This window comes from Myotis daubentonii, chromosome 1, assembly GCF_963259705.1.
Source record: "Myotis daubentonii chromosome 1, mMyoDau2.1, whole genome shotgun sequence".
Taxonomy (NCBI): domain Eukaryota; kingdom Metazoa; phylum Chordata; class Mammalia; order Chiroptera; family Vespertilionidae; genus Myotis; species Myotis daubentonii.
In genome coordinates this window covers 53,306,390-53,508,267 of record NC_081840.1, presented here as the reverse complement: position 1 = coordinate 53,508,267, position 201,878 = coordinate 53,306,390, and the positions used below count along the sequence as shown (strand labels likewise).

Genomic DNA, 201,878 nt, shown 5'->3' with positions numbered 1-201,878 from the left:
CGCCTGCAGCCCTGCTCCTGCTGCTGCCGCTCCCATGAGCTGAAGGCACCGGCCCCACTCACACCTGCTGATGGCGTGGAGCGATTGGGGCCAGCACCAGCAGTGGTGCGAGTGGTGGCTGCTGACCCAATCGCCCCTCAGGAGCAGGGGGAGGTGGAGAAGCCCTCAGGGGTGATCAGGGCCAGCAGGTACCGCTCACACCCACTGATGGTGCTGAGTGATCGGGACCAGCACCAGGCACTGGCAGTGGGTGCGAGTGGTGGCTCCAGTGCCAGCAGAGGGTGAGAGTGCCGGGCGGGACTGCAGCACACGGGAGCAAAGAATTTTCAGTAACCACCAGGGGCTCGCCCTGATGACAGCGACCGGCGCCCCACCTTGGTGTGGCACCTCCACTCACCTGCTCCACCATCCTTCAGCAGCCAACACCCACCATGCTCCACACACGCCCCCTGGTGGTCAGTGCATGTCATAGCGGCCGGTTGTTCAGTTGTTCTATTTGCATATTAGCCTTTTATTATATAGGAGGATATATGTAAACCAGCGTTAGAAAGGTGCTTTTCATTTATTAACTTTAGAAAAAGTGCCTAAGTTGATCAAATATGCTACATTTATGCTATTTTTTTCTAATAAAAAATTAACCAGATGAAAAGCTTTAAACCATTAAATCAATTATTTTATTTGTTGTAGAATTTTCTAGTTTAGAAAAATATGTAATGATACGGAAACGATTAAGTAAAGGATAGTACATCAGCTCTGTGGCTAGAGAAATTGGGTGCGTGTGGAGAGCCAGAGGGCAGGCAAGGAGGGGTGGCTTGTGGGGAGCCTGAGCAGCCGCCTTGGAAAGCAGAATGTTTGGGCACCCAGGACCTGAGCAGCAACTCCATGCCCCTCCGGAGGCACGGCAGGTGAAAAAGGCTGGCGAGGAGCCCGAGCTGGCTGTGAGCACCGGACGGACAGCAGAGGAGTATTGGCACCAGGCTGTTTAGGCTGCCTCAGACCCGGCCTGCTTGTCTACTGCCATGAGAGCAGGGAGGGAGCAGGCAGTGGAAGGGGGGAAAGGGAGAGACACAGAGAGAGGCTGTATCAGTTAACTGACAGTTGACAGACAATAATGGCCCAGAAGTTGTGTAACAGATAAGGAATACACTCATGTTAGTTCAGAGGCAGAGACTTCTCTTATTGGAAATACAGGGGATGCACGTGGAAACTGATCCACCCATAAAGACTGTCTGGAGGGAAAGGAAACAATGGTTTTACTCCTAGTTTTAAAAGGAGTCAGTACCAGGGAATCCAATGTTAGATAATCAGGTATCTTTCTAGGGAGTCCAGGCAGCAGATCCCTCCATCTCACCCGTCTCGCTGAAGATGATCAGTAAGCTTACTGAACTGGCTTAGTCCTCCACTCAGTCCTACATCGAGATAGGGCTTGACACAGAGAGTGAAAACCTTTGTCATACCTCCCGTTGTTCAAGATACTGCTGGGCGTGTGACAAAATAACCAGAACTATAAGGTAGACTACAGTCTATAGGTAAGCATCAGTCATAAAAGTAGCAAAAAAGAAAAGAGTAAAAGAGGGAATCGAGTCAGAAGCAAAAGAGCACATTTTCTTGCTTCTTATGATTTTTAATGCTTCAATGGATCTCTGTTTCTATACTAATATATCCATAGCAACAGTTACCCACTGCACACCTCTCCATCACGCAAGTCTGCTCCCTTGGGTTTTCTTCCCTTCCCTAGTAGCTATACCTAAGAAATACTCAAAGAATGACCCACAAAGGCTAATTCAGCCTCTTCGTTCTTTAGAATCTATTACAGTCCCTGCATCTGGTGACCTGAATTGAGCGAATGCATTTCAGTGGATCTATGACACTGTGGTACGATGCACCCTTTTACTATTCATCAGTAAAGAAGAAAAAAACGCTGCCAATTAAATTGACACATCATCTATTTTAAGAGCCATCTCAGAAAGGTTAAAATACAAACAAGAAATCGTATCTTACAATCAAGGAATCCTGGATTTTTTTCCACTGGAAACTAATTTTCTACAATAGTACATATATCCTAAGGCCATGCCATTATGAAGGCGCACAATTAAGGAAGTGCAATAATGACAAGTACAACAGCCAAATGGAAGCCATTACTATAGCCCCCACCAGCAAAGTAGTATCCCGATTCTTTCTCAAGTCATTCTTTTGTCCCTCCTTGGTGTCAACCAGAGTAATTGCTATACTTCCTATCCGCCGGGGTCTTCTGAGATGCAGATGCTGACAGAATGGGCTGGTCAAGAGGTTTATCTGGGGAAAAGCCTATAACAGATAAAGTGGGAGGGGAAAGTCAAGGTCACTGGGGAGAGCCCTCAGGACTGACAGGTCTGACACCTGTCAAAGGAGGGAGGAAAAGAGAAAGCAGGAGCTTCAAACAGCAGCACATCTCGGAAAGTCTGTGCCTGGAGCATGGGGATACCCCAAGCAAAGACTTCCCACTAGCGATCAGAGCCCAACAGTCCTAGCTCTGACGCTGGTTGTCCCCTGGCCCTGGCTGGGAGCAGCTTTGGGGAGCGTGGCCTCAGCATGAAGGCCACAGCAGATCCGAACATGCAGCAACTGGAGGTCCTCACACAACCACTTTTTGTGCCGCAGGCTCCCTTAAAGGCAGGTTTGAGCAGAGCAGCTCCAAGGCTGCCACACGGACACACGGCTTGCCGCCATGCTTCCCACATTGACAGTGGCTGCCTCATTTCCCCCGACCTGGCCACATGTCATCTTTGCCATCATTATTGCCCTACCGATACCTTTTCTAGAAATACTCCAAGCACCAGCTTTTCTACATGTGTCTTGGAATCAGGCCCTAAGAAGCTGTAAGGCAGTGGTTCTCAACCTTCTGGCCTTTTAAATACAGTTCCTCATGTTGTGACCCCAACCATAAAATTATTTTCGTTGCTACTTCATAACTGTAATTTTGCTGTTATGAATCGTAATGTAAATATCTGATATGCAGGATGGTCTTAGGCGACCCCTGTGAAAGGGTCGTTCGACCCCCAAGGGGTCGCGACCCACAGGTTGAGAACCGCTGCTGTAAGGGATGGCATGACCTGCAAGGTACCTCCAGGATTAGGTGTCACTCACGCTGTCAAACTGGGCCCCCTGTTTTTCCACGAGTCCACGCAGGCTGCTCCTCTGTCTACAGAGCCCTACTGAGTGCACAGGCTTGGGACTGCGCCCCGCCCACTTCCGCTTTGCTGCATAAACATTAGGGAACAGGCTTCAAATTGTAAACACTGAGGCTTGGAAACCCCTTGCAAGGAGACATTTATGAGTGTATTTCCACGTATTTTGTGAAAGGCTATCACATAAGAAAAACTTGTGTTCGAACAATATTTCAAGATCAGCTGCAAAGAAACCCATAAAGGCTTTCAGGAAGCAGCACTGGACCTGTTTGCAGGATGCAGTGGCAAGAACAGACAGTACCTTTGACCTTGAACGAGTCATTTAACCTCCCTGCTGTCTGTTTCCTCCTCTATAAAATGAAGGGGGTGGGCTAGGTCACCCTCGAGGCCTCTTCCAGCACTCACATTCTATGAAATAAAAGTCAGCTTAAAGATTAATTGGGTTTCTGAGCCTCAAGCAATTAATTACACTGTCGCTGCCCTTTACCAGACCCGTCGCAGAAGAAAATTGGATTCAACTGACAGATTTTAATCTTCACCAACTCATGTTGATCTTAAGTTCAACATTATTTTTTAAGATCTGCAAATTAATGCTTTCACAAAAAGTTCAATAGCTTTCTGGGCAAGAGTTTTGACCTGATAGACATATTATAATGCTAAGGTCATTCCTTTCATTTAAAAAAAGAGTCACTGTGATGGCTTTCACCTCCCCTCAACCCCCTCCCCCCCTATATCCTGAACCTCGGCAGGCACTCAACCAGAGTTTTATAAAATGACAGACAGTGGTTTTATGAAATTCTTTACCAATTTCTGAAGTGCTCAAGGACATTTGAGGTCAGGGACTTTAGTAGGTACCCACACCTACTCCATCTAATCCTATATAATAAAGAGGTAATATGCAAATTAACCATCATGCCCTCACAAGATAGCTGCCTATGACCAGGCTGGCAAGGGGGATTAGTGAGGGACGACCAAACGACTGAACAAGCAGGCTGCGTCAGGTGACCAGGCCGGTGGGGGAACAGTGAGGGGCAACAAGGCTGGTGGGGGCGGGCAGTTGGGGGTGACCAGGCCGGTGGGGGGGCAGTTAGGGGTGACCAGGCCAGCAGAGGGGGGCAGTTGGGGGCGACCAGGCTGGCAGGGGGGCACTAAGAGGCAACCAGGCCAGCATGTGGGGGAGGCAGTTAGAGGCGACTAGGCAGGCAGGGGGGGTGCAGTTGGGGGTGACCAGGCTGGCAGGGGGGGCAGTTAGGAGCGACCAGGCTGGCAGGGAGGGCAGTTAGGAGCAATCAAGCTGGTACACAGAGGCAGTGAGGGGCGATCAGGCCGGCGGGGGAGGGGTAGGGCAGTTAGGGGCGACAAGGCAGGCAGGCAGGTGAGCTATTAGGAGCCAGCGGTCCAGGATTGTGAGAGGGATGTCGGACTGCCAGTTTAGGCCCAATCCTCGGCAGTCGGACATCCCCCAAGGGGTCCCAGATTGGAGATGGTGCAGGCTGGGCTGAAAGCACCCCCTCCCCGCCCTATGCACAAATTTCATGCACCAGGCCTCTAGTTCCATTATGTTTTTCTAATTCTTCCTTGGCTTCTGCATTTCCTTACCTTGCCTTTCCTTGTCTTTACTTTGGGTGAACATTGAATTGTGTTGGTTAATTTTCTAGCGAAAAATTAGTTTTGATTTTCAGTTAGTAAGAGTTTTATTTTATCTTCCTTTTAATTCCTATTCATTTAATGCTGGGGTCCAGCCCCAGCGGGTCCACGGGTCCCCAAAGGTGTGGACGGAGTCGGCGAAGAAGGAATGACACGGAGACAGTGTTCAGTTGATCAGCAGCCTAGCCAGGATCTTCAGCCAGAATCTCCAGCCAAGTTCTGGTCTGGATCTCCAGAGAGGTTCTGCGTCCATGTTCTCTTGCTAGGTTCTCCAGCCAGGTTCAGTCACCAGGTTCTAGTCAGGCTCTCTTGTCAACCTCTGCAGTCAGGTTCAGTCCAGGATCCCTTGCCATGTTCTCTCCAGCGAAGCTCCTCCATCTCCAGGTTCCGCGTAGGTTCTGTCTTCTGAATTCTGTCTCCTAAGTTCTGTGTTCTGAGTTCTGTCTTCTGTCTCTAGATTCTGAGTTCTGTCTCTTGCTGTCTTGTTACATCTGTATTTATACCGGTTGATTCAATCCTATCAATCTCTATTACAAAGGTTAGGGCGTTTCTTATCTCCATTCCAGGGAGTAAAGATTATGTAGCTTAAGCATGATTGTTCGTAGTTAAAGTGATTAATTACCCGCCTGGCACTTAGTTGAGGGGTTTTATTCCCTCCCTAACTTCAGGGGAAAATCCCTACCTGGGGATTCAACCTTTCTCGGAGAGGTGACCTTGGTTAAAACACAGCGCCAAGAAGGTGAGCAAACATATTAAGAACCGTATGCCATATATGCCAGGTCCCATGAAACAGCAAGCATGGACCGGCTCCTGGCAATTTAAACAATGTTTTCCTATTTTTCCCGTAAGTCTATAGTTCACATCCAGTTTAGATTTAAAAAATTAAACCCCACCACATTTATGGACATTTGATTTCTGATACCTTATTTCTACTTTTGTCATGCCCACTTGTATTGGTAATATTTCTGACACATAGAAAAGTATGGAGAACAATATGAACACCCATGTTTCCATACCTGACATATTCAATTAAGTATTGTAATTGTTGCTATGATAAGTAATATCCAAATCATTTAAGGTCCAAGTAGGAAACAGGACCTTGTTGGGGTCACTTACATAAACAGCTTAAGGACAGCACCGGGGATTGTATAGTGCCCAGGGGCCAGTCACTCTGTGGAACCATTACCACTCCTAAACCTAAGGGCAAATGGGGGAGGGAGGCAATTTTCCAGAATCCAAAGACACAAAAAGCTATGTGGAAAGAATCCTTCGATGGAAATTATGACCTTCCGTCAAGTCATACAGCCAGCCAGGAACAACCCCACAGGGAGAGAGGGGAAGGGACACAATCCCCATCCTTTTCCCCCCTCTCGTGATCTCCAGCTGGTGCTACCACTGACTGAAACCAGAAGCCGGAGAACAAGGGAGCCTGTTATTGCCAGTCCGTAAGGCTACCGATAGACAACATGAAGAGCAAGTCTAGAGAGACTAACAGACGTCCAGCACTGTCTCTTTTGCAAACATAATTTTCTGTTTATTGCTGTTATGTAGGAATGCAAACAATTTCTGTGTATTTAATTTATATCCACTAGTTTTGCTGAATTCCTTTTTAAATTCTATTTATCTGTGGATTCTCCTGAGTTATCTATGCTCACATTTTTCCCTTTTTCTTGCCTCTACTTAATACCATTAGATTCTTTTCTTCCCTTATTGGCCTGGCTAACGCCTACAATACAATTATAAATCGAAGAACTAATAGGGGTATCCTTGACCTATGTTTGACATCTCACTTCTGAGTATGATGTTTACTGTAGTTCATTTTGGTTTTGCTTTTATTATTGCAAAAGCTGTATATGTTCATTTTAGAAAGTATAGATGACTAAATATAAGACCAGATCATTATATTTCTGCCACCCAGAGATTACAATTATTAACACCTTAGGAAACTTCATGTATTTACAGATGTTTAACAGAAGCTGATTCTACTATCTATGCTGTAGCATAAAGGGTACATGCTGTAAACTGCTTCTCACACAGTTTTATTCCCTTGCTTGTGAAGAGTTTACATCCTAAATTGGAATTCAATTTTAGTATTTATTTGTTTGTTTGTTTATTTATTTATTTTTAAATATATTTTTATTGATTTCAGAGAAGAAGGGAGAGAAAGAGAGAGGTAGACACATCAATGATGAGAGATAATCACTGATCAGCTGCTTCCTGTATGCTCCCCACTGGGGATTGAGCCCACAACCAGGGCATGTGCCCTGACTGGGAATCAAACCATGACCTCCTAATTCATAGCTTGATGCTCAACCACTGAACCATACCAGCTGGGCTTTTGTATTTCACTTTAAAGAAATAAAGATTAACTCCTCAAACTTTCTTAAAGCTTCAAGTCTGGAAAAAGATTTACAGCTTGTACCATTTATTCAGGCTAAGTTCATACCTGTAACTTTCTTCAAATAAGAGCAACTATATTAATGGTAATCACATTGCTCAGACTCATTGCCTCCACGACTGATTACAATAATATTTTAGCATCAATTAACAAATATGTCAAGTAGATGCATGATACCTCATGAAAAATGGAATTTTACCAAATACCATAGAGATGTAGCCCAATTCTAAGAAAGCACAGAGTTAAGTGCATTTAGACTCATGAATACAAAAAAGAAATTTATACATATATACTGAATACATTTTGAAAAGATGTTTTACCTATTAACCTTTTATTATCATCCTCCTTTTACCTCTATTCAGAACACCCACTTAATATAAAAGGTTCATCATGGCATTCAATAAATACTTGTTGAATAAATAAACATGGAATATGTTCAACTAGAAAAAGCAATATGAGAGGTAAAAAACATTTCTCTAAAACATTAAAACCAACAGGCATTCTAACACAGAAGTTTAAGATTTCCAAGTAAAATACCTAGAGTATGTAAGAAGAGCACTAGAAATGTATTAGGTTTCACAGAGACTGTCCCTCCCGCCCAGGGAATAATACCATAGTGGAGCAGAGCCTACATTGGCTTCCAGATCAAATTTGAAGTTCTGTTCTTGAGTTTATTGCCAAATAAGTAAACTATTATTATACTAGAGGCCTGGTCCACAAAATTCATGCATGGGGGTGTATTCCTCAACCCGGCCGGCACCCTCTCCAATCTGGGACCCCTTGGGGGATGTCTAACTATCGACAGTTGGACATCCTTCTCACAATCCAGGACCACTGGCTCCTAACTGCTCTCCTGCCTGCCTGCCTGATTGGCCCCTAACCACTCCCCTGCCGGCCTGATCACCCACACTGCCCTCCCCTGCTGCAACCCGCCTCCTCCACCAGGACCAGCCTCCTCCGCGCAGGACCCCCAGGCCTCACTGCGCGGAGTGGCCACCAGGCCCCACCTCCTCTGTGCTTGTGGCCATCTTGTGGCAGCCGACTTGTGACGATGTTGTGTGAGGGCATGGCACGAGGGTGTGACACCACCTAGGCTTTTATTACATACAATAACTAGAGGCCTGGTGGGGTCCCTTGGTCTGGCTTGTGCCCTCTTGCAATCTGGGAACCGTCAGGGAATGTTGGAGGCCCAATGCACAAATTCGGCACCATCCCCACAGGCCAGGCCGAGGGGCCTCTAGTATGCATATACGATCTTTGGTTAATCTCTTCCCGCCCTCCCCCTACCCCTTCCCTCTGAGATTCATCAGTCTGTTCCATGTTTCCATGCCTGTGCATTGAGCGTCTGCCCCCTGGTGGCCAGTGTGTGTCATAGTGACCAGTCATTCCCAGTCATTCTGCTGTTAGGATCCATTTGCATATTACCCTTTTATTATATAGAATAGAGGCCTGGTGCATGGGTGGGGGCCAGCGGGTTTGCCCTGAAGGGTGTCCCAGATCAAGGTGGGGGTCCCGCTGGGGTGCCTGGCCAGCCTGGGTGAGAGGCTGAGGGCTGTTTTCAGGCTGGCCACAGCACCTTCAGTGTGGGGGTCCCCACTAGGGTGCCTGGCCAGCCTGGGTGAGGGGCTGATGGCTGTTTGCAGGCTGGCCAAGGCCCCCAGTGGGGACCCTCACCCCATGGGGGTGTGGTCAGCCTGAGTGAGGGGTTGATGGTTGTTTTCAGGCTGGTCACATCCCCCGGCGACCCAAGCTTCCAGCCTCTCCTTTTTTTCTTTTTTCTTTTTTTCTGGGATTTATTTATCTTCTATAATTGAAACTTTGTAGCCTTGAGTGGAGGCGAGGGCTGGCCAGGGCAGGCAGGAAGCTTGACTTCCTCCATTGTTGAGGGCAACTCAAGCTTCCTGCTTGCTCCAGCTCCATGGCCACCACCATCTTAGCTGGGCAAATTTGCATACTCACTCCTGATTGGCTGGTGGGCATGGCTTGTGGGTGTGGCTTGAGCATAGCAGAGGGATGGTTAATTTGCATGTTTCTCTTTTATTATTTATACATATAGATTAATACTTTCTTGTGGAAAAACAGCAGGTTGTTGAATTTGGGGAGGCCATATCTTGCTGTGCTCAGCCAGGAAAGGCTTTTTTGGTATAGAAAATTCTAGTTTCTTGACTGACTTGTGTCTTTTGTGATTGACAGAAATGCATTCCTGGACTTCCAGTGACAGCAATAGCCACTCCTAACTCAACATTTAATACTAACATTTAATACTACCTTTGCTACCATTAAGTTGCTTAATCCAGCCCCCACAGTCCCATCTAACTTTATTTTTTTTTTAATTAAATCTTTATTGTTCAGATTATTACATTTGTTCCTCTTTTTCCCCCCCATAACTCCCCTCCTCCCAGTTCCCGCCCCACCCTCTGCCCTCACTCCCCACCCACAGTCCTCATCCATAGGTGCACGATTTTTGTCCAGTCTCTTCCCGCATCTCCCACACCCCTTTCCCCCCCAAGAATAGTCAGTCCATTCCCTTTCTATGTCCCTGATTCTATTATAATCACCAGATTATTTATTCACTTGATTCTTAGATTCACTTGTTGATAGATGCATGTTTGTTGTTCATAATTTGTATCTTTACCTTTTTCTTCTTCTTCCTCTTCTTAAAGGATACCTTTCAGCATTTCATATAATCCTGGTTTGGTGGTGATGAACTCCTTTAGCTTTTCCTTATCTGAGAAGCTCTTTATCTGACCTTCAGTTCTGAATGATAGCTTTGCTGGATAAAGTAATCTTAGTTGTAGGTTCTTGGTATTCATCACTTTGAATATTTCTTGCCATTCCCTTCTGGCCTGCAAAGTTTCTGTTGAGAAATCAGCTGACAGTCGTATGGGTATTCCCTTGTAGGTAACTGAGTTTCTTTCTCTTGCTGCTTTTAGGAATTTCTCTTTGTCTTTTGCTCTTGGCATTTTAATTATGATGTGTCTTGGTGTGGTCCTCTTTGGATTCCTTTTGTTTGGGGTTCTCTGCGCTTCCTGGACTTGTAAGTCTATTTCTTTCACCAGGTGGGGGAAGTTTTCTGTCATTATTTCTTCAAATAGGTTTTCAATATCTTGCTCTCTCTCATCTTCTGGCACCCCTATAATTCTGATGTTGGTACGCTTGAAGCTGTCCCAGAGGCTCCTTACACTATCTTCGTATTTTCGGATTCTTTTTTCATTTTGCTTTTCCAGTTGGGTGTTTTTTGCTTCTTCGCATTTCAAATCTTTGCCTTGATTCTTGCGCTCCTCTGGTCTGCTGTTGGGAGTCTGTATAGTATTCTTTATTTCAGTCTGTGTATGCTTAATTTCTAGTTGGTTCTTTATCATAACATCGAGGATCTCATTAGATTTCTTGTAGATCTCATTAAGTTTATCGGCAGCTTCTAGACAGTTCTTGAGAGACCTTAAAAGTGTGGTTCTGAACTCTATATCTTCCATTGACAATTTTGTCCTGTTTCTTTGTCTCCGCATTTTTTTTATGCTTTCTTGGTGCACCCCCTAGTGGTCTTTGTGCGCAGTCTTGTTGTAGTTAAGCCTTGATTGTTGTAGTTAATACTGGGGGGATTTGACCTCCAGGCCAACTGGCTATGAGAGTCAGCTGTGTCTGCAGTGGGAAAACTTCTGTCCTCCAGGGAGGTGCTAATCTAGCCTTTGCCTGAGGCTATCTGACAAATGGCTCTGTGCAGGGCTTGGGCGGGGCAGGTTGCACTGGATCAAACAGGGCGGGCGGAGTGAGCAGTTATGGCTGCTCTCAGTTCTGTCCCTAGGTGCTCTGCCTCACAGAGCCCCAGCAACCGCTGCAAACCTCGGAGAGAAAGCTGCCTTCGAGTTCCGACCGAAGCCAGACAGTCCCGCTTCTCCCGTTTGAGTCTGGGTCCCTAGAGACTCGCCCGGATCTGGAGCTCAGAGTCTGAAACTCCCTCCCGATTGAAAACAACAACCGCGCCCTTCCCCGCCAGCCCGCTCTGCACGCACTCCACACCTGAGTATTTCACTTCAGCACTGCGCCTCCTCTGAGTCTGGGTATGATATTCTCTTTCCTCCTAGTTGTAGAATTTCCACTCAGCCAGCCTTCCTGTGGTTCTGGATGATGTTCGTTCCGTCTTTTAGGTGTACCCTTGAATTGGTTGTTCGAGGCAGCAATCTCCGGCGTTAACCTATGCCGCCATCTTGGTTTCTTCCCCATCTAACTTTAAAGGGGGAATCTATCTCATTGGTTTAAAACTCTGCACGGACACTATTCTTCTTTACTGCTATTTTATTTACTTAATTGTATGTATTCAAATAATTCTCAGCTCAACCAAAACTAGCTCCCCATCTCTTTGTTCTAGAAGTTGTCCACATGATTCTGAACCTAATCTTATACCCATCAACTCATTCCTAGAAAATAATAAGATCTAATGTTTGTTTACTGGTTTTACTATGCAGCAGCAGAACTTCATATGTATTGTCTAACTGAGTCATTTCAACAACTCTAAGAATAGGCACCATGGTTACCGTTACTTTAGAGAGGAAGAAGCCAGGGACCAGAGCAGATAATTTGGATGCTGAAGATGATAACAACTACTAAGTGATGAAGCCAGGATTTAATAGTCACATGCCAAGCCACTGGGCCATATTGCCATCCAAACAAAACACTGAGGAGAGCATCCTTGGCAATGAACCGAGCTGTAAGAAAGCAAGCGAACTTCTGTCATCCTCCTCAGACACTGGGAGTAGTGCAGGGAACGGGAACTGGACCCCGAAAGCACCTGGAGCCAACTCCTTGTCCCAACCACGTTAGAATTCCAGACCAGTGGACCATCTCGAATGAGACTCTACTATTTGCTTAATGTTTGCTCAGACATATGTAGAACTTACTAAGTATAACTTCAATGCTCTTTCATGTTCACATGTTCTGCAGAGATAAACAAGTTAAGGTCTAATTTAGTCTTATTTCAGAGACTAAATTTTCCAGGGTGAAAAACCATAGTAGAAAGAAGGCCCTTTTGTTTTTGTCCATTGGCTAGGTCTGAGCAATAAAGCCCATAATTATGGGTCCTTGGTGCCTCGCTTGCACAATAAGAATCATTTTTCCCTCTCCTGTGGGCCATCTCAGTTTTATTTCCCATCTCGGAGCCACAGGACACATTAATTCTCAATTATGCTTACTCAAGTCCCCGATCTGCAGTCCTTACGTACACAAAACTACAATGGGAAGCCTGAATAATTAGTTCCTCCAACATTGTGTAGGCTGGGGATTTATTTTGTGTTTGTTTGTTTATTTTAAGGAAAACTCCTGGGACTTGGATTCAGATGAGTCTACAAAATTAATGAGAGTGGAATCTTATCTTTCTAATCAGCCCGACTGGTCACTGCAGATGGCTAAGACACAAACCCAGGGGCCTGGTGCATCCTGACTGCTTCCCAAAATGTTAAATAAGAATGATGATACCATCAAAAGACAACACTCCTATCTGCATGGGACTATAGCACAGATCACGGCCAGAACAGAAAATGTGCTTCAGAAGCACAGCATTGACAAGAAAAGAGTCCTCAGTGGTAAAGCCAGCTCAGTGGAGACTCTTATCCAACTGCCTCACAATAGTTACCCAGAATCATGCTAGCAACCAAAGAGTGTCATCAACATGAAAACACCAAGTGTGATGGATGCTGTGCTGTGCTTCCCAGGTCTGTCTTCAGGTGTAAGTACTTATTTCCCTTTACTGCTGGGAGTGCTGTCAGTGGACAGTCCTTAGCTCTCAGCCCTCTCCAGAACTTGCCTGTGGCTACAGAGCAATCTCTCTCACCCAGGCTTAGCTTGCATCCAATCTCTGGTTGAGGTGGGAGTGTGAGAGCCTAGCTGCCTCACTGCCAGGGGGGTCAACTCTAAATGGCCGTACCAGCTTTTCAGAAGAGCTCCCCAGAGCGGGGCTGAGGCCTTTGATGAGACTGCATTGAGCGCAGCTTTTCCCTCTACCCAAGTCCTGACCCCTTCCCTTCCACAAAGGGTACTTCCTCATGCATGCTCTGCATGCTCATCTCTGCTCCTGGGGGAACCCAGATTGGAGCACTAGGAAAATCAAAGTCTTTGTTTCTAACATGTATTAAAATACAAGTATTACCTTACCCCGGCTGAGTGGCTCGGTTGCAGTGGGGATAATAAAGTCAAATACGATACACTTCTTGATCTTGTGGAATTTTCAGTCCATTGAGGAGGAGGGTTGCAAATAATTACCACAAAACAGTAACCTTGATTCTGCATCCACAATGTCAATCTGCTTCCTGCTCCCCGTTCCACTAACCTGGTTAGGCCTTGAAAATGAATACTAGTGTCCTAACCAGTCTCCCCCTTCTTGCTGATCTAGTTTAAACCTTGCTGCCAAAGTCCCCTTCCTAAAGCACAACCCTGTCCCTGTCAACTGAGAAGACATTAACTTAGCGGGTGCTGAGAACAGGAAGAAACCCTACAGTCTTCCCTGCGATATAGGGTCGGGTTCTGGTTCAAACTCCGGATCATGGAATCCCAATCACAAGTAACCTTAGCAGTTATCTGGTCCGTGCCAGAATCCCCTTTTCGACTCTACAAGTCACAGCGGAGAGTGGATGAAAGCCCATCCAGGCAGTACTTAAGCCTCCGAGGATGGGAAGAAAATTCACTGTTTTAAAAGGAGTTCAAAACGTGTTCAAGAGGCTGAACGTTTTGTATAAGTTCTTCCTCGATAGTGCTTCCCGCTCACCGGTGACAGGGGCGCTTCCTGGCGGGCGCGCCAGGGCTGCTGTCATGTGAGCCTTACGTGGTCCAGCCTTAGCGTCCAATACTCTCCTTCGCCTTTCCTTCCCTGCAAGTGCTTCCACACCAGCGCCCTCTCCTCCCACCCCCCACCCCCCCAGCAAGTCCTTCCACATCATCGGGCTCCCGTGCCGCCCTCTCCACACAACCGCCCTTTCGTTCTCAGCTGCCCTCATCTCCCTCACCTGAGACCCCTCAGACGTATTTTTGCCTTTCTTGTAGGTTTCCACCTTTCCATGCCTCACTGAAAGGTCCATGAGTGTGAGTGTGTGTGTGTATGAGTGTGAGTGTGTGTGTGTGAGTGTGAGTGTGAGTGTGTGTGTTGGGGGGGGGCGGGGGTCATCTCGGACATCTGTCTTCTCCACAGCACCCCGCCCAGGGACGTCAACGTTTCATTAAACACCGTGGCAGGGGTAAAGCAGCGATTCTACAAATTTGCTTCCTAATCTGTGAAAGTCGGAAGCTATATTAGCTTTCCTACTGACTCTAATTTTCTGAATCCCAAATTTAAAGTCTTAGACACACACAACAGTTATCTTATCAGTGAATATAATAAAACATGAGTGACAAGCAACAGCAAACGGAGGTTAAGTGGAGAAGTTAGCTGAACTGGGCTTGGCGTCCCCGTTGACTGGTAAACAGAGCGCCCAAGTCCTGGGCAGTCTCCGCCTGCAGGGGAGGCGGCCGGCCGCTAGAGGGCGCGGGCTGCGGCCTGAAGGGCAGCGCCCCGCCCCGCTCCGGGCCTGGCCTCCGGGGTTCTGGAGCACCCCCTTCGCGCACTGAGGAGGATGCTCTGTCCCTCGCGCAAGTGCTCCCACGGGACGATTTCTAACGTGAGAACTATTTTGAGTCTAGTGTCAGTTTTTCCTGGTGTTAAACTTCTTTGGAGGAGACGTCAGTATTTACTGTCTTCATTTCGTGTCATTTTGGGGCCAGTGATCAGCTCCTGAACCTTCACCGTGAACGGATTAAGACCCCGAGCGGCCGCTAGTGGGGTGTCTGGGCTGTGGAAGTGGAGGACCTGGTGGGACCCTGTTGCGAAGACCTCCCTGCCCACCCGGCTGGCCCTGAGCTGGGCTGCCCTGTGGCCGCAGGTTCCCGGGGCGGCAGTCATATGGGGCGTGGAGGTTGCTGCCCTCGCTTTCAAACACCAGGCTCCTGGGCCGATTACAACACACAGCATCCCTAGCCTTTCCATGGGGTGCAAACCCACCGAAAATCCTAAGCAGGAGTTTGGAAGTGCCTGGGAGCTCGGGGGCTGCAGTGCGAGCTCAGCCCGGCTCCCGGCAGCCCTGAGGACCGACAGCGAGGCCGGAGGCCCCCGCGGGCTGGCGGTGACAGCGGTGACCAAAGGCGGAGGGAAGCCGCTCGCACGGCCCTGCTTCACTGCCTGCCTCAGAGGGCGTGACACGGCACGACGGGAAACTGCATTTCTACCCAAGGATGAGAACCAGATCATGTGTTTTTGCCACATTTAACTGTTTACTTTTGGGATAAAGGAACTTAAGCCAAGAGGTGAAAGGCAGCCATCACTCCCAAGCAACGGTGCACTGCGTTTGCCGGGGAGGGGAGGAGCCTCGGCGCCCGCAGACAGGAGCCTAGAGCCTGGGGGGGGGGGGGGGGGGCACCTCACCCGCTGCTGCCCCAGACGCCAGGGCGCTCTGTCCTTTCCCTCCAGTGCTGCTCTCAGACGCCTCCTGAAGTGGCTGCTGCCATTTCCAGCTACGGGGAGGGCAGCGAGCTAAAGACCAGGTCCTGAGGAAAGAATGGAGAGGAACCTGTGTGTGTGTGTGTGTTGGGGGGGGGGGGGGGGAGGGGTGGCGGGCAGCCTTGAAGCTGAGTTAAGAAGGCCCTTATCCAGCATCTCGCTGTGCCCGCCCCCTCCCCACCCCCCAGCTCACCAAGCTGCTTTCCCTCTGCCCCTAAATCCAAAGGGAATGCGGACAGGGAGACAAGCAAGCAAGCAGAGTGGAGGGTGGAGACGGCTGGCGCTGGGGGTGCCCAGGGAGGCTGAAGCTGCTACTGTGAGGGGGTGGGACAGGCCCAGGTTCCAGGCTGGGTCAGGGAGGGGCCCAGGAGTGTCCTGGCTTGGGCAGAGGAGGACCCTTCCGCGCAGGGAGGAGGGCTGTGGCGAGCCAACCTGAAGGAGGAGTGAGAGGGTAGGGGGCCTGAGCGGAGAGGCCTGAGCGGCGCTCAGTGGGGAGGGCTCCAGCCCCTTGCCTTGCAGTCCGAGCCAGCCTGGCTTACTCCGTGCGGCGTGCACCCCGGAGGCAGAGTGCAGGCAGGCCTGAGAGAGCTCCCTGTGCTGGCTGACCGCCCCCCACACACAGAGATGATTTGAGTTAATCAGTGCCAGGCCTGTAAATGCACCCCATGTGTGGGCAGTGAGGAGCTGGGCCAAAGGTAAGCCCTGGTCTGGCAGGCCGGGGCTGGGGCCGGGGCCGGGGCTGGGGCTGGGGCAGGGGCAGGGGCAGGGGGTGGGGCAGGGGGTGGAGCAGGGGCTGGCGCTGGGACTGGGGCAGGGGCTGGGGCAGGGGCTGGGGCTGGGGCTGGGGCTGGGGCTGGAACTGACAGGATAGGGTCAGGGCCCCATCTCAGAGTCTGCTGCCAAAGGCAAGTGGAACCACAAAGTTTTACCTGGGGGAGGGGGCAGTGAGAGGAGACAATGGAAACGGAGAAAAACAGCAATTTGTGTGTGGGGAGCTGTGGAAGGCCATAGCGAAGAGCTCTGATTCTGGGGAGGGAAGTCCTCTTTCAGCAAACCCTCAGGCGGCTCTCCATGGCCGTCCCAGAGGACCCTGTGTCTGGTTTTGGGCTGGACATCAAGCTTGGTGAAGGCCAAACTGCATCCACACTCGAATACTGTTCCCCATTCCCACAAGCAAGTCCTTCAAGATCGGGTTCAGGTGCCACCCGCTCCATACAACCATCCTTTCCTTCTCAGCTGACCCTTATCTCCCTCACCTGAGACCCCTCAGACTTAATTTTCATTCCTTGTGGGTTTCCACCTTTGGTGCCTGGGGCTCATGACCTGTTTCCGGCCCTCCCTGACGGGTCCGTGAGCGCCGGCCGTCTCTGGGACATCTGTCTCCTTCACAGCACCCGCCCAGTGACCTGGAAGTCTCATTAGACACTGTGGCATGGATAAGGCAGCAATTCTACAAATTTGTTTCCTATTCGGTGACAGTAGGAAGGTTTCTACAAAGCACCCTCTTTTCTGAGATTGAGGATTGGACACCTGCTACATGCCCGATACAGTGTGTCTCATTTCAAAGAAGTGAAAGACGCAAATGTGACCTTATGGTGGTAACACAACATCCAAGAAACCATTGGATTATGAGACTGAATGTAATAAAATACTGAGTGCATTGTCAGGGGAGCTCAGAGGGAGGGGTGCATGTGGTGCAGTAAAGGCCTGGAGGGCTGAAAGGAGGAGTGTTCAGTGGAACTAAGCTTTGGGGGGAGGAAGGTGGAGTCGCACCGTTAGCAGCCCCACTGGGGTCGCAGCCCGTGCCCTGCCAGCCGTGCTGTGCTGCTGCTATGGCCACTGAGTGAACCAGAGGCGGGTCAGGAGCCCTGAGCAGCCCCTGGTAGAATATAACACAATCTCCTTGGCTGTCTTGTCCCCTGATCTCAAGCCTCCCAGGCAGAAGCTGCAGTCACGGAGAAGGGCCACCTACCAGGACTCTTCGTGGGTGTCTGTGACTCTGACCTGGGAGAACTGGGGCGCGGTGGCTGGGAGTCTCCTCTGACCTCATCTTCCTTCTCAGTTAAGAAGGAGTGACCTTCACAGTAACACTTTCCACATAGACCTCGCCCTGATCATCCAGGATGGAAGCTTCCAATTTTGGGGAAAAAAAAAAAAAAAATATATATATATATATATATATATATATATATATATATATATATATATATATATATATTTTATTGATTTCAGAGAAGAAAGGAGAGGAAGAGAGAGATAGAAACATCAATAATGAGAATTATTGATTGGCTGCCTCCTGTATGCCCCGTACTGGTATTGAGCCAGCAACCTGGGCCTGTGCCCTGACTGGGAATGGAACCCGTGACCTCCTGGCTCATAGGCTGATGCTCAACCACTGATGTAGGCCGGCTGGGTGAAGCTTCCAACTTCTTATAGGACTGCCCATACATTTGCTACAACCCACGGGTGTTTTTCTCAGTTCCCATCATCCAGGTGTTGGGGAGTGACTCCGCGGCTCAGCAGGTGGTCACAGGAGCACCTGTCCTCAGCTCAGGAATCTGAGATGCCTCGAAGCCCCTACCTGAGAGGTGAGTCCTTCCTTCTCTAGACTTGGCCCACGTCTGGCTGACCGGGTAGGAAAGTCACGCCACCTCAGGGGGAGGCCTGCGGCCTGGCCTGTCAGCGGGAGGCAGGGTAGGAACAGGGCTGCCCAGAGTCCAGCCTCGGGCCCTGGCGCTGCTTTTTCATCCCGATGGGATCGTGGCTCTGGGATGACATAGTCTGGAAGTCCCACAAACAGTCACACAGTGTGGGGCGCGGGTACGGTGTTTTGGCCGGGTTCAAGCCTCGGACTAATGAAAGGGCAGGGTCCTCTCATTGCCACGTGCAAGTCCCAGCTGGAGGGCAGGGCCCCCCCCAGCACAATTATAGCCAATGGCTGTGGTTGTAAGCTTGAACCTATGGTCCAAACACGTGGCCCCAAAGGCCTGTGCGATAGAGTTCAGGTGCTTGTAGTTGAGTGGGGTTGAAACTCACAAGAATGCTGTAAACAACGTGATCACGCCCCTGCTTTGCCTCCTGGCATCTGCTATAAAATAAAGACTCGGATTGTGGGCGCTGTCTCCTCATCAGGGAGCAGCGTCCCACCGAGACCCAGCTTTCATTCTCTTGTCTGTCTTTTCTCAATCCTTTCACCCCCGCCCCCCAACTCAGGGTCACTGAACCAGGCTGAGCTGGCGCGGCACATAAGGCGCCCTGGGGCTGAGTCTGCCATGGCCGTGCCGGCTCCCCACAGCACAGTACACAGGCTGCTGTTGTCTGGTGGCTGCTTCGTAGCTTCCCACAGAGCTTCCCTGTGTGTCCTGCCATGGCCACGTCTTCCCTGCCCGTGTGGATCTGTGTGTCTCCAGTGCCTCGCACAGAGCCTGGCACACAGAGGACATCCTGTAAGTGATCCTGAGTCCTGAGGGAGACACTTGGCAGGCGAGTGACACGAGCTAATGCAGCCTTTAAGGGATAGTATGACACAATGATAAGAATAAATATCCTCCATCTCATTTTGCAACCGTAAATGTGAAACCCCGTCTCTCAGAAAAAGCATTGTCTCCACCGAGATGCCCACGTCAAGGTTCCTGCTTATCAAATTCTGTCGCTGAGTGTGGAGGGAGAAGCTCTCTGTAATCTATTTACCTTAAGGAGCCCAGTCACGTGCTCGGCTCACAGCCCGTTTATCAGGATGAAGGATGCTCTCTGGAGAGAGCAGACAGCAGGACCGGCCGAGCTCGGATGACAGTCTGCCCTGTGGAGATTGACTTTAATGAAGCACAGAATAAACAGGAAGATTAAGAGGGTGCAAAAATCAGTGACAAGTTCCGAGTTCACCTCTCTGTAGGAAATGAAAGGCTCTCTGGACGGCTCAGAGCTGTCTCTGGGTTACAGATGGGGCATCTGCTCGGTCACTAATGATCCCACGCTATCTCAATCAGCACCCCCTGTGCGCGCAAAGAAAAGTTTGCTCTCCGTTTACAGGCCCACTCCTGTGCAGTTAATTTACCCGTGATGTGATTTGCTTTACAGGGAGTAGAAAGATTGGAGTTATTAAAGGGTTTGAGCAATTATTTTATAGGCTAACATGTTAGCCTGATAAACAGGGACTAAATATTTTTTTTCTCTGCTCTTTTCTGCATCCCTCTATTTTGTGCTGAGAAATCATGCTCACTCAGATTCATGACTTTGAGATATCGTCAGAACCGGAGATACGGCTCATTGGATGGGAAGACTGAGTTCATGGGATAAAACAAACACAGAAACGGGTCTTCCTCATTAACCAGCGCCCTTTCCATCGAAACGTAATGACAGCAGACATTTTATCGTATGTTGTCTTAGTTTCTTATTGCATATATGATTTATTTCAGTAAATAGAAAGGAGAGGTTGCAAAACATCCAGAGGACATAGCCTACAATTCACACCTCATTCTTTGGAGATGATGGTTTCATTTAGAGGATCCAAATGGGGATCATTTCTTGTTTCATTGTCATTTCTCTTTTGAAAACACACATCTTACTAAAGTATTGATTTGATATATTTCTTATTCTTTAATCAAACTGAGAACTTGTGTATGTGTGTATACATGCATTGAAGGTATACATTCATTAGGTAGAATGTCATCGTATTGACAGTAGTGTGGCATTTTTACCAGTAGATGGCACTGTGTTTCAAGTTGATATGCTAAGCTTCCAGTGGTCCAGAAGTAACATTTATTGAATGGTAGCTGTGAGGAAGACACTGTACAAGTCAGCTATATCCAAGCGAAAATGGGTGGCAACACAAAAGTAACTCAAAACCATATTTGCAAACGATTTTAGGGAAGATGACATGTGTGAAGATGCAAGGCACAATCAAGGCGTAAGGGTCAGAATGCCTGGGACCGGAGGGGATTGTTGAGGACTCCTTGACGGAAGAGCTTCCTAAAGCACAGAGCTTTGAATGGAGCGGGAGGGGCCTGAGGCAGCAAGGAGCAGACATTCCAGGTAGAAGTGGCCAGGTTTCTTGGGAGCCAGAGAAGTGTGTATGAGGAATATGGAACCAATTGGGTCTACTTTGCGAAAAGTCATCTGATGCAGGCTTAAAGTCAATAGCTAAGCTTCATATAGTGAGAAGAACGTTGCAGGGCCGGGGAGGAGCGAGAGCAAGAGAAACACTCAGCTTTGCAAAAATAAACAAACAAAACATGGTCAGCAAAAGTTATGTCTTGCACCTGATTTTCTCTTGTGATTATTTATCCCAATAAGTAAAATTCAAATCAGCCAACAGAGCCAATATCATTAATTTCTGGTTTCCTCTGAGTGTCAGTACTTACATGCACATTTCACATCATGTGATTCTGGACATGGTGGAACTAGTATTAGTTAAATTAAATGTGGAGTTTTCTACCTAAATGTAGAACCCGGAACCAAGTGTCTCCAGCACTTCCCAAAGCCATTCATGAGACGTTCATGTTTTGTTACCTTAATGGCGCCCTAACCTTCCGCTGTGTCCTTCTGCAACTGTGGGCATTGTGTATTGATTTATTAGGCCTGGCTTCGGATAAGAGGAAGGTCATAGCATAAACAGGGAAATGTATTCATGGTTGGGATTCAGCTTGTGTTTATTTTTAGCATTTGAGGCAATAGAGGAATCTCATTGGCATTGTACTTTCTCGTGTAAATGCAGAGTGAACGCAGTAAGGAGGTGCTTTAAATAGTTCAGCAGAAACCGCACCAAATGAGCAGTTAGTTAACTTTCTTTAAAGTCTCAAGTACAGTAAACCGTTAATGGGAACGATGTTGCTTAATCTACAGAAAGTGTTTTCCATTCACCATATGTTACCAGGACGACCACTAAAACAGTAATTCATTATGAGGATGAGTCTTTAGAATGTTGTGCTGAGGCCCCAGGTTCTGGAACCACTGCCTAGGCCAGCACTTTGTGATTTTAAGCAGTCATGTGCCTTGGGTAAGAAAGAGGGAATGAGGTTCATTAATTCTTGATGTGCCTTAAACACAGAACTACTGTATTTTTTTTTTTTCCTGGAAGGGGGAAACTCCCCTTAAACAAATAGGCTAAATACTCTGATTGGCTAGTTTTCCTCACGGTTAATCATGTCTCCCTTCACTGTGAATGGGTGTTCCCAATAAGCTGTCACTGCGACGGGGCTTGGTGCTGTGCCAAAGGGAGGGTTTTGATGTGGTGCTTGTGGTGGTCACCGTCTGACCAATAGAAACAGTCTGCTAGAGGCAGGTGCAGCTAAGTGTTCAGGCTGGTGGAAAGAGTAGAGCAGTGCTTCTCAACCTTGGCTGCACATTAGAATCACCTGGGAATCTTTAAAATCCTGATTTCTGGGCCTCATCCTCCGGAAATTCTGTTTCTTTGTTATGGGGTGGGGCCACAATATTAGTAACAAAGAAACAGAATTTCCGGAGGATGAGGCCCAGAAATCAGGATTTTAAAAAGATTCCCAGGTGATTCTAATGTGCAGCCAAGGTTGAGAACCACTGGAGTAGAGGAAATGTTGCTGTCGGGCTGGGTCACAACCTGAGCCTGTCAGCCCTGTTCCCTTTAGCTCAGCTGCTCTCAGTCCCTCTGAGTTTCTGTGTTGCTGCCATTGTCCTGGAGGCTTGCTGGCTGTAGTATTTTTAAAAAATAGGTTTCCATTTATTTCAGAGAGAGGAAGGGAGAGGGAGAGAGAGCGAGAAACATCAAGGATGAGAGAGAATCATTGATCGGCTGCCTCCTGCATGCCCTCAACTAGGGATTGAGCTCCCAACCCGGGCATGTGCCCTGACTGGGAATCAAACGGTGACCTCCCGGTTCATGGGTCCATGCTCAACCACTGAGCCACACCGGCCAACCTGGCCTTAGTATTGGAAGACAGTCCTTGGACTATATTTCTGGAATGATGAAAATGCTTGTCCTGCTCAAGTAAGCCTGTGAGACTGGAGGGAGGTGTGGAGTTGAATTAGGAGTGGTAAAAGATTAATCTAGGACGATAGGAAGAAAAATGGTCTCAATGTGAAGGGCCTTGGATCCTCGATTTGGGGTCTTCTAGAAGCAAGTCTGGGAATGAGGCCCTTTACACACACTTACATTTAGTCCCAGTTGTTGATGGCATATTTGCCAAAGCAGTTGCAGCTTAAATTTTTTATTTCCAACCATAATCCATGAAAAGAATCGTAGCCCCTAAAATATTCATGTTATTGCTGCTTCATGCTCATGCTAGAATTTGAGGGCTTGCCTTCAGCTATACCTTAGCATAAAAGAAATCATAGTAAAAATAATTGGCATAAAGCCATCAGCTTGCTCATTTGCTGTCTTTCACTGTAAGACAATAAAGGAATTAAATGATGTCTCATTTGGTTTCATACATTTGCATACTTAAATATTTGGATACTTCCTGCTAAGTAAATTGGGTCTGATCAGACAAGCTAGTGTGTGAATACCTAAAATTTTCAAATGTACTCGTTCTTTCTGTCAGCGGAATATTTTTATTGCCTATTATACTATATCAATGCTACATTGTTGAATGGAGAAGCAGGTTAACAAAGCTGTATGCTACTTGTGAAAAAAAAGTTATATGCATGCTACATATGTTATCTTTTTCTAAGTACATATAAAATGATAATGCACATACACACACACATCTAAAAACCAGTATGTCGAACCATATTATGAGTACAAATTAAGGCATACTGACACCTGATGCCCCAAAACCATGGCTTCTAGTTCTTCCCCTGCTCTTGCCCAGTCTTTTACAACGTCCACTTCCCAAAATATTTCTGAGCCCCAGGGCAGCTCACATGCATTGAAAAATACTAGTTTCAGGCCAAATAACCCCATTAATGTGTAACCCCTACATTGCTGCCAAATTTGAGTTTTGTTCACACAAAGCAAGAATGACGGGGCAGGGGTGGGGGTGGGGGGCGGGGGAGTGGTTCCAATGTAATTATCTATCCCTGCCCAGCACAGCATAGAGCGTTCTTGTTGTGTCGAGGCAGCAGCAGTTTGCAGGTAACAGCAAAGAATTCTCTCTTTCTGTCTTTCCCCACCGTACAAGATGTCCCAAAACAAGGCAGTTTGGTTCCCAAATGAAAGGAACACACACTCACGCTCTCATACACACACACACACACACACGTTACCTTTCTCCAGGCTATAAGCTAACCACGGGGCCTACATTGCAGCAACCTTCCTTAATTCTCCTTCCACTGTGAGAACCTCATTTATTTCCTTCCTTCATTCTCTGCTTCCACTCTTCTTACAACTGCCATGTTTTGCCTCCATAAGAATAAGTTATCACCATAGTATCACTCGCTCAACCCTGAATTAGGAGGTTTTTAAATCCATGTGGCCAACTTTTGTTCAGAATCTTACAAATCAAATATAAAGATTTACGTAATCAAATTAAGAACTTGAGTCTACCTATCCTACCTATCCTCTATTTAAGTATAGACACCTTATGTATCATGCTACTATCATCACTAAGAAAGAATACACTACTTTTTCAAGCACATATGAAACATTTATTCAAATCAACTATGTAACAGATGTGGCAGAAGACACAATAAATTCCAAAGAAACAAATGATATAGTATTACCTGACCATATTCAATAAAATAAGAAATCAGTCACAAGAAAAGAAACGTTAAGATACACATGTCTAGAAACTAAAAAATATACCTATAATCTTTTGGTCTTTTAAAGAGAAAACTTAAAATTAAATAGTATTTCAAATATACAGGTCAAAAAAATTTTTTTTTTAAGTCAGAAGTATTTGTTTTATTTTATTTTTTATTTATTTATTTTTTTATTGCTTAAAGTATTACAAAGGGTATTACATATGTATCCATTTTATCCCCCCGCCCTAGACAGTCCCCTAGCCTCCCCTATCACCCAGTGTCTTATGTCCATTGGTTATGCTTATATGCATGCATACAAGTCCTTTAGTTGATCTCTTACCCCCCTACCTCCTGCCCCCAACCCTCCCTGGCCTTCCCGCTGCAGTTTGACAATCTGTTTGAGGCAGCTCTGCCTCTGTATCTATTATTGTTCAAAAGTTTATAATGGTCTCTATTGTCCATGAATGAGTGAGATCATGTGGTATTTTTCCTTTATTGACTGGCTTATTTCACTTAGCATAATGCTCTCCAGTTCCATCCATGACGTTGCAAATGGTAAGAGTTCCTTCCTTTTTACAGCAGCATAGTATTCCATCGTGTAGATGTACCACAGTTTTCTAATCCATTCATCTACTGATGGGCACTTAGGCTGTTTCCAGATCTTAGCTATGGTGAATTGTGCTGCTATGAACATAGGGGTGCATATATCCTTTCTGATTGGTGTTTCTGGTTTCTTGGGATATATTCCTAGAAGTGGGATCACAGGGTCAAATGGGAGTTCCATTTTCAGTTTTTTAAGGAAACTCCATACTGTCTTCCAGGGAAAGGGAGAGAAGTGCTGCAGGGAGATTTGTGGGCATCACTCAGGAATGGTTTTTACCTCCTCATAAACGGGATAAAGAGAAAGTCTTCCAATACAGACTGGAGAGTATTCCACCAGTTCCAGCTCCTCTCACATCCTAAATTCAATGGTGCTAAGCTGCTAAGTCAGAGCATCGCCATCATCAGGAATGCTGCTATTGACCACTGGGTTAGCCACTATATTTAGGGGGATCTATACCACAAAGGCAGATGCCTTTTGGGAAAGAGATTCAGGGAGCTTTCCCCTTGTAATCTAGACAAACAGTAGCTTCCCTGAAGGCCTCACTGAGTTCACTTTCTCTTGCATCTCATGAGGCAGAACTGCCCTTGTAGCATGAAAGCAGCCATAGGCAGTAAACACATGGGGAGGCTGCATTCCAGTAATACGTTATTCATAAACACAGGCAGCAGCTGGATTTAGCTTGCCGATCACAGTTTGCCTGGTCTTGATGTAGGAGAGAGATACTAGGTCGGCAACTAGCAGGGTTTCCCATCCCACCTGCCTGGTTTGTCATATTGCTTTTTTAAAGAGAATGCAAAATTTATTTCAACTCTACATAACAGATGTCTTTTTAAGTATAATAAACATCTCATTGCCATATGCAACCAGAAACCATATCTGCATACTGTACTATGCATGCATCATTCAAGTGCACATCAAACTGAGCCTTAAATGGCAATCGCCCACTAAAATGGCTTTCTCAGTCACAGATAAAAAGCACAATATGTAGATTCCCCCCACCCCCAAGATCTTATACTGCTATATATACATTACTGTGTTTTGGCAGTTTTATGTAATTCGCATAATTAATATAGCTTATATACTTGTGGCAAGTGTTAATTCTATGGGAACACTATTTAGGCCATTTGCAAAGGGCCTGGTAATGGCTTACACCTACTTTCTAGTTCAGATCCTTCATCTTTCATTATAATGCTAACTATACACAGAGGTATTACAGAATTGCATAAACATAGGATCCTATTGTCAGCATGACTGAAGTTCCACCAAGAAGTCTTGGAGGCCATACCCCCACTGCCACACACAGCCTAGTACTTCCAACCAACCACCAGAGCTAATGGTGCTGGACACTCAGGACAAATCTGAACCAACAGAAAGCCTGGTTATTATTCTCCAGTGATCTTACCAACAAGAACAAACATTGTCCAAAATGGCTTTAACTGGTGTAAAAATAAATAAATAAAAAGGAATGCTGGGAAAGTACCAAAATGTTTTGTGTATACAAAACAAAAATGTCTCATTAAGACAACCCAAATGGTACCTGGTGTTAAAGAAAAATCCAAGCGCAGCAATTGCATTTCAATGCTACGGTACATACAGCACATGGTAGGGGCCGCTCACGGTTACTAAGGCGCGGCAAAGGCATCTATAGCAATGCACCGGTTAGTATAGTCTCACCTGTCTGATTTGAAGACTCACTCCCCACTCTCCTTCCCCACCCTGCTCTCCAGCTCTTGAACATACAAGAAAATAGGCTCAGCAAACATGGCATTTCACCTTTGGGAGGGGCCTGGCTTCCGGGCTGTCACAAGATGTGGTTTCTAACCCTCTCCTGACATGGGTGTGTGCGATTCCATGCAGGATGAAACACAGCCACCCCTGAACCTCAGCCTCGCACGTGCAGGGGGACAGTGGTGGTGGTGGTGGTGGTGGTGGTGGTGGTGGTGGTGGTGTGTGGGGGGATGCCCAACAGCGCCAGCGTCTCTAGAAGTTACAAGCAAAGTAAGAAGTGGCTGTTGCTGTAACCAGTTTGGCTCAGTGGATAGAGCGTCGACCTGCGGACTGAAAGGTCCCAGGTTCGATTCCGGTTAAGGGCATGTACCTTGGTTGCGGGCACATCCCCAGTAGGGGTTGTGCAGGAGGCAGCTGATGGATGTTTCTCTCTCATCCATGTTTCTAACTCTCTATCCCCTTCCCTTCCTCTCTGTAAAAAATCAATAAAATATATATATTTTTTTAAAAAAGAAGTGGCTGTCACAAGATGATGAATGGCTGCCCTTGGAAGTTTTGAGTTGGATCCTAAGTGACAAAACCGGACCAACCAAGGAAACTTGGTAATTTTCTCTGCTGCAGAGCAGCCACCTGGCGCATATCACATTGCAAGCCCCAGTCCTTGGCAGAGGTTGGAACAGCAGCTATAATTATAAAGAGCAGGGAGGAGACTTTAAAAATCTCTTCTGAGTGGCAAAAATTCTGAAAATCAAGATAATTACAACACTAGCTCATCCTGATTTGCTTGGCTATTTATAGATGAGGAGAAGCGATGCGCTGAGAGCTTTTCCTTTTCCCCTCTTTCCTATTTGCATTAAACCCTGTGTGGCTCCTCTCTGAAATGTGTGCATATGCCGAGTCCATGTGAGATGCCACCACTGGCACTTGTCATAAGAATTAAATCCCTCTCAAGCTTGTTTACAGCTCAGCTCTTGTCACACGGCTCCCTTGAGCTTCATGGCTGGTTGAGTTCTTTTTTTTCCCCAGCTCTGCGGAAGATTTAATTTCTTTTTTGTTTATGTGTGTACTTACCCTTGCAGGTGCAGGGGGGAAAAATTGCTGTGCCCAGATGTTTTGAAGCTGCAACAGCATACATACAATCCAGATTAAACGGAAAAATTGCGTAAGATAAGGCAGGCGCTGAAAGTACATGATCCTATGGGGTACTTAATAAACCTATCGTGTTTTCTTGACAACGAGACTCTTGAATATATTCACCGTTAGGAACGGGGGAATATTTTAAGGCATCGCCGGCTCAATTCATTGATAGATGATTTTACAACGAGATTTGTCATTCTTTGAGTGGGGCCCATTACATTTACTCCATTTTCAACTTAGAAAAGGTCTTCCCAGAACAGAACAGTCTGGGAATTGGGTGGAAATATCGCCTATCAAGCTGTCTCAGTTCATTACTGAATTAGTTAGACCTCGGGGATCGGAGGCCAGATTTCACCTCCGTTTGGGAACACAGCAAACATAAGCCTCGCACGAACAGCCCTCCTGCTGCTCGTTGAGCCTGTACTGCTCTGCGAAAGGCCTGCCCACGGCAGATGGAGAACGCTTCTGCGGCCCCTCCGTTTGGATTTTCCTTTACCCAAGGTGCTGGGGGAGTTCAGCTCAGGAGAAGAGATAATGCTCAGAATTCTCCAGACTCCACTGCACCGGCCTCCAACAACGATCTCCCAGGACTGCATGGAGGTGGCACACCACCTTTGGCAACGGGCAGCTTTAAATCCTCCCTCGCAGTGAAAGCCTCGCCCGGGATGCTTTATAGCCACCCCTGCTTTGTGACATTGTCCCCTCGAGGGCCCCAGGAGCATGTTCCTGTTTTACCTTCCCCGGGAGGTGCAGCCGAGTTCCCAGCTGACCTGTTTAAGATGTTGGCGTAAAAGAAAGCCTCCATTTCCCTTTGGCGTGAAGCTAAAGACCCTCGGTAGGATTAGGAAAAGAGTGCCGAGTGCCGTAGGCCTCTGTTTCTTTGTAGGAGGGAAGAGGTTGTGAAAAAAAAAAAGAGAAAAAGAGAAGCGCTCGCATTTTGATTTGAGTGCCAGTCCTAATCCCTCATTGGCAAAGCCTTTCATAGTGAATTCTTGGCCCAGCATTCTGCATCTGCAAGATCAGAGCTTATTAGCATCATCTCTTACTTCTGCCTCCCAAAGCTGCCACCAGAGACCGTAAAAGGCTTAGACTACCCACAGGCAAGGCAAATGGCTCTTTCTTAACTACCACCAAGCAGGTTTTCGCTTGCACTGAAAAGCTCACATTCCCCTAGCCATGCTGATCATATAAACACTCTCTTCATCCCAGCGTCTCCTAGAACCCCACATAGAGCATGGAGAACACGCTAGGAACCTTCATCTCCTTGAAGGGTGTGTGTGTGAAAGAAGAGCATACGATCCAGGAAGCAGCTTTCATTTCCTAGAATATGATGCTTCTGTTTGTAGGTCATTCGTCAGCTCCGGCAACAAAACCACCCTGTAATTTATGGCCCGTGAATTTGTCTTTTCTCTCTTTAATCTGTTCAAGGCACCCCATTAAAACACCAACTGTCCTTAAGGAAGGAAGCCTACAGAAATAGTGGGACTTTAAGAGTGAAATCTGGCCGAAACCGGTTTGGCTCAGTGGATAGAGCGTCGGCCTGCGGACTGAAAGGTCCCAGGTTCGATTCCGGTCAAGGGCATGTACCTGGGTTGCGGGCACATCCCCAGTGGGAGATGTGCAGGAGGCGGCTGATCGATGTTTCTCTCCCATCGATGTTTCTAACTCTCTATCTCTCTCCCTTCCTCTCTGTAAAAAATCAATAAAATATATTTAAAAAAAAAAAAAGAGTGAAATCTGTGATGGTGGTGGTTTTGCTAGTGTAAATAATGTACTACATCTTTAACAGGTAATAAGTATAACTACAGTGGGGCCTTGACTTACGAGTGTCCCGACTAACGAGTTTTTCGAGATACGAGCCGTCTCTCTCGGCCGATTTTTTGCTTTGAGTTGCGAGCTAAAATTCGGGTTACGAGCCAGCTTCAGATACCCCACCGCTAGTTGGCACAGCGAACGTCACAGTGAACGCCACAACATCAGCCCAGCATCACGTGTCTCACTCATTCACTTTTTGATTTGACATACGAGTAATTTGGGTTACGAGCTCCGTCACGGGACGAGTTAAACTTGTAAGTCACGGCCCCACCGTATTTTGTATATTGAACATCTTGTATATTGAAGCTCCAATCAAGCAGGGCTGACTATAGGTGACAGGATCACGACACCAGCGGATACAGTGAGAGTGGTTCGGTGTGGCCAGCTCCTCACTCTCAGTGAGGTGTGGATGCAGGTGATGACTTCGGCAGCCCCCAAAGTATCTGCTCCCCCCTCCCCTGAAATCCCCACAAATACATACACAAGTATATATCCAAAACTCAGTTTGTGTAAAACCTTGACCACTTCTGCTAAGAGTCAGTCGTATTTTGTTAAGAAGTGGCACAGTGAAGCTACTATGTTTTTTAGTGTCTTCAGATTCATTTGAGCCTGGAGCCAAGCCATGAAGAAGGGAGTCTCTTGCTGGCGGACCCTGTTAGATGGCCAAGATAAAGGAAGCTAGGAAGATACATGGAGACAGAGGTTATTTGGGGGAAGAATGGAGGGGAAGTAGAAGGGAGACAGAGATCAAAATGGCCATCATCAATAAGACAAGAGATAACAAATACTGATGAGGAGATAGATATGGGGGAAATGGGGGGTTTCTCTCTTCCCTCGAGCAGCGCTAAAAGAGACGGCAGGGGTTCATGAAATCTTAAATAGAATGCTACGAGGGTTAAGGAAAATGAATAAAATACAAGACTGAGACAGAAATAGAGAAAGCTGGGCCTGGGTGTGGTGTCTGCCACAGACACCTCTATGGCATCTTCCCTTCATGGAGGGACAGAGAGAGAGCCAGCACTGGAAGCAGTTTATTATATACTCGAATTACAGGAAGTTACATCACATCTGGGTGGGCCTTGAGCTCGACATCATGAGATCCATCCCCTTAACACTGGGCGGGAGAGTCAGACTGAGTGGCGTCCAATCTTTTGACTGGTTCTGCCTTCAGGGCGTGGCTTTGCCTTCGCTCTGAATTTCAGCTGACATATTTAAGCCAAGTGTTTTTTGCCAGCGGCCCTTAACAATAAGGAAAAGGGAACTCTGGGTGGGAATATAATTGGTGCAACCACTATGAAAAACAGCATGAAGTTTCCTCGCAAAAAAAAATTAAAAAAAAAAAATATATGGAATTGCCATATGATCCAGAAATTCCACTGCTGAGAATATACCCAAAAGAAATGAAAACAGCCCTGGCTGGTGTGGCTCAGTGGATAGAGCATTGGCCCTCAGACTGAAGGGTCCCTGGTTCAATTCTGATCAAGGGTTGCAGGTTCCTGGCCCTGGTTGGGGCATGTGCAGGAGGCAACCAACCAATGTGTCTCTCTCACATTGATGTTTCTCTCTGTCTCTCCCCATCCCTTTCCTTCTCTAAAACTCAATGGAAAAATATCCTCGGGTGAGGATTAACAAAAATAAATAAAAATCAGATCTTAAAAAAAAAAAGAAAAGAAATGAAAACATTACCTCAAAAAGATATTGTCACCCCATGTTAATAGCAGCATTGTTTACAATAGCCAAGGCCTGGAAACAACCTAAGTGTCCATCCATTTGTGACAATATGGATGGGTCTTGAGGGAATTATGCTAAGTGAAATAAGTCAGACAGAGAAAGACACATACTGTATGATAGCACTTACATGTGGAATTTAAGACAAAACAAAACAACAACTCATAGACTCCACAAACTCATAGAAAAAGATATCAGATGTGTGGTTAGCAGAGGTGGAGGTGAGGGAAGGAGAAATTGGAGGAAGGTGGTCAAAAGGGACAAGCATCCAGTGAGAAGTACTGGGGATGTGACTATAGCTAACACTGTTGTATGACATATAAAGAAGTTGTTAGGAGAGTAGATCCTATGAGTTCTCATCACAAGAACTTTCATTTCTTTTTATTGTATCTACTTGAGGCCCGGTGCACAAAATTTGTGCATGGGTAGAGTCCCTAGGTCTGGCCAGTGATCAGGAGCCTTCCAGCTGCCAGCTGCTGGCCAGGGCCTTCCTTCGTTCCATGTCACCTGGTGGTCAGTGCAGAGACTTTGCATATTAGCCTTTTATATATATAGATAGGAAATGAGGGATGTTAACTAAACCTATTGTGGTTATCATTTCACAATGTTTATAAATCAGACCATCATGTTGTACACCTTAAACTTACAGAGCATTGTATGTCAACTATCTATACTAACAAAAGGGTAATATGCTAATTAGACCGGGTCAACCAGCCATCTTCCGGATGTCAGACTTCCTTCCAGGCAAAGCCACGGTGGTGGGGGCCGAGGCAGAGGTGATTAGGGGCGATCAGTCTGGCAGGGGAGGGCAGTTGGGGCAATCAGGCCATCAGGGAAGGGCAGTTGGGGGCAATCAGGACAGCAGGGAAGGGCAGTTGGTGGCCATCAGGCTGGCAGAGCAGGGCAGTTGGGGGCAATCAGGCCAGCAGGGGAGTGGTTAGGTGGTGATCAGGCTGGCAGAGGTGGTTAGGGACAATCAGGCAGGCAGGCAGGCGAGCAGTTAGGAGCCAGCGGTCCCAGATTGTGAGAGGGATGTCCGACTGCCGGTTTAGGCCCCAACGGCATGGGGCCTAAACCGGCAGTCTGACATCTCCTGAAGGGTCCCGAATTGGAGAGGTTGCAGGCTGGGCTGAGGGACCCCCCCCCCCCCCCAACACACACACACTTGTGCATGAATTTCATGCACCAGGCCTCTAGTTTCTCAATAAAACTGGGGGAAAGCAGAGTGACATACTGTACTTCACCTGCTTCAAAACTTTTTCTTGGAAATGGCCAGGCTAGTAGACAACAGGAGGAAGCCAAGGTAGGGTTACTAAGAGGCAACTCCATTAGCTCTAAACCCAGAAGTTCCGAGGGGCTAAAGTTCTTAATGCAATTGATTTTCTTTTTTTCTATATAGTAGTCCCAACCTTTCCAGCTAATCTTCTGCCACTCAAATCTTTCCCTAAAACTAGTCACCTTTCTTGGGCATTTCATGTGATTTGGTGCCTTAATGTGCCTTTTGCCTTTGAAAACTGCCCATCTTTTAGAACCAAGCTTGGTGATGTTGTTCAGTGTGACATCTTTGTCTGGTAGACCAGTCAGTTCCTCCACTGTGCTTCCAGTATACATCGTACATTTATTGCCTGATATTAGGATTGTTTAATGTTGCCTTCCAGTAAAATTGAATTCCCAGAAAGCAGTGATGGCGTTTGATCACCTAGTATCCTCAATGTTTAGTCCACAGTAGGCACTTCATACATGTGTAATGAATGAATGGATGCATGGTGCATTGCAACTCTTAAGGGAAGAAGAAAAGAGCGTGAGGAATTAGTAATCATGAAACTTCCAAACTCCAGCCACTTTCTTATAGAGGCTCATATTTCACTTCCAAACATTTGACTCTCCACACATCCATCCTTTCTAAATCAGCTGTAATCCAGGCAACCATCAAGGCTTAGGAAAACCATAGGAAAAGTCTTGGGATCCTGACAATTTGAAGATGAGTTTAAACTCCTTTGAAATACCAACATTGCCTGCCTATCTTATTTCTTTATGTATTCAATAGAGAGCTTCCCCCTCAAAACCCGGCTGTGGTTTATCTTACATTTTCTTCATACTTGCTTCAACACCTGTTAACCACAACACTGGAGCTGCCTGTCCGGGCTTCATCTCGCTCTCTGACTGTTGCTATGATGGTATAACTGTGGCTCTGCAGCTGCTGCGTTGGCAGCCATTCCAGGGACTAGGGCTGGCCTCTGGCCTTGGGGTGCTTTCCCCAGGTTTTTGTTGCAAGATGCCTTCCTCCCTCTTCTGGCTCCCCCAGTCCTTTGCTCATCCTACTTTTACAAAGGTCATCACTTCAGTGTAGTTAGCTTCTGCATGCTGATCAGCCTCACTGGGCTGCAGGTTCCCTGGGAGAAAGACCATGTCCTACTCATTGTTTCCCTTACACTGACCAGGACCTGGCATTGGGAGGCAAGAATGAATACTGAATAATGAAGAATGAATGAAAGAGTCATGAATGAATGAAAATGTTTTCATTAAAATTTATTGTTGGAATTTGAATTAAACAACTCATCACTCCTATTAGTTATCTCCCTCTCCCCCCAAATGATACTTCTGATGTAGTGTAATTGGTTGCTTTTATACCTTCACCCTGTAAACAGGTAATCTTTCTTGATTTTTAACAGCTTTGCTATAATATGAAAATAGAAAAGCAAAATCTAGACATAGTATAAATCTACTAAAGCAGCAGTTCTCAACCTGTGGGTCGCGACCCCTTTGGGGGTCGAACGACCCTTTCACAGGGGTTGCCTAAGACCACCAGAACACACATATATAATTACATATTGTTTTGTGATTAATCACTATGTTTTAATTATGTTCAATTTGTAACAATGAAATTGGGGGTCACCACAACATGAGGAACTGTATTAAAGGGTCGCGGCATTAGGAAGGTTGAGAACCACTGTGCTAAAGGCTTCCTCTCCGAGAGCTTTCTTTGTACATCTCTAAATCACATCTATATATATATATAACAGCCTAAGCCACCGGCCGACCGGCTGACCAGCCGACTGGTAGCTATGACGTGCACTGACCACCAGGGGGCAGGGGCTCAATGCAGGAGCAGAAAACACGGGCATGGAAACATGGAACAGACTGATGAATCTCAGAGGGAAGGGGACAAGGGGGAGGGCAGGAAGAGATTAACCAAAGTTCTTACATGCATACTAGAGGCCTGGTGCATGGATTCGTGCACCAGTGGGGTCCCTCCACCTGGCCTGCAGAGATCAGGCTGAACCCGGCTCTCCAACATCCCCCGAGGGGTCCCAGATTGTGAGAGGGTGCAGGCCAGGCCAAGGGACCCCATCAATGCACGAATCTGTGCATCAGGCCTCTAGTTTAATAATACAGTGGGGCCTTGACTTACGAGTGTCCCGACTAACGAGTTTTTCGAGATATGAGCCGTCTCTCGGCCGATTTTTTGCTTTGAGTTGCGAGCTAAAATTCGGGTTACGAGCCAGCTTCAGATACCCCACCGCTAGTTGGCGCAGCGAACATCACAGTGAACGCCACAACATCAGCCCAGCATCACATGTCTCACTCATTCACTTTCTGATTTGACATACGAGTAATTTGAGTTACGAGCTCCGTCACGGAACGAATTAAACTCGTAAGTCAAGGCCCCACTGTACTTGATTTCCTCAACATCTTGGGCCAGTTGGACATGGTATGCCTGCTTAGGTAGCTGAGTGTATCTAATTCCATTAATTATACTACATTTTAAGAATACTACTTGCAGCCTTGGCTGGTGAGGCTCAGCTGGTTGAGCATTGGCCCATGTGCCAAGAGATCGCTGGTTACTTCCCTGGTTTGCGGGCTCCATCCACAGTAGGGGGACAGCAGGAGGCAGCCAATTGATGTTTCTCTCTCTCTTCCCTCTCCCTTCCCATCTCTCTAAAAAAATCAATAAAACATTTTAAAAGATCTTTCTGTTTTTAAAAAAAATACACTTGCAATTTTTTCATTTGAAGAATGGAGTGTTTCTGCTATTTTAGATCTTAAGAAATGTCTCTGGAATATTTGGGAAATTACACAATATACTGAAACTTTATAATATCTTTAACAATTATGCAACATACTGAAACTTTATAATATCTTCCCATTTGAATTCTCTATCTTGACTCACCTAAAATGAATTTTTCATTTCCCAATAAAAGAGCACTTATGGGCGTGGTGAGTGGGGGCCTGGTCTCAGAGCTGGCTGAAGCTGACGGGAAAACTTGACCACAAGTAGTCAGACTCCTTTCTCTTCATGCCTGTAAAACAGGATAATCATACTGACTACACTAGGTTCTTGTGAACTTTAAAACATTGCGTGCATAATGTCCGCAGCCAAATTTGTGAAGCAGCACTTCCTCTGTCCATGTTAATACTCTTTCTTTCCTGACTAGCTGGTCCCCATCAGTATTTCCTTTCCCAACAGGGTGCACTGTGGTGCCAACATGCAGAGAGAACTTCTGCACCAGAGGGGCGTCCGGAGGTGAGGCCGTTGAGGCAAATGAGAACAATATTTTCATATTTTTCACTCCAGAGATTTTTCTTCTAAGCCTCCGTTTGGAGGATTTTTTTATTTTCCTACTTCACCGACATTTCTTTTCTCCCAACTCTCCAAATCTCAGGGGCACGGTCTGCTTCTCCCCCAGCCATACCAGTTACCTTTGTTTCCAGTTCAGCCAGCGTCCTCCCTGGGTTCCCCTCACAGGAAAATGCCCTCGTCCAGACCCCATTCTCTGGCCTGGGGCCTTCCCAGGAGCACCCCTCACGCCCAGTGCCATTCCCATCAGCTCTGCTAGAGCAAACACTCCTGGTCTCAGATGTTAACACTCTTCTCCACAAGGTATTCCTCTAACTTCTCGACTGGGTCACTTTAATTGTTCTCTGGACCTTTAGATATCCTAAAAGCACATCTCAGCTCATCACAGTCACCCTCATTCACCATTTCAATCTTCTTAGACACATGAGGACAATCCCTAGGACCTTCTTTCACAGGGAAATAGATGACCATGGCCAAAGGCGCGTTTACAGCTAAAGAACACTCCTGCCTCCGGAAGCGGCTTCCCACCTTTCTTTACAAAAGTGGAACCAGTTCAGACTGCACACTTGTTTTGTTACAACTACTACTTCCACTTTAACTAACTGGCTTCCTTTCCATTAACAGTTAGAAGAAAGAAGATTTTACAATTTAAAATGTTAGTTTTTCTCTTTAAAATATTTTTACAGTCAAAATGCAAAAAATACAAATAAACAAAAAAAATATTAAGTTACTATATAATCCCATAAACCAGACCTAACCACTGCCAACTATTTTTTTTTTTTTTGGGGGGGGGGTGTTGTGTGTGCTTTTAAAAATATATTTTTATTAATGTCAGAGAGAAAGGGAAAGGGAGAGAGAGATAGAAACACTGATGAGAGAGAAACACTGATGAGAGAGAATCACTGATCGGCTGCCTCCTGCACGCCCCCTATTTGGGATTGAGCCTGCAACCTGAGCATGTGCCCTTGATTAGAATATAACCTGGGACCCTTCAGTCTGCAGGCTGATGCTCTATCCACTGAGCCAAACTGGCTAGGGTTTATTTTTGTATCTTTCATGTATAGCTATGTATCTTTATGCTACAAAATCACCATATAAAGTGTTTTAAAAAGAAATTTTCTTTTAGTTAGGTCTTTAATTTCTTTCAACAATGTTTTATAGTTTTTGGTGTATAAGTCTTGCCCTTTTATTAACTTTACTAGAGGCCTGATGCACTAACTCGTGAACAGTTGGGGTCCCTCGGGGTGGCCTGTGGAGATCAGGTCCCAGCTCGTGCCTCCAGCCTTGCAGCCCCACCTGGCACCCCACCTCAGCCTGCCACCACCCCCTAATCTGCTCCACCATCCTGCCTGTGGGGCAATGGATCAGGGCCAGGCCCCCCAACTGGCTCTTTCAGTGCCTGGGAGCCAGACAGCAGCCCCACTCCGCACTGCTGCCGCTGGTCATCGTCTGTGGGGCGATCGGCGGGGCGATCGGGCCCCCGCTTGCACCCTCCTTGGCCTGGCGCCACCCACTCACCTGCTCCACCATCCCGCCATGGTCCCACTCTTGTCGGGGCCCATTGGGGCCAGCAGCGTCTCCACTGCTGCCCACTGCCAGTGCCACACCACTGAGGCCTGCCATGTTCTTCACTGCCCCCTGGTGGTCACTGCACATCATAGCAAGTGGTCGAACTCCCAGTCTTCCTGTCAAATGACTGCCAAAGGGGACAATTTGCATATTAGTTTTTTATTGAATAGAATTACTAAGATTTTTATTCTTTTGCTTGCTATTGTGAATGGTGTTTTCTTAATTTTATTCTTGGATTACTATATTGATCATTTATCATGTGACCTCACTTCCTAGTTCTGGTATTTTGTTTTGTTTTGTTTTTATTAGACTCCCTAGAGGTCTTGCAGGGTGGAGGGGAAGGAGACTCAGGGTTCTCCCTGGGAGAGAAGTGCCACCCTATCCCAGCCATAACTGCTCTAGTATCATCTTTTTTATATGTTGGGCTTCAGCTTAAAGAACCGTCCTATATAATAAAAGGGTAATATGCAAAACGACCAAACAGCGAAATGACCAGTCGCTATGACACACACTGACCACCAGGGGGCAGACGCTCAATGCAAGAGCTGCCCCCTGGTGGTCAGTGTGCTCCCACAGGGGGAGCGCCACTCAGCCACAAGCTGGGCTGACGGCTGGCAAGTACAGTGGTGGTGGTGGTAACCTCTCCCGCCTCTGCGGCAGCACTAAGGATGTCCGACTGAGGGGGGAGAGCGGGCCTAAGCCACAGTCGGACATCCCCTGAGGGCTCCTGGACTGCTAAAGGGCACAGGCCAGGCTGAGGTCTCTCCCCCCTCCCCTAGTGCACAAAAGTCACGTACTGGGCCTCTAGTTTCAATATAAAAACCTATTCTACTCTTGTTTCAATTTTCAGAGGAGGAAAGTAACTGATTTCAAAATCACTAAGTAATTTGATGTGTAGTTTAAAATGAAGTGAAAAATTACAAAGGCCAAATCAGGGATGACAAGGATATACAAAAGAAAGGTGAATCAGTAAAACTGCAGCCATCATGTTCCTAATGGCACATTTTATTCTCTCATCATAAATATTAAGTCATGGCAGATACAACTCTTCAGCTTTATGCAAATTTCATAGAAGAAAAATATGTAGATTTGTCATTTTTCTTATCTGTAATTGAAGCTACATTTGAAAAGGTGAAAAGGTTGTATAATTACACTGTTATTAGATGTTTCATGAGCTGATATTGCGCAGATAAGGCCAAGTGGCTCTGTAAGTTGAGTGTTAATTATCTGCAACCCGGCATACAGGAGGCCCCCAAGGATATTATTTCTGAAGCACCGGCCCTTCTCCTGGCTTCACTGCTGTTAGTGTCAGCAAAGCTAGAAACTCTGCCTTGTCTGTCCTGTTTATTCATAGAGGGAAGAGTACAATTTTAGCAATATTCTTGCTTTTCATGTATAATAGTTCCTACTTTTGAAATTATATCTCATGTAGCATTTTAATAACCTTTTGCATTTATAGATCCTTTAAAGCATATAACAGCCAAGTTGTTATTAACTCTTTTTGACAGTGAGAAGTTAGTGAGAGATGAATACTAACAAGTGGAGAATGAATGCCACCAGGATTTTCAGTTATTAATAGGAGTTTGAGCAGATGCTTTTTGATACAAGGTACAGGCAATGAAAGGTCTTGCTTTAAATGGCATGGGGAAAATGACATAAACACTACTCTAAAATTTCCAAGTAAATGGTGGAAACAAGAAAATAGAATATCATGTGAATATTTTTAAAAAATATATTTGGAGAAGTCTTCCACTCAAGCTTGGTAGAAAAACAAATCAAATTGTTACACACTAATTACAAACCATTGAATTTTTTGTCATTTACTTAACTGTACCGTAGGCATCAAGTGTCTTTAGCTGGATAAGAACAGAACAAAATAGCTACTTGTTATAAAGTATAAAGTGAAGGGTGCTGTTTTTAAATCTACCATCTTTTTGTTACATAAGGAGGCCATCAGGGAGTACCTGAAAAGGAGAAGTTGGGCCATTGCTACACAGTAAGATACTAGAAATTTTAACACAGCCTGAGTATTTTCACTAAGAAACAGCTTTATGATTGGGGATTTGTGTGACTGACAATATATGTATACAATTATAACCCTCCATTGTATCTTAAAATAGAAAACTCATACTGAAGACTCAAAGACATTTTTAATTAAATTTATTTGGTGACACTGGTTAACAAAATTATACAGGTTTCCAGTGCACAATTCCACAACACATCATCTGTACACTGTATTATGTGTTCACTACCTCAAGCCAAGTCTCCTTCCATCACCATTTTCCCCACAGCACTTACCACACTGTTGTCTGTGTCCATAAGTTTTTCTCTTTTTTGCTCAATTCCTCCAACCCCTCTCGCCCAGGCGCCCTAATTCCCTCTCCCCTTACAGCTGTCAGCTTGCACTATAGTCTGTCTCTATTTTGCTTGTTAGTTTATTTTGTTCCTTAGATTCCACTATGAGTGAAATCATATGGTACTTGTCTTTCTCTGACTGGCTTGTTGCACTTAGCATAATGCTCTCCAGGTCAATCCATGCTGCCACAAAGGGTAAGATTTCCTTCTTTATTATGGCCAAGTAGCATTCCATTGTGTAAATGTACCACTGCTTTTTAATCCACTCATCTACGATGGACACCTGGGCTGCTTCCAAATCTTGGCTACTGTAAATAATGCTGCTATGAACATAAGGGTGCATGTATTCTTTCAAATTAGTGTTTTGGGTTTCTTTGAATAAAGTCCCAGAAGTGGAATCCCTAGGTCATAAGGCAGTTCCTTTTTAAATTTTTTGAGGTAACTCCCTATTGGTTTCCACAGTGGCTGCACCAGTCTGCATTCCCACCAGCAGTGCAGGAGGGTTCCCTTTTCTCCACATCCTGGCCAACACTTGTTGTTTGTTGATTTATTGATGACAATCATTCTGCCAGGCGTGGGGTGATATCTCATTGTGGTTTTAATTTGCATTTCTCTGATGATTAGTGACACTGAGCATCTTTTCATATGTCTATTAGTCATCTGTATGTCCTCTTTGGAGAAGTGTCTGGTTAGGTCCTTTGCTCATTTTTAATTGGAATGTTTGTTTGTTTTGGTGTTGAGTTGTGCAAGTTCTTTATAAATTTTGGGTATTAACCCCTTATCAGAGATATCATTAGTAAATATGTTCTCCCATTCAATGGGTTGTCTTTTCATTTTGTTGATGGTTTCCTTTGCTGTGCAGATTTTAGTTTGATGTAGTCCCATTTGTGATTGCTTCAACTTTGTTCTTTCTCAAGGTTGTTGTGGCTATTCAAGGTCTTTTGTGGTTCCATATAAATTTTTGGAATAATTGTTCTAGTTCTGAACAATACACTATTAATATCTTGATAGGAATTGCATTGAATCTTTAGATTGCTTTGGGTAGTATGGACATTTTAATGATGTTAATTCTTTCTATCCATGAACATGGTATATGCTTCCACTTATTTGTATCCTCTTTAGTTTCTTTCAGTGTCATACAATTTCCAAATATAAATCTTTTACATCCTTGGTTAAATTTATTACTAGGCATTTTATTCTTTTTGAAGCAATTATGAGTGAGATTGTTTTCTTAGTTCCCTTTCTGATAGTTAATTATTGGTATATCAAAATGCAACTGATTTCTGGATATTTATTTTGTATCCTGTTAGTTTACTAAATTTATTTATCAGTTCTAGTCATTTTTTGGTGGAATCTTTAGGGTTAGAATTCTCTACATACAGTACCATGTCATTTGGTACTTTCCAATTTGAATGTCTTTTATTTCTTCCTGTTGTCTGATTGCTGTGACTAGGATTTCCAGTACTGTCGGTCTTATTCCCAATCTGAAGGGACACACTTGTAGTTTTTTTTCTTTAAGTATGATTTGGCTGTGGGTTTGTCACATATGGCCTTTATTAGGTTGAGGTGTGTTCCTTCAATTCCCACTTTGCTGAGTTTTTTTTTTTTTTGTCATGAATAGATGCTGGATTTTATCAAATATTTTTTTTTATAAAAAAATGATCTATTGATAGGATCATGTGGTTTTTATCTTTCATGTTGTTTATGAGGTGTAGGATATTGTACTGACCTTGCATCCCTGGAATAAATCCCATTTGATCATGATGTTTGATCTTTTTAATGTGTTGCTGAAGCTGATTTGCTAATATTTTGTTCAGGTATTTAGCATCTCATCAGGGATATTGGCCTATACTTTTCTTTTCTTGTAGTGTGGACAATGGGAATGTAGGTCTACTCATAGATTTCTGATGACACTACAAAGAGTGTCACCAGAAGTTTAGGGGAAAATTATAAAACTAATCATATTGGTTAAGACTTCCTTACTTAAGTAAAAAATTTATTCTTCTGTAATTTTAAAGCATTAGAATTGCTAGCATTATTAAAGCTTGAGCTGTTGACCATCCAAGGCCTACATTGTACATCTCAAGATTCAAAAGAAAGAGAGGACTATCTTTCTCTTCCCCATTTGGGCACTTATTGGACAGACTCAGGTCACGTGCCCTCCCATCAACAAATCAGTCACTGACCAGAGGAATACAGGACAATGAGAGACTCGGCAGGAAGGTGGACACCATGAATGGCCATGCCCCCAGGCTCTCCTCCTCCTTATGCATTCTCCAAAGGAAAGGGGATGATGGTACCAGATGACAGAGGATGGGAAAATGTTCTAAACACAATAAAAGTGATTACAATCCAATATTCTAATCATGTTCTTTGCTGTGATAGTATTATTGAGACTGCATCCCCCCAAATATTGAAATGGAAGTTGGGGGGCAGTCTGTGAGATTACTGTACCAATATGTCATAACTGTGTACATTTTTAAATAAATAAAAACAACAACAACCTGGAAATGGTCCAAATGCTCAAGTGCTGAGGAATGATAAAGGCATGTCTATGTATTATAATAATAAGCCATCTTATCCAATTAAATTGACTAAAGATTGAGAGTGTACTTGGTCCAACTGTGAAAATTCAAGGATGGATAAGACATATTCCCTCCCTGTCTCTTATCACTATGTGGTATCACTAATAGCAATGAGCAATTTTTATTATTGTTCATCCTTACCAGAGGATACTAGTATTTTTTCCATTGCTTTCAGAGAGAGTGGAGGAAGGGGAAGATAGGTGGGGAGAAACATCGATATGAGAGAGACACATTGATTGGTTGCCTCCTGCACACACTCCAACTGGGGGTGGGGAGCAAACCACAACCCAGGTATGTGCCCTTGCTGAGGAATCGAACCTGAGACCCTTTGGTATGCAGGCTGACACTCCAACCACTGAGCATACCAGCCAGGGCACAGTGAGCATTTTTTTAGCACTTACCTGTTGATAGGCAGTGAGTCAAGTGTTGCGTTATTACAGATTCAATGCTCTGAACAATATTTTGAAATAGGCACTTTTGTTACATCCATTTTATCGATGATGAAAACTGATTTTAACTTCCCTAAAGTCACACGGCTAATACATGATAAAAAAGGGACTCCATCCAAGGTCTTTCAACTCCAAAGCTCAGACTCTAAATCAAAGCTGTAGGAACACAGAGAGAATGGTTATTTTTACAGTGTTATTGAATTACGATTTGACATGCAATACACTGCACACATATAAAGCATACACTCTGATAAGCCTCGAAATGCAACTGAGGCCATCTAATCTCTTTTCTCGAACTACAGATTAATGTGAATTTTTATAATTTTATATTTGTTTGACGTCTTTGACTCAGCCTAATTATATTGAGATTTATCCATATTGTTGCATGTATCAAAGTTCAGTTCTTTTTATAGCTGAGAGTATTCCATTGTTTGGATATACCATAATATGTTTATTCAGTCACCTGTTGAAGGAGGATTGAGTTGTTTCCATGTTCCCGGTCAGGACACATGCCCGAATTGTGAGCTCGATCCCCAGAATGGGGTGTGCAGGAGGCAGCTGATCAATGATTCTCTCTCATCATTGCTGTTTCTATCTCTCTCTCCCTTCCTCTCTGAAATATAATAAAAAATATTTTTAAAAATTATAAGTAGAAATAGTATCTCATTGCTTATGTTACTTTTATGTTTTAAACGATGTGCTGGGTGAGCATTTATTTTTACTCTTACTATCTTTTATATATTTGCCATATTCTATTGGTGGTGTGCATCTTTTCCTAGTGAACTGTAAAAACCCAATGTAGATTTTAATACAGCACTTTGTAGTTTATATTCAAATGTTTTTTCCAGTATGTTGTTTTTAACTTTACTATATATAGTTTTCATGGAAATGATACTAATTTTTATGTAGTCAAATATATTTATTCTTTTCCTTTATGTAATCCTGGTTTTACACCATACTAAGGAAGGCCATCCCTATTCCAAGATTATATATTTAATAATCTATGTTTTCTTCTAGTACTTTAAGGAATAATTTTTTTAATATCAAATTTTGCTTTGTGAAGAATTTATTTTGGTGTAAGTTGTCTAAACATTATTTATTTGAAGAATCTGTCTTTTCCCCTCTAATGCCACTTTCATCACATACCAAATTCCTATGTCTATTGAACTTTACTTATGGATTGCATTCTGTTCCATTCATCTTTTTTAGTCAGATGTAATATTATTTTTAAGTGTGGATAACATTCACAATCTTGCCCTGAGAAATGAGTGTGCATCTGTCTTCTATCTGCATCTTATCAAGAGAAAGATAATAATTGCTCTGCTTAGTATTTTAGTAAACCCAAAGCAAAATATCAGTCTTTCAAACACACTATTTAATACCTAATACTAAGTATTATATTTATATTAGATCAAAATAACAACTCTATAAGTGTAATAGTATAGGATAGCAGGAACATTTTAATATTTTAGTATCAGTGAATGAATGGACAGTACCGTCTTTAGTTACCCTATTTAAGACTGCTAACATAAAATCTTTTTGTAGCTTTATGGTCTCCTCTGAGGAGTGATTGGTAATTATGCTTAGTGCAGCAGTGATTTCTGATTGCACTGCAGCTCTTGTTCATTAGGACTGAGCTAGAATGAGCTTGCACATTTTAATTAGACTGCAGAAGGGTGCAAGTAGTAAATGAATCTTGGCACCTTTTCCAGATTGGCACGTGAAAACCTAAAAGGCACCCTTTGTCCACAGTCATTTCTTCAAATACTGAAGAATTAATAATGCTTCTCTTTAAAATATGTTAAACTTGGAAGACTGGAGAACAAATCTTTTTATAATAACAGGGTCATTATGCATGAATCATCATTTGTGTACAGGTCCAGCAGGTTGTAAGAGTAGAGTTTTCCATGGCCTCCAGCCTCGGTACAAATGGGGTCATAGTAATAACCTCAAGTCCTCATCCTCTAGTGTCAGATATTTTAGATGAGTTCTTTAAATACAACATATAGCTAATTTGTGTTTTGAAACCCTGTTTGACAATCTTGTATTTCAAAAAAGCAGTATAATCCATTTCATTTATCATGATTACTCATATACTTGGATTCATTTCAACCATATTGTATTGTTTTCTACTTTCTGTGTTTTATTTCTTCTTCCTCCTACTTTGCTTGCGAATTTATTTATTTAGTTGATTGAGTTTTCTTTACTCACTTTTTTCTTTACTGATTTGCAAGTTTCTGATTGTACCTGACTGAAAATATAAAATTAGTCAATACCTCCTCCTCCTTAAAATGTAGGGACTCTGATGTACAAGCCCACACCACCTCCTCTTCCACGTTCATTCAGTTTCTTAATTTCACCTTATTTTTCCAGTTCTTCCCTTTCCTTTTGTTTTTATATAATCAGATATTAATTTGATTTATTCACATTGTTTGCACATATTATTCTTAAAGCCTATATCTTACTCTGGCTTAAATTTTTTAAAATATATACTTTTACAAAAATTCAGTGACTTGAGTGTTATAAATTTAATCTTTGCTGGCTTAGAAGGGATTTTATTTTTCCCTTAATCTTGGAGATAATTCATCTGGGTATAGATTTATAGACTGAGAGTTATTTTTCCTCAATATTTAAAATTATTATTCTATCATCTTACGATAGTCAACATAACAAGTCTACAGTCAGTCAGTTGAAATTTTCCCATTATAAATGTACTGTCTTTTCCTCTTTAATATCTTCTAAATTTTTCTTTCTGTATTCTGTACTTTGATGATAATGCATCTACTTCTGCATCTCATTTAATTTATCCAGGAGGGGACTTGGTATACCTTCAATCTGAAACTGTGTCTTTTCTTCCCTGCCTCCCCGCCCGCCCCAGATAGTCTCTTTCGTTCCAGAAGATTTGCAGCAATTTTCTCTTCAAATAATGATGCTCCTCTATTCTTTTCTTATACAACTGTTTTGAGGTATACATTTGACCTGTTAATTATACCCTTCATATCTTATAAACCTCTCTTTTGTGTTTTCCATAGGCCTAAAAACCAGGAGAGCCAATGGTGTTAGTTCCAGTCTGAGTCCAAGTATGAAGGAAAGAGATGACCAATGTACAAATTCTGAGTCAGGCAGAGAGAATGATTTCTTTCTTAGCCTTTTACTTTATTCAGGCCTTCAACAGATTGGATCAGGCCCACCCACGTTGAGGAGAACAAGCTGTGTTACTCAATCTACTGATCAAAAGATAATCTCAACTAGAAACATCCTCACAGACACAGCCAGAAATAATGTTTAATAAAATATCTGGGCACCATGGTCCAGTTAAAATGACATGTAAAATTAACCTTCACAATTGGTTCTTACCTGCAGCCAAGATTGAGCACCACAGCTCTAGGTTTGAGAAAGAATGAAGTTAAAACCTGCAACTGTCTTCAAGGAGTTAACAGTCATCGTAATGGTCAGGTGCTTCTCACAATAAGTAGGTTAGAGAATGGCTAAACACATCAGCTTGGCATGAGGAATGAGAGGAAATGAGATTCTATCAAAGGTTTGCTTTAGTTATATCTAGAAACATATTCATTTTTTCTATATCCTCATACAAGAGAAGGGGATTCTAAACATGTGAACAGGGATTTTGAACTCTTTTAAGTAATGAACTACTTCAAAATTCTAATGCAGGTCTGTTGCAGTGAATAAGAAAGATGACTTTAATTTTCCAGCATAATTTGAAAACTTGCCATTTAATTACTAAATATTTAAAAACTTTTCAGTATGTTCCCTCTTGTATTCTTATAAACCTTTTATGAGTTGGGGAGAATCAGGGCAGCACTCATGAATAAGTAAGCACAAAGACTGCATTGATGCAAATTCAATGATCATCACTATTTTGTTTTGTCATTTGGCACCAAGAATCAACTTAACATCTAAACACAATCAGCATTGAATTTGTGATGTTTTATTCTACAGCTTCAAAATTCAATACAGAATTAAATCTGTTTATCCTCTGGTAGTACACTTAGGCACCAAAGGCAAACAATTGAATGTGAATTCTGTTTCCTAGTCTCCATTTAGTGAAGCATCTTTGTCACAGCAACTGGGAAAAGGTAAATGAAGAGATGAGAATGGCCAGTGATGTATTCTTATCTCAATCAAAGACTGATTTTTTACTGCTTTGAGGTTATATTCAAACTAAACTCAGACCTAACCACCCCTATCGGACAGAAAACAACCTCAGAACAGACTTAGACCACCTGAACTCTTAACTTTATTTTCTTATTCCATATGAATTAACTAATTTTGAGAATATTATCAAAGCTCTCTCTCTTTTTATTAACTTATACAATAGCTCAAATTTATGATTTTGTCTAACTCTCCAAATTCCATAAAAATTATACTACTGGGGTAAAATAACAGTAAATGGGTATGCCCTTTTCCCATCAAATCCCTTCCTACTTCTCTAAAGGTAACTACTGTACTGACTGTTAAAAAAATTATGGCAAAGTACACAGAACAAAATTTACCATCCTTACCATTTTTTAAATCCTCACCTGAGGATATACTTTTCCCATTAATTTTTAGAGAGAATGGAAAGGAGGGAGGGGGACAGAGAGAGGGAGAGAAAGAGAGAAACATTGATGTGAGAGAGACACATCGACTGGTTGCAACCCAGGTACATGCTCTTGACCAGGAATCAAACCTGCAATCTTTCAGTGCATGAGCTGATGCTCTACCACTGAACCACACTAGCCAAAGCTATTCTTGCCATTTTTAAGATCCGTAATGTTACATACATTCTTCATCTTACAAAGTTGAAACTCTCAACCCATTAAACCAGTGGTTCTCAACCTTCTGGCCCTTTAAATACAGTTCCTCATGTTGTGACCCAACCATAAAATTATTTTTGTTGCTACTTCATAACTGTAATGTCGCTACTGTTATGAATCGTAATGTAAATATCTGATATGCAGGATGGTCTTAGGCGACCCCTTGTGAAAGGGTTGTTTGACCCCCAAAGGAGTCGCGACCCACAGGTTGAGAACCACTGCATTAAACAATAACTCCTCATTATCACTTCTCCCTAGACCAGTGATGGCGAACCTATGACACCTCTGACACACGAACTCATTTTTTTGGTTGATTTTTCTTTGTTAAATGGCATTTAAATATATAAAATAAATATCAAAAATATAAATCTTTGTTTTACTATGGTTGCAAATATCAAAAAATTTCTATATGTGACACGACACCAGAGTTGTTAGGGTTTTTCAAAATGCTGACACGCCGAGCTCAAAAGGTTCGCCATCACTGCCCTAGACCCTGGCAACCACCTTTTTACTTTCTGTCTTTATGATTTTCACTACCCTAAGTACCTCATGTAAGTGAAATCACACAGTATGTGTCAGTTTAAGGCTGGCATAATTTACTTAGCATAGTGTCCTCAAGATTCATTCCTGTAGCATGGGTCAGGGTTTCATTCCTTTTTAAAGGTGGATGATATTCTATGACATGTATATATAGCAGTTCCTCAAATAACGTCTCATTCAACATTTCATATAATGATGAGATGCCATAGGAGCTTAACTCTCATTTATAGTATATTAATTAGCCTATGGTAAAATTGGTTTTGTTACACATCATTTCGCTTACAGTCACAGAACCTATCAATACAAAGTGAGAACTTACTGTATCATATTTTGCTTATCCATTCATTTATCTTAATTTTTAAAAAATCCTCACCTGAGTATATTTTTCCATTGATTTTGAAGAGAGAGAAGGGAGGACAAAAGACAGAGAGAAGGAAACACTGATGTGAGAGAGACACATTGATTGGATGCCTCCCGCACGGGCCCTGACCAGGGTCAGGGATCAAACCTGCAACCAAGGTAGGTGCCCTTGAGCTGAACTGAACCCAGTACCCTTCAGTCTGTGGGCTGATGCACTATCCACTGAGCCAAATTGGCTAGTGCCATTCATTTATTCAGTTGCTTCTACCTTTTGGCTATTGTGATTAATGCTGATATGAGCATGTGTGTATAGCTATCTTTTTTAGACCCTGATTTCAATTATATTGGGTATATTGCCAAACATGGAATTGTTGGATCATATGGTAATTCTATTTTTAATTTTTCGGGAAGCACCAAACAGTTTCCACAGTGGTTGTACCATTTTATATTCCCACCAGCAGTGCACGAGGGTTCCAATTTCTCCACATTCTTGTCAACATTTGTTATTTTCTGTTTTGTTTTTTACAATATGTATCCTAGTGGATGTCAGGTGGTACTTCATTGTGATTTTGAGTTGCAGTTCTCTAATGATTAATGATATTGTACATCTTTTCATGTACTTCTTGGCCTTTTTTTTTTTATCTTCTTTTGAAAAATGTCTATTCAAGTCCTTTGCCTTTGGGTTGTTTGTTGTTATGTTATACAAGTTCTTTAATTATATATTCTTGATATTTACCCTTTTTCAGATATATGATTTGCAAATATTTTCTTACAGTCTATGGGTTGCCTTTTTACTGTGTTATTAGCTCCTTTGATGAACATAATTTTAAAATTTTGATGTAGTCCTATTTTGTCTTTTGTTCCCTGTACCTTTGAGGTCATTGACTAATTGAGTTTCGACAAGGATGCCAAGACCATTCAATGGGAAAAGAAATGTCTCTTCAACAAATGATATTGGGACAACTTGATATCACACACAAAAGAATGAAGTTTGACCCCCTACTTCATACCATATATAAATATTAACTAAAAATTTATTAATTAGCTACGTATAGTAGCTAAACCAAAAAAATCTTAGAAGAAAACAGAGTAGTAAATCTTCATAACCTTGGCTTTGGCAATGGATTATTAGATATCACATCAAAATCACAAGCAACAATAACAACAACAAAACAGATCAAGAAGACTTCAGTAACATGAAAACCTTTGTGCACCAAAGGGCATAATCAAAAAGTGAAAAGACAATAACCATAATAGGAAAGAATATTTGTAAATGGCATATCTGACAAGGGACTAGTATCCAGGGTATATAATAAACTCTTATAACTCAACAACAACAAAAAAGACAACAACCTTATTGGCAAAAACTTATACTAACATTTCTCCAAAGAAGATGTACAAATGGCCAAGGAGCACATGAAGAGATGCTCAATATCTTTAGTCATTAAGGAAATGAAAATTAAAACCACAATGAGGTACCACTTTACACCCACTAGCATGGCAATAATAATAACAACAACAATGATGCACTATAACAAATGCTGATGAGGATGCTGAGAAATTGGAAACCTTGCACATTATTGGCAGTAAATAGTCCAGTTACTGTGGGAAACAGTTTATTGGTTCCCGAAAAAGTTAAAAACAGAATTACCATATGATTCCACAATTCCACTCCTAGATGTATATCCCCCATAATAGAAAACACATTCTTCAACATGTACATTCATGTGTATAGCAGCACTTTTCACAATAAGTGAATGATGGAAACAACCCAAGTTTCCATGATGGATGAATAGATTAAAAAATTATTGTATATAGGTACAATGAAATATTATTCACAATTTAAGGAATGAAATACATGCCACAATGTGGATGAACCTCAAAAATCTTATGATGTTAATGAAGCCACTACTTGCATGGAAGTTTCCTAAATCCAGTTATGGATGGTGTCATGACACTGTTAGCCCGTGAGGGCAAATATTAGGCCATTGTGAAAAGTTAAATTCTTAATTGGTCCTGTATTTTTGCTTCATTATCTCAGAGTTCTCTAATGGAGCACATTTAATTAGCAGTTTACCTCAAGTGCCCACATTTAAGCTCAAGGGGGTAGGAAGGCAAATATTTGGCTTTTTCCATTCAATAGTAAGAGGCAGGCCTTACCTGATTTATTGGGCAAGAAATTCCTCAACACAGAAATGGTGAGTAGCCTTTTCCTCCAAGTGGCAAATGAATACTACATAGTCTGACCTTGTTTTGGATATTATAGGGCCTGCATTAAGAAAATATTGAGAAAGGAGAAAAATACCCGACATTGCAGTGAAAAATTAGAAATGCCAGTGAAAAATTCCAAGAACTACTGAGAAAATTTATTAAAATGGCTGGATACAAGATGAATATACAAATACCAATAACTTTTCTAACTCATTAGAAATGGAAGTGGAAATTTTTCCATTAGCATAGCATAAAAAAGAGGAAATTTTAAGCAAACATATGATAAAGAATTCTGTAATCTTACTGAAAGACATAATACAAAGCTTGACTAGACATACCATATTTAGCATGAGTGGGAAGAATTAATGTTACAAAAAAATTTCAATCTTTCCCAAATTAATACATGAAATGTAATCCAAATCAGAAGGGTTATTCATGGAAGTAGATAAATTTGTTCATATGAAAAAGGGCTTATGGAAAAGTTCAGATGGAAGAGGAAAATCTCTAAGAATATCTGAAATATAGAGAATAGTCAAAATGTTGTGAAAAACAATTGCCTTCAGATGTCAACCTTATTAAAATCTACGGTAACTAAAACAGACTATTATAGGCATTGAAATAGACAATTAGACTGGTAAAACAAATAGAGAAGCAGAAACTTACCTGCATTATAAACGTGACATTTCAATTTCATTTTAAAATGGTAGTTTAGTTCACAAGTTGTATTTTATTATAGTTGACTACAGAACAATGTATATAGTGTGATTCTGTTTGACTACAAGAAAAGTATGGGTAAAAGTATGAGTAAATCTCTATACTCATACATACATACATACATACAGCCTGGGAGCATACATGTCAAATTTTAACAGTGATACATTCTATGAATTAGGATTTGGAAAGGGTGTAGGGAGAAAATAGGCTTTCAATTTTCACTTTACATGCTCTGTATTATTAGTTTAGGTTGTATTGTATAGTAGGTTTGTTTACAAAAGAGCAAATGCACAGTTTGATAGAATCAATAGCTTATTGAGCATTGAATTACTTTCACTGTTCTCTGCTGAAATGTGTCACAGTGCGCCTAATTTATTTTTCAAATATCTACATTCTGAGTGTTGCTTCTTTATAAAGACGTTAGCAATTCTGGGGCCCTATCAGTTGTTTTCAATATCATCTTTCCATTGGACTAATATATAATTTTAGGCTCATTCTTTCTGGTGTTCAATAATTTTAACTAATTTCAGACATTCAACTGGCTTTAGATTCCTTGGCATAATTAATGTATCATATTTTTAGTCATTGTTTTCTCTGTCAATGAAATCTTAATATCTATGACATGTCTTTCTTAATAGGACCAAATGTTTTTCAGTTTAGACTTTGATTTCAACAGCCTATTAAAAAACCCTTCATTTTGGACCTCAGCTTCAGCTGTTCTGAGTATCTAAGCCTGACTTTGTTCATCTCTAAATGATTACAATAGTCATACTTCTACATAAAATTGTGAGAATCATACAATACCTGGTATGATGCTTGGCAAATAGTAAATAGGTTGTGAATATGATAAAGATCTGTTTCCCAATATCTGAAAAAAATATTTCTTTGAAATTCTTACAAATAATAACCTGGTCATTAAAATAAATTAAGTATTAGGTATAAAACAGTAATATAAATGATATGAAAATGATTGAATAGATTCTAACATTATGTTGCAAGAACTTTAGCTTTCATTTTCTCATTTATTCATTCTTCTTAGCACCTCTGCTATATCCAAGGAGTCTCTTTTGCATGGAGGAAGCAGAGATAAAAATCAGTTGACCATCCTTGGCTGATTTGGCTCGGTGGATAGAGCATTGGCCTGCAGACTAAAGGGTCCCAAGTTCGATTCCTCAGGGGCATATGCCCGGGTTGTGGACTCAATCACCAGTAGGCGGGGGTGGGGGGGGTGGGGGGATTGGGGGGGGTGGGGGTGCAGGAGGTAGCTGAACAATGATTCTCTCTCATCACCGATGTTTCTATCTCTCTCTCCCTCTCCCTTCCTCTCTGAAATCAATAGGAATATATATACATACATATTTTGAAAAGTCACTTGACCAAAGTTGTTAGCTGGCATAGAAGACTGTTAATTATCCCCAGCAATTTCTCTTCTCTTTCTTGGATGCACATAGTGCTGAGAATAAAATTACACTTCCTGACCCCTGATGCAGCTTTGTAGATGCAGCTATGTATGGCCACTTGAGTGCATTGCGGGCAATGGGTTGTAAGAAATGAATGTCACTAAAGGAGTGCTCTTTAGCTGTCTTTTTTATTTTTTATTTTAAGAGTATACTTTTAATAGCAGTTTTAGGTTCACAACATAATTGAAGGGAAAGTATGGAGATTTTTCCATATACTTTCCGCTGAAAAACATTGCCAAAAGCTTCTTGTAGCATAAAGAATTACATTTTAAAAAGATTTAATGACTAATACTCTACCCCTGAGATGATTATTTTTGTAGTTACATATGAAAACCATAGAATCGTTTGATTGAGACCACATTAACATTTTTTGGATTCTATTACAGATTTTTGAAATATTAACTTTAAAATTTTGTATTCATTGTAGTTTATATTGACCTAAACTGGCCACATTTAAGCTGCTAATTGTTCCTATATATACCAGATGAAGCAAAAGATGGGAAAACATTTCACTGTGAAATGTGTCATCCTCCAGGAATTTCATCAAATTATCTTTGCCCACCAGCTACAATAAAGCTAATGCATCTACTAACATAAAGTAGTGCACGGGTTTTGTTGAGGTTTGTTTACTAGTCTAATGATTATGTCAGTTAAGCCAGGGCTCTAAATGACAACCACATGGCTAACTGCATTGTAATATGCTTCCTTTTCAATTTAGTCAGGTTCAATTCTGTGTCTAACAGAACCAGTGTTTTACAAATGTTGTGATTGGTATCATATGAATGAAAACAAACTTTTTTAAATATTTGAACATATTAGATCTAATATCTATTGTGTTCTTTGCAAAGTATCTGTATATATAAAAGCCAATCAACTGGAACAGCAGAATGATCGAAACGAAAGGTCGCTATGACACACACTGTGGCAGCTTATCGGCCCCCCATAACCTTCCGTGGCCCTCCCCCCAGGCTGGCCTGGCACCCATCAGCCGCCCCACCCACCCTAATCAGGGATAGGACCTCCCTCCCTGTGGGCCTCCCTCCCCTCCCAGCTGGCCCGGCCCCAATTGGCCCCCATCAGAGCAGGCCAGTTGGACCCCAGCCATGCATGAATTTGTGCACTGGGCCTCTAGTTGCTTTAAAATACTATTAAATATCAACACACCATTTATTGCTCATTTGATAAATTCACTTTTGTATTTGAGAATGAATATTCCAAATTTATTATACATTTTTGAGACTAGAAAAGGTTAGATTGTTGGCTCTCTTTTCTGCAAACTTTGAGCTCTGTGATTGAAATGAAATTGTATACCTACAAGTGTCACTTGATTGAACTCTTGGTTATTATGGATTGACAATTTAAGTTATAAAAAATTGTGGCTTGGTTTATCACTCTTTTGGTAGTATCTTTTTTTACAAATAAGTCATAATTACAATGTACTCAAATTTATTAGCCTTCCTTTATAGTTAGTGCTTTAGAAAACTTTCTATTCCCCAAAGTCATGAAGTCATTTTTCTATATTATCTCACAAATTTTTATTTCACTTAGATTTATAATGCATTTTGCATTGTTTTTATGTGTGATGTGAGGTAAGGTCAAGTTTACATTTTTTCATCTGGATGGGCTTTCTCTCCTTTCTGATTTGTAATATCACCTTTGTCATTAATCAAAGGTCCATTATAACGCAGCTATAATGTTAATAATAATAAATACAACAATTTGCCATTTAATTTGACAATACAAGGTGGGGTAAAAGTAAGTTTAAAGTTGTTCATTTGGAAAATAATACAATTAATAAATAATACATGGGTAAACTCTGTTTCACGTAGAACTATAAACCTACTTTGGCCCCACTACACTCCATTGTACTTAAAAACATGACATTTGGAGTCCACTTTTATCTTCCTTACTTGTGTTGACATGATGGAGATGCACTGGTAATCAACACTAATAAAAGAGAAAAATGGTAATTGGCGTACGACGATACCCTTTTCATTGGCTAATCAGGGCTATATGCAAATTAACTGCCAACTAAGATTGGCAGTTAACTGTAAACAAGATGGCGGTTAATTTGCATATGTAGGCACAATGCAGGGAGGCGAAAGGGAAAGCAGGAAGAAGCCCCCTGCCACTGACAGTGATCGGAAACCCAGGGGGGAGCTAAGAGCTGAGGGGCAGGGCAAAGGCGGCCCTTTTTTAGGGCCGCCTTTGCCCTGCCCCCCAGCCATGATCGGAGAATCAGGTGCCTTTTCCGCCCTGGCCAGTGATAGCAGGAAGTAGGGGTGGAGCCAGCTATGGGAGCTGGGCACAGTCGAAGCTGGAAGTCCCAGGAGCTTGGGGTCCCTTGCCTGGGCCTAAAGCGGAGCCCACGATCGCGGGGCCGCTGCAGCTGTGGGTCCCAGCTGCCCGGGCCGGACGCCTCAGCCAGAGGCATCCTGCAGGGGCAGGGGCGGAGCCCGCGCGATCGCAGCGCCCCCCGCTGCCACTGCAGGTCCCCGCTGCCCGGGCCCGACGCCTAGGCCAGAGGCGTCAGGCCTGAGCAAGGGGCCGATCCTGTGATTGGAGGGTGATGGGGGTCAACGCCTGAGGGCTCCCAGTATGTAAGAGGGGGCAGGCTGGGCTGAGGGACACTCCCCCCCCCGCCCCACACACACACCCAGTGCACGAATTTCGTGCACCGGGCCCCTAGTCTATATATATAAAAGGCTAATATGCTAAGTGTCCAACCATCTGACTGGTCACTATGACACACACTGACCACCAGGGGGCAGACGCTCAACACAAGAGCTGCTGTGACACGCACTGGCCATTTACAGAGAAACGCACCGTGCCCACAAAGCAACACTTGGCTTCCCCCAAGTGGGACACAGGCCCTGCCACCACCCTGGAGTAACAGCCCACCAAATTGCAGCCAAAGCTGCTGAACCCCATGGCGCAAAATGCGGTCCACAGCCCAGCCCAGCCCATAAACGGCTGCTGTGGGTGCTGGGTAATGACATCACATAGCAATGCCCAGCTTCCTCTCCCTAATGATGACTAGCCTCTTTGCAGTTTCTTCAGCCCAGAAACATACTTGCTTTAAAGCCAGGTGGAAACATTTTACACTTTAACCAAATGTCTGTGAAGCATTTTCCCATGCCTGATCTCATTTGATCCTCACAGAAGTCCTGGAATAGGTAGACAGGAGACTCTATGGAATCCTATTTTCTTTTCATTAGCTGGAAAATGGGGATTTAGAAAGTTTAGAAACTTGACCGACTGAAAAGAAGTAAGAAATGGTATCGAGTGATCTACAGTAATAATGGGCTTCATGTTGATATTTACTGCTGTGTTGCTGACAATTACCTGAAAGAGAAGTTGGGGTGCTCCACTGGGCTGGGAAAAGTTTAGCTAAACCAGAAAGCAGGTGTAATTAAGCAAGTTTATTCTATATCTATAAGTTGATTCACGCATGCGAAATACATATAAAGCTCTTGCTGGCGCCAATCGCATGTGCGTATTTCCATCTGTCATTGTCCAATCGTGAATTTGGTTGACACTTCTATTATAAAGAAAGGGAGAATAGCGATATTAAAATATTTCTTCTAATTAATTTCCTTTCAATGTGTACAAATTCATGCACCAGGCCACTAGTAAGAAATAAAATAAAACATTGCCCTGTGGCAATGTACAGGACACCTGCAATGCTGCTCAGTTATAATTGCATCATTGTGATGGACAGTGGCACCAAGCAGAGTGTGAGGTGGCTATACTACTACCTATGATCTCTGCTGCCCCTGCTCAACTCTGCTGTCATAAGCAAATGTGTGATTGTGTTGCAATGAAACTTCATGCAAGATCACTGAAATTTAAGTTTTAAATAATTTTCAAGTATCACAAAATATAATCCTTTTGATTTTTTTCAACTATTAAAATGGCAACAATCATTCTTAGCTCACAGGTTGTACAAAAACAAGCAGCAGGACAAATTTGGCCATTTTGAATCATAGTTTGCCAACTCCTAGGTGGTCATCCAGAACCATATACATCAAAATGTGTTTGAGGAACCCTACTTCTAGAAAAATTTTCTCAAGAATAAAGTCAGCCCTGGCAGGTGTGGCTCAGTTGGCTGAGTGTCATCCCATGTACCAAAAGGTTGCCAGTTTGATTCCCTGTCAGGGCACATGCCCAGGTTGCAGGTTTGGTTCCCAGTTGGGGTGTGTAGGGGAGGCAACCGATGGATGTTTCTCTCTTCTTCCCCCTGTCCTCTCTCTCTAAAAAAATAAAAAACATTTATAAGAGAGAATAAACTGCCAAATAATTTTATTAAAAGCCATATACTGTGTATTTCCCAGTTGCAGATTCATGCTTGAACATTAGCACTCTAAAAACTTCTGCAATAGAGAAACGTGTGTATTTTGCCTAAGCCAGATGTAATGAACCTTATTTATTTTCCAGAGAACTCTTACTTATTCACATTCCTTTTGAAGCCTTAAAACCAAAGTGTGGTATACTTTGAGAAATGTTGATTTGCCCTGGTCTACTTATTTTACACATGAGTAAAATGAAGTACGAAAATGATGAGAATAAAAAGTTCCTATTTTTAGAAAAGGATAGGTCATTTATCAGTTCTAACAACAATCAGAACCAGTTTTAAACATGTTCTAACTTATTAATAACTTCACATCAATAATTATCCAATGAATGATAGCCCAATCTAAAAGTCAGCCAATCAACAATAGTCTTCATTTAACATTAGAAAGACTGAAACTTAGTATATACCTATATTGCCCAAAAGCAGTCAAAATGACTGCATTGTGAAAGAATAATATCAGAGCACTCTTCACTTATGTTCCTTAGCTTTTCCAATAACTCACTTCTATTCGACATTTCTTTCATGAATTTAGGGCGCAAAAGAAATAAAATAAACAACTTATTAGAACAAGTATCACTGCATAAAGATTCGAATAACAAGTACTAGTTTAGCTTATTGAGCAACTGCTACTTATCAAGTATCGACAATTTATCATGTACTTGTATGTTATCATGTGACGGTAATCGAAAAAAAAAATGAAAACTGTTATTTCAATACAGAGCCGAACTGGTCATATAAGAAATTTACTCAATTCAATAATAAGAGTCATTTGATTATTTAAAATTTCCCAAGCAGTCAAAATGACTGCTTTTGGGCAATATAGGTATAACACATATATATATACCGGAAATGAAGGAGGGGGAGGTAACTATAATTATTAATAAATGCATTTATATGTTGTACAAAAAGTCACAAAATTCTAAGACATTGTGTCCTTATATACATAATTGTTTTTCTAATTGAAATTAAAAAGCAGTCAAAATGACTTCCTTGGGCAATCTAGTGTTAAGTAACTATATACTTCAACAGCTGAAGGCTAAACACTTCTCAAATCTTCAAGCTTATATACAATGAATTAATAGAAGGTTCACAGACAAAGGTGACTGTTTACATGAATTGATTAGTTAGAAACTAAATTTTCCATTAGAATCTAGTTCTACCACATTTCCAGGTGAAAAGTTTGTGGGAAACCAAAGGAAGGCTAGCTAAGCGTATACTGCCCCACCCCTGGCCGCTCAGTGCCTGCATATGCAAATTAACCCACCATCTTTGTTGGATTTATTTGCATACTCACTCCTGATTGGCTGGTGAGCATCACAAAGGTATAGTCAATTTGCATCTTTCTCTTTTATTAGTGTAGACTAGGGGCCCGGTGCACGAAATTCGTGCACGGGGTTGGGGGGGGGGGAGAGTGTCCCTCAGCCCAGCCTGCCCCCTCTCACATACTGGGAGCCCTCAGGCGTTGACCCCCATCACCCTCCAATCGCAGGCCTGGGCAGGGGACCCTCATTTCCCCCCGATCACTGGTTCTGCCCCCCGCCCAGGCCTGATGCCTCTGGCCCAGGCATCAGGCCTGGGCAGGGGACCTCCCTCTCGCCCCCAATCACCGGAACCGCCCTCGCCCAGGCCTGATGCCTTGGCCAGAGGCGTCGACCCCCATCACCCTCCGATCGCCTGATCGGCCCCTTGCCCAGGCCTGACGCCTCTGCCAGAGGTGTCAGGCTTGGACAGGGGACCCCCATCTCCCCCCATCACTGGCTCTGATCCCCGCCCAGGCCTGAGGCCTCTGGCCCAGGAATCATGCCTGGGCAGAGGACCCCCATCTCCCTCTGATCGCTTGCTCCACCCCCCGCCCAAGCCTGACGCCTCTGACCCAGGGTTCAGGCCTGGGGAAGGGGACCCTCATATCCCCCCAATCACCGGCTCCGCCCCCCACCCAGGCCTGATGCCTCTGGCCCAGGCATCAGGCCTGGGCAGGGGACCCCCAGCCCGCTCTGATTGCTGGCTCCGCCCCCCGCCCAGGCCTGATGCCTCGGCCAGAGGAGTTGACCCTCATCACCCTCCGATCACCGATCATCAGATCGGCCCCTTGCCCAGGCCTGAGGCCTCCGGCAGAGGTGCCAGGCCTGGGCAGGGGACCCCCAGCTCCCCGTGGTTGCAGGCTCTGGCCCTGCCCAGGCCTAATGCCTCTGGCCAAGGCATTAGGCCTGGGCAGGGGACCCCCAGCTCCCTGCGATCTCCCGCTCTGTTCCTGCCCAGGCCTAACGCCTCTGGCCGAGCCATTAAGCCTGGGCAGGGGATCCCCAGCTCCCCGCGATTGCAGGCTCCGCCCCTGCCCAGGCCAGACGCCTCTGGCTGAGGCGTCCGGCCTGGGCAGCGGGGACCCGCAGCTGCAGCGGCCCCCGCGATTGCGGACTCCGCTTTAGGCCCAGGCAAGGGACCCCTAGCTCCTGGGACTGCCAGCTTCGCCCATGCCCAGCTCCCATCGCTGGCTCCACCCCTACTTCCCACTATCACTGGCCAGGGCGGCAGAGGCGCCCGATTCTCCGACCATGGCTGGGGGGCATGGCAAAGGCGGCCCCCAAGGCCGCCTTTGCCCTGCCTCCCGGCTCTTAGCTCCCCCCTGGGTTTCCGATCACTGTCAGTGACAGGGGGCTTCTTCCTGCTTTCCCTTTCGCCTCCCTGCATTGTGCCTACATATGCAAATTAACCGCCATCTTGTTGGCAGTTAACTGCCATCTTAGTTGGCAGTTAATTTGCATATCACCCTGATTAGCCAATGAAAAGGGTAGCAGTCGTACGCTAATTACCATGTTTCTCTTTTATTAGATTAGATTCCACCTAAATGAGATATCTAGAATGGACAGATTCACAGCGATAGAAAGTAGCAGTTATCCGGGATTAGGGGAGGGTGTTATTGCCCAATGAGTAAAGAGTTTCTGTTTTAGATGATGAAAAAGTTCTGGAAATAAGTAGCAGTGATAGTTGTACAATATCGTGAATGTACTGAATGCCACTGAGTTGTACACTTTAAAAAGTTAAAATAGTAAATTTTATGTTATGTATATTTTTCCCAAATTTAAAAAGAGTTCTCCTTGGCTGAAAACTCCCAAAATTAGGCCAAAGACAGAAACAAGCAAATTCAAGAAGTTTAGCAAATCCTAAATAGGAAGAAATCCATACCAAACACACCACAATCAAACTGCTTAAAACTAAAGACAAAGGAAAAACCCCCACCTTATTATAGAGCAGTGATGGCAAACCTTTTGAGCTCAGCGTGCCAGCATTTTGAAAAACCCTAACTTAACTCTGGTGCCGTGTCACATATAGAAATTTTTTGATATTTGCAACCATAGTAAAACAAAGATTTATATTTTTGATATTTATTTTATATATTTAAATGCCATTTAACAAAGGAAAATCAACCAAAAAAATGAGTTCGCGTGTCACCTCTGACACACGTGTCATAGGTTTGCCATCACTGTTATAGAGGAAAAATGATTAAATAACTGCTGATTTCTTACCAGAAACCAGAGAACCAAATGAAGTGCCATAACATTTCTTAAAGTCCAGAGAGAGAAAAACATCTACTTAAAAAATTCTATATCCTGTTTAAATATTACTTAGGAACCAAGCTTAAATAAAAAACATTTCTGATACAGATCATGTATCAGAAATGTACACTTGAAACCTATATAATCTTTCTAATCAGTGTCACCCCAATAAATGTAATTTAAAAATAAATATATATTACTGGGTCAAATGGCAGTTCCATTTTTAATTTTTTGAGGAAACACCATACTGTTTTCCACAGTGGCTGCACCAGTCTGCATTCCCACCAGCAGTGCACAAGTGTTCCTTTTTCTCCACATCCTCTCCAGCACTTGTCGTTTGTTGATTTGTTGATGATAGCCATTCTGACAGGTGTGAGATGGTACTTCATTGTTTTGATTTGCATCTCTCGGATGATTAGTGACTTTGAGCATGTTTTCATATGTCTCTTGGCCCTCTGTATGTACTCTTTCGAAAAGTGTCTATTTAGGTCCTTTGCCCATTTTTTGATTGGATTGTTTATCTTCCTTTTGTTAAGTTGTATGAGTTCCCCAGGAGGGGGGTGGGGGAGGTTGTGGGGAGGCCAATGGAGTAAAAAAGGAGACATATGTACTACTATTTGTAATACAAAAATAAAAAGAAATATATAATCTTGTTTATACTAAAGAAATTACCTTTCTTTAAATTTCTGAAACAGTATTAACAAAATGAATATCAGGCATGTTCAGGGTGGTATGACCATAGATGCTGGGATAAAAACATCCTATCTAATAAAAGAGAAACATGGTAATTAGCGTACGACCGCTACCCTTCCCATTAGCTAATCAGGGTGATATGCAAATTAACTGCCAGCCAAGATGGCGGCCAGCAGCCAGGCAGCTGGAAGCGAACATGAGGCTTGCTTGCTTCAGTGACGGAGGAAACCAACGTTCCCCGCCTGCTGCTGCCGGCCTCTGAGCTGCAACTCTAAGCAACTATGTTACAAATATAGAAGCTAAACAAAACCCCAGAAACCTGCTTTAGTCCTGGGGCTTCAGCCAGCAGGATCGCAACATTGTTTCAAATACAGAAGGTAAACAAAGGCCAGAAACCTGCTCTCAGCAGCGGAGGCCTAAGAGCTGGAGCCTCAGAGCTAAAGCTGGCCCAGAATTAAAAAAAAATGAAAATAAAAAAGGAGTGGTTGGGAGCTTCAGTCACCCGCCAGCCTGAAAACAGCCCTCAGCCCCTCACCCAGACTGGCCAGGCACCCCAGTGGGGACCCCCACCCTGAAGGGTGTGTGACCAGCTACAAACAGCCATCATCCCCTCACCCAGGCTGGCCAGGCACCCCAGTGGGGACCCCCACCCTGATCCAGGACACCTTTCAGGGCAAACCAGCCGGCCCCCACCCGTGCACCAGGCCTCTATCCTATATAGTAAAAGGATAATATGCCTCCCATCACCGGGATCAGCGGAGCCGCGAGGCCTCCCGGCACCGGGATCAGCGTGACAGGGGGCAGCGCCCAAACCCCCTGATGGCCCTGCGGCTCTGTGTGTGACAGGGGGCGGGGCCACAACCTCCCTATCCGCCCTGCTCTGTTTGTGACAGGGGAAGGCGCCCCAACCCCCTGATCAGCCCTGCTCTGTGCCTGATAGGGGGGAACTCCCCAACCCCGATTGCCCTGCGGCTCTGTGTGACAGGGTGCGGCGCCCCAACCCCCCCCCCCACGGGCCCTGCTCTGTGTGTGACGGGGTAGAGCCATAACCTCCCCATAGGCCCTGCCCTGAGTGTGACAGAGTGCGGTGCCCCAACCCCCTGATCTGCCCTGCTCTGTGACAGGGGGCAGTGCCCCAACTCCCCTATCGGCCCTACTCTGTGAGTGACAGGGCGGAGTTCCCCAAACCCCTGATCGGCCCTGCTCTGTGCATGACAGGGGCGGCGCCCCAACTCCCCAATCAGCCCTGCTCTGAGCCCAACCAGGGGCTGCACCTAGGGATTGGGCCTGTCCTTTGCCACCCGGGAGCAGGCCTAAGCCAGCAGGGCGTTATCTCCCGAGGGGTCCCAGACTGCGAGAGGGCACAGGTCGGGCTAAGGGACCCCCCCCCTTCCCCCCAAGTGCACAAATTTTTGTGCACCGGGCCTCTAGTTCTGAGATAAAGAAAAACTAAATTTTAAAAAGTCATAAACTTTTAGTCCAGGTCAGTTTCTTTGACAGTATAACTCTCTCCAAATTTGTGCTTCTTATTTATATGATTCCAGTCAGCAATAGTCACACTCTCAATTTTAAATCATGTTCCCCCCAGCTCCTCCCCACACTTAACTGGAGTATCTTAAGCCCATCAGGTGGGCATTGGTAGAAGACTGACACTTCAGCACCTGTTTCCTAAGCCATTTTGTCTATCCGAATAGATTTACTGGGTATTGACGTTTCCAATTTCTAACACATATTACTATTTAGGATGTGAGAATGAGGAATCAAAATTCCTTGGAATTTTCAGGAATACCCTAATTATACAGTATCATCATTGTGTATTATTTATAACACTATACTTAATGCATTTTTAAACAGTTGTGAGTGACCATAATAAACACCTAATCATTTTTGTTATACTATTTCAGAAATTTTAAAAAGATAATTTCTTTAGTATTCACAAGATTATATATTTCTTTTAAAATTACATTTATTGGGGTGACACTGATTATAAAGATTATACAGGTTTTAAGTGTACATTTCAGATACATGATCTGTATATTACATTGTGTGCCCACCATTCAGAGTCAAATCATCTTCTGTCACCATATTTAACTCCCTTTACTACCCACCATCACCACCACCCCCACCACCACTACCACCACCATGACCACCACTCTTTCCTTTTGAAACCACCATACTAGTGTCTTTAAGTTTCAGTTTTATAACACACATGAGTGAAATCATATAGTTCTTAGCTTTCTCTGACTGACTTATTTTGCTTAGCATGATATTCTCCAGATCCATCTATGCTGTTGCAAATGGCAGGATTTAATCTTTTCTGATGGCCGAGTAGTATTCCATTGTACATCTTTTTTAAAATCCTCACCCAAGGATGTATTTTCATTGATTTTAGAGAAAGAGGAAGGGAGAGGGAGAGAAGAGATAGAGATAGAAGGAGAGGGAGAAGGAGAGAGAGACATTAATGTAGGTGACCTAGCCCTTTTGGTGTACGGGGCGATGCTCCAACCAACTGAGCCACCTAAACAGAGCTGCACCACATCTTCTTTATCCAATCCTCTATTGAAGGGCACTTTGGTTGTTTCCATGTCTTGACCACCAAGAATAATGCTGCAGCGAACATAGGGTTGCATATATCCTTTTTAATAAACGTTTTCAAATATTTGGGGTACATACCCAGAAGAGGGATTGCTGGAGCATATGGTAACTCTATTTTTTTTTGAGGAACCTCCATCCTATTTTCCATAGTGGCTGTACAGTTTACAGTCCCACCAGCAGTGATGAGGGTTCCTTTTTCTCCAGTCTCTCCAACACTTATTGTCTTGTTGATAATAGCCATTTTAACAGGTGTGAGGCGGTATCTCACTGTAGTTTTTATTTGTATTTCTCTAATAGCTAGTAAAATTGTGCATCTTTCCATATATCTGTTGGCCATTTGTATGTCTTCTTGGGAGAAGTGTCTGTTTAGGTCCTCTCCCCATGTTTTACTGGGATTGTTGTTAAGTTGTATGAATTCTTTATATATTTTGGATATTAACCCCTTGTTGGAGCTGTTGTTTATAAATATCTTCTCCCATTCATTGCCTTATTGTTTTCTTGGTGGCTTCTTTAGCTGTGCAGAAGTTTTTTAATTTGATGAAGTTCATTCACTTATTTTTGCCTTTACTTCCTTTGCCTTTGGGGTCAAATTCATAAAACCCAAGGTCCATAAGTTTAAGATTATATATTTTCAGCCAGGCCAGTGTGGCACAGTGGTTGAGCATCCACCCATGAACCAGGAGGTCAGGGTTCCATTCCTGGTCAGGGCACATGCCAGAGTTGCAGCTGGATTTTCAGTAGGGGGCATGCAGGAGGCAGCTGATCAATGATTCTCTCTCATCATTGATGTTTCTAGCTCTCTTCCTCTCCCTTCCTTTCTCAAAATCAATAAAAACATAAAAAAAGATTATATATTTCAATATCATTATCTCTACCTGATAAAGATGTCTGATAACAGAAAACATTATATGAAGTAACATTATTACATATCTCAAATAAAAATCATTTTAAAAATTGGAAGTAACACCAATATTTAAGTTATTCTTAAAATGAAATTTAAAATCACACAATGGACTAATCGTGCTGATAGTCTTTATCTTTACTTTGTAACAAATATTTCAGACATAGAAAACTCTCTCATTTTTGCATTAGTCAAATAATTAGACCTGTCAATAAACATCTTCAAGTTTGCATTAGGTAATGTATGACTTCATAGAAACTCTCCCTTTTTTGCTGATGAAAGTATTGTCTATTTGCCCTGATTTTAACTTCCTAGTTGAAAATGCTATTGCTTTTGTTAATTTAAAGTTTAGATTAGTTTCTGATTTCATTTCAGAATGTTCTACATTTACTTCTTTTCTTGTTAAAATATTTGCAAGGAACAGTAACCTTTGGCAAATAATCATACACTGGGAAATGCCAACAAATTTATTTGATAGTATTTTAATATACTAGTCCTCCGCCGCCCCTTATCTGAGGAGGATACATTCCAAGACCTTCAGTAGATGCCTGAAACCTCAGGTAGTTCCAAACTCTATGTATTACAGTACTATTATGTTTTTTCCTATGCATGTATACCTTTTCAGTTAAAGGAAACACTTTATGCTTTCTCTTTGGTATATCCAAATTGCCAGCATCACTATTCTTGCACTTTGGAGCCATTAAGTAAAATAAGGGTTACTTGAACACAAGCACTGGGATATTGCAAGCGTCGATCTAATAACAAATACTAAGGGACTAATGGGCAGATATACTAATGTGGGTACTCTGGAGAAAGGGATGATTCATGCCCTGGATGGGACAGAGCAGCATGGCACAAGATTTCATCACACTATTCAGAATAGCACACAATTTGTTAAAACTTATAAATTGTTTATTTCCAGAATTTTCCCTTTAATATTTTGGATTGCTGCTGACCACAGGTAACATAAACCGTAGATAAGAGGTGGAGGAGACTACTGTAATGTTGTTACATTTGGATCTCCTATCGAGGATAACAGCACCATGCAGAATCACAAGTCAAATTGCCAATTTTAGGAATTATTTTGTTTCCATATGTGTAATTCTTTTGGGAACACCACTGATAGAATTTGTATAGAGTACAATATGCATATAAACCTTCTAACACTTATTTTACTTTTAAAGAATGACAGTTAGCTGCAGACAGGTACATGAACATGCACTTACTAGTATAACATGGCAATAGCCTCAAGGAAGACTGAGTGATTAGATCGTGACCACTTCTCTTTTACGTGCTCCTGGTCCATTTCCTGGAAATGCTGCCTTTACTCTTGGATTCCTTATATTAGCATTCCCTCCTTTACTCTGGGGTTGACTTCAGTGGATTCCGTCAAACAGATAATGGCTCTAAATTGATTACTATGCTTTAATTCTCACAAGAGAGTTATAGTATTTTTTCCTGTTTCACCAGTTTTTTTGACTGATTTGACTTGAGATTTAGAAAAATATATAAATTTCCCAAGAGATTCTGTTAAGGTATTTCCACATAGAAACACTATTAGAAGTTTAACCTAACTTAATTATAAGTTTAAACAATTAATGTAATGACTGTATTCTTTGTTTAGTTAAGCTTAGTGACTTAAAATCTTTCTCTTTTTACTAGTTGGGGATAAGAAGTTGTTGCCTCTCCCAACCCTGCAAGAATCTGAATTTCTGGACTTTTGTTCCCATTTGCAATCCTGCAATTTCTCATCTGAGTTCACTTCTTTCTAAAATACCTTGTCAAATGCAGCTAATATGTAAACAAAACATACTACCACCATTTTGTCATCCGAACTTCCTAGAGATACAACTTTATTAAGTGTATTATTTGTCTTCTGAATATTGGAGGCAAGTTTACCAAATCTTTATCCACAGCAGAATGTGGATTATATTAGGCAGCCCCGTCATCTGTCTCCAAAGCCAGTGCAATATCATTTAATTTAGTGTTTTTCTGTGGGTTTTTTTTTTTTAAATGGAAGCATTCTACTTTCAGGATTAGTTCCTGTATCAGCCAGGATAGATTATATTATGTTGTAGAAACAAAAACTTCCTAACTGCAGCAGATTAAAATAAAAATGCTTATTTCTCCCTCAAAAATCCTTATTTACATGTCCATGTGAATGAACACGGAAGTCCTGATCACACTCACTAGGGAACTGATGGAGCATCCCAACCTCAAATGTAGTAAGTCGCCATGCCACTTGGGAAGGGGGCTTCTGAAGTCTCAGGTCAACAATTAAATTCTCCAACCAGAAGTTGCTCTCACACACAACTCAGCAGCCTGGAATAATCATATGGTCTCATACTAGAAATATTTGGTGCCGAGACCGGTTTGGCTCAGTGGATAGAGCGTCGGCCTGCGGACTGAAGGGTCCCAGGTTCGATTCTGGTCTGGGGCATGTACCTGGGTTGCGGGCACATCCCCAGTGGGAGATGTGCAGGAGGCAGCTGATCGATGTTTCTCTCTCATCGATGTTTCTAACTCTCTCTCTCTCTCTCTCTCTCTCTCTCTCTCCCTTCCTCTCTGTAAAAAAAATGAATAAAATATATTTAAAAAAAAGTATTTGGTGAAAAACAGAAATAAAAATCACATTGTTTTTTAAAAAATTGATTTTGTTTGAAGAGTAAAAAAAAAATCTAGAGAAACAAACAATTCTTATAAGTTCATGTTGGGACAAGAGGCTTTCTACTTATAAGTATCATGTGAACCAAAATTTATGAACTAAGAGTTTCACTGTAGTGTCTGTGACACTGAAAATAAAAGAACAGTTATAAAATTATGTTAGGCCCATATAAAAATAAAGGACCGGTGTTGGCAAACTTTTTCTTATAGTGCCAGATTGTAACTCTTTAGGCTTGTGGGCCACATGGTGTCCGTCATGCACAATGTGCTGTTGTAGTGCAAAGGCTACAACAGACCATATATAAACAAATGACATGCCTCTTTTCTAATAAAATTTTGTTTAGAAAATGGTGGCCAACTGTGAGTCACAGTTTGTTAGTCCTTGACGTAATTAGAGCAATTAAAAATGTTTTTAAGTCAGTGGGTAAAATAAAATATTTCAAAAGTTTAAAACTACATAGTTCCCAAATTCTCCACAAACAGCATGTTTTACTGTAATATTTAGGAGAAGCCATTTTTAAAAAGAGGTTGGTGTGCCCGAATGGCCAAAAAACCCCAACTCTGATTGCCAAAGCAATCTTGAGAAACAAAAGCTGGAGATATCAAACTCCAATTTCAAACTGTATTACAAGCTCTGGTAATAAAAACAGTATGCCATTAAGCAGTTCTATTTTGAATTGTTTGAAGTAACTCCATACTGCTTTCCACAGTGGCTGCACCAAACTGCATTCCTACCGACAGTGCATAAGGGTTCCCTTTTCTCCACATCTTTGCCAACACGTGTTGATTTATTGATGATAGCCATTCTGACAGGTGAGGTGATATCTCATTGTGGTATTAATTTGCATTTTTCTGATTAATGATGTTGAGCATCTTTTCATATGTCTATTGGTCATCTGTATGTCCTCTTTGGAGAAGTGTCTATTCAGATCCTTTGCCCATTTTTTAAATTGGATTATAGCGTCATTTGGACTTATTTGGTACAGGGTGCAAGGATTTTCTAGCATAGGCTTGGCAACTAACTAACTGAATGACATTTAGAAAGTGGTCCTTATATAGACTTTTCTCTACTCCCTGCTCTTCTACGATTTAAATTACTCCCCAAATCTTTTCCACTATATAGATTTATGTTTAAACAAGGTTAAGGGTGACAGTTAATGGGTCCTTTTCTCCCTATTTTTTCTTGGGTGCAGAAAAAATGAAAATATTTACACTCCTACCCGCCAAATATTCAAGAAAATACGTTGATAATATATTTTGCCCATTTAGCCTCTTTAATGTACTGAGCAAACAGAAAACTATAATATTAAATTATATATCTCTTGAAGTGAAAGGATTTAGCAAACAAATCCATTCTCTGTAAATATAAGCAGTATTTTTCCCCTATACTTTAAGTACTAATTTATGATATATCATACACCAAGTAAAGAATATAGAATGAAATTGTACCACTAACTTTAACATGAAAATTCCTTAAACAAATATAGTTTGTAAAGGCACCAAAGGTAAACTGACTCAAGCAGTTTTCTGAAAAATAAAATTTTTCAGGTACATATTTTTATTGCAAATATTTACTCAAAAACTACTATATACATCAGGATTTTAACAGACATTTAAAACATTGAACATTCAGTGAAACAAAATTTAAGGATTCAAAGCACATTGTAAGAAGTAAAAATGTAGCATTTTAAATAAAAGTTTATTAGTACTTCAAAGCAAACTACGGTTGTTTATTTACTCATTTCTAAATCTATTATTTCTAGATGATTAAAAACAACTGAGAAATCAACTTAGCAGCCATCTTATGGATAAATTAGACTAAATATCCCCCAAACAATTTTTTACATCACTGCTTTAGGTCCCATTTTAAGTTTCTATTTTACAATTAAAGAAAATGTCACTTAAACATGGCTGGATTCATGCCAGGACATGTTTTCAGTTGACTGCTTTACAATATCTACATTATTCCATACTTTGGTTTGGTTTCCAGACCATTTTTATGGGTCTATTTCTAAAGATCATTAAAACAATGTTAAAAACATAACTACAGGAGTTTTAACAGTGGGTTTCTACTTTGTACAACTAGCACATCAAGGGATTTCTGCACAGCTCACACTGACAAAAAACACAAATATAAATTTATGTTTTAATAATTTCACTTTCACTGAAAGTTTAATTAAGGTAAGCTTATAGCCTGGCAGACTAACACATGTATGGAGGTACACAGATTCAAATATTCTGTTTACATGCTTCTGACAGTCTGGAATGTTACATTACATCCAAAATTAAGTTTATGTGTATCAAAATTCTCAATAGATTCATTAATTTCACACTCTACGCATTTACCAGCATCATACTCCAAATAAAGCTTTATTAACAATGCCAATTAGTCATTATCTAAAAATTCCCAAAAGATATATGGTTTCCAAATTTCTTCTTTTAAGTTAATTGAGAAGAATATAAAGGTAATAAGGATTTTTAGCTTAGGATTGATGGAAGTTTCACTGCTTTATAAACATAAATAATATTCTAATAATCAATTCATACTGGCAACCAAGTTCCATTTCCTTGAGAACTGTTAAAATGAAGCTTTTCTATTTATGTTTTAAAACCTCTTGGAAATTCATACTAATCATGCTATTATTCAACTGATTTCTGTAATGACCTAGGTTGAACATACAAAGTGTATAAATGACCTCCTCACATTTTTCTATTTCTGAGCTCTACAACAGCACCACTGAGCTCACCTGGTAGCACTGATCTGAATGCTCTTACCACTGATACACTAAAACTGAGAATGACAACTAATTTCAACTTCTTTCTTTTTCATCTGCCAGGTCTACTGTTGTCTCTGTTGTGCTAGGGCTATTTTCTTCAGGAACATCATCTTTTTGATCAGGCACTACTTCATCAGACTTGGCTGAAGAATCACCACTACCTTTCTGAAGAATTTCTGTTGCTTCATACTCAAGTACCTCCGATGGAGTCAAAGGTTCCAGATGAATACTGCCTTGCTCACTGACATCAGAACTAACAGATTCAGGTTCATCTCTTTTTCTCAAAAACTGATCAATGCTCACATCACCAGATGCTAACTGCAAATCCTTAATATTCTTCGAAGAAAACCTAGCTTCATTGGAGCTTTGATCTTTAATCTGATCACATGAAATTATGTTTTCTGAACTTTGGCACATCTTCAACTCCGTTTCCTGATCAATGTTCTCTATTTGGTTTTCCTTTTCCACTTTATCTTTACCAATATTTGAAACATAACTGAAGATAGTCTTTGAGCCAGTTTCTTTGTCTTCAAGACAGGTATTGTTTTCCTTATCTGAAATTATTGTGCTTTCTTCACTTTTTGTTGCTGATGAGCCTTCAAATGCATTTGCATCACATCCACTTTTTTCCTCTGAAGAAGCTTTATCATGTTTACTGAAAAAATAAGGCCATTTATTACCTATTGCTTCATAATACAATGTTTTTTAACATTATCATAATAAAGACATGCTCTAAATTTTTTTTTCCCCAAAGCCAAGGCCCACTTGCCTACCAAAAAGGAGGAAAAAAACAAAACAAAACAGGTTCACGGTACTTGCCACGTTACAATTTAGGAGATGGCCATTTTCTGAGACAAGAATGAAAAACTCCAGAATCACATATTAAAAATAGACCTGTAGAGTCTATCAACTGGGTTTAGTCCTGGTTATCATTTTCATTTGTTATCATCCTTGCCTGTTTTTAGTTAAAATTTAAGTTTTCTTATTAATTTCTAAGAGTACTTTAAATAAGAAAGAAATATATATGTAAAAATAGCTATTTTCCTTTTATGATTTATATGTCCTCTTATGGTTATAGTGTCTTTCCCTATGCAAAATCTAATAAGCATTCACAAATATTTTCCTAATTTTTAACAATCTAATTAAAGAAAACACAAAAATATGCCTGAAAAAATATATGTAAATATGCATGCATAATATTCATAGGTGTGTGTTCATGTTTGTATATGTATATGTTAGAGTCTGTGTCTATGTCTTTACTTTTACCTTGATGTGTTAATAGAAACTATCTAGTACTGCGGTCGGCAAACTGCAGCTGACGAGCCACATGCGGCTCTTTGGCCCCTTGAGTGTGGCTCTTCCTAAGCTTTAGGAGTACCCTAATTAAGTTAATAACAATGTACCTACCTATATAGTTTAAGTTTAAAAAATTTGGCTCTCAAAAGAAATTTCAATTGTTGTACTGTTGATATTTGGCTCTGTTGACTAATGAGTTTGCCGACCACTAGATTCTAGTAAATAATAAAACATTAGAAACAAAAGACTTCTAAGAGTATCTCTAGCCCCTTATCTAGATGTAACAATGTTTATTTTAGTGAGAATTAATTTATGATAACACAAGTCTTATTTCTTACATAAATCTACCCAGAGTTTAGACTTTTCCCTAATGAAATGACAAATATCAAACCAATGGTATCAAATATTTATTATTTACTAAATAGTATTTATAGTATTTATAATAGTATTTATAGTATTCTCTGCAATGCATTTTGCTCTGATCTGTCTTTACACTATTCTTGAGCCAATACTACATAATCTTAACAATTATACATTTTACAATGTGCTTTGTTATTTAATAGAGCAAACTGCCTTCATTATACTGCTCTTCTTCCTAAATTTAATCATTTAAAAATGTAAAGGATATTTGTACACGGATGTCCATTAAAATAATGTTGCAATAGTGAATACAGAAACAACCTTAATATCTAACAACAGGGCAATCCTACCTAATAAAAGACAAAAAGGGTAATTAACCGTACCTCAACTACACTTCCCATTGGCTAATGAGCAAGATATGCAAATTAACTACCAACCAAGATGGCGGCTGGCAGCCACGCAGCTGAAGCGAGCAGGAGGTTTGCTTGCTCCAGTGATGGAGGAAGCCAAGGTTCCCCACCTGCCGCGGTCTGCTCTAAGCTCCGAAAGCAACAAAGTTTCAATTATAGAAGCCAAACAAACACCAGATACCTGCTTTCAGCCAGCCGCAGCCTCAGAGCTGGGAATGCCAGTGACGGCAACAAAGTTTCAATTATAGAAGGTAAATAAATCCCAGAATAAAAAAAAAAAGGAGGCTGGGAGCTTCAGTTGCCGGCCAGCCTGAAAATGACCCTCAGCCCCTCATCCAGATTGGCCAGGCACCCCAGTGGGGACCCCCACCCTAAAGGGGGTGTGACCAGCTGCAAACAGCCATCAGCCCCTCATCCAGGCTGGCCAGGCACCCCAGTGGGGGCCCCCACCCTGAAGGGGGTGTGACCAGCTGCAAACAGCCATCATCCCATCATCCAGGCTGGCCAGGCACCCAAGCGGGACCCCCACCTTGATCCAGGACGTCCTTCAGGGCAAACCAACTGGCCCCCACCTGTGCACCAGGCCTGTATCCTATATAGTAACAGGGTAATATGCAAACTGACCCTAACAGCAGAAAGACTGGGAATGACTGGTCACTATGACACACACTGACCACCAGGGGGCAGACGCTCAATGCAAGAGCTGCCCTCTGGTGGTTAGGGCGCTTCCACATGGGGGAACTCTGCTCAGCCACAAGCCAGTCTGATGGCTGACAGTACAGCGGTGGTGGTGGGAGCCTCTCCTGCCTCCTCAGCAGCGCTAAGGATGTCCGACTGCAGCTTAGGTCTGCTCCCCGCTGGCAAGTGGACATCCCCCGAGGGCTGCTGGGCTGCCAGAGGGATGTCTGATGGGCAGCTTAGGCCCAATCCCCTGGGAAGTGGGCCTAAGCCAGCAGGTGGTCATCCCCCAAGGGGTTCCAGACTGCGAGAGGGCACAGGCCGGGCTGAGGACCCCCCCAGTGCACAAATTTTTGTGCACCGGGCCTCTAGTAATTAAATAAAGCATGGTATTAATAAATAAAAAAATCGGAACCTTAAACTTTGTCAGTTTCCAAACCAAATGTCATTGGAATTTTTAACTAAATGTTCACTAAACCCATAACTTAATTTGCACATGGCCTATCATGCAAGTTATTAATATATTATTTTCTATCTCAGTAAATTTTTGTTTTTTATTTAGATCTTACACATTTCTCATTTTTGTTAATATTGTGAATTAACTCTTTTGTCCATTATATTTTATAACTGGTATATAGAAAAGATGTTATTGGTATATAGAAAAGAATATTAGCTCACTTTTTTGTTTCTTATACGTCAATTACATCATCTGAAAAAAATTTTATTTTCCTCATTTAGAGTCGTATAATTGTTATTTTTGTTCAGCTCTTATTGGACTAACTACAATTTATAAAAAATGTTAAGTAATTCAGAAGTGACTAGTCTGCTTTTTCCCTCTAAACTCTTCTCCCTTCCTTCCAGGATTCTATGAAAAATGCTAAGTTAAGTCTAAGTTAAGACCTTTCATAAAACCTTACTCCATAATTTGTTTTTTAAGAGCAACAGATTAATTAATCTCATGAGATTAACAAGCAACCTACTGTAAAATATACAGTAGAAAGATAAAAATGGAGAAATTATTTAATTCAAAAGGTATAATAAGATTATCTTCATCTGGAAAGAGTTCTAATTAGAAAGTTGGAATTCTTTTACTAAAAGATTGTGAATGTCTTGTGTTCTTTTTTTTTTTTTTTTTTTTTTTTTATACCTTGTTTGAAACTAGCCCACAGACTGTAAGCACTGTGAGGCCAGCTTCACTATTACTTTTCCTCCTCTACGACCACCAAGATCGGTGTTCAGATCTGATGGGAAAGGGAACTGGAGGGTGTCTTGTGTTCTTTAGTGTTCTACCTGAGCATTAAATTTTTAAAAACCAATTTCTAAATTTTGAAACTTTAAGCTGAGATGCCACCACATAAATAAGTAGCTTTAAAGCTTTTTGAAAATACTTTTTAAAAAAGGATTTCAAAATTACCTATTTGTGATAATTGTCCCCATGTTGTAACTTGTAGCTAATTGTAACTGTTTTCGTTTAATAGGGTCAATAAAAATCTGTTAAATTTTACTTACTAGTAAGTACTTTAAAAAATTTTAACAACTTTATACTCTACATGTATAAAAGTATTTCAAAATTAGGGATCTGTAATATAATTTTGCTGTATTAAGATTTCAAAAATTTATTTTAATTAAAAGTCATTATTAAAAACAACAACATATACAAGTATTTAAATACTCCTCTGTTTAACTACACTAATACAACTCAAATGTCATTTTATACTCATACTTGGATTTGAGATTCAGTTTTTCCTTATATTTATTTACCTTTCAGAATTTGATGTTTCTGTTTCTCCTTCAGCCTTATTAGGTCTTGCAATTTCCTGAAATGATAAATAATAATTTATCATTATGGATAAACTTAAACTGCTTTTATTATACTAAGCTCTCTGGATAAAAGAAATTTAAGTGTGCAATCTTATATACCAAGGAACTAGAAAAACAATTTTTTTAATTAAAAATACAAACTAGAATAATTCTCATTATCAAAAGTATAATTTTTTAAATTTTTTTTTAAAGAAACCTATACGAAATTCTCTGTACCACAAGTTTCTGAATTAAGGTCATCAAACAGTTATCCACTTATAATACCTGGTTTCCTTAGATCAACGGTTCTCAACCTGTGGGTCGCGACCACTTTGGGGGTGGAACGACCCTTTCACAGGGGTCGCCTAAGACCATCGGAAAACACATATAATTACATATTGTTTTTGTGATTAATCACTATGCTTTAATTATGTTCAATTTGTAACAATGAAAATACATCCTGCATATCAGATATTTACATTACGATTCATAATAGTAGCAAAATTACAGTTATGAAGTAGCAACGAAAATAATTTTATGGTTGGGGGTCACACCCACATGAGGAACTGTATTAAAGGGTCGCGGCATTAGGAAGGTTGAGAACCACTGCCTTAGATTCTGTTTCAAATATGGGCCATAATTTCAATCACAGTTCCTTGAACAACATGGGGGTAAACTGTGCAGGTCCACTTAAACGCAGATTTTTCTTCAATAAATACATGGTTGACACCCTGAATCCCTGGGTTTCGTTTTCGTGGATTCATCTCACCTCATATTAAGCACAGTACTTTCAATCTGCAGTTGGCAATCCACGAATGTGGAAGGCCAATTGTATGCAATATTTTACACTGTGTAATATAAGGGACTTGAACATCCACGGACTTTGGTATCCTTTGGGATGGGAGTGAGGTCCTGGAACCAGCCCCCTGCAGATACCTATGGAAACCATACTACAGCTAAATTTGGGGTAAGTCTAAAGTTATACACGAATTTTCAACTGTGTGTGTGGGTCAGTGCCCCACACTCCCAAGTCATTTTACTTGAATAGAAAACTAGTTATAGTTTTAGACAACTTATATTTGAACAAGTTGTATTCACAGTATTTTTATACAAACATATTAAGTATAGTTACTTAAATATAAACATTGTGAAATTATCATTTCATATGAGTCACAGTAACCCTTCCACTGTCAAACTAAGTAATATTAAGTGATAGACAAATTAAATATTTTGCTTATTCCAAATCTTTTACAGGGAGGAAGGAATACAGTAAAACCTCAGTTTGCCAGAGGCCAGCAAAACAGTTTATGACAATTACCAATTAATAAGCACATATAATGCATGTAGTATGTTAAGAACTTTATATTCACTATCTCATTTAATTCTCATATTAGATATCATAAATTCTATTTTTACAAATGAAAAATAAGGGTTCACAGGTTAAGTAGAGAACTAAAGCAATACCACAATAAGTGGTATGGATTAAAATCCAGATCTAGCTCTTAACCAGTATAGTGACTAAAACAAGCCTGTGATAATGGTATATTAATCACATACATTTATTTCCTCACTTTCCCAAAATCCTGCTACAATGAGGACAAAGAAATAAATCATCTTCACTCATAATGACCAAGAAAACACCAAGGCAGACTTATTGTCAAAGAGATTTCAACACATTTTTAAATGGAAAGTGGCTGGAGGACTGGAAACTGACTTCCCAGTGTGGAGGAAGTTACAACAAAACATCTGAGTGGGAAGTGTAGGAAGAGAATCCATTTGTCCAGGCAACCCAAAAAATCTGGTATTTGGAGGAATTTAGTACAATATTCAGTACAGAAAAGGTAAAAATGAAGCACAAAGACTGCTGAGAAATCTAAATGCTTTTTCTATAACTCGCACAACACATACCTATCCTTACACAGTGGCTAAAGGTTAACTCTGAACTGGAGTCAATGTAAACTTGTGAACAAACACCAGGAACAACAAAGGGCAGGCATGAGAAACAGAGATAAAACAAAAAAAATTAATAAAAATCCATAAACTGAGTAAAGGAATCCATAGTACCAGTAGCCAGAGGAATCACTCTTCATCCTACCATTCCCAACTGGAACCTAGAAGATTTCCTCTTTGGAGAAAATTGCCAGCTTCAAAGAAAAGATTTCCCAGAATGGTTTTGAAACTATACTCTCCACCGAAGAATCAGCAAGCAGAGCACCCGATTTTATATGTTAAAGTTTAAATAATTCCCACGCAGACTGTGCAGATTGTACAGCAATCCAGGAGGTGACCTTTATATACACAAATCCATGGAAGCAGTTCTTGAGTGTGGTTCACAGACACCTAGGGCCTCCAAAACACCCAAGGCACATGAGGTTCAAACAAAAGCAGTGGTGGGTAAAAATGCTGGTAGCTTAACACAAGTCAAAGGAATGGCACTAAATCAAAATTATACTGGTAATCACTGTATTCTTTACCAGCACACACCAACAGTAAATTTTAGTGTATGTCATATAATTTTATTGTATTTCAATCCTTTAGTTTATGTCTTTTTAATATTGTGTGATAAAATAGAATGTATGCATAAAGTACTGCATATTGAAAATACTTCAGTCTGTGACTAAGCTGTGAGCAAAACCTAGCCACATTTTTTCCATTTAACATAGTTTTTATTTTAAAGAATGAATGGCAAAGTAGGGACTTTATTTTTTTTAAAGTATGGACACTTAACCTTGGCTATTTAGTAGACATTTTCTTGAAAATTCACAAAGTGAGCCTGTCATACTAAAGAAAACAGCTGACATTATTTGTTGTCAGTAATAAAATTCAAGTAAAAATTAAATTTTAGGAAAATTAGTATCCACCACTGATAAGATTTATGATAATCTTAATGAACGTAATAATTGATATTATATAATAAAACATGTCAACATTTGGAAGATTTAAGTAACTCAGTGAACCAATATTATACAAATGAGCAATGCCTGACATAAAATCATCCATGGATAAAATATTCAATCAAAGTGTAAGACAGAATAACAGATTTAATGTAACAAAGTACAAAAAATTTAGTTAAATGGAGTCAATTCCATATTGCAATACATATTTAAGAAAACTTCTATTTGTCTATTTTAAAATATATATATTTTTATTGCTTTCAGAGAGAAAAGGAGAGGGAGAGAGAGAGAAACCTCAATGATGAGAGAACATCACTGGTGGGCTGCCTCCTGCATGCCCTCTACTGGGGATCGAGCCTGCAACCCAGGCACGTGCCCTTGATCAGATTTGAACCTGGGACCTTTCAGTCCACAGGCTGACGCTCTATCCACTGAGCCAAACCGGCTAGGGCCCACTTGTCTATTTTTATGTAATATTAAAGGAGAATAATCAAAATTATTTTAAAAGATTTTTAAAGTACTGGATAAGGCTGGATAGTCTTTAGAAATTTCAACCAAAACAACATATCACAACAGGCTGAATGCAGAAACATAAGAATTCAGTTTTCTTCTACTAAACTAGACATTAAAGAGTTATGCAAAAGTGGAAAACAATGTCATTCTTTTAAGTTTATTTTGGGAAACAGTTATTTTTCAGAAAATGTATGGTATTTATGTTAACTTAAGGGGAGTTTTACCAACATTCAAAGAACTAAAATCTATCCTCTTCAGATTATTCCAAACAATTCAAGAGGAAGGAACACTTCCAAACTCTTTCTATGAAGCAGGCATTACCCTAATCTCAAAACCAGATAAGGACACTACAAAGAAAGAGAATTACAGGTCAATATCCTTGATGAATATAGATGCCAAAATCCTCAACAAAATTCTAACAAATCAGATCCAGCCTTACATTAAAAAGATCATATACCATAACCAAGTGGGATTTATTCCGGAGATGCAAGGATGGTATAAAACCCACAAATCAATAAATGTGATAAATCACATAAACAAACTGAAAGACAAAAATCACATAATCATATCAATCGATGTAGAAAAAGCATTTGACAAAATCCAAAGCCCTTTCTTGATAAATTCTCTCAGCAAGGTGGGAATAGAAGGATCATACCTCAACACAATAAAAGCCATATATGACAAACCCACAGCCAACATCATACTCAATGGGCAAAAACTAAAACCATTTCCCCTAAGAACAGGAACAAGACAAGGATGCCCACTTTCACCACTCCTGTTTGATATAGTACTGGAAGTGCTAGCCATAGTGATCAGACAAGAAGAAGAAAGAAAAGGCATCCAAATTGGAAAAGAAGAAGTAAAACTACCCTTATTTGCAGATGACATGATACTGTACATAGAAAACCTCAAAGACTGCACCCAGGACCCGGGCTTCCCTCCCGCCGCTGGCAGGCACCCAGGATCCGGGCTTCCCCTGCAGCCCTGGCTTTGTCCAGAAGGTTGTCTGGAAGGATGTCCGGTCTATTTAGCATATTACACTTTTATTATTATAGACCTAATAAATGAATTCGGCAATGTAGCAGAATACAAAATTAACACCCAGAAAGCTATGGCTTTTTTTAATACAGCAATAATGAACTCACAGAAATAGAAATTAAAAAAACAATCCCATTCACCATTACACCAAAAAAATTAAGATGCCTAGGAATAAACTTAACTAAGGAGATAAAAGACCTGTACTTGGAAAACTACAGGATATTGAAAAAGGAGACAGAGGGAGACATAAACAAATGGGAAGAATATACTGTGTTCATGGACTGGTAGAATCAACATCATTAAAATGTCCATACTACCCAAAGCAATCTATAGATTCAATGTACTCCCCATTAAAATACCAACGACACATTTCACAGACCTAGAACAAATTCTCCAACAATTCATCTGGAATAAAAAAAGACCCCAAATAGCCACAGCAATCTTGAGAAAGAAGAACAAAGTTGGAGGGATCACAATACCAGATATCAAGCTACATTACAAAGCTACTGTTCTCAAAACTGCCTGGTACTGGCACAAGAACAGATATATAGACCATGTAACAGATCAGAGAACCCAGAAATCAACCCAAGCCATTATGCTCAATTAATATTTGACAAAGGAAGAGCATACAATGGAGTCAAGACAGTCTCTTCAATAAATGGTGTTGGGAAAATTGAACAGGTACATGCAAAAAAATGAAAGTAGAACACCAACTTTCACCATACACAAGAATAAACTCAAAATGGACTTAAACATAAGATGGGAAACTATAAAAATCTTAGAAGACTTCATAGGCAGCAGAATAGCAGACATATATCATAGCAATATCTGTACTGGGGGATGGAGTGTAGAAACCAGAACAGGCATTTACGAACCGGGACTAACATCAAATGTATAACACATGTGAAACTGGAACCCCAGAAATTGAAGATACAAAACAGCTTAGAGAACACCAGTCAGAATAAATGCAAAAAATAAATACAAAAATAGATAAACATATAAATAAATGAACAAACCAAACTTAGTCAAATCATGTTCAAAATAATGAAGACTAAAGATAAAGATAAAATCTTAAGGGCCAAAGAAAAATGACATATTACATACATACATAGAAACAAAAGATAAAAATTACAGTAAGATATCTCATCAGAACATATGCAAGCCAAGAGACAATACAATACCTTCTTTAAACTGCTGAGTGAAAACTGTCAACCCTCAATACTCACAAAAAAATCTTTTAAAAAAGTGGAAAAAGAATAACAATAATTACCTATCAGTAGATATGTAATGAAATATATAGCAAAGGAAGTTCTTTAGGTCAAAGGAATATGATACTAGACAGAAAAGAAGAGCTCCATAAAGATATGAGGATTACTGGAAATAATGGACATGAAGGTAAATGCAATATTATTTTTTAAAGTTTAAATTGCTCTACAAAATAACTGACTAAAGCAAAAACAATAACATTGTATTTTGTCTTTAAAAGTTAGATATAGTACATGAAAACAATAGGGGGGAAAAACACAGGAACTACCAATATCAGGAATGAAAGAGAGGATTAATCACTACAGAACCCACAGACATTTAAAAGAATACGGGAATACTACAAACAACTCTATTCACATAAATTCAACATCTCAAATTAAATGTTCCAATTCCTTAAAAACCACAAACTACCAAAACTACTCAAGAATAAACAGATAACCAAATATCCTACATCTATTAAAGAAATTTATTTGTAGTTAAAAACCTTTCATACAAAAGAAAACTTTCTGTGGTATAAAAGCCGCTTGGAAGAAGGCTGCTACTTCTGCCTTGGTCTTACCTACTCTGTATAAGACATAATGCTATGCAAAAGATAAATGCTAAACCTGTCTCACTTCATTATACTCAGAAAAAACACATCCAGTAATATTATGTAATGTTTTTAAAAATTAACATCAAGAAAGCAAGCACTGGAGCAAAATTATTTCTAACTTTAGAAATTAGAAATTTCTCATTTATTAGACTGCCCAGTAAATAACATTTTATATGATAACCCTCAGTGTTATATGCCCAGTGCCTGTTTAAAATAGCTAAAACAGTTACCATATATCCAGAATATTTTCACTTAAAAAATTAGTTAAATCTTTGACAGTCTAAATTCCTCCTAAAGTTATATCATCTGGAAAGATTAATTTTCCAATGTACCAAATGTTTGAGGTTTTATTTTAAAAAATAAAATCATAAATTTCAGAACTTTAAAATCATAAATTTATTTTCATTATTCACTAGTTGAATTGAACAGGCAAATGAAATATATGTCTTTGTCAAAACAAAACCACCTTACAGTTTTACTTAGAATTAGATATTTTTTATATCTAATGAAATAATTTTTAATAATTTCAATTTTTTTCCTGTTAACATGCCAACAATTGTTATCAATGTAAGCACATTGAATTAAAACTTTTTTTCTAAAAAACCACACCAACAATACTTTCTAATGTATAAATTTTTAAGATATAAAATAAGACAAAATTTACCTCAGACACAGGTTTTTGTTCCTTAGTGGGAGCTTCATTTTTTAATCTTGAAAACAAAATAAGTATTAAATTTTTTATAATTAAAATGGAAACAGATAAAACAGTACAATTTCAAATAAATGGCATAACACATTAATAAAACAGTTTCAAAAAAATTTACTCTTTAAAAAAATAAAAGTAGGCTATATGATTAATATATGTGATATGCATTAATATTGACTAGTATTTTAGGACTTAAAAAGTGAGATCATATATTTAATCTATGGTAAAATTCAATATGATAATGCAATTTCAATATCTATTACAATTAACTTACTTAGAGGTGATAAAAATCACAGAAATTTAGAATTTTGGAGGCTGTATTCTCTTAAAAACCTTTATAAGCATAGTTCAAATATTAACTATAATGTTTTTAAACTTCTTGATTTCTAAAACTATACCAATTGTAACTTCTTATATTAACAAAGGCATATACTACCTATGAAACTTTTATTTTATTTTATTTTTTTCTATATATTTTATTGATTTTTTACAGAGAGGAAGGGAGAGAGATAGAGAGTTAGGAACATCGATGAGAGAGAAACATCGATCAGCTGACTCCTGCACACTCCTACTGGGGATGTGCCCGCAACCAAGGTACATGCCCTTGACCAGAATCGAACCTGGGACCTTTCAGTCCGCAGGCCGACGCTCTATCCACTGAGCCAAACCGGTTTCGGCAAAACTTTTAAAATAATTAATATAAAAACTAACTTTTCCAAAATATTTTTATTTCAGAAACTTTTGATGACTAAATATCATTTGCTGATATATTAAAATCTGTATAATTAGGAGGCCGATCGGATCTGAAATGCCATTAATAGAGTTGAGTATTTCATAACTTTATGACAGTTTAATAGTATACTTAAGAATTAATATATTTAACATTAGCAACAACTATGCTAACTTAAATTTCATGAACACAAATGAAGACATCTAGTAGAATAGAGCGTCAACCATGCTAAAAGCTACTCTCATAGTTAGTATTTGAAATATGGAATTTGCAAAAAAACCCTTTTCTTTACCCATTCTCTTAGGAAAAATTCTAAAAATTATATTTATACAATGCTAGTGCCTTACTATATTTTAATAATTTAACTATGGACAATTACTTACCTATGTTTTAGTTATTAGGTGAAATTGCAAACAATTTAAAATAGAGCATGTCCTTTTGTGCATAAGAACTATATTGGTAGTATATTAAAATAATTAGAACTAAGTTACTAAACAAATGTAAATGAAGAAAATTTGCACAAAAAGTGAGCAAAATGCACAAATGTCAATCATTTTCGGGTTAAAGATTTGTAATTCTCTCAAATATTTAATTGTAAACAATAATATTTATAAAAATGAAATAACATCAAGTGTACAGTACAACTTCACTGCTTTAATGATTTTATATATGGAAAAATAATAGTTTTAAGATTAACATGTATAAAGCAGTAAGAAAACATAAAAATTAGTCTGATGAAACAAAAAGTAGGTATTGGGTTAATGAAATTTTGAAATAAATTTGTAAATTACAATTGATTTTTATTTCTAATAATCTTAAACTTAATAATCTTAAACTTAGTTTGAAAAACTGAAACAAATTGGTCACAAAGTAATTTAAGAGTATTTTATAAAAGCCTTTCCTTTTCAGCAAAGACTTTAATTCTTAAGAAACATTATCATGATAACCATTTACACATATAGCTATTCTAATAAATTGATGTTATGCAGCAATTAAAATGAAAGCTACTAATTAAGCATGTTACTATTATTGCGTTTCAACTGGCGACATTGAGTCCTTGTAATCTCTGCAATGGAGGTTGATAACAAGTTTTTTTATTACTCTACATTTTACTGGCTAAGAAACTGATAAATAAGAACAAAATAAATTATTAAAATAATTAGCCTTAAGAGGCTTATCAAAATTGGGATGCCAATTTTGTTTGGGTTTTAATCATATTTGTATTCTGTTTAAGAAATAGAATTATAATAACCAGTAAAAACATTTAGAAAAACAAATCTAAAAAAAAATTAGAAAAGTACACTAAAATTTCATTGAATTACCACATTCATCACTAAAATGTATACTACATTTTTGTAACTATGAAAGCATACTTAAGATTAACAAATTACAATGCACTATGAATACATCATTAACATTTTTTGAAAAGAACAAAGTTTTTACCTGTAATTTTTATTCATTAAAGATACTTGCTGAAATAGTCATCATTTGAGATATTCAATTGCTTGGTAGAAGATAGTGAAAATTTGCTAAGCTCAAAGTTCTGAGCTAAGGACCTGCCATTACATAATTACACTTTTTACCTGTGAATGTTGTCATAATTTTTTATAGAAAAATGTTGTATAGCATTTCAAACAAACACTATTTAAGACTTCAATGTAAAGAAAACAAGACTGACTGGTGATCAATTTCAACAACAAATAACTAGAGATCATGATTACAAATAAGTAATTTTTCTTCTTTATATAAACCTGCTGAAATAAATCTTTCTGATATATTTCTCAAAGACAATCTCTTCCCTCTGAAGTTGAAAATGAAATAAATGTCCCTACTTTCATTATTCTGCAGGTCAGATGATCCAAAGTTACATGTAAAATGAATATTTTGGGTCAATTACATTAGTATGTTCTTTTGAAATTTCGTTCACACTATATACATACCATTGGGTGGGGAAAGGAGCTATAAGGGAGAAAATGTTGATTCATTTCAGCCAGGCCACACTCTTTCTTTCCAATAACATTTAAAAGCCAAAAATTTCAATGCTGATTTTCAAAATTTAATCTTCAATTTAAGAATATTTGTAAGCATACTATAAAAGAGCTGGAAAGAGGTTGTACAACTAGCCAGTAGTAAAGACAGCCAATTCTCAATACCCTACACTTACTAGTAGACATTCTGGATTAAATTTAAGATACTAATCATCATACTAATAAATAATAGTAAAAATCTAATGCACCATTTCTGATCATTTGTTCTAAGAGGTGTTAATAGATATTATATATGGAAAGGGTAACTGAGCTAAACATTTACCGGGCTGCACATACATCAGGTAACTGCTCTAAGAGTTCCTGTCCAAAGTTAATACACAGTCCCTCCTTTCAAGAAATTCACTGCTAAGGAAACATATTGAAGCAAATGTTTACAGAATTGTAAAGTGCTAGAAAAGAAACATCTATATGGCTCAGTGGCTGTATAAAGAAAGTACTACGTTACTATGAAGGTGAAAGAGGCAAGGACAGAGTGAATACACCACAGTGAATTTGGTTTGCAGCAAGAGCAAACCTCTGGATGGTGTGGCTAGGTTTGTTGGAGCATTGTCCTGAACACTGAAAAGTCATGGTTTCAATTCCTGGTCAGGGCATATACCTAGACTGCAGGTTCAATCTTGGTTGGGGTGCAATATGGGAGGCAATCCATTGATTTGTTTTCCGCCCCCTCTCTCCCCCACCACTCTCTAACAATCAATATGTCCTTGGGTGAGGATTAAATAAAAATAAAAAAGCAAAACAGGGAAAGGGATTCAAGCAGAGTAAAGGCAAAGAAATAAAAAACAAGATGGCAATTATATGATACCCTGAGTGATCCCATATGATTGGTTGTAGGGAACAAGGAAGAATAACTTGAAGATGCAGAGATAGCAAGGGCCATTTCAGAAAAAGTCTTGATTGCCATGCTAAAGTGTTTTTGCTAAGAACTTTATTCTAAGGTTAACAGGAAAATATGATCAGATTTGTGCAACAGAAAGAGAAGGACATATTAAAAGAGAGTAGGCTCTAGTCAGGCGTCCATATAAAGAACAGTTAATGACTGTCTTAAGTAAAGCGGAGAAGACAAAGTTTAGCAGATGATAAAAACAAGATAAAATCAACAGAATGTAAGTACCAACTCGATAAATGTAAATGAGAAGCGCAAATATGAGCCCCCCAATGTCTGCCTTGAGTCACAAGAGAATGGAAATGCCAATAATCAAAAAAGACAATTCAAGGAGAGAAAAGCATATGCTGCAGAAAAAAATGAATTCCATTTTGGACATATTGCATTTGTGGTGCCTGTAGAACATTCATATGGAAATATTTACCATTCAGATCTGTTCAGTCTTGTATACCGCATCCTTAGGAATAATTCAATTCATAACTTCTATACAAATAACCCCAAAATCATCATCCAGAGCATGACCAAGGTCAAATAAATATTCTCTGTGATATTCACAGACCCCAAAAATCCCATAGTAAAGGCTCTCTGAAACTTTAATTTGTATTTCCTAAACTTATTTGACCATGGAAACATTATCCTCAAAACAATTTATAAATTATTGAAATTAGTTCTAAAAAACAGAGTTTGGAAAATACTGACCTAGTTACCTTCTTTTATAGAAATGTAAGAGAATTACTTTTTTGTTAAGAGTACTAGAGGCCCGGTGCATGAAATTCGTGCATGGAGAGGTGTCCCTCAACCCAGCCTGTACCCTCTCCAATCTGGGACATACCTCTCACAATCTGGGACTGCTGGCTCCTAACTGCTGGCCTGCCTGCCTGCCTGATTGCTCCTAACCGCTTCTGCCTGCCAGCCTGATCGCCCCCTAACCGCTCCCCTGCCGGCCTGATTGACGCCTAACTGCTCCCCTGCAGGCCGAATCGCCCCCAATTGTTCTCCCCTGCCAGCTGGATTTTGCCCAACTGCCCTGCCCTGCTGGCCTGATCTTGTTCCCAACTGCCCTCCCCTGTAGGCCTGATCTCGCCCCCAAATGCCCTCCCCTGCCAGCCTGATCGCCCCCCAACTGCCCTCCCAGGCTGGCCCATTCACCCCTAACTGCTCTTCCCTGCCGGCCATCTTGTGGTGACCAACTTGTGGTGGCCATCTGTGACAATGTGAGGGTGGCCATCTTGTAATGTCGTGCGACGCCACCTATGCTTTTACTATATACAACTAGAGGCCCAGTGCACGAAATTCATGCATGGGGGGCGGGGGGGTCCCTCAGCCCAGCCTGCACCCTAGGATAGGGCCTAAACCGGCAGTCAGACATCCCTCTCACAATCCTGGACCGCTAGCTCCTCACTGCTCACCTGCCTGACTGATCGCCCCTAACTGGCCCCCCTGCCAGCCTTGTCACCCCCAACTGCCTGCCCCCACCAGCATGTCACCCCAAACTGCACCTCTGCCGGCCTGGTCACCCCACACAGCCTGCTGTTCAGTTGTTTGGTTGTCCCTCACTAACCCCCCCTGCTGACCTTATCACCCCACTCAGCCTGTTTGGTCATCTATTCAGTTGTTTCGGATATGATGGCCTCTGGCTCAGTCTGTGGACCTTGCCCTCTCTCTATCTCTACTGTATCCCTTGGTGACCTCATATAGTCCCATGGCCTTTTAAATGGAATTTATTTTATTTTGGGACAATTGTATATGCATATGCAGCTATAATAATAATACAGAGATTCCATGTACCCTTTGTGCACTTTTCCTCAATGATGACATCCTACAAAATTATAGTACAATATCATAACCAGGATATTGACAGTGATTCAATACACTGATCTTACTCATATTTCAGTTCTCCTTGTATTCATTCCCATGACACTTTAAAATGCTAAATGATAATTACCACCTAGAACACTCCTCTAAACTTATACAGGTTAATGGCATTTCCACTTGATTTCTAATAGTTATCTCAAACTAAAACATGTAGCAGATCAATCCTCATGGAACTTCCCTCCTGAGTCTATTTCTCCAAGCCTTTTCTACTTTATATAATATCAATGCCATCTTTCCAGTTGCTCAGACCAGGAAGTGTGGAATAATTCTCAACACTTTCTCTCATACTTCACATCCAAATCAACAAATTCAAAATATATCCAAAATCAAACCGCGGATGGCCTACATTGCAGGCAGCTTAGCCTAGGATCCCACCATCTCCTTCCTAGATGATTACAACAGCCCCCTAACTAGTCTCTCCGATTTTGCCGTTGGTCTTCTATAGTTAATTCTCCAGACAGCAGCTAAAGTAACATAGCACTCTTCTGTATTTCAGGTTTTACTGTTGATTTTGAGTTTTACTGAGGTATAAAACACTGCTCTACTCAAAATCCTCTGATGGCTTATCTCAGAGTTAAAATCAAATGCCTTACAATGGTTGGTAAGGTCCTATACAACATGGCCCACACTACTTTGCAGGCCCCATCTCCTACTAGCCTCCCTCTTGTTCAATCAACGGCAGCCAAAACAGGCTCTTTGCAGTTCCTCCAGGTCTCTACCTAAATATTGTCTCTCAGTGAGGCCTTCCCTGACCATCCAATTTTAAATGGCAGTCTACAAACTGCCACTTACTCCTTATCCCCCCTTCCCTAACTTCAGTTTTCTCCATAGTATTGACCACCATTTAATATAGTATATCTTTTAATTTTTATTATCTTTCACCATTAGATCATAAGCTTCACGAGGCAGAGATTTCAGTCCATTTCTTTAGCACCTATAACAGGGCCAGGCATAAAGTAGATGCTCAAGAAATATTCACGGAAAAGTAAATGAGGTCCAAAAGAGATGAGGTGTTTTACCAAAATGTGACAAAATAGGGCAAGAATCCATATCTCTGTAGTTTAGGAGCCACTTTTTCTAAGAGTGCTGATAGATTCAAAATGTCCCAATCTCAATTTTTATTCAGTGGTAATCAAAAGCACACATGCATGGAATGGTAATTTCTGATCAGGTGAATAAACTATTTAGAATAACTTGATCAGACTCAAGCTAAAACTCGTTAGCACCAAATTAAATTCAACTGTCTAAGATAAGCAAATTTGGTACTTAGCACCTTAAGTGTTTTATTTAAACCTCTTTTTTTAAAATTTATAGATAACAGAACTTGAAGAGTTTAAACAAGAAAATAAAGTCCAATGGAAGAACAAAAAGCAGTGCTCCTTTACTGTTATATCAAGAATGTATTTTATCCTATTTTTAAACTATAACCAACGCAGAACAAATACCTGTAAATGAAAAAGGAATTTATGTTAACAATGGAAAGATATTGTTTCTGGGCAAAATTATGAATGTTATTTTTAATTACATAGAAAGGTGAATGATAAAACTTTCCTAGAGACAGATAAGGAAATAAAAAATAGTATATCACCAAGTCCATCTATAAACCACTTTCAGAGCTTTTGGACAATCATTAATATAGAAATTAATTTGGAAGTTTAAAACTAATGGATTAAACTTTTTGATTATTAATTGCAAGGAACACTTTATATTGTAAATAATCATTGAAACTGGCTTTAATCTGTTTCAAAGTAAAATAGTTCTCATTTTAGAGTAAAAAACCACAACTGAGTCGTACTTTTAGAGTCTGCCTATCCTATGGCAACTAAGATCACAAAAGGTGACTTGCTTGTCTTTAAAATAAACAAATGTCAATTTTTTAATATACATGTATATGTGAAAAAATATATACATGAAAAAAACAAGTGCATTGTTATCCCCCATATATTTTTTCTATTTTTTTACATCCTTACCTGAGGATATGTTTATTGATTTTAGAGAGAAAGGAAGAGAAGGAGGGAAAAAGAAAGGGAGTGGGTAGAGAGCGTGATGGGGGGCGGGGGAAGGGGTGGAGATACCGATGTGAAAGGGAAACATTGACTTGCCTCACAAAAAAACTGGGGATCGAACCCGCAACCTAGGTATGTGCTCTGACCGAGAGTCAAACCCACAGCCTTTTTTGGTGTACAGGAAGACACTCCAACTAACTGAGCTAACTGGCTGGGGCACCCCTATATTTTTTAATGTTACTTTTACCCCAAAAAACTTCATTAATGGTTAATTAGATACTATGTGTTAGCCAGACAAATATGTATCTTTAAAACTTGTTTTAATATCTACAAAAGGTTTTGTTAATTCTTTACAGCTTAGAACCCATAATTATTAAGATAACATTAATAATAATCCCAAAATAAGAGAGGATATAATAACATCTAATGGTATAAATAACAGCCAAATTAAAAAGCTCTAAGTAAGGCAGCCATAAAGAATCTGTAGAGAATTATAGGGAATCTCTTGGAAGTCTTGGCAAACAGAGCAAACACTAAGCAGTTTTAAAGAATAGTAAAGAGTATAAAAATAAACATAATATCAGTAAATTTGGAAAACATAAAACAAACTATTAAAATTAACTTATTCAAAATAAAAAGGCTGAGAATTAGTACTGTTGAAAACTATAGAGCTAGAACTGGGTAATATATTTTAAATAACAATAAAAATAACTGCAATTTTGGAACATAATTGTAGAGACCTGTTGTTCCAAGGACATGAAAATAACTATGGCTTCCTAACAACAAAAGCTTTTATACTCCTTGGACTGCATTCATGCAAGAGGAAGATTAAAGGACAGCAGTCAAAATGACTAAACTTCAACTTGGACTGAAGTATTGATTTGGTGGGCTTTTCTTGGCCAGAAGTGACCCACCAGCTTAAGATCAAGAGCCAAAGAACCCAGTGGAAATTTGTGCTCAATTTGGTGGGCTTTGAGGCCATCTCTGGGTAAATTAGCATCGACCTTATGGGAGGCCAGTCTTGAAGTAAGGAAGTCTCCCCAAGACCTGATTTCTTGAGACCACAACCTAGAGCAGGTCCCACTGTAAAATTATTCACATTCCTTGGAAAGAGAGAATAGGCACCAGTTGTGTCCATCGAAGGGGGACACTGTCCAGGTGTACCCTGGACATTTTTTGAAATCTCTGGGCTGCTTCTGCATCTGAAAAATAAGAAAAATAGCACAATGACAGACAACGAAAGAAGAAAAAGACAATCATCGGGCCTAAACACTTAAGGTCTATAAGAAATTAAGAAAGCAGACAAAATAGACAAAAAGACAAACAGCCATATCATTTGAAATGTATTATTCTGAAGGCAAGTACAACAGAGAAAAACACAAATTATTTTAAGCAAAGTAAGAAATGACTATAGCAACAAAAGTTATTTTGGAAAGAGCCAACTGGAGAAAACAACATATGTTAAGATATGTCAACCTGACACAAAAATAAGGTGGAATAAAGAACCTAGTCTCATTTGAAGCTGAAAAAAGCTGAATAATGAGAACTAGTGTCATGAACTTGGCTGCTTAACTGCCTTTGTGTAAGAAAACATCTCAGAACTTTGAACTTAGGAAATTCCAACTTGTCTCGCACCAGGTCACGAGCTCCATAGAGCAGGAACCTATTTCAACAAGCAGCTTTAAAAAGAACAAAAAAAACACAAAATACTTTAATATTTTTCATTTCTATTAATGATACATTTAAAAATGCAATAGTGCTAAAATCCATCAAAGCAAAGTACAATGAATAAAAATTAAACTTACTCAGAAAGATGTTCAGAAGTTGGAATCCGAGCAGAAACTGAAATTAGAAAAAAAGTTTTCTATTTAAAACTGATGAAATATGATGAGCTAGAGCAATGATTTTATTAAGAATCTATATTGTGGCTGACCAAAAATAGTAAAAAAAATATCGAAAATCCAAAGTAACACAATTGTATATATACTTACCTTTCTCTACTAAAACTTGACAAGTATGAGTTTCCTGCTGACTCAAGTGTGCAGCCATATTATCAAAGCCAGAAACATCAGCTAGGAAATCACAATCAAGGCACACCAGAGTAATGCCCCTAAATAAAAAAAAAAAGCAAACAGTATAAAAGTTGTTTTATCTTTTATGAAAATCCATAAATAAGTTCAATGATTATCTAAACCAGGGGTAATCAAACTACGGCCCGCGGGCCACATGCAAATACAAATATTGTATTTGTTCCCGTTTTGTTTTTTTACTTCAAAATAAGATATGTGCAGTGTGCATAGGCATTTGTTCATAGTTTTTTTTTAAACTATAGTCCGGCCCTCCAACGGTCTGAGGGACAGTGAACTGGCCCCATTTAAAAAGTTTGAGGACCCCTGATCTAAACTAATAATAGAGAAATATGCAAATTAGCTGGGACACCGTAACATCACAACCAAACAGCAGGGACCTGCATGGCGCCTGTCCGGGGCGAGGGACCTCAGGCCACACTCCCCTGCCCAGGTGCTGGGCGGAAAACCTCAGGCCACGCCCCCACCCAAGCGCTGGGCTAGGAGACCTCAGGCCGCCCCCCACTCAGGTGCTGGGCCAGGAGACCTCAGGCTGCGCTTCCGCCCAGGTGCTGGGCCAGAACTCAGGCCGTACCTCCCCCCAGGCACTGGACCGGAGACCTCAGGTCTCACCCCTGCCCAGGCAATGGGCTGGGAGACCTCAGGCCGCTCCCCCTACCCCAGTGCTGGGCCCAGGGACCTGAGGCTGTGTCCCCACCAGAGGGGCTTGACGGAGGTGGGGCTGGCTGGATCTGGGTCTCACCCAATGAGGGTGGGGCCGGCCAGGTCTGGGTCTCCTGTGTTTTCGAAGCTCGTGCGGGTGGTGGGCGGGGACTTTACTCTAGGTCCCTCAGTGTGCCCCAGACTCTGACAGGAGGGAGATTTTCATATACATTTTACTAATTTTCTTTCATCTCTAACACTTCTTTTATAAAGGGCAAATAGCAATATTAAAATATTTCCTCGAATTAATTCCCTTTTAATGTGCAGAATTTTGTGCACGGAGCCACTAGTTTTTTCATAATTGGCTTGTTGTGTCAAACTGTTGATCTTATTTTTGTTATATAAACTTGGTATAATAAAAATAATTCTCTAGAAAAACGGCATAGCCATATCCAAATCATGCTATCATTTATTTACAGAAACTATTCTTTTTATAAACTTTTACTTCTCAGTCCAGTTACTAAAAGCTAGGAGTTAAGAGACCTAAAGCCCAGTATTGGTTCCAGTAACAACTTGTGTCACTGCAACAAGTCACAATCCACCTGTACCTCCACCATCTGCAATGCAAGGGTATAGTAATCATTCATTCAAACTATATTTACTAAGGCTGTCTTTACACATACTGTACTACTACTGTACTGTATTGTGAATATAAGTGAAAAAAAATACAGTCTGTGCCCTAACAAATCTATAATCTAGTGTTTTATTTAGGTGAGAAAAAAATTAGAAGAGAAATGTTAAGGTTTTAAATATATATATCATGTAGTACCTGTCACTGATGGCATACTATGTGTTAAAGGTTTTTCTATATATTATTTTTATTCTTAATCACAACATATATTATTCTCACTTAACATTGAATTCGTTAATTAAAGTGAATTAGTTATTTCACGACTGAAGTCCAAAGCCTGAGTTCCCAATCATCCTTGCACTGTGAACTGGCCCACTTGCTGGGGCCTGAACTACTCGTTTCCTTACCAAACACCAAGTGCTGTAGTTCTTAAATGAAATATGTAATGATTATAAATTTTCAAAAAGCCTAGGAAACAATTTCCACGGTCATCAATACTTTCTGTTGCATTCAGGAACAGTTTTTAGACTCATTAGAATAAACTATGTAGTATTTGCTACTTAAAATATTTAAACATAATTGGTATATTACAGTGTGTCACAGTGGCCTTAAGATTCTCCTAAAAATGTGTTTAAACTTTTGATTTTTAGTTGAAAGGTGTTTTTAAATATTATTAAGCCTGCAAAAGTATGTAAAGGTTTCAGAAAACTTAAAAATTCACTATATGTTTAATTTATTATATTTTAAGAGTTAAGAACTTGGGAGCTTGTTTAGTCAAGCATTTAAAGTGCTGTTTAAAAGAAAAGAAAATATATTAAATGTATAAATGATGTTAAGTTGTTTAAAAGAACTGGAGCTGCAAATGGGACTGTTTAAAAAACTTAGTCTGTTCAACTTAAATGAATCTTACCAAACATTAAAGGTCCTCTAGAAAGTGATTATTAAAATGTACTTGATTTCTAAATGCAATATTTTTACGTTAAACTTAAAAGCTTAAGGGAAGTTAAGATTTAAATACTTAACTTTAGTGACTAAATATATATTTATACACATATACACACAGACACACACTAGTGGCCTGGCGAACAGATTCGTGCATATTGAAAGGAAATTAATTAGAAGGTGGCTGGTGGGGTGGGACTGGGCAAGACAGGCCAGACACACCCTGGAACCAACATCCCACAGTCCCTCCCCGGCATCTTTGGAGTGAGCAGGGTCCTTCCAGCAGGTGGGGTCCCTTGGCCTGGCCTGTGGGGATTGGGCCTAAACCGGCTCTCTGATATCCGGAGGGGTCCTGGAGTGTGAGAGCACTCTGCAAAGTTGCTGTTGTACAGGGTGTGGAACTCAAACAAAAGTGTGCAGTAAACCAGATTTGGGGCCGACAGTGCCCCAGAACCAACGTAACCCATGGCTGAAGGTGGAATTGAGCAGCCCTGGGAAGAATCAGGCTCCCTCTTCTCTGGTTTTGGGGTGCATCACCCAAGAACCGCCGCTGCCAAATCACTGCAGCTCAGCAGCTTGTGTTAAGTGTCTGCCCCCTCGTGGTCAGTGCAGATCATAGCAACTAGTCAGATGGTGGGAGGGACACTTAGCATATTAGCCTTTTATATATGTAGATATGTTGATGTGTGTTCTTTTCTATTAACAAACTGCCCTCGCAGACACTAAAAGTGGTCTCAATGGTAAAAAGTAGCTAAGTGCCTATTCAACAGGATATAGTTAATTGGACCAGGGTGGAATGACTAAATCAAGCCTTCTCTAAACAAGAATTTGTAATTACAAATTTATAATAAAATTCCTTGATCTGGGAAAATGTAGGAGGCTCAGATTACTATTGGGTCATCAATAGACAGGACTGGGCTGCACAAAGAAAGGAGAGTGGAAACCAACTCTAGAGAAATTAATAAAGACAAAATCATCCTGCCTCAGTGGGTTAGACTAGAGAGAAGCCATGTCAGTAAGTGATGGCTTTCTGGTTCCCTTTTTTGTTCTAGCTGTACTTCCTCCTCGTAGGGGCCTATGAGATTCTTTAGAATCCTGCTAATATATTATTTTTGCTTAGGTTAAAAAAAAGATCATGTAATGCTATCATTGTTACTGTCAATTTTACAAAGTCTAAAATATACTTTGGAAATTCACCACAAACTTTAAATATTTGAGCATTTTACCAATATACAAATACAAACAAGTAACATACCATAGACTGACTTCTCCCATGAAGCTCTACTGCAAGCATGTCAAACTCAAAGGCTAACACGGGCCAAATAAACAAGGTTTAAGTTTATGTGGGCCGCAAAAAAAACAAAAGCTTCAATTTCATAGAAACATAGGTTTATTTCAATAGAGACACATGCTGACAAAGGGCTGAAATAAATGAGTAATCGTTAACATAAAATAATAGAACATCTTAATAAAAATTAATATTTTTTCTTAAACATTAACTTACCAGACACTGAATAACTGCACAAATTAATAAGGGTAACGCAAATAAACCTATTTTTCTTGTTCTCCGAAAGTGAAATATTTCCTGTTGCGCACACCAAACAAGTCAGTCCAAGACTAATGATGTGGCCATTGGCTGCTAAAATAATAGCTGCTAGTATTAGTGGAGAGAAATGGTGCGCCTGCGCGTAAGGGAAATGAATGCAATGTGATTATAGTATTCAGTCATTAGCGAATGTTGTAGTTCGTTATTATAATTATGTATAACAGGATATTGTAAAAATTAAGTTACAAAACTTTTATTCTTACATACCGTTATATTGGCTAGGCTGCAAAAATATTCGTTGTGGGCCACATGTGGCCGTGTGCCATGAGTTTGACATGCTTGGTGTACTGTGTATTTACACCTACATGTCACACTAGCATAACAAAACTGTCCATAAAACTAAAATCATGTATTTCCTCCCCAAATCAACTCCTTCTGACTGTCTCATTATGCCATTTCCTCTAACAATAAAGCTCAAACTATAATTATCTCTATATCTCCTCCCTTAAAATGGTCAATATGCCAAGCATTTTATAATATTAACAATTTATTGAGTACTTATTCTATGCCAGCCTAACAAATTTAGACATAGCACCTCATCTAAATCTTACACCCACCCAAAAAAACTATTAATTATCTTTTTATAGAGGACAGTTAACTTAGTATTCTACCAAGGACATAGAGATGGTTATGGTCAGGATCAGGTTTTAAATTGAGCACTTAGATTCCAGAGTCCATATTCTTAAAGATGATGCAATACCACCTCACCATTTTACTCAAGTCCTTACTAAATCATTCAAAACTATCACAATAGTTCTAATCTATAGAATTCATGCATCTAGAACTCACCCTACTGTTGAAGGTGAGAAGGGTATTTTCAATTCAACGTTCCTTAAGGTCTTACTTGATATTATGTAAAACATCTAAAGTTCTTTTTTTTTTTTTTAATTTCTTTCTTTTTTTTTTATTGCTTACAGTATTACAAAGGGTATTACATATGTGTCCCTTTTTTTTCCCCCCGCCCTTGACAATCCCCTGGCCTCCCCTACCCCCCAGTGTCTTATGTCCATTGGTTATGCTTATATGCATGCATACAAGTCCTTTGGTTGATCTCTTACCCCCCTCCCTCCTGCCCCCCACCCCTCCCCGGCCTTCCCGCTGCAGTTTGACAATCTGTTTGAGGCTGCTCTGCCTCTGTATCTATTATTGTTCAAAAGTTTATAATGGTCTCTATTATCCATGAATGAGTGAGATCATGTGGTATTTTTCCTTCATTGACTGGCTTATTTCACTTAGCATAATGCTCTCCAGTTCCATCCATGCCGTTGCAAATGGTAAGAGTTCCTTCTTTTTTACAGCAGCATAGTATTCCATCGTGTAGACATCTAAGGTTCTTGAGTGCCCTCCAAATTAAGCCCAAACTCCTCAGCCTTATTTTCAATGCTTTCACTGGCTCTAAGCTCAAAACCATTGCCCCAGACTTCAACCTTACTATATTAACTTCATGCTCCGTTCATTTGCTACTAGGTATTCTGTCTATAAGCCTTCTACTTTTTCATTTTTGTACTTTTATTAATGCTATTTCTTCCAACTTCAATGCCGCTGTGTCTCTTCTATCAGTATAAACAATATTCATCCTTTAAAGCAAAGTATAATTAACACCTATCCAGATTATTAAAATAATCTCTCTCCCCTTTGAAAAAAATAGTCTTCACTGCACTTATTAAAATCTTCCTTGCGGCCCTAACCGGTTTGGCCAGTGGATAAAGCATTGGCCTGCGGACTGAAAGGTCCCAGGTTCAATTCCAGTCAAGGGCATGTACCTTGGTTGCAGGCACATCCCCAGTAGGAGGTGTGTAGGAGGCAGCTGATCGATGTATCTCTCTCATTGATGTTTCTAACTCTCTATCCCTCTCCCTTCTTCTCTGTAAAAAATCAATAAAATATATTTAAAAAAAAAATCTTCCTTGCATTATTAGTTATTTATGTTCACCTATATCTCCCATCCAATAAACTGTATATTCCCTGAAGACTGGTTGTAAGACTTCATCATATTATGTACATGATAGATACATAATAAAGAGATAAAGAATGAATATTCCATTATAATAAAGGATTATAAAAAAATACTGTTCTATACAATTATAAGTATGCTATACTCCATTCATAGGAATTGACTTATTATCAACTTGATAACTACTGAAGTAGAGGGGAAAAATCCCAGATTTTTAAAATAACATAGTTCAGCAGGTGGACATCCCCAGAGGGGTCGCAGACTGCGAGAGGGCACAGGCCAGGCTGAGCCCTCCCCGCCCCCCAGTGCACAAATTTTTGTGCACCGGGCCTCTGGTATAAAATAGTTGAGATACATTGTAAAGCAGTCTGGCAGATCCTCAAAGGCTCAACAGTTACCATATAACCCAGCAATTCCAATCGCAGATATATACTAAAGAGAAATGAAAAAGACATGCCCAGACAAAAACTTTTACACAAATGTTCATAGCAGCATCTATAATAATAATGGCTTCAAAGTTAAAATAACCTAAATGGATAAACAAACTATAGTATACCCATACAATGGAATACTACTGGGCAATAAAAAATGACGTACTGATGTATACAAGTGAACATGTACAATATGCTAAATGGAAGAAGCCAATCATAAAAGATCACATAATGTACCATTCCATTTATATGAAATGTCCAGAATAGGCAAATCTATATAAACAGACAGAAGATTAGAGGTTACTTAGGAATTGGTGGAATTGGAAGGAAATGGGGATAACCTTAATGAGTACAGAATTACTGTTTGGAGTGATAAAAATGTACTAATATTAACTGTGGCGATGACTGCACAACTTGGTGAATATATGAAAAAACTATTAATTATACAATTTAAGTGTGTGAATTGCATGATATATGAATTAGATCTCATTGAAGATATTATATAAAAAATTTAAGTCAAAGTTTTTCAATAGAAAGAATTTTAAAAAATCAACTAGTTACCTGAGATTTCTTGAATGCTCCTTAAAAATACAAAACCTTTTACTTGGGCGGTTACTGTGAAAGCTGGAGAGACAAAACAGATTTTATTAGTTTTATTCTATAGTATTCACATTAATTGATAGCTATATTTCAAGTCTATAATTAAGTTTCTAGTTTTGAGTAAAACATCGTGGTATAAATAAAATAACGTTTGTCATCCTGGGTAATTCTATATTTTATCTTACACTCCATTTTACCTATTTTCTAATACACAAATTTCCCTATGTATTTGCTTGTATGATCAGTACCCTTATCATTACACAAAGTAAATATTCAAGTTTTTTAAAAAGTAAAGCACAAATTAATTTTCTTATCTGTTGAAGAATTAAAAGCAATTTTAATTTTTTGCTAATTTTTTACTGTGATATAAACAGTTATCAAGAATAATCATTAAATTGTTTTCCAATCTTAACATCCTGATGTTGGGGAGGGGAGGGTAGAGTCTAAATGATCTTCTTGCAAGTAAACAATACACAAGCTAAATGCCACTGTTTAGCATTTATAAAATCAAACATTCAGAGAGTTCTTTGTAGTTACTAGCAGGGGTTTAAAAAAAATTTAAAGCAAAACTCATGAGTCAAAATAATGCTTCCACTAAGCATAGAACAGAAAACCCTAAACAACCTTTGTAACCAAATATTGCTTTTATATACCCTTTTATATGTTTTTATTGATTTCAGAGCGAGGTAGGGAGAGAGAATCATTGTTCATGCCTCCTGTAGGCCCCCTATTGGGGATTGAGCTGAAACCTAGGCATATGCCCTGACCTAGAATCCAACTGTGTCCTTCTGGTTCATGGGTCGATGCACACCCACTGAGCCACACTATATACCCTTTTATATATGGTAAGGAATGTTTCCCTGTACTAGAAAGACAGGATTGGTTTAACACAATATCACTAAAAGTGGAGTCATGGATTTAAAATCAGCATCACCTGGGGACTGTAGACAGGAAGCCAGCTATACAGTTACTTAACTGTCCTTCTACTGACAATTATTTAGAACCAATACATCTATACAAAATATACACGAAACTCAAGCATATCTTATGAAAATTCAGTACTCTGTCTTATTTACTGTATAGGAATAATATTATTTTACCAACATTCTTTTTCTTTGGTAATTTTTTAAATCACTCTTCAAAGCCTACGTGAAATATCATTTATAGGACACCTTCCCTTATCTCTTCTTTAAAGAATTTGTTCTTACCTCCACTGTGCTCTCATGGTAATTTGTTTATCACATTAAGCTAGGTAAATAGTATTATCTCTCCTACTAAATTGTGAAAATCAATAGCAAGGACTTTATCCACAACAGCTAATATTGACAACTTAGAAAAAAATAGCTATAATTACTCGAATGCTTCCTAAATGCAAATCATATTATTAAGCACTTTCAATTTTACATTTCCTTTAATAAGCAGAGTAACTTTCATTTGAAGAAAATAAAACTGGGAGTCAGATTAAATAACTTGCCAAACGTCACAAAGAAAATTAATAAATTGTGAAGCTTAGATTAAAATAAGGATTTTTCTGATTCTTCTCCATAAGCCTGTCATACTTCTTAGCAAACAGCAAACTCCACTAGAAAAGGAGATATTAACATACAGTACTTATGGCTGCTAACTTTATTATATGTAGAGAAAAAGCCTCCTTATACATCACGTTGAGGAAAAATACCAACCTACAGCAATTTGTTTGGATTATTTTAGGAGTCTCCTATTGCTACCTAAAAGCTATAAGGTGTAATAAAACTACCGCACTCAAATAATGCTCCACTTAAAAAAAATCACTTAAAAATTATATGTTTAATGATGATCTACCTTGAAAGAGTCTTATTCCAAAAATGCTCCAATTGCATCACTACTTTTGAATATCCTCTTTTGAGATTTTATGTAGAGCCTTTTATAATTATAACAAATAATAACTATCAATTGCTGTTTGTAATGTTGTAGATGACATGGTAAATACAAAGAGCCCCGTCTTTCAAGGAGATATTCAGACACAAACAAATGTAATAGAAGGCAGAATCAATGAACAGTACACAACTCAAAGGAAGGAATGATCCTTGTGAGTGGTTATGGTGACCAAACATTTCAAAGAAGGCCAACTGAAAGGAGGGACAGGGACTAACAAAAATAAGGAAAACCACTATCAAAAATGAGTACAGGAAGAGACTTTACTCTGGAAAAGAGTAGTCAACTTAGGGGTATGGGAGTCTTTATAGAAAGAATGACTGGGGCAGGTTTAAGACCAGAGGGTAAAAGACCAATTGAGAGTACAGAGGTGGTATGGATAGGAATTAAATGTACTCATCCTCTGGAGAAAATGTAACTTCTGAACCTACAGAACTCAAGGTTATAACAAGAATCCAAAATGGGCAGTGGTACTGATGGGCCATTCAATGGGAGATACCAAAGGCAGTGAGGCAAGAGCACCAGTGAAGTAGAGAAAAAGGAAAGGGGATCTATCACACCCTAAGAGTGGCAGTCGAAGCTTTCAGTTCCATATGAAGCTAATAATGAATAAGAGCTTTGCATGTGTGATGACAATGAAATTCAAGGTTGGGGCTCACTGAGGAATTGGGAAAAGGGTATGGGAGTCGGGCTCATTGAAAATGTTTTGGAACAGAATGGCTTTGGAGGTTGTATAGGACAAGTGGGAAGTATATGATAAATGAGAGTTGGAAGGGTGGAATGACACAAGATTTTCCAATCTGAACCCCTGTAAATTAAGGGCAGATTTAAAGCCCCATTTGGGGCAGCAGCATATTTGTCACAGAATAAGAAGCTTCACACAGACGTATACTGGGAGAAAGAACGCATGAGGCCTGGTTTAGAGGAAATGGGTGTATACCACTGCAGTAGTTGGGAGGCAAAGTGGCAAAATGCAGGAGGTGGGGTATTCAGGAAGCCATGCAAAGTGGCAAATCAAGAGAACTTCGTGAGCTTAAGAAACTTGGAACAGTGAGTTATTTCCAGCTGGTGTTCCACAGTCAAACAGATGATGCCCTGAAAGAGTTATCTGGGTGGCAGTTGTCTGATTTCTGCAGATGATATAATGTTTGGCTTAATTTTGTTCCTTTTAGATGCCAGTGAGTCAAAGGAAATTTTCTATAAAATAATTAAAAATATACAGTTGGCTCTCTGGAAAACTAAGCATTAAAGTGGAAAGATTTAAAGTTGAAAGGTAAAAGTGACATTGGTTAAGTTACCAGCAATGGAAATGTAAAGAGGCAAAAAATGTTGGAGAAAGAAAAGGCAATGAAGTAGAGGAGCAGCCAAAAAGGAAGAAGAAAAAGAGTGGTAACAGTTTAACAGAAGCTGAGGAGAATAGTTTCAAAAGTGAATGACAACACAGATCAACATTAAAGGGCATGGTTAGTTGGCAGGTGGGGATGATATTCAAATTTAAGGGTAAAGAAATAATATGCTAGTAACAAACACTTTGTACCAATGTAAAACAGTGAGAGAAAGACAAGAAATAAGGAAAGTAGGCAGTAGAGACAAATCTCCATCTTAAAAAAAAAAAAGAACCTCAAAATGTGTGTAGCCCTAGCTGGTTTGGCTTAGTGGATAGAGTGTCAGCCTGCAAACCGAAGGATCCTGGGTTCTGGGTTTGTTTCTGGCCAAGAGCATGTACCTCGGTTACAGGCTCCTCCCCAGCCCTGGTTGGGGCATGTGCAAAGAGGCAAATAATCAATGTGTTTCTCTCACATCAGTATTTCTCTCTGTCTTTCCCTCTCTCTTCTACTCTTTCTGAAATCAATGGAAAAATATCCTCTGGTGAGGATTAAAAAAAAAAAAATGTAAGCAGAAGGAACCCGGTTGAGAGGAGATAAAGTAGCAAGTTAACTGAATAAGGTGGTGGAAGAACCAGAAGAGATGAGGAATAGGGTTAACTCTGTAGAAGTAGAACATCAGGGTTAACTTTGTAGAAGGAGAACATCATTATTTCTGATATCAACATTGGGATGAAGATAATAGGGGAAATAAATTGTTCAGATATAAACGAGTTAGGTAAAGAATTCTAAAAGAGCCCAGCTGGTGCGGCTCAGCTGGTAGTCCCAAGCGGTCACCAGTTAGATTCCCAGTCAGGTCACATGCTTGGGGTTTCGGGCTCGACCCCCAGTAGAGGGTGTGCAGGAGGCAGCCATTTGATGTTTCTCTCATCACTGTTTCTATCTCTCCCTCTCCCTTCCTCTCTTTCTAAAATCAATAAAAACATTTTTTTTAAAAAAGAAATCTAGCCCTAACGGGTTTGGCTCAGTGGATAGAGCGTCGGCCTGCGGACTCAAGGGTCCCAGGTTCGATTCCGGTCAAGGGCATGTACCTTGGTTGCGGGCACATCCCCAGTGGGGGATGTGCAGGAGTCAGCTGATCGATGTTTCTCTCTCATCGATGTTTCTAACTCTCTATCCCTCTCCCTTCCTCTCTGTAAAAAATCAATAAAATATATTTTTAAAAAAAGAAATCTAGAACAAAAACAAAGCAACAATCAAATCAGATCACCCTGAGGGTGAGGTTGACTATAAAGTTAGAGAAGTGCTGTTGGACTTTGGAAAGAGGAGTCAAAGCTCTGAAAGTGACAGGGAAATATGAATTCAAAAGAAATAAACATACATATGATGAGATTATAATGCTACAAGGTAAAAAGGGGGATACAATAACTTAAAAGTTGATGTAAAGTGCTGGCACAAAAAGTAAGGTATCATAAGGTTAGGTTAATTAAGGGGGGGTGGGGAGGAGGGAGAACTGTGAGAAAGGTGTGGAAGCAATCAAGAAAGGTGGGAGAATTCTTGAGAGGAGCAGCTGATAATTATCAGAAAGTAACATAAAGGTCATGTTATGATTTATGAGAAAATCACTTTCATTATACTTCAATTCTGACTTTTTTAAAAAAGAAACAATCTAGGAGGGGGCCAAAAAAAAAAAAAAAGAAAGAAACAATCTAACTAGTTTATATCTGAACAAGTTTTTACTATTTTTAACAAATAAAATCCATCCTAAAAGATGATTCTACTAATAAGATACAAATGAATTGATCTGTGAGGCTTTCTCTGCATACTGCACATATGTACTAGGTACTCAAATATTCTAAGTTGAGTGAATTAATGAAAAAATTCCAATAATGGCATCATAACTAGAATAGTTTCTTTTTACTGACTGAATGCAAGGATAGATAGCTTGACAGATAGGTGGACAGAGGGATGAGAGAGAAACAGATTCAATCAAGTTCTTAGCACCACTGAAAATCCTGGAGTCTCTCAAAGTGACTGCTTTGAAGAGAATAACACTCATGAGATTACATGCATTTGTTTGGTAAATATATTTGAAACATTTACATTTTTATCTTTATAAATAACCATTTTGAAAGTCCTATAGGAAAAAGAAATTCCCATCAAAAACTATTTCTCAAACAGACCTATATAATTTATTTAGTCTAAATGTTCTTACAATTTTAGTTACAGTAATTTTATGAGTTACTATGCTGGAAAACAGTACCAAACATTATCCTAGAAATTCTCTATTGCTAGATGTTTTTAGCTCCTTGAACAGAAAAATTGGTTTCTAACAGGATAACTGTTTTCAAAAACCAAACCTGTTGTATTATAATTCAATTGGTAATTACAGATGTTTAACTCATCTTACCTCATCATATGATTCACATAGGCTTTGCTACAGCTAGTGTTGTATCTGCAAAAACTACAGTGGACATATGTAGGGAAGTGATTTGAAAGATCTTTTATTTCGGAAAAACACTCAATGCACCTTTGAATTCCCCGACGATACCTTATGGAGAAATAAAGAAAATGGTAACAATATATTTTAAAACAAAAATAATAAGGGAGAGCTTTATTAATGTTCTGTTAATTAAAACCACGCTGTTTAAATGAACATATTTAAACAGAATTATAACTTGAAAATTTGCTATGAAACAACAGCTAGGATAAGTGTAATATCAGTTAATGCCTGTCACTGGAATAAAAGAAATTAACCAATTCAAATGTCATCAGATAGAAGCATAATATATAATAATACCAATATAATAGGTGAATATTATAGGAAAAATATAGGAAAGTACTGTTCAACAACAGTTGTTAAAAAAAAAATACTTATATTATTTGCTTGGTCTTTATGCCATAAATGATAGCATATGAAAGTTGAGAGTTGTATACATTTAGATTAAATAAAGGTTTTATTCTTTTATTTAAGATTAAATTAGTATTATATATCAGGAATAAAAGATTACCTTAAGCTCCTCAATGCTGTATTGACTTTACTTTTTCTGTTGCTACTAGCCAAAGTGCTTTGTTTTTTTTGCATATTAGAGACTTTTGATTTGAATTTAGATTTACTTCCATTAGGCTTACTTGCAGTAGGTTTACTTGCATTAGATTTAGTTGTAGTAAATTTATTTGTGTTAGATTTTGTGGGATTTTTAGCAGTTACACATTTTGTTCTCGGAGGTGAGGCCTGAAGGGTAGAAGTATTTGTACTAATGGAAGGTACAGTTGAAGATCCTGATTGAAGAGGTCCAACTGAAGCTCGAATAGTAACCTACAAAAACAGAGATAATATTTACTTTAGATAATTAATCCTTGCATAAGTATTAAAATATCACCATGTAACAAAAAAGTTAAATATCAAGTATTTTTAAAAGAATAAGTATAAACTATAATTGGACAAGTCTTTCACTTATTTTAAATACTTAAATGAAATTAAAATTTGATATTTACTTACATTTTTATACTGATCAGTTAAATGTTGTTATTAATGGATAATTAGGAATTATATGGGTATTAAAAAGAGCACATTCCATAGCTATCTTTATGCTTTGATATAATTTAAAATATTTATATAGAGGTCAAAATTTAAATCTCAAAACCTGAAAAATAACTCTGGAAAGGCCTGCATTACCCTTTGCCCTGCATTACCCACAGTAAGTGTGCTCTGCATTACCTACAGTAAATGTGACCTCCTCTTTCCAGGGGCTCATTTAGCAAAATTTATGTTTACAAAGGTTGTGGGGTGGGACGGGCTACATCAATTCAATATACTTCATGGAGGGTGTAATAACATTTAGAATTTCCTTAAAGAGAACTAATATAAAGCTTATGAGGTAGTATTCAAAAATTATATTAGTTTAGTTGACAATGGAAAACACAAACGCCTACCAACATTCTCATTAATCATATGACTATTCTCCCCTCATGTATTTATTATGAGTAGTCTATGAGGAAGTCCTATAAAACATGTGTGGCAGCATACAAAAGCAATGAACTAGGAATCAGATTTGAAGTTAAATCTCATACAACTCCTTCCTAGTCATGTGGCCTAGAATAAGTAACTTATCCTCTCTAAGCTTCTTTACCTAAACACTATGAGGCAATACCTGCTTTGTTTATCTCACCAGATTGCTGTATGAATTAAATAAAAGAATCTATGAAAAAGCATACTGAAAGCCTAATTCTAAGGTGCAAGAAAAACATTTAGTATCATTATTAATATTATTATTGCTATTATCATTAATAAGGGAAAATATGAGAGAGGACTGCACCGCTTACATTCATGTTATGCATGTCTAGTCCCAGCATGGAATGAATGGATTGCAGGGAAGGATGCTGGATAGCTTCTCTTGCTCTAGGTCTTCAGAGCATGGCTTTATATTGTTTAGTTAATTCAAATAACAGACATACCCACATTCAAAGGTAAGTACCCAAAGCCAAATATTAATGTTTTGGGGATTATTTCACTTTGGATTATCCATGCCTCTGTTTCCCTCCACTGGAGCAAATATTCAAGAGCTGACTGTATATAAAGAAGTCAGAAAAAAACAGGAATATAAGGCAAAAAGGGAAAGGTAAAATACAATCATCAATATGTAGTCAGACACGTGTTTGCTCACTTAAAACACAGTGCTATCCAGCAGCAGAACTTGTTTCTCTGTACTCTCAGTAATAACAACTTCAATAAACATCTAAGAACCTATGGCATTCAAAGCACTATACTAGATGCTGAGGACACAAAGATAAATAAATCATGATTCCTGATCTCAAATAGTTTAGCAGATAAAATATATATATATACACTGCCTACAAGAATAGCTCAAAAATAGGCTATATAATATTGACACAACCCACTGACCCAGGAAACACAATATCTAGTTGCACTTTTTACAAAGGAATACCATTCTAGCATAGCACACACAATCACTGAAAAAAACAATGGTTAGGTTTTTTTTCTAAACATAAGAATGCTAAAATTTGACATGGAGTCTTAATAAAAATCAGAAACCATTTTTTAAAGTATTATACTCAATGGATAAAACCAGATAGGAGTTAATTTTATTATCATACCATATGTTAAAATACAACATATTTACACTCACTTTTGTTCCAGGAGGCAGTCCTTCTAGCTCTTTAGGTTTTATAAATGTTCGATGATGCTGAGTCTTGTGATCCATTTTCTCTTTGCATGTCAAAAACTGCAGTCTGCATTTTGTACAACGATGTATTCCTTTTTTCTGTTTAGAAAACAGGAAAAATAATGTCTACAACCACAAATCCTGTGTCCTGCAACTGTTCTGATTTAACATTAATGATACCTAAATAATTTTTAAAATAGTATCTTATATCTCTCATCATAAATACTAGTGAAATATTATTTCAATTTTTAAAATACTCTTTGCATTAGTATTTAGGTATCAAAAATGTCTGTTACAGTACAGAAGTTGAACATGAAAGTTGTATCAATAGCTTCTAATGAAAGGTATCTCAATAGTGGTATTAAAGCTCCATTAATTATAATTTTAAAGTATTTAGACACAGGATACTATGAAAATGAGCTATACTATGTTTTTATCCCAGAAAAATATAAATTCTTTGTCATTTTTGCTCTTTCTGCTTGGTTGAAAGTTGGTAAAAGAAATTTAAGTATCTAACCAGACATTTAAAGAAAGCTGTTATAGAAATGCTTGTATAAAGCAGTGCTAGCTAATAAAATTTTCTTCAATTATGAAAATATTCAAGAGCTGCACTGTCCGATACAGTAGCCACCAGCCACATGTAGTTAACTGAGTACCTGAAATGTGCTGGACATTTATTTAATCTTAAATAGTCACAAATGATTAGTGGTTACCACACTGAATAGTGTGAATATGGAGGGATAAATCAAAACTATCCCTGATACACTTACTGATTGAGACACCTTGACTGAGTCCCTCCTTAAAACCAATCCTGTCACTATGCTATAGATGGGAAATAGGACCCAAGAAAAATCTAAATCATTTCCCCATAACTACTAAGTAACATTGCCAGATTCCTGACCCAACATTTTTCCTACTACATAATATCAACTACAAACTTTATCTATATGGTCTCATTAATTTAAAAATTACTTATGTATATACATATAAAAATACATACATATAAACTTAAATACAAAAGAATGTTTTCTCTAAAGTTGCAATGTGCAAGATAAATCATTACCATTTAAATATAATCAATCACTTTTTAACCTAAAATAAGGTTAATATCCTGGGAAGAACTTGCACAATTATTGGTACACAGCAGGCATTTCATAAGTTCTTTACAAAGTTCGAAATCCAGTTCCCAGAAATCTTTTCTATATCTATAATCACTCCTTAGGTTACCTCATCCAGTGTCAAGGCTTTAATACCATCTATCCAACTCCTTACTTAACATTGCTATTTGATGTCTAATATACATCTCAAATCAACATGGACAAAATTGAATTCTGAATTTCCTCCCTATATCCCTGCCCCCCAAAATTTGTTCTTTCCTCAGTCTTCCCCATATGACAGTATGTGAAAACTCCATTCTTAGGACAAAAAATTTGGTCACTCTCTCTCACACCCCATACCCAACCCATTAACAAAACCTGTTGGCTTCACCTTCAAAAACTTGCATAATATTTCCACTTCTCATCACCTCCAACTATGGCTATCTATCATATTGGTCCAAGTAACTCTCCTGGGGTACTATAATAATCTCCTATCTTCTTCCTGTCATGTTCTTTCCTCCTTGTAGTGTATTCTTCCCATAGCTGTCAATGGTACTACAACCTGGCAGACCTTTCACATGCTTATAATGCTCTGAGGGCTTTCTAAAGCCCTGGTTCAGATTTACAAGGCTTTACAAGAACAGGCCCATATTCTATTGCTACAACCTTATCTCCTACTAGTCCTCTTATTAGTTTACTCTGCTTTGGCCACAACTGGCCTCTTTGGTTGTTCTCTGAGTATAAATTCACCTACCTCTCCCAGATTTCCACATGGCTTACTCCTTTATTTCCTTCAAAGAGGCCCTTTTTGACCACTCTCTATACAAAACGGCAAACACTCCTCCAACACTTCCCAATCCTTGGCACTCCCTATCCTCCACATTTCCTTCCACAGTAACTATCACGAGCTAACATGCAGATATGCTCAAATATAAACACACATTTTTTTATTATCTTTCTCCACAATATGAATTCCAGAGGATACAAACTTTGTTTTGTTCATTGCTACAAAAAAACCTAAAACAGCACCTGGCACACAGTAAGGCAACCAATAAATATTTGTTAAATAAACGGACAGTGAGGCAGAAAGAAAGAGAGTGACAGAGAAAATGCCTATGAGCAGCAGGTACAATTTAACTAATTCAAAACGTCTGACAATCCAGTCAATGAACATTTGTCCAGAGCCCTGAGAGAGAATACATTAATCTATTATTCCCTTAGTTGGACACAAGTCTTGAACATCTCTCATGTGTATATATGCATTTCAAAGTGCTGATGCTGCCAAAACCGGTTTGGCTCAGTGGATAGAGCGTCGGCCTGCAGACTGAAAGGTCCCAGGTTCGATTCCGGTCAAGGGCATGTACCTGGATTGCGGGCACATCCCCAGTAGGAGATGTGCAGGAGGCGGCTGATCGATGTTTCTAACTATCTCTCTCCCTTCCTCTCTGTAAAAAATCAATAAAATATATTAAAAAAAAAAGTGCTGATGCTGATACTTTAATAACGTGATGTTCAGTCAACAACAACAAAAAAATAGTGATCATTCCAAGGGTAGGTAAATAATTGTCTATGTTTAACTTTTGACAAGCATACTACATTGTTTGGGAAACTTGAGGGATTTGAGGGTAATTCTGACTTATTATAAGTATTTTCTGCCCTTATACATTAATACCAATGTGAAATCTGACTCTGTGGGAAAGCAACAGAAGGCTGGGCTCTGAAGTCAAATTTTAACTCTGCTTTTTATTAGGTAATGTGACATTTGACAAGTTACTTTCTCTAAAACTTAGTTTTCTTATCTGTAAATTAGAAATAATAATATACATAGGGTAAGTGTAAGGATTAAATAAGGTAATGCAGGTAAAACACCTGCTGCTGCCATAAATGGTTGCATATCGTTTTAACTGCTTGTTATTTTTATTAAAGATCTAATGAGTATATTTAACACATCAAAAATCACTTTCACTATTTTAAAAGTCATACAAATTGGGTAGTCAGCTCTAAAATCACACAAGACTTAATCATAGAACCTCTGAGAGAAAAGTTACAACCAAAATCTTCAAAGACAATAAAATGAGCCACACAGTCAACAATTCTTATTGTTTAATATCACACTAATAATGTGTTATCAATTACAAGTTTATAATCCTGCTCAGCTAAGGTTTTCCAATCTTTTGTAAATAATTATATAATTTGTAAATACCTTGAAGGATGCTTGAATATCCTTATTATTAATAGATTTCCCTCTCTCTACTGCTGGCTATCTACCTCCTAAGCACTCCTAACAAACAAACAATAAAAACCTGGGAACCCAAGGCAAATTAAGACATAAAACTTAGGATACAAAAACTGATTATAAATCACAGAGCCTACATAGTAGGCTCACACATTTCTTCCATAATTATCATTCTTCCACATCTACATTTTACTCCAGAGCTTAGTAAAGCATATGGGAAAAATTACATGAAAAGTCCCATAATGAAATAGATCTATTATCTCGTATCTCATTTTCCCTTTCAAAATTAAAGGCCAAACATTAGAAAGAGTACCAGAAGTATTGTTTCCCAAACTCTGTTCCTCAATAAAGTTAACAGATTTTCTGAAAAGATTCTGTGGTCAAATAAGTTGGGGGAATAATACATACTTATATCCCTTACTTGGAGATTTATAATGTTTTAGCATATTAAAACCTCTGAGAAGTCCTATTTTAAGAAACAGACAAAACTGTTTAATTTTATAAATCCAGGCATTTACCAAATTTATTTAGCAGTAACAATTTTGGGGGAAACATCTATTAACACATGATGGAACACTGTTAAGGAAACCTAGAACAAAAAATCTTCACACAACTTCTCAAGGATGGGTAGCATCCCAGTCACAACATAGGTAATTCCAAATTCATTTGGAAATTCTTTTATAATTTTTCCCAATTAAAAACCGTAAGTCAATTTTATGATTATCTAATGATTGAAATGAGAAAGCAAAGTGAGCAACCAATGCTGAATAAACTGGCATGTCCATGTAACCAATGATTAAAAATATGAGCATCACGAGAAGTGAGGTGTCAAAACTCGGTTACGTGATCAGAGTCAGTAAATCACTGGCTTCTAGGTTTGGCACTGGCACTAGTGCTCTTTCAAGCACTAAAGCACAGATTGTGTTGCATCAAAGTTTTTAGCCCAAACAAAGGATGGTTTAGTTGCTTCATGGAAAAGAACCAGTAAGCAAAAAATCAGAATTCAAGATAGAGGTATAAGCACTAACCCTGGGTTCCAAAAATTACATAGCAGAACTGGCAGAAGTCACCCAAAAAACAAATTATGACCTAAATGCAGTTCTTTGACAATGCTCACATATCCAGCAATAAGTGTCATTACTATTTCCTTTGTCATTGGCAGCTATAAAAGACCACTGCTGGTCAATGATGACAACATGTTTTCTCAGAATAAGAGGGCTAGAAAGTAGCAATAAAGTAGCAAGAGAAAGAGGAAAATAAGATTATGAGTCCCCAATCTTTTCTTTCTCAGTTCAACTTCAACTTTCCACATGCTTCTGTTATCTACCTTCAAAATCCCATAAACATCCTCAGACCCTGAGATATTTGATCTTATTCCACTCATCTTCCCTTTTTTCCTTCAATCCTTAGGTTTCCTATTTCTAGCTATCTTTCAGAATTTTCATTTATGAGCCATAACATCACCAGAAAGGAAGCAAGGTAAAGTGGAAGTTTCACAAGTAATGTAGCACAAACTGCAAATTAACAGTGTCATTTGGAACAATTTTACTTCCCTTGTAGAACAAATCTTATGTTTCTAAGTCATAACATAAGTGTTGTTATGTTTCGCTAAAACAACATGAACAAATAAGAACTGGTCATCTCACCTGATGCTTCATATAATGATGCATATAGGGTGTGGCAATTTTAATAACTTTGAGGCAAAATGGACATAGCAAGTTCTTAGTGTTTTCATGGGATGATCTAAAATGAGTTTCTACATCAGAAAATGATGACGATCTATAATTGCAAACCTACAAACAAAAAGAATGTTAAGCTTAACTTGAATATGTACACGATATACAATTACCGAGTAATAATATGTCATTTATTTAGAAGAACATTACGTACAACTAATTCAGCTCTGATGCCTACACAACCAAGAATCCCATTAACACAAGCACTAGATGATCTTTGAGACAGAAAAGTTATCTTTCCAAGTTAAGGAATATTTCCCAAAATATAATTAGAGTCCCTTCTTTTCATTAGATGTTTTTATGCATCACCCCCTATCCTGACTTGAATTTTCAAGCTCTGACACTTCTTGTCCTATAAAGTTTTTTCTGCTATGTAAAACAGCACCTTCCTTTAGATTATAAATTGCCTCCAGGCTATGGCAATGGCAATTTATTTTTATCATGCTTTCCCTATTCCTTCAAATTCTGGAAAAACACTAGGCCCAGAGAATTTTGTAGTATGCTCTGTATCTAAAATAATTTCATATTTCCCTTGTATAACTATATTCTTCCCTATATAGTAAGATAAGTCCATAGTTTGTCTTTTCCCCTCAGAGCTTTTCTTTGTCGTATAGGAGTGAGTAAACAATGGCTTGTGGGCCAATTCCAAATCTCTACTGACCTTATACATAATACATGAATTATGTCACAGGACTTTCTAGTAATAAATTATTTACAAGAGGAATTTTAACAGCAAATTTTATCTAAATGGTTAGAAAATAAAAGGATGTATTTCATGACACAAGAAAATTATATGAAATTCAAATTTGTGTCCATAAATAAAGCTTTATTGAAACACAGCCACATTCATTTACTTACTTATTTTCTGTGGCTGCCTTTGTGCTACAGTGGCAGAGTTGATTAGTTGCAACAGAGACTGTGTGACCTTTAAAGCCTGAACATTGCCAGAACCGGTTTGGCTCAGTGGATAGAGCGTCGGCCTGCGGACTCAAGGGTCCCATGTTCGATTCCGGTCAAGGGCATGTACCTTGGCTGCGGGCACACCCCCAGTAGGGGGCGTGCAGGAGGCAGCTGATCGATGTTTCTCTCTCATCGATGTTTCTGGCTCTCTATCCCTCTACCTTCCTCTCTGTAAAAAATCAATAAAATATATTTAAAAAAAAAAAAAAAAAAAAAGCCTGAACATTTACTATTTACCCCTTTTACAGTAAAAGACTTGCTAACTCCTGGCCTAATAGGTTTAAATCTTGTAACCAAAATAACAGAAAACAAACAAAACAAACAAACACTAAGTACACAATAAAATATGTGTATACCTGGCAAATATATGGCATTTCACCGGGTTTATGATTGTCCTTCATATGTTGTAAAAGAATATGCTCTGTTTCAAATGATAATTCACAGATTTTGCAAATGGCTAAAAGTGGGGGTGGAGGGAAGACATTACATCATTTCAAGATATATAAATACATACACACACATACACACACACACACACACACACATCAAATCATTATCTGTACACCTAAAACTAATCAAATGTTGTATGTCAATTATACTTCAAAATATTTTCTTAATTTTTCAAATAAAGCATCCTTCTGAGGCAAAGATATATATATATAAAATTCATTTTATGCATCTATAAACAATAACAGTAATAACAGCAGACTTGCTGGTGGTAAACAGTTAGTTTTGCAGTTAACTATGTTCTAAGCACTTTACTTACAATAACTCATTTAATTCCCATAACGACATTATGAAGCAAGTATTTCTATTATCCCCCCATTATTCAAATATTAAGAATAACTTGCCTGAGATCACATAGCTGTATTAAGAGGAAGATCTGGGATTTGAACCCAAGTGGTCTAGTTCCAAAATCTATGATTTTTAACTACCACTATTAGTTACTTTTCTTATTCAAGTTTAAAAAAAGGGCATTAATTTCATAATTGAAAACTGATCTAAGGCTTCTAACTTAGCCCCCCCCACTTATAATGCTCAGGTTATTTTCCTTAATTATTTAAAAGAGTGACTTTAATTTTTGTAATTTTATTTAAAAGTTTATATTAATCAAAATGTAACCTTTTCCATTTTACCCTCAAATTCCAAAGTCTTTTTCTTATTCTTATTGTTCTAACAAGCTTAAGGTTTTCTCAGAATATTGACAAAATCAATAATATCTGATACTTAAAATGAAACTGTAACTTACTAGAAAATTCATGGGGTGTGTGTGTACTTTCAATGTGACATTGCAGTTGAAATGGTGTGGGAAACTGACGGTAGCAGTGCTGGCAGGTGGTGTGGTTTTCCCAGCTTTCACTGCTCTGCTTCTCAAGTTCTAAATGGTGTTTCATGTGGTTCATAAACCTATAAATGATTGTCAACAGGTGCAAAATTCAGATTTAAAAACAAAAATCTCACAAACAATTATCTGAATCTTAGAATATAGATATATTACATGAAATAAATTACATTCCTCTAGAAAAGTGTGCACTCTAAACAGTCACTTTCATTAAGTGACTACATAAACATCTTTTTTTAAATCTTTGTTTTAAAAATCCATTAATGTAATAATCGGAAATATCACTAATTTGCTGTGATTTAATCGTTTCAGATTATTAAAATGTTTTCTTAAGGTGAAAGAGCAGGCTTCTTTTTCATACATGAAATACTATTTACATTTTTCAATAAAATACTCAAAGGAAGGAAACCCTACCACCAAAAGCAGCTACACAGTTATGAGAGTAATCCTGTAAGGCCATGAAGATATACAATAGATTCCAGTTGCTTAAAAGACAAATTACAGGTATTTTTACTTGTGTCTTAGTTTCTAAATGTGTGTACTAGCAATTTTAATGCCTACAATTATAAAAACTTTTTGTTTTATTTAATGATACTGGTTTACTGTTAGCACAGACTGTTCATTTTAACTTGCAGACTGTGCCCTTTGTAGGCAAAGTCCACTTTTCAGTTTTACATCCTGCTATGTCAACCTCCCTTAGAGGCTTCTTATGAACAGGAACTATGACCTTCAACAACAGAGGGTGCAATATAAAAAGGAATACCTATTTAAAAGAGCTTACTGAAGCTTTTTGCTATAGTTGAAAGTAAAGTTATTCAATCAAAATAACAATTTTTAGACTGGGGCAACTATTAACAATTATTCACTGTGAGTCCCTAAAGGAAGTAATCTTAAAACAAAGTAATAATGTCATCAATATGGACAGCAATCATCACGAAGGTCATAACATTTATCTTTTTCACATATCCACAACACTACTTGTCTTTAGAATAGGTTATGACACTCCTTGAAAAATATTTTTGTCCTCCTTTGGTTTTAATACCAACTCTATGAACACCTATAGAAAATCCTAGACTTGGTTAAATATTTACACATAGAGAAAAGTGAGCCATTAAAATTTCAGCTTACAACTTTAAGCAATTAAAAGTTTATCTATATAATCACTTAACTAGCAAGCTTTCCCTCAATTATTATATGAGCCCCCATCAGGAGCTCATACTACTTAAAACAACAGATGAAAATGAGGGAAACAACGAAAAAAAAATCCAAACCTCTTGCAAGGATGTTCACAGAATAAATAAACCTAAGTGTTTTTGGTGAGACTCAATGTAGGGGGGAAAAAATACCATACCACAATATGTTCAAAGGGCAAAGCGTAAAAACCTAGATCTGTGAGTTTCGTGCCATTCTCTACGAATATCAATTTGCCTTTCCATTTTTTTACTATAAGGTAAAATATTATTTAACATATATAACTTCTTCTATTATCAAGTGTTTCATTAAAGTTACATTTACTAAATAATCAGTATTTCAAAAAAAATGCCCAATTCCTGGATGTTATAAAAAATTGTCTTTGTTTAAAATGTCTATATAATTCTGATATTCTAGAAATATGTATCTAGTCTTCTGAAACAACAGCAAAAAAGGAAATGTTTTATTTTCATATGTTTAATATTAAATGGGCTAATCTTAAAGGAAAAGCAAAAAAACTGTTGCTAAAATAACTTCCAATATAATATACATAATATTTAGGTATAACAAGGAACTAAGTCAGTGACCATATTTCTATGCAATTTAATATATTCACTAGCATAACTTTTCTGGTGTATTTTACTATCAAAATGGTCAGAATATGGAAATATGTGACAATTCTATTATAATACTGTTTCAGTGTTATATCACAAAGTACAATACCTTTCTGTTAAATGGCTAGAACCATTCTCTATTGATGACTGTTAAAGTTTAATAAAAGGAGATAAATGTGAAAAATCATATGAAATAATATATGTGAAAGAACTTTGCAAACTAAAACACTACCATAAACAAAGCATTAAGAATTGCTATAGAAGTATAGCATAGTGCATTTCAGGATTTTTCTGTCTTCTTTTTGAACCCAAGAGGAACTGACAGGAAAATAAAATAAACACTGGGTCCAGAAGTAAAATACTGATGCCTAAGAATGCTAATTATAAATAAAAGTTATCAAGGATAAACACAGAAAGGCATATTTATATCTGTATATATGTTTGTGTACACAAACACACAACTCATCTAAGGGAAGTATAGAAGCACAGTAAAATGTTAATGATAGAATCAAAGTGGTAAGTATACAGGTGTCCACTGTAAAATTTTACAAAACGTTGCTGAATGTTTAAAATTATTTTATAATAAAATTATGGAAAAACAACCATACCTAATATACATGTAAAGCTATATAGTCAATGAAAAATATTGATCAATATATCTTATTACTTTGTTCTTTAACTCATAAGATGACAGCTATTAGAGCTTGCTGTGTAACTCAAAGATTATAAAGTTTAAGTTCCTAAAATTTATAACAAACATGTATAAAATCTTCAAAATTCCACTGCAAATTAAATCTCTAATTTTTAAAGGGGTTACATTTTAAAATAAAGCAGACATTATTTCTAAGGAACTGGTACTTCTCTAAAGAAGATCACTTTTCATGCAATGTAAATAATTTAAAAAATATAAATATCAACTGACAAATTTGAGCATTAAATAAAATTAAGTCGAACTGGCCCTAACCGGTTTGGCTCAGTGGATAGAGTGTCGGCTTGCAGACTGAAAGGTCCCAGGTTCGATTCCGGTCAAGGGCATGTACCTTGTTTGCAGGCACATCCCCAGTAGGAGGTGTGTAGGAGGCAGGTGATCGATGTTTCTCTCTCATCAATGTTTCTAACTCTCTATCCCTCTCCCTTCCTCTCTGTAAAAAATTAATGAAATATATTTAAAAAACAAAGTCAAACTGGGCAAAACATAAAAAAGTGGTTCTTATAAAGAAAAATCAAATTCAAAAGCAGCTAAAAATACAAATGATCTCATGAAATTCCTAGATCACAGATAATATAGGGAAAATAAGTTAATTGTGCTTTATTTGAAATAATGTCTATCCTTTCTTAAGTTATTTATAAGAAATACAAGTAGCTCCAGGAGTCAACTCTAAAATACAAGAAAGGATAAAAGTTTTTCAACAAGAGAATCTGCCTTTGTTGTTAGTAGAAAGTGTTAAAAATCTAGAATGGCACAGAAAAATACCAGATAAACACACAAATTTTATCTGCAGCATTCCAAATTTCAAATAGAAATAAGTATTTACGTACCTAATATTATTTTTAAGAATTTTCAAGCAACTGAAGCATTTAAAGGTGGTGTGAGTCTTCTGTTCTTCTTGGACATCTCCTTCATGTTTTCCATAATAAAAGTCATTAACCAACATGATCAATTTTCCTTGCTCTGAATCAATAGTGTTATCTTTATTTGCTGTACTTGAAAATTCAGTTTTAGGCAGTCCCAAAAAGTTATTTATCATGTCTGGACAACAGTACTGAAAGAGAAAAAAAGAGAAGCCCTCTTTACCCTTTAAAAACACAGATACCCCCAAATTTTCTGTGCTTAAATCCATTGCCAGACCATGTAAAACAATGCTTGGTAATGTAGCTAGAAAAATATTCACCAAAAGTTTGTGGTGCATATACATAGTCTAAAACAATTCAAAAAAAGAAAACCTTAAAATCAGGACTTGCTATTGATCTAAAAGTATCTTCCTTGCAATTAACTGTTTCAGATGTATTGATAATACTTTAAATACTTTAATTAAAACTAAACTAAAAATCATTTATTTCATATCCATGTCTAGAAAGAGTCTAGAAAGGAAATGTAATTTTATGTGTCATAATGTATATATTAATTATTAAGTGACATAGTAAATTTCGTAATATATGGTTGGAATTGGACATTGAGCACAGCTAATCTGCCATTCCCCATACTCAAAGTGCTGTAAAATGTATGGGGAAAAAGAAAGAAGTATCAAGTATGTCTTGATAACATCAACAGTTACATCTTGATATCCAGAATGGTTACATATTTGAAGGGGATTTTCAGTTCCTCATGAGTAAAATCAGCACATTACATAAACTGATTTTAATATGGAACACTTTCATACATGAGCTTTTTTTCCTTAGCAAGATATAACTAATTCATTTATTTACATAATTTTAAGTGCAAAATTTACCTACAGTAGATTTTCTCAGAGGAACAACTGTATTAGAAAAACCAAAAGTGCTAGTCAAAATGCTAATTCCTGGGCCCACTTCAGACCAATAAACCACAATGTCAAGAGATAGACCCCCAAAATCTGCCTTTTTAATAGCCATCCAGATAATTCTTTTAAAACATAAACCAACTGACTTAAACTCTTCCTAAATGTGTTATTTAGTAAATTAGTAGCAACATCAGAAAGTGTGAAAATCTAAAAGCAACTCTATTCCATTTCTAAGATAACAATATCCACTTCCTCTCCTGCTGGGGTCCAACCCCAGCGGGTCCAGGGGTTCCCAAAGGCGTAGACGGAGTCGGCGAAGAAGGAATGACACGGAGACAGTGTTCAGTTGATCAGCAGCCTAGCCAGGATCTCCAGCCAAGTTCTGGTCTCGATCTCCAGAGAGGTTCTGCTGTTTATTGTCTTGTTACATCCTTATTTATACCAGTTGATTTTAATCCTGTCAATTTCTATTACAAAGGTTAGGGCGTTTCTTATCTCCATTCCAGGGAGTAAAGATTATGTAGCTTAAGCATGATTGTATGTAGTGATTAACTACCCGCCTGGCACTTAGTTAAGGAGTTTCATCCCCTCCCTGACTTCAGGGAAAAATTCCTACCTGGGGAAACAACCTTTCTAGGAGAGGCATCCCCTCCCTGACTTCAGGGAAAAATTCCTACCTGGGGAAACAACCTTTCTTGGAGAGGTGACCTTGGTTAAAACACACAGCGCTAAGGGGAGCAAACATATTAAGAACAGTATGCTATATATGCCAGGTCCCTTGAAACATATGCTGTGCAGATGTTTCTTTCCTGCAGCGACTGTGTCAAGCAGCAAGGATGGACCGGCTTCCGGCACTCTCCTGTCACAGTGAAATGTTAGATCATCAGTGAAACTTTCTGTGTCTCATGAGAAGCTGGGCCTTTGATCCAAAACAGACCTATAACGTTTCCTTCAATTGCACTTATTTTGTTCACTTTTCAGTTTTGAAACCTATAAAGGAAAAGAGACCAATAAAAACCAAGCCCACAAAATCTAAAGTACACCAAAAAGAGAGGGGGAAAAATACTGAATAAAATGGACTGAAAAATAGGGACAAAATTAGTGTTTAAGAGTTAAGGTTGCGCCCAAAAACGAAATCAGGATAAATGTATTAGTTCTCTAATACAAAATGATCATCTGCAGTCCACTACTAAGAATAAACACAGTTGGCCCTAGCTGGTTTGGTTCAGTGGATAGAACGTCGGCCTGCAGACTGAAGGGTCCCGGGTTCAATTCTGTTCAAGGGCACATGCCTGGGTTGCTGGCTCCATCCCCAGAAGGGGGCGTGCAGGAGGCATCCAATCAATGATTCTCTCTCATTATTGATGTTTTTATCTCTCTCTCTCTCCCATCCTCTCTAAAATCAATAAAAATACTTTTTTAAAAAAGAATAAGTATAACAAAGAGGAAAATGAGAATGGTTTTTCTATATTTCTAGATTCTTCCTTAGACAAATAATATTGAAGAGCTCAAACTTAGGAAAGTCAAGTTATTTCTAAGGACTTTAGTAAGGCTAAATTTCTTCTTAAAAAGGCTGTTTTTTACTTTAAGGAGAAAAAGATGGATCAGAGTAAATCTACCAGCACTATTAGAAAAATGATTCAAAATTTATCTTACTACGACAAATGACGTTATTAGTAGCATCAGTCGGATAGACAAACTTCTCACCTTATCCAGTTTTACTAGAAAGGATCTCAAACAACAATGGGAAAATGTTATAATGCACAAAAATAATGTAATACAGGATAGTCTCCCTAACCTTATATACTCAAACATTAAATCTGACTTTCAGACTGTAGAAGTTATTCTGAGTCATATTTGATACTTCATTCTTTTCTGAAACCTACAAAATAATCTAGTAATCTATAGTAGAATGTGCTGCAAGGTTTATATTCTTTAAAATTTTCTAATTTGGTACATCTATAAAAGTTAAATTTACCCTAATTACCCATAAATTATGATATGTGTAACAAATGATTAACTGCTTGCTGTTCTATTTTCTTTTTTTTTAATACAGGTAAGTAAGATAGGATCTTCAACAGTATCTTTTAAACAAGGTTTCATGTCCTTATAAAATAGCTGAATTGATAAACCACTGACAACTAAGAATGGACAAGGTGAATTGAACTAGGTTAAAGAATTTAATAACTGAGGGGACAGCAAAAATACCTAAACAAAATATTCAAAAGGCAAGACAGTACCTGAAGAAATGAGAACTAGTCTTGATTTAAGGTTTTATAGGAAGACAGGGTAAAGTTAAGGATTTGCATGGCTGACCTATAGTCCAAGATCAATTGGTCATCTTTATTAAACCCTAGCCTTTTGCTATTGCCCCTGATTTATCTCTTTCTTTTCATGGGTATTCTGCAATATTAAAAACTTTATTTCAATATACTGTAATTTGACAAACAGCGGACACCATCTGAACTTCATTCTCATTTTCATTCCTTTCCATTGATAGACCATGTTCTGTTACTTTGTTAGTACTGAAAAATTTAGGTAGGATTTTCAGAGCAAAGAAGATAGGTACCATTTTTAAATAGTAAAATAGTACTTCCCTATACGATCATCCTATGTAAATCTAAATTTTCCCCTTCTCCTTCTGGGATTCACCCAAAAGCCACAACAACCAAATTCTAAAAATTTTATTTTCACTGAAACTAAATGCCAGACTAAACTCCACAGACTCCACATTGAAAGCACTACTAAAAGCAGCCAAGTTTATGCAGAAGACATGCAGTTGGAAGTAGATCGACGCAGTCAAGAGGACCTAATAGTAAAGATCTTAGAAAGCCTCAGCAAAAATATACATTCTAAAAGTGAAAGACACATATTGAAGTCCAAAGCTATAGCCTTTGTTTACAAAAATGGGTATAGGAGCTGGCGCAAGAAGGATGGCAGAAGTCCCCCAGCCCTCACTTGGTAGAAAGAAGTAGAAAAGGCAATGCTACTTATAAAATCAGACACACAAGTCACACTTTCAGTAAGCCTTCTGTCCAGCAAAGAGTAGTAGGCTGTGAGATTATCCTGGAAACCTATGCTCCCCAATAGGAGCCTTGCACAAAACAGCCGAGAAATCCAATTTGTTCAATGCTAGGAACTTACATCTACTGGAAAACAAAAATACTTTAAGATAAAAAGAAGGAAAATGTAAATTTCTGACCAAAAAACCCCAAAAACTGGAGCAGAAGCATGCAAGATGGTAACAGGCTAAAAATTTTGCTAAAGTTTGTAAAAAACTTAAAGCAATTGTGTCTATTTGGAAGATCACATGGACAAGAGGAAATGGCAAGACAAAAAGAAGACATAAAAAAGAGAAGCAAAATTGAAGCAGAAATATCAACTTAGAGAGATAAAGACGAAGCAGAAAAAATGGAATATAGTGGTGAATAGACACTGTAAAATAAAAAAATTAAATAAAATAATAAATAAATTAAATAAAATAGATGAATAGATGGCATGGGCTAGTAATGAGAAAAACATATAATTGCTTTTTAAAGAAAGAGTTAAAACTACTAGAAAGAAAATGACAGCTATGCCAGACCAAAAACACTGAACAAATATACTGGATAATACTCCCTCCACAAAAGAGCAAAACAACTTTATGGAATAAATATTTAAAAATATAAATCAAGAAAACTGCATTAAAATAAAGGAAGACACCAATAAAGAAGTTGAAAAAAAATGTATGTTAGAGAAGAAATTGACCCAAAATTTATACTAACCAGTACCAAGTCAGGTTAGTATAAAATTATCAGTCTTCCAAAATAAAAATCCTGTGAACAGCCAGGCCAAAACATCAAATTACTTATGAATGGCAAACTAATTCAGGTTTATCCCAGATTTCTCAACAGTGACATTCAATATTATAAAACAGGAGCACCACTCACAAGATCTTTAGATTGGGATCAAACTTACTTTATATCTGGCCAAACTGTTTTTTACAAAAATGGAATACAGTGAACACAAAACAACTCAAAGAATGCTGTTCCCAGGAACTTCTTCAGGAAATTACTAGAGAGTAAACTTCAGCAAGAAGTTTGGCTCAGTGGATAGAGCATCGGCCTACAGACTCAAGGGTCCCAGGTTCGATTCCGGTCAAGGGCATGTACCTTGGTTGCGGGCACATGCCCAGGGGGGCTGTGCAGGAGGCAGCTGATCGATGTTTCTCTCTCATGGATGTTTCTAACTCTTTATGCCTCTCCCTTCCTCTCTGTAAAAAATCAATAAAATATATTTAAAAGAAACCAAAACAAAACAAAAAAAACCTAATATGCTAAGTGTCCACCTCGGGAGTTCGACCGACCGGGAGTTCGACCGACCAGGCGTTCGATCATTCGCTATAACATGCAATGACTACTAGGGGGCAGCGCAGAACAAAGGAAGGCCCAGCCAGCAGCTGGTAGCCAGGGGAGGTCCCGGCAGCTGGCAGCCAGCAGCCACTAGGGACCTACCTATCTGTGCATGAATTTCATGCACTGGGCCTCTACTGTTTAATAAATAAATTTAATTAAAAAAATATTTTCATATAGGATTGCAAAGGAAAAACAAATATGCAAAAAGCAAGAGACATATTTAAAACAAAATGATTCAGGACTGTTAAAAATAAAAGGATAAACAAAGACTATGTCAGGCAAATGGAAACCATAAGAAAACAAGATTTAGCCCTGACCAGTTTGGCTCAGTGGATAGCGCGTCGGCCCAGGTTCAATTCCAGTCAAGGGCATGTACCTTGGTTGTGGGCACATCTCCAGTAGGGGGTGTGTAGAAGGCAGCTGATCGATGTTTCTCTCTCATCTATGTTTCTAACTCTCTATCCCTCCCCCTTCCTCTCTGTAAAAAAAATCAGTAAAATATATTTAAAAAAGAAAACAAGATTTATAAACCTCAAAGTCATTAACCATTATGACAAAAAAGGACATTTTATAAACATGCTAAAGGATGTATTTACAACATAGTTATGAGTAGTTTTATATTACAAACAACATCATCAATCTTAACACATACAATATATCAAAGAAAATACAGGTAATCAAATATGTAGACTGAGCTGTGGTGTTTTCTCAATTTGTGACAGATCAAGTAGACAAAAATAAGTGAAGATATAGAAATAGAAATAATGTAATTAATAAACTAGATCTGATACATAAATATAAAATGTCCTAAAAAAATACAGTACACCTACATTTAAGTTTCCATGTAACATTAAATAGCCTACGCACTTTCAAAAAATAAAAATTATTATTTATGAGAACTTGGGCTTCATTAACTGCTATAAAAAAGTGAGAAAAAAAGCCCATTTCAAAAAATTTTCTAAGAGTTAAATAAAATCATGTATTTAAAGCTTATTAGTCCAAGTGTGAGGTGAAATCTCATTGTGGTTTTAATTTGCATTTCTCTGATGATTAATGACCTTGAGCATTTTTTCATGTGTCTCATGGCCATTTGTATGTCCTCTTGGAGAAATGTCTATTCAGGTCTTCTGCCCATTTTTTAATTGGATTGTTTATCTTCTTTTTGTTCAGTCGTATGAGTACTTTATATATTTTGGATATTACCTCCTTATCAAATGTATCATTGGCAAATATGTTCTCCCATTCAGTGGGTTCCTTTTTCAATTTGATACCTGTCAGAATGGCTATCATCAAAAAATCAGCAAGCAACAAGTGCTGCCGAGGATGTGTAGAAAAGGGAACCCTAGAGTTCACTGCTGGTAGGAATTCAGATTCCCACTATGCAGCCACTATGGAAAACAGTATGGAGTTACCTCAAAAAATTAAAAATGGAACTTCCATCTGACCCAGCAATCCCATTTCTGTGAATATATCCTAAAAACCCCAAAACACCAATCAGAAAGAATATATGCACCCCTATGTTCATAGCAGCGTTATTTATAATAGCTAAGATTTAGAAACAGTCCAAGTTGCCCATCAGTAGATGAATAGATAAAAACAACTGTGGACATTTATACTATGGAATACTATGCAGCTGTAAAAAAAGAGGGATCTCTTACCCTTTGGGACAGCATGGATGGACCTGGAAAATATTATGCTAAGTGAAATAAGCCAAACTGAGAAAGACAAATATCACATGATCTCACTTATTTGTGGAATCTAATGAACAAAATGTATTGACCAACAAGTAAGACCCAAAGCAGGGAGGCATGGAACAGACTGACATACCTCGATGTGGGGTTGGGGGAACAAGAAGAATAAACCAAAGAACTTATATGCTTATTTGCATAGCCCATGAAGAAGGGCAATGCGGGGGGCGGGGAGGAAGGGTGGAGGATAAGGGTTAGGAGAAGAGGGGGAAAGGGGTGAGTAATGAGAAAAACATATAATTGCTTTTTAAAGAAAGAGTTAAAACTACGAGAAAGAAAATGACAGCTATGCCAGACCGAAAACACTGAACAAATATATTGGACAATACTCCCTCCACAAAAGAGCAAAACAACTTTATGTAATAAATATTTAAAAATATAAATCAAGAAAACTGCATTAAAATAAAGGAAGATACCAATAAAGAATTTGCTTTGGATCAAAGGCCCAGCTTCTCATGAGACACAGAAAGTTTAACTGATGATCTAACATTTCACTGTGAGAGGAGAGGAAGTGGATATTGTTATCTTAGAAATGGAATAGAGTTGCTTTTAGATTTTCACACTTTCTGATGTTGCTACTAATTTACTAAATAACACATTTAGGAAGAGTTTAAGTCAGTTGGTTTATGTTTTAAAAGAACATAAGAATGGGAGATATCTATAATACTATCAATAATAAAAAATATTAAAATATATTTAAAAATTAAAAACTTAAAAAAAAGCTGAATAGTCGAGCACATGGTCTCAGATAAGTAAATTGTTCATATTACTGTAGAATATTTTAACTTGTATTTTATATATTTTTCATTAAAAAAACATGACTTCATTGGTATAGAAAAACCATTTACAAATAATCTAAAAATCACTTTTTTAAAATGGAAATTATTTTAAAGATTTACTCATTTATTTATATGTTTAAGAGAGAGAGAGAGGAATAGAGGAAAGGTGAGGAATAGAGGAAAGGTGAGAGGAATAGAGGAATAGAGAAAGGGAGGGAGGGAGGGAAGAAGGGAAAGACAGAGGAAGAGGGAGAGAGGTGGGAGGAAGGGAGAGAGATATCAGTTTGTTCCATTTATTTACACATTCGTTGGTTGATTCTTGTATGTGCTCTGACCAAGAATCGAACCCACAACTTTGGAGTATGGGGACGATGCTCTAACCAACCGAGCTACGGGGCCAGGACCATTCAAAATGGAAATTATTATAATACTAAAACTTTAACTGATATATAAAATGTATAAGCCAGAAGGTAAAAACTCTACATACTTTTAAACTTCCCTGTCCTAGGATAACTATATACACCAATAAAGGACAAAGATGCTAATTGACCATACCTTTGCTACGCCCCAAGATACGCCCACCAGCCATCAGAGTATATGCAAATTAACCCAACCAAGATGGCAGCTGGCAGCCACGGAGCTGGAGCAAGCAGAAGGCTTGGTTGCCTGGGTGATGGAGGAAGCCAACCTTCCCACCTACCCTGAGCCGGCTGCAGCCTCAGCTCATGGCAACAAAGTTTCAATTATATAAGACAAATAAATCCCAGATACCTGCTTCCAGCCAGTCTCCACTGGGAGCTTGGGTAGCTGGGGGCCGTGACCAGCCTGCAAACAGCAATCAGCCCCTCACCCAGGATGGCCACACTCTCATAGGGTGAGGGTCCCCGCTGGAGGTCTTGGCCAGTCTGCAAACAGCCATCAGCCCCTCACCCAGGCTGGCCACACTCTCATGGGGTGAGGGTCCCTGCTGGGGGGTTTAGCCAGCCTGAAAATGGCCCTTAGCCCCTCACCCAGACTGGCCAGGCACCTCAGCAGGACCCTCCCCCCCGAAGGGGGTGTGGCCAGCCTGAAAATGACCATCAGCCCCTCACCCAGACTAGCCAGGCACCCCAGCAGGACCCCCCCACCCTGAAGTGGCTGTGGCCAGCCTGCAAACGGCCCTCAGCCCCTCACCCAGGATGGCTAGGCACCCCAGTGGGGACCCCCACCCTGAATGGGCTGTGGCCAGCCTACAAACAGCCATCAGCCCCTCACCCAGGCTGGCCAGGAACTCCTATATAATAAAAGGATAATATGCAAATTGACCCTAACAGCAGAACGACTGGGAATTATGGTCACTATAACACACACTGACCACCAGGGGGAAGACGCTCAATGCAGGATCTGCCCCTTGGTGGTCAGTGTGTTCCCACAGGGGGAGCTCTGCTCAGGCACAAGCCAGGCTGCCGGCTGCCAGTACAGTGGTGGTGGTGGGAGCCTCTCCCGCCTCCTCAGCAGTGCTAAGGATGTCCAACTGCAGCTAGGCCTGCTCCCCTCTGGCAAGTGGACATCCCCCGAGGGCTCCCGGGCTGCCAGAGGGATGTCTGACTGCCAGCTTAGGCCCGATCACCCCAGGGAACAGGCCTAAGCCAGCAGGTGGTCGTCCCCCAAGGGGTCCCAGACTACGATAGGGCACAGGCCGGGCTGAGGGATCCCCCCGAGTGCACAAATTTTTGTGCACTAGGCATCTAATAATTAAATAAAGATAAATAAAGAATTTAACCCTTTCTTTTTTATTTACATACAAAACGTAAAACATTAAAAAATTAGGTAACTCATCAAAACATTACATAGATAGGAAAATTGAAAGCACTTGTACAGGTTAATCTATACTAATAAGAGCTTATGTGGTCGTCATGCCCTAACGCCTTAACAATCCATCACCAGGAGGCTGTGTGTGCAGAGGGCGCACATGGGTGGGTGGGGACTTGACGCTGTGTACGCGGCGGAGAGACAACGCCAGGGGTCCTGAGGCTCCCGAGGCTCCGCATGGTGACGCCGGAGGCAGGTCCCGGCGGCTCCACGCAGCGACTCCGGTGGCGGGACACCTGGCTCCATCCTACCTCTTGAGGCAATCCATCAAGGAGCCCTGGATGGGTGGGTGGCGCCTACCTCTTTGGGGAGATCGATTGCAGTGGTCCCACACTGTGAGAGGGCACAGGCCAGGCTGGGGAACCCCCTCCCCACAAGTGCATGATTTTCATGCACCGGGCCTCTAGTTCTCATATAAGAACAAAGCACAAAGTACAGTTATCAGGGAGTACAATTTAGGAGCTGGAAGTACTGACAGTCAAAATACAGTTTTGTACATGAATATATTGTATTTACTATTCTAAAAATATTACCTATTTTCTACTTTTTTTGTAAAATGTTAAATTTCAATAAAAATTTGTAAATCTCTGAAATAGTGAACAAGAACTTTTTCTTAGTTATTTCTTAGCCATTGCACCCTACTCCTTCCTTTTCTTCATATAATCCACACTGTCTTTTTTTCCCCTTTTACTCCTTCCTGACATTTATACTGGGAATGCAAGAATACAGGCTACCTTTACACAGACAGAGCAGAATACTCTAACATCTAATAAAATATTTTAAGTGAAGTGTTATCTAAATCTCTATTTCATTTGTACTTTGCAAAATTTTTAAATCTAATTTTAAGAGCTTCCTGAACCAATAATAAGCTCAAATTACTTTGTAACAATTACACAAACAATATTCTGGATTGAGTTAAAACATTTATTTCATATGAAATGCTCCACCATCTGGATTTTATGTTTGAGTGTTGAAAATTAAATGTAAAACTCTGATTTTCATTGTGAGGTGTACATATTAGCATGGATGGACACAAAATTAACTAAAGAAACTGTTAAGTCATTCAAAATGTTTAACATAATAAAATGGCAGTTTTTTAACGTTTGAAGCATGGCATAATCTAGTAAATAAAATAATATGATTAATGTATTTTCATTTAAAATTAGAATACAATCAGCATTCTATATAATCAAAGGCTAATAAGCAAATCGACCAAACGGCAGAACGGCCAGTCACTGTGACACATACTGACCACCAGGGGGCAGTCGTTCAACGCAGGAGCTGCCCCCTGGTGGCCAGTGCACTCCCACAGGGGGGAGCGCCGCTCAGCCAGAAGCCAGGCTCACAGCTGGTGAGCACAGTGACAGTGGCGGGAGCCTCTGGCGTCTCTGCAGCAATGCTAGGGATCCGACTGATGGCTTAGGCCCACTAACCGTCAGTTGGACAGACATCCCCCATGGGCTCCCGGACTGCGAGAGGGCACAGGCTGGGCTGAGGGTCCCTCCTGAGTGCAAGATTTTTGTGCACCGGGCATCTAGTACATTATGATGTATATGAATTTAATTTTTTAAATTTAATGATTCAGAAGGAATTTTAAAATCTTCTATGAAAATAATCATTATGCATATAAATTTTTACCTCTTATATGGAAATATCAATAGGAAATTTCTTATCTAAATAACTGAACCATTAATTACTATAAACCAACATTTTTAGGGATTTGCAAACCTTTTCAAAATCAAGCTTTGAAAAGTTTTACCTTCATGTGGTTTTTCAAAGGATCCAAAAGATTGAAATGAATATTGCACTTTGGACAAGCTCTTGGAAAAGGTGTTCCATTTTTAGATTGATTTGATGAGTTATTTGTACCTAAAATAAAGTCAAAATATATGGTTCAAGATTTATCACTTTTTAACCTTAAATAAACACTAACAGTTTGTAAATTTACTACAATTTCTAAATTGTATGTATATATTTCTTTTTTATATGCCACATTTCATATTTACCTTTTGATGACACAGCCTGGGGAGATGTCACTGGAAGAGACTTAGCTGAAGGAAATACAGCTGAGGAATTTGCTCCAGAAACACTTTCACTGGGCTTAGACTTTTTTGGATTAACACTGATTACCTCTGAAGTACAAGGACGTTTTGGAAATAACGAACTTTCATTCACACCTACAATGATTTAAACAGTGGAAAAAATATTTTTAAACACTTTAGAATATTGCTTATAATTAAATAAAAATACTTTGGAGCTAAAGTAAAGGCGTTATAATTGAATTATGTCAAAAATGGCAATAAATCATAGAAACTGATGTGATCAAGTCAGGGAAATTATGCAAACAACTATATATACTCAAATAATTCATAAAATAATCTTTCTATGCAAGAAAATATGACTTTGAATACACATATAAACAGCTACGATGAAAGAAGTCAGACCAAAATATATCAAGCAAAAAAATGAAATGAAATGAAATGAAATGAAATGAAATGAAATGAAATGAAAGCAGAGAGAATATTCCGAATTAAGTTCTTACAAATGAATTATCTTTAGATGGGTAAGGACATTAAAGTTTGTTAAAAAATTTTTTCTTTTATTCTAAACATTTAGAGACCCTTTACAAACTTTTGATTTAACAACTTAAATGTTTAATGAAAAGTTAAGTTCTTTTCCCACCTAACAAAGAAGTAGTTTATTCATGGTTTCAAGTTATATTATCCATTTATTCCAAAGTGAAATCAACTACTCTTCAATGATAATCATTCATTCATTCATACAAAAGGGCTCATAATGAAAGGAGTTAAGTTTTTAAATTATGTTCCCAGAGCTTCACGGGCTCCTCTCAACAACTTACTGTCCAGTTATTTTTTATTAGACTGCTGTATAAAATTATGTTTGTACAAAGATTTCATTACTAAAAAGAATTTTTAGTTTAAAAACCATCACCATAAATCTAGGAGATATTAGTCTTATTCAGAGCATTATCAAGAGAAATGAGGATATTTAGGCCAGGTAAAAGTTCTGAAAATAAAATACAACTGTACTTGGTAATAAGAATTCGAAACCTGCAAATCATATTTTAATGCTCCCAACTATACACTAAAAGTAGAATAAGTAAGGTAACTATATCACAAATATCCCAGCCTTGCTCCCATAAGACTGTCAGCTAATTTATCAACAGAAATTTTGCAGGCCAGAAAGGATTGTCATGAAATATTCAAAGTGAGAAAAAGTAAAGCTATCATCCTATATAATAAAGAGCTAATATGCACATGGTCATCATGCCCGCGCACTGGGGCCAGGGAACTGAGACCACGCCCCCCACCCTGGCACTGGGGCCCTGAGGACGGGCCAGGGGACCTGAGGCTGCGCCCCCCGCCCCAGCACTGGGGCTGGAGGAGCTGAGGCTGGGCCAAGGAACCTGAAGCTGTGCTGCCCACCATGGCGCCAGGGTCAAGGGACCTGAGGCCGCACCTCCGCCCCGGCGCCGGGGCTGGGGGACCTGAGGCCGGGCCCCCCGCCCAGCGGGGCTTGATGGGGAGTGGGACTGGCCGGGTATGGGCCTTGTGCAATTTCGAGGCGTACGCAGGTGGGCGGAGACTTGACTCTGGGTCCCACGGCACGCCCCAGACTCTGACAGGAGGGAGATTTTCATATACATTTTGTTAATTTTCTTTCATCTAGAGAAAGGGCAAATAGCAATATTAAAATAATTCCTCTAATTAATTCCCTTTCAATGTGCACGAATTTCGTGCAACGGGCCACTAATCTATATGTATAAAAGCCTAAGTCAGTGGTTCTCAGCCTGTGGGTCACGACCCCTTTGGCGGTCAAATGACCCTTTCACAGGGGTCAGCTAAGACCATCCTGCATATCAGATATTTACATTAACGATTCATAACAGTAGCAACATTACAGTTATGAAGTAGCAACGAAAATAATTTTATGGTTGGGTCACAACATGAGGAACTGTATTTAAAGGGCCAGAAGGTTGAGAACCACTGGCCTAAGTGACCTTTCAACCGTTCAACTGGTAGCTATGATGCACAATGATCACCAGGGGGCAGATATTCAATGCACAGGCATGGAAACATGAACAGACTGATGAATTTCAGAGGGAAAGGGGGAGGGCGGGAAGAGATTAACCAAAGATCTTATATGCATACTGGAGGCCTGGTGCATGGATTCGTGCAGCGGTGGGGTCCCTCAGCCTACACTGCAGGCATCGGGCCAAAACTGGCAGTCCAACATCCCCCAAGGGGTCCCAGACTGCAAGAGAATGCAGGCCAGGCCTAGGGACCCCACCAGTGCACGAATCAGTGCACTGGGCCTCTAGTCCTATATAATAAAAGGCTAATATGCAAATAGACTGAACGGCGGAACAACCGAACAACCAGTCACTATGATGTGCACATGCAGAACATGGTGGGTGTCAGCCGCAGGTGGCAGAGCACAGAACATGGTGGGTGTCGGCCGCGAAGGGATGATGGAGGAGGTGAGCGGAGGGGCCAGACCAAGGCAGGGCACCAGTCACTATCATCGGGGCGAGTGTCTGGTGGTTACTGAAAATTCCACCTGGCACTTGCACCTGCTGCTGGCAGAAGCCCTGTTCACACCCACTGCCGGAGTCGCCGCTACAGCCGCTTCCGATGCCAGCCCCAATCGCTCGGTGCCGTCAGCTGGAGTGGCAGCTGCCAGCCCCAATAGCCCCTCAGGGCTTCTCCACCCCCCCCCCGCTCCTGAGGGGAGATCTGGCCAGCAGCTGCCTCTCGCACCCGTTGCCAGTGCCAGAGCCACCGCTGGACCCACTTGCACCCACTGCTTGCGCTGGCCCCAATCACTCCACGCCATCAGTGAGTGCAAGTGGGGCCAGAGCTGTTAGCACGTGGGAGCAGCAGCGATGGGAGCGGAGCTGCCGGCAGAAAGGAGACCGGGGACTGCGGTAGGAGGGGCCAGGCAGGGGCGGGGAGGATGGGCTGAGACCCGTCTGTGTCTACTGCAGCCTCGAGGCCCACAGTTCCTTTCAAGGTACACGAATTCGTGCACTAGACCCCTAGTTTAGAATAAAATGACAGATAAAGAAGTTCCCAGACAAGAAAAAGCTAAAGGAGTTCATCACCATTAAACTAGTACTATATGAAATATTTGAGTCTTGTTTAGGAAGAAAAAAAGATAAAAAATATGAACAATAAAATGGCAATTAGTACAAATCTATCAATAATTGACTCTAAAAAAACAAAATAAACAAACAAGCAGAACAGATACAGAGAACATTTTGACGATTACCAGAGGGTCGTGGGGTTGGGTGTAAGGGTGAAAAAGGTGAAGGGGTTAAAAAGTACAAATTCGTTATTACAGAACAGTCACGAGGATATAAAGTACAGCATAGAGAATATAGCCAATAATATTCTAAGAACTATATATGGTGTTAGATGGGTGCAAGATTTATTGGGATGAACACTTAGTAAGTTATGTAATGTCTAATCACTGGGGTGTACTCCTGAAACTAATACAATCTACACTAATAAAAGAGAAACATGGTAATTGGCGTACGACCGCTACCCTTCCCATTGGCTAATCACGGCGATATGCAAATTAACTGCCAACTAAGATGGCAGTTAACCGCCAACAAAGATGGCGGCTAATTTGAATACTGCAGGCAGGATGGTACAGCGCCATCAGAGAGCTGGTTGGGGGTGTGAGTGCCGGCGGTCGCCTGGGACCCGATCCCGCCGGCTGCGGCGTCCGCCCCCACTCACGCCCCCAACCCGGACCCGATCCCGCCGGCAGACCCGGACGCGGGCCGGCAGGGCGGCTGTGGTGTCCGCCCGCACTCATGCCCCAAACCCGCGAGAGCAGGTTGGGGCTTGAGTGCTAGCGGTCGCCCGGGACCCGATCCCGCCAGCAGACCCGGATGCGGGCCAGTGGGGCGGCGTCCGCCTGCACTCACGCCCCCAACCCGGACCCGATCCCGCCGGCAGACCTGCACGCGGGCCGGCGGGGCGGCTGCGGCGTCCGCCTGTACTCACGCCCCCAACCGGGACCCGATCCCGCTGGCAGACCTGGACACCGGCTGGCGGGGCAGCTGTGGCGTCCGCCCGCAGTCACGCTCCCAACCCACGAGAGCGGGTTGGAGGCGTGAGTGCCGGTGGTCGCCCGGGACTCGATTCCACCGGCAGACCTGGACACGGGCCGGCTGGGAGGCTGCGGCGGTCGCCCGGGACCCGATCCCACCGGCAGACCCGGACGCGGGCCGGTGGGGCGGCTGCAGCGTCCGCCCGCAGTCACGCCCCTAATCCGCGAGAGCGGGTTGGAGGCGTGAGTGCCAGCGGTCGCCCTGGACCCGATCCCGCCGGCACTCATGCCCCCAATCCGCGAGAGGGCACAGGCCGAGCTGAGGGGCCCCCCTTTCCCCTCCCCCCCCCAGTGCACAAATTTTTGTGCACCGGGCCTCTAGTGTCAACTATAATTGAAAAATAATAATGATTTAAAATTGGAAATAAAAAAGAGAAATATTCCAGGCTCTGTCACTGACTAGCTATATGTATTTTTGGCTTATTAAATTAACTTCTCTGAGACTCAGTTTCCTCTTTTGTTATTATACCTTGTTTTACAAAGCTGTTTTAAGATAAAATAAGATAGTGTATTTAAAGCACCCAACACAATAGCTGAAAGCATTCAGTAATAAATGATAGATATTATCATTACTAAAAAAATATTTCAGATCTTTAGAAGAAAAAAATTATTCTAGTAGATTCACCTATCTGCTTTTTAATAAGGGGAAACGTGTCAGAAAAATAAGGCATTATATTAATTGGCTCCTCTGTTTCATCCTTTGAGATAACATAAAAATGATTTTTTTTCCATCTTCAAAGCAGATAATTACTAATGGCTATACTATGGGGACCTGGGATTTTGTTATCACAGTAGCATTCTCGTAAGATGCTCAGGTTACTTGAAAAGCCAATGAGTATTGGTATTTTGGATTAAGCATCTGATTATATAACAAGATGAACAATAGAAATAAAACTGTTTTACTTCAAAAACGTTTTTAACATAAGAAATAAAATCCCTCTGCATTTAAGAGTTTTAAATTCTGACCATTTAACTTATTTATCTCTGTTGTCTTTGGTTTATGTTGTTTCCTATACTCAACAGCCCTTTCTCTGTCAGTAAAAATCCTATTCTCATTCAAGATCAATTTCAAATCTAATCTCCAGCATTCGTGTGATCACCTGACAGTGGTCAGTTAATCATGCTACTGAACACACAGCACATATTATCATTCACAGCAACTATTTGCTATCAAGTCCTTTAAAGTTCATAATGCATTTTCAAATTTTATCTTATTTGTACTTCAAAAAGCTCTGACTAAAATAGAGCAAGAATTAAAAATTTATCTCCAAATGGCTGATTCCTCATCTAGAGAATGCACTAAATAAGAAAAATAAAAGTTCCATTTTAATAATATGAGAAAACTAAAGTGTAAAGACTTGATGAAGGCTACAAAAATCTCAAGACTAACATCTCTAAATCATCCCACTTATTGCTCAGGCTGAAGTCTTTCTCTCTGCAGTAGGAAACTTAAAGAGTAAGTGCCACTGTCCTTACTGCAAGAAGTTTCAAGAATTCAGACCTTTCCTATGAATAAAAAGTCCATGTGTTTTGTAAAACCTGACTTAAGACCACTATTTTTTTCTCCATGTTTCTTTTGGTTCCTACCTATTTTTTATTTTTATGGATTGACTTGAGAAAGAGACAGGGGGGGAGGAGAAAGGGGGAGAAGGAGGGGAAGAGAGAGAGGGAAAAGAGAGGGAGAGGAAGGAAAGAGGGAAAGAGAGAAGAGAGGTTTGTTGTTCCACTTATTTATGAATACATTGGTTGATTCTTGTATGTGCCCCAACAGGGGATCCAATCTGCAATCTTGGCATATTGGACAAAGCTCTAACTAACTGAGTATCCGGCCAAAGCTGGTTCCTACCTATTTTAAAAATTAGATTTCTACAAGTGTCACAAGTAAGTGACACCCAAAGAAGTGAATATCAAATAAATGTTATCTAAATAGAAAAGCATTTTAGGCACTAATATTACTATTAAAACACTGGGAGAGATTTGGTAAATTTTCTACATTGATCTAGTAGAAAATAATTTTTAAAAAGTCCCCCAAATCTTGTGTATCTCTAGTCAAATATTTGAAATATTTCAAAATTGCTAATATACAAAGCATAACTGCTTTGATTACAGGTAATTTTCAATTATATAAATTTTTTTATAGCAAACTATTTTATATTGTAGGTTAATGAAGAGCTTTGTTATTAGTATACAAAGAACTTTAACTCTTCTTCAATAGGGACATTTCATTACTCCTTCAAAGGGCATTTAGTGAATACTAATTATATACAAATTTATTATAACCACTTTATAATAGTACTCTATAATCATACTTATCATATGTAAATCATTAAATTAGTAGAAAGCCACTAAGCTAATTAAAACATTAACTATAATCATATACTTTTCACACTCATCATCATAGAAGGTTTAGTACTTCTTTTAACAGAGTATTCAGGTTATCAGAGGACTTATCTAACTTATAAAAATTATTTTCAGTGTATGTTTAGTGCAAGTGAGAACAATCTCAAAGTCAATTAGCCTACATCATTAAAAGGAAGTAAAATATTCTATCATTAAATAAGATTTAAAACGACCCAAGAAAGCCATGCAAGATTAGCACCATTCTACTTTACTATATAAAAAACTTAACATGAAGACAAAGACTTCAAACAGAAAATCTATTTCACATGCATATTCACCAAGTTTCTTCTTATAATTTTTTAAAAAAATACTAAAACCAACCTGTTATACAAAGTGTCGGTCCCCCTTGGTAATGTGATAATCCTGTATCCTGGGTCAAGTCAAACAGCAACTCTGTCGAATTACTAGATGCAACTCGTGATGAGTTTGTTATGTAACCCTGTTAAAATATTTCAGAGGATTATTACATTTATTCAAGACAGTTATAATTATTCTGTTTCATACTTTTATAAAAGTAAATTTAACTGCAATATTATAAGACTAACCTTTGATGACTCAATTACTCTTGTAATCTGGAACCACTGGCTCCTAACTGCTCCCTGCCTGCCTGCCTGCCTGCCTGATGCCTCTAACTGCTCCCCTGCTGGCCTGATCACCCCTAACTGCTCTCCCCTGCCGGCCCGATCCCCTGAATGCCTAACTGCTGTCCCATGCTGGCCTGATCCCCCTAACTGCTCTCCTCTCCTGGCCTGATCCCCCTAACTGCTCTCCTCTCCTGGCCTGATCTCCCTAACTGCTCTCCCCTCCTGGCCTGATGGCCCTAACTGCCTAACTGCCACTTTCTCCCTTCTGCCTTCTCCTGCGGTGCCGGCCTTCTCTCTTCTGCCTTCTCCTGCGGTGCCGGCCTTCTCCCTTCTGCCTTCTCCCACAATACCAGCCTTCTGCCTTCTCCCACAGCACCGCCTTCTCCCTTCTGCCTTCTCCCGCAGCATCTGCAAAAGGGACCTCGGCGACAGACTGGCCCTCGGCCCTCACAGTTGCCGCGGCTGCCGGCCCTCAGAAGGATGTCCAGAAGGATGTCCAGTCTAATTAGCATATTATCCTTTTATTAGTATAGATGGTATGAGTTTTAGAATCATCCTTATTGGAAAAATGTATAAGCCAAATATTAGGAAGAGAAAGAATGGGTTCTTCACTCTTCCCACCATCCCACAGAAACCTATGCTGGGCCAGGTAATCTCCCATCTCACAGGGTAAAGACAAAAGCTGCCTGATCAGCAAAGTGAACAAATAAGAAAACCTGGCAGACAGGATTTTCAATGAAAGTTGTTTAAAAAAATGATCTAGGCCAGCTGGAGACCTTACAGCTCAAGGGAAGTTCCAGCCTTTCCATGAGGATGGTCGCAGTAAGCAGAACAATCTCAAGAAGAGTAAAAAGTATGAGATGAATCATGTGATAAAGTATAAGGCAGTATAAATTTACATTAACACACATATGTTTAGTATAACTAATTATGAAAAGTGTGGTCTATATAATTTAGAGATATATACTCCAATACTATTATATATTAAATATACTGATACACACAATATATTCGAACGCTATTTATAAAAGATCATCATTGAGGAGAATAAACTCTGTGACTTCTGGATCATTCTATACATCATAACATTTAACATGCAAAAGCTTTAAGATTAGCAATGCTTAAAAATCTAAAGGGGCCCTAGAAGTTTGGCTCAGTGGATAGAGGGTCCCAGGTTCGATTCTGGCCAAGGGCACATGCCCAGGTTGTGGGCTAGATACCTCCCCCAGTAGAGGGCATGTAGGAGGCAGCCAATCAATGATTCTCTCTCATCATTGATGTTTCTATCTCTCTATTTCTCTCCCTTCCTTTCTGAAATCAATTAAAAAAAAAAAAAACCTAAAGGGAAAAAGTCACTTTAAGAATGGGCAAAGAACATAAAATGAAACACTTCAAAAGCAAAATACAGCCTGGCCAGTGTGGCTCAGAGGTTGAGCATCAACCTATGAACCAGGAGGTTATGGTTCCATTCCCAGTCAGAGCACATGCCTGGGTTGCGGGCTCGATCTCCAGTGTGAGCCAGGTAGGAGGCAGCTGATGGTGATTCTCTCTCATCATTAATGTTTCTATCTCTCTCTCCCTCTCCCTTCCTCTCCCTGGAAATCAATAAAAACATGTATTTTTTTAAAAAGCAAAATACAAATGACCAATACACAACAAAAAACTTTTTTCCAATTTACTAGTCAAATAAATGCAAATAACAACAATGGCAGCTTTTAAGTACTGAACTGGCATTGTTTTAAAGATGATAACATCAAGACACTGGGGGGCGGGGGGGGGGGGGTGTCCCGGCAGGGAGGGCAAGTGCCAGGGGGTAGGTGAGGCTGGGGGAAGGTCAATGAGGGGAAAAAAAAGGAGACATATGTACTACTCTTTGTAATACCTTAAACAATAAAATAAAAAAATCAACACTAATAAAAGAGAAAAATGGTAATTGGCGTACGACGATACCCTTTTCATTGGCTAATCAGGGATATATGCAAATTAACTGCCAACTAAGATTGGCAGTTAACTGCCAACTAAGATTGGCAGTTAACTGCCAACAAGATGGCGGTTAATTTGCATATGTAGGCACAATGCAGGGAGGCGAAAGGGAAAGCAGGAAGAAGCCCCCTGCCACTGACAGTGATCGGAAACCCAGGGGGGAGCTAAGAGCTGGGGGGCAGGGCAAAGGCGGCCCTGGGGCCGCCTTTGCCCTGCCCCCCAGCCATGATCGGAGAATCAGGTGCCTTTTCCGCCCTGGCCAGTGAGAGCAGGAAGTAGGGGTGGAGCCAGCGATGGGAGCTGGGCACGGTCGAAGCTGGCAGTCCCAGGAGCTAGGGGTCCCTTGCCTGGGCCTAAAGCGAAGCCCACGATCGTGGGGCCGCTGCAGCTGCGGGTCCCCGCTGCCCGAGCCGGACGCCTAGGCCAGAGGCGTCAGGCCTGGGCAAGGGGCCGATCCTGCGATTGGAGGGTGATGGGGGTCAACGCCTGAGGGCTCCCAGTATGTGAGAGGGGGCAGGCTGGGCTGAGGGACACTCCCCCCACACACACACCCAGTGCACGAATTTCGTGCACCGGGCCCCTAGTATGTATAATAAAATTATTAATTAACATACATTTCAAAAAGTAAAAATAAATAAAAAATAAAGATGATAATATTGAAAGCAAAAAGTATCAAGGTCACGAAAGACAAAGAGTCAGTAACTGCAGAAAATGATGAGGAGACTAAGAAGAAATAACTAACTGCTATAACTACCTATGATCCTGACTAGGATCTTGTGAATGAAAAATGACATTAACAGAAAAACTGGTAAATTCAAATAAGGTCTGCAGTTAGTTAATGTTGACTACCTGATTATGATAAGAGAGATGTTAACGTTAGGGTAAACTGGGTTAGGGGTATATGGAATTCTTTTTTTTTTTTTAATGAAACTTTGTATTATTTTCCCGTTAAGTCCAATATTCATTTGAAATCAATTTAACGTTTAAAAATTAAAAATGATAACATTTTAATAGCAAAAATATTTAAATGCAAATAAATAGTAAATGTTATTACTTTTTAATTTTTGCAAATAAAGGCAATGGCAATCTATATGTCCAACAATGGCAGAATGGCTTAAAAAAATTAAAGAACAAACTTTCATAGAACCACTAAGATCATATTTTTTAGAAGAATCCAAAGAATATTCAAAGTAGAATGTTCAGTGAGAAAAGAGGAATATGTGTCTGTATTCACCATTTGGTTCTGATTTGATACTCTACACTATCTGAGGAGGAAAATATTCAAAATACATGTCTCTTTCTAAACTTTTCTCCCCCAAATAAACATTATTTTAAAGTAAAAACATGAAAGTTTGTTTTATGCTAATAAATTAAGGAATAACTACATTTTTAAAATTTTGTTTTGCTACCAACTTTTCTATTGACATTGGTTGGTTAAGAAATTATGAAAACAAATGGGTGAAGGGAATCAAAGGTAAAAAATTCCACCCATAAAATAAGTCACAGCAATGTAATTGACAGCATCGTAACCGCAGTTAAAAGCAGCCTGGCCATTGTGGCTCAGTGGCAGAGCGTCTGCCTGCTCACCAAAGGGTCTCAGGTTTGACCGATGCTCGAGGGGACCTTCCTCAGCTGCAGGTTTGTTCCCTGCCCTGGTTGGGGCACCTCCTGGAGGCAACCAGTTGATGTGTCTCTCTCACATCCATGTTTCTCTCCCAGCCTCCTCCTTCCTTTCTACTCTCTAGAAATCAATGGAAAAAGTATCCTCAGGTGAGGATTAACAAAATAACAATAACAACAACATACTGAATATTTGAAAGTTGCTAAGATATTAAAATTTCTTATTAAAAAAAACTCCATACATATGGAGTTAGTTGTTAACTAGACTTACTATGGTTATCATCTTGCAATATATACAAATAATCAAATCTTTATGTTGTACACCGAAAATTCATATATTGTCAATTATACCCCAATAAAAGTAATTAAGAAAAAGAAATGGGTCTTTCTTATCACAGCCTGTACACATTGCAAATCTGTGACTAAATAAATGATGGCTGTTGTTTTAAAAAAAGTTATGGAAACAGGTATTGAAGTAACCCAAACCACCCTTAGTATTTGAGGACTAACAGGAAGATAGCTGCATTTGAGCTTTACATGATAGTATTAAAAAAATCAATAATGCCACAGTCATATGATTTAAACGTAACCAACCACAATCTCAATTCAAGATAAATATTTTCTCCAAATATTTGCCCTTCAAAAAATGGAAAATATTTACTTGCATTTTCTAAAATAGTACTTTAACAGAAATATAAAGTTAATACTGATAACACTTTCTTAGGGGATAACTCTGGTTAATTACCACAATTTCAGAGCCCAGGTTTCATGTTATTCAACATTAACTGATTAAAATAATTCAGCAATAGGGAATTTTAATATCTTATAAAATAGTTTGGAAAGATATCAAATACAACAGTAAGGCATTAGACTGGGATTAAGAAGACCTATACATTTATTTATGAAACCTTGGGCCAGAAACTTCTGAGCTTCAAGTTAGTCACCTTTCAAATTTAAATGTACTTGCACTTTAAATATATTTGCACTACACAGTACATATATGTACTTGAAATTCACAGTGCATGTATGAATTAAATCAAGTACTTGACTAATAAAGACCAAATATTATACACCATTCTATAAATTTATAGATTGACTATAGTTATGTAAGGTTAGTGATATAGCCCCAACTTCTTATTGCTGGGGTTGAATTAGAACCCAGGTCTGATTACAAAGCCTATGCCCTTAGGCTATATCACAGTGACTTTATAGGTGATAATAGATCCCTGCTATCTAAAGGAGATGCTGAAGTATAGAGATATTCCATGAAAAAGTAAACAAACAAAAACATGACATAAAATAAAAAACTATAATTTATTGAAAACCGTTGCTTCCAAAATTCAGAGTAAGTTCCCTTAAAGTAGATTCTCAATTCATTCCAGAATACATCTGTCATTCTTAACTTTAACTGCACATTAGAATCACTTGGGAGAGTTGTTTAAAATGCATCATTTCAGGACCCACCCAGACTAATTGGTAAAATCTCTCCTTTAAGTATTCTCCAAGATTGGGAAACACCAATTGAGGTGCTTTGATTTAAAAACTATGCCCATATAAATAAAACACTGTAATTTAGAAAGTATTAGTTTCTAACGTTTATAACACCAAAGATACCACCCCAAACTTTGTTTTTTTTCTGTCTGAGTCCAATGCTGGAAAGATTTCTCTAGCAAACTGAATTAAATAACTAAGTTTCTTTTTTTGGTTTTCTAGTCTCCAAATGCCAAACAGCTTACGATAAGCATTAGAAAACTACTGACTTAATGTGATTCCAACTAATAGCAAATAATCTTTATATTTTGGATAGCTTTCCATCTACAGTAGCATTCAATATAGCCTATGGAACCTTAGAAGCCAAAATTGAGAGTTAGTAGTTTGGGTAAAATCTCTCATTTTAGAAATAAAGAAAATGAGGCTCAGAGAGGTTTGACAATGGTTAAGAGCAAAGCAAAATCAGCATTCAAATCTCTTGCTTCAATCTAAGTCTTTTAAATACTAATTCAGGGCTCATTTCACTATTAATCATTACTTCAGAATGCTAAAACCACAGAAGAGAATTCGCAAAGGGGGAGGAGGGAGTTGGTGGGAGGTAGGTATCTGCCCAAAGATATTCTTATTTTTTATGATATATAACATCTTCAAAATATAAATGGAAGTTGCATTTATTTAGCCATAGTTTTAAAAGGCGAAAGATTTATACGGTCTGAAGAGAAACCAGAGCATTAGCCATAGTTTTAAAAGGCTGTAGTCTTCCTTTTCATTTTTATGTAGGCTAAAATAAATTTAATAACTCTTCTATGAAAGATACCACCTCAAAATATCAATTTTTAGTGCCAAGAGGTAGGTAAATTACCTTAGAGTAATAAGATATAAAATACAGAAAAAAAATAAACTATTAGTACTAAAAATATTTGGATTCAATTGTGGTGTTAAGCCTGATTATTTGCAAGAAAATGTACAGGTGCTTTGGTAGTTGTTTCCCTTACTGCCAAAAGAACATAAGGAAAATTTACTATTCTCTAAGGCCAATGTCAAATAGCTTATTATAAACATGAAAAAAAAAACAGTTAATTTGATTTTAACTTATAGCAAAGACTCTATATTTTGGGTAACTTTTTGTGTTAATACTCTAACTCCTTGGTTTCAGGACCGCTTTACACATTTAACAATTACTGAAGACCCAAAAGAGTTTTTTTATTCAGGTGGGACATATTCATTAATATTTGCCATATTAGAAATTAAAACAGAAAAATTTAAAAATATGCATTAATATTATTTTAAACTATAATAAACCAATGATAGATTAACATAAGTAATTTTTATGACTATCTTGAAAACAAAAAAAAAATTAAAGAGTGGCAAATCTCTTTAGTGTCTAGCTAGCTTAATCAAAACCTGCTATAGTCTCATATCTACTTCTGCTTTTAATTTGCTAGGAAATGTTTGGTTGAAAAATATAAAGACAATATGGCTTTATAAATATATATAGTTGAAAGGGGGAGTATTTTAAAGCACTTTAGGATAACTGTAAGTGCCCTTCTTTAATACTACACCAAAACTCAACAGTTGGTATTTTCTTAAAGGTTTGTTGGAATGCAAAATCTTACTTACTCCTTATCACTAAACTTTGTACTTTGTTACATTAAAATCTATTAGTCTATCTTACACTTTGAAAGGATCTTTCTTTCAGGCATAATTTTGTAACATCATGAATTGGTTATATGGAAAATACTGGTTTCTTTGAATTATGCAGATCATCCAAATCTTGACAGAGTTCAGTATACAGTGACACAAAAATCTTAATTATTAATACTACCCATCAGAAAAGTCTTGAAGTACTGGGAAGCTGTCAAGATCATGGTAGCTTGCCGAAACCGGTTTGGCTCAGTGGATAGAGCGTCGGCCTGTGGACTGAAAGGTCCCAGGTTCGATTCCGGTCAAGGGCATGTACCTTGGTTGCGGGCACATCCCCAGTATGGGGGATCCATGTGCAGGAGGCAGCTGATCGATGTTTCTCTCTCATCGATGTTTCTAACTCTCTATCTCTCTCCCTTCCTCTCTGTAAAAAATCAATAAAATATATTAAAAAAAAAAAAAAAGATCATGGTAGCAGATACAAGTTTTCAAAAATTCTAATTTTTGCTTGAAAGCTCAAATTTTACTCTTCACAGAAATACTATCAACGGTTTTCCTACGTGACATGTGCCTTTTTCAATTTTGTGGAAATGTTTGCCAAATAACCAAGATTAAGTAACTCATTGTGTGTGTTGAACAGACTCAAAAGTGGCCTCCATGACCCCTCCGCTCTGGTATTCATGTTCTACGTGATTCCCTTTTAGTACAGGCAAGACATGTTACTTGCTTCTAACCAAAAGAATACAGCAAAGGTGACAAGATAAACAATTTTTGTATGTGATCACATTATATAAGATTTTAATGCCACCCAGTTAAGGATTCTCTTTCTCTTTCGGACTTTGAGGAAGCAAAAGCCATGACCCACCTGAAAAAGAGCCAGTCAAAAGCCAGTAAAATACTGAGACTCTCAGTATGACAACCCTTAAGGAACAGTGCTTTCAATAAATACCATGAGAACTTAGAAACAGATATTTCCCCTGCGGAGCTTCAGATGAGACTTCAACCTCAGATCCCACACCTTGAATGTAGCCTTGTGAGATCTTGAAGCAGAGGATCTAGCTAAGCCATGAACTGACTACTAATGCACAAAAAGTATGAGATAAGAAATGTGTGTGGTTTTAAACCACATGTTTATGGTAACATTTCTACACAAAAATAAATAATACACCATGGGTTGTTAGTCATTCTTTCAAGTAAAAATGTTCTTCTGTTTTTAAAAAGTGGGTAGTTTAGCTTACAATTCAATACACAAGTGATTTTCCTCAAAATATATCATACTTCAGACACAGAAATGCTTTATGCATACTACCCATTTCACTACACAAAACATTTTTTAAAGACACATATTCAAAATTAGAATTAACAAAGTATTTCAATACTTCATAAGGTAAATTGAGTATGACTGTAATATTTTTTACTGTGAATGCATGGTGGTGACTAATACAAAAACTATTAGTACAGCTTGATACCACTGTCGTGAGGCACAAGCAGTTTACTCACCATTGCTTTTATATTATAAGTGCAAATGTCAACATGGTGAAAAGGTAAATAGTGTCTTTGTATTATCCTATCTAATAAAGGAGAAACATGGCCAAAACCGGTTTGGCTCGGCGGATAGAGCGTCGGCTTGCGGACTGAAAGGTCCCAGGTTCGATTCCGGTCAAGGGCATGTACCTGTGTTGCGGTCACATCCCCAGTGGGGGATGTGCAGGAGGCGGCTGATTGATGTTTCTCTCTCATCGATGTTTCTGACTCTCTATCTCTCTCCCTTCCTCTCTGTGAAAAATCAATAAAATATATTTTTTTTAAAAAAGAGAGAAACATGGTAATTAGCCTACGACTGCTACCCTTCCCATTGGATTATCAGGGTGATATGCAAATTAACTGCCAGCCAAGATGGCGGCAGGCAGCCAGGCAGCTGGAAGCTAACATGAGGCTTGCTTGCTTCAGTGACGGAGGACTCCAACGTTCCCCGCCTGCTGCTGCCGGCCTCTGAGCTGCAACTCTAAGCAACTATGTTACAAATATAGAAGCTAAACAAAGCCCCAGAAACCTGCTTTAGTCGCCGGGCTTCAGCCAGCAGGATTGCAACATTGTTTCAAATACAGAAGGTAAACAAAGGCCAGAAACCTGCTTTCAGCAGCGGAGGCCTAAGAGCTGGAGCCTCAGAGCTAAAGCTGGCCCAGAATAAAAAGAAAAAGAAAAAAAGGAGTGGTTGGGAGCTTCAGTCACCCGCCAGCCTGAAAACAGCCCTCAGCCCCTCACCCAGACTGGCCAGGCACCCCAGTGGGAACCCCCACCCTGAAGGGTGTGTGACCAGCTGCAAACAGCCATCATCCCCTCACCCAGGCTGGCCAGACACCCCAGTGGGGACCCCCATCCTGATCCAGGACACCCTTCAGGGCAAACCAGCCGGCCCCCACCCATGCACCAGGCCTCCATCCTATATAGTAAAAGGGTAATATGCCTCCCGGCACCGGGATCAGCATGACAGGGGGCAGCACCAAAACCCCCTGATCACCCTGCGGCTCTGTATGTGACAGGTGGCGGGGCCACAACCTCCCTATCCGCCCTGCTCTGCTCGTGACAGGGGAAGGCGCCCCAACCCCGATTGCCCTGTGGCTCTGTGTATGACAGGGTGCGGCGCCCCACCCAGCCCCCCCCACGGGCCCTGCTGTGTGTGTGACGGGGTAGAGCCATAACCTCCCCATCGGCCCTGCCCTGAGTGTGACAGTGGCGGCGCCCCAACCCCGATTGGCCCTGCTCTGTGGGTGATAGAGGGCGACGCCCCAACCGCCCCCGCACAGGCCCTGCTCTGTGTGTGACGGGGTAGAGCTATAACCTCCCCATCGGCCCTGCCCTGAGTGTGACAGGGTGCGGCGCCCCAACCCCCTGATTCGCCTTGCTCTGTGTGTGACAGGGGGCGGTGCCCCAACTCCCCTATCGGCCCTACTCTGTGAGTGACAGGGGGGAGCTCTCCAACCCCCTGATGGGCCCTGCTCTGTGAGTGACAGGGGGGAGCTCCCCAACCCCCTGATCGACCCTGCTCTGTGCGTGACAGGGTACGGAGCCCCACCCACCTGATGGGCCCTGCTCTGTGAGTGACAGGGGGCAGCACCCCAACCGCCTGATTAGCCCTGCTCTGTGCCTGACAGGGGGTGGCGCCGCAACCTGCCCATCGACCCTGCCTTGAGTGTGACAGAGGGCGGTGCCCCAACCCCCCAATCAGCCCTACCCTGAGCATGACTGAGGGTGGCATCGCAATCTCCCGATCCGCCCTGCTCTGTGCATGACAGGGGGCGGCGCCCCAACTCCCTAATTGGCCCTGCTCTGAGCCCGACCAGGGGCTGCACCTAGGGATTGGGCCTGCCCTCTGCCACTCGGGAACAGGCCTAAGCCAGCAGGTCGTTTTCTCCCGAGGGGTCCCAGACTGCGAGACGGCACAGGCCGGGCTGAGGGACCCCGCCCGCCCGATTGCACAAATTTTTGTGCACCGGGCCTCTCATTATTACAATAAATGTCAACATAGTGAAAAAGGCAAATATTGTCTTTCTATTTTTGTGATAATAGTGTTGATTTTCAAACTCATGAAAGAATCTCTGAAGAAATTCCAGGGCCTGAAAATTGCACTTTGAAAATGGTCGCACGAAAGCAATGCTACCATTTTTTTTTCTTAACACGTAAGCGCCATGGCAGTCACGGGTGACTGACACTATACTTTCCATCTGGAAGACAAAACAGGCCAGACGCTTAACGTGTTAAAGTATACATTTATGTACAATATATCTACACTAATAAAAGAGAAAAATGGTAATTGGCATACGACGCTACCCTTTTCATTGGCTAATCAGGGCTATATGCAAATTAACTGCCAACAAGATGGCGGTTAATTTGCATATGTAGGCACAATGCAGGGAGGCGAAAGGGAAAGCAGGAAGAAGCCCCCTGCCACTGACAGTGATCGGAAACCCAGGGGGGAGCTAAGAGCTGAGGGGCAGGGCAAAGGCGGCCCTGGGGCCGCCTTTGCCCTGCCCCCCAGCCATGATCGGAGAATCAGGTGCCTTTTCCACCCTGGCCAGTGAGAGCAGGAAGTAGGGGTGGAGCCAGCGATGGGAGCTGGGCACGGTCGAAGCTGGCAGTCCCAGGAGCTAGGGGTCCCTTGCCTGGGCCTAAAGTGAAGCCCACGATCGCGGGGCCACTGCCACTGCAGGTCCCCGCTGCCCGGGCCAGACGCCTAGGCCAGAGGCGTTAGGCCTGGGCAGGGGCGGAGCCTGCAACCACTGGGAGCTGGGGGTCCCCTGCCCAGGCCTGACACCTCTGCCGGAGGCCTCAGGCCTGGTCAAGGGGCCGATCCGGTGATTGGTGATCAAGGGTGATGAGGGTCAACTCCTCTGGCCGAGGCATCAGGCCTAGGTGGGGGGCGGAGCCGGGGATTCGGGGGATATGATGGTCCCCTTGCCCAGGCCTGAAGCCTGGGTCAGAGGCGTCAGGCTTGGGCGGGGGGTGGAGCAAGCAATCAGAGGGAGATGGGGGTCCCCTGCCCAGGCATGATTCCTGGGCCAGAGGCCTCAGGCCTCGGCAGGGGCCAGAGCCAGTGATCGGGGGGAGATGGGGGTCCCCTGTCCAAGCCTGACACCTCTGGCGGAGGCGTCATGCCTGGGCAAGGGGCCAATCAGGCGATCGGAGGGTGATGGGGTTCTACGCCTCTGGCCGAGGCGTCAGGCCTGGGCAAGAGGCAGAGCCAGCAATCGGAGGGGTCTGGGGATCCTCTGCCCAGGCCTGACGCCTGGGCCAGAGGCATCAGGCCTGGGCTGGGGGCAGAACCAGTGATGGGGGGAAATGAGCGTCCCCTGCCCAGGCCTGACGCCTCTGTCAGAGGCGTCAGGCCTGGGCAAGGGGCCGATCCTGCGATTGGAGGGTGATGGGGGTCAACGCCTGAGGGCTCCCAGTATGTGAGAGGGGGCAGGCTGGGCTGAGGGACACTCCCCCCCCCCCACACACACACACCCAGTGCACGAATTTCGTGCACCGGGCCCCTAGTGTGTATATATATATATAAATACATATGAACTATGGGTTAGTCTGAGTAAAATTCCAAATCTATCATTTGCCAGCTCTGTGGCAGTAATGAATTACTGGACCTCTGTGAGCCTCAATTTCCTCAAATATAAAATAGGGTAACAATAGTGCCTACATCACAGGATATTTAAGAATTAAATCAGATTTACTTATATTACATATATATATATATACATATATATATATGTATGTGTCATTTAGCACAAAGCCTTACACATATTAACAGTTCAATAAATTTTAACTATTACCATTAACTAGTACTTTTTGTTGAGGTTTTTTTTTTTAATACTATAAAGGTACGTTTTCAGAATAAAAAGCTATGATAGGCTCTCAATAATTTTCCCAATTAAGAATGAAGAACACTTGGTGCATTTTATAATCTTAGACAGTTTGCCATTATGCAATATTCATTACTGATTATACTTTTATTCATGTTTTGATAGCACAGTTTTTAATACTGTACCTATTTAATTTAATCATATTACTAAGAAACAGGTTGTGTAGTTAGTTCCTGCAGTTATTTCTTTGGGTACTGGTTGAGCTCTTAATGCTGACATTTTCTGATGTTGATAATGCTTCTACCCATGCTAGTTCAGAATTTTAATTGGGTATTGTTGACATTTATAAATAATATCCAATGTATACCTGAGCTGACTGTGTAGTTTCAGAAACACTTACAGGTTTAGACAAAGGCTGAACAATAACAGAATTATCTGAAGATCTAGTTTCAGGATGAAAATTTACTGGCGAGGCAGCCACTGGATTTGATGTTGGGTTCGTGTAGTGTTGACTTGTAGGCTTGAATGCAGCAGTAATACCTGTATTTCAAAATTACACAATATATTGAATATATTTCTGTATAATCAATGATATCAAAATACTTCTCTTTAAAATTAAAAGAGTAAAATAATACTGTACCCCGACTGAGTGCACCATTCTTTATTCCTCTTGAATATGAGCTGGGGTTTACTCTATTTAAAATATCTGAAAAAAATTGAATTTATTTTAAAATTCATTTGTTTGAATGAAATATATATTAAGATAATAGAAATCATGAATTGAAAACAAATAGATTCCTGGAAGAAGTTATAAGTTATCACTATTCTAAAATACAGTTAAACTTATTTATTTCTTTATTTACTAAAGGGACAAGATTCCAAGCTTTAATTGTTGCATAGTATTAGAACAACCTTTTTAACTATAACTCAAAATCCAAAGGCTAAAAATAAAAAATTGATAAATCTGACTATATAAGTCAAACCTTTTATATGGCAAAGAAATATTCCACATTATTAATAAAACTTTTCCAAAAGTACATTCATATACAACTTATAATTGAAGTATATGTCTATCTTTGAGTGATGATAGGTTTGTATATACACTCAGGTTCCTATTACTCAAAATCAAAATCTTGTCCAAGCTTCATATCCCATTCACATCCCTAAAAGCTTTGAAGTGACCTTATGAGGGATCTCATTGGATTATCTGCACCATTACTCTTGATTTCTAAAAGGGAAACTAACAGAGGCTACAAACTAAAATGAACCTACAGTTTACCAGAGTATCTTATAACTTAAGGAGTTTCAAATCTACCACTATAGCAGAAGTCAATGTGAGTCTCTAATATGACTTTCAGGATCAGTTTAAACTTCCTTATTCTTACATGCATATAAACTCTGTAATGTAACTCTTAGGTTACTCAATTATCAAACTAAAATTTGGAAGAGTGGGTTTTGCCTAAAATTGTTGGTTAGAAAAAGGTAAAAGCACAAACACTCCAAATATCATTAAAATGTCCTTTACTTCCATCCCAGTAAAAAATAACCAGATCTCATAAAATAATCCTATAAAGTAAGGGGCCACACAGAAGTAGGGTTATTATCTGGTAATGACAATGTAGTGTCTATAACTAAGCACTACATATGTCCTATTGAATAAACAACTTTGCTCCAATAACTTAACATCATTTTCATTCTGAAATTCATGATTAAGTATTTACCAAAACAACAAAGAACTATTATTAAAGTACTTTTTAGTGGTTGTATTCTACAAAACATAGATTTTCCCCTTCTTTCTGATAATTCTATGTAAACATTCAAACCATATTCCATGTTAACATTTTATGGCCTACACATAACCAACAATACAATCATTTAAATTCTGTATCTTAACAATTCAGAAAAGAAATTCCACTAGGGGTCAATCTCCTTTTTGACATAATTATTTTAAAACTAGAGGCCCGGTGCATGAATTCGTGCACCACTGTGGTTCCTCAGCCTGGCCTGCGGGATCGAGCAGAAACTGGCTCTCCAACATCCCCCGAGGGCTCCTGGATTGTGAAAGGGCACAGGCCAGGCCAAGGGACCCCCACTGGTGCACGATCGGGGCTGGAGAGGGACACAGGAGGTTGGCCAGCCAGGGAGGGACTGCAGGAGGGCTCCAGGGTGTGTCTGGCCTGTCTCGCTCAGCCCCAATCGGTCAGACCCCAGCAGCAAGCTAACCTACAGGTAAGAGCATCTACCCCCTGGTGGTCAGTGCACGTCATAGCAAGCAGTTGAGCGGCCTTAGCATATCATTAACGTATTACGCTTTGATTGGTTGAACGAACAACCGGACGACCTGACACTTAGCATATTAGGCTTTTATTATATAGGACTAGTATACACTATTCTAGTTGAACACTGTTAAATCATGTTCAATCAGTATAAAATCAACTTGAATCTTAACTGTCATGTTTTCAATAAGAGAATTTCAACAACAATTTTACAATATGGTAATAGTCCAGTATAAAATAATCACAATTACTAGAAACAATAATTAAAGAGAATATATAATTATGTTCTACTATCATCAACAAGTATCATTCTATTTATAATCAAAGTGGCACTCCAATTAGAACCTCCATGAGAGATTATTAATGTGCCAGAGGAAGTGGTATTGAGAATTCAATTGTTATTATCCCTCTGATAAAACTGAATAAAAGTGCCCTTACAAGTTTAGGGGCAACAGAAGAAAGTATCAGGCTTTCCAAATATTTTAAAGTAACCTCTTGTTTTTTAAGGGCAAAGAGCAAGGGATTCTTTTTAAAAATACCTGTATTTTTATTGATTTTAGAGACAGAGGACGGGAGAGGGAGAGAGGGATAAAAATATGGATGGGCTGCCACCTGCACGCCCCTACTGGGGATCTGGCAACCCAGGCATATACCCTTACCAGGAATCGAACCAGTGACCACTCAATGCATGGGACAACACTTAATCCCCTGAATTACACCGGCAGAGCTAAAGTAGCCTCTTAATCACACTTTTAAGCACTATCTTGGTAAGAAAATCTAACATTCATACATTATTTCTCTACACTTCTATATATTTTTGAGCGAATATTTTAAAAGGTGTTATTGCTCTTTGCGTGAACATTATAACAAGGTCAAATCCAATTACTCTAACTGAAATCTAGTATCTACAAACGTGTCAAGATGTTCTGTTAAAAACCATAAAGATTTAAGTTTTAACTAACTGCTATGTCATCCAAATATAGTAGCTGTAGACAGTGCCTTTCTCTTTCATGAATATAAATGCAAGTTGCTGGAAAATGAATGTGATCAGAAGCAACTATTAGCATACAGGCCAGAGACTGCAATCATTCACTACCCATACATTTTGTATCTATGAATGGATGACACTGCGATAAGGCAGGTTGCCTAGAATTGAGAACCCCTATCTAAGAATAACACAAACTTATTTAGTACATTCTGACATTTTAAACAAAGTATTCTAAACCCTTTTTTCCCTCTACTTCTGAGTTTAAGTGGAAAAAAAAAATAAGAATACATATATAAATAGAAAATTTAGCTCCATAAAAATTATGATTTCTAATAACAAAAGACCTCCAATGTCACCAGCTAATCTTAGTCCATTTCTTTTTCTCAAATCTGATATTTTAACCTAACTCCTCCCTCAAGTACCCAATCACATCCCCACCCTGTTTCTAAAAGTCTTACTTATCTCCCACCCAATCTTTCATTCCCAACTCTTTACAGAGAAGCAAGGACATAAGTACCTCCTAAGCCAGTTTGTAAACTTTTTCCATTAGAAACAGTATTTTATAAAACTTGGCTTCACTAAAAATAAATGCTTACTTGAAATTGCTGGTTTTGAACTTGATATCTCTCCAACAAAGATAGGCTCATCATCATCATCCTCCTCAACCTCTTTTACTTTCTTCTGCCAGGGTTCCAACTCTTCTTCTTCACATTCCATAAAGAGTTCTGCCATTTTTGACTTACCTAATTTTCAAAAGGAAAGCAAACCTTATTTTCAAAAAGAAAAATACATTTTTAATACATAGTATACTTAGGATCTACTTTAATAATCCGAGTAGCAATTTCTGAATTGATATTTGTAGTTAGTACATAGTAGCAATAGTGAGAAACTCAGAACTCATTCTCTTAGATGTTAGATAACTGGACAGATACATAGGTAGATAGAGATAGAAATAGGTAATGGCTGACTAGTTATTTACAGTGGACTGAAAATTTAGATACAATCTAAGTGAGTTTCAGTCATATGCCTGGAATATGAGTATATCTACAAAAATGATTTCACTTAATCATTATCTGAAAAAAGAATATTAACAAAAAGGAGATAAACTAAGAATAAGAGGCAATAGAGGTAATAGGCAGGGTTCTCTCTCTCAGGAGCTTGCTCACACCTTCCCTTTCCTTCTCTCCTTCCCCCACCAAGCATGTAACCTTTACCTTTCTCTCTCCTAAGCTCCACTGGCCTTTCTTTTGCCTCTGTAACTTGTTTCCTAAAACTATTTCTTCTACGGTTCACTTCTACCTCTGTGACTTTCTGCATAATCTTTTGCTTATAATTTGAAAAAATGAGGCAATAACTGGGAAATATACTACAAAAATGGAACCAAATTTAGGAAGGCCAGGCATAGATTAGAGTAAAACAGGAATGAGGTGCTAGACAAAAATAGGGAACAAAATGAGGCTTATTCCATGCAGGGCAAATTTCTCACCTGAAGATACAGACCAAAGAGCATATAGTAAATAACAACAATCCTAGATGTTCTGACCAAACACTGAGTCCCCAGGAAGCATTTTAGTGCCTTGCTCTTACATGGATAGACAACCAATAAGCACCATTAATTTCAGGAAAACCTCCTGTTTTTCAGACCAAAGTCAATAAAACAGATAAAAGAATCCTAAGGAAAAGAGGCAAATGCAGATAGCAAGAAAAATATTAGAAAAAATATATAATTAGCATATTTAGAGATATAAGACAAGAAAGAATATTATAAAAAATAATATTCAGAAAACAAAATATAAGATTAAGAATATGATAATCAAAATTTTTCAACTCAGTTTTAAAAATACTGAAACCGAGAGCTGGTTCTTTTGAAAGCATAAACAAGATTGATCAACTTTTAGCCAGATTCATCAAGAAACAAAGAGAGGACCCAAATAAGTAAAATCCAAAATGAAAGCGGTGAAGTAACAACTGACATCACAGAAATACAAAGGATTATAGGAAAATACTATGAGCAACTATATGCCAACAAGCTGGACAATGTGGATGAAATGGAAAAATTTCTTTAAAAAAAAAAATCTTCCCAAACTAAATCAAGAAGCAGCAGAAAACCTGAATAGGCCAATAACAACTGAGGAAATAGAAGCAATAATCAAAAAACTCCCAGCAAACAAAAGCCCTGTCAAAAAGGCTTCACGGGGAAGTTTTACCAAACATTCAAAGAACTAACACCTATCCTCCTCACATTATTCCCAAAAAATCCAGGAGGAAGGAATACTTTCAACCTCTTTTTCTGAGGCCAGCATAAAGACACTAGGAAAAAAGAGAATTAAAGGCCAATATCCCTGATCAACATAGATGCTAAAATCCTCAACAAAATTCTAGCAAATCGAATCCAGCATTACATTAGAAAGATATACACCATGACCAAGTAGGATTTATTCAGGGGATGCAAGGATGGTACAATATCTGCAAATCAATAAATGTGATACATCACATAAACAAACTGAGACAAAAATCACAGAATCAATCTATGCAAAAAAAAAGCATTTGACAAAATCCAACACCCTTTCTTGATAAAAACTCTCAGCAAAGTGGGATAGAGGGACCCTACCTCAACATAATAAAAGCCTTATATGACAAACCTACAGCCAACATCATAATCAATGGGCAAAACTAAAACCATTTCCCCTAAGAAAAGGAACAAGACAGGAATGCCCACTTTCACCACTCCTGTTCGATATAGTACTAGAAGTGCTAGCCATAGCAATCAGACAAGAAGAAGAAATAAAAGGCATCCAAATTGGAAAAGAAGCCCTAACCGGTTTGGCTCAGTGAATAGAGCGTCGGCCTGCAGACTCAAGGGTCCCAGGTTCGATTCCGGTTAAGGGCATGTACCCTGCTTGCGGGCACATCCCCAGTGGGGAGTGTGCAGGAGGCAGCTGATCGATGTTTCTCTCTCATCGATGTTTCTAACTCTCTATCCCTCTCCATTCCTCTCTGTAAGAAATCAATAAAATATATTTTTAAAAAATTGGAAAAGAAAAATGTCCTTATTTGCAGATGACATGATACTGTATATAGAAAAACCCCAATTACTCCATCAAAAAACTACTAGACTTAATAAATGAATTTGGCAATGTAGCAGAATACAAAATTAACACCCAGAAATCTATGGAATTTTTATACACCAACAGTGAACTCACAGAAAAAGAAACTAAAAAAATCAATCCCATTTACCATTGCACCAAAAAAATTAAAATATCTAGGAATAAACTTAACTAAGGAGGTAAAAGACCTGTACTCGGAAAACTACAGGACACTGAAAAAGGAGATAGAGGAAGACATAAATGGAACATACTGTGTTTATGGATTGGTAGAATCAACATCATTAAAATATCCATACTACCCAAAGCAATCTCCAGATTCATTGCAATCCCCATTAAAATACCAATGGGATATTTCAAAGACCTAGAACAAACTCTCCAAAAATTCATCTGGAATTTAAAAAAAGACCCCGAATAGCCACAGCAATCCTGAGAAAAAAGAACAAAGTTGAAGGGACCACAATACCAGATATCAAGCTACCAGGTGTTCCATGAATAATGTGGATTTTGTAATCAAAGAAAACATGGTAATTTCAAGAGAAATATCAAAAGTGCTTTATTCAAAGTAATGTCCATCACTAGCTACACATTTCCCCCATCTTTCAGGTAATTTGTGGATACCGTCCCAATAGAACTTTTCTGTTTTGTGGCAAACCATTCAGAGACCCAATTTTCCACTTCTTCATACGTTTTGAAGTGCTGCTCAGAAAGTGCGTGTGCCCTTGATCGGAACAAGTGATCATCTGAAAGAGCAAGTTGTGGTGAATATGGCGGGTGGGTTAATGCTTCCCAGGTAAGATCTTTTAACGTGTCTTTAACTGGTTTTGAAGTGTGTGATGGTGTGTTATCATGAAGCAACAACTTTTTTTTTTAATATATTTTATTGATGTTTTACAGAGAGGAAGGGAGAGAGATAGTTAGAAACATCGATGAGAGAGAAACATCAATCAGCTGCCTCCTGCACATCTCCCACTGAGAATGTGCCCGCAACCAAGGTACATGCCCCTGACTGGAATCGAACCTGGGACCCTTCACTCCGCAGGCCGACGCTCTATCCACCGAGCCAAACTGGTTTCGGCATAAGCAACAACTTTTACCATTTGCAACAACATGGATGAACTGGAGAGCATTATGCTAAGCGAAATAAGTCAGTTGGAGAATATAAATATCACAGGATCTCATTCATATGTGGGAAACAATGAACAACATAATTTAATGAACAAAACTAGATCCAGAGACACATGGCAGGGGAGGGTGTCGTTAGAGATGAACCAAAGGACTTGTATGCATGCATATTAGCATAACCCAGGGACACAGACACTGAGGAGGTGGGGGCTTGCCCTCGGGGGTGGGGGTGTCAATTGGGGAAAAAGAAAACATAAGTAATACTTTAAACAATTAAAAGAAAAGAACTAACCCTACCAGCACCTTGATCTTGTAGTCTCCAAAATTATGAGAAAATATATGTCTATTGTTTAATCTATCCAGTCTATGATACTTTGTTGTGGCAGCCCTAGAAAACTAATACAAAAGACAATGGATGGAGGACTTCCTCATTCTTTTTAACAAGACACTGCCACTGGCAATACAGTGGTTCCCTTATCCATAGGTAATACATTCCAAGATCACCAGTGTAAGCCTGAAACCTAGGACAGTAATAAACGCTATATAAACTATGTTTTTTTTTCTAGAAATACATATGATAAAGTTTGATTTATTAATTAGGCACAGTAAGAAATTAACAACAACTAATAAAATAGAACAATAACAATATATTATAGTAAAAGTTATGTGAATGTGGTCTTTCTCTCTCAAAATGTCATATTGTTCTGTATTCACCCTTCTTCCTGTGATAGGAGATACTACAATGCCTACTGATGAGATAAAGTGAGGTGAATGGCTTAGGCATTGTGAGAGCAATAGGCTACTTTATTAGGGTTATTTGAACACAAGCACTAATAATTCCATAGTTTATCTGATAACTGAGACAACTGTGTAAGTGACTAAATGACCAGTGGACAGGTAGCATTATGCAGTATGGATACACTGGATAAAGAGATGATTCTCCCAGATTTGGATTGAGTTGGAAGGTGAGATTCCATCATGCTACTCTAAAAGACACTCAATTTAAAACTTAGTGTTTATTTCTGGGATTTTCGGTTTAATATTTTCAGATTGTGGTTTACTACAAGTAACTGAAACCACATAAAACAAAATGTCAAATAAAGGGAAACTACTGTATACCTAGAATATATTGTTAGGGGGAAAATTTTAAGACACATAATAGCTTTATAATTTTTTTAGAAATTCTTTTTGTCTATGCATAAAAGAAATATATGTAATTATGTATACTAAACTGATAATAGTAGTTATTACTGAGCACAGTGACAAAACATTTCTACTTTACTCACTTTTTAATTTCCATTCATTGTTTTTATGTGAGCATTTGTTACTTTAACAATTCTAAGAGTTCTTATCTTTAAGGAAATATGCCTACCTCTCATCCTTTCTCCTGAAGGAAAGTTATTAATACACTAGAGGCCCGATGCATGAAGATTCGTGCAAGAATGAGCCTTCCTTCCCGTAGCTGCCAGCACTGCCTTCGCTCTGGCCAGAGCCACCTTTCTGCCTTCATTCTGGCCTGGAGCCTCCTTTCCACCTTCCCACACTGCCCAGAGGCCCAGAGCTGCCTTCATTCCAGCTCAGAGCCACCTTTCTGCCTTCCCACAATGCCCAGAGGCCTGGAGGAGTGCGGAACGCCTGAGTCATCACCATGGCGAGGACACAAGCATCCCACCAAGCCCCCGGCCACTCAGTGCCTGCATATGCAAATTTACCGACCATCTTTGTTGGGTTAATTTGCATACTCACTCCTGATTGGCTGGTGGGCACAGCAAAGGTATGGTCAATTTGCATCTTTCTCTTTTATTAGTGTAGACTAGAGGCCCGGTACACAAACCTGTGCACTCAGGGTCCCTCAGCCCGGCATGTGCCCTCTCGCAGTCTGGGACCCCTCGGGAGATAACGACCTGCTGGCTTAGGCCTGCTCCTGGGTGGCAGAGGGCAGGCCCAATCCCTAGGTGCAACCCCTGGTCGGGCTCAGAGCAGGGCCAATTGGGGAGTTGGGGCGCCGGCCCCTGTCATGCACACAGCAGGGCGGATCAGGAGGTTGCGATGCCACCCTCGGTCACACTCAGGGTAGGGCCGACTGGGGGGTTGGGGCACCGCCCCGTCACACTCAAGGCAGGGTCGATGGGCAGGTTGCGGCGCCACCCCCTGTCACGCACAGAGCAGGGCCAATCAGGGGGTTGGGGCGCTGCCCCCTGTCACACACAGAGCAGGGACCATCAGGGGTGTTGGGGCTCCGGACCCTGTCACACACATAGCAGGGTGGATAGGGAAGTTCTGGCCCTGCCCCCTGTAACACACAGAGCCGCAGAGAGATCAGGGGGTTGGGGCACCTTCCCCTGTCACGAACAGAGCAGGGCGGATAGGGAGGTTGTGACGCTGCCCCCTGTCACACACAGAGCCGCAGGGCGATCAGGGGGTTTGGGCGCTGCCCCGTCACGCTGATCCCGGTGCCGGGAGGCCTCTCGGCTCCACTGATCCCAGTGCTGGGAGGCATATTACCCTTTTACTATATAGGATAGAGGCCTGGTGCATGGGTGGGGGCCGGCTGGTTTGCCTTGAAGGGTGTCCTGGCTCAGGGTGGGAGTCCCCACTGGGGTGCCTGGCCAGCCTGGGTGAGGGGATGATGGCTGTTTGCAGCTGGTCACACACCCTTCAGGGTGGGGGTTCCCACTGGGGTGCCTGGCCAGTCTGGGTGAGGGGCTGAGGGCTGTTTTCAGGCTGGCGGGTGACTGAAGCTCCCAATTGCTCCTTTTTTTTCTTATTTTTTAATTCTGGGCCAGCTTTAGCTCTGTCTCCAGCTCTGAGGCCTCCACTGCTGAAAGCAGGTATCTGGTTTGTTTGGGTTCTATAATCGAAACACTGTATCAACTCCAGCTCTGAGATCCCGGCTGGTTGAAAGCAGGTTTCTGGGGTTTTGTTTAGCTTCTATATTTATAACAATGTTTCAATCTGCAAGCTCAGAGGCCGGCAAGGCAGGCAGGGAACATTGGAGTCCTCCGTCACTGAAGCAAGCAAGCCTCATGTTAGCTTCAAGCTGGCTGGCTGCCGGCCGCCATCTTGGCTGGCAGTTAATTTACATATCGCCCTGATTAGCCAATGGGAAGGGTAGCAGACGTACGGCTAATTACCATGTTTCTCTTTTATTAGATAGGATAAGCCACGTATACTAGTATCAGTTATGGCAGTAACAATTACTTTTTGGCTAAAAAGGGTTGTCGCCAATAAAGTTGTAAATTGTCACTTATGTACTGACACATGATATCAGTCTATTTTATGAGTCATTTTATGTAAAACCAAATAGTGAAACATGAAACCTGGTATTCAGAAATCCTTGGATCTAATTTATCTCCAAACTCACCATGTGATTCCAGACAATGCACCAAGTTATATATGTTCTCCTTCCTATAAAATAAAAATACCTAATATAAGAGTGAATTTCATTAAAGTAAATGTACACATATTTAATACTTTATCTATAAAAAGCTCTATTTTAAAGTTTGATATGTTTGACATATACATGTAACTTATTTACATAATTGGTTCATTCCTGAATGAATCCTAATTTAGTGAGCAAAACGGGGATTCTATTAAGCATTTACTACTTGAATAAATCTGAATTATTACATTATGAATATTTTTTAAATGCATCCTTTTGTAAAAATGAGGAATCACCTCATAATGTATTGTTTAAGTAAATCTGAATTTTCAAATACTAAGTGACATTAATCTTTTACTGCTACCTATTCTTATTTCAGATATAACTGAAATTATTTCCATAAGAACACGTAATTTTAAACATGCTTTAATTGACATTTTTCTCGTTTTTATCAATGAACTTAAAAAGAAAAGAAAATTAGTTGGATATATTTTATCATAGATTAACTTATTCAAAAATAACTACTCATTCACCACTTCTGTATACAAGGTAATATGCTAAGTTCTAGGGGGAAAAAACAAAGATGAATATGTTATAATCCATGTCTTCAGAAAGCTACAGTGTAGTATGTCTATAATCCTTTGGGCTTAAAAAAGACATTTGTTGGCGTTGGTTGAAAATCATCTGTGACCTTGGCCATGGCCATGGGTGAGAGTCAGCACCCAAAGCCACGTGGGGCCTCAGCTCACTGTCCACTCAATGTGGGGAGGTGAAACCCAGGCCCCATCACGCACAAAAAGAAAAAATGACATTTGAACTGCTTTAAGAATTTGTCTTCTGGATTCACACACACAAGCATAAATTTTACAAAATATACAATCTAATCTAATAAAAGAGAAACATGGTAATTGGCGTACGACCGCTACCCTTCCCACTGGCTAATCAGGGAGATATGCAAATTAACTGTCAGCCAAGATGGAGGCCAGCAGCCAGGCAGCTTGAAACTAACATGAGGCTTGCTTGCTTCAGTGATGGAGGATTCCAACATTCCCCGCCTGCCTTGCCGGCCTCTGAGCCTGCAGTTTGAAACATTTTAACAAATATGGAAGCTAAAAAAAAACCCCAGAAACCAGCTTTCGGCGAGCTGGGATCTCAGAGCTAGAGTCAGAGCTGGAGTTATACATTGTTTCGATTACCTACTTTCAGCAGCGGAGGCCTAAAAGCTGGAGCCTCAGAGCTAAAGCTGGCCCAGAATAAAAATATAAGAAAAAAAAGGAGCAGTTGGGAGCTTCAGTCACCCGCCAGCCTGAAAACAGCCCTCAGCCCCTCACCCAGACTGGCCAGGCACCCCAGTGGGGACCCCCACCCTGAAGGGTGTGTGACCAGCTGCAAACAGCCCTCAGCCCCTCACCCAGACTGGCCAGGCACCTCAGTGGGGACCCCCACCCTGAATGGTGTGTGACCAGCTGCAAACAGCCATCATCCCCTCATCCAGACTGGCCAGGCACCCCAGTGGGGACTCCCACCCTGATCCAGAACACCCTTCAGGGCAAACCAGCCAGCCCCACCCATGCACCAGGCCTCTATCCTATATAGTAAAAGGGTAATATGCCTCCCAGCACCAGGATCAGCGGAGCCGAGAGGCCTCCCAGCACCGGGATCAGCGTGACAGGGGCAGCGCCCAAACCCCCTGATCGCCCTGCGGCTCTGTGTGTGACAGGGGGTGGGGCCACAACCTCCCTATCCGCCCTGCTCTGTTCGTGACAGGGGAAGGCGCCCCAACCTCCTGATCAGCCCTGCTCTGTGCCTGATACGGGGGAGTTCCCCAACCTCTGATCGCCCTGTGGCTCTGTGTGTGACAGGGTGCGGCGCCCCAACCCCCCCCCCCCCCCAACGGGCCCTGCTCTGTGTGTGACAGGGTAGAGCCATAACCTCCCCATCAGCCCTTGCCCTGAGTGTGAGAGTGGCGGCGCCCCAAACCCCTGATCGGCCCTGCTCTGTGGGTGATAGAGGGCGGCGCCACAACCCCCCCCCACGGGCCCTGCTCTGTGCGTGATGGGGTAGAGCCATAACCTCCCCATCGGCCCTGCCCTGAGTGTGAGAGTGGTGGCATCCCAACCCCCTGATCGGCCTTGCTCTGTGGGTGATACAGGGCGGTGCCCCAACCCCCTGATCTGCCCTGCTCTGTGTGTGACAGGGGGCGGTGCCCCAACTCCCCTATGGGCCCTACTCTCTGAGTGACAAGGGGGAGCTCCTCAACCCCCTGATGGGCCCTGCTCTGTGCGTGACAGGGGGTGGCGCCGCAACCTCCCCATCAACCCTGCCTTGAGTGTGACAGGGGGCGGTGCCCCAACCCCCCAATCGGCCCTACCCTGAGCGTGACTGGGGGTGGCATCGCAACCTCCCGATCCACCCTGCTCTGTGCATGACAGGGGCCGGCGCCCCAACTCCCCAATTGGCCCTGCTCTGAGCCCGACCAGGGGCTGCACCTAGGGATTAGACCTGCCCTCTGCCACCCGGGAGCAGGCCTAAGCCAGCAGGTCATTATCTCCCGAGGGGTCCCAGACTGCGAGAGGGCACAGGCCAGGCTGAGGGGTCCCCCCTTCCCCCCGAGTGCACAAATTTTTGTGCACCAGGCCTCTAATATTTTTATAAAGCTGTTTTAGTTATAAAGCACAAAAGTTCAAATATTAAATAGCAGATATCTAAAATATTGAGAAACACGGATAATTCAACCTTCATATTGCTTTTTAACCTCAGGCTGAAAAAGCAAATTTTCCTGCTTTTTAATTTCCAAGGCTTTTGGTCTGAACTGAAATAGTCCACAGAGATAAAAAAGCATTATTTTAACTTCAGAAGTAATTGCTATAAATGGTTGAACTACTATCACCAGAGACTCTATGGAATCTTGTTTTTAACTAAATTCACCAAGTTTTAAAGTCTCACTATTTAAGTCTCTTTAACTCAATTACTTGAATAATTGTAGCTTGTTCCTAAACATTCCTGATTGGCTGGTGGGCGCTGCAAAGGTATGGTCAATTTGCATCTTTCACTTTTATTAGTGTAGATAAGTCACGTATACTAGTATTGGTTATGGCAGTAACAATTAAATTAGTGTTATGTATATGTCCTATAGATAAATACATGACAATTCTTGCTCAGCATTAAGCACCTACTAGTACCAAGAATACAGTATATTTTTAAGAGCCACATTACACAGCCTATGAGACTCATTATATTATACTAGAGGCCCGGTGTACCAAATTCGTGCACGGGTAGGGTCCCTAGGCCTGGCTGGCAATCAGTGCCAATCGGGGCCTTCCAGCTGGTGGCCAGGGTCTTCCTTCCCTGTCTGTCGTCTGGGGCTTTCCTTTATTCCCACCGCCCCCTGGTGGTCAGTGCATGTCATAGCGAACTATTGGTCCCTGATCGAACTCCCGTGGGGACAATTTGCATATTAGGTTTTTATATATATAGATTTGTGTTAAATGACTATATAAATGTAATTTAGCAAAACCCTAAAATATTCCACTTATAACTATTTAACTAATAAATGATCTGTCTATATGAATAAGATATTAATCATTGCCTATGACTATAGAGATAACTTTTAAGATAACCTTCTTCCAAAGCTACAGGACCATAGTAACTACTCAGAGACCTAAATTAATACACTCACAAACACACTATAAAGTTAGAAAACCAATGCAAATAAATGAAACTAGATCACCAACTTAAACCATACAAAAAAAGAAACTCAAAATGGATAAAAGACTTAAACATAAGATGGGAAACCATAAAAATCTTAGAAGAATTCATAGGCAGCAAAGTATCAGACATTATTTTGTAGCAATATCTTTATGATACATCTCTTAGGGCAATAGAAACTAACGAGAAAATAAACAAAGGGAACTACATCAAAATAAAAAGCTTCTGCACAGCAAAAGAAACCATCAACAAAACAACGAGAGCCCACTGCATGGGAGAGCATATTTGCCAGTGTTACATTGGATAAGGGTTTAATCTCCATAATTTATAGAGAATTCATACAACTTAACAAAAGGAATATAACCAATCAAATCAAAAAATGGGCAAAGGACCTAAATAGACCTTTTGAACAAGGACATACAGAAGGCTGAGACATATGAAAACATGCTCAAAGTCACTAATCATCCGAGAGATGCAAATCAAAACAACGAGGTACCACCTCACACCTGTCAGAATGGCTATCATGAAAAAATCAACCAATGACAAGTGCTGGCAAGGATGTGGTAAAAAAGGAACCCCCATACACTGTTGGTGGGAATGTAGACTGGTGCAGCCACTATGGAAAACAGAATGGAGTTTCCTCAAAAAACTGAAAATGAAACTCCCATTTGACCCAATAATTCCACTTCTAGGACTATATCCCAAGAAATCAGAAACACCAACCAGAAAGCTTATATGCACCCCTACCTTCATAGTAGCACAATTTATAATTGCTAAGATTTGGAAACAGCTTAAGTGCCCATCAGCAGATGAATGGATTAAATAACTGTGGTATATCTACAAAATGGAATACTATGCTGCTGTAAAAAAAAAAAAAAGAAGAAGAAGAAGAAGAAAAGGAACTCTTACCATTTGCAACAGCATGGATGGACCTGAAGAGCATTATGCTAAGCGAAATAAGCCAGTCAGAGAAAGCTAAACATCACATGATCTCACTCATTTGTGGAATATATTGAACAACATAAACTGGTGAATGAAAATAGATTCGGAGACATAGAGGCATCAAACAAACCATCAAACCTCAGAGGGAAGGCATGGGGAAACAAGAGATCAACCAAAGGATTTGTATCCATGCATATGATCATGACCAATGGACACAGATAACAGGGAGCTGGGAGCATATGCTGGTGGGCGGAGGCAGGCAGGGAGAGGTCAAGGGGGCAGGGGGGGGGAAACATATGTAAAACTTTCAATAATAAAGAATTTAAAAAAAAAAGAAATATAACTTGCAAAAAAAATTAAGTTGGAAAACCTCTGGTGCAACTAGAACCACTATGTCAGCCTAAAAATGCACTGTATAATACAGTAGCCACTAGCAACATATAACTATTTAAGTTTCTATTTATTAGAGTTAAATAAATTTTAAAGTTCAGTTTCACTAGCCACTTTTCAAATGCTCAAAATCACACATAGCTGGTGACTTACTGTACTGGACAGTGCAGGTACAGGATATTTCTATCCGACAATGTTGGTCTAAAGAATCATTACCAGCCCTAGCCGGTTTGGCTCAGTGTAGAGTGTCAGCCTGTGGACTGAAGGGTCCTGAGTTCGATTTTAGTCAGGACATGCCCAGGCTGCAGGCTCGATCTCCAGTAGGAGGTGTGCAGAAGACAGCAAATCAGTGATTCTCTCTCATCATTGATGTTTCTATCTTTCTCTCCCTCTCCCTGCTTTCTGAAATAAATAAAAAAATTTTAAAAAGAATCATTACCATATTTTGCCTTAGTTAATCAACAAACAAACAATCCAGTTTCATGATTTCCTTTGGCATCTCAACCACTGAAGCATACCAAAATCATCACCATAAAAACTTCTCAAGAGTTACCACTTCAGAATTTTGGTGGTAAGGCGTGGAATTCTATGAACGATTAAATCAGCTGCCATTTGAAGTGACTATCCAGCAAATACACTGAGTGGCCAGATTATTATGACCGGCCAGATTATTATGACCACGCCATCAGTACAATGAAGTGAATTAGTTATGCAAATAATAATAATAATAAAACCTTGAGAGTATTTGCTTAGGAAGTTTTCAATATTCAGTATTTTTGGAAGTGTCAATGAAGTACTGATGGGGTGGTCATAATAATCTGGCTGGTCATAATAATCTGGCCACTCAGTGTATATGCAGTGGGAATCTCAAAGATCCAAAAGATCTCTAGCTTCTGCAGCTCAGAGTTGGCTCCAAAATAGTCAGAACAAGAGAAGACGCTATCTACTTCAGCTACTAACTCAGGTAGAAACTTCATGCCCATGTTTAATACATCTGTTTCTATGGGGGGGGGGGGGGGATTCCAAATAACTGATTTATCAAAGACTTTTTAATTCATTCACTTTGAGACTGCTAATATAAATAATTATAATCCCTACATTATTGTTTTTTGTTTCAGCTTTTACATTTCTAACATAATAAGTTATATCTTAAATAAATGTTCTATTGCCCTGGCCGGTTGCTCAGTGGTTAGAGCGCCAGCCCATAGACTAAAGTGTCGCAGGTTTGATTCCTAGGTAAAGGGCACATATCTTGGCTGCAGGTTCCATCCCCCACCCCAGTTGGGGTGCGTGTGGGAGGCAACCAATCAATGTGTCTCTCTAGTATGGATGTTTCTCTCTGTGTCTCTTCCCCTGCCTTCCACTCTCTCTAAAAATCAATGGGGGAGGGTGATGGAACCCTCAGATGAGGATTAACAAAACAAAAAATTAATAAAAATGTGGGTCTAAATTTCAATTGCTTGAAAAATTTACTTTTATACATTGACAGATGTCACCTGATACAATGTCACTGTGTTAAATAACAAAGGTAATACATTTGATCTAGTACATAGCAAACACTAGAGCATAGGTGTACCATGTACTAGATATAGTCCTATTTACTCTCTGATAAAAGATTAAGCAATTACACAAACCACAACTAGAGTCTGAGCATAAAACAAGAGCAGTAGGCTAGTAGACAGAAGAACAAGTCATAGCCCCAATATTGCCACAACTTTTAGTCAAGTCACCTTACAATTCTGGGTCTAAGCTCTTAGTTCAAATGAATGATCTCTAGGGTTCAATTCAGCTCTATACTTTAGACTTCACTGTAAACTGTTACTTTATTTTTTCCAAATAGTAAACAACTCTATTAATTTTTTTTTTAAAACACCAAACAGATCTGTCAACAGCTTAACATAGTAATAGTAATCACAAGAGAAAAAAGATTTCAACCAATTTCCCACATTTCCAGAACATACTGGCCTGTAGTTGTGTTCCATAAACTGTATTCTTTAAACATTTATTAACCACAAACAGTAAAACTTGCTGAAGAATGAATGTCAGATTCAAGTTCTGGCTCAATCACTTATTAGCTATATGACACTGGGCAAGTTAGTTCATCTCTGTGCCTTGCTTTATTTACTACATATATTTTATATTACAGTCATAATGAAAAATAAATGAGGTAATATACATAAAGCACAAGCTCAGTGCTTGGGACACAAAAATCATTCATTAAATCTTAACCATTTTTAACTCTGAGCTAAATCCCATTTTAAAGAACTCTTAAGAACAGACCACAACTTTGTTACAATGAAATTTATGAGCTGAGCGTTTACAAATCATTTTGTTATATAAGATCTTCATTATAGTCATATTTCTCATGTTGAAATTTTAGCTTTTTTATGCCTTCCGGAATGTGGCTGTGAACTCTATCTTGCCATATTTTCAGCTTTTTAAAAAAGCATTTATTAACTAGTTAAAACACACATAACAAACATAATAGTACACTTACCTACAATTCATCAGCATGGTTAAATTATCTATGTACTACTAGTCTCATAAAATAAAACAAGTATCTAATTCAAAAATACTAACGGAAATGCATAAAAACTATTATCTGGATAAAGTGTTTATACCATTATCATTTTAGAAAACACCCACTTTGATTCTACATACACGCCTATATTTTAATTTCTTAAAAAATCCTTTTTAAAAATGAGTACGTGATAAAGAATACAAAAGTTAATGTGAGGAAGTTCTCCATCTCCTCAAACTCTAAAAATTATTTCATTATTCAATGAAATAATCCAAGAAACCACATTATAAAGTCAATCTTTGTTTTTTTCTGATGATTAAAATGATTCAATTGGGGGTTGCACTCCTATCCGAGAAGCTGACAACACCAAAACCAGATATGATGAACTAAACATAAAAGGAAAAATATGAGAAAAGAAATTAATATAATCATCTCAAATAGTAAAATTTTATATTCAAAATAAGTATCCTATCTAATAAAAGAGAAAAATGGTAATTGGCGTACGACGATACCCTTTTCATTGGCTAATCAGGGCTATATGCAAATTAACTGCCAACTAAGATTGGCAGTTAACTGCCAACAAGATGGCGGTTAATTTGCATATGTAGGCACAATGCAGGGAGGCGAAAGGGAAAGCAGGAAGAAGCCCCTTGCCACTGACATTGATCGGAAACCCAGGGGGGAGCTAAGAGCTGCCCCCCAGCCATGATCAGAGAATCAGGCGCCTTTGCCGCCCTGGCCAGTGATAGCAGGAAGTAGGGGTGGAGCCAGCGATGGGAGCTGGGCACAGTCAAAGCTGGCAGTCCCAGGAGCTAGGGGTCCCTTGCCTGGGCCTAAAGCGCCTAAAGCGGAGCCCACGATCGCGGGGCCGCTGCAGCTGCGGGTCCCCGCTGCCCGGGCCGGACGCCTAGGCCAGAGGCGTTAGGCCTGGGCAGGGGCGGAGCCTGCAACCGCGGGGAGCTGGGGGTCCCCTGCCCAGGCCTGACACCTCTGCCAGAGGCCTCAGGCCTGGTCAAGGGGCCGATCCGGTGATTGGTGATCGGAGAGTGATGAGGGTCAACTCCTCTGGCTGAGGCATCAGGCCTGGGCGGGGGGCTGAGCCGGGGATTGGGGGGATATGATGGTCCCCTTTCCTAGGCCTGAAGCCTGGGTCAGAGGCATCAGGCTTGGGCGGGGGGTGGAGCCAGCGATCAGAGGGAGATGGGGGTCCCCTGCCCAGGCATGATTCCTGGGCCAGAGGCCTCAGGCCTGGGCGGGGGCCAGAGCCAGTGATCGGGGGGAGATGGGGGTCCCCTGTCCAAGCCTGACACCTCTGGCGGAGGCGTCAGGCCTGGGCAAGGGGCCGATCAGGCGATCGGAGGGTGATGGGGGTCTACGCCTCTGGCCGAGGCATCAGGCCTGGGCAAGGGGCCGATCCTGCTATTGGAGGGTGATGGGGGTCAACGCCTGAGGGCTCCCAGTATGTGAGAGGGGGCAGGCTGGGCTGAGGGACACTCCCCTCCCCACACACACACCCAGTGCACGAATTTCGTGCACCGGGCCCCTAGTAGCATATAAAAATAAAATTCAACTAACTCAAATTAGTCTAAGATTAACATGCTAGATGTAAGAAACATTAAACCTTTCACAGTTTTGCTTGTATACTTAGGAGAGTTTTTTTTTAATGGAATGATTTGTATGACACAGTAATTTAAACATTGTTCAGAAAAATGTGATCTGTTACTTGTTTGCTCTCAAATTTCCAAGGAATCAGGCATTAATATCATTTCACTAATATAAAAGCTTTTAAGTTGTTTCATTTTACAAACAATTCTTTCATTTTTGTCACTAGTGGCATATCTATGCAGGTTTATAATTTAGAATTCTAATCCCAAATGAATAGAGCTTTAAGGATTCAAAGTGGGTTCTTAACTGTAAGTAACATTCTAATATTTCCAACTCTAGTTTTGTGATTTCAAGAATTTCCAACTATTTCAAGTAGATACTAGAAAATTAATTTTAATATCCATTATCTTAAAAATACTGCACAACAAAGGAAACCAGCACCAAAATAAGAAGGGAACCCACTGTATGGGAGAACATATTTGCCAAATGATAAGCCTGATAAGGGGTTAATTTCCAAAATATATAGAGTACTCATACAACTCAATGAAAGGAAGACACACAACCCAATTAAAAAAAAATGGGCAGAGCACCTAACAGATTTCCTCAAAGAGGACATACAAATGGCCAAAAGACATGAAAAAAATGCTCACCGTCACTAATTATCAGAAAGATACAAATTAAAATGACAATGAGGTATCACCTCACACCTTCCAGAATGGCTACCATCAACAAATCAACAAACACATGCTGACAAGAATGTGGAGAAAAAAGAACCCTAGTACACTGCTGGTGGGAATGCAGACTGGTAAACCACTATGGAAAACAGTATGGAGTTTCTTCAAAAAATTAAAAATGGAACTGCCTTTTGATCCAGTGATCCCACTTCTAGAAATAGATCCTATGAAGCCAGAAAAACCAATCAGAAAACATGTATACACCTCTACGTTCATAGCAGTGTTATTTACAATAGCTAAGATCGAGAAACAGCCCAAGTAGATGAATGGATTAAAAAACTGGTACATTTACACACTAGAATACTATGCAGCTATAAAAAAAAAAAAAAGAAGGATCTCTTACCCTTTGAGACAGCATGGAGGGACCTGGAGAGTATTACACTAAGTAAAATAAGGCAGTCAGAGAGACAAGTATCACATGATCTCACTTATATGTGGAATCTAATGAACAAAACAAACTGATGAACAAAATAGGTCCAGAGACACTGAAGCATGCAACAGACTGACATATTTCAGAGGGAACGGGGAGAAGTGATAGTTAATCATTGAATTTATATGCACATATGCATAGCCATGCCCAGACAATGGTATGGGAGGAAGGCCTGGGGCTGGGGCTGGGTGGAGGGAGTCAAAGGGGGGGGGGGGGGGGCGGAGGGGGAGTGGAGGGACATCTGTAATACTTTCAACAATAAATATAACTTTACAGAAAAACTCGTTTTATATCAAGTTTTTAAGGCTGGCTATTTATATTTATCACTGATTTTATTATGGGAAGGAATGGTAACAAGATGTGAAAAGCAGAGAATTTTGATGTCTACTTTAGCATTATAGGACAAACCACACAAATAGAAACCTTAAATTGCAAGCATTAAACTCATATATAGTTGAGAGACCCACAACTAAAATTTGATAAAGTTCTGGTCTTTGAATATGAAATTTTATAAATGAATAAACTTACTAAAATTTTTCTTTACAAACATTAAGTAGATCAGTATCTCCTTTTATGCCTGTTATTTTAAAGAATGCTCTAATGTTAGAAAACTAAGTATGTTTTTAGAATAAGTCCAGTTGTTAACCACCACAGGCATAATTCTTGAAAAGGGCACATTCCAACCACACAAAATGCACAATTAGAAACATCAGATCACTAGCAGCTAAAATACTACAGACAAAATACTGAGGGGCATAGAAACTTTAGATGATAGCTCATCAAAGCTCATTCAATTTCTAAAAGAACCTAATTTTTTCTTAAGAAAAATATTCCATTCTGAAAATAGTCACTCCAAGAAAAGGACAGAGACCTAAAAAAGGGAGAATATGGATATACATTGTTTTATTTTTTAAATAAGAAAGAATATGGATATATACAGTTTTGTTTTTTAAATAAGGGAGAATATGAATATCAAGTTTTTTTAAAATAAACCAAAAAATTCAAATGTCAATTTTTAAAAAGATTATACATTCAGTAATCTTAACAGGCAAACAGAAAAGAAGGGTTGGGACTCAGTCTGGAAAAAAGTAGCCTACAAATAATGATCAGAACTAGGATAGAAAAAAATCTAGGTCCTAAAAGAAGTGCCCTAGCTGGCTATTTCCAAGAAAAAGGTTCAATTCTCCTGTCCGTCACCCTGACTTAGAGAAAAAACTTCATTTTCTGAAGGTAGGTACTCAAAAAATTACCACTTTAATTCTCTGAAATTAGAAATTCAGATTAATTCCTTAAAGCTGAAGGGGATCAGAATAGACCACCCCAAAATATGTCACTATGGCATGAAGACTGTTTTGATCTGAAGGCAATTAAAAAAACAGAAAACACAGAAAGAGATCTCTGCCATTCCCCTATCAAAGAAGGACAGAATTTTCCTGTTGGGAAGGTTTTCCCCTTCCCCTCTCCCATGCCAGAAAGAAAAACTGCCATTATCACTGGAAAAAGAAAGTCAGCACCAAGATGGATCTACACAAACAAATCTCACTAAAAAGCTCTTATCTTCCATGAGTTTCCCTTAAATGTTTACCTTCCTTTAAATTACCACTTCTTACAAAACCAAACCCCTTTTCCTTTGTCCTGACACTTCTCCACAAAATTATCATCCTTTGTTAAAATGGTACATATAAGCCTCAGTGTCTACATTTACTTCTTTGTGTCATTTTTTTTCTATGAAGACCTCCATGAACGTAAAATTAAAATACTGGCATTAAATAAAATTTGTATACCTTTTCTTCTGTTAATTTGCAGGTCCTAGGCACTTAACCTAAGGATAAAGGAAAGGGTTTTTTTTCCTCCACTAAAGGCAAAACAATCCTCCAAATTAGTGAGCTCCATCAGATTTTCTAAAAACAATTAGAAAAAATATAAACAATTAAGGCTTTAAAAATAACACAATCACTTTCTGTCTAATATAAAGCACAATTCTCAATGCTGCATAGAATGTGAAAAAGTCCCTACCTCAAGAAACTAGTAGGATTATGATAAATACATACAAAATAGAGCATGACAGAGTAATAATAAAACTATTCAGTGCTATAACAAAGATTCTTGACAAGGTGTTGAGGGGACCACAGAAATATGAAATGTGCAAAATAAATTTTGTGCATACTTGTACATTTTCAGGGAGCATCATAGTCTCATGAGGGTCTATGAACCAAAAAGGCTAAGAATCTCTATTATAGAAGGTTAAAAAAAAAATCACGTCAAGCTGGGGAATTTGGATATGCTCCACATAGAAGAAACATACACATTAATCCTTACAAGAAAGATGTTTTCTCAGTGGTTTTTTTTCCAGTAAAAATGTTCATTAAAAATGATTCAATCATACAAAAGTATATGCAGTAAAAAGTATGAATCCTTGCCCACTGACATCACTGCCTCCTGAAATGAGAAACAACTGTTTGAACTTTTCTCAAGACTGAGACTGGTTTAATGACAGACGTTTATCAGCCCAACTTCTGGAATGTGAAACTTTCAGGGAAGATTCAAAGAGTAGAACTTGGGGGTTCAGAATGAGGTACCCCAAGATCAGTCTCTGTGATATGCAGATTGTTCTGAGCTAAAGACAATTTAGCTGCAGGCTCAAGAGAAACTTATGGCCCTCCCTTTAACTACCTAGAACAGCGATTCTCAACCTGTGGGTCGCAACCCCTTTGGGAGTCGAACAACCCTTTCACAGGGGGCCTAAGACCATCAGAAAACACATATATAATTACACATTGTTTTTGTGATTAATCACTATGCTTTAATTATGTTCAATTTGTAACAATGAAATTGGGGGTCACAACATGAGGAACTGTATTTTAACCCTTTGCGGTGGTATTAAATTTGGACATGGGTGTCGTACTGGTCGGAATTAATTTCCATTGAAAGAGCAGTGATACATAACATGCGAGATTATGAAGGATAAACAAGATTTATTAATTCTTTTTTGGAACTACGTCACTACTAGTAGAATCACTACAAAAGTTATCACTTTCTACGTCAGAGTCAGTATTCAAGGTGCCAAAATAAAACTCTTCATCGTTACTTTCAGATTCGCAGTACAGTTCTTTCGGTAACTTTCTTTTTGCCATTTTGGAGTATTATTTTGAAATATCTTAACAAGCGAGAATGCCTAATTACAGTTAAACGTAAATTGTAAAGCTTTATTTGAAATTCTGTGAAGTATCTCCGAAGCTTGTCGATTTCTTCACTCTCAAAAGGCGACTGACTCGCCACTGTGTTTAGCATGGCGAGTGTGCAACAACCGCGTTTGTTTATATTGAGTTTCCATATCTCCGATTTGTCCGGGCAATGTTTTGGTTCGTGACAAGGTCGCTTAGACACTTAAGAGCTTTCAGAGAAATTATGAACTGATACATGAATGAATAGAGTTAAGATTCGTACGGTTCCTTGCTGTGGTGGCTGAGAGCAGACATACGACCAGAACGGTAAAAAAGCTTTGGTGGCTGAGAGTAGACAAGCGACTGCAAAGGGTTAAAGGGTCGCAGCATTAGGAAGGTTGAGAACTGCTGACCTAGAAGAACTTGAATTAAGGGCCTTGCCCATAAGAGATTATCGGAGATAACTTCTTTTGCAGGGCAAACTTCCATTTACTAAATGTCTTTTCTTCTTATCATCATGCAATGACCCAACCCGTTGAAGCCCCCAAGATGCATTATTACCTCATCTCTAACTCAGGAAGTCTTAGGTACTTCAATTCCCCTTTCTATGCATTTTCAACCTCTCCTGCATGTGGGTCTCTGACTCTCTCATGTATGTGGGGTTCCCATACATATGTATGTATAAAATTTGGTTATATTCTCTCAATAAACATTTAAAAGTATAAATCCTTATTTCTTCCCCTGCCCTAGTCCTAATCCTGCTCATCAGAGTTTTGGTGTGTGATGCAATGGATAAGTAATTGAAGATACAGTTTGAATTATAGTTTAGGGATAAAAAGGGCATTCCAATACATTATATGCCTTAACAAAGAGCAATATTCACAGCAATGATTTAGACAAAGACCAAACTGTGTGCACATTAAATTTACAGATGAGTAAATAGTATAGTGCATGGTAGATAACAAGGCTTTCAAAAAATGTCAACGAGCTAGAATGGTAAAACCTAAAATTTTATATTTGCTCAAAAAACAAAATTTACAGGAGAAACCAAGATGGCGGCATAGTTAAACACCAGAAATTGCTGCCTCGCAATTTCAAAAAAACCACTTCAAAACTACAACTGAAAGACAAAACGGACATCATCCAGAACCACAGGAAGGCTGGCTGCATGGAAATTCTACAACTAGAAGGAAAGAGAAAAGCACACTGAGACTCAGGAGGTGCGGAAGTAAAGTGCAGAGGTACAGAGGCGCGTGCTCAGAAAGGGCTGGCAACAGAGGACGCCGGAGTCTTTTTCAATCAGGAGGGAGTCACAAGTTCCAGTATTATATGAAATGCTGAAAGGTATCCTTTAAGAAGAGGAAGAAGAAGAAAAAGGTAAAGATACACATTATGAACAACAAATACGCATCTATCAGCAAGTGAATCTAAGAATTAAGTGAATAAATAATCTGATGAACAGAATGAACTGGTGATTATAATAGAATCAGGGACATAGAAAGGGAATGGACTATTCTTCGGGGGGGAGGGGAGGAAGGGGTGTGGCGGATGCAAGGAGAGAATGGATAAAAATCGTGCACCTATGGATAAGGACAGTGGGTAGGGAGTGAGGGAGGAGGGTGGGGTGGGAACTGGGAGGAGGGGAGTTATGGGGGGGGGGAAAGAGGAACAAATGTAATAACCTGAACAATAAAGATTTAATTTAAAAAAAAAGGAAAAAAAAAAGACTTTACCTCCAAGTATCAGAGAAAGGAAAAAATAAATAAATAAAAACACAAAGAAGCAAAATCAACATCATTCCAAAAATCACATATTGTTTATCATGGTGTACTAAACCAGAAAAACAGAATGTTCACAATGAAAACAATTGAAATAAAAAATATTTTCAGTTTAATCCAGTTCACCAAAAGGCCTAAATATTATATCCTGATCCTACAGTGTTCCATTCATTCTTTACTATGGAAAATCTCTAAAGGTAAAGTTTGGAAAGAAGGGAAGAAAAATATTTTAAAAAAAATTTGGAACTTCAAAAAATAATTTTCTAAGTACTACCGGCATTCATTCAAGATGTAGTACAAAAGGCTGACAAACCTATCGTGATAATAGGAGGAGAGGCAGACAGGTTTAATGTGTGTGTTGGAAAGGGTGGACCTCTAGATCTCATTGTCCAAATTAATCATTCACCTTCAGTATACTATCAGAGTCCATAGGAACAAGTTTAGGGTATTTTTCTCTTTTCTTTTAGTTTTTCATTTTCTTTCTAGAGCAGTTATAGTTGTAAAAATTGACATTTTTTTACCTTTAATGTTACCCTGAGATCTTCAAAGAGCAAAGGGAAATTTATTACTTTTAAATAAAATAAAACTCATTTTATCTCATGATTACTATGAGTCTACAGAATCCTTTTATAAATCTAAGATATATTATGGGATCTTAGTGATTTCAGTTTTCCTACACCTTGAAATATTTCGTTAATTCTATCATCTTAGATTTCACCATTGCACATCAATTATTAACAAGTACTAGGGGCCCGGTGCACGAAATTCGTGCACCGGGTGTGTGTGTGGGGGGGGGGGTGTCCCTCAGCCCAGCCTGCCCCCTCTCACATACTGGTAGCCCTCAGGCGTTGACCCCCATCACCCTCCAATCGCAGGATCGGCTCCTTGCCCAGGCCTGACGCCTCTGACCCAGGCATCAGGCCTGGGCAGGGGATCCCCAGCCCCTCGCCCAGGCCTGATGCCTCGGCCAGAGGAGTTGACCCTCATCACCCTCCGATCACCAATCACCGGATCGGCCCCTTGACCAGGCCTGAGGCCTCCGGCAGAGGTGTCAAGCCTGGGCAGGGGACCCCCAGCTCCCCGCGGTTGCAGGCTCCGCCCCTGCCCAGGCCTGATGCCTCTGGCCTAGGCGTCCTGCCCGGGCAGCGGGGGGCGCCGCGATCGCACGGGCTCCGCCCCTGCCCCTGCAGGACGCCTCTGGCTGAGGTATCGGCCTGGGCAGCGGGGACCCGCAGCTGCAGCGGCCCCGCGATCGTGGGCTCCGCTTTAGGCCCAGGCAAGGGACCCCTAGCTCCTGGGACTGCCAGCTTCGACCGTGCCCAGCTCCCATCGCTGGCTCCACCCCTACTTCCTGCTATCACTGGCCAGGGCGGCAAAGGCGCCTGATTCTCCGATCATGGCTGGGGGGCAGGGCAAAGGCGGCCCCAGGGCCGCCTTTGCCCTGCCCCCCAGCTCTTAGCTCCCCCCTGGGTTTCCGATCACTGTCAGTGTCAGGGGGCTTCTTCCTGCTTTCCCTTTCGCCTCCCTGCATTGTGCCTACATATGCAAATTAACCGCCATCTTGTTGGCAGTTAACTGCCAATCTTAGTTGGCAGTTAATTTGCATATAGCCCTGATTAGCCAATGAAAAGGGTAGCGCCGTACGCCAATTACCATTTTTCTCTTTTATTAGTGTAGATGCTTTTAAAAAATAAAACTAAAGTAATAATAGGATAATCCAAGGATGAAATAAATCATCATTAATACATTATACTTCATTTTATTTTCTTTTTTGTCAGCTTATTGTTTTGCTTATTGTATCACCTTTCAAAAATATGAAAGGCATAGAAGACTGAAGACATCATCTGTGTGGTCTGTGTTGGGAGGAAAAACTTTACTTCTACCCTTTTAGATTGCAGTAGCTGGGGATCTTCAACTTGAACGAACAAAGGACAGAAAAAGCACACAATTTTTATTAATGTTTACATACCTCAGAGTTCACTCAAGTGGGGTAAAACTCAAAGAAGCAGTTCAGCCGTGGGCAAACTACTGCCCGCGGGCCGGATCCGGCCCATTTGAAATGAATAAAACTAAAAAAAAAAAAAAAAAAAAAAAAAAAAAAAAAAAGACCGTACCCTTTTATGTAATGATGTTTACTTTGAATTTATATTAGTTCACTCCATCCATGCTTTTGTTCCGGCACTCCAGTCCAGTTTAAGAACCCATTGTGGAGAGAACCAAGATGGCGGCATAGGTTAACGCCGGAGTTTGCTGCTTTGAACAACTACTTCAAAAGTGAAACTAAAACACGGAACGGACATCACCCAGAACCACAGGAACGCTGGCTGAGTGGAAGTCCTACAACTAGGAGGAAAGAGAAACGCATACGGACACTCAGAGGAGGCGCAGTGCTGAAGTCAAATTCTGAGGTGCGGAGTGCGCGGAGCGGGCTGGCGGCGGAGGGCGCGGTTGTTGTTTTCAATCGGGAGGGAGTCGCAGACACTGAGCTCCAGATACAGGCGAGTCTTTAGGGACCCAGGCTCAAACGGGAGAAGCGGGACTGTCTGGCTTCGGTCAGAGCGAGTGCAGCTTTCTCTCCGAGCTTTGCAGCTGGTGCTGGGACTCAGAGAGGCAGAGCCCCTGGGGACAGGACTGAGAGCCGCCATAACTGCTCTCTCCGGCCCACCCTGTTGATCCTGTGCGACCTGCCCCGCCCAAGCCCTGCACAGAGGCATTTGCCGGATAGCCTCAGGCAAAGGCTAGATTAGCACCTCCCTAGAGGACAGAAGTTCTCTCACTGCTGACACAGCTGATTCTCATAGCCACTTGGCCTGGAGGTCAAACCCTCCCTGGAATTAGCTACAACAATCAAGATTTATCTATAAGACTGCGAACAAAGACCACTAGGGGGTGCACCAAAGAAGCATAACAAAATGCGGAGACAAAGAAACAGGACAAAATTGTCAATGGAAGAAATAGAGTTCAGAACCACACTTTTAAGGTCTCTCAAGAACTGTTTAGAAGCTGCCGATAAACTTAATGAGATCTACACGAAAACTAATAAGACCCTCGATCTTATATTGGGGAACCAACTAGAAATTAAGCACACACGGACTGAAATAACGAATATTATACAGACGCCCGACAGCAGACCAGAGGAGCGCAAGAATCAAGTCAATGATTTGAATTGCGAGGAAGCAAAAAACATCCAACGGGAAAAGCAAATTGAAAAAAGAATCCAAAAATGCGAGGATAGTGTAAGGAGCCTCTGGGACAGCTTCAAGCGTACCAACATCAGAATTATAGGGGTGCCAGAAGATGAGAGAGAGCAAGATATTGAAAACCTATTTGAAGAAATAATGACAGAAAACTTCCCCCACCTGGTGAAAGAAATGGACTTACAGGTCCAAGAAGCGCGGAGAACCCCAAACAAAAGGAATCCAAAGAGGACCACACCAAGACACATCATAATTAAAATGCCAAGAGCAAAAGATAAAGAGAGAATCTTAAAAACAGCAAGAGAAAGAAAGTCAGTTACCTACAAGGGAATACCCATACGACTGTCAGCTGATTTCTCAACAGAAACTTTGCAGGCCAGAAGGGAGTGGCAAGAAATATTCAAAGTGATGAATACCAAGAACCTACAACCAAGATTACTTTATCCAGCAAAGCTATCATTCAGAATTGAAGGTCAGATAAAGAGCTTCACAGATAAGGAAAAGCTAAAGGAGTTCATCACCACCAAACCAGGATTATATGAAATGCTGAAAGGTATCCTTTAAGAAGAGGAAGAGGAAGAAAAAGGTAAAGATACAAATTATGAACAACAAATATGCATCTATCAACAAGTGAATCTAAGAATCAAGTGAATAAATAATCTGATGAACAGAATGAACTGTTGATTATAATAGAATCAGGGACATAGAAAGGGAATGGACTGACTATTCTTGGGGGGGAAAGGGGTGTGGGAGATGTGGGAAGAGACTGGACAAAAATCGTGCACCTATGGATGAGGACAGTGGGTGGGGAGTGAGGGCGGAGGGTGGGGCGGGAACTGGGAGGAGGGGAGTTATGGGGGGAAAAAAAAAGGAACAAATGTAATAATCTGAACAATAAAGATTTAATTTAAAAAAAAAAAAAAAAAAAAAAGAACCCATTGTGGCCCTCGAGTCAAAAAGTTTGCCCACTCCTGAGTTAGGCTCAGGGGCTTATATACCATTTTAAAGGAAAGAGGATTTGAGCTTTGAGAGACAAATCACAGGGAAGTTCTAACTAGGAAATATATAAAAAATAATGAACTATAATGAAAGATAAGGGTTATTTTAGGTCTGTTTATGCAAACTCATCTCAGTATCAACTCTGCATCTCAGATGGTATGAGTTTCTCTTTCCTTCCTGGTATGGGGAAAAGGGTATGACACAAAAGGAAATTTATGCTCTACTTTAGGCAGACAATGGGAGGGCAAAAAACTCTTTATCTGTTGATTCTCAACTGCCTTCTGTTCAAACTAATCTTTATGTCAAAGTGGCACATAACTGGATGGCATATCCTGATCCTCTTCATATGCTTTTAGTTTTCAATGAATACAGTTATAAACTCAGAACTTTTCATTTCCTACCCATAATAGGACAAAAGAAAATTGACAAAGGAGACATTTCACAATTATCAGATGAACCTGAAGACCAAGGAAAAGATGGATAGCAAGCACTTCAGACTCTAATGACAAGAGAAATTTGGGAAATGTCACAGTCTTCAGATAAGATATCCAAAACAAATTTTCTCCAACTCAACAATCAATGAGTGAACAATATGCTTCTAAAAACTAAAAGTAACTTCTCATCAACTGTCACATGTGAACCTGGAACATATTTATCTTGTAAATACTGATTTGAGATATCAAATACTTCCCTAATAAGTTCTAGCTTATCATTTCTTTTGGGTCTTCATTTTGCATGTACATCATCAATGCAATATTTGAATGTTTTGAAACCTTTGATGATTCATAATTTTATTGAAGAGGGGGTAGGCATCTTCTTAGATTCATAACTGCAAGATATTTTCAGTTTTAGATTTGTAGACACCAATTAGAATAATCAATCCAATGAATAAAAAAATTTGTGTCGCCCTAACCTGTTTGGCTCAGTGGATAGAGCGTCGGCCTGTGGACTCAAGGGTCCCAGGTTCGATTCCGGTCAAGGGCATGTACCTTGGTTGTGGGCACATCCCCAGCGGGGAGTGTGCAGGAGGCAGCTGATCGGTGTTTCTCTCTCATCGATGTTTCTAACTCTCTATCCCTCTCCCTTCCTCTCTGTAAAAAAACAATAAAATATATTTAAAAAAAAAAATTTGTGTCATGTTTCCTTCTAGTCACCATTGTATACATCTGTGTTCAACACTTGTTCACTTCTGAACTATATCAAGTTGAATTTTAGAACACACACAAAGGATGAATAGTCATATGCCCTTTTAGCAAAAGAGCACGGTTTGCATTCTATTTCTTTTTTTAATATATTTTATTGATTTTTTACAGCGAGGAAAGGAGAAGGATAGAGAGTTAGAAACATCAATGAGAGAGAAACATCGATCAGCTGCCTCCTGCACACTCCCCACTGCGGATGTGCCCGCAACCAAGGTACATGCCCTTGACCGGAATCAAACCTGGGACCCTTGAGTCCACAGGCTGATGCTCTATCCACTGAGCCAAACTGGTCAGGGCACGGTCTGCATTCTTATAAAAATATTGCATAATGTATAATGTGAAATACACTGGATGACTTAAGTAATCCCGCCAAAATATTAAGCCTGATCTATTCAAAAAATACAGGCAATTGAGGGTACAATGTAAACCCAAAGAGAAGGAAACTGTCAATAAAATACAGAATGTGGGTTATGTGACTAGATCACTGGCCTAGTCTCTTCAAAAGGTCGATGCCATCATACACACAAACACACATACACAAAGACGGAACAACGCTAAATTAAATGAAATTAACAAATAAATGTAATGCATGATTGGATATTGATAAACGACTAAAAAGGCTATTTGGGGAACAACAGGGAAGATGTGAATACTACAAACATATTGTAGATTGTAGGAATTAACTTTAAGTGATTGTGGTATTGTGGTTATATAGAAAATTGTCCTAACCTTATGATATACATACTGACACACATACCATCCACTTCAGTGTGAATTGTCATATCTGCAATGGACTTGAGAATGTTCACCAAAGAGAATGTGAAATGGGCCCAGTGGGCGCAGTGGTGGTTGAGCTTCCACCAAGGAGCCCATTAGATTCCTGGTCAGGGCACATGCCCAGGTTGTGGGCTCGATCCCCAGTAGGGGGCGTGCAGGAGACAGCTGATCAGTGATGTTCCTCTCTCATCCATGTTTCTATCTATCCCTCTCCCTTCCTCTCTCTCTCTCTCTCTCTCTCTAAGAATCTCTAAATATATGTTCATTTTTTAAAAAGACTGAAATGGGTAGATAAAGCAAATGTGGCAACATGGTAATAACTATTAAAACTTTGGGGTAGGTATGTGTTCAAATGTGCTATCTTCAACTTTTCAAAGTTTGGGGAAAAATACGGTAACACAAAAAATAAAAAAAAAATAGTTGCAAGGTTCAGAAATGAATTCTTAAACTGTAAAACAAGAGGCAAGTGAGTACTATCTAAATTTTTAGGTGAGCCTCCTTGCCTCTTCTCCTCACTACTCACACTCTCTTAAAAAATGAAACATAATATACTGAATTGAACACTGGAATCAGAGGTTCTGGAATTGGCTCTACACTTCCCAGCCATGAGCTCATTAAAGAACTCTTCCCCTGGCCGGTGTGGCTCAGTGCATAGAGCACCCGCCTGCGGACTGAACCGGGGTTTGATTCCCGTCAAGGGCACATGCAGGAGACAGCCAAACAATGATTCTCTCTCATCATTGATGTTTCTGTCTCTCTCTCTCTACCTCTTCCTTCCTCTCTGAAATCAATAAAAATATATTAAATTTAAAACAAAAAACAAAAACCTCTCCCGGAGGCTCTTTCCTCACCATGGTTTCGGGGTAGGTCTCAATGACAGATACAAATGATAGATACTTTGTATGGGTATTTGCACCGATGTTTTAAAACATCCAAAGCACTTAATTTCCTAAGCGAACCTGGGCCTTCGCAGGCGCGGCAAGTGTCTGCTGAAAGACGGCCCGAGTTGGCACCGGAACCCCCAGATGCAGGACGCCTGACCACTGCCCAGGGGCGGCTTTTGTACTTTAAAACTCTCCTTTCAGTTTTCTGTGTCGTGGCACTAAAAGACGTCAAATTCTTAAGACACAAACCAAACCTGAAAGCCATAAATAAACTAAAAACAAATTAGAATTTAAAAAAAAAAAAACAACACCTAAATCTTCGCAACACAATGAGAACCCGCGAAGGAAGGTGCCTGCAGACGCGGGTTCCCTCGGACGCGCCTCCTCTCTAGCAGATTCCGCTTAAACGCGTTTGAACTCGGGACCACGGGGGAGGCGCCCCTCGCGTCGCCAGAGCCGGAGGAACCCTCAGAGTGGGATCCTCCGTTCCGCCTCACGAGGTGAAGCCTGAAGCTATGTCGGAAATTGTGTCTCCAAGTCCGCGCTGTCCCTCTGGGCCTTTCCTGGAGACAATGAGACGGGGCGGCCGCGGCGGGGCAGGGAAGTCCCCGGGGCCAGGGCAGGGCGTGCGCGGCCCGAGCCGGCCACCTGGGCGGGACCCTGGGCCCGGCTCTCCGACGCCCGCGAGTTCGAAACCGCCCGTGGTCCCTGCCGACGACGGGGAGGCTCCGGGGAGACTCGGGGGAAGGCTGCTGTGAGAGGAGCGGGGTCTCCGCCACACATCGGCACAAAGTGCGCGGAGACGATGGGAGTTGGCTCGAGAGAGAAAAGCCACCACCAGGCTGGGGGCGCCCGGGCGCACGGCCTCGGGAAGGGAGGAAGGGAGGCGGCGGCGGCGGCCTACGCGGCCCCGGCCTGCGCCCCGAGCGGCCGCCGCGCCGCGCCGGGATGCCTCCCACGCCAGGGCCGGCGCAAGATGGCGGGCCGCCGGCCGCCGCGCAGCCAGTCCCCGTCCCCGCTCCCTGGGTGCTCTGGGCGACCCGCGCCGGCCTCGACACCCCCAGCCCGGCGCCCCCGGAATGAGGCGGCGCCGGCCGCGCGGGAGGGCCTCTGCCTGCCGCAGCGCGGGGCGGGCGGGGGCGGGGGGCGCTTACCGTGAGCGGAGCGGATCGGCCTGACTGGGGCCCTGAGGAGGAGGAGAAAGAGGAGGAGGAAAAGGAGGAGCTCGAACAACTACCCGGCCGCGACCGCGGCGGCGCCCATTGCGGAGCAGGCAGCCGAGCCGCGGGGAGGGGGCCGAGGGGTTCGCGAGGAGCCCGCGCGCTGCCTCATGGGTAGGCTCCGGGTCGGCCCTGGGCGAGTCCGGGCTCCTGGTCTTCCCCGCGACCGGGAGGCGGGCTGGCATGTGCGCCGCCTCGCAGGCCCTCGAAGGCCGGCCGCCCAGCCACGCGCCCGCGGGGGGCGAGGCCCTGCCCGCCGGTCTGCTCCCCCACCCGCCGGGGCAGCCATCCCGCGGTCGGGACTGCGAGGAATCCGAAGGCGTGGAGACGAGCGTGGCGGGGCCTCCTCCGTGGCCCAGCTGGTTCCCCGCAGGCTTGGAAGGAGGTCGAGGGAGAGGGGCACCGCTGCAGAGCAGCACCGAGCTAAGGCGCGAAGACAGCACCAGAGGAGAAAAAGAAGTGAAGTCAGGTTCGTTTCCTAACTGGCCAGTGTTACTAAATTTGTTTCAGACACGCAGTTTTGCTGGTGTCTCCTTTAAATTGCTAACTCTGCCGAATGGATGCCCGTCATAACGAGAGGAAAAAAAGTTAAGATACGTGCATTTTTGCAAGAACACTTGCCAAGAAACGGCTCGCACACATACTTGGTAGACGTTGCAGGCTGACCTGTAAGGAACGTTTCCTCTCCCGGTTGTCTTCACAGTATCAATGGTCCAGCTCTCGGGAGTGACCTGGATTTGAAATCTGGCCTCTTGTTAGATCCCGAACACATACACACGATCGCTGCACACAATAATATTCCATCAACTGAATACTACTATTCTTGCTCCCTATTTGAATTAGTTTCTTCTTCCTCATTATGGCTGCTCCAGGCTCTTCTCTGCTGTTTATGGTGATAGTTGCTTCCTTACTGATTACCATTCCCAGATCCTTCTTCCCAAAAGGTGACTCGCATCACCGCTGGAGGCCTGGTATGGCCACAAATAACCAGGGCCTCTTTTCCCAACTGGGCCAAGGATATTCTACCCAGCTGCCCCTTCTGGCTCACCTTGAAAATAAGCTTTATAGGAAAAGACACAAAATAATGAAAAATAACAAACATGGAAAGCTAAACGGTCCAAAACCTTGGCACAATTTTAAGTCATTATATTTCAAATATCCCTAGTATTTGAAATATAGTGACTTAGCAAAGCATGTTAAAGTATGGAAGTGAACTTAAGATTTCACTCTGTATTCTAGAGCCTGGTCCTCAATTTGAAGAGACAGAAACTTCAGGTTGTTAGCCCTGTTAACGTAAAAATATACAAACCTGTACAGAATTTTTGTGAGTATATTTGAGCCAACTGTCAACAATTGCCGGGAAGCAGAATCTCAACGGATTGGGATTGTGCTCCAGAGAATGGTGGTTTATCTTCTATTTTTATACATTGCAATCAAAGGAGGAGATGTAGGTGGGTTACATGAAATCCATTGGTGATAGATTAGAGAGGCGGGAGAAAGCAAAGTGGGGAACCCTCTGGGATTGGATAACGAGTAAAATGATAGACACATACTTCTTTTACTTAGGTGGGTACAGGATAGTTAACAGGCAATAATTAACATGATAGCAATAACAAGGAATTTATGGTCTGTCATGACACCCAAGGCATTTGGTTATGGCCTGAGGGATCCGGAGAAAGGGAAGTTACAAGTTACCCTGACATTTCAAGGATATGTTACTGTAGATGCAAAAAGACAGACTCCGTTAAAGTAAAGATTGACCTTGTCAGGGAAGATAGCAGCCTAGGAAGTAACTACCCACCATAACTGCTTTTAGTTAAAGTTTAATTTCCGACCATCTTTGTGGTTACTTTAGGTCTGAGTTTGCAAGGCTGCCATGCAGGCCTTCAGTGCACTTGTCAGGTTAGCATGTGGCCCCTCAGAGCTAATTTAAATCCAGAAGGATGATTCATGCCAACCAAACTTACTAGAGACTGATAAATAAAACAAAACCCCAATTTATTCCTTTTTCTTTCATGAAAAACATAACTGCCATGAAGACCAGAAAACTCTGATCAACACATTGACACTCAAAAGGAACATTTACATGAGAATCCAAAATACAAAGGATGTCTGATGACTATGAAATCAACACACAGGAAGTAATTTGGATGATTTGACTTCTCTATCCTTAAAGTTCCTCCCTTGGCTTCCAGAACATTCGTCTCTTGGTTCTCTTGACTTACTGTCTACAACCTTCCCATCATTTTTTTAAGAGTTTCTCTTCCACTGATTTGTATGTTGTGCCCCTCCCATTCTGTACACACTGTCTAAGTCTCCTCATAGTGCTCATTCTCCTCAAGTGAGATCATGCTCCACACTGTTCTCTGAGTGTAATGGATATAGGTGATTTCCCAGCTTCCATTCCACAACTCACTCATGCAATTTGGGTGGCATTACACCCCCACCCCCAACTCCAAAAATGATCCCAGCAGCCTAAAACTATCAGAATCACCCATACCTCCCTTTAAACCAGTTTTTCTTTCAAAAGCCAATCAGAGTGAAGCACAGGACTTCTGTGTCAACAAAAGAGTTTTTTTTCTTTCTCTGGATGATAAGCTGTTCAAATGTGAATATTGAAAGAGTTACAAACTTTTTTCTTTTTTTTTTTTTGCTACTTGGGAGAACCAACTGAGAATAAGACTAACATGTGAGGGAGGGAGAGCTGGGCAAATCAATCATTGGGAACGGAAGTCAATCCCTGAGATCATCATAAACTCAAATCAAACCCAACATGAACCCATCCTACCTCTAGACTTCTCTGTTATATGAGCCAATAAATTCCCTTTCTGTTTAAGCTGAAGGAGTCCAGAATAAGACACTGTAGCATAAAAATTATTTTTAGCTAAAGGCATTTGAATTCCTGAAATCCCTTATCTGCCTTAAAGGCAGAGCCTTCCCACAAAAAAACAAACAAACTCAATTATCTTTAATCTCCTCCCAGGGAGCAACTAGGAAAGGTTGATTCATATCTTTAGAAACCATGAGAATTGTCAGCACACCTAAACCACAACATTGTCACAAAACAACATGTCTATAATCTATTCCCCTAAGGGCCCATTTATCTTTCCTAAAAGTTTCTTGTTTTCCCTCTTCCACCTTCTAAAACAGTGGTTCTCAACCTTCCTAATGCTGTGACCCTTTAATACAGTTCCTCATGTTGTGGTGACCCCCAATTTCATTGTTACAAATTGAACATAATTAAAGCATAGTGATTAATCACAAAAACAATGTGTAATTATATATGTGTTTTCCGATGGTCTTAAGCGACCCCTGTGAAAGGGCCATTTGACCCCCAAAGGGGTTGCAACCCACAGGCTGAGAACCGCTGTTCTAAAAAGTGTTTTGTTTTCACGTGTCCTTTTATCCCTCCCCCTTCACCTATTGAAAGGATATATAAACCCCCAATTCTAATCACCCCTGTGAATCACATTTCTTTGTGAACTCCCCTACATAGTATGTGATTAAAATATTTTTTTCTCTTGCTAGCCTGTCTTTTGTCAGTTTAATTCACAAGCCTCCCCAAACTAAATCTAAGAAGGTAGAGGAAAAGATTTTCCTTTCTGGTGTTGCAGAAAACCAAAGAAATACCAAGCATGCTTCCTAGAGAAAGGGAGGGACCCTGTTTATTAACACTAGTGGACTCCGGGAATTATTTCCAAATCAGAGTGAAGAAACACGTAGAGGGCTTCACTTTTTATAACCTTCTGGGGTCTTTGTCTTGCAGATATGGTTCCACCCCCTTTCCTGGGCTTACAGGAAGGCCCCCAGGTGTTGGGGGTCCCGAGGCCACATCCGATGACCTGTCCTGGGGCAAGCGATAACACCCTCCCCCCCCCCCCCCCCCCGCAGTGCATTGTTCACAGTTTTTATGGCCTGACACCCCTTGCAAGACCAGTTTCCTCCTCATTGGCAAAGCCTATTTGAGTTGGGTTTTCTGTTCCTGTAACTGAAAGGAACTATGGTATAAACAGTGATAAATATTTACCATTCTATTTTTACTTGTATACCCAGGAAACCCACAGTTCCTAGCACCCTTCTACATTCTGGCCAGTGGAGTGTAGACAGAAGCAATGGTTGCCCAATCTAAGCCTGACCCTTAAAACTTCAGTGATTTATAGTTCATTTCTGTTGTTTATACATCAGTCTGCCACATACAGAAAACTAAGGCTGAGGAACTAAGGGATGACAGCAAGAAGAGATGGAAGGACACTGGGATTCTTTTTCTTTTTATCCTCACCTGAGGATGATATGCTTTCATTAATGAGAGAGAGGGAGAGAGAGAGAGAGAGAGAGAGAGAGAGAGAGAGAGAGAGAGAGGAGAAGAAAGAGGAAACTAGCAATGTGAGAAAGAAACATTGAGGGCTTGCCTCCTACACACATCCCAACCAGGGATTAAACTGGCAACCTAGCTATGTGCCCTTTCTTGGAATTGAACCTGCTACATTTTAGTGTATGGAATGATACTCCAACCACTGAGCCACCCAGCCAGGACAACACTGTTATTCTTAACTAGAGGCCCGGTGCATGAAAATCGTGCAGGGGCGGGGCGGGGGGCGGAGATCCCTCAGCCCAGCCTGCACCATCTCGCAATGCGGGACCCCTCAGAGGATGTCCAACTGCTGGTTTAGGTCCAATCCCACAAGGATCCCTGAGGGATCAGGCCAAAACTGGCAGTCAGACATCCCTCTTGCAATCCAGGACCACTGGCTCTTAACCGCTCACCTGTCTGCCTGTCTGATTGCCCCTAACCACTCTGCCTGACTGCCCCATCACCCTAACCATTCTGCCTGCCTCCCTGATTGCCCCTAACCACTCTCCTTCCTGTCTCATCACCCCTAACCACTCGCCTGCCTGCTTGATCACCCCTAACCACTCGCCTGCCTGCCTGATCAACCCTAACCACTCCGCCTGCCTGTCTGATCACCTCTAACTGCCTCTGCCTGCCTGCCCGATCGCCCCTAACTGCCTCTGCCTGCCTGCCTGATTGCCCCTAACCACCTCTGCCTGCCTGCCTGCCTGATTGCTCCTAACCGCTTGCCTGCCTGATTGCTCCTAACTGCTTGCCTGCCTGCCTGATTGCTCCTAACCGCTTGCCTGCCTGCCTGATCTCCCCTAACCACTTGCCTGCCTGCCTGATCAACCCTAACCACTCTGCCTGCCTGTCTGATCAACTCTAACCGCCTCTGCCTGCCTGCCTAATCGCCCCTAACCACCTCTGCCTGCCTGCCTGATTGCCCCTAACCACCTCTGCCTGCCTGCCTGCCTGATTGCTCCTAACCACTTGCCTGCCTGCCTGATTGCTCCTAACCGCTTGCCTGCCTGCCTGATTGCCCCTATCTGTTCGCCTGCCTGCCTGATCACCCCTAACCACTTGCCTGCCTGATCAACCCTAACCACGTTGCCTGCCTGCCTGATCGCCCCTAACCACTCTACCTGCCTGCCTGATCAACCCTAACCATTCACCTGCCTTCCTGATCACCCCTAACCACTTGCCTGCCTGACTGCTCTTAACCACCTCTGCCTCAGCCCCTGCCACCATGGTTTCATCCGGAAGGTTGTTTGGCTGTCCGGTCGAATTAGCATATTATGCTTTCATTGTTATAGATAAAATTGCATGAGCATATCCACCATACTCATTGGGACGATTAGAGCAAAACATAAACCTTTGTTGGGTTATGACACTGAGATTTGAGATTTATGTCAACATAAGAAACCTCTGGGCTGACTCTCATAGCCAGTTAGCCTGGAGGTCAAATCACCCCTGGTATTACTGACAACAATCAAGGCTTTAACTACAAGACTGAGCACAAAGACCACAAGGGGGTGCACCAAGAAAAGATAAAAAAAATGCGGAGACAAAGAAACAGGACGCAAATGTCAGAAATGGAAGATATAGAGCTCAAAACCACACTTTTAAGGTCTCTCAAGAACTGTCTAGAAGCTGCCGATAAACTTAGTAAGGCCCTCGAAAAGACTGGTGAGACCGCCGATAAATGTAGTGAGATCCTCAAGAAATCTAATGAGACCCTCGGTGTGATAAAGAACCAACTAGAAATTAAGCATACACTGACTGAAATAAAGAATATTATACAGACACCCAACAGCAGACCAGAGGAGCGCAAGAATCAAGTCAAAGATTCAAAACGCGAAGAAGCAAAAAACACCCAACTGGAAAAGCAAAATGAAAAAAGAATCCGAAAATACGAAGATAGTGTAAGGAGCCTCTGGGACAGCTTCAAGCGTACCAACATCAGAATTATAGGGGTGCCAGAAGATGAGAGAGAGCAAGATATTGAAAACCTATTTGAAGAATAATGACAGAAAACTTCCCCCACCTGGTGAAAGAAATAGACGTACAGGTCCAGGAAGTGCAGAGAACCCCAAACAAAAGGAATCCAAAGAGGACCACACCAAGACACATCATAATTAAAATGCCAAGAGCAAAAGACAGAGAATCTTAAAAGCAGCAAGAGAAAGAAACCCAGTTACCTACAAGGGAATACCCATACGACTGTCAGCTGATTTCTCAACAGAAACTTTGCAGGCCAGAAGGGAGTGGCAAGAAATATTCAAAGTGATGAATACCAAGAACCTACAACCAAGATTACTTTATCCAGCAAAGCTATCATTCAGAATTGAAGGTCAGATAAAGAGCTTCACAGATAAGGAAAAGCTAAAGGAGTTCATCACCACCAAACCAGTATTATATGAAATGCTGAAAGGTATCCTTTAAGAAGAGGAAGAGGAAGAAAAAGGTAAAGATACAAATTATGAACAACAAATATGCATCTATCAACAAGTGAATCTAAGAATCAAGTGAATAAATAATCTGGTGATCATAATAGAATCAGGGACATAGAAAGGGAATGGACTGACTATTCTTGGGGGGGAAAGGGGTGTGGGGGATGCGGGAAGAGACTGGACAAAAATCGTGCACCTATGGAAGAGGACAGTGGGTGGGGAGTGAGGGCGGAGGGTGGGGCGGGAACTGGGAGGAGGGGAGTTATGGGGGGAAAAAAGAGGAACAAATGTAATAATCTGAACAATAAAGATTTAAAAAAAAAAAAGAAAGAAACCTCTGAACCTGTAGAAAAATTTTATAAGTGCTTATTTGAGCCAAGCTGACATACGCTGGGGAGCAAGATCTCAAAGGCTCCAAAGAATAACAGTTTTGAAGCTTTGTTTATGCATTTGAAATTTAGGAAGGAACCTATGCAAGGTAGGGATTGGGTTACAGGATAGTTAACAATATTATGTGCTCTTTTGAGGATGGTTATTTCAAAGGTGTGTTAACCTAGATGACCAGAAACAATGGATGGGGCTTGCTTAGGCCAAAGATGAACCTTTTACTAAAGAAGTTATATGCCAGGTTTCAAGATGGTGGTGGAGTATGTGGATCGTTCTTGCACCTCCACCCAGAAACAAACTGGAAAAAAACTAAATTGGGGAACATTCACCTTGAATCACCAACTGAAGATTAGCTGAAGAGGAGACTTCTAACAAGGAAGGGCAGAAACCACCTCTAGACTGGTAGGAAGGGCAGGGTCTTGAGAGGAGCTGGCCCAGCTCCCACAGGTGGCAAGCTGAGGGTGAGGAGGAATATCTCGGCTTCTGGAGGAAAGAGGGAGGGTTCCCTGAGATGTTCGAGGTCCAGACCCCAGGCTGGGCTTCCCATGCCCAAGCACAAGAGCCTTGAACAGTGGCCCACATACCATCTAGTGGTGAAAGGTGGTGGAGCCACTACCAGGGAAACAGGGAGTCTGTTGGAGACAAAGCCATTTTCTTTTAAAAATCAAAGCACATGATTTTTGTTTCTAACCACTCACCTGAGGCTTTGGTGGAGGGAGGCAGTGCAGACAGGAGTCATCTGAGGAGAGGCTGGGGTGGGAAGCATTGGGGGAGAAGTTAAAAAGCGGCAGCTGGAAGACCTGCACTCAGTCATCCCCCATACTGCAGCCGCCATTTTTCCTGAGAGGCTCAAGCCCCTCCAAGCAGTGATAGCCTACAGAAAGGCAAATACCTGCCCTTGAAGATATAGCTTGCCCCACCTTGCATCTCGATCCTTGCTGAGGAGGCAACAACAGAGGCAAGCCTATGGGTCTGGACAGTCTCAGGGTATCAGTGGCTGGCTTTGGGGTGGAGCCATTCACCCACTGTCCAGGAACCTGATTGGTACCTCTGCTTCACAGAGAGCTGATAGAAACTCCTGGCTTCCAGCAGTTCCCATTGGATTGCATATGAGGGGCTCCGCCCTGCTGAAATCAGGGAAATATTCTGAGGCCGACTTAATTGTGTGGCTCTGGGTTGGGCAACACACCCACCATCTTCCCTCAAATCTGAATGGGACCTCCCCCTCACATGAAACCCCAGAGGTGTCAGCCTCCCAATTCCACCAGAAGCCCTTTCAGAAGTCTTTCCAGTGACTAAGTTTGATAGCTGGCTGGCATGGAGGCAGAGCCCAAGTGCCTTGGGGAATTTTCTGACTGGCCTCTGGACCCCCATGCTGCTAACAAGCTGGCCCTAGAGTGCAGATTGGCCCCTTCAGCAAGCCAAGCCCTGTGGAGGCAGCCATAAACTGTGGGTCATTGAAGCTCCCAACAGGTTGCCCAGAGCCAAACCTGGACAGATTCGGACAGTGGCTAGCACCAAAGTACCTCCCAGGAGACCCAGGAATGGCATACAAAACAGCCTCAATCAACATAAGAGCAGGATCCAAAGGTAGCTCTCATGTGGCACAAAACTTTGCTAAGGCAAACTCCACTTTGCTTTTATTTATTTTTTTTGGCATTATTTTCTTTGCTTTGTTCTTATTTTTGTTTCTCTTTGGTCTTTCATATCTTTCCTTTTCTTACTCTATTTTTTGTTCTTTCTCCTTTTCTTTTTTTCCTTTTCTTATTTTTCTCTTTTGTCATTCTCTTTTTTCCATTTCATAATTTTTTCTTTCCTCTTTTATACCATTTTCCTTTTCCTATTCTTTATTCTCTCCCTTCTTTCCTTTCATATTCTTTTTCTTCCACTTTTTTCTTCTCATATCTTTTTTCTTTTCTCATATTCTTGTTCTCTTTTGTTTTTCCTAATCCTCTTTACTTTTGTGATAGTTGCTGTTGTATGGGGCCTTTTGAATGTTTTTGTTTTGTTTCTTGTTTTTTTCTGTCAGCAACTGCAGAACAGCTCACATTATATGGGGTTGAGCCTCACAGTCAGCCAGCTGGCATGAGATCCAACTTGTGAATGGGACAACAAAAATCAAGACCCAACAACATAAGGAAAGATGAAATAATCCACACAAGAGAAATTCCTAGAGCATCCAGCTCAGGAGATCAAAGACTCTCACCAATAGGTCCCAAAGGATACTTTCTACATAAGGCCATCCCATGAAAACTGAGAGGCATAGCAATTCCATCTAATACATAGAAACAAACACAGACACAGCAAAAATGAGGAGACAAAGAAACAAATCCCAAATGAAAGAAAAGGAGGAAGTTCCAGAAAAAGAGCTAAATGAAATGGAGGCAAGAAATTTATCAGGTATAGAATTCAATGTAAAGGTTATAAGCATGCTCAAGGAACTTAGTGGAAACTACACCAGCATGGAATGGGAAGTAGAAACCATGAGGAAGAACTAGTTGGAAATGAAGAATACCATATCAGACATCAAGAATACACTTGAAGGAATTAAAACTAGAATGAATGAAGTAGAGGATCAGATTAGTGATGTGGAAAACAAGGTGGGAAAAACACTCAATTAGAGCAGGAAAAAATTTTTAAAATTTTTGTTGTCTCTTTGGGACAACATGAAATGTAACAAAGTCTGAATCATAGGGTGTCCAGAAGGAGAATAATATGAGCAAGGAATAGAGAACCTACTTAAAGAAATAATGACAGAAAACTTCCCTAACCTGGTGAAGGAAAAAGTCACAGAAGTTCAGGAAGCATAGAGAGTCTCAATCAAGAGGAATAAAAAGAGCCCAGTCGGTGTGGCTCAGTGGTTGAGCATTGACCCATGAAGAAGGAGGTCACAGTTCGATTCCTGGTCAGGGCACATGCCTGGTTTGTGGGCTCAAACCCCTGTAGGGGGCGTGCAGGAGGCAGCCAATCAATGATTCTCTCTCATCATTGATTATTTTATCCCTCTCTCCCTCTCTTTCCTCTCTGTGAAATCAATAAAAACGTGTGTGTGTTTTTTTTAAAAAAAGAACACTAAGAGACCCACACTAAGACACATCATAATTAAAATAACAAATATTAAAGATAAAGCAAGAATCTTAAAGACAGCAAGAGAAAGACTGAAAGTTACCGACAAGGGAGTTCCCATTAGAATGTCAACTGATTTCTCCACAGAAATACTTCAAGCCAAAAGGGATTTACTCAAAATAATGGAAAGCAAGGAACTGAATCCAAGACTACAGTATCCAGCAAGGCTGCATTTAAAATTGAAGGTGAAAAAAAATTTGAAGGTGAAAATGCCCGGCCAGGGGAGAAACCAAGATGGCGGCATAGGTTAACGCCGGAGATTGCTGCCTCGAACAACCACTTCAGAGATATAACTAAAGGACAGAACAGACATCATCCAGAACCACAGGAAGGCTGGCTGAGTGGAAATTCTACAACTAGGAGGAAAGAGAATATCATACCCAGACTCAGAGGAGGCGCAGTGCTGAAGTGAAATACTCAGGTGCGGAGTGCGCGCGCGGAGCAGGCTGGCAGCGGAGGGCGCCGTTGTTGTTTTCAATCGGGAGGGAGTTTCAGACTCTGAGCTCCAGATCCGGGCGAGTCTCTGGGGACCCAGACTCAAACGGGAGAAGCGGGACTGTCTGGCTTTGGTCGGAACTCGAAGGCAGCTTTCTTTCTGAGGTTTGCAGCAGTTGCTGGGACTCTGAGAGGCAGAGCCCCTAGGGACGGAACTGAGAGCAGCCATAACTGCTCGCTCTGCCCGCCCTGTTGATCCCCTGGGACCCGCCCCGCCCAAGCCCTGCACAGAACCATTTGCCGGATAGCCTCAGGCAAACACTAGATTAGCACCGCCCTAGAGATCCAGCACAGAAGCTCTCCCATTGCAGACACAGCGGACTCTCATAGACAGTTAGCCTGGAGGTCAAATCACCCCCGGTATTGCCAACAACAATCAAGGCTTAACTACAAGACTGCGCACAAAGACCACTAGGGGGTGCACCAAGAAAAGAAAATGCCCGGCCAGTGTAGCTCAGGGTTAAGCATTGACTTACGAACCAGAAGATCACAATTTGATCCCCAGTCAGGGCATATGCCTGGGTTGTGGGCTTGATCCCCAGAGGGGATTGCAGGAGGCAGCTGATCAATGATTCTATCTCATCATTGATGTTTCTTTCTCTCCGTCTCTCTCTCTCCCTCTCTCTCTCTCTCTCTCTCTCTCTCTCTCTCTCTCTCTCTCTCTCTCTCTCCTTCCTCTTTAAAATATTAAAAATAAAATTAAAAAGACCACATGTTAAGACACTAAATAAGTCTTAACAAATTCAAAAATATTTAAATCATATCAAGCATCTTAGACCACAAGGGCATGAAACTGGAAGTCAACTATAATAAAAGCACTCAAAAACATTCAAACATCTGGAAGCTAAGCAGCATGTTATTAAACAATGAATGGATTACCAAGGAGATCAAGCAAGAAATCAAAAACTTCCTAGAAACAAATAAAAATGAACACACAGCAACCTAAAATCTATGGGACATGTAAGCAGTCCTGAGAGAGAAGTTCATAGCATTATAGGCCTACCTCAAAAAACAAGAAAAGGCTCAAGTAAACAATCTAATCCTATAATTAAGTGAATTAGAAAGAAAACAACAAGATCCCAGAGGAAGTAGAAGGAAGGATGTAATAAAGATCATAGTGGAAATAAATAACCTAGAGACAAAAAAAAAGATTAATAAACTCAAGAGCTGCTTCTTTGAAAAGATAAACAAGATTTATGAGCCTTTGCCAAACTCATGAAGAAACAGAGAGAAGACCCAAATAAATAAAATCAGAAATGAAAGAGAATTAACTGACATCACAGAAATACAAAGGATTATAAGAAAATACAAGGAACAACTACATACCAAAACTCTGGAAAACCTAGGTGAAATGGACAAATTCCTAGAAAATACACAACCTGCCAAAACTCAATCAGAAAGAATCAGAAAACCTAAATAGGCCAATAACAACTAATAGAGTTAAACCAGTAATCACAAAAAATCCCAGCAAACAAAAGTTCTGGACCAAATAGGTTCACAGGGGAGTTTTACCAAACATTCAAAGAAGAACTAACACCAATCCTCCTCAAACAATTCCAGAAAATTCAAGAAGAGGAAAGACTTCCAAGCTCTTTTTATGAGGCCAGCATTACCCTAATCCACGGGTGGGCAAACTTTTTGACTCGAGGGCCACAATGGGTTCTTAAACTGGACTCAGAAGAAGGAGCTGCAGCCGTGTTTCCCGATGTTGCCATGTTAACACTGCTGCTGGTGAAGGAAGGGAGGGGAGAGCAAGAGAACCCTCCACTCTTTCGGCTCTGCGGGCCAGATAGAACAGCCGAACAGGCCGAATCCGGCCCACGGGCCGTAGTTTGCCCATGGCTGCCCTAATCCCAAAACCAGATAAAGATACTACAAAGAAAGAAAATAATAAGCCACTATCCCTGATGACCATAGATACTAAAATACTCAACAAAGTATTAGCAAATTGGATTCAGCAATACACTAAAAGATCATACACCATAACCAAGTGGGATCTATTCTGGGGATGCAAGGTTGGTTCAATATTGGAAAATCAATAAACATGATACATCATATAAACAAAATGAAGGATAAAAATCACACGATCATATCAATAGATACAGAAAAGGCATTTGACAAAATCCAGCACCCATTTATGGTAAAAAAAAAACCAAAAAACAAAAAACCTCTCAGCAAAGTAAGAATAGAGGAATCATACCCCAACATACTAAGGCAGGGGTGGGCAAACTTTTTGACTTGAGGGCCACAATGGGTTCTTAAACTGGACTGGAGGGCCAGAACAAAAGCATGGATGGAGTGTTTGTGTGAACTAATATAAATTCAAAGTAAACATCATTACATAAAAGGGTACGGTCTTTTTTTTTTTTTTTTTTTTTAGTTTTATTCATTTCAAATGGGCCGGATACGGCCCGCGGGCTGTAGTTTGCCCACGGCTGTACTAAGACCATAGGTGACAGACTTACAGCCAACATCATATTCAATGGACAAAAACTAAAACCATTTCCCTTAATATCAGGAATAAGACAGAAATGTCTACTCTTATTCAATATAATACTGGAATTCCTAGCCACAGTGATCAAACAAGAAGGAAACATAAAAGGCATCCAAATGGAAAGGAAGAAGTAAAACTGTTATTTTATATATATATAGTTCTTTTTTTAAAAATTGATTTCAGAGAGGAAGGAAGAGGGAGAGAGAAATAGAAACAACAGTGATGAAAGAGAACCATTGACTGGTTGCCTCCCACGCACCCCCCACTGGTGATTGAGCCTGCACCTGGGCATGTGCTCTTAACTGGAATTGAACCCGGGACCCTTCAGTCTGCAGGCTGACACTCTATCCACTGAGCCAAACTGGCTAGGGCTGAAACTGTTATTATTCACAGATATCATGATAATGTACATAGAAAACCCTAAAATTTCACTCAAAACTGCTAGATTTAATAAATTCTTTTGGCAAAGTAGCAGGATACAAAATTAACATCCAGAAATGGATGGCATTTTTATACACCAATAAAGATCTCTTGGAAAGAGAAACTAAAAATAATCCTATTTACCATTGCAACAACAACAAAAAATATAATACCTGGGAATATACTCAACCAAAGAGGTAAAAGACCTATTCTTGGAAAACTATAGGACATTGAAGAAGGAGATAGAGGGAGATACAAACAAGTGAAAGCATGTACCATATTCATGGGTTGGAAGAATTAACATCATTAAAATGTCCATACTACCCAAAGCAATCTACAGATTCAACACAATCCCTATTAAAATACCAATGGCATATTTCACAAATTGAGAACAAATATTCCCAAAATTTATATGGGACCAAACAAACAAACAAAACACACACACAAATATCCTCAGCAATCTTGAAAGAGAACAAAGTTGGAGGAATCACAATACCAGATATCAAGCTATATTACAAAGCCACTGGAATGAACACAGCCTGGAACTGGCACAAAAAAACACACACACAAAAACAACAGGCATATAGGCCAATGGAACAGAACAGAGACCCCAGAAATTGATCCATGCCAATATGGTCAACTAATAGTTGACAAAGAAGGCAAGAGCATACAGTGGAGTAAAGATAGTCTCTTCAATAAGTGGTTTGGGAAAATTGGACAGGTACATGTGAAAAAATGAAACTAGACTACCAATTTAACCAATTTACATCATGCACAAGCATAAACTAAAATGGATGAGAGACTTGCCCTGGCTGGTATGGTTCAGTTGGTTGGCCATCGATCCATGGACCAAAAAATTGCTGGTTTGATTCTCATCAGGGCACATGCCTGAGTTGTGGGCTCAATCCCATATATATAAAAAAAATGTAAGCCATAAAACCATAAAAACCCTAGAAGAAAACATAGGCAGTAAAATCTCAGACATTTCACCAATACATCTCCTAGGGCAAGAGAAACAAAGGTAAAAAATGTGATTACATCAAACTAAAAAGTTTCTGCACAGCAAAAGAAACCACCAACAAAATGAAAATGGAACCCACTGTATGAGAAAACATTATTTGCTAATGATATATCTGATGAGTTAATTCCCAAAATATACAAAGAACTCATACAACTCAACACCAGGAAGACAAACAATCCAATTAAATAATGGGCAAAGGATCTGAATAGTCACTTCTCCAAAGAGGAAATACAGATGACGAACTGACATGAAAAAAATGCTCAATGTCACTAATCATTAGAGAAATTCAAATCAAAACAACAATGCGGTATCATCTCATACCTACAAGTACTGGTGAGGTTATGGCGAAAAGGAAGCCCTGGTATACAGTTGGTGGAAATGCAGACTGGTGCAGCCACTGTGAAAAACAATATGGAGTTTCCTCAAAAATTAAAATTGGAACCACCATTTGACCCAGTGTTCCCACTTCTGAGAATATATCCCCAGAATCCCGAAACACCAATCAGAAAGAATATATGCACCCCTTGCCAGAAGAAGAGAGAGAGCAAGATATTGAAAACCTATTTGAAGAAATAATGACAGAAAACTTCCCCTACCTGCTGAAAGAAATAGACTTACAAGTCCAGGAAGCGCAGAGAACCCCAGACAAAAGGAATCCAAAGAGGACCACACCAAGACACATCATAATTAAAATGCCAAGAGCAAAAGCCAAAGAGAGAATCTTAAAAGCAGCAAGAGAAAGAAAGTCAGTTACCTACAAGGGAGTACCCATACAACTGTCAGCAGTTGCTACACTGTTACCTACAATACTTTAGGAGGCAGATCAGTACAAGTACATAATTTATAGGGCTAAGGGTAGAGCACAGAAAGCAATATTTTTTAAAAAATATATTTTATTGATTTTTTACAGAGAGGAAGGGAGAGAGATAGAGAGTTAGAAAGATCGATGAGAGAGAAACATCGATCAGCTGCCTCCTGCACATCCCCCACTGGGGATGTGCCTGCAACTCAGGTACATGCCCTTGACCAGAATCAAACCTGGGACCCCTCAGTCTACAGGCCGACACTCTGTCCACTGAGCCAAACTGGTTTTGGCCAGAAAGCAATATTAATAGTAGGTGTTGGTGACTTTTATAAAAGATTTTTAATTGACTTTTAGAGAGAGAGGGAAGGAGAGAGAAACATCAATGTGAGAGAGAAACATTGATCTGCTGCCTCCTGCACATTCTCTACTAGGGAGTGGGGCATCTGCCTTGACCAGAAATCCAACCAGTAACCTTTTGGTGCATGGGACAACGCCCAGCCAACTGAGTCACAGTGGCTAGGGCTGTTGGTGACTTTTTAAGTGTGATGTGCAAGGTACTACCAGAAAGAGATTAGCATAGAATAGAATTAACTGGTTTACAAACAGAAATGAAAGGGAATAGAGAAAGTCCCACATTTCGGGGCTTTGCAGAATTGGAAAACACATTACTTCCAAAGAGAGAGATGCCTTTAAAAGGCTTTGAGCAAAAAAGCCCTAGTAGGATTTCAACAAAATGACTCAGCTCTTAGGATAAGATCAGATTACACATGGGGTACCTGAGAGCAACTATTGTTGCATATAACCTCAAAGTAGTAGCTATTATTTTTTTCCCCAGCTTTACTGAGGTATAACTACCAAAATATTGATACACTTAAAGTATATACCATGATAATTTGAGATATATATCCATTGTGAAATGATTATCACAATCAGGGTAGTTAATACAGCCATCACCTCACATAGTTACTGTGTGTGTGTGTGTGTGTGTGTGTGTGTGTGTGTGTGTGTGTGTGGTGAGAAAGCTTAAAATCTACTCCCTTAGCAAATTTCAGATATACAATACAGTACATATTATGCTGTGCATTAGATTCTTAGGACTTAGTCATCTTGGAATTGAAAGCTTGTACCCTTTACCAGCATCTCCCCAAAGCAGCAGCTATTAAATTGAGAGAGAGATTTGGTAAAGAAAGTAGAGAAATAAGACAGCTTTTAGACCTATGTCTCCAAAGGGAATATTGTTGGTGCTTTAACCATTACTCTTGGATATTTATCCACCTTTCTGGGGTGCTCCCCTTGCACCAAGTTTCACTGGGCTTTTACATTCAACAGCCAGGATCTACAGCTCTTCTTTAGAGAACTACACTTAGGTTATTGGAGTCACTTTGCCTGCCTTCACAGAGACTGGAAGTACCTGGGGATTTCTATGCCCTTAGGGCCAGCTCTTAACCAAGGACTGATAAATGCATGACTGTGAAAGCTCTAATTCCCCTGACTTAGATGGGAACAACTTTGAGGCATACACTCCAGAATTCCCCTATAGAGTCAGGCTGACACTACCCTCTGGGTTTTGTCTAAAGTTGTACCCTTGCCTATGTGCATATTCAACTATTACTCAAGCTCCAAAGCCACCCTTCAGCTTTGTGATGCTTGTGTCTGGGAATCTTCAAACCAATTTTTTGCTTTGCCAGCAGCTCCCTGTTATGTTCTGCTAATAGAGAACACTAAAGGGAGACTGCAAGGCTGTAGGAGGAAGAAGGGATTGCTCCTTCCTGTTTACTTCTAATTGCTTTATGTTCCTAATGAGGAATAGTGAAGAAAAAAAATGAGTCACTATAGTAAAGCTGCTGAATTACTAAAATCAAGTAGATTGAGGCATGAGGAAATGATTCTGTTCTTGTTTTAACTAGCCTGGAAACTTTCCAATCCTATGTCAAAGCCTGGGTATACATCAAACCTCCATATAACCCTCTATTTACCCCCCAGAGGGGGTAAGTGGGCATCATCTAATCTGTTGAGAGCCTGAATAGAAAAAAAAAAAAGGCAGAGGAAGGATGAATTTGTTCTCTCTGTTTGAGCTGGGACGTCCACTTTCTCCTGCCCTCAGATATCAATGCTCCTGATTGTTGGGCCTTTGGCTTCAGACCAGGACTTATACCACCAACTCCCCTGGTTCTCAGCCTTTGGATTTGTACTGAATTATACCACTGGCTTTCCTGGTTGTCTCTCTCTCTCTCTCTCTCTCTCTCTCTCTCTCTCTCTCTCTCTATATATATATATATATATATATATATATATATATATATATATATATATTTGTGTGTGTGTGTGTGTGTATGTATATATGTATATATATGGAGATTTATTATATACTAGGGGCCCGGTGCACGAAATTCGTGCACTGGGTGTGTGTGGGGGGGAGTGTCCCTCAGCCCAGCCTGCCCTCTCTCACATACTGGGAGCCCTCAGGCGTTGACCCCCATCACCCTCCAATCGCAGGCCTGGGCAGGGGACCCTCTTTTCCCCCCATCACTGGTTCTGCCCCCAGCCCAGGCCTGATGCCTCTGGCCCAGGCATCAGGCCTGGGCAGGGTACCCCCAGACCCCTCCGATTGCTGGCTCTGCTCCTTGCCCAGGCCTGATGCCTCAGCCAGAGGCGTAGACCCCCATCACCCTCCGATCACCTGATCGGCCCCTTGCCCAGGCCTGACGCCTCCGCCAGAGGTGTCAGGCTTGGACAGGGGACCCCCATCTCCCCCTGATCACTGGCTCTGGCCCCCGCCCAGGCCTGAGGCCTCTGGCCCAGGAATCATGCCTGGGCAGGGGACCCCCATCTCCCTCTGATCGCTTGCTCCACCCCCCCCCCCCCAAGCCTGACGCCTCTGACCCAGGCTTCAGGCCTGGGCAAGGGGACCATCATATCCCCCCAATCCCCGGCTCAGCCCCCCGCCCAGGCCTGATGCCTCGGCCAGAGGAGTTGACCCTCATCACCCTCCGATCACCAATCACCGGATCGGCCCCTTGACCAGGCCTGAGGCCTCCGGCTGAGGCGTCCGGCTCGGGCAGCGGGGACCCACAGCTGCAGCGGCCCCGCGATCCTAGGCTTCGCTTTAGGCCCAGGCAAGGGACCCCTAGCTCCCGGGACTGCCAGCTTCGACCGTGTCCAGCTCCCATCGCTGGCTCCACCCCTACTTCCTGCTATCACTGGCCAGGGCGGCAAAGGCGCCTGATTCTCCGATCATGGCTGGGGGGCAGGGCAAAGGCGGCCCCAGGGCCGCCTTTGCCCTGCC

General features: G+C 40.6%; 1 protein-coding gene and 2 non-coding genes across 13 annotated transcripts; 1 reads left to right on the top strand and 2 right to left on the bottom strand.

The window, feature by feature from the left end:
- Positions 1-46,295: 46,295 nt before the first annotated feature.
- ZNF280D (zinc finger protein 280D) lies at positions 46,296-183,133 on the bottom strand. Of its 11 annotated transcripts, XM_059700066.1 has the most exons (22): positions 182,996-183,109; positions 171,625-171,741; positions 167,048-167,457; positions 152,496-152,642; positions 149,276-149,341; positions 149,036-149,175; positions 136,278-136,395; positions 129,422-129,592; positions 129,175-129,284; positions 117,703-117,926; positions 114,266-114,423; positions 113,373-113,473; positions 111,967-112,113; positions 106,952-107,086; positions 104,813-105,120; positions 104,212-104,352; positions 98,524-98,586; positions 91,661-91,779; positions 91,475-91,511; positions 82,083-82,128; positions 75,077-75,132; positions 69,318-71,226 (listed from the first exon to the last, which is right to left on the bottom strand). In XM_059700066.1, exons 4-22 carry the CDS (start codon positions 152,629-152,631, stop codon positions 70,605-70,607), a joined length of 2,898 nt encoding a protein of 965 aa, XP_059556049.1. In that variant the 5' UTR covers positions 152,632-152,642; positions 167,048-167,457; positions 171,625-171,741; positions 182,996-183,109; the 3' UTR covers positions 69,318-70,604. The 11 variants fall into 11 exon arrangements, with proteins under 11 accessions (XP_059556120.1, XP_059556113.1, XP_059556049.1 ...); XM_059700137.1 differs by lacking the exons at positions 69,318-71,226; positions 167,048-167,457; positions 171,625-171,741; positions 182,996-183,109 and adding exons at positions 46,296-46,432; positions 52,378-52,441; positions 159,493-159,536; XM_059700121.1 differs by lacking the exons at positions 167,048-167,457; positions 171,625-171,741 and adding an exon at positions 159,493-159,536 and having other exon boundaries at positions 182,996-183,127.
- LOC132224868 (small nucleolar RNA SNORA61) lies at positions 74,462-74,581 on the bottom strand. The gene has a single exon (XR_009450748.1). It is a non-coding gene; the product is annotated as a small nucleolar RNA SNORA61 (small nucleolar RNA).
- On the top strand, positions 160,179-160,302 carry LOC132225254 (small nucleolar RNA ACA64). Its single transcript, XR_009450826.1, has one exon. It is a non-coding gene; the product is annotated as a small nucleolar RNA ACA64 (small nucleolar RNA).
- Positions 183,134-201,878: the final 18,745 nt, after the last annotated feature.

Excerpts from the sequence above, each read along its gene's own strand:
- ZNF280D (XM_059700057.1), bottom strand. The coding sequence starts at position 152,631 with ATGGCAGAACTCTTTATGGAATGTGAAGAAGAAGAGTTGGAACCCTGG. Across the intron at positions 91,512-91,660 it reads TCAAGTTTTAGTAGAGAAAG|TTTCTGCTCGGATTCCAACT; the intron begins GTAAGTATATAT and ends TTCTAATTTCAG. Across the intron at positions 75,133-82,082 it reads AACAAAAACCTGTGTCTGAG|GAAATTGCAAGACCTAATAA; the intron begins GTAAATTTTGTC and ends TTATCATTTCAG.